We start from the raw sequence: 237,677 nt of genomic DNA on the forward strand, positions 1-237,677 counted from the left end.
CCTTGAATGCAGTACCTCAGTTTAATCACTGCCCCACGAGGGGCAGTGGTTAAACTGGTTAAAACCCTTAGACCTTGGTCTTACATTGCTATACAGCATTTGCTGTTTTAGATATTTTACTTTTTGTATGTCTGGTATGGCTCTTTGTAGTGCATGCCAGTCTTTCAAGTTTTGTATTCAATTTTGTATGGCTTGATGCCGTAACAATAAAGTATATATGTATGTATGTATGTGCACGTGAGAAAGTGAAATAGCTGATTACAATTCACCGAGTCCTTCCTATTTTTCTTGCAAAACAAAACAATGCTGCAGGGAGGAAAAGGACAGGCTAAGCTCTCGTCCTGAAATGCAAGTGCCCGCCATGACAGTCCCTGTAGCCCGAAGGAGTCAAAACATGCAGGCAAATGTGTTGATCCTCCCCTTGGAACTGCAGAGCTGAAAGGCGACCCTGTGGGTCATCGCGTCTAGGCCCTGTCAAGGAGGCACCAGAGAATCAAACTACCCAGCAGTTCTCAAGAAACCAGTCCTAGCAATTTTCATCTCCTCCAGAAGCAGATTTTTGGTGAAATTTTTTTTAAGAGAAACTATGTAGTGTAGTGGGTAGAACATCAGACCAGGAGACCTGGGTTCAGATCCCTGCATAGCCATGGAACTTCACTCAGTTGTGGGAAAGGTAACCCCTTCTTCTACATTTACATACCTTGAAAACATCATTGCCGTAAATTGGAAATGACTTGACAACATGGAACGAGAATGGGACTTGGGGTCCAAGACCTTGAGAGGAATCAGTATTGCATCTGGTTAACCAATTTCCCCTCCCATAATAGGATCTTGGGTGTAGTAGCTGGACAAACAGTTGCTCAGTGTTGGAAGAGTTGAATGCTTGGGAATCTAGGGTGTCAAAATTAGCTTTGATGGAAAAACTCACAGCTCGCTCTCAACTGAGGGACCAGAATTCCAGTATAGACTTGTTTGAAAAAAACTGGCTTCCTTTCATTCGGTATCGTAATAATCATACCGAATCGCTTAGCAACCCCCCAGCCCCTCATGCTGATTTATGGAATGATGTGGTAAACTTAAAACAAACGGAGAGAGGGAAACAGGCTAAGAAAGTGACATACCCATTTTCTCTAACTTCTAGTCTGACTCTAGGACTAGTAAATTAAGCCCCTCTTTACGTTTCGATGCCCAGTCACAAAGTACATGCTAAATGCATAGTTGAGGGCAAGCACATACTATGACAAACACACACCTTTCACCACTTGAGGGAGCACCTCTGCTGAAAATATGCTAAGCATGATGCCATATTTCGCCCCCAGCTGCCCACTCAAGATCAGGAGACGTCAACGTTTACTGTATTGCGAGTAGAAGAGTGTGGAATTAAATCCCATCAGATCCATTTTCCTACTGCAGAAAATTTCAAGAAGCTATGGAGAGGATAGCCACTAAGCTCTGAGGAAACAACAAAGGCTGTGGTGGATGGCATATGATGTTATCATCCCTGCTAGTCTAAACATCGTCCCTGAGAACTCTTAATTCTACTACACCACTGCTGCCATGACTAGAGCACCTTAAAATGTGTTTTAAAATGCAAAACAAACCTTTTGTGGTGAACTTATATATGTACTATTAAAGAAAACATTCTCCTTCAACTGTCCTTTATCCTGGGATTGCAGAGTTGGACAGAACTGCCTAGGAAGTCTATTGAGGAGGCTAGCTTATGTTGGTTGTTGTGGGTTTTTTGGGCTCTTTGGCTGTGTTCTGGAGGTTTTTCTTCCTAACGTTTCGCCAGTCTCTGCGGCTGGCATCTTCAGAGGACAGGAGTTAGAAATCTGTCTGTGTTCTGGTGTAGTGTGTGGGATAGCTGAGTATTTGTAGCTGTGGGATCAGCTTTTTGTCCTTTTCAGGGAAACCCCTGAAATCCACAAACATCAGCAGAGCTTGAATAAAAATGAAGAAAGTCTAAAACTCAACAAAGCCTGGCTCCCAGCACTTAAAAAATACAGCCTGCAAAAAGATCAGCAAACTCTACTCAGCCACAAGGACTGGTGATCACTGCACACAAAAGACTAGCTAACAACACCCATCAATCACAGTGACAGATAATCTCCCCCCTTATCACAACAATACACCCATAACAAAAAACACCCTGATCACCATAAAAGGACGAAAAGCTGATCCAACAGCTGCAAATACTCTCTCCAGGGTATCTTATGAAATATGCTAACTGTGTTGTCTAGTTTGACTCCATTGCCTAGACAGGCATGTCTCTGAAAAGAAATCCCATTGTGGAATAGAAATAGATTTGACATGCCACGAAAGAGCAGGAGATTGCTAAATTACTTGATACACGATAGTTATATCAACCACCAGGAGGAGAGGGAGAAGTCCTTGTCGGAACCTCTGGCTTAAGTACTGGAGCAACTTGACTGGATTAAGTAGCCTGCTTCTTGACTTTGGGTTAGAAGCATTTGTGGATCTTTTCTCTTTTTATTATGTTTACCAAATTGTGAGCCTGCAGAGGCAGGGACGGTTTGGTCTTGAAAGGCCTGTAACGCACTTAGTCAATGTCAGGTGCTTTTCAGATGTCAAAAGGTGCTGCTGTTTTCTTCGACTCTCCTTGCCTGAGAAATTGTGAATGTTTTCTTGTGGCCTGTGAAGTAGACATGTTTTCTCACATTACCAAGAACCATCTTCTCACTTGCTTGAACGATTTTTCTGCAAAATACGAAGCCGTGCAAAATTACAGGAGCTGCAGCATTTCAGGCCTGGAAGGGTGATCGGTGGTTGGCATCTTCTTGATCAGCTTCTGTTTTAGTTATGTACCTACTTGCTTCACAAAGGGAAAAGACAATAAACTATGGAAACCCCTCTGTGTGTGTGGGAAACCTCCCTTTTCTCATTCTTGTGTTTTAGATAATAAATCTTTTTTAGGGGGGGGGCAGCAGTTTCTTGAGGGGCTGTCTTAATGTGTTGAGACAATCCCTGTAATTGAGAAGGAGTAATTTTGTGAGCAATCTTATCTCAGACGTGAGTATTCCCTTGCTTTTTTTGAAGCAAGAGCGGAGTCTAGGGCCTTCTGGATGTCAAGCAAGTGTTCTAGCACAAATCCTTCAGAGAGCCAAATGAAGTCCCCCCCCCAAAAAAAACAACACTCCAAAACTGAGAAATAATTTGGCCCAGAAAATTTCCCATCTTTTGAGGGTTCCCAGCACCCCACAATTTTCATATGATATTTGAATTTGATTTAATTTAATTTTTCACTAGGGACGTGGTGGCGCTGTGGGCTAAACCGCAGAAGCCTGTGCTGCAGGGTCAGAAGATCTGGCAGTCGTAAGATCGAATCCACGCGACGGAGTGAGCGCCCGTCGCTTGTCCCAGCTCCCGCCAACCTAGCGGTTCGAAAGCATGCAAATGCGAGTAGATAAATAGGGACCACCTCGGTGGGAAGGTAAACAGCGTTCCGTGTCTAAATCACACTGGCCATGTGACCACGGAAAGATTGTCTTCGGACAAAACGCTGGCTCTATGGCTTGAAGAGCGGGATGAGCGCTGCCCCCTAGAGTCGAACACGACTGGACAAAAATTGTCAAGGGGAACCTTTACCTTTACCTAATTTTTCACTGCTAGAAGGTACAAGGGGCTTTTTCAGTAGCGGTGGCAGAGCAGGAGCACAAATGGCTCATCAAGAGCCGGGAATGAGTAGCTGTGGTCTCCAGAGCCCTGGAAGTGCTTCTTCTCTGATCTTAGCTCATACCGTGTATGATGACCAGTAACTCTCTCCAGGGTATCAGAAAGCATTTCCCTAGCCATTCCATCTGTAACTAGAGATGCCAGGGATTTTGCCCTTGCATTAGGGAAGTATATGCTCTACTGCTCATCTATGGGTCCTTTGGAGTTGTTGTTGTTGTTGTTTTAATTGGAAACCCTCCTTGTCTTTGGCTCAATTAACCCAAGAAGCACCCTCCCAGAAAACAGGCTACACTTAAGAAACTCTGCTTGATGGATTTATGAGCCACAGATAGACTAATTGCTGACAGCCACATACCATTAATCATGTGCCAATAGAGATACACCCAAGCTGGAATTCACTTGATGGGAGGTGTGCAGTGGGAGTGTGGGAAGGGGGAGCCCCAGCATGTGTGTGCTTCTCACTCCTGCAATTAATGAATGATCGTCACTTTGTTGGAACTTGTGTAACTTTGCATGCACTTCAGTCATGGGGGACTTGTGCCAAAGTGAACAGGTATGCACAAATGGTTGAGTAACAGGATGCATCAACAAAGAAAGGGGATCGGGCTCAAATCCTCTGGAAAAGCATTGCCTTCTGACCTTTCCATTACATCCCTTACCCTGTTGTCGTGATACCATAATCAGGTTTCCCTGGGGAAAAGTTATTTTTCCCCTCTGTTTCATGTTACTTTCTTCGTTAGTCATTTGGCTTTAGTTGTGGGGCTCTTTTCTCCAGAACCTGAGCTAGCACACTCAGACTTTGCCAGGACATTTCTTAAAATCAAGGGACGAAGCAGCATTTGAGCCCTATCATCAAGTATCTGATAGCCCTCATGGTGTTGATGGGGATGATGATGACAGTGGTGGTGAAGATATGCCACATTGGAGACTGACTCTCTCTCTCTCAATCTCTCTCTCTCTCTCTTCGTGTTCCCAAATTCTTGCCATTCTGTTTGCTCTGCTGTGCACATGTTCCAGCTTCTCGATGTTCTTCTTAAACTGTGGTGCCCAGCACTGCGCCCAGTACTCTAGATAAGTTCTGACCAAAGGGGTTTTTCCGGCTGTGATTTTGACTCGCATCCTTTTGTCTCCTTGTTCATGATCGGTGATGGAAGCTAAATGGTTGTTTCTGCAACCTGCATCCACACATTCCTTTCTTTTCCTCCTTCCTTCCTTCTTTTTTGAATTTTTCCTTCCGTCTCTTTGTTTCCAGACCTTTCCCCCCACTTTTCTCAAGATCTTGTCTTCAAATGCCACCCTTCCTTCTCACCAATAAGTCAATTGCGGTGCATCAGTATTCCCCCCCCACACACATTTCTTCAGCTTTCTGCCAAGCCTGCCTGATTCTCCCGCTCCACCAAAAGAAGACATGATCCAGACACCTTCTTTTCTCGTATGGATCCCTCCTCTCCTTTCCTGCTGGCGCCCTTCCCTTCCAAATGTGATTTCATCACTCTTCTTGACTGAAATGTCCTGGTCATGCATAAAGTAGATCATGACCTCCTTGAGGTCAGCTCACCTTCCTCTCTGAGGCTTCACAGTTGCAAAAGCTACGGCACTATTGCCAGCCGCATAGCATGCAAGGGTTCCTGGGAAGAACACAGAGCCAATATTGATAACATCAATGCAAAGCTGGTACTTAGAGGAGAACAAATGCTGTCTCCTAAAGAGCCCTGTGTTCATGTTTCCTCTCATCCAGAATCTGCTCCCTCAGGTGATTGCCTCATTCTGCCCATTGGCAGTTCTGACTCTGTTTTTATGAATAACACTCTTGAACACTTCATAATGGAAGTGTCACCTTCAAGAAGCTAGAACAGGAACAGAGAGCATGTGTTGCTAGACTTCAATTGCTCTCACCATTGGATAAAATGGATGGCAACCCGACAGCCTCTGAGGAGTACATTTGGCCTTCCAGATGCTCTTGGGTTGTAGTGATAGTCCCCATCAGCTGTAGCCACCATTGCCCATGGTGAGAGCTGTCCGGGGCTGAAGCCTCTCAAGATCTGAAGGCTCACACATTTCCTCTCCATGACCAACACAACAAGCAGATTGAAGTGTGGGGTGGAGGATGCCTTTCTCTACAGTAAAGTGGGCTTTCAGTAAAGTGAAGAGCAAGCTATTAGAGCAGATTTGCGTTTCAAATTTCCAGGTGTTATTCAACGAACTCAGCGAGGAAAGAAAGAATTTTCATAATTATAAAACTACCTTGGCACTATTCTTTCACGGCTGGCTTCTTATCTCGCCTTAGTTCCGACTGCAGACAAAAATCAAGATCAGTCTCCAGACACTGACAGAGGCACCTTTAGGGGAAGAGACACACCTCAGAGCAGCAAACAGATGTCTTTTTGATGTCATTAATTCCATGGATATTGATCTGCCTAGATCTCATTTCAGTGTTTGCATGAGACACTGTGCATTAAAAAAAAAAATCTGCACCATCTCTGTCTGTTGACAGAAAGATGAACTGTTGCTTATTTCCAGTTCTTGCAAATCAGCTCCATCTGTACACAGCTCTCCTCTGCTTGGAATGATTCTCGCTATAAAGATAGAATAAACACTGATTTCGGCACAAGATTAATAGCGCTTCGGCTGTAAAATGGCCCCATGAAGCTCAGGTTCAATTCTAAGGGACCTCAAAAAGGTGTAGACATTTCTTCTCATTGTATTTGACTAGGAATTCTGAAGGCAATGGTGGTGAATGTTTGCCAGCCTTGATTTTCTTTTTTTTTAATTTAAAAAGGAGCCTATTCAAAGTTTTGCCAAATTAGATAGGAAAGCAGGCTTCCCAGGTCAGCATCATACCACCCGCTATGCTAGAGCGTGGGGGGGGGGGGTTGCTGTTATTGGGCTGAGCCCTTGTAAGCATCAATATCGGGGCCTTGACATGTCACAGTACTGGAGAAGTTAAGGTTTGATGGGAAATACAACAGCTACTAGGTTAGTTAGTGATGGAAACAGGCACATGAAGACTACAGTAGAAGGAAATGGCCACAATGACCTGGTAGAATCTGCTTAACCAGGTAATATGGCAGCCCAAAGCAAGGGGAAAATAATTCAGCAGCTGAACAGGTGGTTAAATATGGTCAACTGTTGAAGCATTCTCATTTGTACAATGATTTTTAGTCTGCCTAATGTTAACCAGATTGTATTAGAGTTCTTATCAATGGTTCCTTCTCAAACTGGAAGGATGTAACAAGATTCCATCTCAGGTCTGATGCTCTTCAACACGTTTATTAATGACTTGGATAAGGGAGTGCAGAGAATACTTACCAAATTTGTACATGACCAAAAATAAAAATGGGTCAAATAGCTAATACTGTACTTTGAAAGACAGAAACAAAATTCAAAATAGTTAAGCTTGAGCAGTGGCTAAAAACAACAGGGTGAAATTCAACAGGAATAAGTGCAAAGTTTTACATCTAGGGAGAAAAGAATCCAAATGCACAGTTACAAGATGAAGGATACTTGGCTCAGTAATACTATGAATGGGAAGGATCTCAGAATTGTAGATCACATGTGCAATTTGAGCCAACAATGCGATGTGGCTGCAAAAAAGGCAAATGCGATTTTAGGATGCATTTACAGAAGTATAGTCTCCAAATCTTGTGAGGTACTAGTTCCCCTCTATTCAGCACTGGTTAGGCCTTGTCTTCAGTATTGTGTCCAGTTCTGGACACCACACCTCAAGAAAGATGACAAAAAACTGGAGCAAGTTCAGAGGAGGGCAACAAGGATGATCAGGGGGTTGGAAACCAAACCCTCTGAGGAAAGACTGAAAGAACTGGGCATGTTTAGCCTTGGGAAAGGAAGACTGAGGGGAGATCTGATAGTACTTTTCAAATACAAGTCGTGCCCCGCTTAATGATTACCCCGCATTACGATAAATCTGCTTCATGATGATGTTTTTGCAATCGCAATTGTGATCGCAAAACGATGGTCTAAATGGGGTTTTTCACTTTGTGAAGATCGGTTCCCTGTTTTGGGAACCGATTCTTCACATTACGATGATCAAAACAGCTGATCATTGGGTTTTCAAAATGGCCACCGGGTGCTCAAAATGGCTCCCGCTGAGCTTAGAGACGGATTCCTCGCTATACAGGCACTGAAAATGGCTGCCCTATGGAGGATCTTCGCTGGATGGTGAGTTTTTAGCCCATTGGAATGCATTAACCGGGTTTCAATGCATTTCAATGGGTTTTTTAATTTCGCTCTACAGCGATTTCGCTGGAACGAATTAACGTTGTTAAGCGAGGCACCACTGTACTTGAAAGATAGTCCTACAGAGGTCAGTTCTTGATCATTCTAGAGCGCAGGACACCTAATAACAATGGGATCAAGCCACAGGAAGCCGGATTTAGGCAGAATGTCAGGAAAAACATCTTAACTGTTAAATTGGGCCCCTAAACTAATTTGCAACCGGTCCAGGTCCATTAACATTAGGTTCGCCACGTTGCTCCAGATTTTGTACCAGCCGAGTCTTCCAGACACTCTTCAAGGTTAGTCTCATTTGCAATCTTTGTTGTGGTTAAGGCGCAGCCTTTCTCAGACATGGGTGATGGTTGCTCTGTCGGGCCAACTCAGGAAAGTTTGCAGCTGGTGCCCTACCCGGAATTGTGCAAAAGCATTCCTCGCTTGTGAACCTGGTACCAACAATTCCGGGTGGCAGTATTGGCAGGGAACACTGAATAGAAACACAGTACATTATACCACGGTGCATAATCCTGTCATTAGATGGCTTGTGTGCCCATTCGGTCTGCTGTCTTGGAGTAATTTCTGTATCCACTGTCCAGAATGGGACCAGAATGCCATTCAAAGAAAGAGTCTTTTCAAGTAGAAGGCAGGTCTGTAGGATATGGCAGTAGTCCCCAACCTTGGGCCTCCAGATGTTCTTGGACTACAACTCCCAGAAGCCTTCATCACCACCTCTGTTGGCCAGGATTTCTGGGAGTTTGAAGTCCAAGAACATCTGGAGGCCCAAGGTTGGGGACCACTCGGATAGGGCACATGGCCACCTTAGCACAACAGGCAAGCCACTGTTGCAAACGGGCTAGGAGGACCTTTTGGTTGATCCAGCCAGATGATTCTTATTGATTTTTGATGGGAATCAAGCATCTCCTCTAGGGCCAGCCAAAGTAAGTTTTCTGTTGGAGGTCAAGGACACGATGGCCCCATGCTTCCCTGTTCTGTATGCAGGTGCTACCTGGACTGGGACATAAGCATGGAAAAAAAATACTTTTCTATATGACCTTATCCAGCATGGCTTCAGATTTGTGCTTGCTGTAGGATTCTGGGATTTGTAGTACAAATACAGTATTTCTTCCTTAGACTTTTAGCTTTTTTCCTTTAGATTCTCCCTGCTTTCCCTCGCTGGAGGCGGCTGCCTCCCTCTACCTTACGGAAGGGCTGGTCTCAGTCCTGTTGGCCCTTTTTGGTCCAGTGAGACACTCTGGCTATAAAGAGAGAAAAGGATTAGACAGAAAGGCGCAGCCACTGTAAGCGGCAGAGCGTGGGGATCACAAAAAGGCAGCAAACCCAGGCTTAACATTTATTAGGGTTGTATTTTTACTGACAGCAAAGATTTTCCTCTTTAGGCAATAAAATAACTGGATGGCCGAGGGTAGGGGTGGACAACGTTGAGAGTTTCAGGGGATACCTATACCCTTTCTTGAGCCCTGGAGAGCTGCATTCACCCCTGCAACCCCTATTCCTCCAAAAGTGTACAAAACTTATGTTTTATCTCTGAAAAAGTCCCCTTGATGCTTCTGAGAATCCACCTTATTCTTATTCAAACCTTTTAGGGGATGGGGGCTCCAAGGTGCCCCAAGTCTTTGGCCAACCCCGTGGAGCAGCTCATCTTGAAACTGAGATGCCAGCAGGCTTCACGAAAAGTCATGCCCATTCTTGGACCATCCATGGGCACATCCGTCTGGAGTTCTGGGCCTGACTGGCTTCACATCAGCTGTCGAGCTCTCCGGCAGAGGCAGCCCACAACCCCACCGAAACCGCTCAGCTCAGCGGAAAGAGCCGCAATCCCCCTCCCGTGCCACCTGCCCCACGACGGTGGCGCCTCTGAGAAAAGCCACGGCAGCATCCCCTTCCACACCTCCTTGCCCGAGGCGTGACAAGGCGAACGGCAACCTGGGCCACGTCGTCATCAGACACTGGGGAGGGGGGACGTCGTTTAGCTTGGCGCTTGCTTCATCTGGAAGGGATTCCTGACAGGTAGCCTCATGCTCAGTATTTCTCATGTAATTTTATTATTTTTCAGAGGGGGTGAGGGGTTGAGGAGGATAAGGTAATAAGCAATTAATTTTAATTAAAAGATTGGCTGTTTGGAGCAGGGCCCTGATGTGCAAATGCTGCAGATGAGGAATTGCAGGTAATTTTGTGTTGTTTGCCTTGGCCTCTTCCCCTGTACTATTTCAGCTAATTGTCATTATTTAGTCATTTGTTGCTACGGTGACTGCAGATCTTTGCAGGTTGCCAAGTCTCCTCATACAGGCCCAAACAAGGCACTTAAAGCAGTGTGTGTGTGTGTTTGTGTGTGTGTGTAGGAGGTGTTACAGTCTTTCTCTTTCTTTTCCCTTCAGTTTGCCAGAGAAACCTGAGGCGCAGTGTATTGGGAAGGTGTCCAACTTTCCCCTCTTCAGAAATAACTCTTTGCTCTCTGTGCTCCCTAGATGGAGCTGGAAAGTTACAAATCCCATAACTGGAATTTAAAACGTTTTCAACCAGAGTACAGAAAATGAAAATTTTGGACTAGGTGCCAATGGGAGGATTCTGGGAGTTGTACAGTGGTACCTTGCTAGACGATGATAATCCATTCCACTGAAATCGCTGTTTAGCGAAATCATCGTCTAGCGAAAAGCATTTCCCCATTGGAATGCATTGAAACCTGTTTAATGCATTCCAATGGGGAAGAATCGTCGTTGTCTAGCGAAGATCGGGCATAGGAAAGCCGCTTTGCGATCAGTTGTTTAAATCGCTGTCTTGTGAAGCTTAGGTCCCCAAAACACCCGTTTTGCGAGCGCAGAGGGAGCTGTCAAAATCATTGTCTAGCGAAAATCGGTTTGCGAAGCAGGGACCAAACATTGTCCAGCGAAATTCCCCTATAGGAATCACTATTTTGCAAATCGCTATAGCGATCGCAAAAAGTCAATGTCTAGCGAAAAAACTGTCATGCCAGGTAACTGTCGAGCGAGGCACCACTGTAGTTCAAGGAAGTAATTTCACCTGATCTATTTTGGCCAGGCGAAAGTGAGTGGGTCTTAGGGACTGCCTGAAGCCAGAGGGAAGAAGCCCCTTCCTCAACCAGCTCAAGTATACCACGGATGGTGTGCCACAGGAGGGGCGCTGGATGGAGAGAGATGCCTGATCTTGTATGTGGTTGGTGTAGGCCTTCATTCCAGAGTAATGAGAAGGGTCAGGATGGCTGGGGACAGACCCATAAAAGATGACTGCAGCAATGCCGGTCCTCTCCAGGCTGAGGTGGATTTGGTTCATAAGAGGTTCTGGATGGGAATGAGGAGGAGTGATGGGGAGGGGGCTCTACGCTCAACAAGATTGGTTGCTAGAGAGGTCACTGATGGTACCCAGAGATCAGGGTTGGTTTATCTGTGGTCTCCTGGCCCCGAGGTGTGTGTGTGGTATTTGGCTCAATGGGTGTCACAGTGCTGCTACTGATTGCATCATAACTGTGCAGCTTCCTCAGGAGTCAAAAGAAGCATGACCCACTGACCACAGATTGTGCCTCCTCATGTGCCTTCCTTGCTAGTGCCCTCGGTCTCCTCCACCACCTCTGCCCGACATGTTCTGTCCCTTTAGTCTATTGGGTAGCTACAGGTAGTAAATGCCCCTGCTGGGGTAGAGAGGCTCACTCACCGTTGGACCAACCCAAGGGGTGGGGTACTGGCCAGCCCCACAGCAAAGGAGAGCAAGACCACAGTTTACTTAAAAAAACTGCACAATGAGGGCAGAGATTTGTCTTTCTGTCTGAGTACCCCCCCCCAAGGGTGTTGGGCAACAACGTCTATCATTGCCAGCCAGCAAGCTTGGGAAAGACTGGTCTAGGAAATGGTATAACTGTTTGCACTCTACTTACTTCTTGATTCCTCCAAAAAAAACAAAAAACAAAAAAAAAACCCAGCAACTTTTATCCTTTTCTGTTGAAAACATGAGTGAAACATGCCTATATTCCACCTCTAGAAATGGAAGGATGACTGAGATACTCAGCCTAGTGCCCCAGCGGCCATCACAGGGCGTAGGGAGAAAGGAAGGGTGTGGTATGACAAAGGGCTTAACGGGCAACTGACAGTTCCCCCTCCTGCAGACACTCAAAATAATTAAACCTTTGTTCACTCAAAGAAACTGGAAATATGTAGAAGAGTTAAGAGATCATTCTTCACTCCATCCCCAATAGATAATTGGACTTTGTAGCCATGAACCATTATTCTACTGGGCAGAAATCCTCTGATACGTATGTGCATAGATTTGTTTCATCGTTGCATTGACTATGGCAAATACTTTGAAAAAGTCCAATGCACCAAACTGATGGAGTTGTTGGTAAACAAAGGTCATCGTTCAACACATATTCATATAACTGGCAATCTTTATTGGCAACAAAAAGCTGTAATGACAGCTGAAGACAAGACAACAGATATGTTTTAGGAATCTGGCTATGAAGCCAGAGGTTGAGAGATTGATTCCCCACTGTGCTTCCAGGAAATAAAGCCAGCTGGTGTGACCTTAGTCAAGCTGCACAGTCCCAGGATGACCCAGAAGGAGGGAATGGGAAACCACTTCTGAATATTCTCTATTTGGAAAACTCTGGAAAAAGTCACCATAAGTTAGAATTCACCTGATGGCACGCAATTATTAATATTATTGCTAGCAAGAAAAAGCCGCAACAACAGCTGAAGATCGGATAACAGAGAACACACAAGCCTTTCAACCTGTATTCTGAGAACTCCAAGAAGCATCTGCCAGGTCAAATTACAGCATTGTTTGTCAATGGAGAAGTTGTCTCATTATCTAGACGTTACCAGGGTGAATGTCAACTTTTTTTGTGAGAAAAGAGGGAGGTGATTACATTGGGAAAATGGCTCTACGCAAACTGCTAATCCCACCCAGCTTTTCTGGACTACATCCTCCAGAATTCCCCAAGTAGTATGGCCATGATAGCTAAGACAGCTGGGAGTTGCAGTTCAACCAAACTAGCATTCACCAAGTACGTGCAACATGGATACCCTGTTTCCCAACAACTTTAGAAACACTGAAAATGGTGAAACACATTAAAACAAAATGGGAAAGCTGGAAACTGAAGATCATTGACATCTTCTAGTTTGGCCATTGGGTGGAGCAATTGAGTGAGGGCTGACTTGAAATATTTTGGTCCCTCGAGGAAACGCAGGACCACACCTCTCCCTTCCCACGTACTGCAGCCCACAGGGCTGGCAGCTAAATCCTACTTCAGTAGGGGCAATGGGGCAGTGTTCTTGACTCCCACTTGCAGGCAACCAGCAAGTTTAGTGAGTGCAGGACAGCTTCTGTGACATACATAGCTCTTGATTTCAACAGGGAGAGAGAAAAATATACAGGACTCAAAAGAAATTGATAGGAAGTTGCATCTGCTACCTCACAGTACCTGCTGCTTGAAGCAGTAACCTCACAATGCCCAACAGCTGGGTCTGTCCTGGAGCAGACAAGAGCTTCCCATCCATAGGAGCACGGCCCACCAGCAGGAAACACAAGCAACCTTAGAGTGATGCAAGATGTCCTTAACTATCAGTAAGAAATCACTTTTGCTCAGTCCTCACACCGTGCAGTGAGTGTGACATCGTGTCTCCTGCTAATTGCCATTACAGATTGTCTGCCTGTGACCTTTTGAAATGCTGGTAGTAATTTTGGAGACTCAAAACATTGATCTTAATCCCCGATTTCCTGTAAATAACAGACTGTCTCGTGAAAAGTGAGCATTTTCAATCAATCATGGTGAGAGAGCTGGATAAGAGTTTTGTGTGGGGTGTAATAGCCCAAAGGAACCAAATACAGTGGTGCCTCGCATAGCGATGTTAATTCGTTCCAAAAAAACCATCGCTATGTGAAACCATCGCTATGCGAAACACCATTTCCCATAGGAATGCATTGGAAACCGGTTAATCCGTTCCAATTGGAACGGATTGCCATCGTTACGCGAAAAAACCCATAGGAAACATCGCTAAGCGAAACAATGTATCCTCCATTGGAATGTATTAAAGCTGACTCAATACATTTCAAGGGCTTTGCGAAGTCAATTTTTGCAATTTTAAATGTGTCATACAAGGGGCAAAAATGGGTTTAAATGCTTGGAATAGTTTCTGCACCTTCTAAAAAAACCCCTGCAATTCCCCCAATTAACCCCCCCCCATAACTAAAGCCAGAGCCAGCCAGACCCAACATCCCCACATGGCAGAAAGAAAACATTTAAAACAGAAAAATCCCACACAAATGCAGACCCAAAATCCCCCTTGCAAAAAACATGTAGCATTTCAGAAATGCAAGCTTACCTTCTCTTGCTCAAGCACAGGATGCACCTCCAAAACACAGTCCAAAGTGACAAATGCCAACCTTGGAAGCGCACATGGGAGAGTGAACCAAGGATGCATGGGCAAGGGGTTTTATACCTTCCCCGCACAGGCACAAAGCATCCTGGGTACTGGCAGTTAGGATTTGAGGAAAACAAGAAATTAGCATTGCAACACAGCCAGTTTTCCCGCTCTTTTTGCAAACATCAGAAATTAGCATTGCAACACAGCCAGTTTTCCCGCTCTTTTTGCAAACATCGCTAAGAAATTAGCATTGCAACAGCCAGTTTTCCCGCTCTTTTTGCAAACATCGCTAAGCGAAACGGGACCATTGACAGCATTCGCTATGCGAAGCATGGCCCCAACCATTGCTATGTGAGTTTCCTCCATAGGAAACATCGCTATGCGAGGCAGTATTTTCCTCGGAAAACCCCATCGCTATGCGAATTCATCGCTAAGCGAGGCATTCGTTATGCGAGGCACCACTGTACCTCAGGAGGTGGAGAGCGCTCCAATGCTGGGGACTTTCGAGATAAAATTGGGCGACCTTCTGTCAGATCTGCTTTGATTGGGATTCCTGCCTTGAGCAGGGGGTTGGACCCGATGGCCTTGTTAGGCCCCTCCCATTGCTATCATTCTATGAAAAGGTAAGAACCAGTGGGTTACGTTAGACAATTACATGACAGTTACGTATGTCATCTAGGGACGTGGTGGCGCTGTGGGCTAAACCGCAGAAGCCTGTGCTGCAGGGTCAGAAGACCAAGCAGTCGTAAGATCGAATCCACGTGATGGAGTGAGTACCCGTCGCTTGTCCCAGCTACCGCCAACCTAGCGGTTCGAAAGCATGCAAATGCGAGTAGATCAATAGGGACCACCTCGGCGGGAAGGTAACAGCGTTCCGTGTCTAAGTCGCACTGGCCATGTGACCACGGAAGATTGTCTTCGGACAAAACGCTGGCTCTATGGCTTGGAAACGGGGATGAGCACCGCCCCCTAGAGTCGAACACGACTGGACAAAAATTGTCAAGGGGAACCTTTACCTTTACCTTACGTATGTCATTGGCTATTAAACATGAAGAGAGCTAACAGGATTGTCTAATGGGACAAGGCTATGACCTTCATGCTGTTCATGGGAGATCTCCTACAGTTGTCCAGTTGGCTACTCTGGGAGGTATGTGGTTAGCCGCTACATGTTGGCATAAGTAGTCTCTGATTTCTAAACCAAGTTTCTCTCCATTCCTTCTTGGTGAATTAGGGAAAACTAGCTATGAAGCAGCAGCACCATAACCTCTTAAATGGCAAGAATTATGCAGCTGGAATTTATGTGGCTCTGATTTCACCCTTCAGATGTGTGTGGACAAAACGCCGTTGTCCGGCGCACAAGCGCCCAAAGACCTCAAAAAACATGCTGTGACGTTCTGTCAGGTACAGCTGAGAAGGGTCTCCCCCCTCTGCTTTTGAAAGGAAAAATGACGACATTTGCAAAGGTGCTACTTTAAATGGAAAAGAACCCCCCCGGGGAGTTATAATTAGCGTCTGCTTATTTAAGTACCAATTAAGATTTCTCCCTCTTTTTTTTTAAATGTCTCTGCATATAAAAAGGACATCTGGGCTGTAAAATGGTTGATGTTTGCTATCATTGCCTTTGCCCTGCTTGCAGCTGGAATGCCAGTGGGGCTTTGGTTTTATTCTAAAGTTCTCGCATGGTTTACCTCTAAATACTCCCATGAGCCTTGTTGTGATGGCTGGTCTGAAGTTAGCATTTGGAAAATTGCACCTTACTGCAGGAATCAAAGGAAGCATGCTGCTAGATCCGCATGTTCAATGGAGGTTATGCACGTGTTTGTTTGTTTGTTTAAAAAAGATGAAAGCTATATATACGGTAGTTATGCTAGCAGATTGCAGAGGGCTAGTTCTAGGCTTGTGACTATTAAATTAGAGTAACTAATAATTCATACTTGGCTAAAAGAAAAAGAATGGATTGATTCTGGAAATTTACTCAGAGACAGTGCAGGAGAAAGAACCCTAAATGTAGTTACAGAAGCTTCTATGTCTACACGTCTGCTCAGTTTTTATGGATAAGCCACATGGATCTGCCTCTTGAGGTGCATAGAAGCAGCAAGAGGAAAGAAGTGTTTCAATCCAGATGCAGTAGTATGAAAGATAAAGAATGGGAACAAACTAGGGCTTTCGAGCTGGCTATTTGTCCCTGCGCTTTTTGATTCAGATCAATGGTTGTAAGCATTTTTGTTCTGTTTCAAAACAGAGCAGCCCTTTGATACTTTCACACCTCCTTTTGGGAAATCTGCAGCTTCTGGTAGGCTCACATATTCTTCCTGTGTGTGCATAACCAAAAGGTTGGTGCTGTACCACTTGGAGGGAAAGGTAAAGAAAGGGGGGGGCACATGTTTCCTATAGTTTGCATTTGACAATTTACAATTTACCTGTTTCCCCGGAAATAACTTGAAAACAAGCCCTAGTAGGATTTTTCAGGCTGCTCGTAATATAAGCCCTACCCCAAAATAAGCCCTAGTTAAGTGAAAACCTCGCCCTCCACCCTTGTGCAGCAACCAGAAGAAGATGACAATCTGTATTTGAAGAAATGTAGATTGTTGTACCTGAATAAAATAAAACATCCCCTGAAAATAAGCTCGAACACGTTTTTTGGAGCAGAAATTAATATTTTTGTCTTATTTTCGGGGAAACATGGTAGGGATGTGCACTAGTTCCCCAACCCAGTCTATATATCTGAATAAGGACATACAGACTGATGTTCAGTCTGCTTGGAGACAAAGCTATAGAAATTATTAGCGGTAGAATTATTATCCCACCCCCAGCATAAGAAGGGACACAAGCAAAGAAACCACAAGAGACAGCTATTAGGAACTTTCACAGGGAAAGTTAAAGGATAATTTGAGAAAAGAACACCCAGGCTATCTGTTATGCCTATGAAGGTCCCCCATTTTGTGCTTATCTACAAAAATTAAAATTAAAAAAAAATGCAAAGAGTGGCTGCTAGAGCCCAAGGGTCTTGCTCCGAGACCTTCAGCAATTGGAATGTGGAGGAGAGCGCTTAGGCTCCACTTGAACATGAAGCTGTTGGTCTTTTCTTTCGGTGCTGGGTCGGCCTCTTGCACATAACCTAGTTTGGACTCCCTTTCCCTCACATTGAGTCATGCCATTTCTGTAAAAATAACAACAACAACACAACACTGTAAACCCCAATTTCACATGGGAGATCTGTGTGTGTGTGGGTGCATCTTCTTTAAAACACACAAATACTATGATTTGGTCTATATTAGCATATTTGTCCGAGGACGGTGTTCATCCCGAGTACAGATGAATTGTTCATACAGATGAAAATCAAGGCTAGAATTTAAATATACAGTGGCGCCTCGCAAGACGATTGCCTTGCGGGACGATTAATCTGCAAAACGATGGGTTTTTGCGATTGCTGTTGCGCTTTGCAAAACGGTTTTTCCTATGGGCGATTTTCGCAAGACGATGTTTGGGTCCGTGCTTCGCAAGACTTTTTTTTTTTAAAGACCGATGCTTCGCAAGATGATGTTTTCCCCATTGGAACGCATTACATAGATTTCAATGTATTCCAATGGAGAACCGCGTTTCACAAGACGATGTTTTTGCAAGACAGCGATTTTTGCGGAACTAATTAACATCGTCTTGTGAGACACCACTGTAAATATAACTTATCAGAGTCATGAAGATGGTGACCAAGTGACCTATGCATCTGCTGAGGCTGTGGTTCAAGGGCTCCCTGAGAACAGGCAATTTTGAGGTCTCCGATTCTTCATTCTTATGAGGCTAAATGGCCACTACTTTCTTCTTTCTTGGCTGGATAGCTCCGTGGTTTAAGTATCTGGCTGAGGAGCCAGAAGTTGGGAGTTTGATTCCTCACTGTGTCTCCAGGGAGAAAAGTCAGCCGGTGTGACCTTGGGCAAGCTGCACAGTCCCCGGATGACTCCAGAAGAAGGGAAAGGTAAACCACTTCTGAGTATTCTCTTCCCGGAAAACCCGGAAAAGGGTTGGCGTGAATAAGAGTTGATTGTTGTTGCCGCAGGTTATCACAAAAGACAAAAGCTTTAAACCCTCTTTTGCCCCTCTTGTAATCCAAGCACTGTTAGAGCTAAATTAGATGTAGCACAGCCCTTTGATACCTTCCAATGTGAACACTACCTCCTGCTTTTGTGTCAATTACACAGCCAATGGAAAGGAGAGTTCGCTTTTGGTAGAAACAGAAGATGTCAGGGTGGGGAGTTATTGTGCCAAAGGCTGAAGCCCTCACTGTCCGGGAGCAGAATTCCAGTCTAGTGCCTCTCCCTTATTTTTCATGCCTCTTACTCTCATATAACTGCTGATCATGCAAATAGTGTCTGGTTTGTCATAAGAGAGAGGCCAAGATGTTTTGATGCCTGAGGTAAAGGATAACATGTGGACTCCTTTTAAACAGAGGAGCTGACTGGACTGACAATGGAATCTTATTTCAACCCTGACCTTTTGCAAAAGGTTTTCTCACAGCCCTACAGGCAGGACGTCAGTTGGAGGATACAGAAAAATCTGTGGGGTCCACACTGTTCTGTTTGCCAACAGGCAGAAAAGCCAGATATTTAAAAGACCTAATAGTAGAGCTGTTAGACAATACAGTTAACACATCATTAGAAGTGATGCTCCCTTAAGAGGAAAAGACATTTCATTTATTTGAATCCGAATCTTTCCTCAATCTATATTTATCAGATTGGTCTGTTTTTATTTTGTGGTTAGTTGTGAGAAATTATGGCATCTTTTGCATATCTTGTGTCTCAGGTACATAGCACTGAAAGATTTATGTATTTGGAGGGATAACAAAAGAGAAAGAAATATGTATTTGTCTAAATTTTTGTCTAACTCTTAAGCCTCACTGAAAACAAACAGACATCCTTTTTGTTCTATTGGCGTTTAGTATATAATATTGGTGACCACCGGATGTGCTTTGCTGCCAGTTTAGATTAAAGAGGATGCAGTGATAATTTCCCCCGAATGGCAGGTCTCCTTAGTTGTCCAATTACAATCACGTTGTCCCCAATGCTTCTCTTTACACCCCTGCACTTCTTCCTCCACCCTGCTGTCAGCAATGAGTATTTCTGAGTCAGAAAACCCAATTCCTCCTCCTCCCCCCAGTCCAGCTGCCTCAATCCTGGCAACAACAGACCCAGTGACTTAATGTCCTGTAGCCTTCCTGCCATCAGTCCTCATCTGTATGTAGCAACAAGCGCTATAGCAAGGGAGCCCAAGGGAGAACAGGCCAACTGACGGAGCTACCTGCCAGGTTTAGAAGGTTCCTCCACGTAAATGGCAAACTGTGTGCGTGCCTGAAATCTGCCATGACTCCTTTCCCTTAACTCAGGGATTTCTCCTGGCTGCTATTCAAAATAAATAAATAAATATCCATTACTTATGGTTACATCTGTCCCTCTAGAATTGTTAATGTGCTCATTATTCTCCCAACTTCTGGCAAAGGAAGAGTTCACACAAGGAAGGCCTAAGTTATCCTCCAAGATGGGAGAGTTATTTTGTGCTCTTTTTCTTTTCAAAGGTTGCAAATGTAAGGCTGGAAATTGGACAGGTGCCCTGAGAGGCCAGTCATCGCCAAAGGCAGATAAATAAGCCAATTATTCTTTCATGCTCACAAAATGGTGGCTCTTAAAACGGTGGAAGCCGAGGCAGAAAGGACCGCGCAGCCGTTTGAGTCCGTCACATAAATATGCCACTGAACCGTCAAAGAAGTGGGATGAGTTCTTCTACTTCCTTTTTTGAACTACAACTCTGAAAATCCTCAACAAAGTTGGAAATTTTATTAGTCCAAAAACTATTTTTCCCCTCACTTCTTTGTGGAAGGCACGAAGCTGATGGAAATATCTTCATTCCAGGTGTTAAGACTGATTTTCACGTGTGTGTGCGCAGCCTCAAACAAAGACATTTTGCTATCTGAAGGCAAGGACGTGTGTCTGTCTTTACAAATTCCACACACAGAGGCAAAATGGACTGGCAGTTGAATCCCACTTCCACCACCGGTCATGGCATACCATCATTCACTGTACCTGAGGGCAGAAGGCTCGTTTAGTGGATGTAGGACAGACTAGGTAACTGAGGGCTCAATCGCATATGTGAGAAGAACCCCAGTTATACCGATTCTTTTCATCTCTCTCTTGTACCAATACATTTTTTCAGTGATCATATAGTATATTTATATCAGCAGGAGTGTTTACATCAATCCCTTTCCCATCTAAGGGCTTCGACTACATGGTCAAATACTGTGGGGTTAGCTCCACTTATAAAATGGGTAAATGGGGAGCATTTTTTAACCTATCACAGGATGCAAATGCTGATTTGAATCAGTCCAGCCCTTTTTGTTCCCAAAGCAGCATTTTTTCTCTCTCTCTCTATCTGCTGCCCGAGGTGGGCTTCTACTTTTCCAAGCTGGAACAATTCAAATGAGCTTTTTCCTGTATGGTTAGATATGATACATTCTAGTAAAGACAGGGGACTGTGTCTCTAGGTGTTGCTTCAGTGATGTTGGCAGTTGGGGCATGATGTTCAAGTCTGGGGAGCATGACCCCACATTCTTTCTTTTTCCCTGATCATCCTCTGAAAAAAAAAAATTTCTGGCACATGTGAGATTAGCGCTACATCAACCTATCGCCTTATCACTGCATCTTTGTTGTTATTATTTCCTTCATTTATGCTCCATTAGAGGATCGGCAGAAGTGGGAACAGAGAAGGAACAATTGGCAGAGGTGGGAACAGAGGAAGGAAGGAAGGAAAGAAAACGAATGTGAATCACATTGCATTCAGTATGAATGGTGAAATTCCAAATCCATCTGCAGCCCCTTTGTGAGCACTGATTGCAATTTCAAATGTACTGTAATACAGGTTGTAAATCAAATTACAGCAAAGCTAGATCACTCTGATTCGGCTTCCCAGTGTAGTTGCTCCTAAGTCTTCATCTGCTGTTACTGCTTTCACATGTAGAAGTAACAACAGGGAGCAGGAGGAGCATCAGGAAGTTCATGAAGTTGGCAAATGGCCTTTCCGCAGAGGTATGGGCCTCAGCAAATGCCCAGTGCTGCGAACTCCTGGTGGTGACCCTGAACTTGATAAATAGTGGTTTCATACAGCTACATTCACAGGCCATCTGTGTCTAGACACAGGCAGTTGGTTCATTCATCTATGCATTTTGTTTGTGTCCCCTCCATTCAATTTGCAATGTAACAACGACATATCTCTAGTGGCTCCACTCATGCATGCAAGTTCTATGTGGTGTAGCAATCATCAATTGGTGCACATGAATGCACACACTGATGTCCTGTGTGAAGCAACCTGGAACAACAAAGACGCTCCACCTTGTATGACACCTCTGAAAGTTCATGGCATGAGTGCAGTCACATCGTCAATGCTCATCTTTTGCCCTACATAGTGGCTGGCTGGGGTAACCATGAGTCTTGTGGATTGCTCAGTTGTATGCAAAGTCTCAGGAGCAAACAGTGGGAACACACTATCCTTACATGTTCAAAATGTCAGTAGACATGGAAGCTTGCTCTTCTTTTTTCTTTCCCTGGTCCTTTGCAAATCTTTCTGCAGGTTAGAATGGAGCTTGAATTGGAATAATGACCAAGATACTGCACATAATATTAAATTCCCAAATAATTGTTGAATGAACGTTGGTAGCTGTCTCCGGAGGGCTTTTCAGATTATAAACGGAATGGGACAGGAAAAATCATCTCCGACATGTTCTGTGTTAGCAAAGCTTAAGAATTCATGGTGTGATATTGATCAGAACATCCTGCAAGGTGTCTGTCAAACATGCCCGATAAGGTCTTCTCCTTTGACTATTTCCATTTGTTGCTGGTGGGCAGCTTAGTTTCATGCCACACCCCGTGTTTAAATAGGACCTGAATGATTACTTCACTTACATACCAACGCATCTTGAGTGAAAACATTCTCGAAGAAATAATTACACGGTAAGTCATGTAGACGGAGGGATCCCTATTGGGACCATCTAGAGTGGACATAGACGTATGGGCATACAAAAGGAAGACAAACCAATCTGTCTATCTCTTGTCTCAGAGATATATCTCCCATTGTGTGGGACCAGATCCTTTTAGTTCAGGAGTGAACAAACTGTTTCATTCCAGAGGTTATGACTGCTCCCAGCATTCCTTGCCATTGGCTATGATGGTTAGAGGTCATGGGATTGAAGTCCAATAGTATTTGGAAGACCCCCTCTCTCTCAGTTGGACACCTCAGTGGTTGAATTTGGGACCATCTGGCGCTGCAGGCTAAACCGCAGAAGCCTGTGCTGCAGGGTCAGAAGACCAAGCAGTCATAAGATCGAATCCACGCAACGGAGTGAGCGCCTGTCACTTGTCCCAGCTCCCGCCAACCTAGCGGTTCGAAAGCATGCAAATGCAAGTAGATAAATAGGGACCACCTCGGTGGGAAGGTAACAGCGTTCCGTGTCTAAGTCGCACTGGCCATGTGACCACAGAAGATTGTCTTCGGACAAAACCCTGGCTCTATGGCTTGGAAACGGGGATGAGCACCTCCCCCTAGAGTCGAACACGACTGGACAAAAATTGTCAAGGGGAACCTTTACCTTTACCAAGGCAAAACATGTGCTCTGGCACTGAACTAGTGGCCATTGTCACAAAACGTTTCCTTCTTGACGTCGATACCAATGGCTTTTAAGGCTTACTTTTGAGTAAATAAAATCAAAGCCTTGGTCTTTACGTGTGTTATTCTGTCTCAGCATAACAAAGAAGAACATTTGTGGCATCGTTGAGTTCAACAGATTTATATTATCTGGAGAGACGCAACTTGCTTATGTCATGGACTGCATTTCATTTCTGTAGGTGCTCCGGAAGTTTTAGTTTTGAGAAGCACGTTTCCCCAGCTCCAAGACTAGGAGAGATCCATTACAGATCTGAAAGTGGGTTTGTCTGAACAAAGAGTTCATCATTGCGGTGGACTCAAAGGTAAAGTGACTAGTCACAAATGACCAAATATGAAAAAAAAATCACTAGAAAGAGGACACAGGGAAAAAAATATAATTTGCATGTGCTGATTTATATGTACAGGTGCAAATTTGAAAATCATTGTTATAATTTAAATAGAAATGCAGCACACCTCTCCATAGTGGGAAGGAGTATAACTTGTTCAGTTTGCAGTCCAGATGATGACTGCTGATGGGCAGTTTCAAGATCTTTCCTCTCCGTTTAGCTGGTCCTTTTTTTCTTAAGCAGGCAGTGTGAGACAGAAGTGAGATTGTTGACCATGAACTAAACTTGAGTTCAAGTCCTTACATGGCCATGACATTCACAGGGTGGCCCCGGGCCAGGCACATTCTCTTTGCTTGTCATAGCTCAACAGGGTTGTTGTGAGGATAAAATATTGGATAAAGTACAAAGTATCTTACTGAAGGAAAGCTATACATGTGAGAAATAGAAAATTTGTTAAAGAAGCTTAAAATATATAGCCCTTCAAAGAATGGACGCCTTCAAACAGAGAACTGATCTCTCCCAGCCTTTTGAATGGAGGACTGGGCTTTGCCACAGGACAGTGGTGTAGCGAAGTCAGGACTCACAGGGTCAAGGTGAAGGATTTTTGAGTAGGAGGGACTTTGACACCATCTGGCAACTATGCAACCCCATCAGGCCTTCTTGCTCCTCTTGAGGAGAGCTACATTTAATGCAGTACCCAGAAAATAAATAGCTTTTTTTCCAGGATCAGGATATTGTTGCAAGCTACCCCTGTTATAATACAAAGTACTTGAGATTCATTTGGTCTTGAATAGGCAATTCAGATCCATTAGCCTTACAAAAGGCTTGCTCCTCATTTATTGCTATGGACTGATTGTGTGGCCTTTTTGTTTTTTTGTTTCTTGGGAGTGGGGGCTGTTGTGAAGAGCTCTTGCATTTTAAAGTTTACTACTTTGCCACTGTTTATAAGGTAGGGTGCATGGCCACCCTAGAAGGCAGCTGTATGATTCCATGGTATTATCAATCCTAAATTTATGTTGACAGAAGCAACAGCTCACCCTAAGAAAACATTTTCTTTTCCATGAGGGAATCTCATTTTCTACAGCTTGATCTCAAGCCAGCAGGGAAGGCTGGGCCCCATGTTTTCTCCATGATGTTGCAGAGAAATATTGGGATGTTATGGATGAGGTAGTGGTGGCGAGTGAAGAAAATTGGAATCGCTTCTCGTTCTGCTCAGAGCGGAACGCCAAAGCTGTAATGCACGTCGCTCTGGGACACCCAAAGTCTTCTCCGTTTGGAACTCACTTCTCTAAAGAAGACACAAACCAGAGTCTGAGGCTGGAATCAAAGCCAGCTCCCTGGGCTGGAGTCTGGACTGAGATGGTCTGGTTTATGTTTGGAACATGTGTGAGAGAATACCTCTGCTGACCACCTCCCCATTTATGGTATGGAAATCCCTCTGATTTTTACACCTTTCACATATCATTAGTCTCACTAAGCAAAACTAAGCGATCTTCTGAACTGGTAGGTCTTCTTAAGTTAATGGGAAGTTATAATCTTTTCCAAAATTATAACTTCTAAGGTGAGAATGGACAGCAGCGGCCAGCCCATTTCTACGTTCTTGCTGGTTAAGAATAGGCTTGAATTAAAGCATGGGTTCTCAGTTGTTGCTTTCTTATATTCCACCAGCCCTTGCGTCAAAGGGGGGGAAGAGCAGGGTCAGGATGGAGAGCACTAGGTTTAAAAGAATAAGACGATGAGGGGGAGAGCGCAACACCATCATCCAACATGGAGCTGGGGGGCTGGACAGAGGCCTCCAAAGAGCCCCTTTCTATTGTCTGCACCCTTGGTGAGCATCGGCCCTTCCTGTTCCATGATCCAACCCAGTGGACCCACGACCAGAAGAAGTGCTAGTGAAGGAAGACAAAGAACCGGCAGCTACGACAGATCCTTGCGAAGCAGGTGGCGCTCAAGGCCTCCATCCGTCCGTCATTGGTAGCCCCTCTCTACAGGGTATGAGCTGATGGGGGGGGGGTCAGTGCTTCAAACTCAATGGCAGCCTTAGACCGCAGACTCTGGTGCACCAGTGAAAGGAACTTCGGGGGGGGGGGGCTAGCTGAAGATAGTGAGCCCATCAGGTCTTAGTACCTGGACAAGCTTGCCGTCTGTCTTGCCATAGCTTTCAGCAGCATCCTGTTCAATATTTAGGCAGGTAGACCTCTCTTATGCAGAAGCTGCTGGGGCAGCACAACTGACTGGCCCCATGAACCCCCAAAGTCAGCGACAGCTTTCCTTTGAGGCCAACAGACTGCAAAGTGATGCAAAAGGCAAATTCATGCGTGATGAGATGTGCCACCCCCCCCCTTTTCCAGCTCTGGGCTGTGGCAGCTGAGAGCAGCCATGCCATCTTTCTCCTCTGAGCATCCTTTTCATCAGCTCCTCGTTGCTTGCTCTGTCCAAGTTCCCATTTCCCCACAAGTCACCGCCATCCTTGACTGGCCCCATGCAGCTGGTTGAAGACACTCATGATAACCATTAACGGTCGCTATTGCCCCCCACCCCCCGGCTCAAACGCCAGGCTCTCCTTCCTGAGATCCTGCAGAGTGCATTCACAAATGTTTCCTAGCTCAGTGCCTTAAAAATAGCTCTTGCAGCCTTTCCACTGCGCCTGTCAAGCCAGCTTGGTTTGTAATTTCCGTTTGGGTCTCCAGACATCATTATATAGAGTAATGGAATTGAGTTAGCTACTCCACGATCCTTGGGGACCCTTCCATAATAAGCCAGACCTTGGAAATGTCTCCAAAAGCCTCTTCTGCGCCCACCCTAGTTTTCCTACGTGGATGTAAATATATGTTCCTGCCCTTAGTTACTATGTCAGTTTTCAGAGCCTCTGACCCCTTCCAATCCACATTTCCGGTGTGATCTGCACAGATTTGCACAAATCCTCATTTGTCATCTGTCGTCAGCAGAAGGCTGATCTCCATTTTGGACAAATTGCTGCCATCCCCTGTCGGAGGAGCATGTGTAAAAATCATTCTCCCATCACGCAGCTGCCTCGTCTGGACCCCTGTGTGTGATTAAATCGCAATCCCTTCCTTTTGTCTTCTTGGCAACAAAACATCCTTTCTGGACACTTGCTCACTCCTGCGCTGCCTGTCCTGGGTGGGGATGATGGGATCTCGAGTCCAGGGCATCTGCAGGAGGACAGCAGGTTTGGGAGGGTTGCCTTGAACTCCTGATGGGTAAGTTAGTTATTGTCTGTTTTTGCCAAAGCAAAACGAAGCGTCGAGCGGAAAAAAAGTTTGGCTCTTTGTTTTGTTTTAGCAAAATGGCTTGAATGAACTGAACCACAAAATGAACCATGAACCAGCTCAGCTCATGGGGTTTGCTTCAGTTCTCAGTTTGGATCATGCCCCTCTCTAGTCCCAAGGATGTAGATCTTTGCTGCTGATCGACGTGAGCCTACTATGTGAAAGGATCCATTCACACCCCCACCTTTTGGTCCCCCTGATTCTCTTTCTTTCATTTCTTAATCAATTCAGATCAACTTTTCAGAGTTTTCAATACAATCGAAATATCTATGTACTGTACTTGGTATTGTTCAGAGCTTGGCAATAACAACATCATTGGTTCCTAGTCACTTTTTGGGCAGAAAGATACTTTGAAGATGCAACAAAGTTACATTTCAGTAACAATTTAATTAGTACTGCAAAGTTATCTTACTGGCATAACTAGTAATGTTTTCAAGTTAATTTCAGAAATAGTGTAAAATTAATGAGCAGTGCATCAAATACTGGAGGAGAGCAAGGAGAACAAACCTATCCATTCTGAAGGAAATCAACCCTGAGTGCTCACTGGAAGGACAGATCCTGAATCTGAGGCTCCAGTACTTTGGCCATCTCATGAGAAGAGAAGACTCCCTGGAAAAGACCCTGATGTAGGGAAAGTGTGAAGGCAAGAGGAGAAGGGGACGACAGAGAACGAGATGGTTGGACAGTGTCTGCGAAGCGACCAACATGAATGTGACCCAACTCTGGGAGGCAGTGGAAGAGAGGAGGGCCTGGCGTGCTCTGGACCATGGGGTTACGAAGAGTCGGACACAACTGAATGACTAAATGATGACGAATGATGGGTTATCTGTAACACATGGCTTGTAGTTAATATTGGATTGCCATTGGATGAGTTGCCAAAGGGTCATGGAGGAACAGCTTGTGGCATGGATTGTTGAGGCAAATCAGGGTGTCTCTTTCACAGTATTTTTGGGGGTGGGGGTTTCTTTCATGCAATGGATATCACGTGTCCTTCTTGAAATAAACTAAAGGCTCACATTTCTCCTCTACCGTCAGTGTTGGAAGGCACTCTCCTTTGAGCGCTGGCCTAAGCTGGAGGACCAACTGGTGAGTAAAGTGCCCTGAGTTGCATTTGGGCCTTGAATTTGCTCTATGGGCACTAACAGCTCTTCAATGCAAGCATCTTATCAGCTTGAAAAGTACTTGGAATGTACTTAAGAATAAAATGGAATAGCAAAGCTCCCCACCCCCAGCATGTGCTAAGTCAGCGTCCTGCTGGAAACCAGCTGTTTATAACATCTGTGTCAAGTGGCTGTTTAGTATCGGATCGTTCTCTCCTTTCTTAGATTGACTGGAAGGGAATGTGTGGTTACAATTGTAAGTTTCAGAAAGCCCTGGGAATACTAAATAATTCTTTAAATCAGCCGTCTCCCACATTTGGGGGGAAGGCAGGGGGTTTTGACCACAACATGCAAGTTGAGATCTACCTTTATTCTTTGTTTCAACCATGTCTTCCTGCCTCCTCATCACTGATCTCTATAATTATTTTAATTAGCAGGCTTGACAATTGTCAAGCATGTAAAACTAATATTTCTGTGACTAGAGAGCAGCAAGCTAGTGCTGAGCTTATGACTGTAGAGAAGAGTATTATAGAGTGACTTTTGCAATTGTTTAGTTATGACTTGTTATTTCTTACACAAAAGTACATTATGGAGACTGTGTTTGTTTGTTCTTTCCAGCAACCTCTTTGTTTGGCTATTATTCACCGATGTTGCAATCTTACCACCTTCTGAAAGCCTAATGCCTGTGCCTTTTACCCAACTAGACAATTCCGAATGGCAATTAAGCAGAGCCCACGGACGTTTTCTAAACCACGCCTTGGATAGGACTAGCTTTTGGTGGAACATGTCTGATCCTGGAAGGCAGGATCCTGATGGTCATAAATATTCAGAGGCTATCATGACGGAATGAGCTCAGCTCAGGAGCTCCCTGTTACATAACAGCACTGATGTTACCTGTCTGTCATGGGTTTGGAGGGAAAGTTCCATCCTATGGGGAGTGGAAGGCGGGACATCAGGAGGAGGGGCTGTACTGTATAAATATGTGATGCCTGTGTGGTGAAGGTAGATGCTGAGACAAACTGTGAGACACTGGGTTGGGACGAAGCAGCAGCTGGGGAAGAAGAAGCTGTTGTGGGAGTCTGGGTGTCTGACAGGGTACTACTGTGTGTCAGAGTACCAGCCTGAAAGGTTCAGGGGTCTGTTGGTTAGCCAGAACTGATGGGTTCAGGGTCTGTGCTTTAAGTTAAAGGTTCTAGGTGAACCAAACTGTATGCTTGTGTGTGTGAGAATAAGCCACGTTACTTTATTTTATTCACCTGATTGTTTTATTTACCCTGTTTGTATTTAAAATAAACCTTATTCTTTTATTGTTTAAAAATCCATCCCTGGTCTGTGTGACTTATTATAGGGAATGGTTGGTGGCAGCTTGGTGTAACTGTGTGACATATCCCAGTAGGTCTGGGTTTGTCACATTGATTGGTGTCCAGCGTGTGGGATACGACTGGTCCAGTTGTCCAGCGGTCCAGCAAAGCCTTGGCAGGTGTGCCCAGAGCAAGGGGGGTCTAGTCAGGGACAGTCTGAGGCGCGTAGGTAATCTTCTAGGTGTACCTCACGGGGAGGTGCACTAGTAGAAGAACGTGCCAACTGGGGAGACTTAGATTTAGGTGCTCTGAGGCAGCCTAGTTTTGGCGGGAAAAGCTGAGGCAAATCTGCGTAGCAACAGTGAGCTAGCTTGCCAGCTGAGAGGCCCAGCAGAGGGGGGTAGGCTCTGACTCGATACTGTTGCAACTTTAGTGCTGAAGAACAGCAGCAATCTCTAGGGAGAGCTGGTTCTGAGGTAAAAGGAAAAAAGTGGTCGTTTTATTTTGAGGCTTGACTTTTTAAAGCAGCCTGTTCTGAGGGGGGGTATGCCCTTGACTCGAAGCCAAGTAGCAGACATGAGTGAGGTGAAAGACCCCCAGATTGACCAAGGTTCTGAGGATGAATTTGGCTCAGTGCAGGGTGACAGCACAGGAGAACAAAACCCAGAACTTAGGAAAATGATCATAGCCCAACAGCATGAACTGAGGATGAGGCAATTTGAAATAGAGAGAATGGAAAGTGAGGCCAGAGAAAGAGCTGAAATCAGTCAGGTAGAGGCAGATGCCAGGAAAAGGGAAATGGCCATGAGGATAGAAGAGATGGAACTGAAACACAGAATTAGAATGGCACAATTAGAATTAACATTCCTCAATAAGAGAAACAACAATTTATCAGTTGAAGAAATTGCGGAAAGAGAAAAGTATGAGGCTCAGGCCAGACAAAGTGAGCAAGATCTTGAAAAATATAATCAGCAAAAAGACATTAAATTAAAAGAAATCAGAGATAAGACTGAAGAAAAAGTAAAAGAGATAAAAGCTAGGGCTGAGGAAGAAATTTTACAGATCAGGGCTGAGTTTGAGGCTAAGCAAAAGGAGCTGGAAAAGAAACCAAAAGAAGGCACACAGGTTAAGGCACAACCTCAAAACCTGAATTATTCTGAACAAAACATGAGGGAAACATGGGACCCTAAGTACTCCAAAGGGTTAGTTCAGAGCCTGCCAAAAATGGGCGGCCATTTTGTTGATAAACCTTCTGGGCAGAGCCAGTCCAGGAACCAGATTTTGGAGGGAAAACCAAACCCAGAGGAGAAAGACTCCAAGTACAGCAGAAAATGTTATTTCTGTGAGGGAAAGGGCCATCTAATCTCAGGGTGTGAGAAATGGAAGCAGATAAAAGGAAATGTGCCTCATGATTCTAGTGGAACCAAGCCAAAAGCTGTGTTCTGTGTCCAGAAGGAGCAAAGCTCATTGTCACAGAGGGAGCCTGTTGCCATGACTACTCAGTCTGGAACAGCTACCTCTGCTGATCAGGCTGAGGAAAATGGTCCTCTTATGGAGGTGAAGCGCTGCTTGCTGATAAAAACAGATTCTCAGTTGTTTGAGACAGCCGGGGTGGACGTAGGAATACTTGACCGTCAGTATAGGGGGCTGCGGGACACTTGTTCCCAGGTAACCCTGTGCCATCCCGATATCATTCCCCGGGAGTTTATAATCCCAAATGAGAGCATAAAGGTAGCAGGTATTGAGGGGCAGGTAATCTCTCTGCCAGTAGCAGAGGTACCTGTCAACTTTCAAGGCTGGAGGGGAGATTGGCGGATAGCGATTTCATCTACTCTGCCAGCAGCCGTGCTAGTGGGAAATGACCTGGCTGAACATGTGAAAAGGGTGCTAGTGATTACACGCTCACAAGCCACCACGGGGACAGTTCAGGGGGGTAATGATGAGCCAGAGACGGAAGCAGAGGGGAGTTCAGAAGCTGTGGTGGAAACCTTAACCACAGACAGCAGATTTGGACAGGAGCAAAAGGCAGACGCCACTCTCCAAAAGTGTTTTGAACAGGTGACTGACGCCCAGCTAACACCTGAAACCCCAGTGAGATTTCTAGAGGAAAAGGGGATTTTATATAGAGAAACCCTGAGGAATATCTCAAAAGGGGGAGATGGGATCAGAAGTCAGCTGGTGGTACCTGAAAAGTATCGCCCCATGATCTTACAAAGGGGTCACTCTGACATGTTTGCTGCACACTTAGGGGTGAAAGGGCCCCTTGATTTGATCAAACAAATTTGGGAGCAGATCACCCAGGATGACCCACAAGACGTTGTGACATACATAGACACCTTGATGAATGACCTAAGGAGAAATCTAGAGCTGGCAGCAGAAAACCTGCAAGCTCAGAAGGTCAGACAGAAAACATGGTATGACCACAAAGCTAGAGAGAGGCACTTTGACCCAGGGGAGGAAGTGCTTTGGCTTAGGCCCTGCAGAGAGAATAAACTGCAGCTCAAATGGGCAGGACCATATAGGGTCATTTCCAAGATGTCAGACCTGAACTACCTAATAGAGCAGGAGGAGAACCAAGCAAGGAGGGTGGTTCATGTGAATGCCCTAAAACCCTACTACAGAGGGGAACAGAGGGTTTTATTCGCGATAAAAGCAGCTGAGAGTGAGGAAGCGGAATTACCCTTCTGGGAGGGTAGAGGGGAAGTAAAATACAACCCAGAGGAGGTAAAGATCAGTCCTGCACTCACCCAAGACCAGCAGCAAGAACTAAAAATGCTGCTTAATAAATATCAACAGGTGTTTTCCAACAAGCCGGGGATAGTGAAGGGAGTGATGCATCGGATCCACACAGGGGATGCACCCCCGCAGGCAGTATCCCCATACCGAGTAACGGGACCCTATAGGGACAAGGTGCGGAAGGAGCTGGACGAGATGCTGAGGGAGAACATAATCGTCCCCTCTTCTAGTCCTTGGTCCTCTCCAATAGTCCTTGTGGACAAGCCTGATGGGAGCATTAGGTTTTGTGTCGATTACAGGAAATTAAACCGTGTAACCACTCCTGATGCCTACCCAATGCCCAGGCTAGACAACCTGATTGAAGCCATAGGGGGTTGTCGGTTCATCTCATCATTGGACCTGGTAAAGGGATATTGGCAATTAAGAATTGATCCCAGGGATCAAGAAAAGACTGCCTTTTGCAGCCCTTTTGGTCTCTATGAGTTTCGAGTCCTGAGCTTTGGTCTCAGAAATGCACCAGCCACATTCCAAAGGCTGATGGACCAGACCTTGGCAGGGCTCAGTGACTTTACAGTGGCCTACATTGACGACATAGGGATCTTCAGTAATACCTGGGAAGATCACCTGATACACCTGGAGTTAGTGCTGCAGAGGTTAAGTGCAGCAGGGCTAACAGTAAAGGCCAGCAAGTGTCAGCTGGGTAGCCCAGAAATAAAATACTTGGGTCACATGGTAGGGGGAGGAGTGATAAAACCCCTGGAGGCCAAAATAGAAGCTGTTCGTGATTGGCCTAGACCCAACACCAAGAAAAAAGTCAAATCATTTCTTGGGTTGGTGGGCTACTACAGAAAGTTCATCCCGAGGTTTAGCGAGATTGCGGCTCCGCTGACCGATCTGACGAGGAAGAAGGCTGATGACCGCATCCCGTGGACCAGCGACTGTGAGGCGGCGTTCCAGAGGTTGAAGGAGGCGTTAATCAACTATCCTGTCCTGCGTGCTCCAGACTTCGACCGGGAGTTCATCATCTACACCGATGCGTCTAACAGCGGGGTAGGAGCAGTTCTGTGCCAGGAGGATGAGAATGGTGACCAGCATCCAGTGTCCTACCTGAGTAGGAAACTTCAAAAAGGTGAGAGACATTTGGCAACCGTGGAGAAGGAGTGTTTGGCCATAGTCTACGCGATCCAGAAGGCCAAGCCTTACATCTGGGGAAGACATTTTGTTCTGTGTACTGACCATTCACCATTGCAATGGTTAAAGACAATGAAAACCCACAATAGCAAACTTATGAGGTGGGCTTTGAACTTACAGGACTATGACTTTGAAGTGAAGGTGGTCAGAGGGTCAGTGAACTGTGTTGCTGACGCCTTATCAAGAAGACCTGAAGACTGAAGACGGCGAAAGAACATGGACTATATGTATATAATGAAAACAAAAAGTTAAAATGTACCTGGTTTTAAATTGGTTTGTATGAATAAAGGTAAATTGATGTAATGTAGATGGTAAATGTTTAAATGCCTATTTGCTATGGGTTAACTTAGAATGTAAGTGTGAGTAAGTATTATATGGTATGTATAAATGTTGTTGTGTATTTTATACAGGTTGTTTTTTGGTGAAAAGCACCTTAGCTTTTCCCCTACAAAACAACTTTTAAAGAGGGGAGGTGTTACATAACAGCACTGATGTTACCTGTCTGTCATGGGTTTGGAGGGAAAGTTCCATCCTATGGGGAGTGGAAGGCGGGACATCAGGAGGAGGGGCTGTACTGTATAAATATGTGATGCCTGTGTGGTGAAGGTAGATGCTGAGACAAACTGTGAGACACTGGGTTGGGACGAAGCAGCAGCTGGGGAAGAAGAAGCTGTTGTGGGAGTCTGGGTGTCTGACAGGGTACTACTGTGTGTCAGAGTACCAGCCTGAAAGGTTCAGGGGTCTGTTGGTTAGCCAGAACTGATGGGTTCAGGGTCTGTGCTTTAAGTTAAAGGTTCTAGGTGAACCAAACTGTATGCTTGTGTGTGTGAGAATAAGCCACGTTACTTTATTTTATTCACCTGATTGTTTTATTTACCCTGTTTGTATTTAAAATAAACCTTATTCTTTTATTGTTTAAAAATCCATCCCTGGTCTGTGTGACTTATTATAGGGAATGGTTGGTGGCAGCTTGGTGTAACTGTGTGACATATCCCAGTAGGTCTGGGTTTGTCACACTCCCTTTGGCTTCTTCCAGCTCACGGACATTACAAAACCTCATCTATATTGAATGGTCCCAGGCTGAACAGAGACAGGGGATGAAATATCAAACCCAGACAAACACCAAAGACCTTTTTTAGAAAGCGAGTGGGCAAGCTGTTGTGCTTTGAAGAGTCGGAGCATCTTGCAAACTTAAGTCTGATTTAAAGACAGATGAAAATAAATGTTGCACATACACCTGCAGCCCGTGTTAGGCAGAGGTGGGGATTGTGGGACGGGTGCATCAGAATTTTTCAGTGAGCAAAGACAACGAGGTCATCTTAAGCTTCCCTTTTCCCTCTGAACCTCAGTATGGTTTTCATAGAAGCCGTGGGAGTGAGGTGTGGATTTTGCCAGCAACGACACGTTGTAGTGAATGATGCCTTTTGTAATTATGGGGTGTGGACTGGTCTCGAATGGACAACTGAGACCGATTAGCTTTACTAAGGGACGGCTCAGGATGAATATAAAAACAGCTAAGTTTGGTTTGTTAAGGTGGAGCAACCTAGCTACCAACATATTTGGATTCTCCTTCTGGTGTCAACATAGGGACTATCATAATAGGCAGGAAATGAGGAACAAACAGCTTTCGAGAAGTTATTGGAATGCAGATTTCAACAAAGTTTATTTTTAGTTACGCTGGCTAAGGCTCATGAGAGTCTCAGGAGGAACAGTTCATAACCAGACCAGGAAGTAATACACTGGCCAGATTTTGGGACGAGTCTTTAGGGTACTACGTGGTCAGCTCCTAGATCATGAGATGACCACGAGTTGCAGTCTTAATGTTACCAGAATGCACATTGTTGATTTCTAGGGGCATAAAATACACATTGACACATACAGATCTCATACCTCTGCTCTAACCGAAGCAATTTACAATGCCTTCAATAATTTTTCAGCAAAAGGCTGGGCCTTAGGTAGGTAGGTAGGTAGGTAGGTAGGTAGGTAGGTAGGTAGGTAGGTAGGTAGGTAGGTAGGTAGGTAGGAAGGAAGGAAGGAAGGAAGGAAGGAAGGAAGGAAGGAAGGAAGGAAGGAAGGAAGGAAGGAAGGAAGGAAGGAAACATTGCTGTATAATAAGCCATCCCTCTTTCCCTTATAAGTCTATAATTCCTCTGGAGTTGAAGATCACATGCCTTCCACTGCTTCTCTATCCTTGTTTCCCATTGCAGTACGCTGATCCATTTGGATGATTGAGAAAAATCACACATATCTCTTCTCTCATGATTACATCCATAGCAGCACGGTCCCCATGAAGATATTCCAAATATACACTAGAAATTTGATTCTAAACCATAGCCACATTTTTCTCAAGGCAAGTTCCAAGCCTGGCTTCACATTTTTGCCCAGCTGTCCAGAGAAACCACTTCAAAGGGGGCTGGAACAACTTGACAGATACATGAGCACAGAAAATGTTTTGCCTGTCACGTCCTGCCTTTTCTGCTCCTGGAATAAGGCATGACTGGTATTGGATTGCAGCGCTAAAAGCAGGTAGATAAGTGGGCAGGCTAAAAAGTCATAGCTTGCTGAAGAAAATCAAGGTGGACGTACAAATCACACCTAATCACAATCTAGCAAAACACTGCAGTTCTAGTTAACGGGTGTGTGCATGTGTATTGGTCTAGTCTAGAAAGATTACAAAGTATCTTGTAGTACCCTAATGACATTGGTGTTTATCAGGTCATCAGCATTCCATTTCCTGAGATTTCAGGTCCAAAATCTGAGATGAAAGGAGTTCTTGCAATTTAACAGAAGGGGGAGTTTTAATTCTTCTGGGCTAGCTGGCTGTGGAAACAAGCACAAGAAGAATCTGGGCAAATAGGGTCAGAATCTGAGTAACATCCCAATTCCCCGGGTATAATGGCATCCCAGAAGTGGAGGAAGGAGCAGCTGCTGGGTTTCCACTATATCACTAGAGTCCATGTTCTGCGTCGATGTATCTATAGCAGATCTGGCAAAAGGGTGCGTTTCCCCACCCTAGCCTTACATAGCTATGGCCAGGTTTTGTGCAACAAGAAGGCTCAAGAGCTGTGATATTGGTGCTTCACTTCCTGCCTTCCTGCACATGGTACAACGGGCCCTTGCTCATGCACTGTCCTCCAAGTCCCTTCCTTTTACTTCTGGGAGTTCCATGAGGAAACATAGAGCACGAGGTCTCTTTGGGTGGAGTGCTCTGTGTAACCTCTGGGTTGTAGTTGTGCAAGCCAGAGACCACTGAACTGAAGGCAACAGCCTCATGTGTGTGTTATTCCTTTTCTAGTATTTCTGTAAGGTGGTATCCAGTACCTTGCTAGAAAAGGGATAACACACACACAAGGCTGTTGTGTGCATGGTTAAAATATTGCATAAGCACAGCAAACACACAAAACACCTTTGTACAGAGTCAGTGGGCCCTCAGATCTGCTAGGAATAGGTGAAGGCACAGCTTTACTGCAATTTATCCTGCAGTTTGTGCTGGAGTTGGCATGGTTAAGTTGCAATTCTGTATTAACAACATGCTGCTGCTGCTGCTGCTGCTGCTGCTGCTGCTGATGATGATGATGATGATGATGATGATGGTGGTGGTGGTGGTGGTGGTGGTGGTGGTGGTGGTGATGGTGATCAGAGGAGAGGCAACAGAAGAGTGCCGCCAAACATAAGGCTTAATATGTGTAGGACTGCAGGTTGATATTGTTCTTCTGCTTATATACCACTTAAAAGTGATGTCACCACACAAAAAAGTCCTGAAACATGGTCAACATTCTTGTTTACTTGTATACAGAAATATATGAAACCACTGAAAATTAAACTGAAAAATTCAATCAAATCAAATAGTAGCAGTGTAGCCCTCTGCTGTTTCTACTCGGAAGTAAGCTAAATGGAGTGCAATAGAATTTACTCCCAGATAGACTGGCATAGGATTGCAGGCGCAGGCCACAATCCCATACACTATGGGTGAACATGTGCTCCAGAAGCTGTTTTTGCAGCTGCCACTATACACCCGTTTGCTGCTACCACTGTAACTATGACAAAAAATAGTTCCCAGACGTGATGGTCTTTCCTTCCCTTCCGGATAGGAGGGGGCACTCTGCCCTACAGGCTAACCGGGCTCTATGGTGTGGGAGGACACTCCAGGAGCCTTTTCTTGCACTACGGAGAGTTGCACAGATGCCAATTTTATTCATTGTATGGCCCCAGATGGATGTGAGGCTCCTTTGCAGCTTCCCAAGTTGCCCCCTTTCTATTATAGAAGTGTACTTCCTTCTGGTTAAACAACTGGAGGACTGAATTGTTTAAACCTTTTTTTCTTTAAAAAAAAAAGCCAAATCTTTAACTTACTTGCCAACTTGGTGTTCTTCAGAGGTGCTGGGCCACAACCCTGCTCAGCGTCAGTCACAAAGTTTATGGGAGCTGTGACCCAGAAGCACATCTGGAGGGCACCTGAATGGCGAAAGGCTGCCATAGATGGTCAGTGATGTTCCAAATTCTGTATGGGGTGACTGTAAAGAGCATGGGTTCATCTCTTGCACACATAAATCCTTTATAATCTCTGCATGCACGTTTTTTTGCTTTGTGTTTTAGAACAAAATGTCCTTCCAGCAAGAAAAAATAGGGGAAAAGAAAAACATTGCTTGAATTTTTTCTCCCTCTCAGGTTGACATTTATGTTTAATTTGAGAGCAAACTGATTTCCACTAAATATAGCTTCTTTTAAACAAGACAAAATTGTTGAACTGGTGTATTCCAAGCCCTTTAATGGAAAGGCAAAGTGAACAGCTAAGCCTAGCCCCCCCCCCCCAATGGCTTTTGTGTGTCTAGCATGCTCTCCGGCCAGGCTGGCTGGACCCTGTGAAGGATATCCTGCAGAAGATAGCATGGATGGTCGAGCCCCATGACCCAGATGTCACAGTTAGAAGAGAGTGGGAACAGCCCACCGAAACCTCTGCTTGTCTCATAGGATTAGTCAACTTTAAGGCTCACCAACATTGAGCTCAGTATCTCAGAGTAGGTGCAGAATTGGCCAAAGAAGCTGGACTTGGAAACTGTTTGCAGGATAAGCAAGGTGCTCCTTACTATGCATCAAGTGAATGTAGGCCAGGTATATGTGAGTAAGACCACGCACGATGCTTGTGCATGAACAAGTGAGACAGAAGTGAAACTTGCAAGCAAGCGTTTGAGCGAGTGTATGTGTGAGTATTTGAATGGAAAAACAGGCAGCAAAACAAGCAGTCCTTTTAAACACTGGATCACAGAAACGGTATTTCAAAATCAAACAAAACGGCTAACTTGGCTTCAGGCTTTCAATAGCTATCTTGGTTTGTTTTTGTTTTTACCAGCATCCTAGGAATTACCAACTACTGTAGATCCTAGTGCAAAAGACACTCAGAATTAAAGAATTCAGCTTGCAGAACATTTGTTTTAAGTAGCAGAAATGAAGAGCACTCCATTCATCATTATCCCAAGATTTCTATATGTCAGCAACAGCATTTCAGGTGTAGATGAGGAGTCATTTTAATTACTACAAAGAGATGTGTGTTTTTGCTGCTGCTTTTCAGAAACTAGGATTAGAAATCCTTGCTGACACAGGTTTTCTAGAAGCAAGATGCAGGAATTTATAATTCTTTCAAGACTGGGCAGTCACAGAGCTGTACAAACTTAGGCACATGTAGAGAATTTTTTCTCCCTTTCTCATAATGCAGGATCCCAGGATAATTCACTAAATTCATTACAGAGAAGAGGCCCACCTTTTTATTACAATGCTGGGCAAAACTGTGGAACTCACTACCACAAGATGTGGAAAGGCTGTCAATTCTAATGGCTTTAAAGGGAGATTAGGTAAATTCACGGAGCCCAAGGCCACCACCATCTTCTGGTCTAGAAGCGATGCAGAGACAAAGTGGTCTGTTTTGGTTGGGAGAAATATTCCACCCTACTGCCTTCCGCCTAGTTCTGCATTCATTCAAAAGAACTGCAGATTTTGTTTCAGTTTATGTTCCAACCTCAGTTTTAGAAGCCACTACTGTATGCTTAAGAAATCTTTCATAGAATAACTGAGTGGGAAGGGGCCTAAAAGACCATTGAATCCAACCCCCTGCTCAAATTATTTTAAAATACATGGCGGAAGGTAATCCACTTTTTGGCTAGAGCATCTCTCTTTTGCTTTTGCTAAATTACCTCTGAAACCTTAATCGAAATCCTCCAAGGTAAAGGTAAAGGTAAAGGTTCCCCTTGACAATTTTTGTCCAGTCGTGTTCGACTCTAGGGGGCGGTGCTCATCCCCGTTTCCAAGCCACAGAGCCAGCGTTTTGTCCGAAGACAATCTTCCGTGGTCACATGGCCAGTGCGACTTAGACACGGAACGCTGTTACCTTCCCACCGAGGTGGTCCCTATTTATCTACTCGCATTTGCATGCTTTCGAACCGCTAGGTTGGCGGGAGCTGGGACAAGCAACAGGCGCTCACTCCGTCGCGTGGATTCGATCTTACGACTGCTTGGTCTTCTGACCCTGCAGCACAGGCTTCTGCGGTTTAGCCCACAGCGCCACCACGTCCCTCTGAAATCCTCCAAACCAGGAAGTTATTGTGACTGTGAAATGACCTTCCACTGGGAAGCGCCATCACCCTACGTTCCAGCCCTGGAAAGAACCAAGATTAGAAATAAATCGTGCCTCAGGAGGAAACAAAACAACATGGAAAGTCACAGATTTGGGGGGGGTTACGGTTAGAAGAGAACCAAGCCGTAAAATGTATGGATTAGAAGAAAAGAGCAATGAGATCAACACTGCATCAGGGATAGTATGAAGAAGAAATGTTCTGTGCAGGAAAGTCTTATACATACGTTGCTGTACATCGGTGGGTGGGGAGTGTAAAGTAGGAAGGTTCAGTTGTCCTCACACCCCCATGGCAGGCCTCTTGAGAGGCCAAGGGATGACCACTTTACGAAGGGAAAACTGGACAAAGTAGATCTTTGGCCTCGTTAAGCAGGGCTCTTACATTCTTTCTTAACCATTGCTGAAAATGATCCTTTCCTGGCCTGCTCCGTCTAAACTCACATGCTTCCTTGCTCTTTCTACAAAGGAAGCTCATTCTGGGGTGTCCCTGCCAGACACCGCGTGGTTCTCTGTGGGCTCCCCAGAGAAGAGAAGAGGAAAAGAGGATAAATCATTTGATCGATTGATTTAGGAAGGCCATCTTCTTCTGGGTGGAGAATGGGGAAGAGGAGGCCGTGGTCCATCTGGAACCTCATGGGACCGGGTTCAAGAGGCTGGCTGTTCTCCTCTTGGCAAACGTCTTGCGCCGAACTATGGTGAGGGTTGGTGGGGGGGATACCTAATGCGATTCCCAGGTTTTTTCGGAACAGTGGGGTTTGAGAACCAAGTTCGCTTTCAAAGTGAGTCGTTTCGTTTCCTTGCCATGAAGAAAACAAACACCACCACCACAAAAATGAACAGTAACAAATTCGCCCTTCCTCCGTCCGGGCCTCAAATCATGTTTTCTTCTCCTACTCAGAGTAGAGAATAGCCTCGGCACAAGATTCAGCCCAGGCTGGGCATGTGACTAGAGGAAAGCTGATAATTCAACGAGTGTTTTTCTGTGCTCCCTGCGTGTGTGGTCTGTACCATGCGTAGTAATCGTATCTGTCTCTTGGGAAGTGACGTGCCTTCTCACTGGAAAGAGAGACATTGCGGAGTTGCTGGAATTTGTTTGCTACTCCTGGTAAACAGTAATGCGCGTGCCTGGCTTGGTGGGGGCTTTTCTCTCAATTTTCTCGTTCTGTTTTATCCCCTCTCTATCTCTATCTGAATTGCTTTTTTAAGGGATTCTGTTTTCCTCCACCAGTTTCCCAACTTCTCACAATAAATAAACTGAAAAGGTGTAAAATACAGCTTTACAAATGACATCTATTCCTGTCCTTAGAGGAAAAGAAAACTTGTGTTTCTGGAGCAAGATGAAGCCCAAGGAGAAGATGGGGAGGGTTTATAAGAGTCTTCCTTGTTGCAGAATTTTGAATTTCTGGTCAAATTCTCTTTTTGCTACACCATGCCTTGAGACCCTACTCCGGATCCTCGCCCGCCGCCTGTCGAAGAGCCTTCACTGCGGCTGCAGCTGCCTCCTGAGGTTTGGCTGCAGGGAGGGGGGAAGTAGTGACCTGGCCGCTTATGGCTCGCATGCCCGCAGAGAGGGCTCTGTGTGCCACCTGTGGCACATGTGCCATAGGTTCACCATCGCTGCTCTAGGACATTGACCGATGATGGTGCACAAGAATAAATGGGAACTGTGATAAAAAGAATTAACTCTTTCTATTCTTGGCAGTAGAACACTTTCTGGTGAAATGTGGATTAGTTTTTCTGTTTTACATGTTCTGTTCTCCATCATCTGCCAAATATACTGTTCGAGGTTGCTGCCTCAGAGTCTGAGCCCACTGAAAATAAGAATTTATTTGAATTGCTTTTTAAAAATCAGTCTGAAATAATGTGCCTCCATGATGTACACGGAAGCACTGATTTCTTTTGCCTGGGGTGTGTATATTTTGGTTGGAGTAAAGGTAAAGGTAAAGGTAAAGGTTCCCCTTGACAATTTTTGTCCAGTCATGTTCGACTCTAGGGGGCAATGCTCATCCCTGTTTCCAAGCCATAGAGCCAGCGTTTTGTCCGAAGACAATCTTCCGTGGTCACATGGCCAGTGCGACTAGACACGGAATGCTGTTACCTTCCCACCGAGGTGGTCCCTATTAATCACATTTACGTACTTTAGACCTGCTAGGTTGACGGGAGCTGGGACAAGCGACGGGCGCTCACTCCGTCACGTGGATTCGATCTTACGACTGCTGGTCTTCTGACCCTGCAGCACAGGCTTCTGCGGTTTAGCGCACAGCGCCACCACGTCCCAGGATTTTGGTTGGAAAGTGAGGCAAAATATTCTTCCGCCAGAGGGTAATTTATTTTAAATGGCTTGTGAAACTGATCTATTTCAATTGTTTTGGCACAGGGGAACCCCTCTCTCGGTGTAAATGGTGTCTTTGAGGTACCGGCCAGAGACAAGAAGAGCAGCTGGAAAGGAGGAGGGCCAGTGGTGGCAGAGGAGAAAGTGGACCCTGGAGGCAGCGGAGATGGTGGCAGAGGCAGGAGCAGCAACAAGAGCTTCAGTGGTGGCCAACCCAGCAGAGCGTCACTATGATCCAGGATGCAACACCAAGCTTTGCCAACTGGATCGGCTGTAACATCCCATCCGGTGGATGGGTGGCAAAGCCAGGGGCCACCCAACAGCTTCTGGGCCGCAAAGCTAAGTCACTGCAGAAGCCCGGCTTCACCGTCCATCCACCGGGCAGCTGAAATAAAAGGAAACTCTAACAGTGACTTATGAGGCTGTCAGGAGATTGTAATCAAATTAAAGAATATATTACATGATGGTTGTTGTGGTTTCTCTGGGCTCTCTGGCCATGTTCTTAAGGTTTTTCTTCCTAACGTTTTGCCAGTCTCTGTGGCCGGCCTCTTCAGAGGACAGAACTCTGCGCCCTGGTGCAGTTTGTGGGATAGTTGAGTATTTATAGCTGTGGGAATCAGCTTTTTGTCCTTTTTTTATGACAATACAGTATATTGTATGGTTTATCACTAATGAAACTGGGCCCTCACTAAGGTCTGATTTTGATGATTTTAAGCAGCTTGGGAGCAAAAAAACAGAATGCAACCTGTGTGATTAAATGCAGCTGAAGTGAACGCAAATGCCTTATGAGGTGTACTTCTGTCACATACTTGCCACCACGTATGTGCTGTTTCTTCAAGGGCCATGCAGGGAGAAGGGTGTCCCACAAGGCTCCTTTTTTTCTCTTGTGGTGTTTTAGGGGGAGGAAATTGACCTAGAAGTGAATGTTATCTATTTTGTTAACCCATTTGAAGAAAGTTTGTTCGGAAAACTGATACTTTTTCATGGAGTTGCAGACATTTCTTCTGTATGGTAAATCAGATACAAAAACAAAAATCTGACTTCAGCTTGTCCTAATTTATTTTACTCTGAAAGGCGGTATCATACTTAAAAGGGGGGGCAGGGAGAGGGGAGCGATGGGAAGAGAGGAAACAGCCAGGACTCTCCCTTTGGTGTGAAAAGATGGAAGATGGAGGCATGTGTGAGGAAAAATCCGTCTTTGGAAGCAGCGCATGGAAAATATACAGGCACGAAGGAAAGGGCCAATGGGTAGGCAGACTTTCTGGAGGCAGAAAAACGTGGGAGGAGAACGGCCAGAGTTATTGGAATATGAGGTCCATCCAAACAGGTTAAGTCACCCCAAACTCTGGCCAGACAAGTTTAAATTAGCTCCGAGTGACTGCAGCTCACTCTCAGTGTTTCTCCAAAATAAACAGTCCTCACCCTTCTGAAAGGCAAGCGCTGGAAATTTCCATTGCAACTTTCACGCCTGTGTCTAGCATAGCCGGCACCAATTACCCTCTCTAAACAGGCCGGGCCCAGAGATCTGAACGTTTCTGTCACATGTTTTATCCCAGGGAGTTTGCCCGCTTTCTTGGGCACTCCGAACCTCCCTTCAGCATCTGGGTGTCTTCAATTCAGCCGTGAGCAGTTGGTGGTCCGAGCACTGGGTGTGTGTGTGTGTGTTGTCGATGGAGTGGGGTAGGGTGGACCACCGTTCACTCCGTTTAGGAGCAGCAGAGTTTGAACGGCTTTATGGATGGCAACTGGGCATTCCCTCACTTTCTTCAAGAGTGCTAAGCCGGCCCCACAATCTTTGGGGAAATCTCCTACCCATTCAGCAGAGAGGAGGCCTGAGTCTCTGTGCCCCCCCTAAAAAAAAAATTCCTGTCCTGACAACTCTGCTGACTCCTAGTATCATCAGAACAATCTGCTTTAGACTCTGGACGTGATGTCTTGTGTTCCTCTTTTAGGTCCGAGATGAGGAACACCTTGCCTTCCCCATAGTGTTGGGTGGCAGAAATCCCATCCTCCCTTGCTATTTTCTCTGCTGAAAAGGGCTGATGGGCATTGCTGTTTATTAAGGTCCGTCTCATTTAGATGGCAGTTGCTAGGCCAGGAGGAGCCTTTTCTACTGCCTTGCCCCACTTCATTATGCCAGAGATAATGAGGAGGAGAGAAGTGCAGAATAGCCAAAGAGGAGGAAGATGAGGCGGCTGGAAATTCTCTTTAGGTTTGGGGAAGTCCCATAGCTGTATTCCCCCTTTCGGAGGCCGGCAGACAAGAGTGGTTTAAGGTCCTTTTAAAAAAAATGAAAGGGTTTCGCTGTGGGGAGAGGGAGGTTGGGAGAATTTTTGGGCACCCCACTGCTCTGCTGATGTTGGGGAAACCCAGAAAAAGACAGGAAAGAAACAGGAAAAAGAAAAGTAAAAGCATTGCCTCACTCATTTCTTCCCCTTTCTCTGATTTCCTTCATCTTAGGTTTGCCAGTGAATATTCAAGGGCGGCCATACTGCTCCCAGCCCCTGTTTGTGGAACAGGGCGGGAGAGTTCTAGGATCTTGAACAAACAAAAAAAGACACAAATAAACACAGCAACCGCAAACTTCAGATGGTGGCTGGAAGAGACATCATGTAACACTCTAGCCTCAAGAACAAACAGACAGAAAAAACAAACCAGGATTTCTGTTGGAGTTTTATTAAAACCTTATACTGCTGTGTGTAGTTTTAGCAATTGGGAGGGATTTTTCTGGGCTAAGGTGGAATTATTGTTTATCTGTCCACTACTGTACTAACCAATGGATCTTTCTAGTTTTTGAAATTCAAGGACATCCCTGTCTTTCTGCTGAGTGTTCTATCCCTCTTTTTCATCAGTTGGTGGCAGTTGTTTGTTGCTGCTGATCTGTTCGGTTGGTTGCTTGTATGTATGCAGTAAAGAAAGCAATATAGACAAGTCTACAATTTCAAGCAACTATAAGTATATAGAAACATTTTTCATTCTTTCTCCTACAAATGTCTCGGAGTGAGTTACTGAGACTGTATCTGCCAATTAATTAGAAAGGAGTGGACTCTGGAGAACTTATAGCTATTCTCCTCTCTGTATCTCTGCATGTCTGCCTGCTGTGTAGCAAACAGAGAATTTTACCAGAAGTTCAAAACTCTACAACAGTTTCAGGGAGAGATAAAAATGCTGGGGAAGAAAGAAGAAGGAAGAGGGAGAAAAGTTATATAATATAGGATAAGGAGAACACTGTGTGGATTCTAGGAAAATTCTGGTATGATCCATGCCTGAAGGGCCACTTAAAGATTTTTCAAATGCCCTGCTTAGGTGCAGTGCATCATTCACTTGATATGTGCTAAAACAACTTTAAATTTGATAAGCCCACATTTAGTGCACAAGTGGACAAAGCCTGATGGTTTGGAGCCCAGACTCAAGTTTTCAGCCCCATCGTAGCCTGCATCACACTTAGGAATGTGTGTTATGGGAATGGCCATTATGTGGGTTTGGGGGAGAGTGTGTGAGTCTTGGGGATTCCCCCCCTCCAAATGTAGGAACAGCAATCCCCCCCCCCCATAAGTCATTTTTGGATGTGACAGCCCTGGGATCTGCAAAAATGCCCCAGAGAGGAATAGTTGAGGTTCTCAGGCTGCACTTTCTCCATTCCCTGGTTGAACTGATTGTTTATTCAATGGATTGTTTATTCAGTTGCCCAAACCCCCTCCCTGATGATGCCACTGAAAGTTCTAGACATTTGAGCATTCCTCTATCCATCCATGTGGTGCTTGGCATCACTGACATCCATAAACTGAGAGACTATTTTCAAGATTACAGTGTCTCCAGCTGTCTTTAGATAATTTTTTCTACCCTTGGAAGAATTACACCCCCCAGACACACACACATATGTGCCCTCTTACTGGAAGAACAGCAGTAAGAAGCAAGATCGGATGATACTTGTGACATCACTAACAAAGCTGCTTGAGTTAGGTCTAATAAGAATGAGCAGTGCAAGCCTATAATGTCTGCTCAGGTCCTGCTGTGCTCCGTGGCACTTAACTTTCAGGAGAACTGACACAACACTGCGACTTCAGCGGACAGGTTACAGCTGCTTTGTTCCGTGCACTTTTGTAAGAATATGCCCCATTGACAGCAGAAAGCCTTCCTTCTGTGTAAATGCACTTAAGAGTTACCTTCTTCAGTTACAGTTTGGGCCACCCAGGTTTTGACCTATAAATCCCTAAGTCACCTGAGAATGGAGTATCTGACATACAGTAAGAACACAAACCTAATAAAAGTCTACTCAGATGTAAATTCCATTGTGTGCAATAAGGCTCGTTCCCTACAGCTTTATTAGCGATCGTGTAATGGTGGTCTTCCCATGCCCTCACCTTCAGAATCTATGTTTGGTTATCAAAACAGGATCTTTCTTATTGTAACACTCTGAGTAAAGAGTGTGTTCTCCTGGAAGCCATTTTACTTTACCGGAGAAAGTTAGGCTGAAAGATGAAGAGTCATAAAAAGTGACAGCAGGGGTCTAGAAAATGAGCTTCAACAGTGAGTGCCCCAGCTATGCAGACACAAAGCTCAAATGTATTTTTATTTAAATTCTAATTGTTTATGAATGTTTATCTATCCCCATAGGCAAATCTTGCCATACCTCTATGCCTTCTTTTCCTCCTTGGTAATGGCTAATTTCCTCATTGTTGGGGATGTGGAAGGGGCCACCTTACTCTCTGTGACCTTTAGAACATCCTCTCTTGAGAATTGTTTTTTTTTGAATATGTGGAACTAATGAACTGGGCCCTCGGTGGCATGCACTGCATTCAAAACCCAGAAGTGAATGCTTCTGCATCCTGTCTAGCATCACAGGCCCAAAGGCCATATGCTGTTGTGTTGCAGATTAAGACCTTGACCCACCAGTATGGTGTTTGCACTTGACATACATTTTTATCCTGGGTGGGGAAAGCTGATGCCATCTAAATAGGAAGGCCTAGATGAAAATGAAAACCACTGACCATCCCCATGATAAATAAGTAACCGACTGACACCGAACCTCCCACTGACAGAGGCAAGATCTCCAGGGTGTCTCTGAGTGTTGAAGAAAACTGTCCGATCTTATTTCAGTCACTCAATAGGAAGGAAGAAATCTCTCCAAGAGACCTGAGCTATTCATAATAAAGGAACCTTCTTTTTGTCACTATGGAGGTGCTTTTTGATTTGCAATAGCATGGCCTTTATGACCATGACTACATGAGAATGTTGGGAGACGAAGCTTCCAAGATAAGTACCATCAGACATCATGGAGGTGCCAGGAAACACAACATTATCCTGAATAACATTAAAAAGTAGGGTAACTGTGATTCTTCCTCCTCCTCTGCTAATTTACGCAAAATAACTGTAGAACCCTATGCATGTCTACTGAGCAGTGTGGTGGCTGCCTAGAGCAGCAGTTTTTGAGCAGTAGGTGTTTAGTTATTTAATGAGGTACTTTTGAAGTTATGCTGCCAGATTGGGGGAAAGGAGCTCCATAGCCTTCGCTGCGACCTGAGATACCAAAATCACATGGCTGGTTTGGGATAACTCTGTCCCTTGACCTGGAGGAGACCAGGTCCCCATTAGCTGCTCAGGCCACTGAAAGACTCAGGGTGGTCCTGCTGGGTTTTATTGAGAGAAGGTGTTTCGTTGAATCTTGTTCAATTACATCGATTTGCATTTTGCAAAACAAAAAATTGTGTTTTTTTTTTAAAATCTCTTTAGAGTGAGTTGAGAGAACGGAGGGACCAGGAACTTAGTTCATCATGTGGCCATTAATCCAGGTTGTAACATGAACATAATTAGGCCCACTTTTTTAAATAAAAAGTCCCATTGATTTCAGTAGCATCAATTTAAGCATGTGTTCAAAAAGCCGCTGTATTATGTACCCTTTCATAAAGTCAGACTTAGTGCCAAATTAATCTGTAAGCCACTGGAATGAATGCCATGAAAGGGGCTGAATGGACCTGTTTTTGTGAAGCAGATGTTAGGTCTTTAAAATCCCTTTTTGAATTCTTAGGTGGGATGAGTAGGTGTTTCAGGAGGGGAGATTCACCCACTGGGTTCCATCCTCATCATAGCATTGATTTCAGTATTTGGCATGCGTCTTCAACATTTATTCAGAAGAAGGAAGGGAAGGGAAGAGAAGGGAAGGGAAGGCAATGCTCTCACTGCTGGAAAACATTAGTCAGGGGCATTCTCCCCACCCCATAGACTCCTAGTTTTGAAATGCATGACCTTAGATTTTTTTTTTGTATAGAGCGCTGAGTATTCTTTTCTATCCTTATCTTCCACTCTAGATAAACCACCCTTCCAAGATGCTAAAACCAAGAAAGTTGACTCCTGTTTCTTCCTTTCTCTAAAAGAAGCTCCTGCATAATAGATTGAGGAAACGAGGCTAAGGAGAAGAAATGAATAATTGAAAATGAATGGGAGGTGATTTGAAGTAACCTGAGACAAAGAGAGCTGTGTTTTGATGGATGAGAGAGTGAAATATGAGATAGGAAGAAGTGCCTTCCGTGTCCCAGAGGTGAGCGAGGTCTGTAGAATAAGCAGGAGTGGGGAAAAGTCTCATCAGATCTCTAAGGTCCTGCGCAAGAAGATGGGATGGTCCGGGAGAAGCTAACCACAGCTCTTGGCTTCCAGCTCTTTCCTCATGCACTGACATGGAGAAATGGATTATGGATTGGCAAGGAATTTACACTTTAGTAGCCTCCTGAAAATCATCTGCATCCTCCCAGCAGTGGCTTACAGTGAGTAACAGTCTTGCTGGCTGAGCTAGGGAGCAAAAAGTCTCTCTCTCTCTCTCTCTCTCTCTCTCTCTCTCTCTCTGTGTGTGTGTGTGTGTGTGTGTGTGTGTGTGTGTGTGTGTGTCCATGACCCACAACATTTCAACCAGCCCGGTGCTGGCATGGGTCCCCTCGTAGAAGGATTCCTTCTAGCAAGACTGTCAGAGGCAGGCGCTTCATGGGGCCACTATAGGACAAAAACAAGGCTGGGCATCTCTGTGAATCAGACAGGCAGTCCATCTTCCCTATCTGGATGCAGCCTGAAAAGTCAAAGTTCAATATATGTGGCTGGAATGGAAGATGTAGGAAAGCACAATCATTCCTGATCATGGGGCACTGGCCGTATTCTGCGTTGGCCTTATCCTCAAATTTCCTGGACTTTGTGGTGATCCAGACAACATGAAATGGCCTAAAGTCTTGTCTTAAACCAGTAGAGGGACCCCCCACTCTACCCCATGACGAATCAATCAATTTTGCTTTCTCTTGCACGCAACACATTTTAAACCTGAGTTTTTCTCATTGTGCATAGAATTTGAGTTTTGGGAAATGCTTGGAAATGAACTGAAATTCTCCCCACATATACCTGCTGAATTCAAAAGTGTGGGGAGGAGCTAGCTGCCATATACAAACCTTCCAGGAGAATGAGGTGATAGTTCTAATTCAGCACTAATATGGCTGAGCAGAGAGAAATTCAAAACCAGAGTTAAGTAGTTGTGACTAATTTCAGGTATTGGTCCTGACCAATTGAGTGAATGGTTTTGGTTAAGTTGGCACTTAGGTAAATCTGGTAGGTCTTCACTAAAATTTGGTGGGTCGTAACTAAAAATTGAATCTAACCTTTAAAGCACTTGAGCAGTTTGTTAGTTTCCTTTTCTGCCATGTCGTTTTTTTTTTTTTTTTAAACACATTTTCCTCCATCTAAAATACTAAAGAGTTTACTTGGGGATTTTGGTAAAGTTCCAATTTTCTAACAAGAAAGAACTGAACTGAACTGAACTTCTCACCCAGGCCTTGTATATGCATATACAGTGGTGCCCCGCATAGCGACAATAATCCGGTTAAATCGTCGCTATCCGAAAACGTCGCTATGTGGGGGGGGGAACCTCATAGGAACGCATTAAACCCTGTTTAATGCATTCCTATGGGGGAAAACTCACCGCTATGCGAAGATTTCCCATACGGCCACCATTTTTGCCGCCTCGGTAAGTGAGGGCAGGGCGCGAAAACACTGCGGGTGGCCATTTTGGAACCGCCGATCAGCTGTTGGGGAAACACCGCAATGCGAAGATAGGTAAGCGAAATGCTTACCGATCATCGCAATGCGATTTTCGCCCATTCAAAACGTCGCAATGCGATCGCTTTTGCGATCGCTAAATCTGCATTGCTATGCGGATTTGTCGTTAAACAGGGCACTTGCTATGCGAGGCACCACTGTATCTAGTAGGAGGTAATGAGATCCTCACAAGATTTATTTATTCTTTGTGAGATAATAACCTCCTGACACATTGAGAAGGCTGTCAGAATTGTTGATCTGTGTGAGATTTTCCACCTCCAATATGAGAGTGAGACAAGGGAGAGCTTTTTTTGCTGTTGAGCTTTCCATAATTTGTACAAAATTATCCCTATGCAAAACCAGGGTCTTTTCCTGTTGTGAAGGAAAGTACTTTCACACAGAAGATGCAGAAGAAACATGGCTGGTTCATCAAAACCATGCAAACCACCAAACCATTTGGATGTTTAAAAGTCCATGCGACAAGCCAACACTTCCCACTTTTGCTTAGCTGTGCAATTTGCACAAATTGTACCAAAATGTTCCTGCAACTATAAGAACTGACAGAAAGTATTTTGCTAACTTTCAAGATAAAGGGATTGTTTTCTTTTAGGTATTTTTGTTTTTGAACATGAAAATGAAGCAAGCAAAGATTTGTGTCCATAGTGCAATATAACCTGGTTTGTTTAGTCGTTAAGTCGTGTCCGACTTCTCGTGACCCCATGGACCAGAGCACACCAGGCCCTCCTGTCTTCCACTGCCTCCTGGAGTTTAATCAAATTCATGTTGGTAGCTTCGATGATGCTGTCCATCCATCTCGTCCTCTGCCGTCTCCTTCTCCTCTTGCCTTCATACTTTCCCAACATCAGGGTCTTTTACAGGCAGTTGGTTACAACATAGTATTTCCACTTTGTCATATGAGTCCTGGGAAGCTAAAGTAACTTTGTTCTTTCCAGGTCAGCTGCTCCCTTTGGAAGATGCAACGTATGAGGAACAAGTGGTCAAAGGGGTGCGTGATCGTGCAGTCGTTCTCCCCTGTGGTGACGTGGTCTTGCCCATGATTGTCTTCTGGAGTTTCACCGGCTTTGGCTTGCTTGTTCCCAGGGCTGTTGCCATCAGCAATGGCATAAGTTCCAAGGTGGAGAAGGCTGCTGCTGTTCTTGGGGAGGTGACCTTGAGGAACAGCACTTTGGAGATAGCAAACCTACAAAAGGCAGCAGAAGGGCGTTTCATGTGCCAGGCGATGTATGAAGAAGAAGAGGAGATCCAAGTAGCTTACTTCTATATTGAGCTCACTGTTTTGAGTAAGTCAAACGTGGAAATATTGTCCGGTCAGATTCTATGCATTTACAGTTGTTATGACATTAGAGTAGAGGTGAGAAATCGTTGGCTTGGAGCAGAGGGTCAGCCTGGTGGATTTAGGAGTGTTACCAACCCTTTTGCTCACCTGCTGCTTCTTCTCAACCACCTGACTCCCCCCCCCCTCTCTATATATATTTTCTTCACATCAGGCTTCAGTGCAAGACCTTTTTATTTGTACAGACGTGTGCTTGAATCCCTGCAGTGGTAAAAGTGGTTTTTGTGGGTAAGACAATCGGGTATGAAAACAGAAGCCAGAAAAAGAGATCAACTAGGAATGAATAGACTCTTTTTGCTCTGGCCCACGTCATGTTTGCATGTGGTTCATTCATCAGTCTGCCCTCTCCTATTTCTGCATTCACTTGGTTGTTTTAAATGAAAACTGCCATGAACATTGACATTCACCTAAGTATCTTACATCTTTCCCTGACACACTGTGGAGTTCTAAACCAATGGGGGTCCCAGAAATATGCATTTGAAAAGGCATAATGGTCTCGCTCAGTGGCAGAAGTGGTGAAATGAGGGAGAGCTGCAGTTTAATCTTGGAGATGCAGCTCCTATTAGATTCCTTAAGCATCCAATCAGAAATGGGAAATTTCTTCCTTTTTTTTGCAGGGAGGGGGTCTAGCTCCCAGAACCTTACAGCTAGCACGGTCATTCTGTAGCATTCTGGAAGCTATAATGCAAAAACAGAAATTTCCCATCTCTGACGATCCCTAAGGAAAGGGGGTTCTCGCCTTTTTTCTTTGACTTGCTTTTAAATGCTTTCGAATGCTTTTAATCTGGTGGGGGCTTTTTTGAATACTACAATTTATTTAATGTGGTTTCAATATCATACTTTATAACTGAAGTGCTGGTAAAGCTCAGTGGGTGGGAGTGGCATGTTTGCGGTCCCAGGGGCTGTGAGTTCAAAGGTCGACTGTGCCTCCTAGGAGACCCAATGGCCGAGATCACACGGAGCGTGTATGGCTGATGGGTTATGCGCCCTGCCACTTGCACACACTTGGGCAAGTGGCACGGTTCACTTCTGAGTACTTTATACAAAGAAAACCCTGAAAAGGGCCACCATAATTTGAAATTGATTTGGTGGCCCATGATTATTACCAATATTATAACATTTCATGCTTTTAGTTGCATCTCTTTTTTAAATCATGTTCTAAACTACCGTGGATTCCAGGTAAACTGCCCGTAGGAATGCTTGCACCAATGGGGAAGTGTATAAACTGAATAAATAAATACATAAAAATGAGTACAGTGGGGTCTTGACTTGAGAACTTAATCCGTATTGGAAGGTGGTTCTCAAGTCAAAAAGTCTGTAGGTCAAGTCTCCATTGACCTACAGTGCATTGAAAACCGATTAATCCCCGTTTTTGTTCCATTTTGGTTTTTTTCTGGTCTGTAAGTCAATTCTCAGGCTGCAAGTCAAACCTATATTTTGCAGCCAGAGAAGTCTGTAACTCAAAAAGTCTGTAAGTCAAGCTGTCTGTAAGTCAAGGGTCCACTGTATTAAGAAAAAGAAGAAATGTCTGTCAGATCTGCTTTTGGCTTCTCTATAAATGGCCACTTAGTTCATTTCGGTGCATAGGTATCTCCATAACACACTGGCGTCTCCAGATCTGTGTAGCAGTAAAAGGTTTGCAACCGAGTAATTGGATCCCTCCCCCCCCCCCCCGCGAAAAAGACTTGTGCACAGGGTGGGGTTTTCTGCTGGGCTTCCTGGGGAAAGTATGTCCATAGTTTCTCATGTAACATACAGATATTTGGCCCATCTGTGAAAGCAGAATGCTGCCAATGACTTTGTAGGGGTGATTGTTTGCAGGCCTGCATTTTTCCACTCGTGGGGTTGGTTGAACTCCACGTGTCAAATATTCTTTGATTGCTGGGTAGTTTCCTCTCCCAAGTATGCAGCCATCCTTCATTTCCCACAGTTTCACTCAAGTGACTTGTCTTTGCTGTCAGCCAACATGAGATCTAATTCTTTCCCTACCTTGGGGCCATTGGCCTCTATTCATTGGCACCGTCTGCAAACTAAGGGAAAAGAAATATGTGTTTACGATTTTCTCCTGTCCAAGAGACCATTTATAAGAATAAAGATGCTTGTTGCAATGATATATTTTTCTTTCAGCTCAATAGGTCTGTTAACTTATTGTTCACCCATACATGCATGTAAATGTATTCGTTCCCTTGCAATGCATGCATACTCCCCCTCTTTCTTTGTGATGTTTCTTGTATATGGAATCATTCTGCATTCCAGTCATGGTAGTCCAATCCAATGGTACCCACACTTGGGTCTCCAGTTATTCTTGGACTACAACTCCCAGAAATCCTGGCAAGCATAACTAGTGGTGAAGGCTGCTGGGAGTCTTAGTCCAAGAACATCTGGGGACCCAAGGTTGGGAACCACTGGTTCAGTAGGTTCACTGTGGCTTATCTACAAAGGAAGCAGTCAATGTCTAGAGTTTGGGGGAAGTTTATTGGAGCATGCACACAACCTCAGCAGAAATGTACCAGTTTTTCTGCTGCCACCCAAATATAATGGCAACTGTGGCAGCTGTAAATGAGGTGCAAAGATCCTGGAGTGCCAGCGCACAGCACAAAGCCCTTCCAATATGTCCAGTGGAATATTTTATTCCTTTCCAGAAAGGGATGAAAGCATATTTCCCTCTGTGGGCCTACCAGTATATGGGCATCAAAGTCTACAAAAAATAATTGGGGAGGGAGCAGATTTTGCCCAACCTGACCTACTAAATCACTGCCCAGAACTTTGAGCGAGGTAAGTTCAGAGGAGAGACTCATAATATAATTGTTGTGGTTCAAGTCTATTGAAGGAGAACACCCATCGTAGGATTCAAATCAGATCATTCTGTTGTATTCGAAGATGGCAAGTGCTATCAGGCTGGAGCTCTTGAGAGTTTATAGGAAGTCTGGGCCAAAATAGAGTGCCATGAAACAGAATTTCGCAAGGCACATGAAGAACGCGGCCAGACAGCCCAAAAAACCTACAACAGTCATCAGATCCTGGCCGTGAAAGCCTTCAAGAATACACATGAAGAATATTCCAACTCTAGAGTCAGGTAGTTCATCCATGAATAACTAACTTTCCCAGACAATAGATCAAGCAGGGACTAAACAGAAGGCAGGGAACTTCAACCTCTCCCACCAGCATAGCATGCATCTACTTTGGACTGGCCCTCTCCATGCTTCTTGTGAGTAAAAAATTAACACAAGTACAAGTCATTTTGCCAAGCTGTGGATACAGTATTTAGTTTAACCATAAGAAGTCAGTGTGTCTGTGAAAGAGAAAGATGAGTAGAGTTTTGCATGGTTGGTTCTAGTACTGAAAAATAATTTCAGGGTTGAGCATAGGTTAGTTCGAAATTTCTGACCTCACTCTGGAGCTTTTGTTTGTACATGGCTCTGGTTGTTGAATCTTGGATCTTTGGGCCGAAGTCTATTCTTTAGGCTTGAAGTTCTCTTGGGCTTAGAGTCTGTGGATGTCTCAAAAAGGTACGAGCAAGCTCTCGGCTCTCTGTTTGCTTTCCCCCAGTCCCTGTTTCAAAGCCCTTCCTGCAGATGAATGATTCTGTGCCCGTGGAGGGCGCGTCTGTGGTGATGACATGCACAGTGAAAGAGGGCACGGATCCAGTTGATTATCGCTGGCATCGTCACACCAGTCGGGATGGAACAGTTGCCATTGCAGAAGCAGTGGGTACCTCCTTGAACCTCACATCCGTTAACCGCACCCACATGGGATGGTACACCTGCACAGCCCACAACGAGGTCAACAGCCAAACTAGTGACCGGATGTACCTAGATGTTATCTGTAAGTAACTGGGAAGCTGGACCAAATTGTTTCTTTTTTGAGGTCTCATGGAGGCCTTCTGTGTGCCCTGCCAGGTCATCATCCCACAATATTATGAAAAATTAACATCCAATGCTTGTTGAAGTAGATGGAATATTAGGAGGTGCTCAGAGCCCAGAGACGAGGCTGGATTAAAACTCTTTTAATTCACTTAAAACAGCCACAGGCCTTCTTGAATCTGTTTTCTGTAGTTATATTTTTTAACATAAATGGACATAAACATGAAGGAAGGGGGAGGGAAGAGCCAAAATAAAATAAAAATAAAATTGTTTCAGCTCCGCCCTCATGTGAGATTTTAGAAATAACTGGTGAATGTTGCTCATTACACTGGGAAGTATTTTGCCAAAATAACATTGTTATGCTGTCATCATTCCTACAAGTACTGTATACATTTCACAGAAGTGTGAAGAAGATAACTCCCAGAATCGCCCCTTCCATTATGACTAGCGGCATCCAAACTGGTTTCTGAACAGTTTCCTTCTTACTGGGAGGTCTTGGGAACTGTAGTTCTGTGTATGGGAGCCTTTGGGGACTCTCGGTATTCTCAGCACCCCGAGGTTTCACTCAGATGTTACTCCTGGCCCTCTCTGTTTCTAGCAAGCCACTGAATGCCTCCCGATGTCTTCTGTAGATGGGCCTGACGAACCAGTGATCAGCGTGGAGCCATTTGCGATTAACCAACATGGCTTCCTGGCCAATGAGCAAGAAGAGGTGATCATGACCTGCCTCGCTCCTTCTAATCCACCCAGTCACTACATTTGGTTCTACAATAGCTCCCAGGTCTATTCAGGCCAGAAGTACGTGATCACGAGAATCTCACGGACCCAAACAGGCGTATATACGTGCCTAGCCCAGAATTTGCATTTGAACACGCGTACCCAGACAGCCATTATCTTGACTGTTTACTGTAAGTAAGCCCTTCTTGTCATGTTTGGGCATGATGTTCTAGCATGCAGTGTTGCATCTGTTTTCCCTTCTTGTCTTCTCTGTATCTTTTCCTTGCACCTTTCCATGTATTGCCACTGTTAACATAGCTAAAGAGGAATCAGAAAGTGAAAAGAAATATGGAGGAGGGCATCAGAGGATAATTAGGGTGAATGATGCTTTTTCGTGGAAGGTTTCCATGTTCCATAATAATAGTGATGATAATAAACTGGCAGTCAAATAAACCAAAGCAACGTTTCCAACGGTTGCGCGACAAATAAAGACTGCTGCCATTCAATCCTTAAAAATAAATATACGGATGGATGTATTTTGCTCTTTAGCTACAATGTTGATTGGCTTCTTTGGCATATTATGGGCCAAAGTAAAGTTTACTCTGTTCTTTCTGGTCAGACTGTTAATTTGGCTCTTTTGGCAACAGAACGAAAGAGAAGGGGGAAAGATTTATACATATACATTTCATGCTTTTCTGTGAAAAATGTGCAGATAATGGGGCCAACATTATGCTGTGAATTTTAAAGGGAAAAGTCTTGTTCACGTGTCCATCCATGTTTAGTAGCCTTCTAGGAAGTCTTCCTTGTAGTATTCGATGTATTCTGCTACAATGAAATTAACGTATGGTGGAACCTTGATACAGATCTGCATAGGAAATCTCAAACTTGGTCTTCCATCTGGGACCCAACAGTCCCTAGCAAGACAAGGAGAGGTAGAGCCAGTCTACACATGCATCACTGTACCTCTAGAATTGCCAGTGTGTGTGTGGGGCAGTATCTACTCTCTTTAAAAACTCTTTTTAACCTTTTGGCAGATAATACTAGCCTATTAGATACTATGGCTAGCAGTTTGGCTATCTCTCCACTTCCTTTAATTGCCAAGAAACCCATGTAAACAAATCATGGGCATCTCTCCTGTTCCCCCCCCCCCCAGGGAGCTTAGGAAGATGTGTTTTGACAGAAATTTGGGTCATGAAGCTTACATGTAGATCTGGGAGACTGTGAGCATGGCATCTGCTGAATTTTCTGCTAGTGACCATGGGAACACTACAAGTCAAAGACAGACAGAACCAATGGAACCTGCTTAGCAAGCTCGGAAATGAAACAGCGATGTTATGATTGTTTTTATTTTAAACTTGTTAATCTTCACAAATACTAAAGAGTTTTTTTGCGGTATGTTAAAGATAAGCAACTGATCGACTTTAGACTAAAAGCTATAAATGGTTTTGATGTTCAAAACTGTCCGCGGGCCGGACAGGAGCGGCTCGAGGGCCGTATGTGGCCCTCGGGCCGCACTTTGCCCAGGTCTGCCGTAATCCAACTAACGCTACTGTTGGTACAGCATCAGCATAATGGTACTAAAGATGTATTTATCTGATATGTCGTAAGTCAAGCTGGAGCATGGAGATGATGTAGGAGGGACTCCAGTTCCCTGCTAGGTGATGATGACTGATCATCTGCTACTGTGGTATGCCACCAACTACCATGATGCTTTTGGTGTCAGTAATTGCTCATTGCTGTTGATACAGTGTTTGCCCCCATGCACAGATTTGCCCAAGGGGAAGCCCAAATGCATGCCACTGCCAGCTGCCAATTTCCGAGACATTGCTCTGCACTGTTCGTGGCAGGGGGGCTTCCCCCCAGTGCGGCTGCGGTGGGTGAAATCCAGGCGGCAAGGAAACTACACAGCCACTTACTCCAATGCCACTCAAATCCACCGAGGCATGGACGTCCGCAATGGAAGCTCCTATACCTGCCTGGCTTCCCACCCAGCACTGAAAGAGGACACTGTCTGCAGGACCACTGTGTGTGAGTACCAGAAACAAATGGGGGAATATGTTGGATCATTGTGTTGTTGTGTAATCTTCCATTTCACGCCCCCTGGAGATGGGTGGGCACTTAAGTGGATTTTGCTGTTGGAAATCTGCAGATGTAATGACTTTGAAAAAGTGTGCCTGATAAAATGCACACACCTGGAAAAATGGAGACAGAAGAATGCATTAATTTAAAAAATGTCCACGCAAGGGACATAAATGTGCTCGAGCCGTTCAAGAGATGATGCGTGAAGTGTAAATATTTGAAGAACACATGGACAAATTTGCACTGAAATGTATAATATGCCCCCCCCCAAAACTGACCACCGTATTTCCAGTTAAAGAATAAGAAAGCAATAAAATTAAGAAGAAAGGCTCTACAGAAGCATCATGGGTTGGACTTAACAGATCTAAATCCCCTGTTGCTCCCGGTATTGGACAAAGCAAACGCGTTTTCAGAAGTTGGGAGCTAGTGCCCAAACACAACTCAGGTTGTGAGATAAGGGATGTGAACATTTCTCAGTCTCCCGCATCCCCCAGCCCATCCTTGTTTTGAATCCGGTTGCAAGACCTTCTTTGTCCATATTTTTGCACACTTTTCCTAGTGAGTGTCTTTATTGACACATTTTCTAATGTGTCATTTCCCCCCTATTGATTAAAACATGTTTTATGCCTTTATTTTCAGTTCTTTATGTTTTTACCTATTTGCAAATATGTGCCTTCTCCTGTGGCCCATTAAGGCTTGCAAATGAGCAAATTCTTGAGATGAGGTTTTGTTTTGCTTTCTGGGCCAGAGGCCTCTGGAGGGAAGAACAGACGACTTTCATCAAGATTATCAAACCTAACCTTATTTTCCATCCCTACTGGAAATCTACAACTAGATTGTAAAAGCAGTCCCCTCCCTCTCCTTTTCTCCATCTCCCCTTCTATCTCTCCCTCGTTCTCCAATGAAACTTAGCTATGACTCTATGCCAGTTGCAATGCAAAAACTTTGCTTTGTTCATATAAAACAGCCATGAATGCTGGGCAACTGGCAGGGCTATATCACAGTTTTTGGGTCCCTTTTTTAAGGTCTTCTGGTTTCCATGCCTTTTGTTGGTTTGTTTTAATTACCAGCCTTGTTTGTTGCTCTGAGACCTGATTGACTGTGGCTAGAAGTCAATTTCTTAATGGCTGGACTAGATCACTGGTTCTTAACCTTGGGTTACTCAGGAGTTTTGGACTGCAACTCGCAGAAGCCTTCACCACCAGCTGTCCTGACTGGGGTTTCTGGGAGTTGCAGTTCAAAAGCATCTGAGTAACAAAGGTTAAGAACCACTGGACTAGATGATACAACAGCGTCACAACTAGAAGGTGATAAAATGCTCTTCCTCCCAAATGAAGTCCTTTTTTTAAAGCTGCTATGTCTGCATGATCCATTTCCCAATGAAGCCCCTGTGTATCTCCCAGTGACCAGTCACCACCCAAAAGACAGCTAATTTGTAACTTGTGGAATTGAGAAACCTCATGCTAGGATAAATTGGGGAGTCTAAATTTCTTACAGGAGCATATTGTGACGCCTAGATGTTACCTGTCTGTGCCACAGGGGTTCCAGGAGGGAGTCCCACCTGCAGTGCAGTGGCGACCAAGCAGAATGAATTCCTCATGTTGACCTGTGACTGGGCAGGTGGAGAACCTCGGGTGACCCTGTGGTGGAGAGACTGGAGGGACCACGTGCTGGGAGGTTTGAAACCCTCCCACAGCATCTTTGTCATGAAATCCAACAACTCCTTGGGGGGCAAAGAATTTACCTGCATGGCTGCTCATCCCCTACAGAAGAGAACAGCGGAGTGCCACATCCGACTGGGTGAGCGGATCAGAACGCGTGGCATTGACGCGAGGAGAGGTCAGAGGTACCAGGAGCGCCGTACCAATAGTTATTTAGTAGAAGGAATTACCCTGGGCAAAGACAGAAAACGTAATGTTACAGTAGGACCGCGATATCTGGGAGGAATGGGGTCAAAGCACCCCCTCCATGGACACAGAAAAATGTGGAAGTAGTGAACCTTATACATAGCATTGTCATTCCAGGGGAATTTAGACCAGCGGTTCTTAACCTTGGGTTACCCAGGTGTTTTTGGACTGCAACTCCCAGAAGCCTTCACCACCAGATGTGCTGGCTGGGATTTCTGGGAGTTGCAGTTCAAAAACACCTGAGTAACCCAAGGTTAAGAACCACTGATTTAGACAACCACATACCCTTTGATTTATATTCCTGCATTGGGCAGGGGGTTGGACTTGATGGGCTTATAAGCCCCTTTGAACTTCATTATTCCATGATTCTATAATTGTTGCTGGCTCTCTCTAGTGGCTAGTTTCAGTATAATAATAATAATAATAATAATAATAATAATAATAATAATAATAATAATAATAATAATAATAATAACAAGAATAATAATAATAATAATAATAATAATAATAATAATAATAATAATAATAATAATAATAATAATAATAAAAACGACGACGACGATGACGACGACGATGATGACGATGACGACGACGATGACGACGACAACAATTATTATTGTTGTTGTTGTTGTTGTTGTTGTTGTTATTGTTATTATTATTATTATTATTATTATTATTATTATTATTATTATTATTATTATTATTATTATTATTATTATTATTATTATTATTATTATTATTATTATTATTATTATTATTATTATTATTATTATTATTATTATTATTCCAGGCAGCAGGTAAGTGAATCTTAAACTTAGAGCTGCAGAGCGTATTGCCTGAATTCATTCACTCAGGGATGGGCAGGTGGAAAGAGCTCTAAAACCTCCAAAGCCGGCCTCTGTACATGCAGGCCTTCTCCGCTTTTATGGAAAGGCCACGCGAGTCTGCCTCTTTCTAGCTAGGAGGAAGTCCCTGCCCACCCTCAACCCTAGTTTACTCTTCCTTGCCACTCGTGCAAATCTGCTTTGATGGCAGCTGCTACTGAACACACTCTGTTCAAGGCCTCCATTCATTTGCAGTGTCTTTCACATGGACACAGCCCAGTGCAAGAAGCCCGGGCTCTTGGGAAATGCAGTTATCTGTATTCAGTATAGATGTTCAGAGCAAAGAATCCTGCGACTGGAAGTTAAATATTGCCAGGTTCTTTGTGTTTGCAATGGTGCGGTGAACATGCCACCTGATTTGTAATGCACTGAGTATTATGAATGTGAGAAGTTTGTCCATCGGTTCAGGTTTAAGCAGCATCTCTAATTCTAGGTGGCCACATGCTTGTGCACAGACATATGATGCCTGAAAGGACCTTTTGTCACCTCTTGCGGCATATTCCCTGGAGGAAGAGGCAAACTTTGGGGCCTTTTGCTTATTGTGATGATGATTTAGGATTTAAAATTGACTTGTCTGTCCAATTAGAATTCGATGGTCCTTAGAAGATGCTGATCTGCACACTCGGCATACCTGCGAAGCTCTCCTGTAGCCCTCCTACAGCCCACTCTCTCTTTTTGACCCAGGTGTTCAAGGAGGCAATGCCAAGCAACTTTACTCTTGCAAGGAGCCCCAGCCATCTCCATCTATAACAACTGCCTTTTGGGCTGGCCCTAACGCACCCATTGGTTGACATGATTTTCAGATTCTATTTCAACTAAGCTTTCATGTCCGAAGCTTAAAAAGGTGTATTTTTTTTTAACTGATTGTCTGGTGATTTCGTTGCATCCTACTTCGACATGAAGAATATTAGGAGGCAGGTTAGAAATCATTTTAATCGATATATAAAGGACCCTGCTAGAGGCTTAAGCCTACATGATGTGAAACAGCTGTCAGTGTGCAGATGACAATGCTTGGTAACTGCTGTGGCCGCACTGCTTAGAATGCCTGCAGGCATGAGGATTGTCCCTTTTTTTGCAGGCTTTCCAGAGTCTGAATGCCTTTGAACAACTGTGGAGAAAAGAGACAGTCACAAGAGGCAGCCTCTCTCATTCTTTACTTATTTGGTTTCTGCTGGCCATGCAGCCACTAGAGAGACAGAGCATCCATCAGGAAAAGCTATGAAACTTTACTGTTGTACATGCCCAGGCCAACATCTCTGAAACCACCATTTTGAGAGTTGTCTCCACCAGTTCTTACTACCTCTTCTTGTGGTATATTTTCGCACAGAACCTCCAAAGCTTGCGGTTGAGAGGTCTAAGGTGTCGCTCTTTGAAGGCAACGAGGTTGAGCTGGCCTGTCGTCTCCTAGGGCCTTATCTGGGATCAGAGGTTTTCTGGTACAACAACAGGAATCAGGTCATTCGAACGGATGCAAGGAAATACCAGCTGCAGCGGGAGAATGCCTGGTTCAACCTGACCCTGCGGGATACAGAGTGGATGAAGGATAGTGGTGTCTATCGCTGTACGGCCATGAACGCTGTGGGCAATTCCTCTGCCCCTGTCAGCCTGCAAGTTAAGAGTAAGTAGACCCATGCAGGTGAAATGAACACCACAGAGTCCTCATATGGACTTTCTGAAACTGGGTAGAACGCCTTGATAATCAAAATAATGGAGGGAACCCAGTGTCTAAACCACACGCCATCACTTGAACTCAATTGCTAGACCCAATTAGAGTAAATCCATGAAACCAATGGGTTTTTGTGTTGACATGTTCAGTATTTTATTCAAGGGATCTACTGTAATTCTGACTGACAGGTGCATTTAGGCCATTGGTTGTTCTTGATTACGGCAATGCAACAATAGGACAGGGCTAGCAATTTTTGTTGTTGTTTATTAATTCCATTTAGACCCCAGCTTTACCACAGTGAGTTCAAAGAAGCATCTATGGCTATTCCACTCCTCATTTACTCCTCACAACAACCCTGCAAGGTTAAACAACGTGGGAGAGAGCTGACAAGCCCAACATCCTCCAGTGCTGAGTAGAATCTGAATTTCTTGAGTCCCCTTTTAGCACCGTAACCACTCTACCACACACCCTTCCTCTTGCTTTCGTGCTCCTCTTGCAAGCTTCTGAGAAGCCTATGGCTGCTCAGCATGGGAAGGAAGATGCTGGACAAAGTAGGCCTTTGATATGATCAAGCAGGACTCTTGTCCTGTTTTTCTTTCATAGAGCCTGCTTATTGAGTAAGTTGTATGTGCAACTTCTGAATGCCTAGACTATGCAGACAGTGAAGAAACCATAGTAGACGCTGTCTAGAGGGGCGGGGTAAAAATCAAATCAAATCAAATCAAATCAAATCAAATCAATCAATCAATCAATCAATCAATCAATCAATCAATCAATCAATCAATCAATCAATCAATCAATCAATCAATAAAAATACCTAGAGGAGAACAAGTCCTTCATAGCTCTCTTATGTATCCATTTTAAATATATATTACGTGTCAGTGGATATTTACTGCCTGACTTCCTGTGGGTAGGAGTTCCAAAGTCTGGGAGCAGCAACAGAAAAGGTCCTCTCCCATGTCCCCACCAAACATGTCAGTGAAAGTGGTGAGACCAAGAGATCTTAACACGTGGGCAGGTTCATAATGGGCGACGTGGTCCTTGAGATAGCTTGGACCCAAGCTATTTAGGGCTTTATAGGTGAAAAACCAACACTTAAAAAAAATGCCCTGGCATCAGACCTGAAATTTAAGCACATCTCAATGACGAGTCACACAACAGAGCACAATAAAAGCAAGATACAAACTGTAGGTGAGAAAAATAGTGTGCTATATAACAGACATATTTCACCATTTGGGGGGAAGGGCACCTCTCCCACAAAATGTGATAAATATATGTTCTAGTTTAATCTCCTCATTAATATCAGCCAAGGGATAGGTTGCTTCACAGCAACTAAGGACAGTAGACTAGTTTAACAGATGTGGGACCAGCTGGAAGAACAGGGAGGAATAACAAGGAGGTTTGGACTGACAGTGCAGCCTTTTAGTGTCTGTCACCCGAGATGGTTGCTTCACTCTGCCTAATAGTTGGGCCGGTTCTGCTTTTGAATAGCATGATTGGAGAGTGTTGCTGTCTTCTAGACCATGGTGGGCAGATTCCCAGGAGGCATCTAAGTGGCTATTATGGGGGACAGGATGTTGAACTCGATGGACGTTTGGACATGTGCTCTATTTCAATCTCTTTGGAAGGAAAATGAGACCATAAGTGATCAATTAATTGTTAATAAATTAGTTTTCATTCATTAATAGTGTTTTAATTGATTGTTGCAATTAATTGATTTAAAAGTACATTTAAAAAACATTAACAACAGCTAATCTTAATAATATTACTATGCCTCTTTGCAGAGTATCCCACCCCACCGAATGTGACCATTAGCAAGCTGATGTACACCCGCCACCGCACGGAGGTGGAGCTGGAATGGCAGATCCAAGGCTCTGGCAACCTAACAGGTTTCGTGGTTCAGAGGAGGGAAGCCAAAAAGGCTCTCAAGAAGCAGGTGGCCGGCAGTGTCCCCTGGGAAACGGTGGCTAGCGATATTGATGCCGACACACGCGACCAGAAGCTGGGCGGGCTGGATCCTGCCATGGTGTATGCCTTCCGCATCCTGGCCGTCAACCACCGTACCACAGGGCACCCCTCAGAAGTGAAGACTCCAGGTGAAATGGGTCATTTGGAGTGGGACTCTTCGGCTGGAGGCTGGGGTGGAACCTAGCTTGGGAGAGATGCTGCCGTCATCTTCCGAGGCAGCTGGTTCTTAGGATTTGGGGAGGAGGCAGCGATTTGGGCATTGGGGAAACAGGTTTGGCCCTTCCTTTCTCCTAAGGTAGTGGTTCTCAAACTTTGACTTTCTATGTGTTTTGGAGCTCCCAGAATCCCTGGCCCATTGACGCATGCTGGCTGGGACTTCTGAGAACGAGGTCAAGATCATCCTACAGAACCCACTGTCCTAAAGAGTAATGGAGATGCTACACATAACAGAATCTGGGCTGTTTTTTTTTCCTTCCCTGGTTTGGGGCTGAAGTCATATGTGAATATGCCTGCTTCACAGTTTGAAAGTTTGTGGGACCCAGCTTTGCTGCTTCAGAGTAGATTCGGGGCATGATTAGCCTGCAGAAGATACCTGTCAGCTTTACCTCTAGAGGTACCCCCATCCTGAGACTGGCCAGAATAAGAGGTAGCTGTGAAAATACTTATCTTTGTAGGCAGATTTCAAGGCAAACCCATGGAAGTGAATCTCACATTCTGCTCCACAGAAGCATATTAGAGAGCTATGACGAATGGACCTCCCTGTGTTGCTGAAGAACAGGGTCATGTCCAGATGCTGTCTGGGCAAGATGGCGGCAAGGGTCCCCTCTCTCTGAGTGCACCCTCTCCATCCAAGATACCAAAGTGCTTTTACTCTCCTCCTCCTCCTCTGAGTTGAAGCTGCACCACCTCCCAGAGAGCAAGGGCAAGATTCGTGGAAAGTGTAGCTCCTTTTTGCTTCTCTAATTGCTAACTGGTTTGCTTAGGAGGATTGGACAGCAAACAGCAAGGAAGGCCTAAAACCAGCTGCGGGTCCCTGTTGGGGCAGGTGTGTGTGAACTTTGGCAGGCGCATGATGCCACCGATGTCCCTTGTCAAGCGTGCATGCTGGTCTTTACAACATAGCTCTTTATCCATACATTTCTCTGGGCAACACCATATTTTCTGACATTAAATATGAATTGGTCAGATTGGCAGGGGGGGCAGTTACCTGGTCTGGTAATTATCTATTTCATTATCTACTTTGGAGACACAGACATCCTTCCTTTTAAACACACAAGGATGCCTTTACACATAACGTAGAGGACACATTCAACACAATCTTGACTTACTGTTCATAAGGAAGTGCACTCTGGCATGTTGCCTAATTGTTCTTGCTCCGATTTGGCAGGAAGAGGGGAATGACTAGCCTAATGAGGAATTTAACAGGGCAGCAAAGCTAATTATTCCAACCAAACCAAGGTTCCTTGCTTGTCAGCCCTTGTCAGGTTAGGAGAAGGGAATGAGAAACAAAGCTAGCAAGCAAACCAAAATGGAGGATCACAATTTTTCTATTCCTTTTTTTCCCATTGTTCCTCTAATGCAGGCGTAGGGATCATGCCTGCAGGCTGCACGCAGCCCTTGTGTTTCTTTTGATGGTGCCTGCAGGCCTTCCCTATCACCCCTTTTGTGTGTGTGCAAAAAACTATGAGTAGTTTTTGGCTGGGAGTTCAGTTCCCCAGTGAGAAGAGCCAGCCTGTGTAGCCTTGGGCAAGCTACCTAGTCCGAGGGCACCCCTGGAAGAAGGGAAGGGTAGGCCACTTCTGAGAGCTCTCTACCAAGAAAACCCTAGAAAAGGGTTGCCCTACATCAGAATCGACTTGGCGACATTTAATTATTACCGATTGTACCTTTAGAGGGCATGATTCTTCTCAAAACAACAAAGCAAAACATAGTTTTGAAACCATGTGGTACTGTGGCCATGGCAGGTGAGAAATGTTGCCTGGATGCCCTGAGGTTGCCCACCACTGCTCAGATAAGCCAAAATTTGAACCCAGGGCTTGAAGTTCACTTCTAGAACTGAGGCTGCTCGAGACGTACTCCAAGGGCTGGGGATAGATGCAACAATAAGCTTTTCCTAGCTAGCAGTGAGAGTAGAGGCTACCGAGATGTACGTGTAGTTGGACCTGGCATAGGCAGCCTCCGATGTTAAAGCCAGGTTGGTTGGGAGCCGAGAAGGGCAAAAGAGCTTGGGAATCTGGCATGTTATTGGAATGACCAGAAAGAACTTATTTCTGCCGCTGCTTCTCCCCAAACCTTTGCTTTTGATCCTTCTGCTTTCCATTGGCTGCCGCTGCTGCTGTTACTGCTGCTCCCCTTTCAAAACAGAGCTTGGCTTCGTTCACCGACCTTCCCCTGTCTTGGCAGTCCTGCATGAGGCTGCTGGGTTTCGTTTTGTGAAAGCACATGGCACGGGCGGCTGCATGCCATTCTCGGGGTGGGGATCAGGTTGGAAAGGGAAAATTATATCTGATGGTTTTTGATGGGGATTGTCATTACTTTGTACCATCATCTCTTCTTAATTGCATGGTTTGGTTAATCCTTCCTGCCGTGGATTATTATTACCTTCTACCTCTTCTGGAAAGTGTACTCCACCCTCCTCTGAGCGGATGCCACTGAGCGCATTGCAAAGGAATGTCCCGGGCCTGGAAAAGTTACTCTTTTGGACTTCAGCTGTTAGAACCCCACAGCCAACATGGCAAGCCAGTTGGGACTTGTCCAACAACCAAACCAACCAAACCAACAAAACACACACACACACACACACACACACACACACACACACACACAAATACCATTACCCCAACAACACCTTTCAAAGTACACATAAATAGCAGACCTATTTATAGTCTCTCTCTCTCTCTCTCTCTCTCCCTGCTCCCACATGAGTGGGTTTGCGGGATCACAACGTTTTCTGCAACATCTCCAAAACAGAAAACAAAGATATGTCTTTATGCAGGAAAAGAAGATCTAATCGTTTGACCTGGCCTGGAATCTCGAGAGTGCCTTTTTTGCTTCCAACCTGCTAATATTCGATACAAGTCATGAGTTAATAGAGACGCCTTTTCCAGGGCTCTTGGCTGCATCCAGAAACATCTCCAGAGGCAGCCAAGTTTTGTATTGACAAGGGACATGGAACTTTCTCTACTGAATATACAGAAGCTGGGGCCTGGGGGTCTGATTAAACTCCCCACCTTTTACATATGTTTCTAAGTAGATGCCATTCTCTTCTCTGCTGCACCTCATGACAACCCTGTGATGTAGGCCAAGCTGCAAGAGTGGGTTTTGTGATTTAGTGGCGACATGAACATGGATCATCCATGACTCACTGTAGCACTAACCACTACATCACCTTTTTATGGCCAGTGGCCATACTGACTGGGAAATTATGGAAATTTTAGTCCAAAAAAGTTATTGTTCCATGCTTTGAATTGTCATGAGGATCTACAGTACACCCCTGTAGATAAATCTGTGGGTGATTTCACAATGATTTCTCCAGTTCAACAGTTTGAAAAAGAACTTCTCTTCAGGGTCATTTATTTTCATTCAGAAGCTGAGCTGCAGGTGGCTCCTGGCAGGCCTGCCCAAGACTTTCTGCACAAGATATTGGATTAACTCCAGCAGGAAGGCCAGGCCAATGTGGCTGCCTCTTCTCTCCATAAGGACAACATCTGTTGCAACACATCTGGGTGCAGGTCAGGGACGCTTTGAGGAAGGTGCAAAACCAAAGCGAAATGCTCAAGAAAAACAAGCAAACTATTTTCTTGGAAAAACTGAGGAGATTGGAAACAGATGCTCTGCGGAATCGGTGGGAACAGGGAAGGACTGAGGAGAGAGAGAGAATGTTTGTGTAAGACCTTATTGAGGTTTTCCTTTGACAGAGAATGAAGCTTCAAAAATGTAGTTGCAGTGAGTGTAGGTACCTTTGAATCAATAGAGCGTATGCTATAACTCACCAAATCCCCACTGATTCAATGGGCCTACTCTAGTGCATTTACTACAATGCCTTTAAAAAAAAACCAGAATGGCTCTTTCTAATCGTTATGTGAAATGCTCAAGGTCTCTTTTCTTAGCGGATAAGATGGCACCTGTTTTATGGGCAAGCACCTGAGAGACAAATTCCCGGTATTAATATGGGGACCAATGAGATTGTCGCCAGTGTAAGACTCCTGCAGAGCCCAGAAAAAGCCTTCCTGTCTGAGATACTTTAAAAATAGGACTTAATTTGCACATGGAAACTTCCAGGGAGAGATCTGAATGTAGAAATGATCCTTATAGTTTAAATACAAGTGTGCTGCCTCTAATCTGAGCGGGGAGGACTCTGTCCTGCTGGGTCTGCTCTTCCAGGCGCTCCTCACTGTTCATCAGGGCCTTCAAGGTCCCTGATCTTCTTCCACAAAGTTCTTTGACCTGATACTAGACTTGGACCGGACAGCCCAGCAAATAGAGAACACCTTCAAAAACAAGATTGTCTTCTGGCAACCCTTATAAGAGTAGACCATTCGCGGTAACAAAAACCCAAGGGCGTAGGGACAGCCTACACAATGGCAGAGCCCAGACGGTGGGAGTTTTAGGACACCGAAAGAACTGCTTCAAACTGTGCAAGGTGAACAATGGGAAATTTGTACCCCATTGTTAGCAGTGTCCACCAACTTTGATGGCTTTCAATGGATCTGATGTTGTTAATCTATTCCTCCACTTTCTCTAATCTGTTGATTACCAGATGTGTTGATGAGAACTCCCATCACCCCAGCTTGCCTGAGATGATGGGATATGTAGGGAAGTAGGCTGGGGAGGGCTGCAAGACCCAGACACGTGGCACAAGACATGCATGCCCGAGAGACACCTGATCCGGATCGCATCCTGGTGGGTAGAATCCACAGCTTCCAACAGCTGTCTCCTCTTCCTCTCTCTGTCTTGCAGCTGACCCTCCATTTAATGCGTACCCTGCTGTGATCGGAGCTGCGGTGGCAGGAATGATTGTGGCAACTGTTGCCTCTCTCTTGGTCTTCCAGTACGTTGTCCGGAACCGCGAGAACAATCCAAGTGAGTAGCTGGTTGTTGGTCGGCAGCTTCCCCCTTGTCCCCTGCTGCAGCCACTAGTTCAAAGGATCCCAAGAAAGCCTTCCAGCCTTAGGCTGGGTTATTTGAGGTTTTGCTTTGAGGGCAGAAATAATAAAATAAAATAAAAATGGGCTTTAGGGCCAGCAGGTGCAAGGGAGGTCTGATGGACAGTGAAGGAAAGACAGAGTGTGGCATTGGCAATAACAGAGTCATCCAGGGGCGCACAGTCTACATTGCGTGGCCTAGATAACACGCTGGTGTGCGTGCTTATGGTGTGTATTGAACCTGGAATAAGGAGTGGGATGGGAGGGAGAGCATTTCCAGAAGATGAAAAGAAACCTAAGGCACCCTCCCCTTGCAGTATTAGGAGGCCACTGGGTCTCTGTTCGCAGCAAGACATGAAACCAGAAAATGTAAAGGTAATTAAAACCAAGGGAAAGCAAGCTTTATTGTCTACCGCCTACGGGTAAGCAGACGTCAGGCCTGTGCTATTCATTATATTTTCCTTAAAAAAAACCCCACTAGTGCTCTGAGACCCTTCAGCCATAGCCTCATGGTTTAAGTAAAAATAAAGAATTCCTAACAGAACTCAGAGTGCCTCCACAAGATAATCCATTCCTGGTTATCCCTTTTTTGCCCATGGATATTAGGCTGGTTGAAACCTGCTGTTGCTTGAAGTGAAGGATGATGTGGTGCCTCCCCCAACCCCACTTTCCAAGTAGGGAGGCAACCCTGAACGAGAGTTCCCACTGCAACCCGGAGCATGGGACCGTCTCCTTTGTCACCCCTCAGGAAATCAGATGGCTTCAGGGGGTTGCTGGACAGGCCGTGGGGCCCCTCTGGCTTTTCCCTCAAATCAGGGAGAAGGTTGGAGCTCCCAAGGACGGGATCCGACAGGTGGTTGCCTCACCCAGTCCTGACCTACAGCAGGTCATCTGAAGATCTACTTTCTGCCCATCTCTGTAATAAACAGGGGCTGGTGTTTCATTGGGATGTTTTTGTTTTTGTTTTAATTGCAAAACGGCTCTTAAAATGCAGATTGTTTTATTCCACAGGGTTACATGACCTGCTCTTCAGAATGTAAGTGGAGACCAAAGACACTTTCCTCTGCCTCCTTTCTTTCTCCCACATGTTTCTGGACTCGTTTCCTACCTGCTGGGCTATTTGCAGTCCAAAAGCACCTGGAGGGCCACCTGTCGACTTTTCACCCATGATCTGTTTTCTAGAAAACAATCGGTTGAAATGAATGCGCTCCCTCAAATGTCCCTTTTGTTGTTGTCACAGCCCATCATTTAAAGAGCTGTGGAGCAAGAGTTTGCCAGGGATTAGGACTTCGGAACAGAGAAGTCCAGCTATATTTGCAGCCCAGCAGCATCCAATTTCTTCAGATTTCAGAGCATTTAAGAGTTTAAAAAAAATCAGTGCTGCATTGCAGTCAGTAGGATGGGGACCACAAGTGGTGATCTGGTGTGTTTTATTTTTCTTAGATTTCAAATTATGAGGGACCACCTAAGTAAAGTGTACCAACAAATAGTCAATAATAATAATAAGCAGTTCTGTTCAAATAGTATCTTTTTTTTTGCGATCATGCTTCAGGGCTTCTGAACTTGGACGCATTAGGACCTGGTCCATCCTTATTCAGCCCCAGATGTACACACCCTATATTTCCCAGGAGCACCTGGGAATCTTTCTTAGGAACACTCCAATCCCACCTCTTATTTATCTCAACTTCCTTCCTTCTACATCACACTCTCTAAATGCTTACACAGTCCCAACCTTCACTGTGCCTCTTCTTTCATGGGTCCCCAAACTTCAGCCCTCAACTTCCTCCCCTCCAAAATTGCTCCACTGTCTTTCCCAGCCAGATTGTCAGTTAATTTATCCACCCATCATTCTGTTTTTAAAGAGGAAGCATCAAAAATACAAGATTTTACTTTCTATTAATTTACGTTATTTTTGGACAACCCAGTCTATTGTCTGTTTTGCTGGCACACAAAATGGGAGCAGAAGGTTATTTCTGTACTATGTATGGGCTAGAAACGAAGAACTGAAAACAACCCTGGCCACTGATTAGAGCAGTGCCTAAGTCTGAGAAGATGAAACTGAACACAGGGGCAACGTTTTCCACCTTGCCTTGTTTCCCCTCCGAATCTTTTGTTACATCTGTTCTTCAGGGCTGGTACAGAAGCTCGCGAGCGCATCAGAACTCCCGAGGATGCTGAGACAGCAACGGGACTGGAGGGCGAAGCCAGTGGAGACCCTTCTGCTGCAGCCGCTGGAGGACCCTCTCCCGGTAAAGCTCTGGCCTTATTTCGATAAATGCGACAGCAGCAGTGGACAGTTTGGACACTAACGGCTTCCTTTTGTTATCTTCATCATTGCTAATTGCCAAAAGGTTTATCAGTCTGTGATTCTGTGTAGATCCCTTCTCTCCCGCCTCTGGATCTCAGTGCAAGGATGTCTCGGGGGCACCATACGTTTCTAACAAAACATCTTTATTTGTTAACAGCTTGTCAATTTCAACGTTAATAACAGATTCTGTCTCTTGCTTCAGGGACAGTTAACGTTATTGTTGAGGGTGGAAAACCCAGCCAACCTGTGGCTTCTACACTTCCTTGCCTGGGTTTTGCCTCAACCTTGAACTCGCTCCACGGGGTTTCCCAGGATCATTTGCACATGGTCTATGGCAGTGATGGCGAACCTATGGGACATGTGCCACAGCTGGCATGCAGAGCCCACTCTGTGGGTACACATGCCATTAGTTGCCATCGAGAAATACTGTACCTGTCCTCCAATCCTGGATTTTGGCACTCCCCTCTGCTGGTGCACTGGTCCAGCGGAGAGGTGCCATGGTGACCATGACCGGTCTAGCCCAATGGGGGATTGGAGGACCCATAAGTATTTCTTTGTTAATACTGCCCATCCACTCCCCTGTCCAGGGGTCTTCTTGAACTATCTCCACTCGGTTTTTTCCTTCCTTCCTTCCTTCCTTCCTTCCTTCCTTCCTTCCTTCCTTCCTTCCTTCCTTCCTTCCTTCCTTCCTTCCTTCCTTCCTTCCTTCCTTCCTTCCTTCCTTCCTTCCTTCCTTCCTTCCTTCCTTCCTTTCTCTCTCTCTCTTTCTATCCCTCCCCCCTCCCCCCTCCATTCCCAACTGCCATTTCCCCCCTCCACTTCTCTTTTTATCTCTTATAACCCTTTCCTGCCAAAATAAAACCCTCGGGTGGCTCCTTCTCCTTTTTCCCCTCCTGCCCCTGATCTTCCAAATGTGGTCCCTTTTTAAGGTCTTCTCCTCCCAGAGTAGACGGTTGTCTCTCAGTGTCTTTGATCGAGGAGGCAGGCGGTAGGCTCTGAGGGCAGTGCCTCTTGGGGTTCTCCCTGCCTCACATCCTACCTTTCATGTTCATCAGCACCTTAACCTTTCTGTCTTTTGCAGAGGTGAGCTCAGAGGAAGCACCAGGGTCTCCAGGAGATCCTGCAGGAGCTCAGGAAGACGCCTCAGCTCCTGCGCCAGAGGATGCTCCAGTGAATGTTACCATCACAGTGACGGCAACAACCCCTTGACTGCTCCTTGGTACTCAGCCAAGGTAGCATGAGAAGACCTATTCTGGATCAGCAAGAGGAGAACCATGATATGGGGAGGGATGGTGGGGATCAGGAAGACTTGGAAGGAGATGTCATTTCAAGGCTTGCATTAGCCAAGAACTGTCCAATCAGTCTCTCTCAGGCTAGAAGAGATCCTCTCTGAGCATGTTCTCAGCCTTAGCCACACTTGCTGAACAAAGAATAGAGAGCCTGTGAGCAACCTTGGGGCTGTTTTCCTGCAGACAAAGGATTTCTTTCTCCTTTTTTTATAAACAGATGGTGGCTTGGCAGGTTTGGTCCTGAAAGGATGGTCCTGAAAGGATCCTTAGGGAGGATACTATGGTTTGCATTCTGCAGAAGATGCTGAGATGTCTTAATGGGGAGTACAATGCTGACACCACTGGGTTCATATGTTTAGGTGGGCATGCAGAAGAATGTTGCTAATGATTGGTGCTGTTAAACATTCTGATGCACTGAATGCAGCTAAAATCTTTGAGTTTTGTTTTCCCTGAGAAACAGGCATGAAATCTTGTGTTAATATGCAGTTGGATGTAGCTGGGCTGTTTATCAAAACTGGACATTCTTTATATCTCTTTGCCCTGAAGAATCTGAGGTTGGAAAATTGGAACTGATGGATTATACCTGGTTTTTCTGTCTCTAAAGTTTAGTCCACACAAAAACGACTGCAATCAGGAATGGTTGTTTGGGTTAAAAGAATGAATCACATTGGCATGAATCACATAAGCTGAAACTAACCCCTTCAGTAATACATTTGCTCATCAAAATGATGAAGAAGTGGGTGTGGCAGAGGCTCGGTGATAGAAGGGCCCCAAGGCATAGATCACAGAGCTGGGAAGGATCCACTGAGTTCAACCTCCTGCTGAAACAAAAATCCACATCTAAAGCATCCTTGAGATGTGACCATCCAAAATCTCAAAAGAAGGAAAGTCCACCTCTGTTACTGAGCAGGTCTTACTGCCAAGAAATTCTTCCTGATGTTTGGTCAAAATCTCCTTTCTGAGTCCTTCTACTGTCTATACCGGAGCTTCCTTTCACCAGTTCTTTGAGACATCAAGTCACAGGGAGCTGAAGCCTGCCTGGTTGACGGTCAGAGATTCTGAAAATCGAAGCCCAAATCACAGGGAGGTCAAAAGGTTTAGAACAACCAATTTGCATTGGTCACCAAGGGCTCCCCGAGATTTCAGATAGAGCTCTGTACCAACCCTAGCTGGAGATGTGGCAGAAACCAACAAAGGCCCCTTCTGTATGCAAAGTATTATTTGGGTATTGTTGACTATGTAGTTCTCTTCCCCTCCAAAAAAAACATAAAAGCCCCATTTAGAGTTTAAGGCTACCAATGTGGAGTCATAGAAATGGAAAGCAAACTCTTTTTTTTATATATATATTGTTACTGGTTACAAACTAGCATTAAACCTAAGCCCTGTTTCTCTTTTTCTTATTGAAGTAGCATTAAACATACAGAAAACAAGCACTGTCAGGTAACCAGATATACAAAAGGCTTAGGTTGTTGACAGAAATAGGTAGGTTTCTAAGGCCTAAAATCAGTGGTCTGAAAAAGTTTTATTTTTTTCCAGGACAGGTCTCAGATTCTCCCAATTGACCATACAGGCTGGGGAATCCTGGAAGCTGCAGTACAACTGCCCATTCTTACTAAGCTCTGCTCAGACTGATCCACCATCACAATCAAGGGTCCCCAGGGTGGTGTCCTTCAAGGCCCCCAACCCAGCTCACCTCAATTGATTATTGTGTTAGAGTAATTGAAAGTGCTGTCTTGATTGAAAAAATCAAAAAGAACAGCTGTGATCTGAATGGGAGTTTTTGAATAAGAACTCTCAAAACCATGCCCATCACAAGCCATGCTACTCTGGGGATTGTGGGAAACGTAGTCCACAAATAGTAATGTTTCCAGATTCTGGGAACTTTATTTTAGGGACAGATATTCTTGATTTTCCCAATTGCCAATTAATAGCCTAGTTCCCAAATTCTCTCCTTGGAGCAAGGAAAGGAACAGGAAGCTTCTGCTGAGGGACATCAGCGGGCAGGCGGCCTCTGTCGACGCTCCCTTAGTCCAGCATTTCCCAGCCTTTTTCGAGTCATGGCCCCCTTTTATAAACAACCAAGAAACCTGTGACCCCCACTGAAGCCACCACATGTGTGTTAAAAAGGCAGTTTTAATGGGGAAAGGAAAACACTTTAAAATAGATTTCAAACCTAAAATATTAATCTTTAATGTAAGAATACATAATTATGGCGAGAAGCTGTAAATCTGCCTCTAGGATAAAATATGAGGAGGAAAAAAACTTTGAGTTTAATGTTTTGTTTTTTTGGGGGTGAGGAAACGACCTTCCCTTCATGTCTGCCACACACACAAAAAGCCCCCCTCAGTGAAGAGCCCCTCCCCCCTCAAGCCCAAACCAACTGCCCCCCTCACAAGTCCCCCCCATCCACCCTGGAGGGATCTCCCTGCCCAGGTCTCCTCTCCCTTCCCTGCGCCTCCATCACCCCACCCAGAAGAGCCAGAGACTCAGGTGGAGAGAAAGGGTCCACAGCTGTGGCAGCAACAACGGTTCAATCCCACCGCCATCTTGGGGGAGGGGCTGCCTTCCTGGCAGGCATCCTGCACTCGCCTCGTCCAGGCCCTCTTTGAGGCGGCTCAGCCTCCCCATCCAAAAAGCCGACCTCAGTCCCCCAAAAGGCGGACATGGAGGAGCAGAGAGAAACGATACAGAGCACATCGTTCGAAGTTGGAAACCATGCGCAGGCATGAGGGGAAAATCCCTCCCCCTGAAAGGACTCCAGATGGCCTGCAAATCCAGTTCAGATTAAAGGGGGCCAATCAGTGGTCCAAGAGAACTAAAATAAACTAGCTCTGGTTATGCCATATTCAACATAACAAAAGTAAAAATAATTGCAACTAAAAAGAACCACGTTACCTCAGAAATGACCCCCTTGGGGGTCCAAACCTCTAGGTTGGGGACCCATGAATCAAATAGATGTTTGGTTATGTAATGACAGATCACTTTAAATATATATATAAAGGAAGGACTGAGTAGATTTTAACATACACTATATAGAAAACTTTAATATTTTATATAGAGAAAAACAAAAAGAATTTATAAATATCAAATACGGTACAAATAATTTGTGAACGGAATAGTAAATAATACATAAGATATTTTAAATTAAAAAAAAAGGAATCTAGATCTATTTGGAGGGTGGTTGATTATACTATATTTCCTACAATAATGATAAGCTATAGCAGCAAGGCAGGCTCCAGAAAGGAGGCAGGAGGTGAGGGAGAGGGAAGGACAGGGAGGGAGGAAAGACAGAATGGAAGGTCTTCCTCAGCTTGCCAGGTGGTTTTGGTGGTGGAGGGAGATGCCGGAGAGCAAGGATCTTTGGCTGAAGGTGATGGGATGGAAGGCTGTTGAGGAGATATCTTCGGGTCAGGGTTCCTGTGGAGAAAAGAGAAAAGAGAAAGCTTCATCAATATGAGAATAAACTCCCCTTTCTCCCATCAGGGGACATCCATGTTAAAGAATCTTTTTGGGATAATCCCAGCAGAGGTAGTCATCTTATTTCTGGTCCTAGTGGGCTTACCACCTCCTACTGGTCGCAAAAACTGATTATTTTTCACAATGCCATCTGGCGTTGGAGGGTTTTCTGGAAAGACAAAGATGACTCCATGCTGCTTGGAGGAAGGGCTCAAAGATGCTAAAGATGCTACCGCTTGAAGGAGAAATGCCCATGGACTTTTGGACAATGCTGGAGTGTGTTTGTTGGAGCCAGGGGACTACCAAAGGATGATCCATGCTGACATTGGATCTGCACAATTACACACTTTTTAGTTCTTGCGTTCAGGAACATTTGTGTTTCTTTGAACCACAACAGCACAAAAATATGTGGAGACAAAGGCAGAGAATGGGCCCAACACTTGAAACGAGCCCATCAACAAATGAAGAATAATGATTCAGGTTTTACAGAGCTCAGTGGGTTGCAGAGTTGGGGCTGGTAGTTGAATGCCCCCCCCCCACTGTGCCTCTGAAATGAAGACGGGAACATGCTAGTGTGAGGGGTATCTCCCCCGACCATGGACAGACACATTGGACTACAAATTTTCTATCACCATGAAAAGTCCACGTTTAGTGTCCTCTCTTCTGCCCCTCCCCCCTGTACTCCTTTACTGTCCTAGATGTGGATAAAATGGTGGCGATGGGGGAGGAAGAAGGGAGGGGAGAGAAATACTTTCAGTTTCCATATGATCTTCTTGGTTGATCAGTGAAATTTGGCCACAAAAAATAAGGTGGAAGCCCCGGACAGGAGCTGGAAAAGACTGCTCTGGTACAGGGGGTTTGTTTGCACCAGCAAATACGTCAGTTGATCGCTGCTTTTAGGAGCAAGCCTATCCATACTTGTAGCAGACCAACGGATAGATTACTGGTGTCCTCCACCTCTGCCTAGCTTAATATCGATGTATTTGCTACCTGTATATCCTGCCTTTCCACCAAAGAGATCGAGGTGGCATATATGATCCTCCTCTCCTCCTCACTTCATCCTCATAACAAGGCCAGCCCTACCATTAGGCAAAGTGAGATGCCTGTTTTTGAGTGGCAGCTTGATTAGGATGGTGGAGAATACGCTGCCTCCCCTGAATCCCCACCTCTCCTGAGTGTTGCTGCTGTGATGCACACAATTTTCCAGAACTGGCTATTTTCTAGTTTCTGGGTTCAGAGGAACTCCCAGAGCTCTGCATTGTTGATGGGCTCTCCTGCAAAGTTCCCTGTGACTGCGTAGGGAAAACCATGTGTGTCATGACATGGGCTATTTACCTGGACAGCCCCTGGATCTGAGAGACACCAATGTGAAGACTTCTCATAAAAGTTGATATTCTCTGAGACTTCGCAAGCTCTGAAATGCGAAGACTCCCTGTCAGGACATCCCCCTGTTCTAGTTTTCCCCTTCATTACAATTCTCCCCCCACCCCACAGTTTTTTTTGCTTATTATTCTTCCTGCAGCTTGAATCCATTATTACAACTCCTGCACTTTGGGATGGTCAAGAGCAGATTCTGCCCCTCCTATGTACAGTACAGTATTTAAAAAGTGCGATCAGATCTCCCCTTGGTCTTCTTTTCTCAAGGCTAAACATGCCCAGTTCTTTCAGTCTTTCCGCAGAGGGCTTGGTTTCCAGCCTCCTGATCATCCTTGTTGCCCTCCTCTGAACTTGCTCCAGTTTACTGGCATCCTTCTTGAGGTGTGGTGTCCAGAACTGGACACAATTCTGAAGATGAGGCCTAACCAGTGCCAAATAGAGGGGGACTAGCACCTTGCGGGATTTGGAAACTACTACTGCTCATGCACCCTAAAATTCCCGGTGCCTTTTTTGCAGCCACATCGCACTGTCCTCCAGAGGGAGGGGCGTCCCTAGGGGAAGTGAGGGGGCTGACCCTAGGGTAAGAGATATGAAGAGGTGAGGGAGGGTGGCGATGGAAGTGCTGGGATGAGGTAGATAAGAGGAGGATGAGATGGGGAAAGGAGGAGGAGGAGAGGGAGGAGAGAGCTGAGGTGAAGCTGGTAGGAGGCGGCAAAGGCAGGGATTGAGAGGAGGGTGGGGGAGGGATGTTTCTGAAACCGATGAGAGGAAGGTGAAGACAATGGCAGTGGCGATGGGGGGAGGAAGCAGATGGGGGGGAGAGAAAAGGGAGGACCTGGCCTTCGATAGGAGGAAGTAGAGAGGAGGCAGGAGCAAGGGACTCTCCTCCAACCTGGCCATCCCTTTCTCACAATGACCATCGGATAAGGAAGGCCAGGGCTTGGCCGCTGGTGAGGAGTGTATTTGCACCGGCCAAGCTGCTGCAGCCGTTGTGCCTCTTCCTGGAGGTGGCTGGACAGATGTGAGCGACAGCTGCCTCAGTCACACCGTGCCCGGATTGGTGCAATGCTCTCTGTGCTTGGAAACTTCAGCTGGTCCAAAACATTGCCACCAGATTGCAGACTGGGACCAGTCAGAGGGAACACCCTTCTTCCAACAGCTTCATTAGCTACCATTCTGTTGCCTGACAGAATTCAAATAGCTGGTTATATGACCTCTAAAGCCCTACAAGGCGAAAGCCCCAGTTGAGAACCCATGAATTAAAAAATAACCTTGACTAATTAAGTCATAGCCTTATGGACAGACCATTTTAAAAATACACAGAACGAGAGGATTGAATAGTTTTAATGTACATTAGGATGGACATTTAAATTTTTTAAATATAATAAAAAGATATATAATATATAAATACAAAATACTGACTAAATAATTTGTTTGATCACAGAACAGTATAAAACACATAACATTAACTCAAATTAAAACAATCAATATATCTTTGGATGGAGGTTGCAGACCATTTATTTCTTCCAAAAATAATAGGCAAATCCAGCAAGGCAGGCTCCAGAAAGGAGGCAGGAGGTGAGGGAGAGGGAAGGGAAGGGCAGGGAGGGAGGAAAGACGGAAGGGAAGGATTTCTTCACTTGGCCAGGAGGTTTTGGTGGTGGAGGGAGAGGCCGGAGAGCAAGGATCCTTGGTTGAAGGTGACGAGATGGAAGGCAGGTGAGGGGATATCTTCGGGTCAGGGTTCCTGTGGGGAAAAGAGAAAGCGTCATCAATATGAGAATAAACTCCCCTTTCTCCCATCAGGGGACATCCATTTTAAAGACTCTTTTGGGGATAAGCCCAGCAGAGGAAGTCATCTCACTTCTGGTCAGCCTACATTTTCCAGTGACCATCCCATCATATCCACAAACATTCTTTATGCTAAAGCAATAGATCTACGTTACGTTCATTGGACTATTGTGTAAACTAGGGCAGACCTTTAAAATGAGCTTTTGATCCTTTGAAGATGAAGGACTTTCCCCACTATCTAAACAGTAAATATTCTTATGCTTCTGCTGAAGAACGCGGGTCTCATTTCAGATAGGACTGTTTGCAAACCCTGTAAGAAAGAAAAGCAGCCCACTAGAGGATGTTTGAAATCCATGAAAAGTTCCCTCACCTGGGAGATGTTGGGGATGGTGGTCCTCCCGAAACAGGGGGAGAATCCGGAACAAGGGGAAGGGCAGAAGCGAAAGAGGAGGCGGTGGTTTGGACCAAGGGACAAGAGAGGTTTGTGGTTTGGATAGAAGGGGGAAGAGCAGAATTTGGGTTGGGGAGAGGAAGAACATGGGCTTTACGGGGTTTACAGGTGAGAGGGCAAAAGGGGCGGTTTCCTTCATCTTTCAAGTCCTGCAATCATAAGACGAGAAACTTTTCAATGGGTATGAAGACAAGTCTTGTTCAGATCCTCTACAGTTGAACTCGTAATTCCAGTCTTTGAGGGATGAGAATTCTGTCAACTGCAACTCCATCCTTTCCTTAGCAATACTCTGAGGGGAAATATTTACCCGTATCCATGAGTTGCAGAGGACAGTTCTCCTTGGGCACACAGATACACCCAAAAACAGAGACTCCCAACCCAGGGCAGAAGTGATGGAGAGGCCAACCTGCTAATGGACCTGCAGTCCACCTTCAGAGTTGTCCTCTTGTCAAAGCGGGAGAATCCACCCCATCTCACCTTCCTCCTTTGACACCGCAGTTTTTCTCTTGCTCTCTCCCTGCGTTCTTTTTTAAAATTGTTTTCCTTTATGCTGGCCCATCTTAAAAACCAATGGTCATAGGGTGGCCTCTTAATGCCTCTGTCCATTCTGATAGCCGTTCCCTGTGTTGAGCAAGACAAAGTAAGAGATCCATTGCATTACTTTGCAAGTCATTGGGAAAAGCAAGTCATAGAACTAGAAAAAATATCCACCATGACCTTTCTATTGAAATCTCCCTACAAAGTAACTTTGGTAACTCAAAAATGTGATGCATTGTGCTTAAAAAAATAAATATTTGATCACTTGCTGCACTTTCACTGTCACTACATAACCCAAAATGTAATCTGTTAAAGGGGCCAGTGATTTTTGTAGCTAGTTCCGGGTAAACGAGATATGAGATTCCAGATCTGCAACCAAGTCCAAAAGGAAAATTGCAAAAAGCTTCCTTCCAAAAAGGAAGCTTTTTGCAATTACAGCAAAATATCAGGAGTGCTTTTTCCTGTTGAGGAAGGACACATCCAGGAAGGATGGATGGATGGGCTAAGCTCCCCTTTTCTGCCATCAGTTCAAAGTGGGGATTCTAGTGTACATGGAAAAATCAACCTTTTGGATCCCTTCCCAGGCTTAGCTCAGGGAAGTTTCTGGGCTTTGGAGCATCCAAACTGCATCATCCTTAGAAGTCATCTGATCAGCTTTGTAACCACATCAGCCTGATCTAAAGATCCCGAATAGCTGCAAGCCTGTCCACTTGTCTGTCTTACTAGTACTATTAGCCCCATTCTCTCACCTTCCTTCAGCTACATAACTTGCCAGGGGCTTAAAGGGAGCAAAAAAAAAAAAAGATTCCTGCTTAGGTTCCTGATCATTGGAGTGTGTGAGGGGGATCTCCCCCAACCTTGAACAGACTCAATAGACTACAAATACAAAATACTGACTAAATAATTTGTTTGATCATAGAATAGTATAAAACACTTAACATTAACTCAAATTAAAACAATCAATATCTCTTTGGATGGAGGTTGCAGACCATCTATTTCTTCCAAAAATAATAGGCAAATCCAGCAAGGCAGGCTCCGGAAAGGAGGCAGGAGGAGAGGGAAGGGAAGGGCAGGGAGGGAGGAAAGACAGAACGGAAGGATTTCTTCAGTTGGCCAAGTGGGTTTGGTGGCAGAGGGAGAGGCCGGAGAGCAAGGATCCTTGGTTGAAGGTGATGGGATGGAAGGAAGGTGAGGGGATATCTTCGGGTCAGGGTTCCTGTGGGGAAAAGAGAAAAGAGAAAGCTTCATCAATATGAGAATAAACTCCCCATTCTCCCATTACGGGACATCCATGATGAATATTTTTGGAGCAGGCCTAGCAGAAGAAGTCATCTTACTTCTGATCAGCCTATATTTCCCAATGATCATCCCGTCATATCCATAAATGTTTTTTACGTGAAAACAATAGGGCTACACATTATATTCATTGGACTATTTTGTAAACTAGGGGAGACCTTTAAAACTAGCTTTTGATCCTTTTAAAACCAAGAACTTTCCCAGCTATCTAATCAAATGAATGACCAATGAATATTATTATGCTTGTACCCTGTAAGAAAGAAAAGCAGCACACTAGATGTTTGTTATCTATGAAAAGTTCCCTCACGTGGGAGATGTGGGTGATGGTGATCCTCTTGTTCTGAAGGTGGAACAAGGGTAAGGATAGAAGGGAAAGAGGAGGCGGTGGGTTGGAGCAAGGGAGAAGGGAGGTTTGTGGTTTGGATAGAGGGGGAAGAGCAGGATTTGGGTTGGGGAGAGGAAGAACATGGGGTTTACGGGTGAGAGGGCAAAGGGGGCGGGTTCTTTCATCTTTCAAGTCCTGCAATCATAAGAAGAGAAACAAGGCTTTTCAATGGGTGTGTAGACAAGTCCTGTTCAGATCCTGTACAGTTGAACCTGTAATTACAGTCTTTTGGGGATGAGAATTCTATGTCAACTGCAACTCCTAGAAACACTCCCAGAAACAGACTCCAAACATGGAGAGGCCAAGCTACTCATGGACCTGCAGTCCTTGTTCAGAGTTGTCCTCTTGTCAAAGTGGGAAAATCAACCCCATCTCACCTTCCTCCTTGGGCACAGCAGTTTGTCTCTTGCCTTCTCCTGGCATTCTTTTTGCACCTCCATCTGCTTTCTGCTGATCCATCTCATCTCCCAATGGTCAAAAGGTACCCTCTTAGCGCCCCTTTCCATTGTGATATTTGTCCCCTGTGTTCAGCAAGTAAGAGACCCATTGCATTATTTTGCTGGTCATTGAGAAAAGAGAGGCATGAAACCTGAAAAAAAAATCAACCATGACCTTTCTAATATTACTTTGAAATGCCCCTACAAAGCAACTTTGGTAACTCAAAAATGTGATGCATTGTGCTTAAAAAAATATGTGATCACTTGCTGCACTTTCACTGTCACTATGTAACCCACACGTAATCTGTGAAAGGGGCTGGTGATTTTTGTACCTAGTTCCTGGCAAACTAGATATGAGATTCCAGATCTGCAGCCAAGTCCAAGAGGAAGAGCTATTCCCAACCAGACACTTTCTGCAATTTGGGCAAAATATCAGGAGTGTTTTTTCCCCTTGAAGGAGGACACATCCAGGAAGGAGGGATGGACAGGCTAAGCTCCCCTTTTCTGCCATCAGTTCAAAGTGGGGATTCTGGCGCACATGGAAATATCAACATTTTGGATCTCTTTCCAGGAGTAGCTCAGGGAAATTTCTGGGCTTTGGAGCATCCAAAATGCATCATCCTTGGATCAGCTTCGTAACCACATCAGCCTGATCTAAAGATCCCGAATAGCCGCAAGCCTGTCCACTTGTCTCTCTTACTAGTACTATTAGCCCCATTCTCTCACCTTCCTTCAGCTACGGAATTTGTTAAGGGGCTTAAAGGGAGCATACAAAGGATTTCTGCTTAGGTTCTGCCCATTGGGGTTTGTGAGGGGGATCTCCCTCAACCTTAGACAGACTCAATGGACTACAAATTTTCTATCACCATGAAAAATCCCTGTTTGGTTTATCCCCTCACCCCACGCCCAGTTCTCCTTTACTGTCCTAGACATGGATAGAATTGTGGGGATGGGGGGAAGGAGGGAGGGAGGGCACAGAAATACTTTCATTTTCCACATGATCTTCTTGATTCATCAGTGAAAGATTCTCTCCCCCCCCCCCTAAATATTTAGGGGCGGCATGGGGTCTTCATAGAAGAACTATTTACACACTCCCCTACCATTGCCTGGTCTTACCTTTAATGTCACTCCTTCTCCTCAGGATCCTCTCAGACAGCTGCTTTCATTCACCGAGCTGTTCTTGTAGCCACAGAATCCACTCTGGCTTTGAGCCCAACGGTCTCTCGGAGCATCTTTTGAATCCTCTGACCTCACAGCCCATGGAAACTTTGGCATTGTGACTCCATTCCCTTGAATTCCATGCAATGCCCCAATGGGCTGGTTTCTGTTTTCAGGAGATGAAATTAAGGAGGAAGATCCTCTGAGTGGCAGGCATTGACTTTGCATGCTGAGGATGGCACCTATGATGTATGCTGAGGATGGCATGCTGAAGATGGCACCTATGATCTCCCACTATATGGATAGATTTTTATTTTTTATATAGGCACTTGAATCCTGTCAAATCCTTAAAAGATGCAAGTAGAAAGCATGGGGCTTTTTTTAACTTGACAAAATTTATTTGTCTGGTAAATGGCATCAGCCCCCACATCGATGTTGAAGTCCTCCAGCACAGGCAGTCTGGAGGACCTCAACAGCACCATCGAGGTGAAGCCCGCCAGCTCTGGAAAGAAGAGTGCTGTATCACAGGGAGCATGGTAGACCAACACTATCTCAAATCCCTCCCTGGTCCCCAGTGACCCAAGTGGAGGACCTCCAGGCCTGGGATCACCAAGGCAGAGAGCCTGATAGCCTCCAAGGTTTTTTTTTTTCAATATAAACAATAGCCCAACCCTCCCATCCCTCCAATCTACTTTAATGTTGGATAGAACACCTGGGTGGACAGGTTAGGGAGAGAGCCACACCACCTCTCTGTGCCCATCCAGGTCTCAGGAACAGCCAGGTAGAACTGGGATGTGTTTTTCAATTGTATATCATGTCCCAGCATAAATACTCTGAGTGATTCACATATTCAGGCAGACAGTTCCATCTTCATCTATTCAGATTTCCATCCATTGCCCTCTTTATAGGAACTACTCTTTCCCTTCCACCGCAATTCCCGTTCTGTCCTGTCTGTCCTTCAGTCAGAGTCACACAGAGGAAGCGACTGGGAAGCTGCTCATTGTAGCAAGGCAGAGTGCAGCAGGTGTTCACCAAATATTCTGGAGGAAATCAAGGAAAATTAAGCTGATTGTGGGTTCCCCTTCAAAGGCAAATAATCTCAGCTTAATATTTTTCAGGATGAGTGGTTCCATCTTCCCCTCCATATATGTCAGAATATAAAGAGATTTTAATAAAAAGATTAACATTCCAAAATACTTCCAGGTTTCTGTTCAACATGAAAGAGCTTTGAGGAGCATGTCTAAAGAGGCTTCCTATACAACTCCTACCATTCACTTATCTTGCCTTCTAATTCTTTTCTCTCTCCCCCCCCTCCCCCCTTTTGTTCCTTCATTTTGGGGAGATAGGACTGCATGGAAGACATAGCTAAACAGAAGAGGAAGCTATGAGCTTAAGCAATTTAAAATAGTCCTCCACCTCCTCCCACAGATACACCTGTTATGCAATTGAACCAAGTATATGTAGCTTCAAGCGACTGACATTCTTGGATCAAAGTTTAAACTTACTGAGTAGATCCTAATCAACCTTAAGCGGCTGCTCAGAGCCATCTAATTTTTTTACATTGTGGCTACGATCTCCTCTGTTCATTCAGCCTTTTCCAAGTTGCTCATATTTGGCAACACGTACCGAATTTTCTAGCAGTTCGAAAGCATATAAAAATGTGAGTAGACAAATAGGTATCACCATGGTGGGAAGGTAACAGCATTCTGTGTCTAAGTCGCGCTGGCCACGTGACCATGGAAAATGTCTATGGACAAACGCTGGCTCTATGGCTTGGAAACGGGGATGAGCACCGCTCCCTAGAATCGGACATGACTGGACAAATTGTCAAAGGGGAACCTTTCCATTTACCAAATTTTCACTGGAACTTTCACAGAATTTCTTGAGCTGCATTTCATGCTGTTACCCCACCCTGTTGCAAGGAGGCATTCACTGCACCTCCTACCCACTTAACCAATCCCTTTCTGACAATTTTTATAAGCCAGGAAGGGATGGGTCCAGCAAACATGGGGTAGCCTTCACCTCTCCAAGGGTTTTGTCAGCATCATCCAGCTGCAGAAGATGGAACTCATGCAACAGCCCAGAACAGGAGGCATAGTCACATTCACAAAGCAGTGTCAACTATAGCCCTCAAATCAGAAGGAATCCCAACAATTTTCTCTCCAAAGTGTCATGCAGATTCTTCACAGTGAGTTACACCATGGTCTGCATTCTCTTCCTACAGGCCACTCTTGACCACTCGAAAGAGCTCCGCTGGATGGCTCTGTAGAGATGTAATGGTGGCAGAGAAGAATGGCTTTCAGTGCTGGATGGGGTTACATTGGAAAGAGCTTTGCAGATGCTCTAGTTCACTGGTTCTTAACCTTGGGTTACTCAGGAGTTTTGGACTGCAACTCCCAGAAGCCTTCACCACCAGCTGTGCTGACTGGGGTTTCTGGGAGTTGCAGTTCAAAAGCATCTGAGTAACAAAGGTTAAGAACCACTGCTCTAGTTTACAAGATCAAACGGAGCCTGAACTGTCTCTGGAACAAAAATGTCCTACTTTGGGCCCATCACTAGAAGGGAGGATTCTCTGGAAAAGACAATAGTGCTGGGGAAGGTGGAGAGCAGCCGGAGAAGAGGAAGACCAAACACAGGATGGGCTGAGCCCAGCAGTGTTTCCCTTTTCACAACTCCCTTCTGTAAAAAAAGTAACCTGTGACCCTCCCATATTTGCATAAGGCATTTTTAGCAAGTAAAGAAAACACATAAAAATAGTTTTGGGGGAATATATTTGTACTCTAAAATATTACTATAATGATACACAATTAGAAGGGGCTGTAAATCTGACTCTAGGAGATAAAATATGAGAAGGAAAGAAAAGGTTCATACACTTTGAGTTTAATGTACATTTTTGGGTGAGGAAACGACCCTTCATGTCTTCCCCCCCCATAAAAAGCCCCCCTTAGTGGAGAGCCTCTTCCCCCTGAAGCCCAAATCAACTCCCCCCCAAGGGCCCTGCCCATTTCCCCCCCTTCTTCCCCTTCTTGCCCCTCCTGCCTTCCTCCTTCAAGAGTCATGTGGGGCCCAGAAGCCTCTCCCTGCCCAAGTCCCCTCTCCCTTCGCTGCGCCACCATCGCTGCACCCAGAAGAGCCAGAGACTCAGGGGGAGGGAAAGGGCCCGTTGCTTTGTTAGCAACAGATTTAAATCCTGCCACCATCTTGGGGGTCAGTCTTCCCAGCAGACATCATGCGCTCGCCTCATGTAGACGTCTTTGAGAAAGGCTAACACTCGCTTCCAAAGAGTTGACGTCCATCCTCCAAAAGTGGACATGGAGGAGCAGAGAGAAACGAGCAAGAACAGCTCTTTTGGAAGGGTTGGCAATGATGGACCAAGAGGATTAAAATAAAACAGCACTGTGCTTATATATTTAATATAATAAATTTTGAAATAATTGCAGCAATCCTCCCAGAACATACTTTGTGAGCCCCCCCAGATTGGGAACCTTTGCTTTAATCTCTGTCACCTTGCTAGTATCCTAGAAATATTTTATGTATTTATTTGTTTAATTTATATCCTGCCCATCTAGACCGAAGTCTGCTCTGGACAGCTAACAACACTCAAGAATAATAAAACAAAATAACATTAATACAATTGAAAACAGCAAATAAATTAGGTATTGACAGGAGGGAAGGCCTGCCAAAAGAGCCAGGTCCTGAGTTGGCTCTTAAAAACACCTAGCGAGGGAGCCAGACAAATTTCTGGGGGGAAGATTGTTCCAAGGGCTGGGGGGGGGGGGGACTGCCAAGAAGGCCTGCTTTCTTGTTCTTTCTCTTTGGGCCTCCCTCAGCGTTAGGCCCCTCAGCCGCCCATCTTGACTAAAGTAAGTGATTCCGGTAGATCTAGGTGGGAGGAGGCATTCTGCCAGATATTGAGATCCTAAACCATTTAGGGCTTTACTGTATATGCCATCATTAGTACTTTGCAGTCAATGCGGAAACGGACGGACAGCCAATGGAGGGCAGCCAGATTAGGGGAGATTTGTTGATGTTTTCCCACCCCAACAAGAAGTCTGGCTGCCATGTTCTGCACCATTTGGAGCTTCAGCATTGGTCTCAAAGGTAGCCCCACGTAGAGTGCATTACAGTAGCCTTCAGACGACAAGCGCATGGACCAGAGTGGTGAGGGCCTCCACATCAAGGTAGGGACACAGCTGTGCAATCCACCAAAGATGGAAATAGGTGGTACACACCACTGATGCTACCTGGGTCTCCATGGTAAGCACCGGGTCAAGATGGACACCCAGTGTGAATCGATATCTTTGTGGTGAGACACCCCCCCCAAAAAAGAGAGGGTGTTCCCCAAACGACTAACATCAGGCCCACCCACTCTCAGACCTCCGACTTGTCCGGGTTCAGCCTCAGACCATTTACCTGAATCCATTTCAATATGGCCTCCAGATAGCGCTGAAGGGACGAAAAAGCATCCGCTGTTGTTGGAGAAAAGATGTAGAACTGGGTGTCACCAGTGTACTGATGACACAAAGCCCCACACCCCCTGATGACTCCACCCAGCGGCCTCAAGTAGATATTAAACAGCATTGGGAAGATAATCAAGCCCTGCAGAACCCCACAATTGAGACTCCACGGGGCTAATGCACTCTCCCCAAGCTGTACTCTCTATTCAGACCGGGGGGAATGGATCTCCTACCAACTCTCCTCAGACTGAAGAAGCTACTTGGATGAGTAGTGAAATGTTTCAACCTAAGGAAGAAGCCAAATTGCCATGACTCTACTTCCAGATAACCTTTGGCTGAGAACCTTCATAGATATAGCGGACTAGAAAGCTTTCCAAAGCAGGGCAGTACTTTAGTAGGCATTCTTCCGTCTCGAGAGACTATGGTAACATTCTTTGAATAGAGGTCTTGGAACTGTCTCTAGTGTGGCTGAGAAGGCCAATTTGAGAGTGACCATCCCTTCTACACTGAAGACAAATACAATCTGTCCCTGTCCAGCTCCCTGATTTTGCTGGTTTCGGGACTGCCTCTTTGTCTCGGCCTGCTGGACAAGGGACTTTTCAAATTGGGAGAGGCCATGATGCACCTCCTGCCTCCAGGCTGAATGCTCAGGTGTCAGAGTTTCCCATCTGTTGAGGTCCATTCCTAAGGCCTTCAGATCCCACTTGCAGATATCCTTGTATTGCAGCTGTGGTCTCCCTCTGGGGTGATTTCCCTGCACTAATTCTCCATACAGGAGATCTTTTGGAATCCAATTGTCAACCATTCTCATGACATGCCCAAGCCAACATAGATGTCACTGTTTCAGTAATGTATACATGCTAACAATTCCAGCTTGTTCCACGACACTATTTGGAACTTTGTCCTGTCAGGTGATGCCAAAAATGCGTCAGACACAACACATATGGAACGTGTTCAGCTTCCTCTCCAGCTGTGCATAAAGGGTCCAGGACTCACTGCAGTACAGGAGAGTACTCAGTACACAGGCTCTATAGACCTGGATCTTAGTATAGGTCATCAGCTTTTTGTTTATCCATACTTTGTTAGTCTAGAGAACATAGTAGCCGCTTTGCCAAAGCATTTATCCAGATCAACACTCTAGAGAGTATCAGATTGTTGAGCCAAGGTACACAAAATCATGAACCTCCAATTCTTGTGTAGAGATGGTAATAGAAGGTGAGTCCAGAACAGTACTGAACATATCCTAAAAATGGCTGTATCTACTATTCATTCCATTTTATTACATGGAGATACATATGTGTAGTGAACTGGTTGATATGTGTTTATCCTTCTTCCTCTCTCAAAGCAGAATGAAGTCATAAAATGCTACATACTGGATCATGGGTTATTAATTATGGAAACCTCAGGTGTCAGTCGCCGGAGACTACAACACAATACAATACGAGGCTGCAGCAGAAATCATTATACCACACTTTAGACAAAAGCAGCAGCATTCTCTTTAATATTAAAAACATAAGGAAATCCTGCCAAAAACTACATCATTTAAAGCTATGTACAGTTAAAAAAGAATATTACAACTTTTAAAGAAAACAGTGTAATTTTTCTATATGATATAAAGACATGCATCTTTAAAACATTTATCTGTAAAACAACAAAGTACAAAATATGACCATTTATTGCTCAGACAGCAATACTTTATCTAGCCATGTGACTTTTCAAATACTGAAGAAGGAGACTTCAGTAGATAAGACTTTATATGGTTACACAGCTAGGGCATGTATAATCAAAAAAGCTGTTCAAGAAAAAAACTTGCTCAAGTTCAAGTGACTACTAGTATTGACACCACACTTTTGCGCATCACAGAGATTTCAATGAGACACATTTACAAATTGTTTAGCATGATTAAAAACAATAAGGCAACTGTCTAAGGCAAAGATGTGTGACTTAGAACTGTGAGACCATACATGCTAGCATAAATTAATAGCTTATGTATCCATTGAATAGCTGCGTCAGTTCATCTCATCTTAAATTGTCAAAAGCACTTCTGATGTGTCAAACATCCAAATGTAAACAAAAAAGCATTGAAACTATTTTGGATAAATGTCAGGTCAATACTTTTCCTGTTTTAACAATGTGCTATGAATGTCACATTTATCTCTGTTTCATAACACATATGAAATGCCAAATAACTAGGGAAGGATACAGAATACCTGCTGCACAAATATATTCTGAGTGAATATTAAACTTGAGAAAAATGTAATACATTCTTTTAAGAGAAATTTAGTAACATTTGGTTGCTATGAGAATGAAATAGTGAATTAAGACTTCTTCCTTTACATTTCCAAAATTGTCTATAAACATTAATAGGTTGGTATTTTACAGATTTTTGACAATGTGCCGTAAGTCTCATGAAAGTGCTGTAGATACTTTAAAAAGACCCAGAAAGTTATTATGCTAAATGAATCTTAACAACAAAAGGCAAATGAATATGAAATGGTACAATATTGTCCCAACAGGATGAACAAAAACAAGATTTTTCCTACAGTTTCTTGGATTAAGTCACAATAAGCACTTGAACTTGACAAGCCAGATCATCTGTGTATGTCATCTAAGATTCTAACATATCTGATTGGTTGTGGGGTGAGGGTGGGGAGATAAAATATGAAGACAATATATAACTTTTATAAATAAAATACATTAAAAGGGGAAAACACTTATAACAGTGCCAGACAACACAAATAAAGCAATCCTTGATGAGATCTTGCTAATGACAGATTAGACTCTTCTCCCACCACCACAGAGGCAATTATCTGTTGAAAATCTAAAAACTCCAGTTGCCAGGCTGTGATCTCCTGAACTGAAGTTGCCATAAAGCCAAATCCCTTGAACTCCTATATCAAGGGTATTTTGACATTCTTGCTTTCTGAAAAAGCATCTATTTATGTCCCAACCAGCTGATTAAACTAGTTGACAGGAACGTGATTCCCTTTCTAGGGCTAATGAAAATTAACTTCTTTGAAGTGTAAAGCCATAATAATGTTACATGTAGGAGAAAACAAAAGAGACCTTCTGTAGGTCTAAGCATACAGTGGTGAAATCCAGCAGTAAGTTACAACTAGAATAGTGGAGATTTGGTGAGTCACCTCCATAAATTTCACTGATTCAATGGGCTTACTCTAGTTGCAACTTACTACTGGATTTCAGGTCCTGACTCAAATTTTGTTGACACTGTGTGGTAGAAAAAGGTGTCCTTGCATAGCAACCCAGATTAACACTGTAAATTCTCATTAGGGAGCCTTATTTATAAAATTATATAATATACATTGTATCATATATTATATAAAATAATCACACACTATATACATACACAGCATTTGACATCTGCTGCAACAGGTATAAAAATACAAAAACTGTTTTTATTTCTCTCTCACACAGACATACACACAAATACACATGTATGTTAGTTACTCGGTGTGGCACACTACACATGGGGGCTTTGCCTCTTCTCTTTTGTACGAAGCCTTCAGTTTCAATTAAGGTTTCTTTGACCTTTCTTCCATCTCCACCACCTTCCTTCCAAACAGTGTTTGTGTGATTTGTGGCTCAAGCTAGTTAGCAAAATGAATTCACATTGGTGTGTGGCAATTGTAAATTTGAAAGTTGTGTGCCTTTGCTTCCTTGGAAAAGTTTTTCACAACAAGTACCATTTTATTTAGACCTGGGAGAAAAGAGGAAATATGCAGCTACCTCAGTGACACCAATATCGTGCTCACAGCTATTTCGGACTACAGGCAGACTTCTTAAAATCTAGAAATACACCTACTGTACAGCACAGTGGTACGTCTGACACCAGACATTAAGAGCACTGGGTACAGATCTCTGAAGGAAAGGCAACGCAGCAACGGCGTCAACGCTTCTGCAACAGTACTACCTTGACAGCCTTGCTTTTATCTCTGTCTTACAAGTTTCATAAAGGTATTAAAATATAACAGTAAAATCTCTAAGGTTCAAGGCAAAGGACCCAATTTTGAAGGTAACATATCGAATCAATGAACAACAACAACATAATAATAAAAAACATATTTTATCAGAGGCCTCAAAATATACTGTGTAATGTTCCAGTATATTTGAAAAGGGGGCAGATAAGAATTCTGTCCTTAACTGAGATTTTGCGGCCTGTCTGACTTGTACGTAGGATCTTTTCACATCATCTCTTCCACAGATTACATCCCTGCTGCTGATATGTGTACCTCATTCCCAAAATTATTTCTGATGACTGCCTCACATTTTGTGTGATAGTGCAGATACAAAAGTTTGTTACTCTGAACATCAGTGCCCTATGAAATTATCTGATTATCAAGCTAACTAAGGGTGGGCTAAATAGAACAACTGTCAGGTTACAGAATCATCAAGAGGGCTGGTTCCTTCTCAAACTGGGAGGAGTTAACAAGTGTGGTACCACATGGCTCAGTCCTGGTCCTTTTCAACATTTTTATTAATGACTTGGAAGAAGTAGTGCAGGGAATACTTAGCAAATTTGCAGATATCAGATAAAACTGGGTGGAATAACTAATACCTTGGAAGACAGGAATAAAATTTAAAAAGATCTTGATAGGCTTGAGCACTGGGCTAAAAAAAAGCAGAATGAAATTTAACAAGGGTAAGTGCAAAGTTACACACCTAGGGAATAAAGCACAAATGCACAGATACTTTGCTAAGTAATATTATGAGCGGGAAGGATCTTGGAATTGTTGCAGATCACAAGCTGAATATGAGTCAATAGTGTGACATGACTGAAAAAAACAAACAAACAAAAAAACCCAACCCTAAACAAAACAAAAAGAACAAAGGAAAATAAAAGAGGAAATGCAATTTTAGGATGCATTAACAGAAGTATAGTCTCCAAACCCTGTAAGGTACTAGTCCTCTTCGATTCAGCACTCTAGGCCTCATCTAGAGTACTGTGCCCAGTTCTGGACTCCACACTTTAAGAAGGATGCCAACAAACTGGAACCACTTTAGAGGAGGGCAACAAGGATGATCAGGGGACTGGAAACCAAAGCCCTATGAGGAAAAACTGAAAGAACTGGGCATGTTTAGCCTTGAGAAAAGAAGACAGAAGAGTGATATGATAGCACTTTTCAAATACTTTAAAGTTAGGCATATAGAGGAGAGGCAGGATCTGTTCTTGATCATCCCAAAGTGCAGGACATTTAATAACAGGCTCAAGTTACCAGAAGTCATATTTAGGAAAAATCTGCTATAGTAGTATGGCAATGGATCCGATTATTTTAGGAGCACTCCAATGCTGGAGGCATTCAAGATAAAATTGGGCTACCATCTGTCAGATCTGCTTTAATTTGGATTCCTGCACTGAGCAGGGGGTTGGACTTGATGGCCTCACAGGCTCCTTCTAACTCAGTTCTTCTATGATTGTTTCTTTTGCCTCCTCTCTTGCTCCTCTCTATAAGCACTGCTTGCCTGTGTGAACCTGTTTATCTATTTATTAATTCCCAACAATGGATACCTTGTTTCTTTCTTTGGAAAAGAAGCTATATCCAAAATCATATTTTTTTTAAAAAAAATTCCCATTACTCTCCTGTGTTTTTTTTTGTGTATGAAGCATTCTACATTATATTATTAGAAAAGTATAAATCAACCATAGCTATAGGAGACACACTGAAATGTCTCAAGTGGCAACAACAGGAACTGGGACAGAATGCCCACAGTCAACTCTAGCAAGCTAAGAGCTATTTATATATCTCAGTGATGCCTTCAGCAATATTGCCTATTTTGTGCAAGTCATCACCATGGAAACAGCATGTTATGCACTTCTCAGCCTGAGTTCTACCTTCACCCAAGAAAGCCAAACTGCAGAGCTTCTATGTTCAGTTTTCCCCAAGGACTGAGAACTGCTGGGTATCCGAATAAATGAAGATTGAAATAGTGCCGCTGCAAACTCATCTATTTCATTTTAGGTGGCTGAGAATTTAGAATATAGTTATTTCAGGAATATTCAGTAATATGATAGTTAAAATGATAGAACTGTTCTAGTTCATCTTCCACTGGACCATCCCACTTTATTCTCGGAACTGAAAATTATAAGCCACAGGCAAACGCGTGCACTACACTGCAACTGTATTTTTCCAATAAGTGTCCATGAAAGACACTCTGATACATTCCTTATATATTTCCTACACACCTTTAGATAGTCAGGATGATTTCACCTTGGGAAGGATGGGTAAGAATTTCTCAAGGCATAAATAATATTTAAAAAGTCTAAGGATTTTGAAAACATACATTCATATGACACCACGGCAAAAAAATAAATAGCAATTCTTATAATTAATATCCTGTTGTCAGTCCCTTTCAGCAACTCTGCTATGCAGTTACTGGCTTTAAGTGGGATCAAGAGGGAGGCTGATCACTTCCTTAAGTCTCTTGTATTTGGAGCTGTTGTAGGCCCCTCAAACTGTCCAATGTAATTCCATTCGAAAGTCCTTCTGTCTTTTCTTCACAGCCTTTTGAAAGAGGCTGAAGAATGAGGGGGCTCCAACTCAACACATGATTGGATGTTTCCAATTGCGTGCTGTTATCTGCAAATCAAAACACAACTGTTACACCATCCAGTTTTCTACTACTTTCGCAATTCAAAACAACCAACAAAATCCCAAAAAGCTTTATACAAGTCCTGACTGGCTGAGAGGCAAGGGTGACATTTGTTGAACCTCCTCACCCTTCCACCAGTCTGTTCCTGCAGCTCTTCTGCCTAAGTATCTAACCTGAACAATCTGAGCTGTTGAAATATAAGATCACAGCCAGTGGTGGTCCTGGCAGACATTTAAATAAATTAGCACACTGAATAGAATAAATCAGTCATCACAACATAATCTACAGAGAATTGGATGAAATCCATTTTTTTAAACTTCTCAATTTAGCAAAGCACCCTAAAGGCACCAAAACACAACTTCCAAAATATACACACAGAACCACAAGATGCCTAAGATTAATGTTGGTTTCTGTGCAGTCAAGTCAGTATGTTCTGGTTGTAAGTAAACAGTGATCACCCGGATGCCAGCTTCATATATTTTTTCACCTTTCTCAAATACTGACATACCTTCTATACAGTCTTTACTGAGTGGATTCACATTTTCTTGGCAACATGAGTCCTCAGGGGATGGGGGGTCCACTTTCTCTTCGCATTCTTCTTCTGTCTCAACACTGCATTCAGGGACTGTGGATGCCAAGCACATGGTGACCATGACATGATTCAATGGTTTCATTTCTAAACCATCTTGCTGAAAAGGTGCTAAGATGGGCATCACAGGTACAGTGTTGCTTCCAAAACTGCCACTGGTCTTAGTGAAACACCTACAAAAAAACAAGAAAAAAGATAATGTACAAGCGGTGCATTGTATAGGTTTTCTTAGCCATCTCCTGTTAAGCACTATATTTTACATTTTCTATTGTGCGAATTCTGGAAAATCAACCAATGAGCTTCAGTGTTAGTTTGGTCTTTGAAGTGGTAAAGAGGCCCATTAAAGGGCTGCTGATAAAGCAGTTACACTCAATACTGGATTCTTTGTCATTGTAAACCTAGAAAGTGAGAACATGGATTCTGACTCTTCCCAGAATGACTCTTCAACAACTCTCCTTCTGGATTGTGAAAGGCCAGTCAAGCACGGAAGGAAGTCAATTCCTTATAGCTGAAGCTTACTTAGCCTTTCAACAACAAAAAGGCAGCTTACAGCTAAACTCCTTTGTAGACATGCCCAGCACTAATCCAAAGCGTTGGGAAATTGCCAGCACTATAAATGTTTGCAGCTGGAGCATTAGCTTCCAAGGACAATGAGGCAGTTAGCAACTTGTTTTTTCAACATTCATAATAAATGTTGAGAAGCACATACTACATTATTTATAGTCAAACATTGCTGTTGTCGTCATCTGCCTGTCAGCACAAACTTATAGCAACCCTAAAGGGGCTTTCAAGGTAAGTGAGATATTTAAGGGATGGCTTCCACCCCCAGGTGAGTTTCCATGGCAAAGCTAGGGAACCACATGCAGGTTTCCTGAGTCCTAGTCCATTACTAGAGTGGTTCTTAGTTGACCAGGTAAGCGGGATATTAAATAAATAAATAAATAAATAAATAAATAAATAAATAAATAAATAAATAAATAAATAAATAAATAAATAAATAAATAAATAAATAAATACATACTCTGTCCACTACACCACCCTTACATACATCTAGTGAAAAATGAAATTACCTCACATTTACTTAGGACAGACAAAGGAAATTACACGGTGTGTGAACTTTCTCCCATAAAGTAGGAGAAAATGACATAAGAGAAATATTGTTCTTTTGATGCCTTATTCCATTCACTACTTTTAAAACATTCAAATTTTAAAAACAGCTATACAACATGAGGCTTATTCTTGTTACTATATTTATTGTTCTGATATTCATATTGTACATCTTACAACAAGGGTATGGAATAAGGATAGGAGAAATTTCCCCACCAAGTGGAGGAATTGTTAGAAGCCTTGTGGTAGTTAAGCTGCAGTACTGCAGTCGAGAGGCTGCTCATGATCCGAGTTTCAATTGTGATGGGCTCAGGTAGCTGCCTCAGGGTTGACTCAGCCTTCAATCCTTCTGAGGTCGTTAAACTCAGTATCCACCTCACTGGGGGACGAGGGGCGTGTCTAGTTGCATTTCACACTTCAAGACTAGATTTCTGTTAATGCTGCCTAAAATAGCACTGGCCTTTTTTGCAGCCACATTGTATTGTTGGCTCATATTCAGCTTATGATCTACTGAGCCAAGTACCATCCCAATCTTGTAACTGAGCATTTAGCTTTTTTTCTCCTAGGTGTAAAAATTCCTGTTAAATGTTATTTGGTTTGTGTTTGGCCCATTGATCAAGCCTATCAAGATCTTTTTGAAATTTTCTATCTTCCAGAGTAGTCCACCCGGTTTTGTGACATCAATTAATTTGATAAGCATTCTATACATCTCCTCATCCAAATCATTACTAAAAATGTTGAAGAGCATGCTGGCAGTGGAAGTTCTTGTGTGGAAAATATTGATTCAGCAATATCGGTTGAGGAGGTTTGGAGAGATGCAACAAGTGAAGCAGACACAATAGCTGCAATGCCTGGTAGGGCTATGCGGTAGGTAGAATAGCAGCAAATGGCAGATCAATGCCATATAGATAAATATCAGTGTGGAACCAATGCAGAGGGCAACAAGACTGCCCATGGGAAAGAGATGGGTAGTAGACCACACAAGTGCATGGTGAGCCTTTTCAATGGTATCAATATGGGGAGCATGATCAGAACTGATAATCACACTACTGAAGGCTAATGTAATAATGACTCTCTTAAAATATTCTGTATGAGTGGTAGAACAAAGGTGTTTATTCATTGAAGTAAGCTGCATAGCTGGTGTGCCTGATGGAAGGCATAGTCACAGATGACAAAGCTTGTGCAACTTGCCAGGACTCTTCACAAATCTCACCCTCTGATACAAAGCCAGGCAAGTGGGTATCATAATCCTGTATCTTCATTAACTGGGTATCAGGAGGGATGAGTTTTATTGATGGTATAGGAGGAGAGGACTCAAATTGTAAAACACTTGACAATGAGTGATCAGATAATACTTGTACCTTAATGCTAACAGCAGCCTCCCTGGAATTTTTCATAATCATCTTCTTTTCCTATAGTGTATCTCAGGAGTGTACACATTTATCCTTCTAACAGCATCGGCTTGTTGTAAACTAATTAACATACAATTCTTGCTTAAATTATCCTTTGGTATCAACATTACTTATGGTCAATTGCTTTCAAAGTAAATGAAAGATTATTCAGATTTTCTATATCCACAGATGGAGAACCATAATTAAAAATGCTTAATATTTTAAATATAGCCAGCAACATACTTCACATTTTACAAGAGCAAAATAACTTTCCTATCACAATAGAATGAACAATGCAAATTTCATCAGGTCCTAATCAGCTATTTAAATTTTGCTACTTTAAGTACACAAACAGAAACAACTGCCCATGTTTCATTTACTTGTTCTCTTTTGGCTGTATAAAACCTGGAAGCTTTTTGCCCTATTCTGGACCTTAATTAGTCAGGAATCAAGGAAAATGAGATGAAAGATTTGAACTATTAGTCTATCATACTGCAAATAAATACTGTAAGCAGGGGTCAAGTTGCTCAAATAGCTGCATCAAGGAGACAAAGACTGAACGAATAGCCAAAAGAAGATGATGAAGACTAAAGAAGAAGGATGATAATGACAGCATTTCACTTTATGCTAAACTAAACTAGATTTGTAGCATGACAGTGTCTCTTATCTAACTAGTCCTCACCCATTTTTTGGATGCTTTGATTTACACTTTGGAAACACAGTGCAAAAATGATTACCAGAAATCTGGGATGAAGGTAACCCTGGAGAATGATTCTCTCATACCTAGTCAGGAGCGATATAAATGTCAATATATCTGGCTCTAGGACTACCCTGTAGAGCTGGAAAACATCCCTAGTGTCATCTAGCTGAATTGCCTTTGGGAAAAATTCACAGCTAGAGCATCCCTGAGAGATGCCCATGCAGCCTCTGCTAAAAAATAAAATCAATCAACCAGGAGAGTCCCTCACCCTTTGAGGTAATCCATTCCCACTGCTGAACAGCTCTTTCCATCAAGAAGCTGAAACTTCCTTCTGTGTAATTGGTTTATATCTCCACTTCTAGAGCAGCAGAAAACAAACTTGCTCCATCTTTTATATGACAGCTCTTCAAATATCTGAAGATGGCTATCATGCCACATCAAACATCTCTACAGTAAGTATACACATCTAATTTAACTGTACCTCACAGGACTTGGATTCTAGACTATTTATCATTTTTTTTTTCTGGACATACTCTAGCTCAGTGGTTCTTAACCTTGGGTAACCCAGGTGTTTGCGGACTGCAAATCCCAGAAGGTCCAACCAGCATAGCTGGTGGTGAAGGCTTCTGGGAACTGCAGTCCAAGAACACTTGGGTTACCCAAGGTTAAGAACCACTGCTCTAGCTTGTTAATATCCTTAAAATATGAAGCTCCAACTTTCTAGAAATCATGCAGCCCTAGCATGAACAAATTTACAATGTTATGGGTTCATGATAAATAAAAACTTTACCAAAAAGCCACTACAATGTACAGTTGTGGTGAGTACCCAAGGAGAAAAACAACTCAAAAACCCAGTATTCATTCTATTCTCTCTCCTCCAGTTCATTACCTGTTGTTGTTTCGACAGTTCCGGCAGTTAGCACACTCTGAAGGGTCTGTCTGCGGTACCGCTGTGTATACTTCACCACCCTGGATAGAGAACATTTTCAATAAATAAATAAATAAATAAATAAATAAATAAATAAATAAATAAATAAATAAATAAATAAATAAATGTGTGTATTCACACACACACACACACACACACACACACACACACACACACACACACACACACACAATAAAACACACACATACATGTTATTAAGGATTCCATTTGTGACAACTAGATGAACAGGTACAGTCGATTTCATTCCAGACTGTTATGAAGGCTGCCATTCATCTCAAAAGGCAGGGCAGAGATCATTGCCAGAAATTCTGTTTTGCAAACCAGAAACGTCAGTGCTACAGCAAAGCAAACAGCTGTTGCTTAGACATGTAGGTAGCAATTTTCTTGGCCCTGTTTTCAGCCTGAAATGCCCAGATCTGATTTCACAAAACTACAAATGCTCAGTGAAAATGACTGACTTGGAAACAAATTCCTGTACATTGGAGATTTGTGTCTCTTTGTTGAGACAAGATCTTATATAGAATAAACATGTGATATAATAAACCTGTCTCATTTTCTTGCAATTATTCTGATTAGATTGGCTTGCTTCACTAAACTCAGCTTTAAAATGTTCTCTATTTGTACAGATGGAATAGCCCATCAGCCAAAAGTGATTTGGGGGTGAGAGGGATTTTGAACTGTTGGTTTTGGCTGCAGAATCCTTAGCAAATAAAACTGCCCACATTAACACATACCTCACTGTTGAATACTAGGTAGATACAGATTTGAAGAATATACAAAAATGAGGCAGTACAAGTGGTAGTAAAATTCTGCATTTTAATTGCTTAGACCTGCTAAATATCAAGTCCAAAGTAAGGCTGCTTCTATTAAGTGTAACAATTTTGGTTTTTCTTGACCAGAGAATTCTGGGCGTTGTAGTTCTGTGAAGGGACCAGAAGATTAATACTAAATACAGTGTATATACTCCAGTCTCCAGTTCTCCATTACTCTGTACAGAACTTAATTCTTATGTGTTGCCTTCAGATGATGATGAGAAATGAATAGCTTAAGTACAGATTCTTGATTTGTTTTTTATTTTGTTCTCTGATATTGCTGGCAGCTAAATATAATGCATGGCTCTCATTAACTTTGAAGAATGTGCCCCTCAACAGTTCAGCATACATATTGCAAAGATAAATTCCTATGCATGCACTTCAAGACCTGATTGAAAAGGTTCAAGTGATTTTCTAAGATTTTGCCCCCTAACACAAAAGCAAGAATCAAGCTTCATATCAGCATCAGTTAACTGTCTTAACACCCATTTTAGGTTTCCCTTTGTATTTATGTTTCTTGGGATACTCTACTAAATAGGTAGCTTCACACTTGATCTCATTTTTCACAGGGTTTAGATGCCTCAGTCATACATATGCTTATGTCCTGATAGTTCTAAAATCAGTATTTTGATACCTAAGGATTTAAGAGAGATGCAACAAGGAAGCAAGATGAATGGAAAAGATGTAAAAGCTTTTGAGAAGTGGGAACTGTTTTCCCCATGAAATGCAGTGCTACCAGTTTTTCCTCTCCTTTGTTCCACAGATGGTGCTAGACAAATTTCTGAACGTCTCCATTGTTTGTCCAAAAAACACTGACAAAATTCTGAATGATCTCTGACCCAGCAGTCTCTACTACCTTGACATCAGATTACAGGTGCAGAAAAAGCAGCTTGTGAAAGTAGCACCCCTCACCCCATCCTCTTATCCCCAGCTCAGTTTTCAGCTCAGCACATTGCTAACTCTCCTCCACTAGAATAATGCCCTAGGCCCTAATATAATTCAACTGTGAATTCTGTTGAGTTTCAGCTGTATTGAGTATTCTGTGGCAATGTGGGATACAAATTTTCAACAAGCAAATAAAACAACTCTTCTTCAAATAAATTTAATTGAAAGAAACTGAATTCTTCTTCACCACACATATAGAACACTGCCCACACTCTTTCTTTCCTGCAGATATTAACCATGTCTTAAACATTCAGAGAGCAGAAGGCAGAGAAGGTGTTTTGGTGTTTGTATGTTATTTGGATGGGGTGGGCATTGACCAAAGCTTCTGCCATACCGAAAAGTGATTAAGATCCATCTTAAAAGTTAAAACTTGAAGAAACTGTCCAATAATAAAAATACAGGTTCTGGCATAGTTAAATTTGTGCAACCAAAAGAATGTGTCCATACAGACCATGAATTCCCCCAATATCTCATTACTAAATCATCAAAATTGCAAATGGGGGGGGGTATCCAAAGGGTAGGTGCCATTGCCGTGATTATATAACGCAAAGTGAAAAAGCCTGAGAAATAATTCTGGTCCACTACAGTTGCCAAGTGGACACTCTTCAATTACACGAAAACAAAAGGGAAAAGTGAACTGTCCATTCCTACATCTATGTATTCCATTCCCAAGTTATAACTGGGTTTGAAATAGACAAGCTCACAAAACCCAAAACAACAACTTCTTTTTCATTTTTTTTTCATTTTTGAAAAATTTGTCCATAAAGCCTACGATTGCTGAAACACAAATATTGCTGTGTTACGATTTCCCGTCAGCCTACACTGGTCTCTCTATAGCCACAAGATCTATATAATATTTGTGGTGTACACTCAATAATATTGTTTATATATCTACCGCATTTTTTCGCTCTATAAGATGCACTTCCCCCCAAAAAAGTGGGGGGGGGAGTGTCTGCGTCTTATGAAGCAAATACTGTAAAACAGTGCTTCCCAGGGCCCAGCGGGAGGATGGTGAGGAGAACCTTGGAAGGGTCCGAGAGTGCCTTACAGGACCCTTCGGAGGCTCCACCTCCCCCCCCCGTGGGGCCAGTGGGGGCGAAATTTCTACCTTCCAGGAACCTTCTGAGGCTTAGAAAGCCTCAGAAGGGTCCTGGAAGCTGGTAATTTCACCCCCACTGACCCCATGAGGGGCAGGGGAAGCCTCCAAAGGGTCTGAGAGTTCCTTCCAGGACCCTTTGGAGGCTCCCCCCGCTGCCATCCCCGCGGGCCGAAATTGCCAGAATATTTTTTCCTGTTTTCCTCCCCTAAAAATGAGGTGCATCTTATGGAGCGAAAAATACGGTAAGTTGCAAAAGCTCCTGAGTTTTATGACTGCAGGGAAGAGGCATGGTTTATCAATGAATGCATATGACCAAAATTTACAATATTAGTGTCATGTCTTCAGTGAGATGCTTTAAAAACATCTATTAAGTTACATGCCTATTTCTTTCACAATGGCCTGATGTATTCAGTTTTCAATTATTCCAATGAGATGATTACAGCAAGTTTAGCTTCAGCGGGGTCTCCTAGTACTATGAGAACTGTGATATTTGTTAAATGCAGCATTTAATAAGTCTTCATTTCCTAAAAACTCTTACATTCAAATGTTAGGCCTACAGAAGTGTAGACAGAGTTTACTTACATTTCCTAGGTGGTGGGTGTGTTCATACTCCACGTGTGCTCTGGACAAGGAATTAGTGTGCCCTGGATAAACACCATTTCCTCCATTCACAACACCATTCATGATCCCGTTAATTCCATTAGGAACCTTGTGATGGAGGTGAAGGCAACCATTGCTATGGTTTCCATTGCTGATGAAATTCCCATGTACATTGCCATTGATACGGCTCATGCCTGGTAATGTAGTATATTCAACCATTTGTCCACTGATATCACCACCTTGGTAAAGGTAACCAGGAGGATCATATTCTGGAAAGGCAAGAATAAAGAGAATGTCCTTAGTGGTTGAAACCAAGTATTACATAAGCTATTGGTAACTTATGAAGATGACCAGGGAGAAGAATCCTGGCTCAGCACACAAATGCCTGTTAAGCATATTATAAAACATGTTAATAATCCAGCAGTTTAGATAACAGAAACCACCACTAAAAATGAACAGGCCAAAATCACCTATTTTATCATTGGAGGAATATGAAAAGGTATATGGCACAAAAGCTTCTGTAAAACTGCAATACTCAGTGGGATGGAGCATCTGGCTGCAGAACCAGAAATTGGAAGCTTGATTACCCATTAGGCCCCCTCAGAGAAGAGCCAGCTTGTAAGTGGCATGGTATAAAGTGCCACCTGAAAGAGGAACTGGTGAAATACTTGTTGGTATATTATGCTTAGAAAAACTGAGAAAGGGTTGCTATTAGTCAAAATCAACTTGACAGCACATAATCAATCATATGAGGGCCAGTGTGATGTAGTAGGCAGAGAATGGGCACCTAGATTTAAATGACCACTTGGCTGTGGAAGCTCCCTGGGGGGCAGCAATGGGAAACCATTCCTTGAATCTCTCACATACCTCTAAAATCCTATTGGGTTGCCATGAGTCAAAAGTGACTTGATAGCATGTAAGAGGAACAAAATTATTCTTTACTACAAAGCTTGCTCCAAACACAAGTTATGCTAACTACGGGATCTAGATGTTGTAAGAACCAAACAGAACTGCTAACATTGTGAAAATTTAGTGTATTGAAGGAACATATAAATGTAGGAATGATCTCCACCTCTTAGCATTACATTTGAAAGTAGAAGGCTATATAATTAGTTCTTAACTCTCCTGCTCTCTCACGACGTTCTTGAAAGGGAAAGTTTGAAATTCTATAAGAGTTTATAGAAGCAGCACTGAAAGCAAAAGCACAGAATAATGCTTTAACCTCTACATTTCATATGATGACTGAAATGTCTTTACTACTTTGTTCTCCATTACACTGCATGGTATTACATTTAGTCAGTGGTGAATAGAACAGTGACTGAAATAAACATTAAACTTGTTGTTTAAGGTACTTGGTGGTAATGTCCTTTTACTGGGCTTGAATAAAACCAAAAATAATACTAGAAGTAACCTACTCTGCATGACATTTTGCTGTCGGTTCTTCCATAAGCACATGGCTATGAAGACTATCAGAATAAGAACCATCACTCCAAGGACACAGCCCACAATCAGGTACAGCATGTCGCTACTCCGGACAGGACCATTCGGCTGACCAGAACTGCTCCCAGCTCCACGATCAGGAGAATTAGGTGGTGTACTAAGGTCCTTCATTGGGTATTCTGAAGCTCCAGGTGTCCGCTTCACTATTTGGAGAAAGAAAGGTTTTATATGACAATTTAACAGAATTTTTATTTTTGCTATATTTATTAGTCAACCAAGCACTGTAAATGTTGCCATTTCAAAATTGAAAACTGTGTGATACTGGAAAAGATGGACAGAGGATCTTTCCATTGAAGAATGTAACCCCCCTGTTTTGTGGGAAAAAGTGCGTCTTATGGTGCGAAAAATACGGTAATATAATAACATTTCAATCCTCTTCTTACCTTTAGTCTCACATATCATCACATTGCTATAGTCACTTTCACCTCCTTCATTATAGCACTGCATTTTAATATCATATGATGTTTCAGGTTGGAGATGGCTTATCAAGTGCCACTGCTTTGTGCCTAGAAAGAAGTACAGGTGTTTTCTTGGTGAGACAATGTGAAACAAAACAATTATTTTTTTATTATTTAAGTATTTATTTAAGGATAGGGTAGGGAATAAAAAAAATAGGGGGGAAGAGGGAAAAAAGGGTTAGGGGGATAGGAGTACACAGAGTATACCATCATCCAATCAATTCATATTACAATAACAGATCAACTTTTTGCTTTTTCACAGTTTGATTACCCTCCTGCTTTCATCTTATCATTTAATTTTAGTTTAATTCTATGTTACTCCAACACTATCTGGTAACTGCAGCCATTTATACAATACATCCCATCGTTCAGTTTCCTTTTGAATTGAACAGTCTTTCAGCCCATCGGACAGAATATCCATTTTTGTCACTTCCCATATTTTCACAATAAGATTCTCTTAGTAGATCTTGGGACCAGATACAATCACTTTACACAGTTTGACATGCCATACATACCAAACCACAACAATCTAGTATGAAACCAGAAATAGCCACATGTAATTAGAACCAAGCTAGACTTATTAGGAATGAAAAACATGAGCAAACTAAATTGGTTCATGGTAAACTAAATCAATCTTGAAATTAAACTAGCACTGGAACCAGACTGCTTTCCAGGGTCAAGGCATTCTTTAAATGGGACACTATAGCCAAAAATGTGCTCTCTCATTTGTCCACGTTAAGATAGAGCATTCAAAAGAGGGATACAGGTGACAGCCCTTCTAGCAGAATACAGCTGCTAAAGCTGTGGAATCTGATCAGTACAAAGCAATGATAATACTGTCAGGACACCATAAGCTGTCATGGCAATGGAACATCTCATGTGGTATGCCTAAAAGAGGCTCACCTAGCCCTCTTGTTGACCATCATCCACCATACTATGAAGAACTGACTTCATAGTATGGCTTGATATATGGTAGGGGCAAGGTGAAATGCAGAATGGTGCCTCATGACTGAGTTTATTTAGCTTTTGTTTCGTTGCTGATATGTTCTGTACTATATTTTGATTTCCAGCAATATTTTACTGATGTTTCTTGTTTCCCTGACAGGCTTAAGGGACAGAAAATGTCATAAAAACTACTTTAAATCATATATTTCTAGACTGAACAAGGAAATATCCTCAAGGAAGACTGGGGAAGCTTATGCATTTCATTACTATCTGAACTACGATAAGCAGCAGAGGATGTTTCTGTATGGGGAAATTACTATGGTATCCAGTTTCCAAGGTATTCTTTTTCTGGCTCTGTGAATTCCAACCCAAATAAGCTCATCTAAGAGAACAATTTTATCATGTCTGGCTCAACTCCAATCTTTCATTTAGACACCACCTGGAGATCTGTGCACTCTCATAAATAAGTTCTAGTTTGTATATTAATTCTCCTGACAAGTTTTAATAAATAGGAATCCTCTCTGTCTCAGATTAAGTTGTTTTAGATACCTCCAGTGCTTCTTAAAAGTTTGCCATCTTAGAACTCTCAGCTGTATCTACTGCCAACTATATTAAATGTACAACTATAAACTATATAGGGTTCATAGGGAAGAATAATATCAGGACATAACTGTTCTAATAGTGCTATGGTATGATTTACGTTTCAGCTCTATACTCATGTTTGCTCTACGTACAAGTGTGTGTGCGCACGCGTAGTGTTGGATTCTATCATTTAGCTGTATCCCTCACTCTCCACAGCGTGGAAAAGGTAAGAATGGGCTATATGTGCACAAAGCAACAGTATTCTGAATCCTGGTCAACACAGGATCATATGTACAGAACACTCTGTATATATACAACTAAATATACAGTGATACACCATTCTTGCCCTTATAATCAGGGAGAACTCAAAGTAAACAGTCAGCCATCCTGGCTGTGTATCACCCCACCACCACCCAAATTCTACTTCTGCAGCAAACATGAGTATAGGGCTACTGGTTGTTTTTGAAGGCTGTGGAGTGATTAGATAGATACTAACCTTGTGGTACCATAAAAGCATACCAATAATGAAAGTTCATGTGTTCAATTGCTAAAATGCCTCAAAGGTGATAAGTGGCTCAAAGAGGTTTTTGTACTTATGTTTTTTCCTTACATCCTCAAAAGCAAACTTAAAAAACAGATTCAAATGGCAACCTAACTTTCCCCAAGGCACTCATTTTTCAAATCTCCATTCTAAGCATTCCCTTCAGTAAGGGAACTCTAGGTTTCAGGTTTCCCCTTTCCATCATTTCTACGGATGGATTGTTTAAACATTTTAAATCTGCTTTCCATATGATCCTTTGTTGACTAGGGTTCAGAATACTGTTGCTTTGTGCATGTATAGCCATTCTTACCTTCCCCCCTACACACACTTGTATGTAGAGCAAACATGAGCATAATGGGAAAGAAAATTTAACCATCTGTCATCAGAATGCACACAGCGGGTTTTGACACTATCTCTAAGAATCAAACAAGGAATATGAAAGTTCAATAACTGGTAAGAGCAGGTTTAGTGATAGTTTTGCCGAAGAAGCAGAAAACCAGTTAGTATTGGTCAAATAATTTAAAAACAAGATTAGTAAGTCACAACCTACACAACAAAAAAAGACTCAAAAGACAAGTATGTACCTAAATTTTAGAGTAGTGATTAAGCCACAAGAATTACAGAAGCTTTCTACTAGCTGAATGTTTGCAAGTGGAAATCCAAGGTAAAAACTGATTACTTATTAAAACTTATTTTTAAAATATTTAAAGTTTGATTACAGTGATCTAAAAGGCATGGCATCCAATAAGATCCAAGATTTCTCTATGCAATAAAAGAGGGAAAGGATATTTTAGAACATGATTGATAAAACTAGGGAGTATAACATTTCTACCACTTCACAAGTATGTGTTTAAGTTTTGACATAATAAATCAGCTCCTAAGAGTTTTAGGTTTCCACTGAATGGTAATATGCATAAATCTCAAAAGCAGATGGCAGAAACGTCACAGAACAATGGGAGTCACTAAAACATTTATAAATAAATTACCTGTGTATCTTTAAAAAAAGCTACAAATGGAGCAGCTAATTCTTCAGAAAGCACAGCTTGAGTGACACTAATTAACACTCAAAGCTGAATAGGCATTTGCAATTATGGGGACACAGACTAGGGCCTTCTCTGTTGCTGCACCAAGACTATGGAACTCCCTTCAACAGGAGGTGAGATTGGCCCCATCTCTGCTATCCTTCCGCAAGCAAGCAAAGACCTTTCTCTTCAGACAAGCCCTCCTTCAGTAATCTAGCTACCTGTGTGTGAGTTTTAGATGGACTGTGATTATTACTTTGACTTTAATACTACTTGTGTTTTAAATTTCTCAGAGTAACATTTTTTAAAATTGATCTTTGCCTTAATATTGCCTGTTAATGTTTTAAGGTGCCTTGAACTCTAGGTCATAAGCAGAGATTTGGCTGCAGATTAACCAGTACACCATGATGTAGATCACTGGTTCTTAACCTTTGTTACTCAGATGTTTTTGGACTGCAACTCCCAGAAGCCTTTACCATCAGCTCTTCTGGCTGGGGTTTCTGGGAGTTGCAGTTCAAAAACACCTGAGTAAAAAATGTTAAGAACCACTGATGTAGATTATGAATTGATAGTGGATTAAGCAATGCACTTTGGTCTGTATATTTTTCCACAGTACAATTCATAAAAAGAAACCTAAAAATTACACTGTAAATTCATCCAATTTCATTGGCAAATGCTAATATTGTTAGAGAACGAGAAGATGATCATTTTCCTGTTGACAACACAGTTTACAATTTTTTGATGTTTCACTTGAAAAAAGAACTAAATCAAAATACAAAATCTTAGTTGAACAGAAAAGACTTGCAAAGGGGAAGAATATACTTCATAAATTAACTGGAGGAAACAGATTAAGGAAAATTTATTCAGCCAAATGCAACTACAAGTACAGTAGTAGATTTTAATTACAAGCAATAACTTATTAATACATTCAGAACTGAATTCTTGATCAAAACCTTAAAAGGATAAAACTCCCAAAGCATATCTTCCCGATATGTTCTGGGATGAAAGAAACAGCACCAGCTAGATTTATGAAGTAACATAGTTCTTAATAGTTCCTTCTTAGGGTCAGAGAGGAAAGAAAAGATTTCACTCCAATCCCTTGCATGAATTGCTTCAATTTTCTTTTATACCACAAAAAGTACAGTCCCTTTGTCCACAGAAGAGTATTATCAATTTGCTTTGAGCTCCTGATTTTGGCCTCAGATACAGACAGCATCTGGGATTCATGCCCTGGAAAAAAGGAAACATACCTGGAACTGTAGCTTACATAATCAATTCAACATACCTTCCACAACGTCCCTCTTGTAATCACTGTCATTGTCACTATCTGTTGGACGATAATAGATATAAAATCCTTGGATGGGTGTGTTGTTATTACTTGAAGTAATATACTACAACAGAAACATTTAAACATTTTTAGATTCAGAACTAATTAACAATTAGATGGAGGGGAAAGTCTAATAGATAACCTTGATGTAATGGGAAAAGAGATACTGAAATATAAAGTGCGTTTTGAAACAATTTTTGAAACATGGAAAGTCAAATGCCTAGGAGTACATATATTTTACAAATCTACTCTAAATATACATTGTTTTAAATTCATTAGTCATTAAGAACTGAAAAATTGTCCAGAACTCTATTAACAATTTATACATGTATAAATAAGATTACATAAATCCTTAGTGAGGAATTGTCACTAGTTAACAAGATGCTACCTGCTTTTCTGGTTGCACGCTCACAGGGCAACCAGATGTACAATCAGGAATACAGGCAGCATCCTGTTAATTAGCAGCAATTTGCAACCCTGACAAATCCAACCTCATTTATGCACACATAAACTATCATTATGCAATTAACCAGGGCTCAAGTTACCAGTTACTAGTATTTTGTGCTCCTCATTTCATGCAAATCTGATATACTGGTATACTTGCTTTAAAAGGAATCTGCAGTTTGCTGACAAAATTTAACACAAAAAGCCCATTTCCTTTTTGTTTTAATGCCTTTTCCAAAGTTGATGCTGAACTTCAGCAGCATGGCAATGGTAGGTACCGAGTGGACAGTAGACCTGTCAACTGGCCAAGTTGCGTACCTTTTTCATATATATTCTCACCACTCAGGCCAGAAATAATTACAGTGGTGCCTCGCTTAACGATTGCCTCGTTTAGCGATTAATTTGCATAACAATGTGTTTTTTTAGGAAATAATATGCACCGTATAACAATGTTTCCTATGGGCGATTTTCGCTTAGCGAAGTTTGGGACCATGCTTCGCATAACGAATGCGATTTTAGGTCCCCTGCTTCACTTAACGATGTTTCTTTTTTCAATTAAAAAGGTGTCTTAGAAGGGTCAAAAACGGTTCTAAATGCTTGGATTCGTTAGAGGACCTCCTAAGTCATGTGCAAACCTGATTTGGCTTTGATCTGACTTTTCGTTAATTTATGGTTAATTTTTTTTTCCGGCCCATAGGAACCAATGGACCTGTCAAAATCTGACAGCTCCATGCTTTCCTATGGGGGAGAAAACAATTCGCCATAAATTAACGAAAGTTCAGATCAAAGCCAAATCAGGTTTGCACACGACTTAGGGGGTCCTCTAACGAATCCAAGCATTTAGAACAGTTGCTGTGTCTTCATTAAATTTTTGTTAATTTTTTTCTTCCCCCATAGGAAATAATGGAGCTGTCAGATTTTGACAGGTGTCAAAAGTTGGGGGGAAAAAAATCACCATTAATTAACGAAAAGTCAGATCAAAGCCAAATTAACTTTTGCATCCGTTTTAGAGGGTGCAGAAGCTAATCCAAGCATTTAAAACCATTTTTGACCCTTTTATGACACACTTAATTTTGCAAAAATTGACTTCGCAAAGCCACTGAAATGTATTGAGTCAGCTACAATACATTCCAATGGAGGAAACATTGTATTGTTTAACGATGTTTCCTATGGGTTTTTTCGCTTAAGGACGGCAATCCGTGCGTATTGGAACGGATTAACCGGTTTCCAATGCATTCCTATGGAAAATGGTGTTTCGCATAACGATGTTTCACATAACTTTTTTTTGGGAACCAATTAAAATCGTTATGCGAGGCACCACTGTACCAGAGACAGTCCATGATTTGAAGAGGGAAGTCCTGAGCTAATGCAAATATCTGAGTATCATAGCAGGAGTTTCTACCAATTTTAGGAATATGCAAATTAGCTTGCCTTGTTTGGTGACTGACATTCTGAACTTCAGCACATGATTCATTTGGAACTTAATTCCACGAACCTACAAAGATTATCTCTGTCATCTCTCTGCAACAATTAATATGATGTGTCCTCTAATTATGGGCTAACCAACATGCTTCTCTCCCTAGTTTTAGCTCCACACTGCAACAGTAACTAATATGCAGAGAACTAAACCAGTGAGAAGGAAAAGGGGAAACTTGTTTCCATCTATTAAAATGTTTATATTTATAAACAAATAGAAGCTGAAAGTGAAAGCCTTCAATTGCATGAAGAAAAATCTGTTTACAATAATTTGTAGCATTTATACACCCAATTTAAAACGATCAAAGATTTTCATACAGCTTTTGTTGCCAGCAGCATATACTTGGATCGCCTTCTTGCCTCCAAGCAGGAATGAAAACAGTATTAACTCCAGTATGATGCATGAGCAACACTACTTGTTTCACACAGTACATGTATCTTTCCTAGGCCATGACCCATTCCCTTCAGAGAATGAAAAAAATAGATACCTACAGTCCATTTTAACATGATCTGAGTGTCACTGACTGCCTCAGTATAAGCAATATGAGGTCCTGTGATGGGACGGTTGGAAAATCGGTTGGTAAAGCCAGCTACTAGATAAGGCCGAGAGGCAGAACTTCGTGGACTTTCACCATAATTGTTAACAGCAATCACACGAAACTTGTATAAGGCTCCTTCCATATGACAAAAATGAAGGGGGAAAAAAGGGAGAACATCAAATTATTAGGTAAGAAAATAAAAGCAAATGTGAGAAGCACAGTGTAGCAGAAATACAAGTGTTCATGTAAGTTTAAACCAATCCCTTTTTTAAACAGAGGCCATTTTATGCTTCTCCAGAGTACCAAAGAACATACAGTGGTGCTCTGCTTGACGACGATAATGCGTTCCAGCAAAATTGCTGTAGAGTGAAATCATCGTCACGCGAAAGTAAAAAACCCATTGAAATGCACTGAAAACCAGTCAATGTGTTCCAATGGGGGAAATACCTCATCGTCCAGCAAAGATTGCCCATAGAGAACCACCGATCAGCTGTTAAAAATCGCTGTAATGCGAAGCTTCTGTCCAGAAAGCAGCCATTTTGAGAAGGGAGTGAAGCCATTTTGTGGAGGGAAGCCATTTTGTGGAGCCGGAAAGCAGCCATTTTGAGAAGGGAGGGAAGCCATTTTGCAGAGCCAGAAAAAAACAGGCTCCTAATAAACGTAAAGCGGATTTCCCCCATTGGAACCATCGTTTTGCGATTGCAATAGCAATTGCAGAAATGTCATCATCAAGCGATTTCAATGTCATGTGGGGTAAGCGTCTAGCGGGGCACCACTGTACTTATCTCACCATCCTGAGATACTTTAAAAAGGAAAAATTTGAAAATAACCAGAACTCCCTGAGTAGAAAATGAGAAATTTTAAGAAACAAGCCCCAAACTTGAATATACAATGTCTCCTCCCTCAAATGAAGTAATATCTTTCCTAGCCAACTGTTAGATCAAATGTTCTTTTCTACCAGTAAAAAGAAAGAAAATTTTAAAAAGGCATGGAGTAGAGAAGGAAGACACATTCACACTCTACATATTGAGTTAGACCGGTAATAGCTGACTAGGGATATACCCTAATGTTCATGGAAAAATGCCACTCATAGAGAAAACAGCTTTAAAGGGGGATTTTGCAATAGCTGAGAACAACTTCACATTGCTCAACGGGGCTAGCAAAGGTAAAGGTTCCCCTTGACATTTAGTCCAGTTGTGTTTGACTCTAGGGGGTGGTGCTCATCCCTGTCTCCAAGCCATAGAGCTAGCATTTATCCATAGACAGTTTGCATGGTCACGTGGCCAGTGCGACTAGACACAGAACATCATTACCTTCCCACCGAGGTGGTACCTATTTATCTACTCTCAATTACATGCTTTCGAACTGCTAGGTTGGTGGGAGCTGGGGCAAGCAATGAGAGCTCACTCCACCGCGTGGATTCGATCTTACGACTGCTGATCTTCTGACCTTGCAGCACAAAGGCTTCTGCAGTTTAACCCGCAGCGCCACCACGTCCCTTCAACTGGGCTACAAGTTTATAAATCTGGCACTACTGCTGATTATGTTCCCTGTTCATCAACACAATGGATATGTATTAATACCTGGATCCAAATTGCGGACTTCCACTGAAAGTTTAGAAGGGGGGATGTTATCAGCTGCAACCAGCCACTCACTGTTCCTATTCATGCGTTTATATTCTACTTTGAAGGCAGTAATAGGTGAGCCACCATTTGCACGTGGGATCCAAGTGACATAGACAGAATTCTCAGATGCAGTGGAGATAGTCGGTCGATCTGGTGCCTCAGGTACTAAAACAAAAATAGAAAAGATCCTTATAGAATTGATAATAGTTACAGGTACTCTCTACACTTGCATTTTATTTAATCATGTGTTTTACTCAAGTCAGAAGAACATTATGTAGCCTTAAGTCCAGGAAATCCTTAAATGTATGCACAGAAGATCATTTCAATTGTCAAATATGGAGCATATTATAGCTTCCTACAACAACAACCTGATATCTCTGCAATGATATCTTTGCTCTGATATTCAGGAACACTGAATGATAGCAGTTCTGAAGTATTTGCACATCATCAGAACAAAGACAGCACAGCTTAATTCACAACCACAGAATTAGTCAAAGCAATCTGCAGTGACACTTCTGCTTGAGAACTGAAATCAGCTTCTTACAGACACTAAACCATGTGCAAGACAGAAGCCCTAAAAAGACCTAAAATTCCTAGACTCACAAAAGCTTTATTTCTATAGTTACCAAGTATTAAGCAGTTTTAAGCCACTTAAAAACAAATTAGCTAGCATTCAAAACCATGCAGATTATATTAATACTTACTGAACTCACTTGAAGTTAGACAGCAGGGGGAACAGAAAGAATTGAGAGAGGTGATGTTAGTGAATTTGATTATAGTAATTCTAACAGACACATTCTTTGGTCTTTACTGTACAGGTCTATATAGTTAATTACATCGGCCAAGATCAGGTAATATACCTTCTCTGGTATATCTCTCTGCTTTAACCACTTAGTGATTCCTCACTTCCACCTGCAACACACCCCTTCCTGCCTCCTACCCTTAAAATCTTTGGTAGAGGGTGGGAAAGTCTGGAAGACTTTTAGAACCACAAAGGACTGCTTCAGGAAAGAAAAGGGATGATGGCTACAGAAGTATGTCACTGAATCCTGCCCACGGAGAGAAAGGGATTTAATTTGGAAAAAAGGATATGAAGTGTATTACTTAAAATATGGTAAATTTTAAATACATGTATCAGTTAATCTTGCCTAACCCAAACTTTATGATAATCATAAAGTCACTTGATCTCAGCATCTTAACATATAATCAAAGATCACAAAGAAAAAAAAATACATTTGTATCCATCGTCTTGATTATACATTAAATCAAATACAAAAACTGGGGTGGTTATGTGAGAATAGTGAATCCTTGGTATCCATCAAACATTATTCTACCATTAATATACAGAAGAAGAACATCCAGAAGAAGAATATTTTACTTCAAAAGAGAAACTGAATCTTTTTCGCAAAATTATTACAAATAAAAATACAAAGCTATTTCATACAGAGCCAGACCACTGAGCTATCTAGATCAGTGTTATACAGAGACTGGAAGTGGCTCTTCAAAACCCATCACTACCACCTAAAAGCGTACCTAGGGGTAGAAAATGGCAAGCTCTCCTACATCAGATTAGATTACTTGGATATTTATCCCAATCTTAATTGTCTACGCAATGACTGGTGACAGCTCTCCAGGATCCTAGGCAAAAGTCTTTCATATTTGTTACTTCATCATCTGTTTTCAACTAGTGATGTCAGGACTTAGACGGTACATATGCTATTGATGTACTTTGGCTCTCCCAATTTAATTCAGAGTTTGAGGCTTTGCCAGTTTTGCTTTTAAACTACTATACCAGTAATTCAATTGGAGGAGAAACAAAATAAACAGGTAAATTAAATGCACAGAAGAGCAGCAAGAAAAGGGAGTCAAGACATTCCCCACCCCCACCTGGTACAATATAACATTGAGTACATGGGTCTGGGGTAAAAGAATGATGGCACATACCTCCACTATGCCGAGAAGAATCTGGAAGGACGACACCAAAGTTGTTGGTTGAACCTTCCTGAATAACAGAGTGCTTAGGAACGCCAACTGGTTGAGAGGGGCCCTGTGTGTTCTTTGAAGTTGAGGATCTTTCTAACAAACAGAGTATATGCTCAATGAATAAATGAAACATGACTAGAAAAAATAATGTCAGTCTCTCCTGAAGTATTTTTGAACCTTTCTAGTAAGCCCTACAATCACAAATATCCTAAACAAAATTTACTCCCTTTCAGAACAGTATAAGAAGATAAGACTGGCACTGAAATTTAAACTACCGTGTTTCCCCAAAAATAAGACAGGGTCTTTTATTAATTTTTGCTCAAAAACGCATTAGGGCTTATTTTCAGGGGATGTTTTATTTTACAGTCATGTTATCATCTTCTGATTGCTGCACAATGGTGGAGGGTGGGGTTTCACCTAACTAGGACTTATATTACGATCATCCTGAAAAATCATACTAGGTCTTATTTTCAGGTTAGGTCTACTTTTCATGGAAACAGGGTACAGACGTTAAACTAAAACTAAATGTTATTACTGATGTCTCAGCAGTATAGCCTTTGCTATTAATGGATAGCCCATACACAGAAATTAATTTCTGGAATACACTTTGAAGAATCCTCAAGAAACATGAAGCATTTTACAAACTACCTTTTTCTGTTCAGAAAGATCTTCAGTCCCACTGAGCTTCCTACTAAAAAACAAAGGACAATTTCTGCTGATTCCTCCTTACTCCCGCTACCCTTTGGTACCACTTCCCATGATGTTCCAAAGAGTTCCACAATCCATCAGAGTAGACTTCTATAGTGAGGAGAAAGCTCTCCCTTCTAGTATTATTATTATTATTATTATTATTATTATTATTATTATTATTATTATTATTATTATTATTATTATTATTATTATTATTATTATTATTATTATTGTTATCATTGTTATTGTTATTGTTATTGTGAACGGAATTCACAAATTCTTAGGCTCCAACCCAGACTTGTGCTATACCCACAGGTGTAGTTCAAAACAGCTACTGAGTATGAGGTTTTAAAAAATTGCCATTTTTAAATGGGTATTAGAGGTTTCTACAAAAGATAAATTTTGTTGCAATTTACTCCAAGAAAAGAGGCATAGCATGCCATGCATTTCCTTACCTTTGCTAGTACGGAAAGTGAGCATGGAAGGCTGACCTTCCCCTGCCATATTTCGGGCTACCATCAAGACCTCATAGAGACTGGACGGTTCCAATTCTGAGAGGCAAAGTTCATTTTCACTTCCAGGGACACGAATTGTATTCCAGTTGGTAAAATTGAGAGTATCATCCAACTGCAGGAGGAGGAATACAAGAGTTCTAATTAGTATATGACAAGATGTTGTCAACTAGTAATTTAAGTACAAGACAGTCATTTATTTAAGCAAAGCTGTGTACATCATTAACAGTCACACCAAAAATCCAAGTTTCTTACTTACTGAAGTTCAGACAATGTATGCCTAACAAATACAGAACTTTTTTTCTTAATTATTCCGTTAAAATGTTATGATTAAGCTTGGAGAACAGGAGAGACAAAGACACAGAGGCACCAGTGCATGTATTTCTGATTTTCTTCCTATGTTCCTGCACAACTATATGCCAGCTTTAGCAATTTGCAACCAATTGCAAGTTGCAATTGCTTCATGATGAGAAGTAGGACATCTATATGTATCTTCAGCTGTCCTTACTAATATTCCATACCACCCAAATCTAAGGTCTAGTAGTCAAAAGAAATTCTGAAGCATGGGCATAGAAGCTCTGACTCACATTAAACTTTATTTCTAAGAGAGGTTACTAGAAAAAAGAAAAAATGTGTAACAATTTTCCAAAAGCGCCTGAAGTCATAAGATAAATATTAAGAAAAGAACAATAAAAGTAATCAAAAACTGATGGAAAAGATTTCCACTATGTATAGCCAGTGCTCAATGTATAATGGAACCAATGATCTCTGAATACAAAATTATATTTCTAAAAAGACTGCCACAACAGTACAAGAATTTTGTCAGATTAAAAAAAGAAATTACTTTGTGGTGCTTCTGGTTTTAGGTCAGAATGAGACCATGCTACCCAGAAATGAATAGTTCCAATTTATGGGAAAGGTTTGGCTTAAAGTTCAGTGAAACATGTTTAATGTTCAATCAAAATAATTTTTCTATAGCTAGTGACTAGCCACAAAATCTTTCCTAAAAACACATAGTGAAGATCACCCACGTCACTCATGCCATTCATATTCATGAGCTGATTTACATGAACCTATGAGAGGACTGGAGAGGAGGAGTCAGCAGCTACATGAGGTTCGGCAGGAGAAGGAGGAGTCAGAAAGGCTGGTTAATCAGAGAGAGAGGGAACAGATACTGAGAGATAGAGTTGGTTAGAAAACTAGGTAGAGAAGGTGGTAATGATATAGCAAGAGAAAAGAAATATGTACTGAGAGAACTGTTGATGATTTGCTTATGTATAACGTGTATCTGAAGAACTTCTGTTATTATTCAGTCTGCTTCACTTCAATAAATGAGTTCTGTTTCTGTTCACAAGACAAGCGTTCAGACAAACATAATTTATATTGTGGACTGAGATAATCCACTGGTGGCAGCGACAGGAAAACACGACGAGAGCCTTTGTGAGGGAAAGACAAACAGGGGCCAAAAGGGCGAACGCCACACACACAAACAAAAATAATTAAATGCATACATTATTTACCAAAATATTTCCACATCTACTGCATAATTTAGATTTGAACATTATACTTACTGAGCAAGGCCATAGTATGTTGCAAAAGAGCAAAGCTACTTCAATCACTGTTACCAGAAATCCTCCAACTATGAGAGTTATAGCCTGTGTTCTTTCTGGCCCAACCCTATTGTTAAATGCCAGCATTTAGAAGCTTTCCAAGGTTCTTTTCTTTCTAAGCCAGGAACTCTTTTTTTAACCACAAATAGTTTACTAACAAAAATGATGACAGTCCTATTGAAGGTCTCTTCCTTTGTCCCCAAAAAGTAACAGGAAAGCATAAATTGACAGAGGCAAAGCCATGAGGAATTACCTTGCGATATTTCACAAAATAGGCTTTAATCGGCTGGCCACCATCTTTTCCAGGCCTCCACACCAGATTGTATTGGTCTGGTTTAAGTGTCTGTGGAGGACTCAGAATTATTGGAGCTTCTGGTGGGGAAATGCCACTGGATGTTTTTTCTGTAGCAATTTCGTCAGTAAGAACCTCTGTTGGAGATGAGCTTTCAAGGCCCATTTCAGAATCATGATCTCCACCTCCTTCATCGCTCTGAGTAAATTCCACAGGAGCAATTTCTTCTGCTTTTGTACTAGTTTCATAGGGAACTGCAGAAGGAAGTTAAAGGTTAGGTATACACATGGGCCAAATGCTATATATCTCTCTGTACAATTAGGTACAGTGCCCACTCAAATCTTAGGTAAAGGTAAAGGTTCCCCTTGACAATTTGTCCAGTTGCGTCTGACTCTAGGGGGCGGTGGTCATCTCCGTTTCCAACCCATAGAGCTAGCGTTTGTCCTAAGACAATCTTCCGTGGTCACGTGGCCAGCGCGACTAGATACGGAATGCTGTTACCTTCTCACTGTGGTGGTACCTATTTATCTACTCGCATTCTTGCATTCTGCATGCTTTCAAACCACTAGGTTGGCGGGAGCTGGGACAAGCGACGGGGGCTCACTCCGTTGCGTGGATTCAATCTTACAACTGCAGGCCTTCTGACCTTGCAGCATAGAGGCTTCTGCGGTTTAACCCGCAGCGCCACCACATCCCAGTCACTCAAATCTTAGGTTCTATATACATTAGCTTAACCCTTGCACCATGACTTGTTCTGTTAATCTCAAAAAAAGGACAAGCTCTTGTAGCATAATATCGTACAGATGACATTTTGTCCTGAAGACTGATGGAAAAATAAAACATACAACTGCTACAGAGCACTTCTACCAAAAATATTTACCCTAACCAACGTAAGAAAATGTAGGTGTCACTTACTAACTGTAAGGAAAGTCACTGAACGAGCAAACCCATGTTCATTGGTTGCTTCACAGATGTACTTCCCAGTGTGCTCTTCTGTAACAGGCTGGACATAGAGGGAGCTTGATCCACCTCGAGACATGATGAAGTAGCCTCTGTCTGAAATGGAGTTCCCAGTTTTTGCTTGGGAGGATAATTTCCGTGATTTTGAATAAAGCACCTGTGAAGGATGGCTAGTAATCAGCCCATGGTTATTGTACCAACGGATTACAGGAGTGGGCAGTCCAGTAGCATTGCAGGATAGCATGAATGTATCACCATCTGTCACTTTGGAGCTTCGCGGCAATGAGGTTATAATTGGTTTGGAACCTCTATCTATTTCAAATAAAAAGACAGACACACAAACTTACTATACTAAAGCACAACTGTTCCACATACAGAAGCCTGGGCAATTATGGAGGCAATCCAGGGAACAACATGTGGACATCTTTCAGACCTTACTTACAGAAACTGTTTTGGCCACAAATGCATTTTAAAAAAACTAGGTAAAGGTAAAGGTTCCGCTTGACAATTTTTTTCCAGTCGTGTTCGACTCCAGGGGGCGGTGCTCATCCCTGTTTCCAAGCCACAGAGCCAGCGTTTTGTCCGAAGACAATCTTCCGTGGTCACGTGGCCAGTGCGACTTAGACACGGAACACTGTTACCTTCCCACCGAGGTGGTCCCTATTTATCTACTTGCATTTGCATGCTTTCAAACCGCTAGGTTGGCGGGAGCTGGGACAAACGACGGGAGCTCACTCCATTGTGTGGATTCGATCTTACGACTGCTGGTCTTCTGACCCTGCAGCATAGGCTCCTGCGGTTTATCCCACAGTGCCACCACGTCCCTTTTAAAAACAACTACTGAAGTGTTACTATGGCAGATTTAGTCAAGAGAACTATTTCAGTAAGTAGATATTTAGTAGGTAGAGCCTCAGTTGTGTCGTATGTAGTGGATAGAGAAGTCAGACTTCTAGAGACCTGGTTTCAAATACTTGCTCTATTATAAAAATCACTGGGGTGGTGGTAGTAGAAATGGTAAACCATTCCACAAATGTTTCACATACAGTGAAAACCCTGTTAGTGTCACCCTAAGTCAGAAGTAACTTGATTTTTCATAACAGTTAACAGATATTCAGATAAGCAATTCATTTATGCAAATTTTTAAACAGACTACAACCAATTTTCCAAGTGTAATTGTCTTATAATTTAAAAAAAACTATTTTAAATGCCAACACTATGAAAAGAGCTAAACAGACTCAGTGTCACAAATATATGGTTTAGCTTACAATTAGCTAGTTCAAGAAAAAATGAAACTGGATTATTATAGCTTTAAAATAACCATTTACTTTTTTTGCTTGCAGTCATCCAGGCAACTACTTTGTATTTTCTTTCAAGCTGCCACTGCAACTTCAGTACTTAATAGCACTATGTAGGCAAACAAACATATTTCTTCTTAGAATTGTATGATTTAAAAATAAGATTACTGGTCTATGTGTTGGTATATCCAAATGGTCTGGTTTGGTATTCAGGATACATCCAAAGTAAATTTACCCTTCTGGCATCTGTTTAGTTATGCCACTCATGCACAAAACATGAAAATGTGGCCGATGGATGAGGTCAATTTTTATTTTCTCTAGTTTTTGAAATAAGTCCAGTAATCATCACATACTAGGTGCTTATATGGTTATTATAAATATTTCTACACTCTTCTCATTTGCACAAAACCTGAAGCTATTGCACTATGAATTAGCCAACTATTGGTGGAGTATAATGTATTTCACAACAAAGTGGAAGACACAGGGCTTGTACAACCCTACCACTTGAAGACTAGCTTGTTGACTAGAAACAATTCGGGAGAATAGCCTGTTTGATTCCTTGGGCTACCCTTCATATAGACTGAAAGAGGGCAGAGAACACAGACTGTGAAAAAAATGGTGTGGTAACTCTTCTTGTACCTGCTTGAGAATGAAGTCTCCCAGTAGACTGCACAAATCCAATACTGTTGTTTACTAGACACTGATACAACCCTGTGTCTTCTCTGTTGACATCAGCAATGCTCAATTTGTTTCCCGAAGGCAAGTGTCTTGAAGAAAGGTAGATAGGGGCTGCATTATGGTACCAGGTGACATCAGGTATCGGGCTTCCATGTATTTCACAGGAAAGATGAACATTTTTACCTAGAGTTATTAATTGATCCTGCAATCCTTTTGAAATCTGAGCAGGTTCTTTAAAAAAAAAAAGGGGGGGGGAGAACATTTTCAGACAGACTATACTGAATTTTGTTTTGCTGATAATATTACACCATCATGTCTCACTGACTATAAATGTCTCTCTTCAAAAACCTATGAAATAAGTATTTCGGAGTTGTCATAACTTACCAAGTACATTTACACTGTAGTTCACATGTTTTACAGTTCCAGACTCATTATCGACCACACAGGAGTAATTTCCAGCATCTGATGTATCAACTGAGTCAATTGTAAGGTGGGAGTGAAATATGCGCCACCTGCCTCTCCCAAGTGCATCTTTACCATCTTTATACCAGTGGACATGTGATGCAGGCAGTCCACTAACAACACATTCCAACATCAGAGGATTGTACCGAGGTACTGTCAAAGCCTGAGAACTGGTAGGATGAATTATATGAAAATCCTCTGAGGAAGAGCCTGGAAATTGAGAGAAGGAAAAAAGTTCTTTTGATGTGAGGCATAATTGAGGCAAAAAATTCTATTTGGCAAAATTCTGTTCTATAATTTTGCATGGTGTAACCTAAATTGGGTGCCAAAAGAACTGAATTTAAAATAACTGAAAGCTTCCTATTCCCTTTCTTTTAGATTCTGAAGTGCCCTCGGGCTTCTTTTTGCCCTGGGGAAGCCTTCAGAGCCTCAATCCTAATGTCTTGGTAAAAGGGACATGCATTTGTGGTTAAACTGCTGTACTGCACCCCAAACTGTGCTCACGACCTGAGGTTCGATCCCAGGTAGCCGGCTCAAGGTTGACTCAGCCTTCTATCCTTCCCAGGTTGGTAAAATGAGTACCCAGCTTGCGGCGAGGGGGAGGGGTGTAGCCTGCATAATTAACTTGTAAGCCGCCCAGAGAGTGCTTGAATCGCTACGGGGCGGTATATAAGCAGCACGCTTTTTGGTAATAGGGACATGCATTCAGATTTTCTGGGTCCCAACTCTCTGAATTCTTCAATAATTCCCCCAGCAGAATTCTGGGAATTCCAGCCCAGAGACCCACAACTACAGACACCTTCAGACACATCTGTTTTGTTCACCTGGAGAAGGGCCTAGCTCCAGTTTAACCTCCTGTAAAAAAAAAGGAGCTGCCCAGGAAGTTAAACTAATCCCAGCCATCCAAGTGGGAAACAATTCGTGGGATCTGTTTGTAACTTTTCCTGTTTTTAGTCTAGCTTCACTAGACTTCTCCTTGTGAACTTTAAAAACTAGCTTTCAGTCAGATCAGTAGTCTTACTAACTTAGTAATATCCACTCTGAGGGACAGCAGCTCCTCAAGGCTCTACTTATGGATTACAGAAAAATCAGAAACTAAACCTGTTAAGTTGTATAAGCAAAGCATGTGCTTTACCACCAAGGAATGGTACTTCTCCAATGGTTGCTCGGTGCAGATGTAACTCTTAACAATGGTTAAATAAGACACTGTTTATAAACATATTCTAAAATGGTGACTTCAATTTAATCCAATTGTTTAGGATTTAAGCAATTGTTTAAGCAGGATGAAGGGAAATACAATACAAATTTATTCTACAGCCAAAGGCCCGATAAGAAGGGAAATACTGAATGAATTTTCAGTACAGGGTATAAAGACGACTGAACTTCCTTACCAAACCTCTTCAATAAAATGGACTGGATTCAGATGCAGAAACATATATAAAAATGACAGAATGTTGTGCCTTTTATTCTGTGATTTCACTGAACAATTTTATTCTTGCTGTGTTTAATACTTACTGCTGATTATGATCTTATGTCCAAAAGGTTCAAGTTTGAGATCATCAGTGACTGGATTATATGCTGCACACTTATAAACTCCTTTGTCATCTAAAGATACATTCAAAATTTGTAGATTTCCAGAAGGGAGAATTAAATAGTTTTCTAGTTTAAAAAAAAAGGTAGATTAGCTTTAATTTCAAAAACCAATACAGAACGATCTTCTACTGTGTTAATTATCCAACTTTTAGATTTGAAGCATACTTCAAAAGAAAGTACAGTGGTACCTCGCAAGACAAAAGTAATTCATTCTGCGAATAGCGTCGTATTGCGAAATTTTCATCTTGCAAAAGGGTGGTTTCCCATAGGAATGCATTGCAATGGATTCCTATGGGAAACCTCGCAAGAGGAACAAATAACTTTCGTCTTGCGAGACATCGCTCTTGCGGAAAAAAAACGTCTTTTGAAGCACAGCCATAGAAAAAGCCGTCTTGTGAGTCACCACAACAATCACAAAACACTTTAGTCTTGCGAGTTTTTCATCCAGCGAGGCATTCGTCTTGCGAGGCACCACTGTATATAAAATACTAAATGTTCAATAGACGCATATATTTATATTACATATAATCTCACCTGTTGATTGTTCCAGCCATTTCCCCCGCACACGGAAACGAACTTGTACATCTGGATTACTTTTTGGTAGTTTGCAATGAATTAAAGCAGTATTTCCTTCTTCTACTATAACTGTGCTTCTCTGCGAAGTTTCAAAATCATCAAGATCTAGAAGAAAACGTAATTTCTATTCCTTTAAACATTTAGAAATTGGATCTACCATAAACAAATTTTCAAGAACATGTTTGCGTAACATGATTTTGATGCTTAGGGCATGTCTGATGACCTCCTTTCCTGAGAAATGACAGTACTGCAAGTCTTGGGCATGTATATGACTTCTCAATTAAAGCTTCTGCATACAGCCATCTGGATTTTTTTACAGGTAGTCATGCAATGCAAATGCTGCAGGCTTTTTATAAAAGAACTGAAAGTAACAGGAGATGTTGAGGCTCAAGGAATCATGGAATACTAGTTAACAGAAACTTCTAATGCACATAAATACCAATTCAAAGCATTTGCAGTTTTATCACTAGTATTTCACCTATAAATATGACAGACTTTCAATATGTTCATAGCTTCCTATAGTCTGTACAGTTTGTTAATGCTGATTGACCTTTATAAGCTCCCAAGGGGACCTTGCTATGGGTCACTACTCTACAAAAACACTCTTAATTGTGAGAAACTTTCCTCTTCTGGGCATTGTGAACATGCTTGAAAGGCAAAATATCTTTATAAAGGAGATTCATCAATAACCAGCTTACAAAGGGACAATCCCAGTGTTTTCTGTCTGATCATAAGTATCTAAATCATTCTCAACTCTGAAACAATATTTACTAGATGATTTTAAAAATCATGATTCTACTATGTAACTTTAAAAGACAAATATCGAAGTTGAATTTTGCATCTAATTCCCCCCCCCCCCGATCAGTCATGAAACATAACTTATAAGGCAAAGTATGTTAACTCCCATGGAATTAATGCTTCATTAAGGACATTACTCTTTCAAATGAGGTCCAAGTGATTAGGTTTGCATCGTCTGCTTAAAAGCCACTGAGGTTTGGGTGGGGCTTCAGGCAAATTTTTTTCATTTAACTCAAACGCTCTTTCCAGTTCACACTTAAAAGGGATTGACAGACAAGTTACTACTAGCTTCTTTCAAGATTAAGTAAATATTTTCAGAAAAGACATAGAATAAAGATTTTATATCATTCAAAACCACAGCTTAACTAAGAGGGGTCAACTCTTGCCTGCAGTTATTTAAATACACAGAATATTATCTCAAACATTAAATGCACATACGCTGTAAACAGAGAATGAGCAGAAGAAATGGAAATATCATGACAGTAACAAGTTACATTTTGCCCTTAAGCTGAACATAACTTACAGGCTATAGACACTGTTGCAGGTCTGCTGATAATGGCACCAATGCTGTTGTTGGCAATGCACTGATAGACACCAGAATTTGATGGACTAAGAGAGAAGATTGTCAGGGATCCTGGCAGTGTGACTACTTGTTCAATATTCTTATGCAATTTCTGTCCATTGAATAGCCAAGAAACATGAGCTGTAGAGGGTTCAGCAGAACAGTGAAGTTCTACAGTTGCACCTGGCTTCTGGATAGTAGAAAGGGGCTCAGAAATGAAGTGAGGAATCAAGTCTAAAAAAGAAAATAATATTTATATACAATTAGACTCCTATGGCACATCATTCTGAAAATGATGTGAAAATAACATGTTTTCAATTTTTCTCTTAGAATATAAACATCTATATTTCCGTACAGTGGCCAGAATCCTATTGGTGTCCACTGCTGTTCTATGTAACCTGTCATGTCTAAATGCACTGAACTGGTGTAGTGTTGGGGCACATCTTTGTTAAGTGCATGTTCATGTGAGCAACTATGCAACTGATATGTGTTTCAGTACCTCATCAATGAATTGCAACAAGTTAAACAAACTTTATGCAAACACTAATAGAATTCTGGCCAATACATACTTTTGTATATCTTACAACATTTTTAACATTCCACATTGGAAAAGAAACCAAATTCTATAGCTGGGACTTTAAGGAAGTCATTTATGTACACTTTTCTCACAACCAAATTTACTATGCTAAATCAGGCCATTTTGAATAAACTGCAGCTAAACTATTTAATAGTTATTTACTGATATTCTCCTTAACTTGATCTTAAATTTTACACTTTTTTAAAAAAAACTGTTTTAAATACAGAAAAATTTGACTAATTTTAGCTGACTTGCAAAATGTATCAGAAAGGTAAGAATCTATAAGGGAACATTAGGCATATGTGGCATTTCATAAGATGAGCTTACCTGAAGCTGAAGTTGAGAAGAAAATCATAAGCAAAAGCAGTTCTTGTAAAGGGCCAAGATCAGGCTGCATAGTGTTAGGTTAGAAGGCTTGATGGCAAACAGCTCTAGGCTAATCAGAGTCACTGAGGAGCCTGGAAAACAGAATATATAGGCAAAATACTTGAATGATCTTTTTTCAAGCCTTAAATAATGTACTCTACTGGTACTGAAAAATATGGAAAACATTTATGAACAAGAAATTTAAATCACAAAAAGGCCAAGTTAAAATCAATGCATTTCTAAACCTAAACACATCCATTTATGTGTGCAAAGGATAAGCTTCCTCCTCTTTCTGCCTGCTTTCACTCCTTTACACACCCATGTATTAACAACTTAGGAGCTGAAGTTGCTGTCACATTCAAATTAACACAAATTTATGTACGTATGTAACAGCCCTAAGGCCTATGGAAAGGATGATAAAAATACATATACAAAACAATGCAGACCAATCTAATCAAGGATAACTGGTGACTTATGGAGACAACTGCAGAACTGGACTTTGAATTACAGTACAGTAGTCATTGTAAATTTGATTTTTAAAGAAAAAAATGGATGAACATGAAGTCCTCAGTAATAAATGTCATATTAAAGTTGAAAATCAAATTTCAATCACCAAAAGACTGCATTCCTTTTTTTATATGATAATGATCATACAGTAAAATTGAAAATAAACATCACTGTTAAAAAAAAGAATTTCTAAAGCACTGTTTTATCCAAAAATGAATCTAACAAAGGTACACACTAACATTTGAAATCTACAATATGATGTAAAAACATCAAATACTAATCAACACAATAAAGTGAGGAGGAATAATTATTCTATCAGCTCAAAATATTTTAATTTAAAATGCTGTAATTTTAGCTGCCTTTTCAGACAACTGTCTCCCCCGGTCTATAAGAGAGAGACTCATCTATGGAACAAAGGATTCTAAACTTTTTAAAAATGCAGGTTTTAACATGGAATGAAAGGAATACAGTGGTGGTGTCAGGTGTTACCTCTTTTTCCAAAACCAAAAGTTGAAGTGTGCCTCAAAACTAGAAGTGATCATTCTAAATTATGACTTCTGCAATAGCTGTTTATTTAGCTGTCAGCCTTTCAAAACCTCTTCATTTCTTCCTAAACAACTATGTTGATCATGCAAAAATAAATGCAATGATTTTAGTAGCTTTTCTCAATCCACAAGTCCCATGCTACTAGGAGGTTTGAAGTCTGCAAGAAGCCCATGACTACGTGCTCTCTGAGTCCTGATGACTTTCCTCAGTCATTGATGTAACAGAATTGTTTCAAGAGATTTAGCAGGATACAATATGATGAAAGGAGCCCTCTCTGGCCAGCTGAGCATGCTGGGCATTCAAATTAGTCTTTATAGTCTAGTTTCCCTTTATTGAACCTGGCAAGTAAGAATGGAAGACAATAGGTAACCACCCCCAGGACTGAGGTGGGTGGGGAGCTGTTACATGCTGGCACAAATGCCGTTTCTGACCAGGTCAGCATGGCATCACCTTGGTAAGACAAGCTACTCTTGGAAGAACTGGTTTATATGTTCAGGATGGTGTGGATGATTTCTGTCTTTGTGCATGGCTCCCACTAAGCTGGCTACACAACATTCACAAAATAGTATCTTATACTTCAACTCTCCCATCCAGTACAGGTCCTATCTGCAAATCTGCATCACTAACTGGGGCAAATGAGCAGCTCATAGAACTGTCTTCTCCGACAGGCAACAGAAAGCTGCACTAGATCAAAGCTATAAAAAGTTGAATACTAAAACTTCCACTGGTTTCAACTGGTCTATTTCAGTCACAATTAGTTTTGCTCTGGATCCAGCCTATTCATGTCTCTTTCCCTGTCTTTTATTGATTGATTGGTTGATTGATTGATTGATTGTTTTAACTTATACACTGCCCACATGGCCCAAAAGTCTCTGGGCAGCTTACAACAATTCAAATACAATAAAAAGATAAAACAATTAAAATACAATTAAAACACAGTACTCTAAAAATGCCATCAGGACCCACAGTTGATCTTATTTCAATTAATAATCTTCTGGAACAGGAAGGTTTTGATCTGGAGCCGAAACATCATCAACGTCAGCGCCAGAGGAATCTCACTCGGGATGGCGTTCCATAGTCTGGGGGCAGCTGCCCAAAAGGCCCTTTGTCTATAAGCCATCGCTCTTACTTCCTTGAGGAATGGCTCTTTCGGGAGAGCCCTCTGGCTAGATCTTAATTGCCCGGTAGGTTTATATGGAAGGAGACGGTCCTTCAGGTATCCAGGGCTCAAGCCATTTAGGGCTTTATAAGTCAAAACAAGCACTTTGAATTGGGCCCAGGCAGCAACTGGTAGCCAATATAATTTGAACAGAATTATGTACTTTTCCATTTATTTTCTGCCTTTCCTCCAACCAGCTCAAGGTCTTCTCCCCACTTTATCCTCAGAATAATAATCCTGTGATGTAGGAAAGCTGAGAAAGAATGACTGCACCATGTCACCCAGTGAACTTCATGGGTGTCCCAAGTCATAAAATTATTCTATTGGTTTCCAGTGCAAAATTCAAATGGAAAGAGGAAATATATGGTCCAAAAGGCACGGAAGATATGCTACAAAATTTAAAGTAAAGATAAAGGTTCCCTTTGACTCTAGGGTCTGGTGCTCATCCCCATTTGTAAGCCGGAGAGCTGGCATCTGTCTGTAGACACTTTCTGTAGTCATGTGGCTGGCATGACTAGACATAGAATGCCATTACCTTCCCACTGAGATGGTGCCTATTTAGTCACTCGAATTTGCATGCTTCTGAACTGCTAGCCTGGCAGGAGCTGGGACAAGCAATGGGAGCTCACCCCATTGCGCAGATTTGAACTGCCGATCTTTCAATTGACAGCTCAGTGGCTCAGGCATTTAACTTGCAGCACTACCCACATCCTTGTTACTACAGATTTTAGCTGATCTCTATTTGTAAAAATTTAGATCTAATATTTACCAGTGCACATGGGAATAAGATACAATGAAAGAGCCCATTTTCATTTAGTTGTTAAGTACTACAGCCACCTGACTAAAATATGAGAAACTAACTTTTACAGAACTTTATGAGGCTAGGATGAAATCATGCTCTCAACTTTTCCAATAGGTAGTACATCCTCTCTGTCATCTTAAACCACATGTGTAAAAGTACTGTGGCTTCCTTTTTAGTATGAGAAACTCATCATCTTTAAAGATAAATTATGACCTTTTATATTTATTTATTTATTTATTTATTTATTTATTTATTTATTTATTTATTTATTTATTTGATTGATTGATTGATTGATTGATTGATTGATTGATTGATTGATTGATTGATTGATATCCTGCCTATCTAGTCGGCTAAGACCACTCTAGGTGGCTAACAACAAAGAATACACAATATATATAAAAACGATTTTTACATAACCAGAGACTTTCAGCAAGATGGGGCAGACAATAGGGGAGAGGAAAGAAAGGGGAGATCAGGAATTGGCTGGAGGGAAGGCCTGCCGAAACATCCATGTTTTTAGTTGATTTTTAAAAAATACCTGGCGATATTTAATATATATATATAAATATATAAAATATCGCCGGGCAAGGAAGACGCTCCTAGAGTTCCTGCTCTAAAAAGTGTGAATGTTGCATCCACGTTTATCAAGAGATTAGTAGAAAGGCCAAAGCATTAATTCTCATCTCACAACCTTTCTTCACAAACTGTACACACAAAAATTCTCTATTGCCCTTTAACAAACAAACAAGATGGGAAAATGATCTGGCAGACATATTGTTTCCTAATCTATTTAAAAAGTTTTTAAAAATATGTTCTGCTAGTAATCTGGACAATGACTTTAGTAACAAACAAAATAAGTAATAAACTAAAACGGTTTTCTGTAGTTTGGTTCCATTTGTGATATCAAAAGGAAAAAAAGTGTCACAAACACATCTGCTTAATGTCTTCCATCTTTCTCATGTCTCCCCTCATACAACTTCTGGAGACTTTTTACCTAATAAATAATACAACTAATTAAGCTCATGTCAATGTTACTTTTAGCAGAAAATTTCTAACACTTAAAGTTTTGAAAATATATTTTAATATATACAGACAATGCTTGTATATATTTTAACATATATGTACAGACAATGTCTGCATATATTCCAGCTGCTCACAACATCATATTAGATTTTGGGTAGAGTCAATGTTACATACTATGGTATTAGCAAAGACAAAATATCACACAAAGTTAGAATAAAAGAATTCAAAAAAGTTTACACAATTTGTATACAAATCACACATTTTGCTTTTAATCACAAGATTAAACATGCGGAGTAGGCACAGTTGTGCTTGCAGTGGCTTGTTTATCCAGTCCTGCTAATAGTGGCTTGTTTAATAAAAGAATATAACTTGTTTATGCTGTTAATTCAGGAAGTTTATTTTATGTTTGCTTCTTAAATCTTTTTTGCTCCCACATTTTCCTCATCAAGTAACCACTTAAGTAGTTCTCAGACCAGTGTTGATTTATTATTGGCAAGTTAGTTTCCAAATGCTATGAAAACGTCACTTGTTTCCCTCCCTCTCTGCTTTACCAGAAAAGTCAAATACAAATATAAATATTTAGTATTTCTGATTTAAATATTATTTAAAATCAGGGGAGGTGAAGCTCAGCATTTCCTAGTTAACCATTGATGTAAAACCAAAATGTTTCTCATCTGTAGAAAGATTTCCATTTTACATAGCCACTAAGAACATTGTTTAGACCAGGGGTGTCCAACCTTTCACCTTCCCTGGGCCACATTAGAAGATGAAAAGTTTGTTTGGGCCGCACATACATTTGGTTTGGGCCGCATGGGGGGGCAGCCCTAGCCGTCCTCCGCAGCCCCGCTCCAAGCGTGCTTACCGGCAGCTGCGATCTCAGACAGCAGAGGCTGCCAGCTTCGACTCCGGCGGCTTTATGGGACCGGGAGGGGGTCCACCTATTGATGGGGACGGCGCAATGAAGTCACGCCCCCCCTCTCCCCTCCCCTCCCACTCCTTCCTTCGTTCCTTCCCTCTCTCCCACTCTACTGTTGTGACATGCCCCGGCCACATTCCGGCCGCAAGCGCTGGCAGTGTTACTTGAAACTTTGGAATTTCTTTAAAAATAAAAAAATTGCACTGGGCCGCATTACAAATTGACCTGGGCCACATGCGGCCCTCGGGCCGCAGGTTGGACAAGCCTGGTTTAGACATTCATATTCAATCTTTCTACCACTGAGGGCTTTAAATTGGCAACTATGAAATATCAAGAACAACAAAGAGAATCTGAACAAGTAAATAACATGGTTTGCAAATTCCCAGTGTAGTAGGAAGGGAGAAGACTATGAACTGGTAGATATTAAGGGGCAAAGAAAACAAAAACAGGTCTATCTTGGCATCTGAAGATATGGTGGTGATGTGCTATGTGTGTCAATCTGCTGGACAAATAAATTGGTTGCCCTCTAAAGTTCTTGCCACACCGTCAATTTGATCTATAACAATCAGAATTTAGAGGTAATTCAGGGTCACAAGGTGATCTTAAGTCTTATTAGCCAAAAATATTTTTATTAGTTCAGCTGCTAACATTTGCTAACATAACCACTTTTAGCCTGAAAGAACACACACAGCTTCCATGTCTATCCATCTTTCCCACATGAAATTATGGGAAATTATGTACCAATTAGTTCTCATAACTTACAAACCCTATTAGAGCATTATAAGTAAACATTAGAAGAGGTGAGTGTGATAGCTCAACCTCCCTTCATTGGTGTTTTGCCAGAATAAAAAATTAATGGATCTAAAGAGGGGAGCCTCTTCTACCTGTTATGGCTTGTGTGGAAGAGCCTTCATGGATGAAAGACTCATTTTTTTAAAAGACTAAAATGATAATAAATGAGGTGGGCTAGCATGTGCCCCTCCCAGCACTTTATTTTAAGAATATCTGAATACGACTACTAGAGATGGGGACGAACTGCTAAAACTGCTCGTGGCTATCTAAAGAAACAAAAACAAAGCTGAGCCCCTTGGCTCCCTTCTGCCCCCTTCCCACTGCCCCTGTTGCCTTCTTACCTTGGCTACCACTGCTCGTACCGCCATGGCCTCCGCTGCCATCTTTGCAAATATGACAGCTGCAGCTTCCCTTCGGCCAGGCTCCAATGCCCTATGGAAAACTGGGCTCCCCAGAAGGACCAGAGGCCATGGCAGGCAAGGTAAGGAGGCGACAGGGAGCAGTGAGAAGGGGGCAGGGGGCTCAGTTGTGGGGTTAAGGGGCTAGGCTGTCTGGTAGGCCCATAGGCACAGAGAGAAGGCTAGTCCACCCTGCAGCCTAGTCTTCCCTATGGCTACGGGGAATGAATAAAATGGATACATATTTGTCCCTTCTTATTCGTCGGGATATCCAGAATTGACAAATATGAAGAGATGAATATTCAATGAATCAGCAATTTCTTTTTATTTCTTTTTTAAAATTAGGAATTGTGTAAAGGATACAAGGGATAAAAAAGGGGGAGAAGGAGAACATAAATTGTGATCAAATCTTATTGTTTGTGTTACGTCTAGTCAGCTTTCCAAATTTTCTATAGTTTAATTGCCCTTCTATATGTCTACTGACAGTTACCTATTAGTTAAGTTCTATGTTTATCAAGTTCTATCTACCAAATCAAACCATTTATATAATATATACCATCTTTCAGTTTCCTTTTGTATTGGACAGTCTTTCAGCACTTCCAATAAAATGTCCATCTCTGCTACTTCCCAGATCTTCAAGAGCTCCTCTTGTTTCGATATCTGATTTTTTCCAATTCTTAGCACAGAGAATTCTAGCCGCTCTAATTAATGAATCAACAATTTCTGTAATTTTTTTATCTGTCCCCATGTCTAAGGACTACAAATGATATGTATCTATAAATGAAAAAATACAGTATGTACCTCTGCCAAAGGTATAGTAGAAGAAAATATGGAAACCACTGGATTTTTAACATCATGCTGAGATCTGTGTTTGTTAGTACTACTTCAGAGAAACAAGAACAATTTTTCTGACCTAAACTGAGAAATAAAGATAAAACACAATATGCCAGTTAGTTTTCTTAAGCATTCTTTCTAAGTATTCTGGAATCTTAATATTCTGGAATGCTTGCTTTGCAAGCACTTAATTAAACCCCTGAAAAGGAAACAATGAAAAAAAATCAACCAGTAATAAGGCTAGGGAAAAAGGGAAGATGATGATCCTTCAAACATCCCATAGTGTGAATACTTTTTTAAAAAAGGTGAAGTGTCCGGGACAAAATAAAAAGAGAACAAAATTCACTTCAGGTAATGTAGCATTTCCTTTAATTGATCTGACAAATTTAACTGTTTTTCAACTATTGTCTGCAATGGAAATCACAATTACAGGAAATGAAATACCAATACTAATCACAGTAATGCTAGAACATCACTGATCATTGTAAGAGCTTGTGTTGAAACATCTTAATTGTAAAAGGCCTGCCTGAAGAGAGGAAGGCAACAGGTTTGTTTAGAAAAGCTGATTTCACCTTAGGAGAGAAGGGAAATTTAATAAAATCACCACACTAATAGCAGAAAACAATTCCTCCTACAGGTAGAAGTGGAATACAGTATTTATAACTTTGGAGGATAGCACTGAAAAATCTCTTATGTGGTGGCCATAAGCCAGAGAAATGGTGGGACTGCCAAAGGTTTCATAGAATCATGGTAGTGTAGTTGCAAGGGGCCTATAAGGCCATCAAGTCCAACCCTGTGCTTGACGCAGGAATGCAAATATGTCAATGTGGGTTAGTCAAATAACATAAGCCCAAAGTATAAAGGCCCATGCCAGAAATATCTGCCCCCTGACTTTAATGCAGCAGCAAATTAAAAAGAAACAAAAACACAGGGGCTCACAGAAAACAGGAAGAATGTACCCCTTCCAGAAAACATAAGAAATTAACCTGGTTATTATTTATTGGACCAATTGAAGTTTACTTGTTGCCTTTGGAGTAGCATCATCTCACAGTTGTCAAGCCATGATGGTATCATAGCATGCATCATAATATTTAGATATTTTTTGCCAGGAAGAATAATAGCTGATGGATAATTCAAACCTAACAGATTGTGTTCCTGGCCACTGTTCTGATTTAGCCATCTAAGATGCAAGTCGATTAAAACAGAAAAGAGAAAAAGACCTGAATATGATCTGCCTATGTACACTCATCCACTAAAATGTTATTATGATGAAATATTGACAATTCATTTCGTTATTTTATCTGATACACACATACAGCCACAAGACATTGAATTTGATCTTCAAAGAAACTTGCAAATGTGCACAATAGTCTGCTAAACGGTCTGTTAAACAACAATCAGATTGTGCTGATTCAATGGTGGCAAAGATGTGAGTATTCCTCACTGCCCCAATATGGCCCTCAAAAGCAATAAGCTCTATCTTACATGTTACTTAAAGTTCATGAGATTACTGCTTCCTATAAGTAATTGAGAGACCAAAATCTTTGTCCCCAGATAACAGGTGTCCTTTCTAAGACACTACTAGTAAATTCACTGATAGTATCTACCAGGCAGACCAAACTCCTTGAGCATCTCTGTATAGTTGGGTAACTCAAAATTAAGGGTACTTAAAAAGAGGCAGCAAGAAAGGTATCCACATTTATACTGGTCATATAGTACATTTTTTGTAAGCTCAATTATTTGGATTTTTCCATCACAAACTATCTGTCCCTTCATTTACAACGATATCCATTTCAGCATTGCTACTACAGTGGTGCCCCGCATAGTGACAATAATCCGTTCCGGAAAAATCATTGCTATGTGGATTCGTCACTAAACAGCACAAAAAAGCCCATAGGAATGCATTAAAACACGTTTAATGCGTTCCTATGGGCTAAAAACTCACCGTTATGCGAAAATCCTCCATACAGCCACCATTTTTGCTGCTCGGTAAGCGAGGAATGGGCGCGAAAACACAGCGGGCGGCCAATTGTTTTACCCGGTGGCCATTTTGGAACCGCGCTCAGCTGTTCTAAAAACATCGCTATGCGAAAATTGGTAAACGAAACAGCTTACTGATCATCGCAAAGCGATGTTTTACCATTTAAAACATCACAACGCGATCTCTTTTGCGATCGCAAAAACTTAATTGCTATGCGGATTCGTCGTTAAACGGGGCGCCTGTTATGCGGGGCACCACTATACTACCATTGTTGTTATGCTCTATCAATTTGAAACCAACTGATGGTGACCCTAATAAGACTTTCAAGAAAAGTGAGATATTTAAGGCAGTGGTCCTCAACCTTGGGCCTCCAGATGTTCTTGTACCACAGCTCCCAGAAGCCTTCATCTCTGCTGGCCAGGCTTTCTGGGAGTTGAAGTCCAAGAACATCTGGAGGCCCAACGTTGAGGACCACTGATTTAAGGAGTGGTTTTACCAGTGAGTTTCAATGGCTGAGCAGCAATTTAAACCCGGCCTCCTGAGTCAAAGCCCATCACTCTGTCCTTACATAACATTACTTTGTATCCAATTGATCAAAAAGTCTGGCAAATATTCTGTAGTCAAATTTATGGTTTAAGCCAGTGGTTCCCAACCTTGGTTAACCTAGGGCAGGGGTTTTAAACTCAATTTACCTGGGGGCCGCTAGAAGCAGAGTCTGGGTGAGGCTGGGCACCATCAGATTTTCCGCCAAGCGGAGCAAGAGCCCAAGGAAGCCACCCAGGAGTTTTCTTAGCTGACTGACAGGTGGGCTGGCTGGCAGGCTGCAATTCTGGATGGAGGGTGCAAGAGGTGCTGTCTTGGGAGAGAGCCGGCGAGCGAGGCGAAGCTTTTTTTTTTACTCTTGACAGCAGAGGATGTGTGGGTGCTTTGGGGGGGCAGGCAAGGCGAGGGCCACAAACTATCATCTGGGGGGCCGCAAATGGCCCTCAGGCCGCATGTTTGAGACCCCTGACCTAGGGGTTCTTGGACTGCAACTTCCAGAAACGCCAGTCAGCACAGTTAAAAACTTCTGGGAATTACAGCCCAAGAACACCTGGATTAACCAAGGTTGGGAACTACTGGTTTAAGAAAATACTCAAGACCATTTTGTTTTATGTAGACAATTAATATATCAGTTATTATATTTCTGAATTAAGATGGTTTTCAGACCTCTCCAGCAATTATAGAAAAAAAGAACAAGGATAAGATTACACATGGAATATTTGTATTTGTATCCCTTGGAATATGAATATTGGCACCACAGGTGCCTGGGAAGTCTAGTCCCTCCTCGCCCCAAACTAGCAGGTCCTATTACTGGTCACTGCACAGTCCGTGCAGCAGGCATCATTCCCATTGTGCCAACCACAGAAGTAGCCCGGCCAGCACTTCCCTGCCTCCCAATGCAGCTGATTATTCAAGAGCTGAGCAGGGAGACTTGTCATCAGGCCTTCTTGCCGAGTGTTCAGTTGCGCAGGGAGGTCCTAGCCAGGTTACTTCCACAATTGGCATGACAGGAATGACACTGGCTGCGTGCACCACATGGCGACCAGTAATCGGACCTGCCAGTTTAGGGGGAAGGGACTGGACTTTCCAGGCACCTGTGGTAGCAAGATTTGTATTCGTATCCCCAGGGATACGAATACAAATGTCCCATGTCTAGATAAGGTCTACCTAGTCTTCCTCCAAATTAATACAGTATTATAATTCTACTTTACAAACGACAGACAATAATCCTTTTGCTATTTCAAATCTGAAGTGAGGCTCAGATACTGTAGTTTATTTCAGATAAATTTCAGTAATTCATCACTAGGGAATATTATCTGAAGAAAAAATCTATAATCATCTAGAATTCAAAGCATTTCAGATATATTATTTTGTCATAATACTTTTTATAGGGTGTATAAAATCAATGATTATTTTAAAATCCAATTGATTTAAATCCTGATTAAATTTTTTAACACTTATTTATTTAAGTCACAAAAATGATTTTTAATTTAAATCCAGATTTGAATTGTAAGCGAAATCAAATCCACCCTGCTTTTTAACAAAAAAATAACCCTTGTAAAATGGGCCAATATTAGGGGAAGAGCTGAAAAGAGATAGGCAGCAAGTGACACTGCCACTTCAAATCAATGTATTTGAAAATCAGGGATTTCAAAACTTAGTGCTACTACAGAGAAATGTTGTTGGAAGTGGAGAAACATGCAACCACACTTTCATAACTGACTGTGCCTACTGGGAGCCAAGAGAGTTCAAAACAGACACTTAGGAATCTTAGCTGAATCCCTTCTTTGTATTGCCTGTTCTGTTACTCTCTTTTATATTATCTGCTACTGTACTTTGGTGCTTGACATGACTTCTTCTCACTCATCCACATTTTCTTCATTTAATCATGTAGCCCATGGCAATGGACTTTATCACTTCTATTCTCCAAGTATACAGGCAGCTATTAAAACTTGCCATTACTGAAGTCAGTCTTTATTGATGTCTCCAAACACCCACTTCCATATTAACATAATTTTATCTTATGAAAATAATTAGCTCTATTGTGCTTCAATTTCATAGATTCACAGTCTTTCTTTGCACATATTCCAAGAATTCTCTTGTCCCACAGACATCTTTACATCAGTGAAAACAAATCCAGATTCCAAAAGATGTAGACTAGTAGCACACTACCCAACAATTTTAATTGCTAGTAACAGGATTATTTATTCATTCTTTAGGGACTGTAAAATCCCTTGAAGCAATGATGTACAAGGATGCATTCCATCATACAAGCCTACAAGTTAACAAAGTTATTATGAATTAAGGAACATGAAAGGGTAAGGGGAATATAAGCAAAAGGTGCGTTCAGGCAGATTTAGATATTTAATAGTCAACGATCAAACTATACAGAATATACCACCTCTGGGTTGTTTTTACTACACACACCCATCTTTTCAGAGGCTCAATCAAGTCAGCCAACCATGCAAACTGATCCTGTCGCCAGCAAAAGCATTTCCTTTCACTGTGGTCAGCCAAAAAGAGAGGAAGAAAATGGAAATGACTTGAAGTTATGGCACCAAAAAGACCAGACAGGCAAGGAAATAATCAACTCCACATGAGCCACTTCTAGACCATCACAATGAAAAGGGCCCATAGCTAACCCCAGGAAAGGTCACATAGACTGTGGGGGTCACATGCAGAAAGAGGCAGGAGTAAGAGACTGCCAGCTGTAATAAGCATCAGTATGCTCCTAATTGCTGAGCTTAAAAGAAAGTTTTGATTTAGTCACAGACTATTTTTTTTAATCCCAGTGTTCCATTCAATACAGTGACAACTCCAATTTTTGTGTTACTGCAGTGCAAACAGGAATCCAATATGAATATGATTTTAAAAAAACACACAGAGGAGATTTTAAAAGGTAGATGCAAAATTACTGGTGAAAAAATTTCAAACTTTTGACCCCTCAGATGAATTATAGTTCCAGTATTTGTACTAGGCTTTCAGTGAATCTAAGCAATTGAATGGAAGAAGTGATTTCTCAAAACAAACCAAGGATGATGGCAACATGTACTCATGTAGGTGAGTGGAAGACAAATTTCACAATGTGTGTGTGTGTGTGTGTGTGTGTGTGTGTGTGTGTGTGTGTGTGTGTGTGTGTGTGTGTGTGTGTGTGTGTGTGTGTAAACTTGCTAGATGGAAGATAAACAACATTCAATGTATGTTCTGTTTTTCACAATTGTCTCCTATATTTAGCTAAAAAGGTGGGGTGGGGAGCCATGCAGTCCTGCACTCCAAAGGATAGATGATGTTGGCTTGGTTTGGCAGTTTGGTGTGAGGAAAATTGAGTATGGCCTTAATAATAAACTTCCGCTTAATACACATCAGATAAAAATAGTTAAATCAGGAACCTACAGAGCATGCTGAGCTTCCGTCTCCTTTAGTAGACCACTCCTTATTTGTTAGTTTACTGCAACTGGCACTTATTCATTTCAATATATTCACTCAGAGACTCAGAGATTCATATAAAAATTAAATGCTTCATTTTACACAGTTTTTCTTATATAAAAACAAACATATTTTGTAAGAATGTTAACCTGTTACCTTACAGCTTAATTTACTTATTAACTAATTGACCGGTTACATTCAGTTACACTTCACTCTATTCACATCTGACTCCATAACTCTCACACACTAACAGAATCCTCAGAACCCAAACTGACTGTAAAAAAAAGTGTGAAAAAGAATCTGAGGTAGAAAAGGGAACTACTGGCTATTACTGAGTTGATTGACATTCACCTCAGCTCTCACCCAGCCAAAACCTCTTGCAGGCATCATATGAGGGTGCAATATATACAAAAGGTGACACCTTTATTAATATAATATAACATAATATAATATAATATAATATGCATGCCATCAAGTCATTTCTGACATGGTGATCCATTTTCAGGGTCTTCCAGGCAGAGTACTCAAAAGCAGTTTACAGTTCCCTGCTTTTGAGGGCTCTCTGGGAGTGTGCAGCTTTCCCAAGGCCACATAGGCTGGTTCTTCTGCGGTACACAGTGGGGAACTGAATTCCCAACCTCCGGCTCCAGTGTCAGATATCTAAACCACTGAGCTATCCAGCCTGATACCTTTTAGACCACCAAAAATCCCCAAAATATGTGCAGACTAAATTTTGTCCAAATTTCTGATATGGGGTTTACCACATTTCTGTGTGCCTCTATCCCTAGCCAAAATAGAACACTGTGTTTCAGTATAGGGTGATGGAGGTGGGTGGGATCCTGACTCATTGACGCCTCTTTGTATAACAGAAGGGCTCAATGCTAGCTTATGTTTGTCATTTCTATGGTTTAATAAAGGTATCTCGCATCCTTGTTTTTGGTCTACATTTAGCTGTACCTTCAGCTCAGGTTGTATGTAACATTTACACATACATTTATTTATGTATTTATTTATTAAACCACAAGTAGCTGAAAATAATAAAATCATATAAACAACCCCATAGTAAAATTATTAAAACAAGTAAATACATTGAAACAGTAAAAATGCATAAAGGACACAGTTAAATAAATATTGCCGAGCAGGTTATACATCATAGGCCACCTTAAAAATTTAAGTGCCTTTATTCCCTTCTTAAGATCAGTCAAAGTGGAAACAGACTGAAACTCAGAAGGGAGTGCATGCCATAGTTTGGGAGCCACAAAGGAGAAGCCCCTCTACCTTGTGCTTGCCAGGCAAGTCTTTAAATTCACCCGTATTTTCAACAAGGGCTCTTCTGAAGATCTTAAAGCCTGGACTGGCCCATAACGAGATAGGTGGTCTCTTAGATAGTCTGTCTTCAAGTTGTTTAGTGATTTAAAGCATAAAACTAGCACCTTGAATTGGGTCTGACAAGCGATCGGCAACCAGTGCAGGTCTTTCAGTACTGAAGTGCTATGATCATGATACTGTGTACCAGTTAGCAACCTAACTGCTATATGGTGCACCAACTGATGATCCAATATCCAAGGGTAGCTCCACATAGTCAAGACATGTACTGTAGTAACTAAGGCATGCATGACTGTTGCTAACTCAGGTCAACTCAGGAAAGGTTGCAGTTGGCACAGTAGGTGGAGCTGTGCAAAGGCAATCCTCATCACTATTGCCACTTGGGAATCTAGTAACAGTCGAGAGACAAGAAGCACTTCCAGACTATGAGTCTGACCAGCCAGGGAGAGAGTTCAAACCCTCCTAGAAGAGGGTGAAATTCAATTACTGAATCTGACTCGCAGCACCTCAATTTTATCAGAATTTAATTTTAGCTTGCTCACCCTTATCTTGCCCAATATTGAATTGAGCCAGTGTTCACGGCTGCTTCCTCAGTGTTTGAAGCAAAAGAGTAAAATATCATGTACATATTGGTGGCCCTTCAATGCAAAACTTTAAATGATATTTTTCAGTTCCTTCGTAAAGATATTAAATAATACAGGGGATAAGGTGCAAGCCTGAGGGAGCTCCAAGCCAAAGGCAATGATGTCTAATATTGCTCTTGCAACACCACCATTTGTGTGCCTCCAGAGAAAAATGATTGGAACCACTGTAATGCAGTGCCTCCAACATTTAGACTAGCCAGCGACTGAATAGGATTCTATAGTTAATGGTAGAGAATGCTACTAGAAGATCCAGGAGAACTAATAAGGTACGATCCTCTTACCCAGTCCTTGGCATATGTCATCTTCCAAGACTACCAAAGTACTGTAGTCTCTGTCACATATCCCAGCCAAAAACCTGACTGAAATGGGTTCAAATATACAGTATCATCCAGAAATGCCTGGACTTGCAGGGACACCACCTTCCACCAAAAATGGAAAATTTGAGACTGGCTGATAGTTAATGAAAACATCTGGATAAAGGGCAAATTTCTTTTAAAAAAGATTTTTAACAGCCTTTTTTAGACAGGAAAGGACAGTCCACTCCTTTAAGGAAGTATTTTTCACCTCCCTTAACCATGACATCAGTTCTACCTTAGCAGATTTAATTTGCCAAGAGAGGGAAGGATCAAATGAGGAGGTGGTAGCCCTCACCATTCCAAGCATTCCATCCACATCCTCAAGATCCACATGGTGAAATGAGTCCCATCAGAAAGGACAAGCAGTTGTAAAGCTACATGAACATGATCTGCCCCAATGAGAGTCCAAGTCAAGGAAAATTTGGTAAACCCTGTTTGCAAAGCACACAGCAAACTGCTGGCAGTGAGCACATACATAATTGTTTTGGCAATAATCCCCCAGTAACCTGGTGAAGGAAGCCTTACAGCAGAGGCTACGCTACCTTTATCCAGCCCCTTATTAGAAGCAAAACTTTTCCCTTGGTGTAATAGAAAATCTGCTTTGGTTTCAATCTATATCTGGTATGTTTTTTGTATATTTGATCCCTGACTTGTGTGGAGGAGGAAGTGTGGCTCCTGGTTCTGCCTAGCAGGTAAACTACATCTTAATCCTAATTTCCTGATGGAGGAATCTCTCTCTCTCTCTCTCTCTCTCTCTCTCTCTCTCTCTCTCTCTCTCTCTCTCTCTCTCGTGTGTGTGTGTGTGTGTGTGTGTGTGTGTGTGTGTGTGTGTGTGTGTGAGTGAGAGAGAGAGAGAGAGAGAGAGAGAGAGAGAGAGAGAGACTAATTCTCAACTGAATAGAAACTCACAGTTTCAAAAGAAAGATATACTGTATGAGGGAGGTCATATGCATATTACTTGGAGTTGCTTTGAGGAACTGGAGTGAAATAGTCAATCAACAGCTACGAGAGATGCAGTTTGAAAACCACACCAGCCTGTGTTTTTTCTAACTCATCTCTAAGAAAGAAGCCTGGCAAAACCATATGTCATGGGTTTTGGGGAGTCTCCTATATACAGTCATCTGTAAGATACTGGTGCATGCCTGAGGAAGTAGACTTTCACCTACAAAAGCTCACAGTGGTCTAATAAAGGTATTGCCTACTCCTGCATTTGCACTGTGTAAGGACCACGTGGCTTACAGGGAAGGAGCTCTATGGACTCTATGGAATACCTACAGCTATAGTGATCTGTTGATTCTGACTGTGAATGGAACATCTATTCCCACCACTTGTGCAAGGGAAAATATACAAACCCCGTGTACAATCTTCTAGTTGTGTAATTAAAAGATATAGACTGCTGAAGCAAATCTGGAGAGCTTTGCTCAGTCTACACAGTTGTATGATATATGCTATCAAGCAGGCTTCTGCCTTATGATTCAATCAACTTTAACATTCTGTAATACAGTACACTTTCTTCCTTACCAGTGATGCAAGTCAGTGATGGTTCCCAAACATATTTGTAAAAATGGCATCAACATTAGCCACACATATATCTGACAGCTGAGGACTATACTCCATGAATCTGAGTAACATGTTCACAAAAGCTTTTATCATGAACAAATTAGTCTTTAGGTGTCATAAGATTTCACTTTTCCTCCGGATGGAAATAGCTATTTCTCTGGAAAACTTTCAATGAAAACAGTAGCATTCACTTTTCAGTAAATACTGTAAATAACATTAGACTGCAAAAATAATCCTTCACTTAAAAATGTAGCAAAAAAGGGTGTGTTCAGCTAAAACAATTAACAACTGCCAATGGCAAGTATTTGCATTTGGCTCCATTCCATTTCTCTTTGGTTTAGGAGCTTATGTCTTCAGTCCCATATTTCTATAGCAGGAACTATAGACATTTCTAAATTTGCTCCAATGCATGTGAATTAAGTTTGGAAATTTATATCCTAGGGGTTTATGTTCTGAATTTTCAAAGTAGCTAGCAACATTCCTGTCAGGAAGGCTTAGGAAACTTGACAACTCAATTCTGCCAAAATCCATGAGTCAAGTAATACCTCAAAACTATGCTAATCATAGTAGCACCAAGTGTGGTGTACTGGGTAGAGTGATGGGTTAGGATTCTGGAGACCAGGGTTTTATCCCTGCTCAGTCATGGAAACTAACTGGGAAAGTGGAACTGGTAAAGTCTCTCCTTAAACATCTCATGCACTTTGAAATCCCTATTAGGGTCACTATAATTAGAGTTCTGACTTGATGGCACATAGTTAGCTAATTAATAATGGAGTGACTAAAGAGTTTTTTCTCCTTAGCGAGTAAAAAAAGTTGTCCACATTTTGAACATATCAGTTACTGTCCATTTACCTAAGCCCCTGTTCAATTTTGACTCCTTGGTATAGCTCCAGCATTTTGCATTCAGGACTTAAATTTTCATTGTCAAACTAGAGTTACAATTCAATTAAATGACATACAGTATGTGAAAACTATACACAGAGCAGAGCATGGCAGGAATTTGACATGTTATATAGAGCACACTAAAAAGCAGCTTTATTTTAAAAACTAGCATGCATTTTGTTTCAATAGTATAATACATGTCTATATGGATTCTTAGGTATGGTTAAGAGTCCAATGAAGGAATCATCATCTTAGAACTGCAGAGTTGAAAGGGGACCCTATGGATCAAAAAGCCCAATTCCTGTCAAGGAGGAATCAAACTCCCAACCTCTGATTCTGCAGCCAGATATCTAAACTATCCAGGAGTTCACCTACTTTTTTTTTAGTTAAAGCCACTGAAATGCTTATGTACAATGAAATGCTTGTATGTAATTTCTGCAGTCATACAACATTTGTTACATACATAGCTTATCTTTGTTGTTTTTGAACAGGTCTTTTATGGTAGGTCAGAAGATCTGTTTCTCACTGCTTCTGCTATCAACGTATTTTATAAAACCATAATAATCACTATAATCTGTGAATATTAATTTAGCTTATTTGTCTGGTTGTACATGCAGAAATTTGAAGTGCAACACAGCTAACAAAAACAGTAAAGCTCCTACACCTACAACCAAAACAAGTTAGATTTTTAAGACATCTTTTCAAGTAAATTTAAAGAACAGAAATCATTCCTGAAATCTGACATAGAATGACTGCTACTCCATCATCCATAAAGGAAAATGTCAAAGTTTTAGTGAATATGGACCAATATTTTAGTGAGCCATTTGCTTTTATTTATCAAAAATAATACATGGCAGAATTTATAAAAAGTGTAAGAAATGGTCAGGAGACACACAGTTTTGATTCATACAAGAAATTAGAACAAAGAAAGCACTATTCTGCATGCATGTATTTAGAAAGAAACGTTGTGACATGAACATGTTAATACATGGTTGGATGACTATGAACAAGATTTTCACAAACTACAACAGAGAAATTAATAGACCTGTTGGTAAACAAAGACACTGAGTCATGAGAAATCAATTTAGCAACAAAAAGCTCCAGTGAAAGTTGAAGTTCAGATACTGGAGAATATAGCAATATAGAAAAGAATGTAACAAACATGAATATTATATCACTGTTTTTCAATCTTTGTTCTCAGAACATCTTTACAGAAGCATTTGATGACACAACTGACAATAACACAGACTGTCAACTTCCAACAGTATGACAATTTAGATGATCTGTAAGTGTTGTTTATTTGAACTTAACAAAACAAAAAAAACCAGAGAAAAGAGCAGAAAAAAGGACCCATATGAAACTCCCAGCTTTGCTAGATATTTCAAGGTAAGGGTCTCAGATTGGTACATTTCCAGTTACTACATCTTTATAGTTTCTGAAGATGTAGCCATATGAGTCTGTGCTAGCATAGCAGATAAAAAACCTAAACCAAACCAAAAAAACAAAACAAAAACCCAATGAGGAAACAAAAATGTTATGCCACCTTAAAGACTAATGTTATGTTTTATATTTTCATTATACTATCATTATCTTGTAGACTGATAACTGACATTATTCACAGGCTAATACAGTGGTGCCTTCACTTATGAACGCCCCGACGTACAGTACAAACATTTCAACTTACAAACAGCTCCGTTCGCAAAATTTTGCTTGCGAACGGAGCTTTGACTTACGAACAAAAAACATGGGGGAAGAGGGAAATGGACTTTGGACTGTCTGGTACTGCAACTGTAAAATGCAAAAATTGGTTTAAAAGGTGCTTGGTTTGGTTTAAAGCTGTTTGGTTTTAAAGGTGTTCTGTTTAAAAGGTGTTTGTTCCTTCCCTCCCTCCTTTCCTGCCCTTTTTTAAAACTAAGTCATCTTAAAAAATCTCCCCCTAGTGGTAGAGGACGGATTAACCGGTTTTGCAGTAGTTCCTATGGGAACCAATGCTTTGACTTACAAACGACGCCTCTACATACGAACAAAAAACAGCCGGAATGGATTAATCAGTTTTCAGTGCATTCCTATGGGAAATGCTGATTTGACTTTTTGATTTATGAACACCTTCTGGGATGGATTAAGTTCGTAAGTCGAGGCACCACTGTGCCCTATTCTTTCACTAATGAACCACTGTAACTTTGTCCATTATCTGTATCCCGACATGGTCATGGGGACATACATAAATATGCCAGTCATACACTGTCTTATGTCTGAGGAAGTGGACTTGATTCACAAAAGCTCACAAAATATAATAGAGAGTCCTTACAATGCAACAACATTTTGGTTTCTGTTTTGTTTTAGTCTTCCAAGTTTACAGTTTCATAACACACACTAATTTAAGTATGCAATCTGTAGTTGGGTACTTTACATAGGAAAAACAGCAAGGCATTTGTTGTGTGTAACAACTGAAATATGATCTCCCTTGTAGCTTGAAATTCAACCATAAAAGGAGTAAGGGCAAAATGACCCCAAAATGGAGATCACAAAGTTCATTAACAATATTTGACAAAGAACACTATTAAAATGACATGAATAACCATTCAGATGTAATGAGGGAAGATGAGTAGACCAAGGGAAGAGATCTGGAATCATACTGTCAAAATTCTCTGCCCAGAGGCCTCAGCACTATATTTTGGACGACTCTATACATTTAGTGACAAACTGTATCCAACTATCTCATGCTTTATCAGTCACCAAACAGGTATACAAATATATTTGCACTTTTCTCTGAATGTGCAACTGTTTCCACTGATACTGTCAAGCAACCATGGGAACTCTATAAAAATATAACCAAAAGTCTATTAAGCAAGTTTATCAAGTTTTCCTTTGTTGTAACTTGTAGAAATCTATTCTATTTGTGATCCCTAAAGGAACATGTGTCTACTAAAACCACACCTGCAGCCAGAATTTATAATCACCCAATCACCTACTACTATTTTACATCACTGATAATTATAAGTCAGTGAATTCATAGCTACAGGGAAGAGAAAGTTTCATGAAATAGAGAATAAAACAAACTTGAGTCCCACACAATTTAAATGTAGATATGATAAAAGTATAGTATATCTGATCAAATATGGCACAAAAAAGGAACAGTACAGTACTTAGCTTTGGCTTCTCATTTTATCTTATACTTCACTCAAGCTCTCATTAAACTCTTGACTTCCTTGCATTTTTTGGGGGAATACATGTATAGGTGGAATCCTTCCATACAAAGAAGGAAATGCAAGTGTACTCTGAAACCATACTTTAATCCTCTGGCTTTCCTTCTGGTTAACTGATCCTGCTGAAGTCAAACCAAATCAACAGCACACTTTAGGTAAATTAACTCAGCAGCACAATTTAGTGTGAAATCAAGTTTAGTATTCCAAAAGACTTCCAATCATATCAGAGAATAGTTGAGTCACAACAGAAGCTGCTTTATGTGTCTTTTGGGTTGGCCACTCCAAAACAGGCGCAGAAGTTGTCAACTAAAAACTGGGCCTTCTTGATTGTGGCTGATCCACTCTGCAATTTCCTTCTTGTGGAGGTGTGAATGGCCCCCACCCTATTGAGCTTCAGGAAGCAAATTAAAACCTGGCTCTTTAGCCAAGCCTTTGAAAAGCTCACTCTTATTTAATCTTAATTTTGGGGCACTTTTGTGACAACCCCAGGGTTTGCCATCTTGGTTCTGCAATGTCTGGGGCTTTTTTTTAGGATATGTTTTCATTTTTGCATGTTTATTATTTTAATTTTGTCTGTTTATTTATGTTATTTTCTTGGAAGCCACCCAGAGTAGTGGCTTGTCCACTAGATGGGTGGGAAATAAGTTTTAAAAATAAAATAAAATATTTGGTGACTGCACATAAAGGTTTCCCTGGAAATATTTTGTTGAATTGGGGGGGGGGCACAGCTATTCTAAGATTATCTTCCATAGATTATTAATATATCTTTTTCATGCGCTTGATGTAATGCCAAAATATCCACTGCTAAGATAGGCAAGTCTTCTTTCACCCCCTAAGCTTTGATATTCAATGAATGGTTTTGTAGGGGGGAAAAACCAGATCAAACAATTTTCAACTTATTCTTCAATATATTGACCTGAGATTTTTTCACTTCATCTTTCTGCCAAAATGGCACTCAAAGCCATGATGGCAAACTATATTATGCTGTACTTGTATTGTGACAATATTTCTACTCCTTAACATATGCTGAGCAAAAAAAATGGTGGGAGGGGAGCAAGGTTGCTAACAAGGCTACAAATGAAGACCACAAATGGAAGACCAGGGGCTGGCAAACATCATTGCTTTCTCCAGGCTCTAAAACCTGCACTGCATGCTTCTTCCACTGCCTAGGACCTCTTTGCTTTTAACATATCACCAGCCTGCTTTTGATCTCTTGAGAAGTGTACAAGATTCATGATACTGTAGATTAGCATTCAAACTCCAACTGGCCCACTGCTTCCCACTCCATCAGGGACCACATGAACACATCCCCACTGCTAAGGCAATCAAATAGGCTTCCCTCATTGTTCTAAGCAATTCTGCCTCATTTACATTCTCACTGCACATCAGCCTGACTTGACCACTCTAGGTTTCTGATCTTGCAGCAGTGTCTCACATGCATTTGACTCTATGCATTTCATGTCAATCGCTTTTGTCTTTGACATTTGCCATGTCACAAGTATTTGACTGACAAGCAATGCCATCCATGCAGAACAAATGAATTTGAAGGGACCTGAAGGTCATTTAGTCCAACCAAGGTTCCCTCTAAGTTGGGCACGCACACACCTCTGTCTCCCTGTGTGCATCTCTTACTCCTCCACACAGCGACTATATTCAACTCCTTAGGTTCTGGTCATGACGGAACCCTGCATGTGGGAGAAAGGGTGAAGTTACGTGTGTGAGAGGTAGAGCCCTGCCCAGCAGGTCTGAAAATTAGAGGGTACATTGATTCCAACTTAAAGATAAAGACTAAAGAACTATGCCAGTTCAACATCGTGCATGGAGATACTGAAATGCTGCAATCCTTCATATATTCTAGACTCAAAACAAAATTGTTGCAATCATCTTCTCTTTCAGAGTCTTCAGAGACACTATCTTTAAGTATCTCCTTGGATACAAGTCACTAGAACACTCTGCAGAATTGCTTTTCAGATCAAAGACCATAATTTCCTTGTGAGATTCTGATACCCAAGAGAGAGATCATGCAATTCATTACCCTATGAAATCTAAAGCTGCAATCCTTTCTCTGCTTTAACTCTAGATGTCATTTTCTTTGTCTCATGCCATACTACAAGGAAATAATACAGATTACAAGGTTTTTGCTTCAGGATTACAGAAGTCTCTAAAATCCTATGTGGGAGACTTCTTAAAGTAAGAGGAAACACTTTACCTGAGACACTTGTATATTGAACAAGGGGATGAACCGGACAGCCTTTAAGGACTATTCAATATCCATAATTTTATGTGGCTGGTATAAGTTGCCAGTAAAGTACTTATAGTGTAGAACAGTAGCTTCTGTTAAATAAATAGTTTGTTGCATATACTCCATGTTTACTATTATAATCAGAAAAATCTGTGGTTTAATTAAGCGGCCAACAAATAATTCCGAGACACAAGTGAAGCTAAAACTATCCATGACGTAAGATACTATACCATGCAATACAAGAGGACATAAATTACATTACTATTAGGAGCACAGCAGCTAACAGTTGCAATTTTCTGACACTTTGAAACTTGAATCAACATGGGAAGCCCTTAACAGAAAACAGAAAACCAAAAAGACTTGTTACTTGACTTACTGATAAATTTGCTAAAATATTTGGGGACATTCAACTCCCACAAACTAGCAACACAAAAAATGCCATATTATTACCTCACAAAATGATGCCTAAGTATATGTAAGATAATTTGAGCTGAAGCAATCTATTCTATCTGTGGTACAGATGTCAATCTATTTTTAAGGCTGACATTCATACTGCATAAAATGCACCAAACAGTTTTTAGAACGTTTTAATCTATATTACTCTCTCTCTCTCTCTCTCTCTCTCTCTCTAAGCACTAAATTTTAAAGAAGTGCATGTTCGTTAAAACGGTATCCAAAATTTGTTCAGAAGCTTCAAAACTATATATCTATTTTGCTAGAGAAATGGTCTAGTAACCAGAGATGAATGCAACCATCATGCGCCTCACTTTTTGACAGACATGTTATTCTTTGGCAACAGTTTGGTGCAAACATGTTTAAAAATTGGATAACAAAACAATAGTTGGTAAGCTACCTACATAACTCAGTGAGTCAGGTATGGTCCATGAGTCTGATATTCTATATTGTGTGTTTTAGAAGAATCTGCCTATGTCACTTTGGGCAAGTTGCACAGACCCAGGATACTGCCAGAAGAAGGGAATGGTGGACCATTTCTGAGTACAGTATTCTCTACCTAGGAAATCCTGGAATGGGTCACTGTAAGTCAGAACTGACTTCATAGTACAGTACTTAATTACTATTATATTATCTAAACATGAACATGTGGTTACTGTTTTAAGAGTCCTGAACAGGTATTGTATTCGCAAATAGCTCTATCTTTGAAGCCGACCAGCAGAGGGAGTACACGGCTGTCAATAATCGGCACAGCTTAACAGATTTTGCAAACACTACAAGCTAGATAGGCAGAGAAAAATAAACGGACCATTACTGAAGTGAAACTCAGAAAGATCAGTCTTTTCAGAATTTGGCAAAAGACATGTAAAATTCTTAAAATAAATGTTCTATCAGAAGATATAATTCAACATCTGCTGAATGCAGGGGATTGCTAAGTATTATGCCAAGCCTGACAGCAGACAATATAGAGAGACAGTCACAGTGCTGCAGTAGACAGACAGACAATCTGGGTTCAAATCCCCACTTGGCCATGGAAACTCAATGGAGTGCTGAAATACCTTAAAGACCTTACATGCCATGAAAATCCTATGAGGGTTACCATAACTTAGGACTTGACCACACATAACAACAATTATAGTATTTCACAAAGTATATAGCTCAGACTAATACAGATTCACCTGTGGCTTTAAATTATAAAATTAGCTCTGGTGCCATTTTGTTCTTCATGCTTTTATTTTGTGGTAAAGTTCTTTAAGCATTAATTCCCCAAGGTATTTAGTTACTTTTCAATTAAAAAGTACAGACTAATATTATTCAAATATTGTATCGGAAGTGTAATTCATGAAACAGATTCAATTCAAGAGGGAATTATGTTTCTTTCTGTGTCCTTTCATACACTCATTTTTAACATTCCTAAATAATAAATCAGAAAAACTACTTGGGATGATTATAGGAGCAAATTGGATTCAAATTATAATATATTAATCACAAAGTCCATCATATATACTACTATTTCAATAAATGCAATCATTAAGCATATTCATGCTTTATACGCAGACAGAAAAGACACTAACAAACAAGGTAAACAGTAAGAATCCATTGGAACAAAAGCTTTCCAAAGATTGCTACTGTGTATGAACTCCAGTGTATCAACTGCAGCTGACTTGTCCATATCAGAATCTGAAAAGCAACCTTTCCTGAAACAATTCTATTACAGGAAAAACGTATTAAATATTTTCATATTCAAAAATATAGCAAAATATTGGAGCAGGTGAAGGTGCTGCAGGGAGACAGACAGACAGAGATAGAGAGTATGCATGAGAGAGGGATTGGCATCTTAAAATATGCCACAAAGTGTTAATCTTCAAGACCAGTTCTTCATGAAACTTCATAATCATGGTTTTGCAGGGTGCAGTATTGAAACACTGGCTCTTTACATCAATTACTAAGTACAGTACATTATTAAAAATAAAGCATTATGAAATATTTAGGCATAAGACCCATGTGCAGTCACATAACAGGCAAACCACTCAGTACTGAAAGATGATCATCACAAACTTGTCAAATCACTAACATCACTAGACACTAGTGTTACTATTGTAATGATTCATTACCATTACTAATGAAGATACGGTAACAATAAATTCATTTGAGATCCTGAACTGCTAAAGATTCAAGGTAAATGACCTGCAAACCTATACCTACTTATCTGGGAATAGGTTCCACTCAATTCAAAAGGATTTACTTCTGTATGGACACATAGAATTGCAAGAAAGCTTCTCACTTAATCACTATCCAAATATGCTAGGAAAAACATTTTAAAAACTATAAAAAGAAGAAAACAATACAAAAACTAACTAAATAAGTAAAACAAATGTTAATTAGTATTTTGAACACTAAATGAAAAAAAAACTGTTACAAAAATGCAGATATCTTCCAAAAAGGGGGGAGGGGAGAAAAATTGCACTTTGGAAGGCTTCATCTATACAGATTTGTCTTTATTGCAAAGTGAAACATATTAATATAACTCTTTTACAATCAAAAATAATGTATAATTTCTTTGGTAAAAAAATAAAGCAGATACCTTACAGAAAGAAAGAAAGAAAGAAAGAAAGAAAGAAAGAAAGAAAGAAAGAAAACTTACCCACACTCCACAAGAATGTTTGCACTGATACTGGTTTTCCACTAACTTGCCTCTTCAGATTGAGAAACAAAGAATCAGATGTTTTCAATAACATGAGTGAATGAGCTAATTTTAGTGTCCCAAGTACAGCACAGTTCTCCTTTAAACTTCAGGGTCTGACTATTACAGTACTATTCTTTTGGGTTGGGCTTTTCTCTTAGCCGATAAGCTGTCAAGTCATGCCTTGATTTTAGATTTGCCAGCATATGGATCCTTCTAATACAACCTCCCCCACATATCATCAAGAGTGATATACTTCTTGTTCTATTCACCCCCAACTCCCCCCTTACTACAAAAAAGGCACTGCAGGGCAGAAATTCCTCAGGTGCTTGCTAATAGAATTCCCAGGGTCTATGAGCCGCTTCGGGGATCAAGAGATCTCATAGCCCCTGCTGGGGTAAGAAGCAACGAGTCTGTTCCATTTAATCAAATACAGAATGAGTTTTCAGCCCTATTCACTAGGTTGTCTCCAGGGCTCCAAAAAAGCACCAGGGAGCTAGAATCACACTAATGTGGCTCTTTCAGGCAAATATAATTAGTTTGGTTTTAAAAGAGCCACATTAATATCACCTAGGTACTATTATCAGATTGTAGATGACAGTGATACTGTATCATTTCAAGCATGAAAAACTGAACCAATTTTTTTAAACAAAAACCATTCCAAATACTAAACATTCAGCATGGGATGTTTTCTGTTATATCTTACTGCATGGGTTCCTTTTAAAACCAGCAAACTTGTCATGCTTAAACCTTCAATCGTGAATATAAGCTAGAAGTGATTTTTTAATTTCACATTTTAACTTCCTATATGAAATCCAGTAATATAATTCAGCATAATTAAATGCTGCATTTTAATTCTGTGGACTTCAAAATTCCTTATTTATTTTCCAACATTCCAACAGATGGAAGCATTTGAAGGTACATTACATTAACTCCTTGCACAGTGAAATCTAACTACTATACTTATAAATAGTGCACAACTGTCAAAGTATGTATCAAATGATTTGGATCCATTCTAATTCATTACTCCCATGATAAAACTAATCTTCAACTTATAATGCATGGAGAAGCAGCTCCAAAAGTATTTTACCTACCATGGAAAAATGTCAGATTACAGGCCTCTCAAAATGAATTCAGTACCAAGTCATAACATATTTGCAGAATAAACGTAGTTATACATTTTTAATGGTGTAAAACGCATTGAGCAGTGTCTGCTTATCACACCAAAGGTGCTATCTAAACAAAATCAACTTAATTCCTTTCAAAGCCAGATCACCTGCAAGGGTGGACAAAAGGCAGGTATGATTTTTTTTAAAAAGCTAGAGCAAAATAGTATCTCTCTCAACTTTGAGCTTCTGCAAGGAAATTAGCTGACCCTATACATTCTTACTGAAAGAAAAGCATACCTGAACACAGTGTAGAGGTTAGCCAATCATCTGCTAGTCAAACAGAACTTAAAGAGACAAGTGATCAATCTGTGATGCAAGTAACAGATGTGTGTTATTTAGATGTTATTAGTCGATGGAGATTTCACAAAAATTAATAATCATATCCTATATACAGTATACAGAAAATCAAGTCACTTGGATTTTCAGTTAATTAAGATGCTGAAAGCATCTATGGTTTCTTGTGTAATGTCACAACTCAAAGTGAATTATATTGCTGATTTTTTGAGCAAACTGTTCATTTGAATCAGATACAGAGAAGCAAACCTTCCAAATTTAACATTTTTTTGCACACATAGCATGTTCAGACTATGCAACTAACATGTGCATAACAGATAACAGCAACACAAGCTGTTCTAAGTAAGAATGCTTTTAGTTGAGCAGCAACAACAGTTAATTTAATGTTTCAAGACAAAATGTGATGTTTCATCTTAGCTCAAATGAGAAGACCCTCCCAACGTGTTTCTGCTATAAATACTCTTTAAGAAAAACAAGATGCAGCTTACAATTTCATGTTCAAAAGGAGCTGTGCCAGCAGTTAAACAGTTTGAAGCTGACAACTGAACTTCAGTCACATTTTCTTTCAGTCACATAATGCTGGGAACTGCCGATGGGTTTATCAAAAACAAGTTTCTGATCAAGTCAGCATCAAAGAAACTGCAGACATGGTAGCTACTTAGGATCCAATTATCTGCTTCTTTGGGATTTTGTTGTGAAAATCCAGTATCAGCACTTTCACCAGTTCAGGAAGAATACCTTCCAGTTCACACAATTACTGCAATTCTTTCTTTCTCTCAATCTCTCTGTCACACAGAATTTTTGAAGGTATATCATAAACACATTCCCTATCTTTAAGAACTAAAGTTCATTCATTACTTCCCAGACACTACATACACATGCAATAAGGGCAAAGTAATGTAACTAAAAGAACATTCTGACATGATAGGAAGTCCAGGATGATTAATAGGATCAAAAAATACAAACAATTCTTTGCATTTGGAGTGAGAACAATGATCATATTTCCAAACTATATAATCTAGAAGAGAATAATCTGTACAAACAGTACAGCAGAGTCAAATCCAGCCTCCCCATATATGATTTATGTACAGAATCAAGAAGCAGTAACTACCTTAGGTAAATAAATCCATGCTGGAGCAGGTATCCATCACGTTGTATACAAGACAACAACCTATGCTGTCAACAAAAGATACCCCAAGCCAACAGAGTCAATGCCTTGATGTGACAAGAATACTCAGAGACAGTTTAGTTTGTTCCCTTCACTGCCCTTGCACTGAAGACTGAAAACTTGGGGGGGGGGGGGGGGGAGAGAAAATTCTACTCCCAATTACTTCTTCTGAGTTTGCTCCTATAGAAAAGCAAGATTTTAGATTAACCAGTCTTTACACCTAATCAAAATCTAGAGGAACAGAGGTGTTAGCCTGTCACAATAAGCCCTGCTACACAAGCGTTGTGTCAGCCTAAAAAGATGCACAGATTTACTGGGGCTGGGAAGCCTCAGGGCTACATAAGCTGACTTTCACCTCTTTCTGAAGAGGGCTCTCTCTCAATGAGCTGCATAAATCTAGGCCCTGCTGCAAGTCTTTTTGGGGAGGAAGAGCAGAGACTTGGGGGGCACCTTCAAGACAAACGGATCTGAAGGCGGATGTCATAAATAAATCTTATCTCCCAGATGCCACACCAGGGAGGCTCTTTGAGGTCGCTGCTTGCCCTCGCCAGGCGCTGCTACTGCAGCTGCTGCTTCCCTTCCGCCAGTCCAACACCATGCTTCTCAGCCAGCGGGTGGCATCGAACCTGCGGCGCCCACCGCTCCCTGCAAAGGTGCCGCGGGGCTCTCATCCTCCGTCTCTGTCGCGCCCCCTACATACACGTACCGTATATATTCGGGGGGGTGGGGGTGCTGCGCGCACCCGCGCCGGTTCTCACACATTGACGACAGGCTTTTTCACGGAACAAGCTCTCCGCCCGGTCGTTGACAACATGAAACTGCCTGGAGCAGGCGGCGCCACCACCACCCGCCATGCACTTTGTCCTCCAGACCTGACCCCTCTCCCTCTCTCTCGCGCGCGCGAGTCCCCTCAAGCGACGCACGTCTGCACGGGCACACACGCGTGTCCGGAGCGGGTGTCCCGGAGCCCCTCTCGGCCCACAACCCCCTCCCAGCCGCCCTCTTTCGCCGTCCACACCCATCCTCCCCGCCGGGCTCTTCCCCTCCTCTCACTCACCCCTCAGCAGCGGCGCTGCCTGCGCCCATAGAGTCCTCGCTCCCCCTCGGCGGCAGCCGCTCCCCGGCGCATTCCAGAGAGAGCAGGCGAGGCGGACGGGACCCTCCATCCAACGACCGACCGACCGGCAGGCGGAGGCAGACCAGTCCCCGTCCAGCGCTGTCGCCGCCGCCCCCGACGATGGAAACAAGCCTCTCTCTCTCTCCTCACGCGCCCTCCGGCCCGCCCGCCTGCGCGCCCGCCGACTGACTGACCGACCGACTGAGGCGACGAGGAAAGGCAGCCGAGCCCGCGCGCGCGCCTGTGGCAGAGGCGCCTGAGGGGGTAAGCCCCGCCCACAGCTCGCGAGCGCAAGCCCCCACGGCCGGGGAGGAGGGGGGGGGGAAATCAGGTAGGCGCGCGCGCAGCCTAAAGCTCCGCCTCCGACGCCTCGCCCCCGCCTCTTTGGAGGGCTCCAGCTCCGGCCACGCCCCCTTTCCGCTCCTTCGCTCCGCCCAAGGGGCCTCTTTTTTTTTTTTTTTGGTGGCTTTCTTTTCCCCGCCTCCCTCCTTCGCTCCTTCTGCTGCTGCTGGTGGGAAAAGGAAGGTACCTTCAGCGCAGGAATGGAAGGGGGCGCTCGGGGAGGGGGAAGGAGAGCTGGTGGCCGAGCCCACGGCTGAGATTGCGGGGGGGTGGTGGTGAGGACAAGGCGTGCAGACTCCCAATGGGACTGTGCGGTTTAAAGAAATCTAAGGAAGGGGTCTTCCCCCCCCCCCGCGTAATTCCGACTTGGGCTTTGCTGGCTGGAAAAGGAGGGGGACTCAGGGTTTCTAGGACCTCACACAGGTCTAGCAACGTAATAAGTCCGTGTATCATTTTTAGTTATGTTGTTCTTTTAAGCGTGTTGGCACTTGCATGCTCGACAACTGTTGTTTAGTGTGTGTGCGTGCTATAGATAGATTAAGTTTTCTTAGTCTTTTTTTTTACTAGACCATTGACGCAAACTACTCTAGATGGATATTAATGGATCCCTAGAACTGGCGTGAATTAGCGTTGTTTACGATTCATTTAATGGATGGACAGCATCTTACATATCAATACAAAGGAAAATTAGGCAAGCCAGCTCCTGCTCTGAGGTTTAGAAAGAGGTCGGAAAAAAAGGAGGGGGGAAGGAGGAAAGAAAGAGAGGCAAACCGGGTGATGATGCTCTTGTTAAAAGATTCATGTAAGGAATTGATGTAATGACTTGAGGTAATCTTATCTTTTAAGTTGTTTTGCAAAAATTGCTTTGAAATATATGGCATAAATACATTTGGCTGGATGAGAGCTTCACTGTACCTTCCCTGGCCTTTGGTTGCTGCCCACGGACTCTGATGTAGCAGGCCCTACTCAGTTATTTCTAAAGATGCACATGTTTCTAAGAGTTTCTGTACGACCTAGGAAAAGGCAATAATAGAGGAAACGTGGAAAGCAGACAGAAAAGAGGAAGACCAAGTATGAGATGGATCAACACAATAAAGGAAGCCACAACTTTGGGTTTGCAAAAGCTGAGCACGGCTGTTAATAGTACGATCTTTTGGAAGTGACTGATATATAGGTTTACCACAAATAACCTGCAACCTTGCAGTCCGCTTGTGATCACTGGTTTCAGGTAAAATCTACATTGCCCGAAATGAAACCTGCCGACTTGACAGGGCTGTGACATCCATGTTGGAGCTTGTTTTAAGCAAAGAGCCTGACCCATATATCTGGATGTGATTTGGGAAACTTTTGTACAAGTTCTCGCCTAAGAAAGAGTCCTCCAGAGCATGAAAGCCAGTGCCTCTTTCTGAGATGTTAGTCACCCAGTAAAGGTATTGCCCATACATATTTTCCAGTTGTGTATAAGGACGACAAAGCTGAACAAGTGTCCCCCTCCTTACCCCACACAAAGAGTGCGTATCAACACTGCACAGTTCTAGAAGTTTGGTACCACTTGAACAGGCAGGGCTGCATCCTATGGGCTCCTGGGATTGATGGTTGGTGAGGGACTTAAATTATCTGCCATAGATCTTACTTGAGCATGCATAAAGGAACAGCATCTCCACAATATCTGAGTCGTCATCAGTAGTTTAGTCTGTTCAGGACACACCACATGATGTACACAGGACAATTCTCCAGCGGAGGCTTAGAAGGAACTGCAGGGAGCTGTTGCTGCCAGCTAACCAGCATCTCCTGCCTGGGGCAATTGCTTCAAGCTGTCTAATGGCAGGGCTGGCCCCAACTGCCGTCTATGGGAGTTATATCTGGCCACATTCACATGCTGAACAATTTGGGATGAGGGTATCTGATGGATGACATGCTTTCAAGTGAACCAACATTTATTTTTTAAAACGTTATTGAAATCTCATTTATTGGAATCTACCAAGGCTGTCACTGCAGATGGGGACAGCAGCCACGAAATTAAAAGACGCCTGCTTCTTGGGAGGAAAGCGATGACAAACCTCGACAGCATCTTAAAAAGCATAGACATCACCTTGCCAACAAAGGTCCGCATAGTCAAAGCTATGGTTTTTCCAGTAGTGATGTATGGAAGTGAGAGCTGGACCATAAAGAAGGCTGACTGCCGAAGAATTGATGCTTTTGAATTGTGGTGCTGGAGGAGTCTCTTGAGAGTCCCCTGGACTGCAAGGAGAACAAACCTATCCAGTCTGAAGGAAATCAACCCCGAGTGCTCACTGGAAGGACAGATCCTGAAGCTGAGGCTCCAGTACTTTGGCCATCTCATGAGAAGAGAAGACTCCTTGGAAAAGACCCTGATGTTGGGAAAGTGTTAAGGCAAGAGGAGAAGGGGACGACAAAGGATGAGATGGATGGACAGTGTCACCGAAGCAACCAACATGAATTTGACCGAACTCCGGGAGGCGGTGGAAGACAGGAGGGCCTGGTGTGCTCTGGTCCATGGGGTCACGAAGAGTCAGACATGACTTAACAACTAAACAACAACAACCAAGGCTGTAATGTTGTTTCCAAATGTCTGTTTGACACTGGGACTAGGAAGAAGGCTTTTTGAGTTTCAGAGCTGTGAATTTGGAATGGCTTATAATATAAATAATAATCTTGGACCTGCAGCGCTGGAAAGGTCCCGATGGATCATCAAGTCCAACTCCTCTCAGGGAGGCACAGTGGGGAATCGAACTCTCAACTTCTGGCTCCACAGGCAGATGCCTGAGCCGCTGAGTTATCCAGCAGTTCTTACTTAGGAAGTTTTGTTTTGGCTGTTTTTCTTGGCTTCCCGCTTCAACATTCATATCTTCCTATTTCAGAAGGCCTTTGGAGGAAGATCTTGCTTGCTTGCTTGCTTTAACTTCATGTAATCCATCTGTTTGTTTGGCTTTTAATTTTGGCTGTTTACTGGGTTTTCTATTGTCTTCTATTGCTGTTGATTTTAAATTGTTATACACCCTGGCTGAATATATTTGTTGTTCTTTCCAGGTGTTGTAGGGTTTTCTGTGTAAGCTGTCTCAAATTTACAATGAAGGTTATTGTATAAGTCTGTTTAAGATCAACAGAATAACACCATGTTGTTGTATTTTCTTGAAACTGTTATGGAATATCAACCTAGATCTTTTGTGGGTCAGCTGAAAACAATGGGACAAGACATCAGTGGTGTTAATCAAGAAAATACGTGAATGTGGCCGTTTAGGATTTACGAAGTCCAGCCACTGTACAGAAGAAAACAAAAGAAGGATCATGGCTAGTTTTGGTCAAAGGCAGGAGGAGGTTAGCTACTCTTACATTCACATAGAATCGTGAAGTTGGAAGGGGCCCATAAGGCCATCAAGTCCAACCCCCTGCTCAATGAAGGAATACAAATCAAAGGATATCTGCCACGTGGTTGTCTAAGTTTCTCTTGAATGACTCGGGCGCTGGAGTGCTCACCACCTCTCGAGGTAATTGGCTCCACTGTTTTGTGCTACCGATATTTCAGAGTTGCATTCGTATCCTGCTCTGAAGGAAAGTCAGTGCAGAAGATCTTTACGGGCTGCAGTTGTGTTGGTCCATTGCAGCAAAACCAGCATAGAATCTTGTGGCATCTTAAAGACTACACATTTTATTTGGCGCCATCCTTTACGGCCTACTGTAGGCTATTTCATCAGACACAGGACCAATTGCATTTGAACGAACTGCCTGCCTGGTAAAATTTGGTAATTTTTTTAAGGTGCCCCAAGAACTGAAAGTGAATAAATGCATGCATTTGCCCAATCTGGTGCTCTCCACGTATTTTGGACTCCAACGCCCATGAGCCCCAGCTAAAGTACGCAGTGATTGGGAATCATAGGAGTTGTTCAGAACAAGGGGAGGCGGGGTGTCATTCTTATTAGTATGTGTGGTAATAGAGTTGGCAGGCCTAAAGCTTGAGAACTCTACTTATGCTGCCATGAAAGAGAGGTAAAATATAAATTATACAAAAACATTAACCAAGGGCAGGTTGTTGCTCAAGATGCTTGGCGCCCTGTAGGCACCGGCAGGTGAGCTAGTAAATTAATTGTAAATCATCTGCAAGAGCTGAGTTAAAATATATTTGCCATGGGCCGTGTGGAACGCTGTATCAGACGTTCAGTTTTATGCCTGATGCCCCAAGAGACCACCGTGGTGATATGCATGACAACTTCTGAAATTAAAAATGGCCCCGTGTCATAAATAAATAAAACTTCTCATTTGCCAGCTAGAATTCTACTCTCCTTAGGGAATTATGAAACCTTTAAATGAATGCCGCAGGGTTGGTTTCTTTTAGTTTGAAAGCGAGACTTGCCTTAAGGAAGAGGTATCAGGTAGAAATTCTGTTAATTGTCCAGCTCACAGCTTGACCTTGTGCAGAATTAGGCGTATCTAGTACGTCAGTGGCCTTAGCCATTGTGAAAACTTGCTGCTGATTTTAGAACTCACTATGGGGAACATGAGTATCATAATATGGAAGAGATAGAAAGACAAGTGCCGTTTCTTTACGCTCTGCCCTTGGCAGCACTGCAGGTAGTGACTCCAGTTTCAAGGAGGTGCTGAATCTGCTCCGGGTTTTGATCTGTACTTTACTCGAGATATCTAATGTGTTCAACTCAAAATAGGTCCAGCACCTTAGAGGCGTCTTGTAAAGTCCACAGTAAAACTCAAAAATGGATTCATAGTGTCCCTGAAATTGGAGTCACTAGCTGCCATGGTTGAATGGTGTGGTGTAGTGGAAAAGAGTGTCTGGATTCAGGAGAGCTGGATTCAAATCCCGCTTGACCGCAGAAACTCACTGGGGGTTGCAGCAATGATAGACCTCTCTTTGAACCTCTTGCATACTTCAAAAACCCAGTTAGGGTCACCATGTCAGAAATAACTTGAAAGCACAAATTCCTGCCCATGCTAATTAAAAACTGTTGAAATTAGGGCCATAGGTTTCTGTTATTTCTACATAACAATCTACTGAGGCACACTTATGGAGGTGGGGGTCTGCACTCAATTAACTGCTGGATACCTCAGTGGTTTAGACATCTGGCTGCAGGGCCAGATGTTGAGAGCTCAGTGCCCCCCCCCCCCCCCGTGCTCAAGGACTTGACAAGGGCTGGACTTGATGGATCCATAGGGTCTCTTCCAACTCTACAGTTCTAAGATGATGATGATTGGTTATAGGAATTGAAAAGGAATTCTCTGAGATGTTGTCTGAAACACCGGCACAAAATTCTGAACTGGTTGATCACACAATGTTTTTGAGATTGGGCCACAGTTTTCTTTGAATGGCATGCTGTCAACCCACGTCTTAGCTCATGAATCTATGCCTTCCTACACATATGACAGACATAGTAGTAGGCATCCTTCAGTCTTAAGAGACTATGGTAACGTGCTCTGTATGGATAACCCGGAACAGCATCTAGTGTGGCTGAGAAGCCCAATTCGAGAGTGACAATCCCTTCCACACTGAAGACAAATACAATCTGTCCCTTGTCCAGCTCCCTGGTTTCAGTGGTTTCGGGACTGCCTCTTTGCCTCGGCCTGCTGGACAAGGGTCTCTTCAAATTGGGAGAGGCCATGATGCACCTCCTGCCTCCAGGCTGAATGCTCAGATGACAGTTTCCCATCTGTTGAGGTCCATTCCTAAGGCCTTCAGATCCCACTTGCAGATATCCTTGTATCACAGCTGTGTTCTCCCTCTGGGGCGCTTTCCCTGCACTAATTCTCCATACAGGAGATCTTTTGGAATCCGACTGTCAGCCATTCTCACGACGTGCCCAAGCCAACGTAGACGTCGCTGTTTCAGTAATGTGTACATGCTAAAAATTCCAGCTCGTTCTAGGACTACTCTATTTGGAACTTTGTCCTGCCAGGTGATACCAAAAATGCGTCAGAGACAACGCATATGAAATGTGCCAACTTCCTCTCCTGCCATGCACAAAGGGTCCAGGACTCACTGCAGTACAGGAGTGTGCTCAGGACACAGGCTTTATAGACCTGGATCTTGGTCCATGCGGTCAGCTTCTTATTAAGCCATACTCTCTTTGTGAGTCTAGAGAACATGGTAGCTGCTTTCCCAATGCATTTATCCAGCTCGACATCTAGGGAGAGGGTGTCAGAGATCGTTGAGCCAAGGTACACAAAGTCATGAACAACCTCCAATTCTTGCGTAGAGATGGTAATAGAGGGAGGTGAGTCCACGCCCTGGCCCATGACTTGTGTTTTCTTCAAGCTGATTGTTAGTCCAAAGTCTTGGCAGACCTTGCTAAAACGATTCATGAGTTGTTGGAGGTCTTCAGCAGAGTGCAGACATAGGAATGGTGAATCTGACAGCTGTAGATTTCTATGGTGGTCGTGTGGTGCTCCTGCTTCAGAATATCTCCTGCTCAGAGATGGGAAATGTTACTTTTAAAAAACAGCCCTACAGCTCCTCCATTCCCATAGCTAGCATGGCCATGGGATGTGGTCATCCAGAAGTGTAGCTAATCCCATTTTGTTCCTTTCCAGCCTAGTTGTCTGCTTTTCATGGCACCCAGTATATTCCTCATCATGTCCCCTATTCATACAGCGCACTCCTATACATATTTATTTGGCAAAAATTCCATTATATTTCTAGAAAGTTTGTTTTTAACCTCTCAGTCTTCTCAAACAATCGACTCCCTTTCCGGTATCCACATATAAGACACAGCACTTGTACAGCATAATATTACAGGAATCTCGTCACAAAAGTTTTATTTGGCCTTCGCTTTCATGTACTGTAGTACATTTCTGAAGAATCTGAAGAAGGGGCCACCACCCACGGAAGCTGAGGCCAAATAAAACTTGTTAAATCTGTAAAGTGCCCAAAGAGTCTTTGCCATTTTTTTCTGAATCTGCAAACACGGTGACCCACAAGGAAGTAAAAATATTAACAAACTTCCAGTCACTGTACAAGAGAGACAGTTCAGAATCATTCTGCTGGTGTCAGTATGGTTCATAAGCTTGGGTTTAGAATGTGATGGGCTTTTAGACTAACATGAAATGAGAGAGGTTTGTATTTTACCCGTCTAAAGGAAGACAGATTGTGAGCTGCTGCATGTTTGGCTTAGAATGTTTAGCGTTCTAAAAATAAGCATTTTGCAAAGATTAGCGTCACTAGACAAAACAAGATTCTTCACTGCAGGCTTCCTCTATTGACATTAATTGTGAAATTTAAACAAAAGGTTTAAATGAAATAAAAGATATTCTAGGGCCCACCTTCAGTCCCCCTAAAGTTTGAAAATAAATACGTACAATAATGGTTGAGAAAAAGGGAACCTCCAGAAACGTCTGGCACTCATCCAGGTACGTATTTATAAATCATAGTAATGCCATTAGTGAAAGCATTTATTTCGGGAGTTCAGAACAAAATACAATTTCACCTGTCCAAGAATTAATGGTAAAATATTTAGTTCAGTTTGTTGCAAACAGAAAGGCAAATCGAACCCATTGCAATTGCATTTGGAACTTCTGGTTCTTGCAATGTCAACAAGTCAGCTGACGGACGCGAGGCTCTGATCTATCCCCAGTTATTTTGTGGGCATGTAGCTTCATGTGACTTTTTTCCTTCTCCTTTCTTTAAGTCAAAAGATACTTGCATGTCATCCGTCCAAAGGCAATGAGAACAGTAGGCATGTTAGGCTTTTTGGAGCTAAGTCTTACAGGAGTTCTTCTGTGGTCATGATTTTTGCCTTCCTAACATTCAACTGCAATCATGCTTTGGCACTTTCTTCTTTCATTTTCCCTAACAATCATTTCAAGTCCATGCTGCTTTCTGCTAGTAAGATGGGGCCATCTGCATATATTAAATTATTGATCTTCCTTCCCTCAGACAGAGTTCTGACTCCTGTCTTCTGAAGATGCCGGCCACAGAGACTGGTGAAACATTAGGAAGAAGAACCTTCAGAACACAACCAAACAGCCCGAAAAATCTTCTTGCCCACTTTTAAGAGGCTGCTGAAGACCCATCAACACTTGGGGCAATAGTTTCTGAGGACATTTTTTCTTGCCATATGACAACTGTCTTAATATGTATTATTATGCAAATGCTGCACTTGTGGAGATTTATGATAACCTGCTCTGATTTTCCCACCACCACATCTGCTATTTTATGATTTTATTGTTGTCTCCTGCATCTTGGTTGTTTTTTTCATTGCATTATTATTAACCACCTAGAATAGTGTCTAACACTAATGGGGTGGTATATAAATAAAATAAATAAATCTTCCATGTTCTGCATACAGGTAGAATGGATAAGTGGATAAAACATACCCTTGTCTGGCACATTCTCCTATAGGAAACCATGTTGTCACTCCATAATTTGTCCTGACAGTAGCACAATCTTGTCCACAATACAAGTTACACATCAGGACAATCAACTGCTGAGGCTCACCCATTTCTTTCAGAACAGCCCATGACGATCTACACAGTCAAAGGCTTTACTGTTGTTTATAAAATATAGACTGATATTAAAACAATTGTGCTCTTCTGTAGCAAGCGGATATTTGCAAAGTGATCTGGAGTGCCTCTTTTCACTACAGGCCATTACATTAAACGCATGAATAGCATCTCTCCGATGGAGAGGATCTGAGTCATAAAAACATATGCCAGACTGTGGCCCTCCGGATATTTTTCGGTTGCAGTTTCTAGAATTCCTCGAACTTGGTCATGCTGACTTGGACTGATAGGAGTTGCAATCCAACTACATCTGGAGGACCACAATTCAGCACGTCTGACTTACATCAAAATAACTTAGCAGAGCTGGCACCAAAGGATGATGAAGCTGGACTTCTTCTAGAGTCTCAAAACCCACGGACAGCCCATCACTCAACTAGCATTGCCGTTTCATGAATGTCATGTCACCAACTTAGTGGGACCCATGAGTATAAAAAGAAACCACACGTTGCATCCTGTACTTACAAAACTACTGTCCTGAGAGTAGCTTATCTTGTCAAGGTGATCATGTTGCTGACCTGGTCAAAGATGGAATTCATCCCATCATCAGCATGCAACAGTTTTCCCAGCAGTTAGGCATGGTCTTCCATTCTTCCTTGGCAGTTTCAACACAGGATGCTAAGCTATAAAAACCCTTTGGGTCGCCAAATTATGCTATACCATAAGAGGGAGGACTGGTCATCCATGTGACACCATACCTCAAAGGATGGTGACCAGCTGGACTCAGGACGGCCCCCCGGAAGGTGTGCCTGTCTATGTGTTTCCTTTTATGTCTACTGTATCAGACTGCATCTCTGACAGTAGACCTTCTAAAGCAGTGGTCCCCAAACTTGGGCCTCCAGATGTTCTTGGACTTCAACTCCCAGAAATCTTGGCCAGCAGAGGTGGTGGTGAAGGCTTCTGAGAGTTGTAGTCCAAGAACATCTGGAGGCCCACGGTTGGAGACCACTGTTCTAAAGCATCAGTGGCTTCCTAGCTTCACCAGGACTACGAGAACAGAAGCTCTTGGGGTTTTCAATTGGCCCCAAACTTCCAAGTGGTGCTTAAGGCAAATCGTCCATAGTCCATTTCTGAAGAAAATTAGAGGATTCCAGAAACAGGCCTACACCTATATAACGTGGAAGATCTGCTGTTCAAGCACTTGTGTGGCTAGTATGCTTCCACAGCCCACACTCTGAGACATCCTGGAAAAATTACTTGTGAAATAAGGAAAGAAAAACTCTGGTCTATAGCCAGCCGTCTAAATGTCTCTTTTTACTGCTTATGTGAACCCAGCCGTTCCTCTATTGTTGCTGCAGTGTAACACCCTCCAGCCCTAGCCAGCTTGTCCAGTAATCTGGGACGATAAGAATTGCAGGTCAACAGGCTCCTTTCCCAGTGTAAAATGTGGGTTCCAAAGTTGACGACTACATTTTTATATTATTTGTCTTCCCACAAGATTAGGGTAGTATGTGCATGACACCCAGAGAAGCACATACACTTTTAAAACTCACAGCTACCCTGTGGCAGCGAGTGAGAAACTGAATGAGGTTACCGAATGAGATTCGCAGCTCAGGGGAAAAGTCCAAAACTCTGTCCAACTCAGCTTATGTAAATAGCCATCAGCTGTACTTGAGATGATGTTTCTAAATCTGCTGGGGTTCCCTCACATACAAGCACCTTTTGTTAAAAAAAAAAAAAAAAGGTTAAGCGTTCATTGCACCATTTCATCAGCTTTCAAATGAACACGGGTGGCGTGACTAAGAGCTAAGTATTTTTAAAAAAAGAAATAATAATAATAAAATGGGCCGGGCACTACCCTTGAGAACGGTGAAATGTTGACTTCCTCGTCCTGTGACTCCGATTCCATTAGTTCATGCTAAGCTGAAGAGCAAACATTCTGCCCCGAAACCCCTCCCCACGAGGAAGAGGCAAAAGAGTAGGAAGTTGTGCAAAGCAACATTGGGTGCAAGAAATGAGAGGATATAACTAGTATGTTTCTACAGTAGTGCCTCTTTTTACCAGTGGCTTCTCCCTCCCTTTGCACAGATCATCTTTTCAGTTTCTCGGCTGTGTGAAAAGAGTATAGTGATGCCTTGGGAATGACTCTAATCCAGTCCCGTTTGGCTTAATCTATACCCCAGCATGATGCTCTCCGCCCCCCCACCTTCACTTTCTCTCCTGTTCCCTTAGGAAAGGGTCGCCCTGCTGATAGCAGCAAGCAGCTAAAGCCCAGGCAAACCAACAAAGCCATTTTCTATGGTCTCAGATTAAACATTCTTTCCCCGGCTACCTGTTCTGCTGGAGAGAGGATGTCTAATCAGACTGCCATTCATTCCCTCCCATCCACATTCTTCTACCTGCATTCCTGGATGTTTATTTCCCATCCCTGGCGTTTATTTCAGCTGGATTTGTCAAGAGGCTTAACTCCAGGGCTAATTAGCACCCTAGCTTGGCTTGCCTTTTCTCCTACGGGACCTTCACAAAAGGGTTTGCCTAGTGATTAAAGTTAGGTGCCCGGGGGACAGCCCTCTTCAATGCACCCTTCTGCATTCTTGGAGAATTAAGTGGGGAGGAGGAAACACCCACCTCTTCTCTAATCCAAAGAAACAAAAACAAAACATTCGCACACATACATCCAAAAGCCCAAAGAGGACTTAACTCTCTTCTGGAAAGTTAAATCACTTAACTCTGCCTGACCTGTCCCCAGAAGACAGGAAGCTTCAGTCCCTTGGACCTCCTGTCCCGTCTATGATCTTTCCCAGCACAAAGGATCTGCTGCTTTGAGGGGCTTTTGTTTTTATTTAGGTCGGAATGAGTTGTCTTTGACACCCGCAGCCCTGCTTCTACAATAAATCCAAGTGACTGAAGCTAATAAGGGCACAATCCCAAAACCTGCTTGTAAGCCCCAGTGTCACTGAAGTTAATGGGATTTACAAGTTTGTGAATGGATTTCAAGATTGTGGCCAAAGGGGTTAGAAGACACTTTATCTTTCTTTAAAAAGATGCTATATTTGGCAGAAGGACTGCATTAACGCATTGTGTCACACATGCGTGCGTGTGTGCGCATACACACGCGGCACATTGTATACTAATGTCATTTAAAAGATAGTACTGTTAAAGGTCTGCTGTTCTTTCAGTTCTGCATCTGCAGAGCAGACGGGCGAGTTTAAAATGCCAATAGTTAGCCTAGCGAATGCCTGGTTTGTGCATGATAAGACCCAACCAATGTTTCAGATTGCATTTCTGTCTTTTCATCTGTGCCCTTTTACGTACAAGGCATTAGAGATTTGTTCCCTCTAAGCTTGACTTAGAAAAACTGACCTTCAACAAAAGCAAACAAAATGCCAGTCCATGAGCCTGGCAAAGCTACTCTTTTGAACTACAACCCCCAGAATCCCCCAACCAGCATGGTCATTTGCTGCAGAGTTGTAGTGCAAAAATTAACTTTTCCAAGCTGTGCTCAATAGGTGGAAGAAAGTTCTGAAGCTTTTCTTCTGATATACAGACAATGATGTCTAGTGTGAGACACACATACCTTCTATTCTTTTAACTCTTTGTGCTGCCAATTTTTTTAGCACCTAGGAACAAAGCAGCGGTACAGCTGAACCATGGTGTGGCTTAAGATAAACAGAGCTGTGAGTTTTGTATATATTTTGGAGCATCAGTGTGCAAGACAAAATGCATGAAGTTTCCCATGCCATATTTAAACATGAATGAGTAATGAATAAGCAAATGAATAACTATTTCCTTATTCATTATTTTTATATAATGTGGACAGGTTGTTGTCATGGTTCTGATGAACCCTGGAACTCAAAGGCAGAGCTGGGGAACCATGGGTCTCCAGATGTAGTTGAACTGAAATTCCCATCATCCCTTCACCATCAGCTAGGCTGGTTAGAGGAAGAGCGGTGAACCTTTGGCGCTCCAGATGTTTTCAGCCACAACTCCCAGAATCTCGAGCCTGCGTTGCCAATGATAAAGGACTGTGGGGGTTGAAGTCTGAAATATCTGGAGTGCCAAAGGTTCAGAAACGGAAGCTAGAGGCTAATGGGAGTTGTAGTCTTCACATCTCAAAGATCATGTTTCCCCAGCATTGCTCAAAACAAACTTAGAATGGCTTCATTTCTTCTCTTGCACCTGCATGTAGAGACAGGAAGGTTGACGTTGCTAACAGCTGGACTATAAACTTGTTGGTTTTGATGACAGCTAATGGAGTTTTTCTTTTACTCTAGTGGCAGACCAGCTGGTTTTGGCTATAAGTTCAATTGTCAGTTGAACAGATTCCTTGTAATTTAGCCAAACCCATAATGTAGTGACATTGGCTGTAATTTTTGAAAGAGCCATTATTCAATAATTCCTAATGTCAAGGGAAAGTATTGGAGCAAAATTTGACTCCAAAGTCGTGCATGGCTGAATATACACAATTTATGCTGTCTGCTGGATTTTACTCCAACCTTTTACCAAAAAAATAAAATAAAAAAGGTGACAAGATTCTATGTGCCTCTGTGGAAAGGCAGTGCCCTAAATCTGTTATAACAGTAATCAAGGGAAATGTGCAACCACTTGCGCAAGATTGCATAACCACTTTGCACAATTGTTTGTACGGCCACTTGTGCAAAGACTTGAACAAGCTCTTGTGCAAAACCAGTATTGAATGGTACCTTTGTGACACCTCTAAAAAGGCACAACTGATAGCACAACAGGCTTTGTGCATATGAAGTGATATCATTACATACAGACATGATAGGTAATGTCCACTGCATCCTTTTGATTAATCCTTTAGGAATCAGCCTGGATGAGTATTAGAAAATCTTTTCTGCAAGATGTGATCTAAGAGGACTTTGTCCCTGATCCAAATCTCCATTACTCAGACACCAGTGACTCAGTCACACCACTTAAGAAGATGTATTATTATTACCAAACTGAAATTTATAGGAAAATAAATTAAAAACTAACATGCCATACCATTTCTAACGGAACAAATTTTTAAGATTAATGATGTGCTGTTTAAAGGAATCCCTGTGGATTTAGCTGCTCTCAAATTTTGGCCGCGCTTCCAGCTGCAGACAGCCTCCTGCTCCTAAAATTCTAATTACTTACTAATAAACACATTCTGTCCTTCGTGCCTGTCAGCCGTAGTGTGCTGATATGACGGTGCCAAGAGGAAAACCAGCCCCCCGTCCAAGCTCTAGTCATGCATAATTCATTGAACATAACAACTATTGAATGCTGTTGAGCATATACTTTCTGTCTGCATGAAAAGACAAGTCAGCGCAGTTTAGTGAGGCCTGGATATGTGCTATCACATAGATGGCATACACACTGGAACACAGAATACATACTGCCTTATATTGTGGCACTAGTAATTCTTAGCCTTTGGTTCTCTAGATTTTTGGATTTCAGTTCCCAGAAACCCCAGCTAGCAGAGCCAATCAACATACAAAGATTCTGGGCGTTGAAATTCAAATCATCTTCTACCCTGTCTACCCTGAGAATCACTAGTGCACACCAACTGGATATGGCTCAGACAGGAGGCGTCTTCAGGTCCATCTGGAAATGCTGGCAATTGAAAGTGGTGCTTTCGACATGAAAAGTATATGCTATACCATTGAGCTGTGCCTATTCCACAAAGCTATGACATTTCCCTTGTCTTCTTTAGACAGAGCAGGGACTAAACCCGGGAAGTTCAGGAAAAGCAAGTGGTCAACTACTAAGCTACAAACTTTCCTGCACGTTCTCTCCATCTATGCTGTGAACAGGGAGTTCTATCGGAGTTTGAGTCAAATCCTGGGATAAATGTGCCAGCTAATGATGTAATGGTAATTTTGGAAGTCCATGTGCTTATCATGACCGTCTTGGTAACCACCATTGCATAAGGAGAGTTCAAAAATTTCGAAGTGAGGAAGAGATCGTTTGCAAAGGCAAGGGCTCTTAATTGTCTATTTCAGACCAAACGGTCCTCAAATACGTTGCATTACAAAAAGAGCACCTTGCAACATTATATTTTCCCTGGAAAATTTCTTTCTTTCCTGGCTAATGTGAGAATTGCAGTTAAATTCAAAGAGAACAGGGAAGTCTGAGGTGGGGCACCTGATATACTGTATTCCCTACAACTCAGGAAGCCATGGGACTTAAGCCCTACCAGCCTGCTGCCAGGTGAAACATGTATAATTTCTATATCCAGGTCTTTCTTGGTCCTATCAGCTCTTCCTGTCTGACACCTTTTGATGTGAGAGTGGCTTGTAAGATCAGTACATACCAACCACTGGGGAACAAATCTTCAGTGCCGGCAATAGCTCTTTATTGCCTCTTCAAAACAGGCACCTTCATAAACATTGCTTTACAACAAAGATGACTTGCAGCCATTGACTCTTCCTGGAAAATTCCATTTTGTCTCTCAGCTGCTAAGAGAACTGCAGCAAAGCTTAGAGGGAACAAGGAAGCCTAATGGGGCCATGATGTTATAGTCCTTGCTACTCAGAAGCCCCCCGAGCGTGTGTAACCCAGTGAGTTACAGTGAACAGGGATTAGAATTTGGTTCTTCTAAATCACAGTCCAACATGGTAACCACAACTACTAGACCACTGTTTCTGCAAACTTGAGCTTGCAGTTCAAAACACTGAAACAATGAATACTGCATTAGTGAGAGAAGATAAATGTTAACAGCAAAATCTGTAAAGATGCATTATTCTTAACTGGTTGAAGTTAACTGCTTGACATTGAGACCATTCCATAGATAGTTATCTAGGTTTCCCTAAGCCCTGATAAAAAAAGACACTAAAAAGTTCGAGGCTCCCCTTATTAGGAGAAAGGCATTGAACAGTGAGCATTTACTGGCGATAGGGAGTCTAATTATAGCAGTGAATTTGCCTTCCTTATGATCAGTCTAGGTTTCTGTTCCAGTAGTGGTTAACCAGAGGGAAAGTCCACAGGAAAAACATAAGGGCAGAAGCAACTTCCCATTCATGCTGTCCTTCATTAGGGCATTTGGGACATCTTTCTAACCAGGGCTTATTCAATTAAACTGAGTGGTCTAATAAATGATGGCAGGAGCTGCAGAGCTGAACTGGGCTAATTCTCATTGAACTGAACAGAGCTTTCTTCAGAGTAGTCGCAAAATCGGATTGCATTCTCAGTTAATTTTTTTCCCACCTCCACTCCTCACATTTTCAGCTTTGTTTTAAAATGTCTTTGTAATGTTCTGTGCCAAACTTTAAAAGCATAAGTAGTGCAAACATTAAGATGTTTGAAAAGAAAGTGTGTGTGTGTGTGTGTGTGTGTGTGTGTGTGTGTGTGTGCGTGCGCGCGTGTGTGCTCTGAATTTAATATCCAACGTGGAAAGAGAAAAAGCAGAATCCAGTCCTGTTTGAAGACTTGGACAGCTAACAATATTGTATTCAGTTGCTATAGAATAAATGCTTTGTGTTTCAGCATGCTCAAGATATGATCTCAAAAAGCGGGAGGGGGGGAAAGCCCTGCCAGTTTTGCACTATTTGTGCCAATCCGCAGGCTGTCTTTGCAAGGGGGAGTCAGACTGAAGGAAAACATTGCCCGCTCTTGTTAGCAAAACATTTTCATCATTTGGAGGACTGTCGTGCCTGGAAGTGCGAAAGATATCAAGCAAACCAATGACTCATACTGTACATACTTTTTACCGTGTTCAATTTTATAAAAATGTTCTCTACATTGAGCAGTTACCGTAATTTTAAGAAATCTGCCTATCATCATGGGGACTGAGAGGGAGAGAGCTGCATGAGGATTTTTCTTGTGTTCTGTTTGTTAGGAATTCACTTGGTCTTACAGTATTTGCAAAGAAAGACAATATTGTTTCGCATCCAGATATTTTGAATTTGCCAACAGGATAATAGGTGTGTGTGCCTGTGCATGCGTGCATGCATGCACACTTATTTTTTCATAATCAACTAAGACTTTGGCTTAGCCTTAATGCTTTTTTGAATTTCTCACTGAACAAATCCCATTGGTATTCAGTAGTTTTGACACTCACCAGATCTCTTCAGATGTAATAGGTAAGGCAAAGATTCCCCTTGACAATTTGTCCAGCCGTGTCTGACTCTAGGGCAAGGTGCTCATCCCTGTTTCCAAGCAATAGAGCCAGCGTTTGTCTGAAAACAGTTTCCATGGTTATTTGGCCACTGTGACTAGACACGGAACGCAATTACCTTCCCACCGTGGTGGTACCTATTTATCTACTCGCATTTGCATGCTTTCAAACTGCTAGGTTGGCAGGAGCTGGCAGAAGGGACGGGAGCTCACTCCGTTGGATTTGATCTTACGACTACTGGTCGTCCGACCTTGCAGCAGAGAGGCTTCTGCGGTTTAACCTGCAGCGCCACCACATCACAATTAATGCACAAAAGGGAACAGCTTGGCCAGCACCACCAACCTCGATATTTTTTACATAACCTGTGGAAGAGCTTACCAACTTACAAAGCACATGTGTATAGAGTCTGTATGTAGGAAACTGCCTTACGTATATTGATTCAGCAGTTCATCTCTCTCACAAAAATTAACACGGATTGGCAGGGGTCCTCCAAGGGAGGGGTAGGGAACTATTTGCACTCCAGGTAGTCCCAACTAGAGCAGATCCATTGAGTCAAAGAGATTTCTGTGTATTCTGGTTTTACTTTTCCGTGTATAAGACGCCCCCATGTATAAGATACCCCTCCACGTTTCTAATCCAAAATTAAGAAATCTAAGTGGGGCTTAGCAAGTGTAGGGGGAAAGGGATTAAAGCGCTGCAGGATCGCTTTGATCCCTGCTTTCCCCTCCACTTGTTTTTGTTCTCTCCTCAGCTTACTTCCATGTATAAGACGACCCTCAATTTTTAGTCTAAAGATTATAGACAAAAGTATAGTCTTATACTTTTGTCTTATAGAGTCTTATAGAGCACAGAGTGCTATCCTCTGAAGATGCCTTCAGAACAACCTTCAGAACACGGCCAAAGAGCCCGAAAAACCCACAACAACCATATAGTCTTATACATGGAAAAATACAGTAATTCATATTGTATTATTGTGGTTTCCAACCTTGGGTACTCAGACATTCTTGGACTGCAACTCTCAGAAGCCTTCACTAGTACCTGTGCTGGCAAGGGCTCCTGGGAGTTGCAGTCCAAGAACATTGGTGGACTCAAGGTTGGGGATCACTGTTGTATTGGGTTTGCATAAACATTGACTCACAATTCAGCCAGAATAGGATCTACTCTGCTTTGGACTATTAATTCCAGGATACAGACCTCAAACAATCATTCTGCAGAGCTAGTAAATTGCTAGTAAATTGTCACTAGGAAGGCGCTGTTGAGAAACTGGATACAATTCAGAGAAGTTACAAGATATAGTACTGTACAGTTAATCTGAAAATTTTGGATGGCTTTCACAGTGAGTCTGTTGGCTCAATATTCAGTGTACAAGATAGATAACAACCTGTAGAAGACTGATCTCTCATCTTTAAGAAATTCAGTTTACTTTGTTTTTCCAAGGGCTGATTTCCAAGGAAGGCTGTGGAGCAAAGGGTGCTGTTTAACTTAGTTGTCTCTGATCTTAAGACATAATATTTACAGCAGTCTTCTTGGAACACCACTTGGCTTCGTTAGCCTGGCGTTCCATTACTCACCTTCTGTGCTACAAAACAAAACAAGAACGCTCGAAATCAGCAGCCAAGAGAGATATTCAGGTCTTTCAAAGGCCCGAGAGACTATATTTTCGGCCAAAATGATACTTTTGTAGTGAACAAAAAAGGTGGTGGTGGTGAGGTCAATAAGGTTATTCACTAGTTCCATTCTTCCAGTCCTTGACTTTGATAACAAAGTTAAGAGATGAAAGACATCATGAGGTATTTTCTGCAAAAATCTGTTGGAACTGTGTACATGTCAGATAGGGAAGTCTACACAATATTAAACATGCCAACATAATGTGAGTTTGCCATGTGTCTCCCAGCAGCTATGGAGACTCTGGTTCCAAAGTAAACACAAAAATGTACTCCTCCCTTGTCAAGATAAGATTTCAGAGATTTTGTGAGAACACACTGTGTTTGAGACTTCATTAGGATACGTGGCGAGACATCCTTGTCTGGTTCTGGGCTAGTATGTCTTGTATTATTTGGGGCAAACCAATTTTCTAAAATTCTTTATAGTCTAGACACTGACGGAAGTGATAAGACCAGAACAAGGCCAAGCCGTTTCTATGGAAACAGGAAGTGGCACAAATCCCAAGAAAATGGCTGCCGTGTTGTGAATGGAGACTACTCCATCAGAGATTGTTTACTCTGGGCTTGGCTATATAAATAGCTACTGCTGTTTCAAGTTTTTTTTTGTGTGTTTTCCCCCCATGAAAGGATTTCACAAGCCAAGAATAAAATAAACAAAGCCATTGGCTTCAAGCCTCTATTTTTGTTTTCTGCTCGAGATAGTACATTGGTTCTCTAACCATCTGGGACTACTCCAGGCTTCCGCTGTCTATTATTCCCATTTTTGCTTATATGATTAGCAAGCATTTTAAAGCCCCATAAAAACAGGCACATTTTATCATTATGATGAATTTAAGGATTTTTTCTGTACAGAAGATCTTTCTTAATAAATGCTAAATGTGCACTGAAGATAATTATTCTTTGGAGACTGAAACTCAAATAAACAGGATGAAGAAACCATTCAGAGAAAAGCTTGTCTTGGACAGAGAATGTGGAATAAGAACCATGGCTAAATCCTAGAGACCCAGGTTGCCCAAACAGTAGTTCTTTAAGGGTTCAGGTAACAGATATCACTGTACATCGCTCCATGTGAGACTTGGGATAATTACTTCTAAACTACAATTCCCAGAATTCTCCAGCCTGAATTGTCCACTTACTACATACCTGCTGTCTACCTATCTCTGTGCATTTGGTAGGTATGGAAAAAGTTCTGCATGGATAGAACATCTCCATATGAGGAGATGGCTGTGCTCAGACAGGTATATACACAAAATCTGCTGAATGCTCAGATGATCAAGGGAACCCTTAGTCAGCATGCAGTTCTCGGTTGACCACATGATTTCATGACTGCTCTGTGCATTCTTTCTATGCCTGGGTGGAGTCATATATACTCCTTTCTCACGGAGAGATCTCTTAAGGAATCTTGGCAGGCTTAAGGAGAGACTGGTGGTAGGGATGAGAAAGATTACAGACACTGCTGGTTAGGGAGATCACAGCAAAAAAAGATAACTAAGTGATTGGAAAGAAATTAGGTACTCACTGTAAGAACAGGAATATGATGGGGGGGGAGCAGGCAGGCAATAGAATCATGCATTCAGTAAAAAGGAAGAAAAACAAAGGGGAAGTAGAATTAGGGTGAAGCTGTGTAGCGGCCTATGTACAGAATTCACTAAGCTGTATTGACAGGAAGTTGGAGATATGCAGTTCAGAACAGAGGTGAACAAATGTTTTGAACTGCAGGGCCTGGCTAGGCAAATGTTTGAGTGTAACTTCTATCAGCTTTCACCATTGGCTAGTTGTAGGTGAACATCTGGAGAATCATATTTACCCAGTTCTGGCCTAGATCCAATCTGAGACTCGGTCGGAGGAATTCTGTGGCTTATTATGCTTCTGAGCATTGTGACCCGGTAACCGGGAAGGCCACAAGGCTAAAATAAAATAAAATTGCTGATAGGGCTAAATTTCTCTTGTTGAATCTAATCACCGGCCACTACTTTGGCTGAAAGCTTGCATATAGTGATCATATGCCCATTTTCCAAAGGATAATCCTCTACTGTCCAACTGAAGCTTGATTTAAAGATGAAGAGTCATAAGGATGGATTTTAGGGACGTTGAAATTACCTATCCACAGTGAGCAATGCCTGGACAGCAGAGTAAGCAGGAGGTGACACATACCTTATTTCTATTTAAATTACAGAAATTGTTTATAGTTTTGCATCTGAGCATATACGTAAACATGTGCAGTTTTATGGAGTTTTATGCAAAATTGTACCCTTTAAAAATTATTTTCCTGAGGATATGCCAGTGGTTACCTTCGGCTTATCACATCAATCAATGCAATGTCCTGGCCTGCATCAAAGAGTGCCTCAAGCTTTGTAATGCATTGCCGTATCCTAGTGAAGAGAGCTTTAATGTGCTTGTTGGCATCCAGTCATTCCATTTTTTTGTTTTTAAAAAAAGTAAAATTGGACCAATAACTTATTGAATTTGTGGAAATACACCCTAAGGAAGAGCAATGTCTCTCAACTCCTACTTCTAAAATATATGTCAGAAAAATAATTCTGGCAGCGCATTAAGCATCCGCTTAGCTGTTAGTGCCTCCCCTTCATGGGAGTGAGTACAGATTAACAGCAACTGAATTCTGCCACGTTGCCTAGTCATTTATTTGCAGGTCTACATAATGGGAGGAAAGAATTGCGGCAGCTGGTTTTAGCTGCTCCTCTTGAGAGGAGATGCTTTTATCATTCCCCTGTCATCACAACCAGTCCTTGTCAGGCCCCATGTTGACAATCTGATCAAAGCTGCCAGAGACAAAAATCAATGAATTTCAAAGGCTGCCACTCAGACATGCAGGAGTCTCACCAGGCCTGGCATGATACACGGAGGCTCCCCCCTTGTCTCTCTCTCTCTCTCCTGAGCTTTCTAGTCTCCAGACAGACCCAAATCCATCGTCAGCCTGAGAGCCCAGTTTTCACAATTTAAAAATTGCAAGCCAGCAAAGTCAAATTGGCTTGCTGTGGAGCCATCTTTGAATAATAGGCTTCTAAGCACTTCACTGTCGCCTGTCAGGTTGGTGCTGATGCTTATGACAAGGTCTCGCTGCTAACATTGTGAGCTGGTTTTCTTATCCCAGATTGCTGATGTGCGGCAGTTCAGATACAAAACTTATTCTAAGTTTCCAGATAGACTATTGAACAACTTCAAGTTTTCCCCTAAGTATACTGCTGAGTCCTAGACATTTTTATCAAAATGCATGGCTTGGCATATAAGGCACGCATCTGTTTTGGCATAGGAGCAATGGCTGATTCACAGAATCACTTTGGATAAGTTCTCCCTTAGCCCTCCAAAACTGAACAAATGGCCGATAGCAAGCTGACTTTAGGCATCGATACGATCTCAAATTATTGTCATGGTTTCTCGTGACAAACTATGTTGATTGTCCCAGCTGCTCCCTACAAAACAGGCTATTATTTTTATTTCTCAGAATCAGGCCGATGTCAATTTGCTTGCTGTACAATCACATAGTCGATGTGGGATGTGGATGGTGGTGTGTCCGGAGAACCCAGTCTTTTCGGAAGAAGAATCAAGATGTAGGAGGACTTTAAGAGATGTACAGTTTAATACTCTTCCTCCTGATAACAGGGTATAGAACTAGTGCAGGGATTAAAGTTTTGGAATGGGATTTAGAAGGTTCAGATTATAATCCCTATTTAGCCATGCTACTTCCTGGATGATTTGGGACCAGTTGTTCTCTCTCTCTCTGCTTGATTTACCATACAGGTTTATTCTAGGATTAAGCAAGAAGAAGGAGAGCCATGTATACATCCTTGAGTTCATTGGAGGAGTGGTAGGAGATAAATACAGCTTGTCATCACGTGGTGTCAAGTCAGTTCTGATTTATGGTGGCCCTGATCAGGTTTTAGAATATGTGAGATGTTCAATGAATTTCCATGGCTGAATGGCCATTCCTGCATCACTGCTGAAGGAAGGGCATCCCTATCAAAAGACAACAGAGGACAAGTTTGCCTGTGTAAATCTATGCTCACAGATGCAAATTTAGGCATAAGTAAATGTCTTGATTTATTTAAAATATTTATATGGAGTGTCCCATTGATAAACACAAAGGCAGTCAATAAAATCCAGATCAGAACATTACAAATCAAAAGAAGCAAGCAATCTAGCTTAAACAGAACCCATGTGTTAAAGTATTAGGAAATTAAAACATTGGAATGAAATGAACAAGAATACCGCAATAAAGACATCAACCTAACTTATTCTAACCAAAAGAGTTAGCTACTTCCCTACCTGAATCTCCTTCTCAGAATAGATCCAAAAAATAACTGCCAGCAGACAACAAAAGCATGCTCTCAATAGTTACTGCCTCTTCTGCATGGGAACAAACACAGGTTAGCAGTAATATAATTCTGCCAGCCTGATCACTTTGTTGCAGGTCTGTACAGTGCAAAAAGGAACAACTGGAGTACGTAGTTCCTTCTTTGGAGCAGAGTTACTTAGCATTTTCACATCTTCTGGGGAAGAAAGTGGCCAAGGGATTACTTTGCCTGCTGTTTCGCCTGCTACCCAGGCTCTACCTGTTAGCAGACAACTCCCAAGTTGCTGTGGCTCTTCTTCCTTATGGTTCCTTATCTTTCAGCTTTCAAAAAGAGAGCTAGGGTTGCCCATTCAGTAGCTTCTCATTCCTTGCCTGCCAGCAAGAAGTAGACTCTTTTGAGGTCACAGGAGAAGGTCTGTGCTTGTGTGGACTTGTGAAACAAAAAGGCTCGCAAGCCACACGGATGCTGCTCCATCCCTAGCCTTCGTTCATGACACACAAATGGCTGAAGTCCATGCATCTACCAACATTGCACAACCGTAATCCTCCTTGGGTTTTAAGATTATCTGGGGAGGCCTTCCTCTTGGTCCCCTCACCTAAGTTGACAGAGGCCCAGGAGAGGGTCTTCTCAGTTGTTGCCCCCAGGTAATGGATCCCCACAAGATTGGGCTGGCACCCTCTGTCACCTCTTTTTGGTCACAATTGAAAACCTTTTTATTCAACAGGCTTTCAATATTTAATATCTAATGCAAACCTAGGTAGTTATGCTATGCTTGCTGCCAATATTATCCCTTTTAATGTGTTTTTAAATGGACATCTGCAAGCAGGATCTGAAGGCCTTAGGAATGGACCTCAACAGATGGGAAAACTTGACGTCTGAGCATTCAGCCTGGAGGCAGGCATTGCATCATGGCCTCTCCCAATTTGAAGAGGCACTTGTTCAGCAGACCGAGGCAAATAGGCAGTCCCGAAACAAGCAAAACCAGGGAGCTGGACAGATTGGATTTGTCTTCAGTGTGGAAGGGATTGTCGCTCTCGAATTGGCCTTCTCAGCCACACAAGACACTGTTCCAAGACCTCCATACAGAGCACGATACCATAGTCTTTCGAGACTGAAGGATGCCTACATACATGGAAATGCTTTTATACTTTTTAATCTGTTCGGATACAGTGGGTTTAATATTTCCATGCTTAAGATTTTTAATGCTTCTTGTGTGTTTTAATTCCTGTCTCTTCTAAGGACCTGTGAACCACTTTGAGTCTTTTCATTGAGAGAAAAGTGGCATAGAAGCGCAGTAAATAAAATAAAATAAAACAAGGATAAAACACATGCAATCACTTTCCTGTTGAGCTGATGAATACTGGGCCAGTTGGAGTGGGTGGAGATGGGCACCTGGGTTCCAAAGCCACCTCATATGCACAGATCAAAACTTTGTCTCCCCATGGTGTTGCTCACCTAGAAAGATGTCTTCCTGGGGAGAAGTGTAGCAATTTCCTGAGCCTTCAAGCCAGCATCCTGATACTTTAGCAACCCTATCCATGAGGAATGTTCTCTGGAAAGTAGGGAATTTGAACGACCCAAACGTTGCCCAGAAGGCAGTTGAATGAATGATCTCTAAATTATTTTGTCACATACTGTATATTGCCGGTAAAACTTATGTACCACCTGACCACCAGCAGTTTGTACAAACAATGTAGCATTAATTTATGACCTACTTTGGGGACAATCCATTGGGGAAAGTCTTTTGTACAATGAATTGCCCTGAAAGGAAAGGGAATTGTGCTGGAGTCTACGTACTCCTGTCCGAGTCTCATTCCTTTCAAGAGAACGTACGCTGGAGAGTTTCCTGATGGGCTGGACCCTTTTGTCTCCATCAGACCTTCTAGGACCAACATGTCAACACCGTCCATCTAACTATGGGCACATGTTTCCCTCCTGCTCTCGAAATTTTTCCCCAGATGGATTCTCTCTCACAAGCCCAGCGCACACAGGGAGATATAACAACACTTGTATGGTGTTGCTGGCAGACGTCAGACTCTTGAATGTCCTTGAACCTGAAGAGCTTTTCTGAATAGGCTTTTGGTAGGGCGGTAGGGTTATTCATAAATATATTATTGTAAGCAGAGCCCTGTTGCTGAGTGCCATTGTTCCGTCACAAAGCCATGCCGAACCCAATAGCTCAATAAATGAATAACTTTTATCTGCTTGGTTAATAGTCGTACATGCATACTGGATTAATGTCCCCCTACTTCTTGATAAAGAAAGAGGCTCAGATATCGCCCAGAGCATTTACATCACTTAAGTGGGTCCAATTTGCATGAGAATCGCCCTTTTGCAGGGGAATTATTGCTTAATTAAAGAACAGCAGTCACTTTAATTAGCATGTCTCCATGCTCCCTGGTACTTTGCATGGATTCAAATGAGTTGCTTATTAAGCCCTGGCATTGATACAAGCTACGCCCTTTGGCCAGGATCTAACTAAATTAACATCGGGGGACAAGCCACTTCATGGTTCAGAAGGGTTGATGGACAGCTTGTTTCTTCCTGGCCTCCACACAAAGTCTGCGCTGGAGCGGGCTAGCTTCCAGAGGGGCATTTTGATGAAAGTGCAAGAGTTGTATAATACCTTGTTAAAAGTTTGTTCTTGAAAATTTAATTAAGAAACATTGGGGACATTACCCATGTTGTTGCAGAACTGACACAAAACTACACATAGAAGGGAACTGCAAGGTGTGAAAGGACCAACTGGATAATATTCCATAAGATTATAATTGTGCAAGAAAATGAAACAGTCAGATTCATCCGTCGAGTGCCTCGGCTATGGGTGTGTCACTCTTCAAAGATTGGATTTAAAGCCCTATGTTTTAAGCCATATTACTGCGGAGTTAAGACGGGTGCCTCTGTTTCTGATGGGCTCCTCACCATTAACCGGTTCTGGACAGGCAGGTACAACGTGCTTCTTTCCATAGAAAGAAAAAGCTATACCAGTGGCAGGTGAGCGGGTGCAAACGAGGGAGCATTTTGTTTCAGTTCCTGTGTGAACAAGTTTTTTTAAAAAATTGTTTCTTCCTATCTAGATAGGGGTGTCTTATTTGCTGCCCACACAGGTAATTGCCCTGCTGACCACGGATGATGGGATTTGTAGTGTGATCCGGTAGACAGACAGACAGACAGACAGACAGATAGACACACACACACACACACACACACACACACACACACACACACACACACACACACACACACACACACACACACACACACACACCAGCTTTTGGAAGGCTGATTTAATCAAACCACTTTCACAGTGGTTCTTAACATTTTTGGGGGGGGGGATTGCAAATCTGATTAAAATGGTGGGTCCCCTTTCTAGAAAAATATCCGCATGCACACTTTTTTTTTCATGGATCACTTGAAGTCCATCCATGCACCACAAGTTAAGAACCTCTGCCTTAGCGTGGTTTCTTAATTAGTGAAGAATGTTACCCTGTAAATTTCAGGCTGACAAACTCTTGGCAATTGCTGTTAGGCAAGTAAGCCAGCAAAGTGCAAATGTTGGTAAGCCAGCTCTGCTCTTTCTTTCCCCTCTTGTTGTCTGCCCCCTACCTGCTTGCCCAGCTAGCCAAAGTTTTCTTATTATGTCACACTCCAGAAAGGGAGATTCCTACCTGGGGAGAAGTTAATAGGAGGAGGGGACTAGGCTTTGAGAGGCTTATAAAGAGAATTAAGCAAGGTCCTTGAAAGGCTCTTTAAAATGAATTCCTTTCTTTGCTTCTCTTTGTCTGGCTCACTTGTTTGCAAGTCTGAATGGGGATGAAGCCATGTTTTATCAGCTAGGTGACACTGGGCACAATGCTGATATCAGAAGCCAGACAACATGCAAATGAAAAATACACTCGTTTGTTCTGGGAGCGAAGCAGAACCCCCAAGACTGCAGGAAGCTGCAGTGGCACCATGGGCTTTTTAAATTCCTGAATTGCTTGGCTTGCTTTCTTCTCCAGCTGGGTTTTCAACACACAATGCAGTGCTCACGGAAAAAGACTTTGTGGTCCTTTTTCACAACAGTGTGCCGCTTTGAATCTCATGGGGAAAATCTCTTGTTAAGTTCCACCCATCAGGATTCAGTGGGAAACGAATTCTTTCAGAATGTGTAGGTCCATGCATTGGAATCCAGCAAATGCATTATTTCATGCAGTGAAATCATATAGGTATTATTTCCTAGTGGGGTATAGTGGATAGAAGGTAGGGCTAGGACCCAGGAGACCTGGATTCAAATCTCTACATTGCATACCTTGTAAACCTGATTAGGATCCCCACAAGTCAGAAGCAATTTGACGACATACACAGAAATCATTTCCTAATAGCGGTAGTCATTCATTAGAGCAAGCAGGCCACTGTTCCCCCTCAGGTTCATAGCGACCTGAGCCAGCCTATACCTGTCTGGCTCCAGAAGGCTTCTACCTATATGTGTGGATGTTTGCTTACTTGCCTGCCTGCGTGTGTGATTGCGGAAGGAGGCCAATTTGTCTCTGTCCCTGTTCCTTCCACTCCACTTGGAACTATGGAACAAACTATCCCTGTTTCCCAATTCAGTCTTGTGGCTGAGCAACACCATGGCATGGTTAGAATCATAGAATCATTGAATTGGAAGGAGCTTCTTGGGCAATTGAGTCCAACCCCTTGCTCAGTGCAGGAATCCCAGTCAAAGCAAATCGGACAGATTGTTGCTCAGTGTTCTCTTCAATGCCTCCACCATTGGAGCGCTCACCACCTCCCAAAGTAATTGGTTCCGTTTTTTTTTCTTAAGCCTGTTAGGGCTGTGCGAATGCACTGTATTTTTTTTACAAAATTATTTTTAAAATGGAAAGCTTCCTTCCAGAAGGAAGGTGCGACAGGAGAGGGCAAGGAAGGGGATTTTGTTTCATTTTGTTTCTCAAGGAAGGAAGACCCAAATAGGGTTGCTAGAAGTGTGTGAGCCATGTAGAGGCAAAAATTGCACCCATTGGCATACTGGACCTCTATGTGACCTTAAGCAGCCTTAATTAGCCTGCCCCAGTTGAGCCATCCAGTGAAGCCCTGAGCTTACCATTCAGCTGAGTCAATAAAATCTTTCCTGTGAAGCCAGAATGACAGTCAGCTGCAGCAACAAGGTGTGACTCATCTCTGTAGTCTGGTGTTAAGAAACATCAAAAGCCGTGACCTTAGATATGACACCACGCACACAATTGCTTTTTCTAAAAATGAATCATACGTTCGGAGCCTCAATCTGGAATGGTGTCCTTGCTGTCTGGAGCAAAAGACAGCAAGAACACCATTAAATGTCCAGTCCACAGTGCCTAGCTCACACCTGCTATTTGTGCTGAATGCAAAGTTGCTGTTTACATCAATGGGAGATTTCATAGGTAGCCAAATTTCAGCTGGGATGTGCAAGGTATTAATTAACGGGAAAAGTGGGATGCCTAAGAACACCAAAGCTACTTAGGATGGAATAGTAGACCCTTGCTTACACTAGGACCACCTCGCAAGAAAATCTAGAATCACAGAACGCTAAATAACAGAAATATCATGGGCTGCCAGAAATACTATTAAGTGGGTGCTAGATCATATGAAGCCTGAACTCTCATTAGAATGACTAAACTGAGATTGCTGTGCTTTGGACAAGCCACAACAAGCCACGACTCTGAAAAAAAGGCAATAATACTAGGAAAGTGGAAGGCAGTAACAAGAAAGAGGAAGGCGTAACATGGAATGGATTAGTTAGCAAAAGAAACCATGGCCTTTAGTTTGTAAGACCTCAGCAGGGAGGTTAATAATAGGATGTTTTGCAGGTAATTCATTCCTAGGGTCACCATAGGCCAGAAGTGGCTGGACAGCCCATAGCAACACAAATAACCATCTTACATATAATAAAGATTGTTTCATGGAAGTGTTCAAAAAAAAACAATGGAATATCAATCTATGGGTAGCTAGTTTTTCTTTTGTTTTTTAGAAGCAGAGGCATAACTAGAGCTTGGTACCTTGTGTAGAGCAGCAGATAATTATGTTAATTTGAAAAGAAGAAGGTAGAAGCAATGGAGGGAAAAGACATCTTCACATCCTGGTCGTGATCAGCAGACCTGGCTCGACCTGATAACTGCTCAGCGAAACTCTTAAAAGTCCCTGCTCCCCCATTCTTGGATCTGTCCTTTTGAACAGGATGAGGAACACTGGCTGTCTTCACCCAACGACATTTGTTCCACCCTCTAATTTCAAAAGTGGGACCATTCCTCCTCCTCATTACTCTTGGGATCTCAGCACCTAACCTGTTCTTTGTGGTAGGTTATGAGAAAACCATGGAAGGATTTAAAAAATAAAATTTAATATTTTTTTTTATTATTTTATGAAAATGTTATGCATCCATGTCTATTATTAAACAGAACACCTCGGATTCCACCTCTTGCATACATTCGTTTGGTTTCTTGTCTTGAGTGCTTAACATTGAATGATGGCCAGCGAAGTCCACCATCTTCATGGGAGAGAATGCTACACCTGAGATGATCAGATGTGGATTGACCCCTCCCATTCAGATTCCGCCCAAGAGCCAACATGAATTTGCCTTTCTTACATTCTGCCTTCTCGTGTTTAACCCTTTCAAGTTGGAGCAAAGGGAAATAGGTCTGCATTTCCACCACAGGATTAGGAGTAGTGAGGAATGGGAATGCAGGGTTTTTGAGTCAACCTGGTTTTCATTTCAAGAGGAGATTCTAATTTATTCTGACCTGTGCCCATTCGCTTTCCATTACTGATTGCAGCCTTTAAACTCCCTTTCAAGCTTCAAAAGAAAAAGGAGAAAAATAACCCTGGCCTTCCTCTTTCGCCACTTTCCACAAGGTCACTTTAACTAGTTTGCCGCTGTGATGGGATCAGAGAGCATTGTGCAAGAAAGGACTCAATTGTTTGTAAGAACACAAGTCTTTGCCCCAAACCTGGAAGTCATTACTTAGAAATAAGTAGTTACTCCTTATTAGTTCCTTTCCATAAAAGTGAATGCATAACTATACTATACCCTGACTGCAGCTTAATGCAACATCTTTCATTTTGTGGTATTGCTGAAAATAGTGGTGGAGGAATATCACACGGTTCAAGCGCTGGCTTGTGATGCTACATTGTGCTGCTGTTTCCTGCTTTGTTGAGGCAGGTGCTGAAGCAAAAACTGGGTGAACAGGAAGACAATATACCTTTTACTTCAAAACCACAGTTTGTAGCATTCAGATGCGTTTTTTTTTTTAAGTATGGGAAGCATCTATTTTAGATCCTCTTGAGAAATGCAAAACTGCAGAGTTTAAAAACTTAAATGAGTAACTACTTAATGAGTAACTACTTTTATGGGCCTTGGATGATCATTGAATTGCTTTGTAAAATAAACTTGCCACATGTGAGCTTTGCCCATATGCAAAGTCTACACAGAGGCAATTACATGCAAGCTTTCAAAAGGGTTAATATAGTATGAAATTGGAGGAATTACAGAACCTCTTAATGAGGGTGAAAGAACAGAGCGCAAAAAATGGTCTGAAGCTCAACATAAAAAAAAACCCCCAAGATCATGGCCACTGGTCCCATCACCTCCTGGCAAATAGAAGGGGAAGATATGGAGGCAGTGACAGATTTTACCTTCTTGGGCTCCATGATCACTGCAGATGGAGACAGCAGCCATGAAATTAAAAGATGCCTGCTTCTTGGGAGAAAAGTGATAACAAACCTAGACAGCATCTTAAAAAGCAGAGATATCACCTTTCCGACAAAGGTCTGCATAGTCAAAGCTATGGTTTTTCCAGCAGTGATGTATGGAAGTGAGAGCTGGACCATCAAGAAGGCTGACCACCTTCTTGATGAATTGATGCTTTTGAATTGTGGTGCTGGAGGAGGCTCATGAGAGTCCCCTGGGCTGCAAGGAGATCAAACCTATCCATTCTAAAGGAAATCAACCCTGAGTGCTCACTGGAAGGACAGATCCTGAAGCTGAGGCTCCAATACTACGGCCATCTCATGAGAAGAGAAGATTCCCTGGAAAAGACCCTGATGTTGGGAAAGTGTGAAGGCAAGAGGAGAAGGGGACGACAGAGGACAGAGGATGAAATGGTTGGACAGTGTCACCGAAGCCTCCAGCATGAATTTGACCCAACTCCGGGAGGGAGTGGAAGACAGGAGGGCCTGGGGTGCTCTGGTCCATGGGATCACGAAGAGTCAGACACGACTAAACGACTAAACAACAAAGTATGAAATTGTTAAATCTGAGTGGCAACAGTGCTTTAGGGCTTCGAACTCTGGCCCACTCTGCAAAGCCCTAGTATTCCTTAGTGATTTCCATCAAAGTACTAAGTACAGTGGTGCCTCGCTTAACAAGCGCACCGTTTAATGAAGAATCCACATAGCGACATGTTTTTTGTGATCACTAATGCGATCGCATTGCAACGTTTTGAATGGCAAAACATCGCACTGTGATGATCTAAAAACAGCTGATCTGCGTTTCCAAACTGGCTGCCGGAAGAAAAAAAAATGGCCGCCCGCTCCATTTTCGCACCCTGCCCTCGCTTACTGGGTGGTGAAAATGGCGGCCGGATGGGGGAATCTTCGCATAGTGGTGAGTTTTCGCCCCATAGGAACGCATTAAATAGAGTTTAATGGATTCCTATGGGTTCCCCCCCGCATAGCGATGAATCCAATTAGCGACGTTAATCCACTGAACAAAGCTTCTCAGATCAGGGTGATATTGACCAGGGATGCTGCTCGGTCTTTAGGCCCGAGTCCCAAGTCCCGGCCCCAAGCCTGAGTCCCTGTTAAGTCACCCGTATGACTTAAGTCCAACTTGACAGTGAGTCAATTCCCTATCCCTGATACTGAGTTAGCCCAAAAGAGCGGCTTGCCCATCATTTAAGCAAGCCCGGCTCATGATTGAAGAAGTTAAGACTAATCAACACACCAAAAAACCCATCCTTTGCCCTTCTTGCAACAAATTAATGACTGGCTGCAGAAGGTCATGAGAGAAAGCATTGAAAAGCCTTGAATCCTCACACAGCATGATCAAGAGTTGTTCTAATCAAACAATTGGTTCAGTGTCGTATCCTCAAGGAAGTTCATTGAATGAGGCAAAAATCCTTAATGGGCTCTATATTGCTTTGTCTCCCCTTTCTGCAGGGATGGGGTCTTGAGCTGCGGGACTCATTGTCAAGCTGATGACTAGTCTCAGAATCAACTTCTTTTCTGCAATAAGTCGTACTTGATTGGTGACTTAGAACCCACCCACTGCCTCCCATTTTTTTCCGGTGGGGGGGGAGGGCGTAAGCTAGTTTTTAGGGACTTGGAACTTGATACCAAAGACTCCCCAATATTCCTGCCTTCCTGGGTGCAAAAACTAGACATATGCAAATACCTGCATTTAGATATTGGGACTAATTTGCACAATCTTAAATTCTTAATGGTGAATGTACACCTCAGATTCAATAAAAGTCTGTGCTTCGGGGTTGCTGAGATTCAAAGAATCTCACAGACTTGTTTGTGGGAAGGGGCGGTTTAAATATCAAGGACCCCAACGGATACAGAAGACGCAAACCTGCCCTGAGAACCTAGTTCACATGCTGTACAGAGATCGCAACCTCTGCCCACCAGCTTATTTCTTCCCAGACACTGGCTTGATTTATTAGCCGAGAAGTTACCAGCAAGACCACAAAGTTCAGCGTATCTGTTTCCCCTTTTCTTGATTACTTTTCTAATGTCTGCTCAGCTGGCACCACAGAGAGCTTTTCTCACTGGGCAGGTTACTACCCTCTTGATGTATTTGATTCACCTGGAACAAATACAGGACGTCTGTGTCCTGGTTCACAGAGGACAGCGGGAGTCCGGTTTAAAGATACTGAATCACGAGAAAAGGAGGCAGAAGCCAAGAAATGCCCCGTCAACAATTGGAGACAAGAAAGGAAGCTCAACAGGTCAACAGTCTCAATTAGCATCCTGAGATGTACTGCATTCTATGTAAACTATAGTAACTACAGTGCTGCCTCGCTTAACGATGTTAATTGGTTCTTAAAAAATTGCTGCTAAGCGATTTCATCGCTAAGCGAAATGCGGTTTCCCATTGAAATGCATTGAAAACTGGATAATCCGTTCCAATAGGAACGAATTGCCGTCCTTAAGCGAAAATCGCCATAGGAAACATCGCTAAGCAAAACGCGGTTCCCCAATTGAAATGCATTGAAACCTATTCAGTGCATCTCTTTGGGGGGGGGGGAATACAACAACAAATTAAAAAAGAGTCAGAAGAAAGTCAAATTTGGTTAACAAAGGGTTTATTAAGTGCACTTTATGATTTCAAACATTTTAAACAGTAAACTTTAACTTTATAAATAACAGAAAAACATTTTAAAAACAGCAAACATGAGGCTGTTTAAACAATCGTTAAGTGAAACAGGGAAACCAAAATTTAATCCCTATGCGAAGCATGGTCCCAACCATTGCTAAGCAAAAATTGACCATAGGGACCATCGTTAAATGAAGGGCAAAAACGCTCTGAAAAAGTCGTCGCTAAGCAATTTCGTCGTTAAACAAAGCAATCGCTAAGCGAGGCACCACTGTATTTCTAAATCTGCAACTGAACAGGGTTGATCCAATATATTTTGCTGCCTGAAGCAAAAAGGAAATGCCATCCCGGTTCAGGTGTGTAACTCCAAAAGCCAGCCAAGTTATTTTGGCATGAGGCCGAAAGTCCCGCAGGCATCTTTTCAATGCACAATGGCAAGTGTTTACGCTAACTTCTTGGTTTGTGGCAATTCATCATCTAGATTTATGCTGACTGATTTACATTGGCACAAAAACATAATAGGATTCTGACCAATGTTCGCCGTTTGAGGTCAAGCCAGTCTCTGTGCCAAAGGAATATTAGCACAGGTTTAGGCAGAGATATCCGTAAATTTGGAAGACATCTGGATGTAAACCATAAAATAATATCTGGAGGAGAAAGGCGGGGTGTAAATATTTTAAATAAGTAAATAATGATTAAGAACATGGATCTGCACTGGTGTAAAATCAGAGGTGAAAAGGATACTGATCCAAATTCATTTTTAACTGCATTTAAGAGCCATTCATCCCCGGATGTGCTGGTGTTTGGAATTTTGCCCATAAATGCTTAGTTAATTCAAATTAAACTGAATATCCTGCAGGGCTCTGCCATGTCAGATGCTTTGTTTCCAAAAGGGAATGGTGTGTATAGTCGGATACCTAAACTCCTCAGTGTTCAGGTTCCATGTGCTGTTCTTAATGAATAAAGCCCAGCCAACAGCAAACAGGGCAGACTACAGTGGAGGAAGCTTTTCAGATTTGAAGAATGGGGACTTTTTGATTGACAGGCGTAGGATTATCTTTTGTCACCTCCTTCAAACATCTTTGCCTCTCTTAGATTAGTCATCATGCTTGTTGCAGAGTTTTGAATTTCTGGTAAAAATTTCTTTTTGCTACAGAGTAGAAGCATAGGAATTCACAGAGAAGAATAATGTCAAGTTTCCTAGAGTCCACCCCTTTCTCATCAACTGGCACTAAAAGTCTCAATAACCCACTCTGAATATTTGTAAGAGAAAGAATAAAAATGTTTTTTTACTTACAGTTGCTTGAAACTAAAGCCTTGTGTATACTATTTCCTTTACTGCAGACATACTAGCAACCAACTGAACAGATCAACAGCAACAAATAACTGTCACCAATTGACAAAAGAGAGGGATATAATGCTCAGTAAAGAGGTGGGGCTTTCTTTGAATTTCAAAAGCTGGTAGGATAGCGCAGAAAAATCCCTCCAAGTTACTCAAACTACAGATAGCATGTGAGTTTGTTAATAAAGCTCCAACCATTATAGGAACTGGGTGATGGTGATCTATGTTCCTAGAAAAAATATACTGTTGTGAACTGTCCCAATTGTAATGGAAAGCATTTGGGGGGTTGGCTTAGTCCTGAGTGGGTGAATGCAGGTCATCAGTTTTACAAAAGACCTTGGGATGAAAATTGCTAAAACTTGTTTGCTGCGATGCAACTGTGCGACTGTTGGAAGTTTTGGACTTTGCTTGGGGATGTGGCTATGGGGGGCTGCCATAATATATTTTTGCCTGTCAAAATTTACAACACTATTCACCCTTCGTCTTAGGGAGACTCTTGCCCATGAGTTCTACTTAGATCTTATTTCCAGGCTAAACAACACGTAACTGTTATGCAAAGGACAGACCTGGTCTTATTCCAGGCTTACACGCTTGTCCCCACTTTCTTCCGCCCCTCTAACCACAAGAAAAATGTTGGAAATATTCCGTTTTAGATTAAAGGGCTGGTATCCTATTGGTGCTATGCAACTTGCTGCAGCCAATTGTCGCTAATTGTTGGGATACCAGGATGCCTCTTGGCTACCCAATTGGAGATGACCAGGCATGCAACCGAGACCCACTCTGGCCCCTCATGAATGAGCGACACTAAACTGGGATAAGTTACTCAAACCTTACATAAACACATTCTGGCTTTCAGTGTGTTGTCTAGACTCTTTACTATGGTTAGTGAAAAAAAGTCAGTTCCTTAAAGTATGTTTTGAAGTTGGATTAACTATGATCTATAGTTCAGAGGACCCACCAGATTACCCACCAAGGTATATTTAATTGAAAATGAAAGCAAAAATTTTAAACATGGAGGTTATTGCATCTGCCTCCCCCCCCCCAAAAAATATATCAGACCAGCACAAAAGGTGTAACATCTCATATCCAAACCACTCCATATTTTTCTCCTTTCTTCAAATCTATGGGTGGATGTACATATTTTGCTTTATTGATGAGATTTTCTTAATCCTCTTCTAAGATTTTCACTTCCTTCTAATTTTGCTGCCGTGGAGTCGAATCGAATTTATTTATGGTCAAAGAGGAGCACCAAAATTTTTCAGTTCATTGTTCACAGTCAATTACAGGCTGCCACCTGTTTTTCCCTTCAGAAACTTAACCAGATTATAGGCAGATAATCAACAGGTGCAACCTTGCCCCGCACCAGAGAATTCTTTGTGTCAGGGAACAAATAAAGGAGCAGATTATCTGGCCATAAAATGGGGGAAACTCTCCTTTTTCAACAGAATGTGATAAAGTGATCTACACCTCCCGCAAATTAGGCCCTGAGTATAACTGCTTTCCTGATGATTATGAGGCCAAACTATTTGAATTCTGTCCCAAAGATATTCAGTTGTCATGCTCAGGGTATACTATGCACAATTTGCATTGGCGTGTTTGGTTTTGATTGATTGGCATGTTTTACATGTCGATCTCTATATCATCTCTCTCTCTCTCTCTCTCTCTCTCTCTCTCTCTCTCTCTCTCTTGCACACACACACACACACACACACACACACACACACACACACACAGAGAGAGAGAGAGAGAGACAGACAGACAGAGAGAGTCACCTGTGAATTTTGTTGTGAGGGTTAAAAACTACCCTCGCTATACTGCATGTTGGCGCAGGTGTTGAACAAACATACTTCTACACATTGGCTGAAATTCTGTTGGTGTAAATTTATACTGTGCAAGCTGAATGACATCATCACCTGGTAATGGATATCTTTAACTTAATTAAATCAAAAACTTTCCCCTTCTCCCTTCATTTTCTGAGGCCCCCTTTACCCTTGGGAAGCCTTGGAATTGTGTGTGTGTTGGGGGGGGGGTAATATTGAGAACGCCCTGTTGGCAGCCCTGGCACGAGTTTGGGACTGCTGGCGGTGGTTGGCAGCGATTTTCCACCACTAAGTGGTCCCACTAGGTCTCAAAGCAACCACAGGGCAAAAGGGATCCCTAGGGAGCCTGAAAACCTGAGGGGGTAGGGAGCTTATAATTTATTTAAACTAAATATATTGATTGGTGGTTGGTGATGCAACCCGGTTTGCATCGCGTAAATTTAGGCCAAGAGGATTTAACGTGTTTTTTTGGGGGGGGGGGCTTGTTAAGCAGACACCACTTACCCATTTTCATCCTATTTCCTAGGAATGCCAGAAATGTAACAACGAAGAATTGGATTGTTCCCCCGAAATTAAAATATTAGACGTAATAGTACTGCAATCTCTGTAATGGAATGGTAAGGATGATGCATCCAAGTATTTTCTGAATCCTCTGAATTAGGAAGTGAAATGGATCCCTAATAGGCTGTTGGAAGGCAGCTGTTGATAGTTCTTCTCTAACGGTTTGTGGATTAGGGGGTTTGTAGTCCACACACCTGGAGGATGCCAAGCTGGGAGCAACAAATCAAGAGGAAACTTGAAGTTCCTAAGATACCGTATATAGCCAATTCTCTGAGCCAAACAATATGAGAAGAGGTAATTCTTTAAGTGCTCAAACCGGCTAATTGTCACAGTACCACGCACTGCCTCTGGTTTTTAAATTAGATTGCTTTGTGTTATGGTTGGTCACCTGGATGCGAATGCAGGCTTCATTTGGAAGGCTGATTTCTCGGACACCATGGTGTGCCTGACTGAGCCTCTGGAACTTTAAAGGTTTCAGTTTTTGAGAATGTGTGACCTGTAACGTAGAGTGCCCCCCTTAATTTTACCATCAAGTCCCTGTTTAGATCCACGCCACTGAGATTAAGGACAAAAATACTTATGCCCCCAAACGTCATAGAGTTGCAGTGGGAGTAGGACTCTGCTCTCCAGGGTAGAGCCTCGGCTGGGATTTATGCCCAGCTCATCTGAATGGAAACAGATCTGGGGCTTCATGTATACAGGGATGAGTGTATATGTGTGCGAATTTTGTCCTCCCAAGGAGGGAGAAGCCCCTCAAGTCTCTGGGAGGATCATTTTTCTCCAGATGACCCCCCCCCCCAATTTCAGTAATATGATAGCCCTGTCATGGTTCCAAGCCCTGATTTTGGCAGAACAAAGCCACAGTGCATCTCTCCCTCCTCCAGCCAGGGAATGCAGCTGTGGGTCAGAGCGTGACCAATCGGGAATGAACATTTGGAGCGCGTCTAATGCAGTTTGTACAGGGAGCCTTTCATGCATTCATGGGAGTGAATCTCACAAAGCAGAGCTGACACTGCCGAGCTCTTCCAACTTTGATATCTCACACCCTGCTCTGGGATAATCTGGCAGGACCGGACGAGGGCCCGGCCCTGAATAAGAGCAGCAGCGGTCTCCTCCTGGCTCAAGGGGGTTTTGGCGTTAGAAGCTCTCTCACCAGGGAAGACTAACATGATTCTTCATTCGGCTGCGCTGGAAAGTGGGGCCAACGTTCCCACCCCCAACAGGCATGCCCTCCCTTCCCCTCTCCTCCTCTCACCATCCTGTCTGCACTCCCAGAGAAATGAGTAGCCTGAGAAACAGCCTTCCACCCCAGCTGAACCAAAAGCCAAGAACTAAGCTGATGTCTGGAGCTGTGCTTTCCCCCAACCTTCCCCGCAGAGAGCAAGATTGATGAGAACAGAAGTCCATAATCAACTTGATCCGACCCTTGTTTTGTACCAGGGGGGCTTCTTAAAGAAACACTGTCACTCGACAATTAATGGTTTTATATTGTTGCCACTGGACCTTTCGCCTTGCCAAGCCTCAGCAATTGAAAAGCACGGCCACTTTTTAATTACAAGGCGCAGAAGAGGTGGGACTCTACACATGCACACGCAGGCACGGAAATCCTCATAATCAATTTCAAATTGCCCCAGGCTAGATCAGCACGCGGATAACCGTTGGGAGGGAGGGAGACCGGGCACAGAAGATGAACAATCGCTGGAGGGCCCACACTTTGCTAATTGCCCTTTCTCTCCCTTCAACCACCATCCTCACTAATACGGAATCATATGCACAAACACAGTTTAGGGCTTCCAGTTTTGTGCGTTTCTTAATGCAACCAGGGTGGACTTGAGGCATTTTGCTTTCTGAAGCAGAACATCAAATGGAGCCCTGCCCCTCACCCAAATTAAGGTATGCGAGAGGTAAATTATTTTCACACATGAGGCAGCAGATTCAACAGGTACCTCTCCTTAATCGCAGGCAGCAAAAATAAAATACGAAAATAGTAATGAGCATCTTGGCTTGCATTGCTGTTGCAGACGGGAAGGAAAAATATCAAAAGCTTTCTCCCGACCGGGCGCAATGATGAGAATTGTTTTCTGCATTGTTTGCACTTCTGCATTGTTTTAGGTGGGAAAAAAATGTGGGAGTTTCATTAAAATGAGATTTTGCACAAAAAAAGAGGTATATTTTGCACAAGGTGTTTTATGCGAATAGCACAATATTTGTATCAAACACGAAGATTTTGCACAAAGTTTCAATTTCAATTTCATGAATGCTGCACCTGATGGGAAAGAAAACTACCGTTTTTATCACACATATTTACACATTTTTGTTGTTGTGTCAGAAAAATGGCGTTGCTATCCTTCAAGACAAACCTTTTCTTTCACGACAAAAGAATTGTGCGAGTATTCCATTTATTCCTAGAAGTAGATGAACTGTTTGCTGCCCACTTATGACATCTAAAACCTGCAGCCTGAGCAACCGTTCTAATAGTGGGTCTGGCCCCGTGTATAGCAAAACGAATGTAAAAACCAAATAGCAAATGATAACACATGTTTTCCCCATGCCTCTTGAAATAGTTATAACTTAGGAGTCTCAGTGTGTGTTAATAAGGCCTGGCTCTTATATCTTCTACTATGGATTTTGGCGGAATCTCCTCTTGTTTGTAATGCTTAGAAAGCAAACAAACCCCAAAACAAGAGCCACCCCTCAAAACAATCACAACAGCTTGGCTAACCGGCTTTGTTTGGTGCTTTTGTCACTCTTAAGAAAGCAAACAGTGAACATTTCAAGAAGCTGTAAATGGACAAAGCCATTTTAATCTGACCGCCGCCGCCACCTCCCTCTGCCCTCCATCTCTTGCTCCACCCTGATATTCCCAGCTGACATCTTCATGGGGTTTATACACAAGAGTTTTAGATTTCATAACCTATGTGCAGAGAGAATGTCTGGGGATACCGTGAAATGACAGGGGCTCAGGATTTCCAGTGGGAACGTGATTATTATTTCTAGCTGGTTGCCCCTTAGATGATAGCATTCTCAGTGATCTGATCTGATAGCATACAGATCAAAAATGTGTATTATTGTTGTTACTGCGTTCTTGTGGTGGGCGGTGAAGGAACATCGGTCCTAGGAAGCGCTGCTGTTTGTGAGCAAGAGGAATAACCTGGTGGGTTGGTTTTTGTCTTTCTCTGCGTTCTAAATGTTCCAGCAATGGGTCACCGCTGATGTTGAACAGGCTTTACTTTAGGGAGGCCGTTGCCTCTGTGAAACCTTCCTTAGATATATGAGGGTTAATATAGGAGACAGCAAGGTCTATAAAATTGTAATGTAACATTTAGGTGCTAACAGCTTCTGTGGTAGCAATGAGAACTGTATCAGTCAAATTGTTGGTGCCTATGAAAACACAGCTGCTTTCACGCTACACCAGAGCACTTTCAGAGGAAAATTTATCATGGCTGGAAAAACAACAGCAACACGATGGCTGAAATCCTGTTGAGCAGCGAAGCTTGCATAACTGGGCGCTATGCAAGCAGTAGCTCTAAACGTGCCAAAGGCAGGCAATCTTTTCCCCAAGTGCTTCCCTAGGCTCACTGGGGCAGCCAGCAATGCGAGGAATTCTGCAACTGATTGTGCAATCACATTTCATCATCCCTGTTGCCTGGGTGGTAGTGCCCAGCGAGTTTATAAAGGCATCGCTTTATGTTACAGGAAGGCCAGCAGAATTCCAGCTTCTGTCCTCCAGAATTATTCCTGGTGGGAATGTAATGTTTTTTGGGTGGACGAGTGCCAGCTGTGATTTGGACCTGCTGTATATATCGATTTCCTTTGTTTTTTTTAAATAAAGGAATAGGCGGGAGGCAAGTGGAATGAATACTGATACATTCAGAAATGATGGTGGTGGTGGTGAGGATAATGATTTTGTTATGTTGGATGCCATCAGGTGGCATTTTCCTTGACCTTCTTCCTTCTTGCCTCATCTGAGTACACACAGAACACTGGTGCCCCCTACAATTGTATACACGTTTGAATGCCTGACTCTCTCTCTCACTCTCTCTGAATGCCCACTTTTAGTCCTGGCTTTGTGGGTTGCTGCTGGTTCATTTATTTTATTTTATTTTATTTTATTTTATTTATTCCACCCATTGCTGGCTAATATGTCTTCCTCAGCATGAAGCACAAGGAGCGCTAACAGCAACTAACGTCGTGTCAGGTCAGCAGCACCAACGGTAGATCAGAATCTAAATGGTTGCAATTCAAACATCTACCTAGGAGAAGCTCAGTCCCAAGAGCAAAGAGAGAAATGCCTGCCACGTGCCATTAGAGAGCCCTTTGACCAAGTTTTGGAATATAGAACAGGTAAAAGATCAGACGTAGGGGGACGTAGTGGCGCTGTGGGCTAAACCGCAGAAGCCTCTGTGCTGCAAGGTCAGAAGACCAGCAGTTGTAAGATCGAATCCACGTGGCGGAGTGAGCTCCCGTCGCTTTGTCCCAGCTCCTCGCCAGCCTAGCGGTTCGAAAGCACGTAAATGCGAGTAGATAAATAGGTACCACTTCAGTGGGAAGGTAAAACGGCGCTCCCTAGTCACAGTGGCCACATCACAACAGAAACTGTCTTCGGACAAGCGCTGGCTCTACGGCTTGAAAAACGGGATGAGCACCGCACCCTAGAGTCGGACACGACTGGACTAAAAAAAAATGTCAAGGGGAACCTTTACCTTTTACTAAAAGATCAGAGGCAAGGTGTTCTCAAAAGCCTCTTAAATTTTATAGTATTTGATAATATTAAGGTAGCCACATTAGTCCATCAGTAAAATCGAAATCCATGGCTTGGCATTTCTGTGGATCCCATAAGAAAAGGCAGCGGAAGGATTCTGCAGATGGATGCCTCTCTTTGTTTGGTGTGGTTTTCTCAGCTGCCTGCTGTTTTCATTATGAACTGCTGGATGAAAGTCAGCAGTGTTTTAATATGGGGATTTTCCAGACCAAGACTAATGGATGTTTTCCTATTGTCCCATCACAGTAACTAGCACCAGGATGTGTTGTTTTAATTACAGAAGCTGGATCTGTTCTGACCACTGACCTTGGGCCGGAGAAGTTGGCTTGACAGGCGGAAAGAGATATTTACCTTGATGGCAGGAGTAGGAGTAGGTGCATGAGAAGCAAAAAGGGATGGTTCCTTAAATGATGAACCAAGCATGGGGCATCCAGCTGGACTTTATCCATCACTGTCAGCCTTTTGTCTTGCCTGGCTGGTCAGCTGACTGTGAGGGCGAGGGGCAACTACAGAGAGGAGGATTGTTTCAGGAACAGGTCAGCTGGTTCATTATCTCATATGGTGCCTGCTCTTCAAAGGCCACTCGTCCTTTTTCTCAGGTCCAAACGATACATTCCTGGTACCCCATCATGATTGAAAGCTGAAATCTGTTAAAAATCTGTTCAGACATTCTAAATTGGCATATAAAGGGGCTGAGCCTTAGATTTGGAAAAATCCCAAATTCTGAACCAAAACTGGCTATATTTTGACTGATTTGTATAAGATCTAGATTGAAGCATCATGTTGGGTGATGCAGAGTGAATGTACACTGATTTGTGGCTGGAGCAGAGATTGAATCATAAGGGGCACAAATCTCTTTCAACTTTTCTTTGAAAACTACAACATTTAAAGGTGTATAATACACACACCTCCCGTGCTAGCTGTCTTAAACTTGCCTGAAATTTGGTTAAGGTTACTTCTGTTTTTAAAGTCTGCCATATCTCTGAATTTCATGTACATCAGTAGAAAAACAAATACAATACCCTTTTAATATTCCAATGCAAGTCAATGGGAGGCTTGCATTGCAGATCTGGACACAAATAGAATGAAATGGGGGCCAAATCTCTCTAGTCCAAACTGGGATAGGTTCCAAATCAGATTGAACGGGGGATCTGTGCACAGCCCTGCTGTATACACAACAGAAATTGGTGGAAAATCAGAATCCTTGTGTACATGGAGATTTGTCTATGGATAGTGGTGGATCTCCTCATCAAGCTTGTTGCCCTCCATCTGTAGGCAGATGAGGAAAGCAGAAATGGAAACTCTGCCCATTGTGAGCAACGTACCATATTTTTCCTGTGTATAAGACACCCCCATGTATAAGACGTCCCCCCCCCCACTTTTCTAACCCAAAAGTCAGATATCTAAGTGGGACTTAACAAGTATAAGGGGAAAAGGAATCAAAGCCCTGCAGGATCACTTTCATCCCTGCTTTCCCTTCCACTTATTTTTGTTCTCTCCTCAGCTTACTTCCGTGTATAAGACGACCCTCAATTTTTATTCTAAAGATTTTAGACAAAAGTATAGTCTTATACACAGAAAAATATGGCACATTGATTCCTAATGCATGACTACACTTTTGTACTAGAAGCCTGATTCAGCCAGATCTCTGTGACTGATAGTTTTTTTACTTCCCTGCAGTTCACTATGCTTAAACTACACCGTAATTAATTTTTAAAATAAAATAAAACAAATAAAGAGGTTCTGTTTGCACAAGTGTGACCTGAGAGTCAGCAGTTTACATAAGGTCAGGAAAAGGGGCCTCTCTTAGTGTTCGATCCCCCTCCATTTCCAAGGTTTCCCTATCTAGAACAACAAGTAAAGGGGTGTGAATGCTTTGCCATAATTATATCCCTAACCTTGACCTGAAATGCTTACTATTAGACTATTATCAGCAATTACCACTTTGGTCTAAAGAGATCAAGGCAGGAGCTTTCCCAGGGGAGCTGAAAGGCAGAGAACACTGGGCCGGGTGACCAGAAGTATGCCTTGAGATGTAAAGATAAAATAAAATTGACCAGTTTGTACAAAGAATTAAGGGGTAGTTGAAAGATAACAAAGTGGAAGACTGGGGCAAGGCAGGGCAGACTTGCTGTATAAGATGAGCACCTTCGGAATACGTCGTCCGGTTCCACCAAATAGGCCCAAATGGGAGGCAAGAATGAGTGGGGTACGGGGGATGGCTTTTTTTACAGAGAGCAATCTGAATGTCCAGTCCAAATTTAGTTTAAAGATAAGCAACTGTAAGCACCCTGGAGTTTTCCATCCACAACGAGCTTTTGGACAACAGACTCAGGAGGCACACAGATGACGGTGACTGCTTTTCCCGTTCTGCTCAGAGGTATTCCAATGAGAAGCATGGCATTACTTGGTTCACATCATTTCACCTGCATTGCTGCATGGGATGTTATGTAAATCAGGGTTGACTTTCCCCCTTTTCTTTTTTTTGATGGTGCATGTTTTTTTTGGGGGGGGGTGAGGCTTGTGAGGCATAAGTTGCCATCCTGGCTTTGTGTACCCTTTAAATGGCATTTCTCCCCGGAGGAGATCCTGCACACACAAACTCTCCATGTGGGGGGAATCGCTCACATCTCATAAAAGGTCCTCCTGAGTGGTAACTTGGGAGAGAGGGCAGAAAGAAAACCCTGTGAGGACAGACGGTTGAAAAATGTTTCTTAACTCAATGAAGATTTTTTGCTCAGGGGTGCCTGATGGCCAGATGTTTATTTGACAGCATGGTGGCCGGTGGTTAAGAAAAACTGCTAGAGCTCATGTTAGCAGCTGGGCAGCAATTTGGCCAATTAAGGGAAAAAAGGAAGCTGAGTGTTACAGTGGGGTGGAAAGAAGGGACCCGAAGGAGGGAGGGGCCCACAACAAGAAGGCGACTGAGGGGCTGAAACATCTGGGAAGCCTCAGTCAAGCACGGCCCAGGGAATCCCCTGTTTTACTTTCCTGTGAGCAAGGGAGTTACACAGGAGAGATGGGCACGAACTGAATCATGCTCTAGATCGGGATGGTTCATGGTTCATTTAATGAACAAGTTTGGGGATCCTGTTTTGCCAAAATGAAACGAAGCACCAACCTTCCCACCCACCTTGATACTTCATTTTGTTCCGCAAAAGGGGTTGCTCCTCCACCCTCTTTCCATTGCCCCATGGCCTCCCTACCAGGTCCTGCCACCCCTGTCACCACCTCCTCCTCCCAGGGAGACAGATCTGCAGCTTTTTGTGCTGATAAGCTGGCCCATGGGCAGAGTGCTGGCCTGCTGCCTCTGTACATATTCCCGCCTATCAACGGAGGGGCCGGTGAAGCCACAGGTCCCGCTCCAGGAAGAGAAGTTGGGGCCCCTGCCTCAGAGGATGACGGCAATGGAGGAGGAGCAGGGGATGGCAGGACTGGGTCAGGAGGCAATGGGGGTAGTGGGAAGGGGACAGGCAGGGGGTAGGAGGGCAGGAGCATATAGGTTCCTCTCTAGCATGAACTGCAAAAAAGAACCACTGACTGATTTATTTTCCTGGGAGTTTGTGGAGGGTTGTGATTAGCCACAAACCACAAACCAGATGGACTCATTGTTTCTCTGGTTTGTGTCCATCTCAGTTACCCAGCTTTCTAGCTTGGCCATGACACCACATAAGCAAGAGACTTAGGGCATCATGCTAGAGCAGTGGGCAGGGAACCCCCCCTCTTATTATTATTATTATTATTTTTAATGCTTGAGAGCCTTTAGTCTTCCTCCCAATCTCACAGTTAGAGAGGAGGTCGGAGCCATTACATAGTTGCAGGGATACTCCCTGCCCAAGACTGGGAAAATCCAAGATTGGGAAGAAAACTGGAGTCTATTGTATCCACCAGACTCTCATGATACACTTGCCATGGTAAGTAGGGTTGCCAGCTCAGCAACTTCCCATCCCTTGAGATTTCAGGACCAAAGCTTGATTGTCCCTGATTTAGTTAGTGCTCCTAGATATGTCCAAGGCAGTACACTTTCCTAATTGAAATGTCTTCACCCTAAGCTACTGAGTATTGGCTCTAGTTGGCATTAGGGTGTAGATGGGTGTTCAAGCATGTGCGCCGCCAAACACAATAAAAACAAACACAGTTGTGCCCCGCTTAACAATTACCCCGTATAATGACGAATCTGCTTCACGACGATGTTTTTGCGATCACAATTTTTTTTTTTTTTGCTTTGTGATGATTGGTTCCCTGCTTTGGGAACCGATTCTTCACATTACGACGATCAAAACAGCTGATTGTTGGGTTTTTAAAATGGCCACCAGCTGCTCAAAATGGCTCCCCGCTGTTTTTAGGAGGCATTTTTCACAAGACAGGCACCTGAAAATGGCCACCGTATGGAGGATATTCGCTGGACGAGCAGATATTCAGCCCATTGGAACGCATTGAATTGTTTTCAATGCATTTCAATGGCCTTTTTTATTTCGCTTTACGACGTTTTCTCTCTACAGTAATTTCGCTGGAACGAATTAATGTCGTCAAGCGAGGCACCACTGCATTCTCCTCTTCCAGCACTGCTCACTCAGATTTCCCTAGAGACCTAAAGAACTGCAACAGTTCCCCGATATTTCAGCCAGCACCCTGAGACTTGCCACCTCTAATGGCAAGTTAAAATGTCAACATCTGAGTGGGATGTTCCAAGCAGACACGTACTGGTGATGGTCTAGGTTGGTCTACCTGAAGTTCTCCAGTGCTGCTTTCTCTTCATTGGGAAGAGAAAGAGGCATTTTCCTCCAGTAATTTCTTAGCTGCTATGAATGTGGAGTGGGAAGACCATGCATGCAAAAACTTCATGTAGCATCTCTTGGCTTGGAATGCCCAGAGCGATGAAGGAAGTTGTGCACCTAGAGGTAGGAACCATGACACATGTCCTTCCGTGTCAAGAGCAGAACATCTTCTATGTTGGTTGGTGGACAACGTCAAGTCCACTGCTCTCTCTTTGCACAGCCACTTGTCTTCCAACCAGACTTGGCTTGGACAGCCTTTCAAACCTTTCAATGGGAGATGGTTTTCTGGAAAGTAGAAGGCATGGCCACCCTCTTCGTAGTGAAAGAAAGCCATCTGTGCATTCCTTCATCAGAGCAAAGCCTCAGAAGCAGCTCAACATCTGTATTTGCCTTTAGCAGTGTGCTAATTTTTTTTTTCTGCCTTGAATGGAGCTGTCCTTCTGCATTTTTAACCTAAATTATCAACCGGGCAACACCCCCTTGCCAGTAATTTACCTCATTTGAAAAGCAGCCATCATGTTCATGTTGCAGCTGTCACTTTTCCCCAGCAGCTCAGCTTCCTGAGCCTTTGCAATAGAGCAGCCCCATGTAACTCCCTAAGGCATCCCCCAGCTTTGAAGCATAAGAGGCAGGAAATTAAGAACTGTCTTCAAACGAAATCTCTCTCCACTCCTCCAGGAATAGAAATAGGGACAATTTCCTTACTGTCTCCTCACTTTATACAGATAACTGGATTAATGTAATCTAGGGCCTTAGGCCCAGCTAAATATGCCAACTCCGGTCTCCTGAATATTCCCACATCTGCCCAGCTTCAGTGGTTTGGGAACATTATTCAGAACTAGAAAAGTGTGAGAGGCAAGGCAGAGAGGTTTGAATATGCTCACCAATATACTTTCCCCAGAATTTGGGAACATACCCGTTTGGACTACAACTGCTCTGGCAGGATTCTGGCCATTGTAGTGCAAAACCCAGACACTTCCAAACTTTGGTATTCAGCTGACATTGTAGCCAACTGCTATTTACTGGTGCATCAAAGATGCGATCAAAGATTTAATTATTGGAAGATCAGTTGAAATCAGCAAACATACATACAGTACTTCTGTAACATTAAATGGATATTTGGTCTCTGCACAAAATCTAGAAAACTGGAATTATTAATATATATTTTGTGGTTAACTGAGCGTACAGTCAGCAGATGGAATCCCTAACCTCCCTTTTAGGTCCCATCATTTAAAAATATGAGCCATGTGCCCCAGCATATGTGAAAAACAAAGTACACCCTCTTTAAATGCTATGGGTTTACATATCAAAACATTTGGTTTTTAGCAGGTCAGAAAATTAGGTAAATACAATTTCACATGAGCATCACCACATGACATATTACACCATGTTATGGTTTATTTAACAAAAATGAAGCCAAAATGGAGAAGCCATGTGTGAAAAACTAAGTACACCCTTACTGCTTCTGTAAGACTCTGTGCTGCAAGGTCAGCAGTCGTAAGATCGAATCCACAAGATGGAGTGAGCTCCTGTCGCTTGTCCCAGCTCCTGCCAAACTAGCAGTTCGAAAGCATGTAAAAATGCAAGCAGATAAATAGGTACCACCACGGTGGGAAGGTAATAGCGTTCCGTGTCTAGTCACGCTGGCCACGTGACCATGGAAACTGTCTTCAGACAAACACTGGCTCTATGGCTTGGAAACGGGGATGAGCACCGCCCCCTAGAGTCGGACACGACTGGACAAATTGTCAAGGGGAACCTTTACCTTACCTATCACATCTGAAGAGATCTAGTGAGTGTCAAAACTACTGAATACTAATGAGATTTGTTCAGTTAGAAATTCAGAAAAGCATTAAGGCTAAGCCAATGTCTTAGTTGATTATGAAAAAATAAGTGTGCATGCACACACACCTTTTATCCTGTTGGCAAATCCAAAATATCTGGATGCGAAACAGCATTGTCTTTCTTTGCAAATAAGACCAAGTGAATTCCTAATTTCTGACAAACAGAACACAAGAAAAATCTTCATGCAGCTCTCTCCCTCTCAGCCCCCGTGATGATAGACAGTTTTCTTAAAATTATGGTAACTGCTCAATGTAGAGAATGTAGTGGAAAGTGTCATTTTGCAGGGAGTGATCGCCCTTAAAGCAATGCTTCCATCAATTCAGGAATCACTCCAATCTAGCCCCTAAAAATAGTGGCTCTGTTGCTGAATTGGTATATTGTTGTTGCCCATATTTTGTATGATTGCTTGGAAATAGCTCACATAGGACTGTGCTACAAGTGGTCTAAGATGTGAGCTATTTCCCTGTCCAATCACACTCTTAGCTCTACATAAAAGAGTCTGAATGGTTTCTTTCTACAATGGGAAGAATTACCTTTTGAAAACGACCCATAAAATAGCTGAACAAATTTCATTAAACTTTCCAAATTAATCCACCTTCTGCCTAACATGGAGGACGGAAAGTGGCAGACTTTCCACTCTTCAAAAAAAGTTATTAAAGAAATGAAAAACAGTCAAACCAAGAGCTGATAGAAGGCAATAACTGAAAATGTTTAAAGTATAATATTAAATAATGGGAAAACCTAAACAGTCTGCATTCCATAGGAGACGGACTGGAATCAATGTAAAATTGCTCAGGTCAATTTCTATTAAGAATCAATGGTTTTCTGCAGATTTTTTAAGAAGTGGCCTGTGCCAATTTCCAGTGGACATTTTTTTTTTTACTACTTTGTTTTGGCAATATAAAACATGCACTCCCTACCTTTCCACCCATTAAAATCCGCAACCAGGTTACCATGAAAATGGAATTCACTGCTAAAGCAAAACCAAACAATTGTAGAAGTACAGAACACAGCCATGTATAGCAGAAGCAGCAGAAACCAAAGAATGGTTAAAGACAGTAAATAATGGTTGGTCATACAAAGTGTCCTCCGAAACCATTTTAACTTTTCATCTATTTCCAAGGAGTAAAGGGAACAAGAAAGCTCCTCTCATTCTGGATGTATTTGTGGGAAAGTCTCATGACATAGGTAGAGGAAGACCCCAATTATAGTAATAATTGTGTGCCATCTAGTTGATTCTAATTTATGGGGTCTCTCCTGGAACTACACTTTTGCAATAAACTGGGTGCGGATTTTGTATGCTGCTAGAGCTCTTCTCTTATCCTCGATGGATGGCATTAACTCCTCTGAATGGGCTTCGAACCAGTCAGCCATCTTTTTGGTCTTCATACGAAGATCCAGGTCTATAGAGCCTGTGTCCTAAGCACACTCCTGTACTGCAGTGAGTCCTGGACCTTTGTGCACGGCAGGAGAGGAAGCTGAACACCTTCCATATGCGTTGCCTCTGACGGATTTTTGGTATCACCTGGCAGGACAAAGTTCCAAACAGAGTAGTCCTAGAACGAGCTGGAATTTTCAGCATGAATACATTACTGAAACAGTGACGTCTACGTTGGCTCGGGCACGTTGTGAGAATGGCTGATGGTCGGATTCCAAAGGATCTCCTCTATGGAGAATTACCGCAGGGAAATCGCCCCAGAGGGAGACCACAATTGCGATACAAGGACATCTGCAAGCGAGATCTGAAGGCCTTAGGAATAGACCTCAACAGATGGGAAACCCTGACATCTGAGCATTCAGCCTGGAGGCAGGCACTGCATCACGGCCTCTCCCAATTTGAAGAGACCCTTGTCCTGCAGGCTGAGGCAAAGAGGAAGTCACAAAAGCAGCAAAACCAGGGAGCCGGACAGGGGACAGATTGGATTTGTCTTCAGTGTGGAAGAGATTGTCACTCTCGAATTGGCCTTCTTAGCCACACTAGGCGCTGTTCCAAGTCCTCCATACAGAGCATGTTACCATAGTCTTTCGAGACTGTAGGATGCCTAATGGGTGCGGACTAGCTGCAAACAGATGTGACCCCATGGTTGTTGTGGGTTTTTCGGGCTCTGTGGCCGTGTTCTGAAGGTTGTTCTTCCTAGCGTTTCGCCAGTCTCTGTGGCCAGCCTCTTCAGAGGACTGGAGTAGGAACTCAAGTAGGAACACAGTGACACTGGTCAAGTTCAAGTGTGTCGTTTCAGCCTCTGAGTTTTCTAGGCATGTGCACTCAGAAATCGTGTACTGTTCCCTTTTCTGGGGGCGGCCTGGGATCGTTTAACTTGCACATCCGTCCACACTGGCTGGCTCTTCTCCCACAACCCCAGGTGCTCCAACTCACTGAGCTATTCAGCCTTGTTTGCTGTAATCTCTTAGTGCACTTCAGACACTGCACACATTTCATTGCCGCCCACACATTTCCAGGTGCAGAGACTGCTGGAAGGGTTGGAAGGGCGGTGGCAGATTATGCCATGCAAGGATGATTGCTGCAGAGCAGACCCATCGCATATCAGCTACTGGCCAGGCTCCTCCTGAGCCTTGCAAATATCTGCTGTGACGCCCTTTCCAGGCATTTTTGTCCTTGTGTTTGACACTCTGAACTTGAGTGAGTTGATCGTTTAGTCGTTTAGTCGTGTCCGACTCTTCGTGACCCCATGGACCAGAGCATGCCAGGCCTTCCTGTCTTCCACTGCCTCCTGGAGTTGGGTCAATTTCATATTGGTTGCTTCACAGACACTGTCCAGCCATCCCATCCTCTGTCATCCCCTTCTCCTCTTGCCTTCACACTTTCCCAACATCAAGATCTTTTCCAGGGAGTCTTCTCTTCTCGTGAGATAGCCAAAGTATTGGAGCCTCAGCTTCAGGATATGTCCTTCCAGTGAGCACTCAGGGTTGATTTCCTTCAAATTGTTCTCCTTGCAGTCCAGGGGACTCTCAGGAATCTCCTCCAGCACCACAATTCAAAGGCATCAATTCTTCGGCGGCCTGCTTTCTTTATGGACCAGCTCTCACTTCCATACATCGCTACTGGAAAAACCATAGCTTTGACTATTCGGACTTTTGTTGGCAAGGTGATGTCTCTGCTTTTTAAGATGCTGTTAAGGTTTGTCATTGCTTTCCTCCCAAGAAGCAGGCATCTTTTAATTTCAGGGCTGCTGTCTCCATCTGCAGTGATCATGGAGCCCAAGAAAGTAAATTCTGTCACTGCCTCCATATCTTCCCCTTCAATTTCCCAGGAGGTGATGGGACCAGTGGCCATGATCTTTGTTTTTTTGATGTTGAGTTTCAGGCCGTTATTTGCACTCTCCTCTTTCACCCTCATTACAAGGTTCTTTAATTCCTCCTCACTTTCTCACTTTCTGCCATCAGAGAGTGAGTTGGTAGCCAACTCTAAATGGGACAGGATGGATAGGGCTTTGCAGGTGAAAGGTGTGTCTATGGAAGGTGACCCTGTGGAGATGTTTTTGTAGAGGTTCAGAACTGACCAGAAGGGCACCCCATATCATTGCGCGGAGCAATTAACCAATTGGTTTGCCCAGCCCAGGCAATGGCCACATTCTTGGCAGCCCAATTTACCCGCAAGGGTCTCCTTTGTATTCACGTGGACAGTCATCTCCTTTTCAGCTTGCTCCAATTTTAAGGGCAAGGCTGGCCAAATTTTCGCTGCCAGTGGGTGAATTTGGTGTGCAATTCATTTAAAATTGGGGCATCTACAGCTGTGGTGGAACTTGGCTTCCCTCCCTGCCCCCAAGAGGGAACGGGCAGTGGGGGGGATGCTGTCCATCAGTCTATAATATGTACATCAGCCCTTGCCTAACATGAGTAATAACTTATAATTCACTTATAGGAGGAATGAAATTGGTCTGGCTATTTGGACACAGCATCATGTATTGGGCAGGGAAGCACGTGGCCAGCTCTCACTGAGGCCTGCATCTCTGGTTGGATGATCAGCTGTGCATCAGATGGTTCAAAACTATAGGGTCACTCTGGGAATTGCTCAGGCCCACGGGGGTGGGGTGGGGCATGTCTCACTCAGGAGGGCCATCTCAGGCCCCAACAACAGGAAGCAGTGGTTACTGGTCTTGTGCCCAGGTGACACACATTGGATCTACCATTCTTGGTTGCCCGTTGATGCTCTGGGAGGGTTGCCTCAGCTGGCAAACAGGTCACTTGCTGCTGGACCTTATACTGGGCCAGTACTGTTCTGCTGCAACCAACCAAGGTGTGGCCTTGTATCTTCTATCTATCACTCTTTCTGCAATAAAGTTGTTGACTCCACGTTGATGTGTGTTATTGGCAAGCTGAGGGGAGAGGCCAGGGTTATCTCACCTAAGTCTGCAACCCGGTACTTGAGCTCAATGAAGGAAAATCAGGATATTAGTATAAGCAAGTAATCAGTTGAATATTAGATGCCCAAATAATCCTACCCGACCAGTATTGCTCTGGACTGTGAACTTTCATTCTTCTCTATTTTCTGGTGTAGCTCCATAGCTTTTTATGATCTGCAGGACAAAAGCCTGCCTCAGTGCATATTCATGCCAAAGAAAAGCATCACCTGTTGAATTTCTTTCATGCACTTAAAAGCACAGATTTACCATGGGGTGGGGTGGGGATGTAGGACTGAAACAAAATAACCCCCTTCATTTGCCACCAGATTCACAAGTGGTGAATGGGAGGGACGCACAGGCATTTTATTACTAATTGGAAGAATATATCCTTTTTAAAATGTTTCCTGGGCAACAACTATGTTTTCTCTGTTTTCTTTCAGATCTCTTCAAAATATTCAGGGCATATGCAAGCAAACAGAACTGATTCTCTTTCCTTCAACCAGTAGCTAGTGACCACCATGTTCTTCCACTGCCTGCGCAAATGCACTTTAATGGTTTTATATTTTTCTCAGTGGTTTTATTTGGGGGGGGGGGAGGAGGAGGGATGGTGGCCACTCAAGACCATGAGGGGGGGGGGGGAATCCCAGACTGTAACAATCTTACTCTCAGCTTCCAAAGTCTGAACTAAGTGACATTGTTGTACTGAGTCTGTGACCGTACAATAAAGATTGACAGTGAGTGATATTGTCCTTGTGGAACTGGTAGTATGCTAGCATGCTCTCAGCTCCAGGCAATGTCCCAGTACAATTTGGCTTCATTTTCTGTGGATGTGGCGTTTAACACAGCAAAGGACACATGCCAAACAAAGTTGTAGAAACTTTGCCTCTTTGTTTATGAAGGGGGGGGGGAATCAGTGAAAGTGACACGGGAGAGCAGTGAAATGTTTGCTCAAAAGGCACAATGCGCTGCCAAAAAGGCCACCCCCACGTTTAAAAAGAATGTTTCTTAAGAAGCTGTTCCTTGCCTGCAACATCTCTGTGTCCAGAACTCCTGGAGCCATGTTTGCTCCTTGGTCACCATGGCAACAAAACCTCATTACCCTAGGCCTTTCTAAGCCCCCAGCTCTTCCCCAGCACACCTGGGTTGCTTATTGTCTCTTTGGCTCCGACATTGCTCAGCAGAAGATGGATTTCTGCTGACTGTCACAGACCCAGGCCTGTGGCCTCCCTTTGCTGAAAACCATCTCCGTTCTTTGTCCGACAAAGCCCCTGTCCAGCTGCAACAGCTGGTGGCTGAGGGAAATCAGGTTTTGGAGACTTCAGTTAAGGAAGAGGCGATGGAATCTGGTTCTGTTTAATGTTAACGCTCAGCCTTATGAAAATGCCTAGGGTTCAATCAAACACGAGTCGTTCCATTTCGCAATCCGCCAAGCAGGAAGCGACGTTATAGCCTGACGCAGATGGATTAGAAATATTTTGATGTGATTTTGTTTTGGAAGCACCCAGAACATGAACCACAGCTATGAGGGCGCTCGTGCATGTGTATGTATTCCGGAGGGGAATACGAATCCGTTTCAGCAAAATATAAAAAGTGCGATGTGATATGGAAAGTGGAGGCAAATTCCAAAGATTTCCAGGAGTGGTGTTAATCATACACAGTCAGAATCAGGCAAACCCTGAATTACTAACCAAATTCACATTGGTGTGGCCAGATTTCATTCCTGCGAAAGGAACATGAATTTACAACCGATTTTCTGGCCAGAGCACAAACGGAATCAGATGATACACAAACTACTTCATCCTCTTATATCTGGGGTGGGGGAAAAGAAAAGCTGAAAGGTTCTTAGCTACCTTAAACTAGATACCTGACACTTGGCAGGTTTACTGTCTTCTTCACAGTCTATTATCTCCCCAAATTCCATGTCTGTCACTGCAAAAAATAGAAAACTTTTAAAGTACATAGTTTAATGTTAGTGTGAAGGCCATCTCAGCTGTGAAAGGCAAAAGGTCAATCTTTGAGCAGCAAGAAAAGAAAAAAAAAGTGGTACCATCTGAATACTGACCAGCTTTTATTAACTGATCTATTTTGGTTTGAGATTGTTGTATTAGAATCTCTAATCTAAAGAATGTCAGGTATATAATGGTGCTTGCTTATGCAGATGCAGGTTCCAGCGTGTCAAATGTTGCAGGAAAACAGTCTTTATCAAACAAAGTCCCATGATATTTTGCCGCCTGAGTTGGAAAAGTATATGGTGCTCCACGTACTTGCATGAAGACAGTGGATACTACCAAAAAGCCAACAAAATTATTTCGGCACACAAGGCAGAACATCTCATAGAAACCTCTGCCCATCCCTGCCAATAAAAAGACAACCGTCGCAAAGTATATGGAATGATTCATGAGTAGCAGTTTCCCGCTGCCTCAGTTTCCCTAATAATAGGGCAAGCCATAGCTTCAACCCTTGAGTCCCCTCCCCACCTCCATCATTCCCATCTATTGTTTTGCACCTGGGTGCAAGCGATGGATCTTAGACACTCTTACCTGAAACAACATCTACACAAGCCTGAAGCCTGCCCACCTCTACATTACAGACTTCCTTCAGCTGCCTAGATGTAAAGGAAATCAACTCGTTTGAGGAACCCGAGATGAGTATGACACCAAACCTGTTGAGGGAAGATCCAGAGTCCTGTCACAGATATGTATGTACCCTGGCACAACCTTTCTTCCCACAGGAAAACCCTTTCCCTTCACAGAAAGGGCTCTGCCTTGTTTCTGAAAGGAATGAAAACCTCTTTGGCTACACAGCTGGAGGCCTTGGAATGAGTGGCTTCCACTTGCCTCTAAGAATAACCAAGGGGGAAAAATGATTTCAGATATTGAAAAGTGCTTATGGGCAGACAATGGCTGAGGCCTGCATCATCCCTAACGCGGCCTGACAAACACATCACGGGCCTTCTTAGAGTCCATGATGTATGCAAATCCCACCACTGTTGTTCTATGTGCCCATACCCAGGGCTTGTTTCCTGCAGCAAGACGTTTGCATGTGAGCCCGTAGAGCAGCTGCTGCAAGCCCTCCTCCCCACCTAGCCACCCTAGCTCCATGGGAAGCAGGACTAAGTGCCCCAAACGTAACACCAGGGGAGCAAAGTTCTCTGTGGATTTTCCCATGGAAGAGCAAAACTTTCCCACAACATCCTAAAAGATGGGTTGGACATGGCAAACAGACCAAGAGGCTTGCAGTATGGGAAAGAAACCAAATTCACGGGGGCAGAAAAGTCCACATTTTCTTATTACACAAGCTTGGATTCATCTGGAATTATTTACGTGGGGCTGAGAATGAGTATTCTTTTAAAAGGCCTTAAAAGTAGTGTCACTATCCATGGAGACCTGGAGAAACACAACAGTTTTCTGAAACTATGATGAGCGTAGTTTTGAACTGTGGTGCTGGAGGAGACTCTTGAGAGTCCCCTGGACTGCAAGGAGAACAAACCTATCCATTTTGCAGGAAATCAACCCTGAGTGCTCACTGGAAGGACAGATCCTGAAGCTGAGGCTCCAATACTTTGGCCGTTTCATGAGAAGAGAAGACTCCCTGGAAAAGACTCTGATGTTGGGAAAGTGTGAAGGCAAGAGGAGAAGGGGACAGGAGAGGACGAGATGGTTGGACAGTGTCATGGAAGCTACCAACATGAATTTGACCCAACTCTGGGAGGCAGTGGAAGACAGGAGGACCTAGCGTGCTGTGGTCCATGGGGTCACAAAGAGTCGGACACGACTAAACAACTAAACAACAACATGATGAGCATCCCAAGACTTGTTCATACAAGGAAAAGTAAATGGTTTTTGAAAACTTACAGGTGGGCTGGAGTTATGTTTCATACAGTGCACAAGGAGTGTGGGGAAGTTGCCCTTTAGACTTTTGCCCCCAGAATATCTGGGCCTTGCTCTCTGTGGCCATGCTGGATGTGGGATTGGTGTGGGTGGGTTATAAACTGAAAGAGTAGCTTTCTAAAGTTCTGAGCTCCATATTTTAAACATTCATTAACTGGAAAGATCCTGAGAAGAAATATGAAATGCTCTAGTTTCAGTTCCTTCTGCTATGTGGACAAACGATAGCCACTTTCCTTTTATCTGGATCCATGTTTGCCTACATCTCCCACAACACAACCTCATTTGCCACTTGAAAGGCGAAATCAAACAGTGAACAAGGACTCTGCCCGAAAGCAAACAGCTCAGCTTTGCCATTCCACAGATCTCTCCAGTTAGCATCTAACCACCCACCGAACCACAAACAGCCCAGAAGGGACTTACATTAGAAGGAGGCCTTCCAAGCAATGAGGACAGGTGTCCTTCTGCTTTCAGCACCAGCTCCTAAGATTCAGCCTTGAGCCTCCTTCTCCTCCACTCACCCCAAGGGGTTTCCCATCCATCAAACTTCTTAAACAAGCCAGGCCATTACTTTAATTCCAGCTGTGGATCCAGTTACACTCCCAGGCTGCTCCGTTAGCTGCCAAAACAGAAACTGTCCCCTTGATAAGTGAGCGGAGGTGGGGGTGGGTGGGGGGAATCCAAACCCAACCCCAACAAGTTGCTGTGGAAACACATTCCAGGCTGGGGGGCTTCAGTCTTTGGAGGTCAGGGTTCTGACCTTGCAGATCGCCTAAGGGCTGCACATGGCACTCTCAGCTCATGAACAGTGGCAGATGCTACTCTGGGCCACATGGCTGTCAATCCGAAGATGAGATCCCATTGCAGACACTCTGGCTGGACACCTGTGCAGTGAACACTGGTCTTAGAGCACAGCCTGGAAGGTGACTGATTATAAGCAGAATCAACCTGATGTCCCAGTGAGGCCATTGACAACTGAGCCATGATAGGACGATGCCCTGGGGTCATCATCCTATCAGAGTGTTATGCTGCCACTGGTCAGCCATGGGTAGCTTCAGCATATTGCTATATTAATTCATCTTCAGAATAAATTTTCTAACACCATCTAGAGTTGGACTCCACTTTTCGGAAATGGGCTCATTTTTGGTATTGGAAAGAGAATTTCTGGAGCAAAAGTTAGCAAAAGCCCTTAGTGTCCAGTATTCTGGTGGAAAATCCTACAGATTTGTTAGTTAGCCAAAAGGACATGGCATTCTCTGTGTGTCCATGATTCTGAGATGTTTCTAGTAGGGTGTCCACATGTTTTCTTTCTCCAGAGGACAATTTTCTGTTTGAAGGACCATGATAGGACTGTGCTTTTTGTGAAGGCATCCTCTTTTTTGAGCGGCTGGCTGTTCAGGGAAAATTGGCTTTAATAATAAAGCGCTGTAAATAGAGATGGGCACGAATTAAAAAATGAATCATCAAATTCATTCAAAAATCACCAATTCATCAATTTGTATTCGTATGAATCAATGCCCCCAACGAACACGAAACAAATGAATTTTAGTGATTTTTTTTAAATTTGTTGATTCATTGGGCTATAAAATGCCATCCCCCAGGCATTTAGGGATATCAAAACTGCAGGGACGCTTCTGCTGACAGTCCTCTACAATCCCTCTATGTTTAGTGAATTTGTTGTTGTTTAGTCGTGTCTGACTCTTTGTGACCCCATGGACCAGAGTACGCCAGGCCCTCCTGTCTTCCACTGCCTCCCGGAGTTCGGTCAAATTCATGTTGGTTGCTTCGATGACACTGTCCAACCATCTCGTCCTCTGTCGTCCCCTTCTCCTCTTGCCTTCACACTTTCCCAACATCAGGGTCTTTTCCAGGGAGTCTTCTCTTCTCATGAGATGGCCAAAGTATTGGAGCCTCAGCTTCAGGATCTGTCCTTCCAGTGAGCACTCAGGGTTGATTTCCTTTAGAATGGATAGGTTTGTTCTCCTTGCAGTCCAGGGGACTCTCAAGAGTCTCCTCAGCACCACAATTCAAAAGCATCAATTCATCAAGAAGGCGGTCAGCCTTCTTGATGGTCCAGCTCTCATTTCCATACATAACTACAGGGAAAACCATAGCTTTGACTATTCGGACTTTTGTTGGCTTGGTGATATTTAGTGAATACTGGGTTTCAAATGTCCAAGTTATACATCCACAAAGAGAGCCCCCAGGAAAGTTCTCCCAGTTACCTAGAGATACCAAAATGATAGAGAAACTTCTACTGACTCTCTTCTACAATCCCTCCAGGATTGGTGAAGATTGGGTTACCCCAAGCCTGCTGCTGAAGGGCACTTTCCTGGGGGGACCCCTTTGTGGGTGATAACTTGAATGTCTGGAACTCAATCTTTACCAATCATGGAGGAGTTGTAAAGCACAACCACAGGAAGCTTCATTACAAATTTGGTGTCTCTAGGTGCTTGGAGAGGAACATTCTTCGGGGGTGGGCATCCTTGTGGATGTATAACTCAGATGTCTGAAATCCAAATTTCACCAAACATGTAGAGCTTGTAGAGGAAAATCAGGGGAAGCTTCTGTACGAATTTGGTGTCTCTGGCTGTTTGGGAGGCATTTTATAGGGTTTGAAAGTTAAGAAATGAATTGACAAATTGAATCATTGATTAATCAGAAAAATGCATAAATTCGTAATTTGTGATTTGTCAAATCACTGTTTTTCTGATTTGTGCCCATCTCTAATGATAAAGAGAGGAATCGCGGGCCCTAATGTTGCCCTTCTATAGTGAGCAGCACCTGGCTAGCAGATTGAGTGGGCACAAAGGTAACCTGACCTCAGTCTTCCCCACTCAGGTAAGATGTTTCACAATCCTGTTTAAATTATAAAAATTAAGTTTGCATCGGTACACACAAAATTAGCACACAGAATGCAAATTGTCAACACACCATTATGCAAATAGGTGTCCTTTTCGTCCTCTTTCTTAGAGAGGTGGGTTCTGGAATGCCCTCCCACCGGAAGCCAGCCTGGCCCCATCTTTGCTGTCCTTCCACAGGCAGACAAAGACCTTTCTCTTCAGGCAGGCTTTCCCTTAGTGACTAGCTGCCTTGTTCTATCTTCTTGCATTTAAACTTGTTTTCAGTATTGGCTTTATTTTCCGTTTTTAGTATAATACTTGTTTGAGGCTTTAAAAATGTTTGTATACTTACTGCTTTTAGCATTTAAATATTGCCTTTTTAATGATGTAAGCCACTTTGGGTCCTTTATAAAGAGAAAGGTGGGGTAAATAAATAAATAAATAAATAAATAAATAAATAAATAAATAAATAAATAAATAAATAAATAAATTAAATAATATTGCAGCCTGCATTCTGTGTACAGCTATGATTTGGTTGCAAGGGGTCCTTCAGAACCTCATTCAGGTGAGAAGCTGAAGGAAATCCATATATATATAGATATGATTTTTTTCAGCTCTCTCTTCAGAAATGCTGAGATGCTCAAGAATAAGGCTCATTGTTGTGGCATTGAAAATTTCCGGAATAAAAACCACCAGCAGAACAGTGGAATTTCTTAAAGACTGTTGCTTTTCAGAGCAATATTCCAAAAGGACGGAACAAGAAATGACATCTCAAATCCTACTACAGTGGTGCCACGCACAACGGGCGCCTCGTAGAGCGATGAATTCGCTCTACGAGGCCGCATTAAACCGTGTTTAATGCGTTCCAATGGGTTTTTACGTTCCGTTCAACGATGCTTTCACACAGCGAGGGTTAATTCGGAACGGATTAACCTCGCTGTGCGAGGCACCACTGTATTGCCATATTGCAAATACTGTATATATTTTTCACAGGCGTGGGTCTCCTCAAACTGCCTCTGTGTCAGGCTTCATCTAGTCTCAATCCTGTTACTATCTCACAAGTGAGTTTCATTCGAGCCTAGCATGTATGCCTCTAACCTTGAGCTGCATGTTTACATTTTTCCTCTACAACCATCAGCGTGCATTGCCTTTTATAGGCTGCTCTTACTATACATATCACACTGTTATTATAAACAAGGCCCTGGGTGTCTGGGCATACCGGTCATGGGCACATGCCACAGCTGCTATGAAACAAAGGGCAGGCTTACCTTTAGATACGATATCTATATCTTGCGAAAGGGAAGGGACAAATCTCTTCCAAGGCTTATGAAGTGCAGGTAGTCATTTGCATATTTTCTAGAGGAAGAGGGAGGATCAAATTACCCTACAGCAGGAGACTTCCTTATTCAAATCTAGGCTGCCTTCATTCTGTACCAAACGAGGAACGACACCCATTTTTTAAGAATGAAAGGTTTGCATGGCAGAACCCTTCTGCACCCCTCTTTGCTTTACCATTCCTTAATCCACTGGTTCTTAACCTTTGGTTCTCCAGAGGTTTTCCACTTCAGTTCTTGGAATCTGTAGCCTTTGGCCATGCTACCTGATGCTCCTGGGAGCTGGCTGAAAACATCTGGAGTGGAATAGAAGAGTGCCTGGAACTGGGAAACAGCTATGACAGAGTAGGGAGATGTGCGGTCACCCAAAATGTCATCGGACTGCAGCTTCCATCAGCCCTAGCAAAGGTGGCCAACAAGTGAGAGATGATGGGATTTACATTCACACTATATATCTAGATGGCGTTTGGTGACTAATAAGAATCACAAAGAACCCAGAAATGTCCAAATCTACAGCTTCCCTAGCAAATAAAGCCAATGGTCATGCTGGTTGAGGGATTTTGTGAGTTATAACACAAAAAAACTTTCCTGAACTTGAACTGAGGTCCTTGGCTCTAGTAGTGTATCTATTTGGGCAAATTGGCCAATACACCCTGCAATTTATAGCTTCCTAGCTCAATTTTTTTTTTGGGGGGGGGAAAGGCTCAATACTTATCAGCACCCCCTCGTATTAGGCGCAATGTGTTAGCCACCTGAGATAGACAAATTTTGAATGTCATGAAAAGACAGGAAATTGCTGTATTGTTGTCTATTTAATCACAGGGAACGATGACGCTCAAGGGATTTTATGCCTTGAGGTGAGAAATTACCTGGCCAGTCTAAAATGGTAGGCATGGACTAACTAAGTCTCTCTGTGGAAAGACGTGTGCTGTCCCCACTTCCTCAGCATCAAGATATTTTGAGTCCTCCCCACATTTTCTAAAGGCCTCACACAGGGTTACTGAAGAGTACCCAAGCACTAGCTGTGCGAACTGGCTTGCGGCTTGCAAGTACTGTAGCTGAAATGCCATGGGAGGTGACAATTGCCCTCATGTCATGAGGACCTATTGGCTAGTGCCAGTAGCAGCCTTTCTCTTCTAACTCTTCTCCTACGGAACAAGGCTGACGCGCCCATGGACAAAAATCCCCGACACTTTCTTGGCAATGGTGTATGTCTCTCTGTGTAAAATGTCTGCTTTGTGAAGATTGCTCTTTTTTCTTCCCACCCTCTGACTGGGCCTCTGTTTGTTTTTAATATTCCAGTTATTTCATATTGCAAGGAAACTTGGGCATTTATTTTTCTAAGGGAATGTCAGGAGGTATTTTACTTGGCACATGGCACTCCACTCTGCTGTTGCCATGTCGTTCACATGCCAGAATGAATGTTCTTGCCATTACTTTGCTTTCAGGGGATGGGTGGGAGGTATTGTTTGGACCAAAGGTATGGAAACATTCATTTCATATCCATATGAAAGAATTCTTTTCTTCAAACAAGGAGCCCAGCTATATATAATACTAATAATCTACAGGCCAGGAAGAACCACGGGGCTGACCTGGTATGCCCTCCTGGTTGATGGAACTGGGGTTCACTTGCAATTACGACTTTAATTCTGGTGTTTCTGATGGTACTGCAGTATTTCAGGAAATTGAGGGATTGTCAATGCTGGCAAAAAAAGTCTATAATAGTAGTAATAGTAATAGTAATAGTAATAGTAATAGTAATAGTAATAGTAATAGTAATAGTAATAGTAATAGTAATAGTAATAGTAATAGTAATAGTAATAATAGTACAGTGGTGCCTTGCTTGACGATGTTAATTTGTTCCAGCGAAATCACTGTAGAGCAAAAACGTCATAAAGTGAAATAAAAAAGCCCATTGAAACGCATTGAAAACCGTTCAATGCATTCCAATGGGCTGAATAACTCAGTGTCCAGCAAAGATCCTCCATAGGGGTGGCCATTTGCGGTGCCTGTATAGCGAGGAATCCGTCCAAAACAGCAGTGGGGAGCCATTTTGAGCAGCCGGCGCCAATTTTGAAAACCCGATTGTCAGCTGTGTTGATCGCCGTAATGCGAAGAATCGGTTCCCGAAGCAGGGAACCGATCGTCGCAAAGCGAAAAAAACCCATTAAAACATCATTTTGCGATTGCAAAAACATTGTTGTGAAGCGGATTCATTGTTATACGGGGTAATCATTAAGCGGGGCACGACTGTAGTAGTAGTAGTAGTAGTAGTAGTAGTAGTAGTAGTAGTAGTAGTAGTAGTAGTAGTAGTAGTAGTAGTAGTAATAATAATAATAATAATAATAATAATAATAATAATAATAATAATAATAATAATAATAATAATAATAATAATAATAATATAATTCATTTTCTTGGCACAGGTGCCATGGCTTAAATTCTCTGCATTAGGAATGAAAACATGCAACTGCTCAATAATTGCTGGACTGCAAAATCCATCATATGGCTTCACCACTAGGGACGGGCTATTCTTTTTTTTTCTTTTTGACTACAAACCCCAGAGTTTTCCACTCTGGAAATCCTGCTTAACAGACTGGTACCTGCAGAGAACATAAGGCTCACCTAGAAGAAAGGCGTAAAGTAGAAGGCTTTCTGACCTAGCTCTGAATAGCTTCCTGTTCAAAAAATAAGCTTCCAGCAAGTAGCAGAGCAATCTTCTTTTTGAACAGGAAGCAAGGCAGAGCCAGATCTATGCTACCATGAAGCGTACCTGCAACATTTAGGTGTCTGTCAGTCAGATGGGATTTGTAGTCCAAAAAAAACACCCAACCTAACCCACAAACGGGCACATCCCTATCCACCTCTGGCTGAGTGAGTAGGATGATGAGAACTGCTGCGTAGCCACATTCAGATGGGGGAATCCAGTTTCATTTTTGATTTTCTGTCTGTCCCACAACACTCTGAAAACATGATGTTTCAGTTTGAGTACAATGCCCTTGGAGAGATGGAAACACGATGGCTGAAACATCTGTCTTGGGATGTGAATGCAAGGTCAAATTGTCTGACGTGAAGGCAGAGAAAGCACTGGATGAAGTCCTGTGGTGTTGCACAGTACATCACAATTAGGGTTGTCCCATTGAGTCAGTGGGGATTTGGTGAGTCAACTCCTCTGTAAGTGCTATCGGCTCAATGGACCTACTCCAGTTGCAACAAGATTTTAGTCAATGAGTGGTTAAGGCCCAAAGCATTGGTGGCGAATGAAGGAAGACAAGAAATTGTCCTTACCGGACCAAATCCTTGGTCTGTCCACCTGACTGTTTTATAATAATCATCTTAGAACTGTAAAGCTGGAAGGGACCTTATATATCATCAAGTCCAGCCCCTGCCAGGGAGGCACAGTGGGAAACCGAAGTCCCAACCTTTGGCTCTGCAGCCAGACACCTACACCACTAGGCTATCCAGCCATTCACTTACTATCTGTGTTTGGTTGGTGGTTTTTTTAAGGTGTGGCCACTGACATGTTGTTTACATCAGGAGTATGAACTGTATACCTCACACCATGGGCAGCACACTCAGTTTTGAAATCCCCCTAGTTCTCCCCCCCACAAAAAAACAGGGACATCCTGCTTCCAGAAGCCTTCATGAAGTATCATAGGCATCCTTCAGTCCCGAGAGACCATGGTAACGTGCTCTGTATTGAGGAATGTCCTCTCCAGAGCATGAAGCCTGGGTAATGTATATGCCTTTTCTACCTTTGTATATTGATTGATTGATTGATTGATTGATTTTCATTGTAAGTATATACACAGTATACCCATACAATGAAATTCACAGACACCCAGAGACCAGACACATGCACACACATAAAATTCCCCAAACACTCCCCACCCACTAAAAGTCCCCACTAAAAATACAAACATCTACACCGCAGGCCAAGTAACACAGTCCAACTAACTATTCACTACTGGGTAAAGTATAGGCCTTTTCTACCTTTGTATAATGCAGGGATAAGGAACAAGTGGCGTTCACATTATTGACTGCACTGTCTAAGACAGATTGGTGTTGCAGTTTCACAACATGTGTGGAGTTCCACTTTTCCCAGCCTTGGTATAATATGCCAGAAACCAAGAAATGAGGTCACATATCAGGTCAGTTAAGCAGCTTGTCCCAGATGGATTCTTGGAGACTCATCACCCAGTTCTAGCATTCATGGTGTATGCCAAATAAAAAGACTCGCTCGGTATTTTCAAAAAGCAATTAAAAACATTGATGTTTCGGCAGGCCTTCCCTCCTAATTAATTCCGATCCCCTTCTCTTTTCTTTCCTAATGTTTTAACCCAACGGTTGAAAGTTTTCTATTATGTAACTCTTTTGTTTTTATAGTGTTACCCCATGTTGTAAGCCGCCTAGAGTGGTCTATCGACTAGATAGGCGGGATATAAATAAAATAAATAAAATAAAATAAATAAATATGTGTTCAACATAAATCATGTGAATGATGGGTCTTTTGTTTTTGGTAATTACTTGCCCATTACTATACTATAATAGTGTTCAGTTAGCACGTTTTGTCGAGGGCCCTGTTTTCGATCTTTTGAAGAACACGGGTCATTTTAAAAGCAGCATTATGACAGCACAAGACAACTTAGAAAAGTTACATTTGTTGAACTCCCTGGGGATCTGGGGCACACAAAAGTGATTTTTCCAGTCTTTGGCTGGAGGGGGTCAATGATGAACTGTTGGGGTCCATGAATAGGGAGAAGTACTCATGATATGAAAGAAAGACAAAGCTCTCGTCAATTTCAAACATTTCCCTGAGGACAAGAATCTAGTGGCACGTGAGTAAACTGCTGTACTGTAGCCAAAATTGTGCTCATGACTCAGGGTTCAATCCCAGGTAGCGGCTCAAGGTTCACTCAGCTTTCCATCCTCCTGGGGTTGGTAAAATGAGTATCCAGCTCGCTGGGGGAGGCGGCAATGTGTATCCTGCATAATTATCTTCTAAACTTGTTATTTTTAAATATAAATGCTGAGATCCATGCTTCAGTGTTAAACAGATGTTTCTGCAGAAAACCAGGCATGGCACATACTAAAGGTAATAGATACACAGATAGATACATTTATAGACAGATTCAATATAATCATATTACTATGCAGATGTGTACTTTGTATGGTGGGATGAAAGACCACACACAAACCCAAATCTCAAAATTCACAAATAATGCTTCCAATTTGATTGGTGAAGAAGCCTAAATATAGGAAGGCCCATAGCTGTAAAGGTGAAATACCTTCTTTAATAAGCATGAGATGGAATAGTTTTAGGATGCTGTTGGCTTCTCCTCCCATAGCACTTTTGTTTGTTTGCTTGCTTCCTTGTTTGCTTACCTGTAGCTGACATGCCAATGCTACTGAAATAACGTGTGTCAGCTCGATACAGAAAAAAAACATAATACTGCCCTCTATCCCCTAAGAACATAGCTTATCCCGAATCCCACTGAAACCAGCAGCCTCTCACGAGTCTCAACAGGATGAGTCTTTGAGCAGGATGGTGCCCTATCTATTCAAAGAAGGATTAGATCCTCTTCCCCTCATCTCCACACACACACTAATTTGTCCAGGAAAGGGATATTGGGAGGGGAGGACATTTGTGTTTTATTAAGATAATTAATTCAAGTGGATTACCTGGACTGTTTTTAATTACCGCTGTACCCAAGGGGAGTGCACCTGCTGACTTCAAGCTGCAGATGTGCCCTAGGAAGACTCCCTCTTCATTGGGTAGAAGACTCTTTACCTCCTAAATTCAGACCGATGCTTGGTGCAGTCCAGCAAAGGACACTTTCCTTGTAGCACCAAATGCCCTAGTCTTCCGAGGACTTCCCTCGCCGAGCAGATCTGTGCGTGTTGCTCGCAAAAGAAGCATGAGGAAGGTTTGACTATCTGAATAAGGACAGAATGAATTCTGGGCTCTCAGCGCCTTCCGAGAGAGTCCCATCCTTTGCTCCTGTCTCCCTCGGTTGCCCGTGGGAAGGGGCTCTACAGGAAGATGGAGACGCTGCCTCGTGAATGTATCCCCTTTTGCTCTTCTAAATAGCAGCACAAGAGCCAGCTCAGTCCAGTCCCTCTCCCGGAGCCCAAGCCGTTCTCAGAGCAAATATTTTCCTAGAGATTTTGCTTGTCGGCAGCCTGCTCGGTTCACAGAGAGAGATGGAGGGAGGAGGTGGCAAAGGGAAGCAACAACCTTTCCCCTCGAATTGGCCGCTGTGTGCATGTACCTGAGGAATCCGATGGAAGAAGGTGAGGAGAAAAAGGTGTGTATGTCCTGTGAGGGAGGAATTCACTCTCCATGAACAGGCTGGGTTCCCCCCCCTTCCCAAAGCTGAAGTGGTCACTTACCTCTTGCTCTGTCAGTAAACTCCTGTCCACTCCTGGAGTCTCTCCTGTTCAAATCACGCCTCTGAGGCACCAGACACTTTTCTTAATGTTCCCTTCAAAGTCAAACCCACCCACCCACCTACCCCCCCGTCCCACCATGGCTCCTTGCCCGGTTGCTTTCCACACAGAGCCAAGAAAACCTCACTCCAGGAGAAAACAAAATTACTCGGGAATGATGTGCGCAGGAGGGACGGCTCTTGTCTTGGGGGGGGGGGGTTAGACTTCGTACCATCCGGGAATGCAGCGGGGAGACGGTGTGGTGCTGCCGGAGGTAGTGGTAGTGGTGGGTAGAAGAGACGGGGTGTGTGTGTGTGGGGGGGAGAGCTGTAAAATTGACAACACATGGCTGTTTCTTGTCCTAGGGCCTAGTAAATAGGTCTTTCATGCTGGGTCAGTTGCCATAGTGACAAACATGCAGGAAATATTCCAGATAACTAGAATAGTGGCAAAAACATGTGTTTTGGATAAAACATCTCCCCCCGCCCGCTTCTTCTCCCATGGCTTTATTCATTCGGCTGCTCAACACAAGCTTGTCTTTCAGGGCAGACACCTTTCTCGTGTCTGGCGTGGGTCAGAGGCCAACTCTTGCCGCAACCAAGAAGATGAGAACGGCTTTTCTCTAGAGGAAGCTGAGAAAGAGAGAGAGAAGGTGGGAGGGGGGATGTTTCGGACTGGGAAGAAGAGAGCAATAAAAGGTTTCTTCCTCTGTCCTTATCTTCAGACACACTCAAATAAAGATGCTAAGAACGTTCATCAACAATTGAATTGAATTTGATTCGCTGCCTAGTGAAGAAAACACACACTTGTGTTTTGGAGCCATTGCCGGCAAACCTGAAGTTCAGTTTTGGACTCCTGAGGGAAATGGTGGACTTTTCGGCCTTTGTTTTGAGAGGGAGGCAATACTTAAACAAACTAAGAACTATTTACTCCTCTGTCAGGTATGCGTGTGGGTCTTTGTGTTCCTTCTGATGCTGGTCCAGAGTTAGAACCCCCTGACTTTTGACAGACACTCAGCCTATATTGTAGATGAAGAGCAGCACAAGAACCTCACAGAAACAGAACACTTTGGATCAAAGAAAAACTCAGGAATTAATGTTCTTCCAAAAAGATCCTGTCAGGAGGCAGGGCGGCTGTGATGCTTTGACCTTCAATGGGAGTATGTAATACCAATACAATAGTCTTTGCACAAAATGCACAGTACTTCATTACCTCTTTCCCTTGCAAGTGAACCAATGAACAAATTCTTTACTGTGCCTTTGTTAGTGTACCTTCTGCTGGTTCTGCCTAAAGGGTGGGATGCTGGAAATGATTTGTTGGACACGAATTCCAGACTTTATTACGGTTCTTCATTAGGCTACGTGGGTATTTCATTGGGCTAGGAGTCCATGGCCCACTCAGGCTCAGAGCTATCTTTGAATCACCTCAAGTCCCCTCCTCCCCATTGCCTCCTGTCCCTCTGAAGGCTCAGTTTCTGTCTTTAGCCCACTGTTGCCCAATGTCTGTGAGTGGGACCAAGTTATCAGCACTGACCTCAGCAAGAGCTGGTTGTTGTTGTTGTTGTTATTGTTTAGTTGTATCCAACTCTTTGTGACCCCATGGACCAGAGCACGCCAGGCCCTCCTGTCTTCCACTGCCTCCCAGAGTTGGGTCAATTTCATGTTGGTAGTTTCGATGATGCTGTTCAAGGTAGCATTTAGCTAACATGGGTCTCTTGGGCAGAGCTGTTCCTGTGGGCACCTCTTCTGGGTTGGGGTTGGTTTCTCTGGGTAAGGTTCTCTGGGCAGTCTGGGCCTCATCATAGTTAGTGGGGGAAATATGGATATATTCCTATCATGGGCCCTTTTTGAGTAGAAACTGACCCATTCCCTAGTCCATGAATCCTGTTGGATCAGTGGCCAATTCTACCCCCCCCAGGATAAACTGGGGGCTGTTCTTCCCATGCCTCTGACCCTCTCTCCCCCTCCTCTTCCTCTCCTCTCCTCTTCCTTCCTCAAGCCACCCACCCCACATTGCATCTTCTTCCAGTGGCAACTTTTCCTTTTCATCCTCACTCCCGCCCAGCTGTCCTCTCCTGTTGTCTTCATCCTACTGGATTGTCATGCAACCAGGAGTTTCTGGTAAACCTATAAGGGGAGGGGAAAAAGAGACGAGGCAGAAGACCTACCAGGGATGGTGGAGGCATTCCCCCTTTCAGTTAGCACTCAGACAGTGACACAAGCAGCTAGATAAAATTGCTACAGCCTGAGCTAGCTGGCATTGTAGTTGGCCATACCAGGCGCAAGGTGTTAAGGAATGGTGAAGAAAACCTTTGCTACCCACGCTACACAACACAATGCAATGCATGTCTTCCCAAAAGGGACCCCCACCAATCGATCTCAAAGATTATTCTCATCTAAGCATGTATTAGAATTACACCCATGATTCTGGATGATCCATTGGGTCCCTTCCAGCTCGCTGGGCATTTTTAAGAATCAGTTAAAGACTTTGCTCTTTAGGAAGGCCTTCCCTCCAGCCAATACTTGATTTTTTCCTCTTTAGTTTTCCTTTTCCCCCATCTTGATCTTTTCAATTTGTTGATTCAATTATGTGATTGTTTTGATGACTATTTTTTATGATGTTTCATAACTGCTTGTAAGCTGCCCTGAGTAGACTCTGTCTAGAGGGGCGGGCTAGAAATCAATCAATCAATCAATCAATCAATCAATCAATCAATCTTGGTCATCAAATGAGTGCCCTTTGTCCTTCAAATGCAGGTGCATTGCTGATAGTGGTTCTGAGCCATTGCCCCTCCTGTGCTTTGTAATGTTAGTAATGACTTTGACAATGAAACACAAGGTATTTTAATAATCCATTCTCACGGAGCTTTGTTACTCTTTTGCCTGTATTGACCATACTATGCTCTTGTCATCTGTGAAATCTTAGTTTCAGTTATTTGTTCTTTTAGGTTTCTCCTAACTGGCTCTTTCCCTCCCATTTCCTTCTTCTATTATTCCTCACATTTCTGTTTTTGGCCTATATTTGGTTTATAGGAACGTTTTTTTTATGAAGATGATCTACAGTTGTATGCATTTCTGTGTTCTTTTCCTCAAAATGCATCAAGCAGATGGCTGTTTTATCATGGGTGCCTGGAACTGAAAACTCAAAATCAAAAAGCAGACAACTAAGCAAATTATTTTCCCTCCAAAGCCTTCTTTTACTTCTTCCATCTTACTGTTTTAAACAATTCTGTAATATATTCTAACAGCAAGTCTGCAGTCTTGTTTTTTATAAAATAAAAAATACAGTTCTCTTCCTTTTCCTCCCTCAAATGCTGCAGCTGTTAAATATGACATTTCAGTTTTTCTGTTCCATTATTTCCAATATTTTACCACAGTGAAATGTTGATTCTGCTAAAACACTTATATTTTATTGTTTCTAAAATTCATTATTTTAATATGCTCTGATACCTTCCCTCCAGAACTAATATTTTCCTTGAATTCTTCTACATAGATCATTTTTCTTACCTGTTACTTGCCCATAGTTCTTCTTTGGATAAATATTTGTTTTTATTTTCTCTCTTGTCTTCATCCAAATACATATGCATGATATATCCAGATATGTATGTGCATATTTCTCCATCGGATTAGTCCTCATGGTGTCTTACATCTTAGTTTTGGAAAATTATCTTTTTACATTCTGTTCCCCACACAGCATTTTGATGTTTTTAATCTCTCTGCTTCATATACCTGAATATTCTTCTGCCATCCATCCATCCATCCATCCGTCCATCCATCCATCCATCCATCCATCCATCCATCCATCCATCCATCCATCCATCCATCCATCCATCCATCCATCCATCCATCCATCCGTATCTGGTTGTGGAGCCAGAGTTTGGGAGTTCAATTCCACACTGGGCCTCCCTGACAGGGGCTAGACTCAGTGGTCCACAGGGTTCCTTCCAGCTTTACAGTTCTAAGATGATGATGATGATGAACTCCCAGCTCCAATTCTCTTTATCACATAAGAAAATATTCAAATCTCTTTCACTGTTGTTGTTGTTTTGACTTATAGGACCTCACAGTGCTAGAGCACTCTCTGGACAGATTACAACTTAACTATGCAAGCAACAAGTTACTCCCCAGCAAACTGAGTCTTCATTTGACTGACTGTGGAAGGCTGGAAGGTTGAGTCAATATTGAACCACCTACCTGAATCCATCTTGATTGAACTCATGTCATGAGCAGAGGCTTGACTGCAGTACTGCAGTTTAACCTCTGCATCATGGGCTTCTTTTACTTTTGATTTTCTCCTTGATGCTCCTCCTCCTTTCCCTTCTACTTCCTTCTTCCTTGACATTTGGCATGGTTTCCTCCCAATTCTTGTTCCTTGGTGAGTCATATTTAAATTATGAGGCCAGTTAGCAAAGCTATATGTCTTTCAACATCTACCACAGCAACATCTATCATAGCAACAAGCTTGGTATAATTAACCTCACTATATTAAAATAGTACCACGCTAGGGTTCAGTGAATGGCCCAAGAGCACCTGGAAGAGTAGCGATATTCATCCAAAGCCAGAAAAGGTCTGCTGGGTGACCTGGGTGAGAAATTACGGTGAGTTCAATGCACAGTGTGGAAATATAATAACTAAATATTTGGTTTAAAAATACACACACAAAATCAATCTGCCGTACATTTGCTGTTGACACAACAAACAATGATGATAAAAGCCACACCAAACAGCTGTTTAATAAGCAAAAACAAACAGAGCATACAACTAGGTATGTAACTAATTCTGGACCATGTTTTTTGTGCGCTCATGAATTCTACTGCATTAAAAATCCACATTGTTGGCACCAGCCCAGCCCAGCTGACTATAAACAGAAGTACTGATTATTACAGAATGTTTGTTGGTTTGGTGAAAACGTTCAGCCTCTCCCTTCCCGGTTCTGCTCTCCTGCCCCTGGCAAAAACACAGCAGTTGAAGGGTGGGAAAGAAGACTCAATTTGTCCCTACAAGTTGTCCAGAGGGCGGCTATTTTGGAGGTGGAAAAAAAGAAATCCCAGAAATAGCACATGTTTCGAAAACACCAAGAAGTGATTCATATGCCAGCGGGAAGGATGTCTGAGGAAGTTTGGCCAGTTGTGGGTAATTCTAAAGAAGCTTCATACTCAATTGACCCTCTTGTTTTCTTTTGTTGTTGTTGTTTAGTCATTAAGTCATGTGCGAGTCTTCGTGACCCCATGGGCAAGAGCATGCCAGGCCCTCCTGTCTTCCACTGCCTCCCGGAGTTGGGTCAAATTCATGTTGGTCGCTTTGGTGACACTGTCCAAACATTTCATCCTCTGTCCTCTGTCGTCCCCTTCTCCTCTTGCCTTCACACTTTCCCAACATCAGGGTCTTTTCTAGGGAGTCATCTCTTCTCATGAGATGGCCAAAGTATTGGAGCCTCAGCTTCAGGATCTGTCCTTCCAGTGAGCACTCAGGGTTGATTTCCTTCAGAGTTGATATGTTGTTCTCTTTGCACTCCAGGGGACTCTCAAGAGTCTCTTCCAGCACCACAATTCAAAAGCATCAATTCTGCAGTGGTCAGCCTTCTTTATGGTCCAGCTCTCACTTCCATACATCGCTACTGGAAAAACCATAGCTTTGACTATGCGGACCTTTGTTGGCAAGGTGATGTCTCTGCTTTTTAAGATGTTGTCTATGTTTGTCATCGCTTTCCTCCCAAGAAGCAGGCATCTTTTAATTTTGTGGCTGCTGTCACCATCTGCAGTGATCAGGGAGCCCAAGAAAGTAAAATCTGTCACTGCTTCCATATCTTCCCATTCTATTTCCCAGGAGGTGATGGGACCAGTGGCCATGATTTTAGTTTTTTTGATGTTGAGCTTCAGACCAATTTTTGCGCTCTCCTCTTTCACCCTTATTAAGAGGTTCTTTAATTCCTCCTCACTTTTACTGTTCCACAATCATCAGATATGTTTAAAGATTTAGACAGAGTAGAGGGGAATGCCTGCCATCCATATGGAAGCTTTAAGTCAGTTCCAGTGAACCAGAAAAGACAAACTTAAACTAACTTGCACATGGGCACTTATTTAGTGTTCCTGAATAGAAGCGGATGTCAAAATAATCCATCAGCTTGACCCTGTGTTTTCTGGTCCAGGATGAAAGGCAGCCTGGAATCATTAGCATCTTGGCTGGGTTTGCTGATGCCAGCTCCATCCCTGACTGATGCAACAGGTGTGAGGAAGAACCCTCCACCTGCAGCTAATGACCATCTGATGGCAATAAAGCTCTCTCTCTTTCTCTCATTGATCATCATCCCAGTCCTCAAGCCTTTGATCAGGCACTAGCTAGGAAAGTTCTCTGGCAGAAGTCCTTGCCATTTGTCTCCAATAAAATATGTTTTAGGTTTGAAAGCAATGAAGTTCCTTTAAAAAGGTGCCTAATAGGGGAAATCCATCAGAGAAAGCTCCCTATGGCATACAGTGTGCAGCCATGTTCTGGCCTGGCTCCCTCCAATATGGTGATGGCCAGCTCTCTTCCAATCTGCTTTGGACTGGGTTTTCATCTCAGTCTTGGTACTGGCATTCAGAGTCATGCCAAGGAAGCTGGTAGTCCATGTTGTCAACCAGTCATGAATGATCAAGTATTTTCAGCCTTGTCAGTCTGCATTTCTGTTCCTAGAACTTTACTGGAGATGATAGATACACTTTCCTCTGTGAATCTGCAAAGCCAGAGTATTCTCTTTCCAACAGAGGTTCAGCACTCTATTGTTTTAACATAAACACAGATAAATAATATGTCTAAGGGTGACGATAAACAGTCGTTTAAACATTGCCTTCATTTCACAGATCCAATCAGAAACAGGACTGTTACACCCCAATTCCCATATAAAATGTCAGGGCCTAAGCCAAGCCTTCAGTACACTTATCTAAAACTTGGAAAAGTTACTTTTTTAATTACAACTCCCAGAATCCCTCAGTCATGCTGGCTGGGTATTCTGGGTGTTGCAGTCAAAAAGTAAGCTCTTCAAACTTGACACTCAATGAAATCATATCAATGAAATCTGAGAAGTTACTTAAAAAGATAACTATAGTGACATACTGAAGCCACTGGACTCATCGAGATAAAGCATTTGTTCTCCATTAGGATATCTGATTGTGCACTCATGATACCAACGTTTTTCCCATCGTCCGGGTGAAATGAGACTTATACCAACCCTAAAATTGTATGCTGCTAAGTCAGTTCTGGGTGGGACGTGGTGGCACTGCGGGTTAAACAGCAGAGGCCTCTGTGCTGCAAGGTCAGAAGACCTGCAGTTGTAAGATCGAATCCACACAACGGAGTGAGCCCCTGTCGCTTGTCCCAGCTCTTGCCAACCTAGCAGTTCAAAAGCATGTAAAAATGCAAATAGATAAATAGGTACCACCTCGGTGGGAAGGTAACGGCATTCTGTGTCTAGTCATGCTGGCCACGTGACCACGGAAACGGTCTATGAACAAACGCTGGCTCTATGGCTTGGAAACGGGGATGAGTACCATGCCTTAGAGTCGGACATGACTGGACTCAAAGTCAAGGGGAACCTTTACCTTTACCTAAATCAGTTCAGATTTACAACAACCCTCCTTCGGGTTTTCTAGGAACACAGTACTCAGAAGTGAAGGGTCATCCTAGGACTGTGTAGCTTGCCCAAGGTCACACAGCCTGTTTTTTCTCCTGGGAGGCCCAATGGAAAATTAAACTCCTGGCTCTGCAGCGCTCCAACTCACTAAGCTATTTAGAAGGCCAGGTGTTTCTCAGCCCGGGAATCGAATATGTATTCAGCTAGACAACAGTGCCCTGAGAACCTTTCAAACAGAGGAACCTCATCTCTAAAGCAGGGCCAGCAATTGGAAAGTTTGATTTTTGGACTGCAACTTGACTCATTTGGGGAATTCTGGAAATATGATAATAATTTAAAAAAGTAACCTTTCCAAGTTCTTAACACTTCTTAACACTTCTTCTGGTTTGCTTACTAAATAACTGATGAGGGTGTCAGTTTGTTGAAGACTGCTCTTGACCGGTCAAGAGTGATGATTCAATATGCAGTTCTGGCAGGTTTTTTTGGCAAGACGGGTTTTAGTTTTCTGTTCCAAGCATCTTCTTGTTGGTCATTCTTTTCTCCCCCCCCCTCCCCGGATATGTCCAGTACAGCTGAACTCTCAAAAGGTTGGCTCAGCCATGTTCATTCGCCCACCCCAGCCCCCCAAAAAGTGGGCTTAATTTTCCATGATGTTTATGTTTTTTTTCCAAGTATCTTAAACTGACACATTTTCTCTCTCCTTATTTATGATACCAATTAAAAACCCTGCCTGTAATTTTACCTCAGGAAAAGGCCTCATTCCCTCCAGACAGCTCTGCAGAGAGTTACTCATAGCTTTTAAAATATTGTTTTTAAAAATATATATATTAGTTAAGTTCGCTCACTTACTCTTTAAACAACATTGTTTGCACCATACGAGTTTTTTAAATTACCTGTGATAAATTGTCTAGCCATAACATTTTAATCAATGTTCTGTGTTTCTACAATACCTTTCTTTGGAACAAGCTGTATTTTCTGCAATCTCTCTTGATTAAAACAGTCTCTTTTGTGTATGCAGAATAGATTTTAGGGATACTGTTTTGAAACATAAATCCTACAGCTGTAATTCAGCTATCACCTACTTCTTTTGAATTTCTAGCCATGCAGTCATATATGTTTTTATAGATGTTTCACCCAAAACTCCCAAGTAAGAGGGATCATGCATGCAGAAAGCTTAAATATTAAAACCCTGGCCCAAATGTAACACTTTTGGGCTGATAAAATACAAGTGGCAGTGATTCTTGGAAGAAATTAATTTCTTTCTGATTTCAGATCAAACCTTCCCCGGTTTCACATGGTCAATATGCCCTCTGAAACTTTGGTATCTTTTGAAATATCTACTACACATTTTGCAATGTTATTATTCAAAAGAAAATCAAACCCATTTATGTAGTGCTCATCAAATCTACTGTATATATTTGGAAAAATAACATTAACAGTAAAATAGATTAGGAAAATAGCTAAGAAGAAGGTGTGTGTTAGATGAAACACACTTTTTTAAAAAAAATGCACTGAGAAAAATGTCAAAAAAATGAAAACTTCTTGTAAATGTTTGCGGAAAAAACATGACATTCTGTGCTATCCAAATGGAGATTGGAAAACCCTTCAAAGTTCAGGACAAATTAAATTTAAGTTTAGAAAAAGGTGAAAAACAGAAAACCTAGTATTAACTGACAATTTTGTTCACATCTAGCCATATGTCTTAGGGACGTGGTGGCGCTGCGGGCTAAACCGCAGAAGCCTGTGCTGCAGGGTCAGAAGACCAAGCAGTCGTAAGATCGAATCCACGCGGCGGAGTGAGCGCCTGTTGCTGGTTCCAGCTCCCGCCAACCTAGCAGTTCGAAAGCATGCAAATGCGAGTAGATAAATAGGTACCATCTCGGTGGGAAGGTAAACAGCGTTCCGTGTCTAAATCACACTGGCCATGTGACCACGGAAAGATTGTCTTCGGACAAAAACACTGGCTCTATGGCTTGAAGAGCGGGATGAGCGCCGCCCCCTAGAGTCGAACATGACTGGACAAAAATTGTCAAGGGGAACCTTTACCTTTACCTTTAGCCATATGTCTGCAATTCTTACTCCTTCCCAACACCTTCCAATGTTTTCCCATCATTCTGGGATTAGGCAGAAATGGGGAAAGTTCCCTTTCAGGACTACAAATCCCAGAATGCCGCAGGGAGCTTGGCTTGGCATTTGGGAGGACCGGGAGGATTTTGGCTTTTGTTTTAATGGAGCTGCTTCCCGCTCACAGAGGACATGAGTACCAAGCCCCAGCTGCTTTTCAGATCAGGTATTAATAAAGGGAAGAGAAATCAGAAGGGAATTTCTGCCTTACAGCTGCGATACAGAAAGGAGGCTGTTTCACAGGCCTTTTGTCTTTTATTACACCCCAAATAACAAGAAACCATAGCAGGATTTCTTTCAAAATAAATAAAAATAAACCTGCGAATTAAATTATACCAGCACATGCTGTGCTGCGGAGACACATGACCAGAACTGTAGCTATAGATTTCTACGTTACTGTTTTTCATTATGGCAACATGACTGCAAGTCTCTTGTCTCCCTTCATTTGGAAGTAGAGATGTTAAAAAACACTAAGAAGATGGTTACAGTGCTTAAAAATCCCACCCAGATATAATTCAAATTTTGGCTCTTTTGAATCACTCTAAAATTGGGTGATTCCACAACGCGTGTGGAAGAGCGGATTGTTTTGATGGGGAATCGTGCTTTTTGGAGTGTCAGGGTGTGATGTTACGCTTCTGCCAGAGTTCCATTTATTTTCATGCGGATGTGCAATCCACTCCTAGAATCTGAAGGCCTCAGGAATGGACCTCAACAGATGGGAAACTTTGACATCTGAGCGTTCAGCCTGGAGGCAGGCGATGCATCACGGCCTCTCCCAATTTGAAGAGACCCTTGTCCAGCAGGCTGAGGCAAAGAGGCAGTCCTGAAACCAGCAAAATCAGGAAGCTGGGCAGGGGACCGATTGTATTTGCCTTCAGTGAGGAAGGGATGGTCACTCTCGAATTGGCCTTCTCAGCCACACTAGACGCTGTTCCAAGTCCTCTATTCAGAGCACCATAGTCTCTCGAGATTGGAGAATGCCTAATCTAATCTAGAATCGACTCCTTAAATCGATTCCCCCTATGTGAATGCCTCTGCCCGCTTTAATCAGCCACTTGCCCCTGCTGTTGTTGTGTTAAAAGCAGGGGCAGGTGGAGAGGAAGCCAAGTAGCCTGCAGGAGCCGCCTGTCACTTGCTTGCTCACCCAAATCTTATTCCAGTCCTGGGGTGCGGGAATGGATAAGGCAAGAAAGCATCTCTTCACCGAGCCAGCATGCAAACCCTGGAACTGGCAGCTGAAGGGCAGGCAGGCAGGCCAAAAAGCCGTCTCTGTCTTTCCCCCTCCAGCGAGCCAGTTTCAGCCCATGTCTCCTTTGCCCTGGTTGTGTTTTGTTTCCGTGTTTGTGGCATGTATCAGCCACCCATCGCCGCCAGGTTCTCCTGCATACGTCAGCACTCACAAGGCACTGTTGTGTACATAAAGGCTTTTCTAGTGCCAACTTGCTCAGGACGCTTCCCTTGCCTGGGTGCGCACACATGCTCACATGCACGGCTGCCCACCTGCCTCTCTGAATTCCAGTCTTGGATTGGAGAGACAGGCCACATGTCTGGTGAGGGTATCCCTTCAAGAACACTGCATAAAATGCGTGTTTCAAGGGAACACACACTGTGATTCAAACATCATGCGCCGGTGTGGAGCTCCTCAGAGTCAATATAAACTTACACTGACACATATTCCAAACTAGTTCATTAATATAAACAGGCCCTTTGAGTGCTTATTGAAGACACCTCTAAATTCATCCTGGTGGTGGTGATTTTCACTAAAGACGTTGCCCTCCCATGTTGCAGCCTCTGTGGGTTCCTGACAATGAAAGGGATTGCAGAGAAGACCCAGGAGTGTTAGAACAGACGTCAGAAATGTTTAATTTCTGAATCATCACTGCTGCTGCTAAAGTCATCACCTTTATGGTGAGAAAGTTGCAGCAACAGGATTTCCCCAGAAACCTTGGTCTGGTATAACCTGGAAATGCAAGAAGTTAAAAGTAATCTAGAGCACGGGTCCCCAACTCTTTTTCACCCTGCGGACCAGCTGGGAATGTCATTTGTAGGGTATGTTCAGTGGCTTAGATGCAAGGTGGACTCACTGGAATAAATTAAATTCAGATTCAATATAGTCATGAGAAACTTAAATACCTGATTTCCATGGATCCACTCCGTGCATGGCTAAGTCTGGATCTAACCCTAATATAATAGCAGTATGAAATCAAAGGCAACCCTTGATGCTGAAAGGGATGTCTCTCCCACATGGCAAATGATGGGTAGTTTTGGTTTTTGTGGGTTTTTCGGGCTCTTTGGCCATGTTCTGAAGGTTGTTCTTCCTAATGTTTCACCAGTCTCTGTGGCTGGCATCTTCAGAGGACAGCACTCTGTGCTCTGGTGCAGTTTGTTTAGGAGTTGAGTATTTATGGCTGTGAGATCAGCTTTTGTCCTTTTCAGGAGATGGGTGATTAAGGTGATCAGTGTGTTTTTGTTGTGGGTGTATTGTTGTGATAAGGAGGAGAGAGTATCTGTCACTGTGATTGATGGGTGTCGTTAGCTGGTCTTTTGTTTGTAGTGATCACTGGTCCTTGTGGCTGGGTAGAGTTTGTTGACCTTTTGCACGCTGTATTTTTCAGTGCAGGGAGCCAGGTTTTGTTGAGTTTCAAACTTTCTTCTTTTTGTTGAAGTTCTGCTGATGTTTGTGGATTTCAATGGCTTCCCTGTGCAGTCTAACATAATGATTGCTGGTGTTGTCCAGTACTTCATTATTTTGAAATAGAATTTCATGTCCAGCTTATTTTAGGGATGGGTAGTTTTGTCCAGGGCTTGCCATTCTATGTGAACTCTTTTGTCTACTTACTTGACAGACTCTCCTTTCCTAACTGATTGCTCTCCTGATGATTGCACTGCACTGTCTATGAATCCTAGCCAGCAGAGCCAATGGTTAGAGTGATAAAGGTAACATCTGGAAGAACTCCAAAACATCTGGTAGAAGAAGGTTGAGACAGACCATAATATAGCTTGGCACACAACTCTGATTGTTATAACAAGGGCATGTTCTTAGGGAATTCCTTTTATCCCACCTTCTCTGCAGATTTTTTACTTTATCTTTTAAAATAAGATTTTCTCATAGCTAAAACATCTAAGCTCTTTTCATATGATCTTAATTTATGGGCTTGTTTAGGTTGGGAAGAAGATCCAGGTGTAGGGAACGGTGCATACAAAGCACCAAAGTAGGTAAGGATGGAAAAAGAGAAACATCTGCCACAGCCTTTAAGATCCAGATGGTGCTGTGAAATGCGGTTATAAGTGCAGATTTAACTAGCAAGGCTTAGAGCATTGCCATGTGTGGAACGTAGACAGGTGAGTCATATTTTAAATTGCTCAGGTCTAAATCTCAAGAGGAGCTCAGGAGACAGCCGTACAGAGGAGTAAGCAAAAGACTAATAATGTACAGTAAAGGGTATGCAGTGGAAGCTAAGTTGGAAGTATATAAATAAGTCGGTAGGGGACAAAAGGAAGAAAGGGGTCTGATGGCTGGAACTGAAGCTAGACAGATTTGGTGCACATCATATGAACAAAAAGGTTAACGAACCATTGGAACAAATGCCCTAAGGCTCTGGGGAAACTCCATAGCTGAGGAGGTATTTGAATTCAGAAGAGTTATTTAAAACAGAAGTTATATTTTAGCACAGCTGGGAACAATGGATGTTATGCAGGAATAAAAGAGCATATGGTACCCATAGAGCTTTGTTTGCTCTTAAGGTACCTGAAGAAGGTGAAGAGATGGAGAGGCAGATGAGCGTTAGTTCCATTTACTGGGCAAATGCTGTATAGTCGGCACACTCTGACCCTACCAATGAAGTACTGATTAGAGATGGGCATGAACCAGGAAAACGGTGGTTCATGATGGTTTGTGGTTTGGCACTACTCACAAACCACGAACTTTCATGAACTCTGCAACGAAATGAATGGTTTCATGGCTTGTGCGATTTGGGACTTCCGGGAGCAGTAGAACAGCCCTTGCA

General features: G+C 42.6%; 2 protein-coding genes and 1 long non-coding RNA gene across 5 annotated transcripts; 2 read left to right on the forward strand and 1 right to left on the reverse strand.

Moving 5' to 3' along the window:
* The first annotated feature begins 42,896 nt into the window (after window positions 1-42,896).
* VSIG10L2 (V-set and immunoglobulin domain containing 10 like 2) lies at window positions 42,897-73,091 on the forward strand. The gene is made up of 12 exons (XM_072979055.2): window positions 42,897-48,683; window positions 50,946-51,293; window positions 54,896-55,171; window positions 55,842-56,117; window positions 57,694-57,954; window positions 59,545-59,805; window positions 62,124-62,414; window positions 64,247-64,558; window positions 69,390-69,512; window positions 70,586-70,610; window positions 71,705-71,823; window positions 72,964-73,091. Exons 1-12 carry the CDS (start codon window positions 48,605-48,607, stop codon window positions 73,089-73,091), a joined length of 2,499 nt encoding a protein of 832 aa, XP_072835156.2. The 5' UTR covers window positions 42,897-48,604.
* A 16,897-nt stretch (window positions 73,092-89,988) lies between these two features.
* Window positions 89,989-224,098, reverse strand: CDON (cell adhesion associated, oncogene regulated). 3 transcript variants are annotated; one of them, XM_078379804.1, is made up of 21 exons: window positions 223,903-223,959; window positions 217,444-217,531; window positions 126,692-126,822; window positions 125,749-126,021; window positions 124,386-124,532; window positions 123,774-123,917; window positions 122,181-122,468; window positions 121,758-122,027; window positions 119,779-120,135; window positions 118,825-119,117; window positions 116,905-117,076; window positions 115,721-115,852; window positions 113,735-113,941; window positions 112,105-112,286; window positions 109,651-109,756; window positions 105,201-105,323; window positions 104,733-104,960; window positions 103,300-103,586; window positions 99,802-99,881; window positions 95,634-95,887; window positions 89,989-95,112 (listed from the first exon to the last, which is right to left on the reverse strand). In XM_078379804.1, the coding sequence occupies exons 3-21, from the start codon at window positions 126,759-126,761 to the stop codon at window positions 94,949-94,951; spliced, it is 3,777 nt and encodes a 1,258-aa protein (XP_078235930.1). In that variant the 5' UTR covers window positions 126,762-126,822; window positions 217,444-217,531; window positions 223,903-223,959; the 3' UTR covers window positions 89,989-94,948. The 3 variants fall into 3 exon arrangements, with proteins under 3 accessions (XP_078235930.1, XP_072835003.2, XP_020667224.3); XM_072978902.2 differs by lacking the exon at window positions 217,444-217,531 and having other exon boundaries at window positions 223,903-224,098; XM_020811565.3 differs by lacking the exons at window positions 217,444-217,531; window positions 223,903-223,959 and adding an exon at window positions 156,698-156,834.
* Window positions 156,885-165,215, forward strand: LOC140701841 (uncharacterized). The gene is made up of 2 exons (XR_013538309.1): window positions 156,885-157,021; window positions 165,000-165,215. It is a non-coding gene; the product is annotated as an uncharacterized LOC140701841 (long non-coding RNA).
* Window positions 224,099-237,677: the final 13,579 nt, after the last annotated feature.

The sequence above is a fragment of the Pogona vitticeps genome, chromosome 8 (genome assembly GCF_051106095.1).
Source record: "Pogona vitticeps strain Pit_001003342236 chromosome 8, PviZW2.1, whole genome shotgun sequence".
In the NCBI taxonomy this organism is placed as follows: Eukaryota; Metazoa; Chordata; class Lepidosauria; order Squamata; family Agamidae; genus Pogona; species Pogona vitticeps.

What these genes read in the sequence shown, in the direction of transcription:
- VSIG10L2 (XM_072979055.2), top strand. Translation starts at nt 48,605, where the DNA reads ATGGATTATGGATTGGCAAGGAATTTACACTTTAGTAGCCTCCTGAAA. An exon ending in CCTCCCAGCAGTGGCTTACA is followed by an intron (nt 48,684 to 50,945) that starts GTGAGTAACAGT and finishes TGTTCTTTCCAG; the next exon opens with GTCAGCTGCTCCCTTTGGAA. An exon ending in TATTGAGCTCACTGTTTTGA is followed by an intron (nt 51,294 to 54,895) that starts GTAAGTCAAACG and finishes GCTTTCCCCCAG; the next exon opens with TCCCTGTTTCAAAGCCCTTC.
- CDON (XM_072978902.2), bottom strand. Translation starts at nt 126,761, where the DNA reads ATGCAGCCTGATCTTGGCCCTTTACAAGAACTGCTTTTGCTTATGATT. An exon ending in TTCTTCTCGGCATAGTGGAG is followed by an intron (nt 113,942 to 115,720) that starts GTATGTGCCATC and finishes TTTTTGTTTTAG; the next exon opens with TACCTGAGGCACCAGATCGA. An exon ending in AGTCCGCAATTTGGATCCAG is followed by an intron (nt 112,287 to 113,734) that starts GTATTAATACAT and finishes GTCATATGGAAG; the next exon opens with GAGCCTTATACAAGTTTCGT.